This window comes from Chelmon rostratus, chromosome 3 (assembly GCF_017976325.1).
Source record: "Chelmon rostratus isolate fCheRos1 chromosome 3, fCheRos1.pri, whole genome shotgun sequence".
Classification (NCBI taxonomy): domain Eukaryota; kingdom Metazoa; phylum Chordata; class Actinopteri; order Chaetodontiformes; family Chaetodontidae; genus Chelmon; species Chelmon rostratus.
Genome location: NC_055660.1, coordinates 17,331,453 through 17,619,810, shown reverse-complemented (window position 1 = coordinate 17,619,810; position 288,358 = coordinate 17,331,453). Strand labels below are relative to the sequence as shown.

General features: G+C 41.4%; 3 protein-coding genes across 3 annotated transcripts; all 3 read left to right on the top strand.

The window, feature by feature from the left end:
• Window positions 1-99,251: 99,251 nt before the first annotated feature.
• On the top strand, window positions 99,252-242,775 carry LOC121604326 (zeta-sarcoglycan). The gene is made up of 7 exons (XM_041933816.1): window positions 99,252-99,461; window positions 147,952-148,053; window positions 177,005-177,092; window positions 196,548-196,670; window positions 198,959-199,031; window positions 224,641-224,764; window positions 242,569-242,775. Exons 1-7 carry the CDS (start codon window positions 99,252-99,254, stop codon window positions 242,773-242,775), a joined length of 927 nt encoding a protein of 308 aa, XP_041789750.1.
• A 16,925-nt stretch (window positions 242,776-259,700) lies between these two features.
• Window positions 259,701-263,642, top strand: LOC121604078 (CMRF35-like molecule 7). The gene is made up of 6 exons (XM_041933481.1): window positions 259,701-259,759; window positions 259,996-260,328; window positions 260,436-260,570; window positions 260,912-261,010; window positions 261,330-261,364; window positions 262,834-263,642. The coding sequence occupies exons 1-6, from the start codon at window positions 259,723-259,725 to the stop codon at window positions 262,951-262,953; spliced, it is 759 nt and encodes a 252-aa protein (XP_041789415.1). The 5' UTR covers window positions 259,701-259,722; the 3' UTR covers window positions 262,954-263,642.
• Window positions 263,643-263,776: 134 nt separating this feature from the next.
• LOC121604077 (CMRF35-like molecule 9) lies at window positions 263,777-268,643 on the top strand. Its single transcript, XM_041933479.1, has 6 exons — window positions 263,777-263,915; window positions 264,153-264,485; window positions 264,593-264,742; window positions 265,213-265,308; window positions 265,401-265,420; window positions 267,370-268,643. The coding sequence occupies exons 1-6, from the start codon at window positions 263,879-263,881 to the stop codon at window positions 267,685-267,687; spliced, it is 954 nt and encodes a 317-aa protein (XP_041789413.1). The 5' UTR covers window positions 263,777-263,878; the 3' UTR covers window positions 267,688-268,643.
• The last annotated feature ends 19,715 nt before the right edge of the window (window positions 268,644-288,358 follow it).

The window sequence follows — 288,358 nt, the reverse complement described above, 5'->3', positions numbered from 1 at the left end:
GTAATTAGCAAGAAAACCTGTTACTGTGAAGATAGCTTGTGGGCTAACTGAGTTTGACTCGGTGATGACAAGCCCCCGACCCCTCAAATTAACTTCAAGACAGAAGGAAATGAAGAAACTGACCACGAAAACAAAAAAATTGAGGAGGACGGTGGAAAGACAGACTTTGGGGGACAGCTTGATGGATGAAAATGAGGCAGTTCTGGAGCTGATAGTTATGCTAGCGTTGTTAGCTAGCCCTTCCTGTGTAGCCTGAGAGGTCAGTAATATTTGGATGGATGCTTCTGCATGGAGGAAAGAGACAGAACAAAGTACAAAAGGTAAGACTGCTCACTGTTCTATTTTGTGTTAATATTCAATGCTGTTCCTGGTTTAATGAGTAGGGTAGCAGTTTGTGGATCTGAATGATCAATGCCTAAGATAGCTAAATGGTAAGCTAACGTGTGTGCAACTTACTGGTGCCATTTAGCTAATTCAGGAGTAGCAGCGGTGGGAAACTGATGGATTTGGGTGGAATATAGCATTTTGTCACGATTTTTCAGAAAAAGTCCCCAACATATTGTGAGTGAGTCATTGGTGAGGATAGAGCAGTTCTCTTTTTATGCTACTCTGCAGCTTTTGCTCATTTAGTATGTTGAGCATACAGGTCCGTATCAGCAAAGCTCTGCCTGTATACATTCAGCCATCTTGACATCTGGTATTTCTTTTGTGTTTTGCATTGCTTGTAGGCATTGTGCGCCGTGTGTGTATCAGGGATTATATTTACATTAAGGGAAAATATTAAAAGGTAGCACGGATAGTTTCATTACTTTATCTATATTTACGTAGCCCAGCCTCACCACAAAACACATCACCCTAGAAAGACAAAGGAAGACATTATGGCCAACCAAGAAGAGAAAAAATAGGGGCTTCGGTGCATGCCAAATGAGCAAATTTCAATCAGCTGATGGCCATTTTGCTATAACATATCCAGCCCTCTTAACACATAAAATTACATTGAAGTATGCAATGCATGACCTTCCTTGGAAAATGTCTTTAATAAGTAAAAGGACGTTATTAGTTAGCGCTGAGTAAGAATGAAGAGAGGAACCATGAGAGGGAAGAAATCAATCAACTGAAGAGAGGGGGGAATGAATACAGGGAAACAACAAAAAGGAAGGAGGATGGTGGAGGAGTGGAAATGAGAGAAATAAAGGTGCAGAGCAGAGGAACGGAGAGGAAGAAGCAGAGAAAGAGTAGAAGAGGAGGAGGGGTGAAAGGGATGAGAAGGAAGACAGGAGTGGAAGAAGAAAGATAAACGAGAGGGAATAGCTAAGAAAAGAGCGACTGTGATTCATGTCAGTCGGGCTGCTCTGCATCATCCTATATTCACCAGCTCATGATCTACCACTGCCTCAGACAAGCGTGTGTGTGTGTGTGTGTGTGTGTGTGTGTGTGTGTGTGTGTGTGTGTGTGTGTGGGAGGGATGTTTGTTAGAGTGTGTGAACACTTTATATTGCGTCTACTCTCAGAGGAAATGGTGCCAAGGTTTGGATAAGGATACAGATAAAGACAGGGTAGATGGGGTTGTAAATCACACACACACACACACACACACACACACACACACACACACACACACACAGCTCGACCTTGACTTCAGCTGCTACCCTCCACCTCTCATGAACATGTTGCGTATTATTCTCCCTCTCCTCCCGCTGCTGGAAACCGATGCTTATCTGCTTTACAGAAGATAACGAGAGAGCACACAAGAGAGAGGGAGAGAGCGATAGAAAAAAAGACGAAGAGATATGGAATGTGTGTGAGAGAGAGATGAAGAGAGGAGTGTGAGGGGTTGTAGTTAGAGAGTGAGAGAGGAGGAGAGATAGAGGAATGAAACCAAGAGGGGTCTGAATAATAGACAAGATACCCAAATAATAGATAGAGCGACAGGCAATACTGATGTGCTACTGAGTGTGTCCTACATTTGTTCATTTGCTGAAAGAAAGGCACAGATGGAAATCTAATGTGTGTATGTGTATTATGTGTATGTATATTCCAGGGAGCTCTCATAAGCATACAATAGAGGAAATCCATAGCTGGGCTGGGTGTGCAATGGAAATGTATCTATAGCGATGAGGTGTCCTCGACCAAAATCTAGTGTTGAATGACAGGTTCATAGTCTTGTTTATTTCTGATTGGAAATAAACAAATTTAAAGGGACACTGTTTACACATTTTACACAAGGAGTATTACTCTGCAAACAGCTGTATAATATCACCATCAGACTCAGCTGTGTTAGCTGGAGGATCGATGCAGATACAAACGAGGCCGACAAAGCTGATTACAGACTAGAGAAATGTTACGTGCATACATATTATGTACATATGTCCTCTGTGGTTCTAGAGGCAGCCTGATGATGTCACCTTGGGGTTGAGACTTAGAATTTATAAACTGACTAAACTGTCTGACTGACTTTGAATGATGTGATGGTTTACCAGGCAGGGACGGCCTCATGAAAGTCATCTCGGCTTCTGCTGTTTCGATTTTGTCAATTGTATTTGGAATCTGTCTCTTGTGAGTCCCCCTAACTCCATGAAAATGGCTGTACTCCTTAAAATCAAAATCTTGCCAATTTTAGATGAAGATCTAAAGCTGCCTATGTTCAGACATCATTTAACAATTGAGAAACTTTGCTTTTTTTGAGACTTTGCCGATGTCTCAGCACTAGCATCAAATCATTTGAACCCATACCTTGCCTCAGAACACAGGGATGGAATTTACCTTGTCCACCGACTTTCATAAGGGGTACAACTAACAGTTTCTACAAGATGTACGGCGTATGTCCTCTCCATGTCCTCTCCAGGCTAATGCCACAGACAACCCTTGGCTTCTTACCCTCTGCTCTATTTATCATAGCTGAAGAGATCCCATAGCCATGTATTTTCCTGAACATGGCACATTAGTGTGAAGTATAGCATGTCCTGGTTAAAAGTCAACGTGTCCTTGAGCAAAATACGGAGCAGCAAGCAGTGTTTGTGTGGCGTACATCGCTGCAGGTCTCCAGCACTGTTGCACTCTTGTTAAAAAGAAGAATTTCTTCATGGCTGTTCTCCTCCCCTGTGCAGTGTAGGTTATCATGACCACCGCATTGCTTAGTCAGTGCTGTTTTGTATGCAGTGGGAGCATTCATAGAAGTACCCAATTATGTAAAATGTACAAAATTACTAACAGCGCTGAGCATGATATGGCAGTCAGATATTTATAAATTGTATTTGCACTGCTGTATATGCATGTGTGTGCATATGTATGTGACCAACCGCCTCCTACACTAGCTCTATTAATAAGAGTATTATCCATTGTGACTCATTCTCACGCCAACTCTGGTATGCTGACTCATACATATCATACTCCACCAGCACAAGTTGTTCCTCACTTTTAAATATTCGTAACTTCTTTTGACCTTGTGCAGTAGTCCCTGAGATAAAGGTGCTGTGGGTTTTCTCCAAAGGAAAGCGAGACTAATTGATCAGGAAGTCAATCGTCCCTTGGCTAAAGTAAACCTGGGTTTTCTCAGAATAGTACTAATTTGTAAAGAGTTCAGCGGTCCCTTGGTCAAATCAGTCTTGGGTCCTCTCAAGATAAAATAGTGCAACTCATTAGGACTTCAATAGTCCCCTAGCTAGAGTTTCCTCATGATAAAATGGGACTAATTTGTTTGGACCAAAGTGTTCCCCTTGTCAATGCCAGACCTATTATTTCCTCAACTAAAATGGTACTAATTCATTAAATTTTCAATAGTCCCTTAGTTAAAGATCTGTCTTCTCTTGGAATGAAGTGGTATCGCTTCACGGCAACTCAGATAAAGCCAAACTGTTTTTAGTGTAATACAAATAAATGAAATGCTTTCTAATAATGTCTCAAGTACAGGCTTAATTTGAAACATCAGATCCATCAATGTAGCCTCTAAATACTGGGGGAAATAGGATGTATGGCAGCCTTTAGCAGTAAGAGAACATTTCCAATACATAATAATGTAAGAAGAATATTTATTCTTCACCTAAAAATACTCTCACTGTTTATTTATTCTCTCTTTAATGTTCCACTTTCTTTCAAGGTGAGAAAATTAATCTTATCACTAATTAAACAGGCGGGTGTACAGAGAGACATACACTGACACTCCTTAAATGTAGACATTGACAGCTCAGACCAATACACACACACACACACACACACACACACACACACACACACACACACACACACACACACATACACACAAACAGTGGCGTGCTGACTCATGGAGATTAGAGGAGAATAATAATCCTATTATCCTGTTGTCTTTCCCCCATGTCTTCTATTACACTGGACAAGAGCAGAATGGATGTGTGTGTGTATGTGTGTGACAGGGAAAGAGGAGAAACATATGGAGTATTATACAGGGCACTTGCATGATGGTGTGGAATGTGAGTTACTCTGACCCTCCATGTTTGTGCACATGTAGCTGTGAGTACAGGCTCAGAATAAACTGACAGACTAAACCTCAGACCAACAAACATCATACATGATCATGAAATGTTCACATTTGACAAAAAAACAAACAACAAAAACAAACAAACAAACAAAAAACATCAAAGATTCTTCCGCTCCCTACTGAGTTAAGTTTTAATGCTTTTATGAGTGTCTGTGTATGTGTGTGTTGCCTTGCAGCTAATGGTTTAATGGCTATAGATGAATATATAGGGCCCATAATGGCCATTAGAGTCAATGGAAAATCAATAGTTGTCATATGATGGACTTAAATGTGGGCTCTAAAAGCATCCAAATGTTTTTCTTCCCTCTCTCTCCTGATGTCCATCCCTTGCTTCCCCACCCACCTCCCCCTTTCTCCACTCCATGTCTCAACCTCACCCTGTCCATCTTTCTCTGTGATTATGCCTCTCACACTCCCATATTTCTTAAACACCATCTCATACAGTATTTTGTAACTCTATGGCTGCTTCCTAACAACCCTCCAACCGTTTTTCTTCTGCTCTCCTTGTTCTTCTTCATTCTGAAATGTTCCCCTCCATCTCTTTCTCCATTCTTCCTGCTCTTTCCTCCGCCATCAAGGTGTTCAAGTGCGTGTTTATCTCCTCGGAGTCCTGGACACCCACTAGCTAAATATCCTCAATAGCTCTTTAAAATATATGACAGAGGGATGGCAGCAATGGCAGCAATATCACCTCATCACACACACACACATATACACACAGAACAATTACCCGTGAAGGTGCAGGTGGTGATGGCCTACTGCTTGACACTTCCAGCTAAGTGTTGACCTCTTGACACCAAGCTTCTTGGTATAGCTGCTTCTTAATGACTTTATCTTTCTCCCTAGTTTCTCTCCCCCTCTCTCACACTCAATCCATCAATATCTCTCTCTCTGTCTCTCTCTTTCTCGGCTTCTATCAGCTTTGACCCCCATCTTCCCCTCTCTCTCTTTGTTTTATCCAGACAGCAGTATCTGTCTTATTCCATCCAGCCGCCTTCAACCAAAGCAAATACCAATTGTCATTGACTTTCTGTCTGTGAATGCGCACACACACACACACACACACACACACACACACACACAATGCAATCAGACTGACAACTATTGCAGCTACGCACACATTTAGCCTTCTGACAGTAATGCAAAAACACACTCATCCACCTATAAGCTCTTTGTCAGGTATAGTTTGCTCAAAATAGATGTGTACGCAGTTAAAAATAGGTTGTCTGCCACTGAGCCAGTCAGATCACTGTGTTTCCTATGTGTTAGGTCAATACTGTTTTTTTTTCTTTTGGTTCCCATGACATTAGGCCTTTGATGGAGACGGTTGCTAAAGTAGTACAATACAGTCTATTGTAACTATTGCAGTTTAGCACTGATCCTTTACCTCATTCTAGTGTGTCTTTTGTGTGTTTCTGCAAGGTGTCTTTATATCTACTGGTATGTCAGTTTCAGTCTCTTATGTCAGATTACCATTCCAACCGCGGTTGTGCTCAGTGTATCTCTGTTAATCCATGTAATTGAAGAAAATCAATTTTTTCTTGTGCTCAAAATTTCTTAGATGTGGACCTTCAGGATTGTAAAATGAGCTAACTGCCAACAGCAAACAACAAATTCAGTGATAGTGATGAAAGAATAGTTTTTAAAAAAATCAACAATCACAACACAGTTATAGCAAAAAAACAAAGGGGTCTATATATAATTAAAATAATTCGATGATGATGATAGCGAGGTCAACAGATGATGCAGGACCAGAGTCACTCATTCTCTTCCTCTTTGATACTGCTAAACTGTGTGAACTGAGGATTACTGAGCCTGTCCTTGACATTTTAGAACAACATCTGATGACTGATCTTGAAATCACTAAATGTATGTGTTCATTTTGGTGGTCTACACACTCTTGCTCGTGTGTGAGTCTGTTTCCGTGTTCCCATACCAGGCTTGGCTTGTGTGTGTGTGTGTGTATATGTGTGCGCAGTAGTAGGCTAAACAACAACGCACAACACAGTGAGCTATCCCAGATGAGAGAGTGAGCTGGTAACAGGGGTTAATGGTAGACACAGAGAGCCTGTGCATTGGTTTGCCACAGTTGCTTCATAATCGACCTCCAATAGGCCAACACACACTTGAGACATGCGTTGAGCTGGGGGGGGGGGGCAGATAACATCCTCCCCTGTTGCCTTCCTCGGCAAACAGTCCAGACATTACAAACGGTTTGAACAGGGATTGAAGGAATTGCAAGCTTTAATGGACTGGCTTGCTTGTGTGTGTGTGTGTGTGTGCGTGTGTGCGTGCGTGTTTAGAGCAAGGTAAGATTTTGTTGTTCCTTCTTGGAAAGGGTTCACCAGTCTCCCTCGTCCCACCACTCTCCATCTGTCCTTCCTCTTCCTCTCTCTCTGATCCTATACTTGCTTGTTTCCTCGGGCTCTTCCTCCTCTGGTTCACCCGTTAAAAGCAGATGATGACTTTCTAATTGTGCGTTGATGCCCTGACATAACAAAAACTTTTTTGTTTTCTTCTCATACAGTTAGTTTTCGTACTGTAAAATGAAGAAGGATAGTTCCGGTTTATTACAATGTGGATGTAAGTTTCCATTGTCGTTTACAGCTGGATTTATGGTATAGTCAAGAAAAATATGTTGACCATACCTATAGATAGATGGATTTTAATTCATAGTCGAGCATCAAATTTCTCCCATTTTTGGCATTTTGACTGGCCATCATCGTGTTTATGTTGTTTCATCCTCTGTGAAGGTTTGTTGTTAACATGGCTTTTTTTAGATGTGTGTTACTGAAAAAGTGAAAATCACTATCTAAACCCAAATCAGAAGCTTGTAGGAGTCACAGTTCTTTCGGGCCCCACACATCCATAGCCACCGTAGCTCTGGACTGTTGTGTATTTTTAAGGAGGCTACAGCATGGCCTACAATAAGATTGTGCTCACTGAGATCGTTGCCCAGATCTGCAGAGATCAAATCAGTACAAATCAGTCATTTAACACACACAGTCAGCATCCAGCTTTTAAACACAGCTGCAGGTTATTCAAACCTATTTGAAGAGAAAATGAAGGCAAACTGTGGAATCTATAGTTTTCTGTAGTTGTGTGCACACAATTTTCCTGTGCAGTGAGGGATCATTAGCAGTTATTGACTATTGGTTGCTAGATCTCAATGACTAATTTTGTGAGTCTTAACCAATAGAAACAGCTACATATGTAAGACCCAAGTTGTCATAAACAAAAAATATCTTTTCATTCAGAGAGCCTTGACACCCAGTGTAATAAGGAATGAAGACAAGGACAAACCTGTCTACCTAAGCAGTTGAAAATAAAAGTGTTCAATTGAAAAATGTAAATTGTATGAAGATTGGGTCTTTTAATGACAACACACACAGACATTAGATAGCAGTTACTGGGTGAATTTGAGGCAAATCATATAGAGACCTGCTGTCTATCAAAACAGCTTCACAGCCAAAATTACAGCTTAGCCTTAAGCACATATGTTCACAAACTTTTATTATGAGTGTATTATGAGATGGTTGCATAGAAACTGGCTTCTCTGGGATAATTGGTGGTTATACTTTGTGTGCCTTTATATTCACCACTATGCCAGAATAAGGATGATGAAAAAAGATTTAAAATCAGTCAGAAATTCAGCTGCATGACCTGAATTCTGTGAAGGCCTGTATTTACTTCATGTATTATAGATTGAGTCTGTTATATAGAAAACACCAGGTGGGCCAGTATCATTACCTACTGCAGAGGCAGACAGCAAACATGTATCTGCTGAGTAAATATTAGGCTGCTTGGACAGGCATGCAGAGGTTGTCATGGTAACTGACCCACATGGGATGGTGGAAACTAGATGCCATATTTAGAGTTGCCAGCCAGAAATTTTTGCCTGCTGTAGCAGGTGACTGAGTAATTGATGGTGCAACTGAGTAACTCCTTTTTGTGTGTGTGTTTGGATATGTGTGTGTGTGTGTGCGCTCACCATGCATAAATGCTCCTGAGTGCATTTTATCATTGGTTTGTGCAAACATGTGTTGTGTCACTGTAACACAATGCATTGTTTTGGGTGCATGTGTGCGGCCACGTGTGTGTCTGAAGTCATTTCCCACCCAGCTTGCTAAAAGGAGAACTGTGTATGAACTGTGGCTCTGCTGATTCTTTTTTTCCCGCCTTCATGCTGTTAAGACAGTGCAGAAACTGGGCCAGGGCTACAGGGGCAGAACAGATGGACTGTCAAGGCTCTAACTCTCTTTTCCTCAAGTCACTCTCCTTTATTAGCATGAATGTTAAATGAGCACTAATGACAAAGCAGGCGAATACTGTTAAAGTTGTAAAACGTAGCAACCTTTAGGCTCATACAGCAGTAGACTGTGCTAAAATAATGTTTTATGTCTGTGTTTACACACAGACTAAAGCCCAACGCATACAATTAGTGTATCTGCTACAAAATGCAACATCAGATGTGTATAAAGAGAGAGACCAAGAGAGGCTAAGACTGCCAGACTGCCAGAGAGAAAGGAATGGGAGGGAGGAACGGTAGTATTGTGAAGGTTGGAAACCAATTATCTCCTAAAAGTGGATTCTCCTTAGGGACCACTCGAACACCAGCATGGGAAGCTGTGCGTGTGTGTGTGCGTGTGTGTGTGTGTGTGTGTGTGTGTGTGTGTGCGCGCGCGCACGCATATGTGTGTGTTTGTGTGGGTCTTGGTCTGAATCTGTGTCTGGACAGGGCAGCTGAAGCAATTATAAGTTAAAAGTTCCCATTCAGGGCTGTTGTTTAAGACCGAGTCTGGGAAGAGAGCGAGAGAGATGAAGTGAGTGTGCAACAAAGGGTAAGGCTGGTGATTCTCTCTCTATATATATATTTATATATTTCTTTCAGTCAACAAATCAATGCAAAAGATCTTCCTATAATATAAATTCACAAAACCAAACATGAATTATTAGAAAAATCATCAGTTTCATTTGTAAAGACTGAGCTTGTTTCCCTACCTTCGCCAGAATGGATATGAAGCACCTGGGATGGAAACTCCTACGGTGTACGTGGCCATTGAACTTCATTCAGAGTGGTATGAGGAGAGGGTGTTTACAGAGATTTTTACTGTCATATTGACAATCTGGAGTCGTGAGTAGAGGACACAGTGTACCAGACACAGTCAGCCATATTGACTATATAAAACCTGTTTATGAGCCCTGTAAACTTACTTGAAAATAACAGTGGGGGATGATGGAGAAGGTTTCTGTCTGCATATGAATGGAGGGTAGGCTCTTTGTGTGTATGGCAAACAGAAGGTGGCTTTATTTGTTTGTACATTTGGGCAGTTAGGTGCAGTTGTGTGTGTCGAAGATTATGTCTTTGTTTATATGTTTATATGTGTTTGTGTGGCTGTGTGAAACTTTAAAATTGCAAAGCGCGTGTGTGTGCGTGCGTGTGTGCGTGCATGTGTGTGGGTGTGTGTGCAGATGAGCATGAAGCAGAAGCAGTAAAGTCTGTATCCCCACAAGCTCTTCCGTGCTTCCCTCACTTGCAGACAAGGGCGAAGGATGCAAGGATGATAGCAAGATGTTTTTGCCAAATGAGAGATCCTTACGCAGTCAAGTTCAGTCATGCAATCATGATGAACAGTTGTCTTTGAGCTTGGTTTTACTAATGTGAAGTAATGCAATGCAGACCTTAGGATGGTGATGATTTCTAAGTCATAGCTACAATCTTATTTCTTCGTTCCTATATAGAACTCGATGTCAGATAAAATGCATATTGTACCTTAAAGAGAAACAGCTTTACAAACAGTGTAATAATAGATATAAAGTGGCACAGACAAGGTGAATAGCAATCAATTTGTAGTTGGTTTTAGACAGATTTTGATGGAAACCGAACTCGTACACAATTATATAGTTAGATTTCAGGCGCTAGCAGTATAAATCTGCACCAGTTAAACCACAGATTTAGTTTTGAAGTCATCACAATACTGTGGTGTTTGAAATTTATTTATGTTTTTCAGTTTTTTGTTATTGTGTCTTGTGTGTCTGTTTACATTTGTCCTGTCCACACATGAAGCTTAACATGACTATGATGACTATTTACAGTGTTTTCCACTATAGCCCGCTCCATTTACAGTCCCACTGGTTAGCTGCAGTGACCAGTCAATTGACAGATTTCCAGTGAGGAGGAGTTGGCTTCCAGTGGAAGATATCTGCACAGGACACAACTGTTTTTCCTTGCTCCAAATGTCTCTGGAAGCATCCTATGTCCTATCCCTGCGTTTCCTGAAACATCCTTAACACTGTTGGACCTTGATTGATTTCTAGGTCAGAGGTCGGAGGACAGAGGAGAAACGTCTTCTCGTCTGTTGGGTGTTATACACTTTTTAAACCTGTTAAATGTCTACAAGTCATATTTCCTGTACCAGGACCATTCATTATTTATTTGTTTATGAATTTGTACAGTCGTTCATTCATGGAGGAGGGCATTTATGCTTCAGAGGACAGCATTTATCACTGTGATTCACCACAGTGATAGCCGAGTTGAATCATGCATGAACTTCTGATCTTTCCTCAAGTTTTTCTGTATGGAAGTGTGCGTGTGTACCAGATCCTGTGAGGGTGTATCTGCATCTGCAGTGTGTCAGTCTCTGACTGTGGGGCTGTATGTTTACCTAAAGGAGAAGTGGTAATCAGCCATGCATATGTATGAGGCTTTGCAAACAGGGCTGTAAACGTTGCAGAGGCGTTACCAGGACATTGTGCATCACAGTTTCAGAACGCTATGCCTCGCTGCTTTATCACTGGCATGCCAACATTTAGAAACAAGGTTGAAATGTATGTAGTGCATTTGTACGCAGGCATGTATGCATGCATGCATGTTGCCAGTGGGATAACAGCTTTATGTCTGTATGTGTGTGCGTGAGAATCAGGAGTGTGCAAACTTGGCAAGGTCTGATTATCATTGTCAAGTTAATAATACCTCATCTTTCTCTGTTTAAATTTCTGTCTGGCTACAGGCACCGTGGCCAGGTTGGAATAAATGAGTGTCACCCACACATTCGCATTTATGCAGAAATTAAGTGAGAATGGTTGGTGGCTGCTATAATGAAAAGCTGATGTTTGTGATTTAAACAGTCTTTTTTTGAGGTTGATGGAGGTTGATTTGTCTGCCTCGCAGCTTCTTGGCTCTGTTCTTTTCCTTTTTTGAATAAGATAGCGCTGTTGCATGGACCATATGGAAGGATGAAATATTCAGAGAAGTCAAATGTATTTAAAGTCCAGGACAAACTGTGGTGGAAACAGAAACTTCCTATTCTATTAGAAAAGAGAAAATGGTCTTTGTCAGCGACTGTTCTCTTGTTTGATCTGATTGTGTTTTTTCAGGGTCTTTCAGTCTTCTTTTTCTTTTCTCCAATGCATATTGTCGGAAAGGCATAATTTAAAATACCCTTCTGGGTGGTGAAGGCATATTCTCACTCCTCCTTTCTGCCTATCCAAAAGAAATTAGCATCAGTTTTTAGGAATAAAATGCAGAAGATGCCAAAATGAATCCACCTGCGATGATGAGTGAACTGAATGAGATGGCTGGAAGAAGCTGGAGAAACAACTTGTTTTTCAGGTGAATCCCAAAGGCCTGCGAGGGAAGTGACGCCCAATAGTTTTCCCCAGGGGCCTGGTGACGGAGATCGCGTGTTGCATGCTGGATCTAGATGGAAGAAAGGGCCCACTCTGAGAACCATGATTGCCAAGTTATTGAGCTTCTATGATGCGCAACACATTTTTGATGCAGCCAGAGAGAAGGTGCTTCCGGGGGGGGAATAGTCCACACACATATTTCAGGACTTTATCACGGCAGTGGTGATAAAGTTTAAAGAGTGCATCGAGCATACTGTAAGATATTTGAAGACTTAAGACTTGAAATGTACTGTGAATGAATATTTTGGGGAAGTATATGGGAACATAATAATGCAGTGTTATATCATGGAAACACTTCATGTGGGTCTTAATACAGTTCCCCATAGAAACTGACTGGTGCGACTTCAGTTGTACTTCTTTATTTGGAGTATAAAAACGGTCTACTGTTTAACAAATCAATTACAAAGGCTGTGTGGCAGTTAAATGGATATTTCTTATTTATAGTTTAGTTTAGGAATATCACGGAACCGGAGTCGTTCCTCACCTGTTGGTGGCCTTTTTTAGTTTTTTTTTTCGCATTTGTTTTAGTTTGCTTAATTTCAGGGGAGACTATGTTGATACATTTGTTCAACTTTGAGTATCTGAGGAAAACAAATTGTAAAGCTCCAAGCTTTATTACTAGGAGTGGAAGTGGAATGAGGAATTAGTGAACAACAGGGTTGTTGTCATCTTGGTACATCACCATCGGCAAGTTAGTAAACTAAAGATCCCAGTGGCAGTTAATTATTTGCCCTGAGATTCAGGCATGTCTCTTGATCCTGGCTAATATATATACACCTCATATAGATGATTCCTCTTTCTTTATTGAATAGGGGCACAGACTGCAGGAAATGGGAGATGGTGGCATTACCAGTGGACGTACTAGTGGCAAATGTAGTTTTAATTAGGTGCTAGATAATATATTAAACAGAAGCTTGCTAACCAGTCATTCTTTGATCAGTTCACGTTTTTATGATGTTTGCGTTGACCGAGGTCTGATAGATGTACAGAGACCATTTAATCCCATTGTTGGAGATGCAACATAAAAATGGCAAAATTTACAGATTCTAAGTTTGAAGTCGGTATCGATCCATCCTTAAGCTTCAGTCTGAAGGGAATCCTGTTTTGTATTTGTACTTGAAGCAGTTTGAGTAAAAATGATTAGCACATACATATATAAGAATTTTCCAGTTGTTTTGGTGACATTTTCATGAAGTTAATCCACTGGGTCTCCATTTCCTTGAATGGTGAGAGTAGATGAAGACTTTTGTGTCAGCTCTTGCAACCAGCAATAGCCAAGTTGGCGTGCATTGCTCGTAATGTTACCCTCCGCATCTTTATGTTGTCTTTAGTCGCCATTATAACGAGGAAAATATGCATGCATGTTATCACAACCACAGCTAAGTACATTATTTTTAATATGCTAAACTATTTATCATGGTCATGACAGTACTGCAATATTCATGTCGTGGCAGAGTGTGAGAGGAAAAAGGATTTTTTAATTGGGAGATTATTTTGTCAGTGAATTAGGGTGCCATATACAGCAGCTGCTACCAATGGGCTCATATCTTCCTACTTTCAAATATCAAGGGAAGACAGGGAGACTCACTCTTGCCAGCTATGTTCCCGATTGCACTTGAATCTCTTGTTGCAGCTGTCAGACTGAATTTGTAACTATAGTACTTTGAGTACATGTCATAAGTTGATACTTTATGCAGATAGCAGTTAGAAACTCATCCTGAGAAATCTGTTTCCCCGCTCTTCTCTAAAATCAGTTTATTTTCAAATACCTCAGGATAAAAAGTATAGTGTGAGGCACTTATTGTATATTGTCCAAAATGACTATTTCAGGGCAGCTTCAGATGGCTGGATAGTGGTGAAAAGTACTTTTTTGTCGCTGTTCTTCCTGTGTTTTCTGATTTCTACAAAGGGAGTCCATTCTTGAAAAGTGTTATAGTGGATATTAACAGGTGGTATTCTTTACACCTGACAATATGGTTTAAGGTTTATATTCTCAACATGAGTGTACCTCTGGCTTATAGCTTCACTGGATCACTTCTAAGTCCCCTTATAGCCCATCCCCCCGTTTCCCATTTTAAAAAGGTATGGGAAACATTCTTCACTATAAACCATTTCTGAAATCTAGTTCTTGTATGTTGAACTCAGAATTACACATATACTAGGGTTGTGTGATTGGATTAGTTTATAGGCAATCTTCGTTTGTTGGGCGAACAGTGACCAGTTGGAAAATTTTAACGTATCAACCAGTCCTGACATAGATGCCTTCCTATGGAAAGATGCAAGGCAAGAGGCTGCAAAGTGATTTACATTCTATAGGTGATTTATATAAGGATGACAAAATGAATCTATCTAATAATTGATTGCACAGTGAATTTGGACCTGCGGGCCATTATACATGGAGATTCCTTCAGTTAAGTAATATCTCAAAAGGTATATTTGGTTCCACTTGCTACTTTTGCATGATGGTAAATGTGGGTGAAGGAGTGTCCAGATGTTATGAGTGGATATTGAATGAATCCAGCGATATCAACATGCGTAACTCATTGTGGGAAAACCCATGATACCATAATGGTGTGAGTAAAGAAATAATTGAGACACCTTTAGACTTTTAAGACTTTTGATCATTAGTGAAAAAACCCCCATGGAAGGGATCACAGACCTTTCCACCTTCCTGAAGCATCTTTGTCCTTAACGCTGATCCCCCACACCCTGGCTGTAGAGGTGCTGATCTGCAGCTGACCCTGACAGGGATAAATAATGTTGCACATTAGTAAAACCAACTGTGTGACGCTGAGGTGAAAATTGCTTAATTGATCTGTCATCTCACTTGTTCTTAGATACAGCGTTAATTGCACCGACCGCCTGTACAAAAAGCATAGCTCCTACAGAAATGTGGGTCCCTCTCTGAGCACTTATGTTCATGTTTTTCTGCTCCTCTGCTGTGCTTTTCTTTTATTTGAAAACAAAATGGCTTCTAAAAGGAGCAAACATCTACCTGAAGTTACTAAACTGGAATTGTAAACAGAGAGTGTTGTAAACATCATGTGGGACCTACATGAGTCTGTCGGGTGTATTTTAGTGCAAATGTGGTTTAAAAGGTAGCTTTTCGACAGTCTGTTCTCATTTACCACAGCTGAGTGCCGTTAATACAGAACATTTCTATGGCTACAGATTTCTGCCTTTGTTTGCAGCATCTGAAAGGCGCAGAAATTAAACGAGTATATTTTTATCCATTTAAACTATGAATCCTGCACATGCTGAAGATGTATTTTGTCGTGTGAGTGTGACATAGCTGAGTCAATATATTTCATTTCCTGGGATGATTATTGTTGTTCTTGTTATTAATCCATAAAATGGCTGTGTATTGCTTTTTCTGTCCTAACACTGATGTTTCATGCTGTCTGTGTCTCTTACGATATTTGACTTGTGTTTTCAACCTCTGATTACTGGGGAAAAAAAATCATCCAAGAAAACAGAATATAAAACATAGACAGATTTTGGTCATCTACCGTTGAGTTTGACAGCTCATCAAGAAATATGATCATATTTGTTGTTTTCAGGTAATTAGGTAACAACATTTACATGCTGTCTTCACATAACAGTAGTAAAAGTTGCAATTCAATCTTTGGTCGGATTATTTTGTGTAAATTGCTCACTAATGGTTTTGTAAAGACACCTGGAGTATTAGTGCTCGTGGTGGACTGATTCTGTTGTTTTTGTTGTGTGGTTCCTCTCAAATCAGTTTAATTTTCATGGGTCCTCCTTAGACCACGACCAATGAAAACAACTGATAGCAAATTTACCAAAAGCAACAGCATAGTTTTTCTTGAAAAAGTTTCAGCTAAATCTTTACGTAGTCAGTGTCACCTTACATTTATTTCAGTTTCAGATGTGAATCATAATAATCTGCATGACTTTAGATGCCACAAATTTAGCCAGAGTTTCCTTTTTATTGAGAAATGTATAATGAGCTTTTAATGTTTAGCCAAGTTATAATACTGTATTATATTGCAGACCTCAGACAATAACACAAATTTCATTATACACTCAGTATAAGTGAATTTGACTTTATTTTCCCTTTTGGAGAGTGGCTCTAGCAATGTCGTATCATAGAGAGAAATAACAAAAACCCAGTAAGTCACCATCACAAGGAATTTAATCTCATTCTACATTTGAACTGGAGCGCTTAAAAGTTTCTCTTTTTTCAGCCTGGGGAATGGAATTGAGTAAATTAATCCTCTCCTGAGACCCACACACTTTAAATCATGCTAATACCTTTTGTCAAGTGGGTACCCATCAGAAAAAATCCTGTGCTCATTTTTGGTTCTAATACACCGAGAAACTGCATGCTGAATTTGATAATAGAGGGAGGCAAGCAGCTCAAAATGTTTTGATGGCGACGTATTGAACTGCAGTGTACTTCAGGAAATGAAAATAAAAAAAAAACAAAAAAAAAACAATCCAGCTTCTTATTTGGGGGGTTCAGTTATATCAAGAAAGGCATTACAAGGCACCTTGTCAGGGGGCAAAAACACAACGTCTGCGCTGACTTCTTAATCGCTAGCTATACAGCATTCCTTATTGATAACGTCTCCCTGTAAGTTGTTCCCCTGGGCATGGCTTATCTTATGGCTTCTTCAACAGTTCAGTAGTGTGGATGCAGCACTGCTAATCAATAACCAATAAAGCCAGATCAATTGAGCTTACAGAGCAGTCTAGCACTCTAAAGGCCTTGTCTCTGTCATTAATGTGAGAGACAAGGGGGACCTATTTTTAGGACATGACTAAACCCCTAAAGCTTTGGACGATTGTGTTTGTCACTGGTGAGTTGGCCAGTTAAACCTACAGACTGACTTCAGGAAGTCAACGTATTGAATTCATTTACTGTCAGTTGACTGTTGAAGCAGGCGCACCCTTGCTGTGCCTCGCTGGTGCTGTGTTTAGATGTTCAGTAATGACTGCGGTCAATACAGTTTATGAGCTCTCGGGGTCCGTGTGTTTGAGTGGATGCAGCCCACTGTCGGTTGTTATCAACCACAAGCATGCAAGTTGACAACGATGACTATTTCTGATTATACTGTATTGATTATATTCAATGAGCATGGAGTTGTGAAATCTACTTGGCACGTGGTGGTTAAGTAATGACTGTGGCAATTAGAGCCCACTGCTTAAAATCAATGACCCCTCATGGGGAAGGGCATAGTTATGTGTTCCTATCACTGACCATTGATGAAGATTTAAAGAAACAAAGACATTAATAGGAGGGATGGGACCTAAAGGAGCTGGATGCAACAATTTAAGATAGGAAAATATCAGTGAGATCAGTGTTGATAGTTAAAAGCGGTGAGTTACTGTAAGTCAGATGACATTCCTCCTTTTCTCTAATTAGAATTAGAATTAGACTTACTGATGCAGTTAGGCTCTTAGCATTTTAAAGCCTTTAAAACTCATTAGCATTAGCTTGATATCCATCAATAAATTCCCCATATCATATCCAATACCTTCAAAAGGACCACACCAGTAGCTTTGCATGTGTCAGTGTTTTTTTATAAGTCACAAGCAATTTACGTCACAGTTGACAATTTCAATACCTATCAATTCAATTTTCAATTTCAGTCAATTCTGAATAATTTTCAGCAAAGTTGCATTTTTCATAGCCGGTAACATATTTTGTTGTTAGATCTAGGGGAGTTACCACTGAGCCTTATTGTCGTTCCAGCTACCAACAGTCCACAACATACAGTGAATGCCTTCAGTTGCAAGTAAACGGGAGAAGGAAGCAGACCTCACCCGAACCCTAGCGGACTCGACTAGCTCTTCACCATTGCTTCACTTATTTCCTGCAGGGTTGCTCAGTTTACTGAGTGGTCGAGCCGGCCCGATCCAGTCCTCTTCCCCCTAACAACTGCACACTGAGCCCGCAGTTTGTTTCACTTCATTTAGGTTAACAGATAGATGCCGACAGAAATGAAACCAAATACTTATTTTATGGTCTGTAACTGTCTCAAGGAAAAGTTTCTCTGTGTGTTTATTTGCAGCACACCACTCGCTATGTCTCTCCTCTATCTGTCCTGACATCTGCCCTCAAACTCACATAAACTCATATTATGTAAGACCCCCCATCCTGAGGCTGGTGTTGGACTCTGGTAGGAGCATGTTTAATCATTAGCAGATATTAAGGATAGTTATTGATGCCAATAACTGTATTAAGATAAATAAAATTATTAATATAGAGGCTGTTCATTTGAAACGCCAGTGTTTAAAATACCATTTTGCGTTTATCACGTGAACACTTGACAGAGAGATCTAAGAAACACAATGGCGGACATGTTTCACATCTCTGACAACAGTCCCAGAGTCCCAGAATCTTACACTCCAGTGTGATTTGCAAGTCCTGACGAAATTTTGCCACTATTTCTTTGTTCTTCATCCTGATTTCTTCAGCAGGCTTTCAGTTTTACATGTGGAGTTTCTTTGTTCATCCACGTGGTGAGGTCCTAACGTTGGCAACCATTCAAAAATGACAACCTGTGTCCGTGTCATACTGCCATTCGAGGGTGATTTACAGAGGAGTTTTCATATCAATCTGTGCTTAAACAGGAATACCACTCAAGGACAAAGTAAGATGACAAAAAATAATGCAGGCTGAATGTTTACTGTGATGGATTACACTAGAGTAAAGTGGCTGGAATGGTAACGAGCCTGACCCCAACCAACCCAAGCCTGATGCAGTTAATGTAAGCTGAAGCAATTGCAATTGTTTCCATAGTTACCGCTTGCTTGTTTACCGTGATTACATGTGTGGGCACCTTGTAAATGACCATCAAAAGACATTGTTTCATATAGGCTATAGGTATTGTTTAGAAGATTGCCAGCCCAGTTGAAATCAAACCAAACATACATTTTTTTTTTTTAACCTGTATTGGTCCTGCATTGCTTTTCTAGAATACACAACCCAAGCATTAATCATGTAGAAGTAATACATTTATTATTTGTCTGCTAATTGATTTTCTCTCGTGAATGAATGGAAACCAGTAACTGCGTGTATCTGTAGGAAACACATATGTAAAATGTGCAGTATGCATTCAACAGTGGTCAGAGAAAATAGTAAGTGTATGTCATTCAAAGTCCTTTCAGAGATTTACCTCTCAGAGTAGTAGCTTGAAAAATTGTTCAAGGCCGGGATATCACTGAATGTAGATCCTTGTTGTCTCTTTCCGAAGTGAAGGAATACTGCTTTAAAGAACAGTAACGTGTTACATGTTCACTGACTGTGATACCTGCAAGCTTATCTGTGTTATCACTAACACATGATCACAGTTGTGATCACAGCTTTCATCTTGAGAGCTCTATGATTAGTCCAAAGGCTTCCATAAACCATGCAGCATGTTCTAGGCTTGTCTCTGACATTTATCTTCGGCTTTAATTTTGAGTCCTCACATAGCGGAAACATTGGGGTCGGACAGGTCAGGTTTATTATCATCGATGTCATACTGTGCAAAAGTTTAGAAAGAGTTAGTGTATGTACAAAATGTACAAATATTGATGTATGTCATGATCCTGCATGTTTTCGTGTGTGAGTCTCATAGAGACAATGACAAACTCGAGTGTCAGCATACAGTACACCCACACATATACGTGCAGAGACAGTGAGAGACTGATTCACCCACCCACAGACACACACACAAGCGCACTGAGCATCATACAAAGGTCTTCCTGGAGTCTCCCAATAGTAGCAGATGGTCTTTTTGGTCCACCATCTCTCTCTCTCTCTCTCCCTCTCTGTTGCTCACTCCACCAATCTCTTTCTTGTCTTTCTCCCTCTCTGTATTCCTCTTTGTTCATCTGTTCGTATACTGCTCACTCTGCCTTGCTCGTCCTCTTGCTTCGTCGCTCTTGTCTCTGTCTACCCTTCCCCCTTTTTCTCTTCCTTTTTTACTTTCTCTTTCTCCCAATGCCCTTTTACCCCTAAATTTACTCTCCTTCCCTTTCTTTGCATATGATCTGCTCTTGCTTGTGTGTGTGTGCGTGTGTGTGTGTGTGTGTGCGCGCGCGCACGTGTTTGTGAGTTTCCTGTGGGAGGTTACTTGAGTTGACAAGGCCACTAGCAGTGGATTGCCATGCCACCTTGATGCTGTGCCAGTGTGTGTGCTTGTGTGTATGTGTGCATGCCCTGTGGACTAAGCAAACATCAGACGGGTGTGTGTGTGTCTGAGTCTATGTGTGTGAGTGTAGTGTGTGTGTGTAATCGGGTTGACAGGGCTGGCAGCAGGCCCTTGCCACCTTGTCTGTATGCCAGTGTGGTTCAGCTTTTTCCAGTGTATTATTTCTAGGCTACATTTGATGAATCTGAATTTGATATGAATGCTATCTATCTATCTATCTATCTATCTATCTATCTATCTATCTATCTATCTATCTATCTATCTATCTATCTATCTATCTATCTATCTATCTATCTATTATATTTTGTTGATCAAATGCACCGATAACAAGATCTTTAATAATTTGCTACTAATAATATCAGCCTCACCTTGGCTTACTTTATTCTTTAGCAGTCTTCTACCCATTTTGACCGATTTCAGAAGTCTCACAGTAGAAATTACCACAATTGTTCCAAAATGGCTAAAAAATAGAGGCACAGCAGCATAAAATATTGGAAAATTAGGTGTTAAATGCCATAGCTGGTGTTCGCACTGCTGTAATGTCAAACTGCATTTTCTCTGCTCTCACATTCTGTCTCGTCACGCTTTCCTAAAATATAGCACAAGGAGTGAACCAACTAAAATGGCTCTGAGCTAAGAAGAAGGAAGAAAAAATCTCTAAGGCTTCGTCTTTCCCTCTGCTACTTTATTCCCCATCAGCATCTCTCCCTCTACTTATTCATCTTTCCCTTCCTTACCTCCGCTCTCTCCATCTACTCCCCCTTTTCTCGTTTCACCCTATCTTTGTCTTCTCCTTTCCCTCCCACCTGGCATCTTTTCTCTCGATCTTCCTCCTTTTCATCCCTGTGCCTCTGAATCATTAATGCCTGCCATGTCATGATCTGTGTGGATGTGAGCTGCGTTCAGAATGATTATTCCTTCATACTGTGTTCACTTGATCTCCCACTTGCTGCTGCACACAGGCAGCAAACTCCTGACTTCTAACAGAGCTTATCATCAAATATTCACTAAAAGGCTCAAATTAACATAAAATGACATGTAGATGTACTTGCATACACCCCGTTCACCCCCCCCACTTTCTTCACTAAATTATTGCTTAGTATCATTTCAAGTGTATTTTGTTGGAGGAAGTACAAAGACTTCACCACTTTAGTCATTGAACAACCTCATCTTACAGTAACTACAACATAACTTCACATATTTCTGTTTTTGTGTGCATGTCTCGAAGCCTTGTCTCAAGTGAACCATTTTCAGGTTTTACTGCAGCACATTATGCAACAGATAGCCCACATTCTGTGAACAGACTTTTTCAGTCAGAAGAATTCTCCTCTGCTCTCATTATAATGCTCAGTCTTGGTCACAGTATTTCTATGCACAGTATCTGATCTATGCAGTGTGTTTATTTATATGCAACAATATTCCATGCTAATGCCTTTGCCAATGATGGAAAAGGACAAACTCTGTTGTGTTTTATTGTGACACTCATTTAAAATAGCTCTGAATGAGACTGTAGATCAATACAGTTGTTGGAAATAAATCTATTTCCCTATGCTATATCTCCATTAACCACCAATCTTAGACATATATGCAGGCTCCAACAGCAGGACAATACAAACTGGGTCCCTATTGTGAAGGCGACATGCGTGCACAATTAGCAAACCCTTTAACGGTTCAAATGACAGATAATCGACAGACTGCCATTTAATTTGTGTTATCAGAAGTCACCTTTATTCCTCATAGTTAATCATCAACTCCATGGATGCAACTGTTCTCCAAGAATCATTTTCGAGAAGTTTATTCTTGTACCCTCTCAATTCAAGTTGCAACAACTAGGTGCCTTTTAAATACATTTAAAATCAACTGCTTGTCCATTTTGCAGTATTTTTAATGAAATGTGAACACAGACCGGGAAACAAGCTCTACTGTTAAATCATATGTTACACCTAAATGACAAGTACAAGTCAGTACGCATACAGAGAATGAGCTCTGTGTGAGCACTTCCTGTGGAAAGGAGACGGGCAACAACCACAATGTGTCCCCTGTGAAATGCCTGGAGCTGCCAAAATCTTCTACATCATGCCCAATATGAGCATACATTATTTCCTGTGAAACCCACATTGTAAAGGCAGACTTAGGTAACGATGAAAACTAGTAACTATGAAATTTACTGAGTAGAGAGGCCGTAATGTAGTGCGTATACATAGAATTACTAATGAGGCAAAATATAAGGCATAAATAGCAACAAAAATAGGGTTTGGTCAAATGAAGGATTATAACTTTAAATAGGCCACATATGGAATAAATGATTAAGTCCAATGGCTTTGCTCCTGAAAAGATGGTCAAAAATGGTACCTACAAGAGCAATAATTTCATGCTACAATAACATTAAATTTACTGTTAAGTGGTTGCAGGGGTGTCTATATTCAAATCAGCTGTTGCACACATGAACACACAGCCATACTAGAAGTCGTACAATATGCAGAGTCAGGTTGAGCTGCAGTCTTATATAAGAGCTTAAAACATCTAAGAAAGCTCTGCACTGCTCTCCCAGTATGAGTGGCTGGGGAAGACGGGGGAAAGACGGCCAGAATTAAGGAGGAAAAAGGGGAATGTATGAGATGGAGAGAGGCAGAAAGAGACAGAAATAATAGAGGGGTCCTAAAAAGAAGAGGAGGATGGGTATAAGCAGATGAAGGAGGAAGTCTAGAGGGAGGATGTCTGCAGTTTGCTGCTTGAATGTCATTTAACTGCAACAACAAACTGATTATTTTGATAAACAAGAGGTCATTCATTTGAAAGGCATAACACATGTACTTTTATCGAGGTTACTGGCTTCAGTATTTCCTGTCAAAATGTCTAATTGAGGTTATATTTTAGGAGGAAGCAATCATTTGGAATAGCTCAGTTAAACTAGAAATTGTTGGTAAGACATTCACCCCCAGACCCAAATGTTCAATCATGAGATCAGAGGCTAGTTGCTCATTCTGTCCTTAACCTTACTTCAGGAGCAGCACCAAGCAAAATCAAACATCTGCCGTCTTTGCCAAAGAAGAAGAAAGCAAAAGTTAGGCAAAAGTCATTTTTGTGTCTGCAGATGCAGGGGGTGTCATCGTGTAGCCACAGTGATGGATTTACCGCTGCTCCACTGTTGACAACAGTGAACATCAACTAAACTTTCTACCATCAACAAACGCAATGTGAATGCAACATTGGCGAGAGTCATAAATAAGACAGATGGGGATCCAGGTGTAATGAAGGGGGGTGGAGAGGAGAGGACGAGAGAGAGGAGGGGAGACACAAAGATGAAAAAAATGATCACATCCCAAACTTGAAGAGCGCTGGAGGAAAGAGGTGGAAGGCCAGCTAGAAATTTTGGCTGCACAAAGATGTTTCGGCATCAACATCACAACGTGCACAAGTGCAGTTGTCACGCTGCAGGACATGTGACGTCAAGTGAGGGAAATTAACTCAAACATCTCATGCTACAGATTCTGATTTTCCACAGTTAATCTGGAAAGAAAAGTCTGTCTGATGTTGCATAATTTAGTGTTTCTGATTCAAAGATTCTTGCAGGGTCTGATCAGTTCCCAGTGTGCTCTGGTGACGGGGTGCACTTGATCAATTTGTCAGCGCTTAACACACAACGCACCCACACAACACTTGCGGTATCCAGCTCTATCTGTAGTTACATCCTCCTGGCATATAGATAAATCTGTTTGTTTCTTGAGTGTTACCATCCTCAGCAGTCCAGTTGCAAAGTTTGTTAAGGCAAGTTTTTCCCAAATACCTGTCTACCTTGATAAGTGTAGAGAGAACAGGTAGACAAGTATTTATTTCGTAATAAACTGTGCAAATGGACTTTCTTTTGTGTTATTTTCATGTAATCTGGAATTTCTGGAGGGATGGTAGACGGCTAAACCAACTGTGGTAGAAGTAGGAGGCGGGTTTGTTTGTTAGAAAAGGATAGACTTTTAAACTACCTGAATAATAAACATTTTGATTGTTAACTGTACATCCAGATACGCTGCATGTATCTGGTAAAATTTCCTTTTTTTTCATATTGTAATGTACTTCACAGAGAGAGATTGATCGAAGATTGCAAAGTGTTTTTCTTTTTTTCCCCCTACATCGTGCAGCCCTACTAGAAATGGGGGAAAAAGCAGGCGGAAGAGAGAAAAAGGTGTTGGAATAAGTGGCAATCACTTGAAAGAACAACTATCTTTTATCAGGCAACTGAAGGAGAGCGCTATTGATCACTTCAAATCACAAAGAACACCTTGTCCTCTTTGCATTAATAATCCAGAATCCACTGTTTTTCATATACATAGACTGATAGAGTGCCCTAGTGACAGTTTATATCCAAGAATCGTTAGCGTTTATGTCTTTCTTTAAAGGAGGAAAGTTGGGGTGTTGCTGTGTGCCTGACTCGCTGCAACTCCTTAAAAGTAGATGTTTAAGTCTTGTGAAAAACGGTGCTCAGTGATTTCACAGCCCTTGTCAGTGCCTTTTACTGAAAAGTCAGCCGAATGTCAGCTTAATGTGTTAGTTTTTGAGATGAATAGGGAAAAAAAACTGCTTTCGCAGCAGTAGTAGCTGCATTTTAAGGTGCCTTATGCATGTCTGTGTTTGTGTATTTCAGACGAATGTGTATTTCTCTCTGCCTGGCTTGCTGCCTGTCTGCCCAATTAAGCGGCTGTGTTTTTTTCTCTACACTCTGGTATTAAGGCACACTTTGTTGTCAAACTTCCTATAATCCCTTTAGGCTGCATCTCATGACGGCAGCTGACCAGATCTCTCTCTCTCTCTCTCTCGCTCTTCTCTCTCCAGCTCTCTGTTTGATCCCGTCAACACTCTCACATTATATACCCTCTACCTCATCCACTCACATACCCCCGCACAAACACACAAACACACACACATGCCCCTAACTGACTAACTTGCCTAACCCTAACCTTAACCCTTAATGATTTACATTATGGCAACTTGTATTTTGTCCCCACTGGAAGGGCAGTCCCCACAATGTGACTGGTTAAACAGATTTATGTCCCCACAACATGCGTAATACATGGCCAAGCACGCGAACACACACACACACACACACACACACACACACACACACACACACACACACAGCTCTTTCCCTTTTCCGCTGCTGAAATCACTTGCTTTGCTTTATCCAATTCACACAATAACAGCACTTTGTGTTGTTTCCACTCTCTTTCCTTGCTTTAAATACCTCTCAAAGTGAACAGTTCATGTTTGTGCAGTAATGATTGTTGTCGACACAGGTGCTTTTAATAGAAGGCTGCCACCCCCGCCCGACCTATTGTTTGCACTTGAAACCAATGTGCCATCTCGCGACCTCCTTCACCTGATTTGAAAGTGGGTCATAAAATGAGCTGCATTCAAAATAATTTACACAGCGCAGCTCCTTTGACCTTCTGTTTGCTTATTATTACACCAGCTCCTCCTGAAATAAACTGTTTTATCCGAGCATGCTTCTCTCTCTGTTGCTCTTAAGATAATGACACATACAGAGCAATTTTCAAAAATTGTGAAATTGCCTGCCTCAGTATCGATATTGTACTGAGCAGCAATAAAGATTCGGGTTGCAATTAAGGATTATTTGCATTATCGATTAATCTTTTGTTATTTGTTTTCTATTATATATTATCTATTATTGTCTAAAAAATGTCACAAGATCATAAAATCACAACTTCCCAGAGCACGAGGTGAACAGCGTCTGCTCTGTCTGATTTTGTAGGAACCCATTTTGCTGCCATTGGCCACATGCTGCCTCCAACGCAGACGAAACAAATACGATTGCGGCTGCCCTTGGAGTAGCTCTGCTTCAGAGAAATGTTTTTATAACTAAACCCCTGACACAGTCACCAGCAACCTTTTTCTTCCTCCTATTACTCATCCTTGCTCCAAGTGCATCTCTCAGTTCATATGTACTAACACAATTGCACAATTATTGTGATTCCTATTCATCCCCTGTCTCTGTTCACTCACCCCTCCACTAGAAAGGCTAATATATGGCTTTAGCTCCATCTCCTAGAATTAACTTCCTCTTCCACCGGCGTTGCCTTTCTCCTTCTTGACATTTTCATCGTTTCCTTTCACATTCCCTCTCTCTCGTCATCTGATTGTTGTGTATTTATGTGACGGGGTACTACTCTCACAGTTGTGGCTACTCACCCTTACAATACGGAAGATAATGTGCAGGTTTGAATCTTTCAGCAAGGATTAACTTCTCTTCCTCTTCACCCCTCTGGCTTATTCACTCACTCTTTTTCTTTTGGAACTCTGGCTTTGTCTTTCTCCATCTTGCATGGCTTAAGTGTCTGAATCTGAATACATTGAACATATATTTTGGTGGGTTTATTACTGATTTATTGAAAGCTTTCAATGGAAAATTCAACTGAAAAAAGTCCAAAATGAGTCTTAAGGAATGCACCAATGTTCCTCAGGGCTAGAGCTGCAAATACAGACAGTTTGCCTCGACTTTAATGTGTCACTCGTCGTAATTTCACAGTGATTTATAAATGAGGAGAATCTACAGATAGCATTTTTAATATGACAGTAACATCCCAGTGTGCTGTGTGGCAACTCACCCACTTTCTTACAGAGGTTAATGTGGGGCTTTGAATTCTTTCCTCCCTTGCATTTACTCCCTCTCCTCTCCACCTCCACCACCTGTAAAATATTCTCATTTTTTTTCATTGCCTAGTCTCCTCTGTTCCATGTCTTACATACTAATGTGAAGAGGGTCTTGCTCTGTTTTGTGTCTTCTCACCCATGTAAAAGGGGGCCAAATGGCTTAGCAGGTTAGCAACTTCCTTTTTTCATCTCTACTTTTAGGTTTAACTCATAATGGCTATCTCACTTTGAACCTGTAGTATAGTGATGAATATTGTAAAACCTTTTTCATATGTCATATGTCTGTTATAACTATGAAGTGGCCTGGAGTATGGCTTAGTCTGTTGTTGTCTGATAGCAAGACTTTTTGTTTACTGATTTACACTATGGCTTCTATAGTTTCATGCCGGTAAACAGGAGGTCACGGCCAGTAATTCAGTAAGAGAAGGCTGTGTGTGTCAATCCTGATGTGTGTGTGTGTGTTTTTAATATTTTAACCACAATATTCAATTTATCTTGTCAAAATAGCACCTGTGACAGTTTAGTTAACCTAAAGATGCCGTCTCTGCTTGAGAGACTCTGGAGAGGATGTACAGACTGACTTCATATGATGTAATATACTATAATGTTTAAAGCATTAAGGTGGCAACTGCCAGGTTTAATTTTTTATTATTATCCGGTAATGCTGTAATCATGCAATCTATAAATTGTCAGAAAACAGTGAAAAATCCACATCACAAATGTCATAAAATTTCTTGTTTTGTCTTACAAAAACGAAAAGTATTCAATTTATTACAGTGTAACACAATGGAAAACAGGAATTCTCACATTTGAGAAGCTGGAAAAGGTAATTTTATTTGCCTTAAATGCCTTAATTGATTAATTGGCTGTCGTAATAGTTGATGATTCACTTCTTGCTGATACAGTAATAATCTAAACCACTATATTTTGTCAGTGTTTTTTTTTTTTTTTTTTAAAGAAACTGTTCGTATAAAAGATGCAGGACTGACAACTGTCATAGAAATTTGTCTTTGGTGTTCATATTTTCTGTGTCTCTGAATTCCTAAAAACATTTTTTGCACTCACATGAAAACACAAAAATCTAGCGGAGCATCAGTAGAATCTTTTGCCTCCGTCTCATCCCTGTTTTTTTCTCCCCCTCGTTATGGAAGGATTGTAGTCTTGGACTGTCAGGGATGTTGGGATTGTTTTGTTGACGAGATAGTGATATTGCTTTCTGTGGCAGCAAATTGAGGCCGAATTGTCGTATTTCTTTTTGTATATTGAGCCCCCAATTACACCCCCCCCCCCATCCCGTCAGGGGAAAAAAGGTTTTTGTTGCACACCCATCATCACAAATGTATTTATATATGATTTTATGATTGTATATATTTTTAGTTTTTTCCAAAATCAAGAAAAGTGTAACAGTCATTGTATGGTAATCTTAGGAAAAAGGTACATAAATGTCATGTTAACACTTGGATAATAATCTTATCAATAAAAGTGTGCATACATAGACAGACTGCATAGTTTGGTGCCTTCTGCTAGCGTGAGCTGTATTCACTGACTGTAGCCAGACAGGCTGTTGTAGTGATGGAAACTAGCGAAACAGACAAACAAAACAAACAAAATTCAAATTTGTATTTGTTCATCATATTTTTATGGCAGCTGAGTTGCAAATATCACCACACACCAGCACATACACAAACACACATGCATACACTATCTGCATGTTTTTGCATAAAGACATACAAATGCAGACACACACACATCCCAGTCATTTTAATTAAATATAGAAACCCTCATAGACATGCAGACAAATTGGGAACTGCACAAATCACACAGCCTTACAAGTGTCAAGAGTTTCATCAAGGCAATATACGTTATGAAAAACACATTTTCTCTTTAAATGAAGCAGCACACACATACCACCTCCCAAACCAAACACGCTCGCACACACACGTTATTTAAATCAGCCCCAGTTGATTAAACCCGTCACATCAGACCTGTCTAAACAGAGACAGGATGAAGGGGGCAAAAAAAAGGTGAAACATAATCAAAGAGAGGAGGAAAGAAAAATATGACAAGCTGTCCTTCACATCTATTATGGATTGAAGAGATCAGAGAGGCAAAGACCAGGCACAAACACAACCTCCAGCTTACGTTTGCTTTGAAACCACACAGGTAATTGCTACATTTTGAGCAATTAAGGTGTGAACAGCTAAGGTTGGAAAAGTTTAATAGAATAGTATAGCTGAGTGTGTCAGTAACTAATGGTAACCTTTTAACTTACAAGTTATTAATAACAAAGTAATGATCAGAAAACAGACTTAATATCAAATGTAGTAGTTGTAAGTACCAAATGTAGAATCTGATTTGCAGGCAGGATGTGTGTGGACAGAACCTGTACTCCCGTACTTAAATCATAACACAAGAAATGGTTGGGAAGTGGGTAAACTGTACTACAGTACATCTTTTCTTTCTCTTTGGCTTTGTCTCTCTGTCACATCAACACAGTCATACACAGTCAAGTAAACAAGAGCAGGCAGGCCAATGCAAGAGCAGTGAGTAAGAAATATTAGCTTTGTGGTCCCCATCCTTTTTGCAGTGTGTATATGTTGTGTCCTGGCTCCAGTCTTGGGACACATTTGTCATCTGTTACCTCTAATTTTGTCAAACAATATCATATTTCTTTTTCTCTGGTCCTCCAAAGGCCCACAAATCCTCAAAAGAGTTTGTAAGGTGGAAATGTGGAATCTGGTTTTGTGTGTTTCATTCTGTCTTTGTGTCTTTGTCATTGCTGCTATTTTCTGAGGTCCATATGTCAACATAACGGAAAGAGAAACCACTTAACTCTCCGAAATCACAGACGATTTCTGGAAGTCAGGAGGAACAGTGTGTGTGTCTGGGGGGCACAGAGAGAGTGGAGACAGTTGGTGGAAGTCTGAGGGCTGATAAAGGGTGAGATCAAAATGCACTGACATTTGATAACACATCACAGGAGGATGGCATTTGACTCAGACTGACAGAACGGCTGTCATTATCTCTCATTAGACAGGTGAGAATGGAGTGAATGACAGACAAGTTGGAAACTTAGAAGACCGAAACAGCTGCTCTTTCAAAGAAATGATCTAAAGTAAGGGTTCTTTATACCTAGTTCCTTAGATGAAATCAAGTTTGTTCAGCTGTCAGCTATTGATTGGCCAATGCTTTGCAAGATGACTCTGCAGCAAAAGTTGAAACAGGTTCAATGTAGTTCCAGTTTGGGTTGTCAGCTACTCTTCCAATGGAACATTTTTGGCACCGCCAGCCACTTTATGTGATTGACCAGAGATGTCTCACAAGGTGCAGCAAACAACAATAAGTGCTTGCACCAAAAAACAAAACAAAACCGTATAAAAACCTGAACCACCACTTAAACAGTATGTCACTCTATTTTCACGTTGGCACTGGGAGCTTTCGCACCTCAGAGCCTGAAATCATTGCAATCCAGTTCTACACTTGCATACACATTTTAATCCAAAGCCACAAGGTGCATTCTTAAATATATGGGCTCGCTCTATTTCTGTCGATTTCTCTGGGCTGTTTTTAAAGCTTCAACTTATTTTTGACCTGTTCCTGAATGTGTCTGAGACAATAAATTGAGCCTTGGGGGCATTTTCCGCCATTCTGCTGCGCTGCTCCTTGTCCATATTTGACTAAGGGGATTCGGTAATGGCTTCTCCCCTTGTCCCAGAACCAAATACAGTTTCCAACAGTGGCTGGCACATAGCATGACTGGGTATGCAACCGAGACGCAGTTATGGCCCTAACACAATGCCATTATCGCTGTAACACAGTGCTAATGCTCTCTCTTGCTTGTTCTCTCTCACAACACACACACACACTAACACACTTTTACACACTAAAGCCTCGTCTCTCCGGAAACTAATGGGTTGTGCTCCTAGAAAGACGAGGATACTTAAGAGCTGGTTAGGGGCTGAACACAGATGGTGTGTGTGCGTGTGTGTGTATGTGCATGTGTGTGTATGAAAGAGAGACCAGCGCATGCAAGCCCTGTTTATTTGTTTGTATGTTTACTGTGTGTTAATTATGTGTAAGTTGTCCATCACTATTCCTGTGTGTGTGTGTATATGATTGACTACTCGCATTAAGGTTGGTGTGTGTGTCTGTGATCCCATGTGTCTGTTTCCTTGTGTTAATTGTTCACAATTTCTTATGTTTGTTCACATGTCCCATGCTGTATCAGTGCCTTTGCCAGTCCCCACAACACTGTGCCTGTGTGTCACTGCTTTCCATGCCAATGGATGTTTGTTTCCAAATTATGAGCTCTGGCATGAAATTCATACACAACTCCAGTCAGGACCAGTTGACAGTAGTGCAGTAATCCATTACACTTGGTTTACTTGCTGTACTAAACAGTGGGCTCAGAGCAGCATCGGGACCCTTACAGGAGATGATAAAGTGACACACAAGCAGACACAGTCACAAGTGCAACAACACAAAATGCAGATCATAAACATATTTACATTGACGCCAATACACAGACACATAATACACAGAACAACCATATTATATTGTCAGTCTGCAACCCCAATTTAAATGGGAACTTGTGTGCATTAAATGTTTAAATAGAGAACTGGGACCAACTGTTTCGCTTCAAACCTCTCCTCTGCCTGCCCTGATGACTGTTCTTAACCCTCTTCATCACTGGTGGTTAAAAGAGCAAGAGGAGGATGACAGGAGAGAGGGATGAAGTGTCCAGCGAGCGAGAGGTGTTTTTTGCCATCATCTCATCGGTGCTTGTACATATGGCTCTGAATTAGCGCAGCCCTGGGCGATATACAGTATTGTATGTCCTTGTAGACCACTAAATCAGTGAGGGGAGCCTAATTTGCATGTTACAGCTGCCATCTGTTTATAGCCCGTACGTGCATTCTGGTACTAATTTAACATAAAATGCGGCTCCTTGGGAACTTGAGGAAATTTAACTGACTGTTTCATTGCTAATCTTGTTCCGTGCACTGATGGCTCCACATTTTGGCTTTCTAACAAAAGAATTTGGCTCTTGTGGCTCACTTGCCACAGGAGCTCAAAGGCCTGTGATTCAGTGAGTTTCTGCATTCTCTCGATGTTCATGGGGGTTTCCTGTGGGTGATCCAAATTCCTCACGCAGTCCAAAGACATCCAAGTCAGGTGGATTGGAGGAAATGAGCTGCCCATAGGTGTGACTAGGAGTGTCAACCTTTTTCTGTCCATCTGTGTTAGGTGTGACAGATGACAGGTGACCTGTCCTGGGTGTATTTGCATCTTCTACTCAGTGCATGCTTGAATACACTCCAAATCCTTGTGATCCTGCATAAGAATAAGCAAGTAAAGAAACTGAATTCATGAATTACTTTTAGTTCCTCTTTCTTGTTTTGTTTATTTAGTCATACTTCGGCAGTTTTGTATTTTCAGTCACAAAAGCGTGGGTAAAGTGTGGGTAAAATCCAGACCACAGGCTCAGACTAAAATTTCACAGTATATTCTAAGCCAATATTACCAGATAATGGAGAGATACAACAGCTGCTAGTCGACGGGATTCAGCATTAGAGACCAACTGTCATGCATTGAGGAGGAAATAACATTTGTTTGTGTATGTGCGCGAAGAAAATGGGCAAAAGCAATAATATGTCCTTGTTCTGAGAGTGCTTTGCATAATCACTGCTGCCTGCCACACTTTGCCTGATGAGTGAAGGAAAAAGATGGAGACTTCAATGTAAAAGACACTTTGTCGAGGGAGTCAGGGGATTCGTGCATGATGCCATTTGCCTTCACCTTATTCTGTGTACTTTGGGAGATACTGGCATTTTTTGAGTGAGTACCATGATACCAGTGCCACACATTCATGATACTCATGATGCAGAGCTGGTATGACAGAGAGATCTATGTATTGAGAAGAAGTGACTGGATGACAGAATGATAGAAAAAGATAATTACACCATCCTGTATGTATCAGTATATAGAAACACATCTGTGGGTAGACTTTGCTCTGTAATTTAGTACCATATGCCACTGTGTGGAATTGTCTGTTATTATCTGGCCTGTCCAGTGTTGTCTAGCACTATCTACAGAAGTATAAAAAAAGCATAGAATCAAATTTATGTCTGTATGAAGGGCAAGGTAATTCAGTGTGCACAAGCAAAATGTCAGATTTTAGCGAGACCATCCTTTAAAAGAAAGGCAGAGTTAAGATTGCAATGTGAGATTGTATGCTTTACTGCGACATCTGTACGATTTTTTAATGGCACGGAGAGTGATATATGGCATGAAACAGGAAAAATGTGTCCTCTTTCAGCATGAGCATCACTTAGAGAGTTTTTTGATGGCAGATGCTGGAGGTGAATTGAAAGTATTTATCTTCATTGTTCAAGATACAGGAAAAGGAATGCACGCAGACATGTCAGTAGGAACATCTTGAAGCTGCATGTTTGCAGTGGTGTACAACAGGATTTATAGCGAGCATTAAAAAATGACCAGTACTATATCCTAGAGCAGAAAGGGATATCATTAAATGTCTTGTTTTGTCCAACCAGCAGTCCAAAAACAAAATTTTACTATCATGTTAGACAAGGAAAAGCAGCATTTTCCCACATTTGAGAACCTGGAGCCATGAAAATGTTTGGTGGTTTTCCTTGACAAATGACTTAAACGATTTATCAATGATAAAGATAGTTGCCAATTTAATTCCGTTCATCGATTGAGAATCAACAAATCATTTTAGCTTGAGGCAATTGAACGTAATTCATATTATTTTCATGAAACTATTCAGTGACACATCTTGTGAAAGCATCTATTTCTTGCGTTTCTCCAGTAATATCTTGGGGTATTACTTTTAAATTTTCAAGCCTGGATCTTAGTAGCAATTAATTCAGGTGTAAGTGCTGCAAAAATGTTCAAGAGACTTGTGTTGTACTGTTGCTAGTAAAGCCTCCACTGTTAACAGCACTTGAAGCAAGTTTTCAAGCTGAAAGAGTTATTGTAATTGTGAATGAATGTTAAGAACTTGTGGATTAATGACTTGAGGCTGGGAATGGTTTACGGAATCGCATCCCTTTCAATGTAAAAGTAAAAAAAAAAAGCTTGCAGCTCCTTGTTAACTCCAGACCTTCAGAGCCAAAATGTGTTAAGAAATGATAATTAACCTCCTCCCTGTCCTCCTTATTAAATTTCAACAAAGCATCTACTGGTAATATCCCAGAGTTCACTGGGGGAGGGACAGAATGGTAGATGGGATGCGAAAGAGGGAAGCACATCTGGTGTTAGAATACACCCACTGAGACACTGAGAGGTTTATGGGGCTACACTGATTAGGAGACACACACGCACTTACAGACATGCATGCACGCACGCACACAGACAAACACACACACACACACACACACACACACACGCACACAATATCAAATTTTAATCAAAGTGCCAGGAGGAAGAGGGTACATCATAAATAACTGTGTGTGTGTGTGTGTGTACATGTGCACACGCTCATGTGTGTCCGCGCGTGTGTGTTGACTTAGTAGTGTACCGTACCTACAAAATGTATGCACTTCACTGGGATGCGTAGTGGGTGTTTGATTGGATCAATCGTGTGTGTGTGTGCGTGTGTTTGTGCCTATGTATATATAGATGTATATCTTAATGTGTGTGTACGTGTATAAATGCATGCATACATTTGTATGTGTGCCAGGGTGAAGATGGCTCCTACTGAAGTTCTGATTACAATAGCAGAGTGCAGATAATGAAAGTTTACTCCTGTCTCAATCAAGCACTAATTAAACACTGAAAGATAACTGGAGAATGCTGTGTGTGTGCTTTCTTGGCCCGAGCTCTGAGTGTGTGTGTGTGTGTGTGTGTGTGTGTGTGTGTGTGTGTGTGTGTGTGTGTGTGTGTTTGTGTGTGTGTGAGATGAAGCGTGCCACACTTCTGACCCAATTTGTAACACTAAAATTGATCCAGATTGTATAAGCTACTGTGTATCTTCCCTTACATTTAAATCATGCACATTACATGACCTGGTCTCTCTTGAGAACGAGACCCGGGTCCCTTCTCAAATCTCGGTCCAGCAGACATTTGTTTATAGCATGTCTGGGATCAGCGAGCTTCAAACACATGTGCGTGTTTGATATAAGTATTTAACACAGCTCGACATGGAGGACAATAAACCGCTTAACATCACAAGCTTGCCACATGTTCTAGTTCATAATCATTCGTTATAGGCGTATCACAGTGAGTCTACCGGAGAAGTTGAGCTCACTGTCCCAATTCTTTAACTTTTGACTGCAGCTGGGAAACGCTCCCAGGGTAGCCATTAGTGGCAAGAGAGGCTGTAATGAAAAGCTGGAGGGGGTCCCAAAAAGTCTAGATGAAGCACTTGCCTCTTTACACTGCATAGGCGTGAAATAATAGCTTCCTGTAATTGCCCCGAATACTTTATGGGGGTGCGGTATGAGGTCTGGGAGCTTTAATGATACAGCTGGAGTATTGAATCCATTGCTGGTCTTCACTGGGTTTGTCTTGGATCCTTTTCTTGTTTATGTAAGGTTATGCAATATTGACACTCTTGAAGGATTCCTTTGAGGCTGAAGTAGGTGATGCTTGTTAAACTTTTAGGTTATCCAGGGAAAGTCAATCGAGTGCACTTCTCCTTTTCATGTAATGCTCACTGCTGCTTCACATTCAAACGGATTCATACTCGGTAGCTACTAACTGTTTTATTTTTCTTTTTTTTTTGGAAATGGATAGTTTCCACTCACACATTTTCCAGCTGGTCTTAACTTGCTTGCTGCTGCCACCATTATGTACAGTATGTTAGTAAAAATCTGCTCAAAAAGTGATTAGAACTGGATAAGAAAGTCATGATAAAGGAAAACACATCCAGTGGTTACATAAGTTGTGTTAATACATCCTACAGAACAACAGGCTGCCAAATGATAAGCTGGAGTTGCAGTTTGTGTGGGAGTATATGCATAATGTTTGCTGGTGCCTTGGTCCCTTTTTGATCTTAAGTACACACCCGAATGGCACCAGATTATATAAAAAGAGCTCAGATGGCAGCATAAGATGAACAACCCAATTAATGAGATTTATTAATGATGCTTTAGATATGGAGATGGCGACAAAAATGATCATGTTTATCGTTTGATTTCTGGAGGGCACTGTTTTGTTTCCCTGTTCTCTTTTAATTTTTTAAGGCTCTGAGTCACTGCCTGTCTGTCTCTATACGTGCCGTCTATGTTTCACCTGTCCTGTCTCAGCTGTCAGTCTCTCACTCAGCTGTTACATAAGTTCTATTAGCACTCGGTGCTTTGTTCTCCTGCAGACAAACAAAGACACAGTAACAAATGAATGTGCATTTTGAAGTATTGCGTTAGAAAGGTTGATGGACAGGGCAAAACTCAAAAAAAAACTTTTTGGAAAAAACAAACAAACAAAAACAAAAGCTCACTTGAGGTGTTTTTCTCGCTTTTCACATTGGGGGAGATTGAAACACTTTTTCCGAACAAGTTCTGAAGTAGCGGACGTTTAACTCACGACTAATGAGCTGTTTCCACTCTGAGAGAAGAAGAAGCAGAAGGAGAAGAAGCTGTTTCCTCTGTTTGTGTCTTACCAGATATTTCTGTCATTTAACACCTCTCTCCCTTCTTCTCTCATAGATGGCCAAGGCGGCCGCTTTTGTTTCTTCTTCTTCTTGTTGTTGGAAGTTTATTGGCAGTTGGCAAACAACTGGTTTATTTCCGATTGGCAGCATCACCTTTTTCTAATCTGTTTATTACAGCTTGCATAACGTAGCCTATACCTCTACCTTCTGACCAACACGTGCTTTGCGTAGGCTGGTTTAGTTGCTCCACAGCAGTCGATGGAAATGGTGAAGTCACACACACACAAAATTAGAGACGCATGTGAACAAATTCGCATGCCTGTGTCCTACTTTGGCGAACTTTTATACAAATTTGGTCACGCCAGGCACTGGTCATTTTTCCTGGATTTGTGCATGTGTGAGAGCAGCCATGGTTTTCTAACCCTTATTTTTTTTTTCATTTAAAATGCACCTAGTCCACAAAAAACTGAGACTGCAACAAAATGCACCCTGTCACATCCGGAATTCAACCCAATGGTCTACTTTTGGTTCCCAGACCCATTTGTGTCATTTTGTTTGTCCAAAAGCATTTCGGTAGCAGGAAATGTTCTTTCTGCATTGGGAGAGTCAAAGCGAAGTGCAAAACCCGTCCAGTCCATGAAGCCATTCAGTTCATCATCTGACAATCCTTCTGACACTTGGAAACTGTACTTAGAGTACACCGACATAAGCTGAGCCTTTCACAGGAATATCATCTTTCACAGTTCACTTTTCAACAGCATGTGACATTAATACCAGTTAATGAAATACTTCCAGAAATTTAAACTTTGCTGATGTGAGCTTTGTCTCTACATCAGAGAAGACACTTCTATTGGATTATATACTTGCTACAATGTCTGATATCAGACATGTAATCTAATATGAATAAAGGCAGTTATGTACCATTGTCATGTAGATTCTTATGCAGAAAGAGAAAGCAGCAAAGTTGAAGCAGCAGATTCAGTGTTTTCAGACAAAATATTCTGCATAAATGAAGCGAAGCATGAATATAAAAAATAAATGAAGTATAACCTTCAAGTGAAGAACGAGACTGTAAATGATGCCTTTGCATGAATTGGTACTGTACATCTCTTAAGGAAATCATTGCGTGGGGAATGTCACGAAGCTATTTAAAATGTAAGCTGTATCTACAATACATCAGCTATACAGAGAACAACAAAGTGATGAAATGTTGAAATCTATTTTTCATGAAGACTGACAAGTATGGGCAGCTGCTGACTTTTTTACGCTTCGGGTTCTCTGTTGAATTTCACAAAACAGTACATTTTTGATATGACAGTAGTGTGATGAAATATTGAGCTGTTCATCTGGATGGGTCGTCTGTTTGAACAGGACAGATAGTCATGCAGATAGACAGATCCGCGGAACCACAGATCTGTGTTGAGGGATTTCTCTGGATGTAGTGACAGTGATATAAAGTGATGTGCTAACACACTGCAGTGTCAGTTGTGTTTTTAAACCACTACAAAGTGATAAAGTAAATTACGAAAGCTGCTGAAACACTGAAAACCACTTCTTCTGCATGAACAACTATATATACACTGCTCAAAAAAAATAAAGGGAACACTTAAACAACACAATGTAACTCCAAGTCAATCACACTTCTGTGAAATCAAACTGTCCACTTAGGAAGCAACACAATTTCACATGCTGTTGTGCAAATGGAATAGACAACAGGTGGAAATTATAGGCAATTAGCAAGACACCCCCATTAAAGGAGTGGTTCTGCAGGTGGTGACCACAGACCACTTCTCAGTTCCTATGCTTTCTGGCTTTCACTCTAGTGGTAGCACGAGACAGACAGCAACCCACACAAGCGGCTCCGGTAGTGCAGCTCATCCAGGATGGCACATCAATTCGAGCTGTGGCAAGAAGGTTTGTGTCTGTCAGCGTAGTGTCCAGAGCATGGAGGCGCTACCAGGAGGCAGGCCAGGACATCGGGAGATGTGGATCAGGCTGTAGGAGGGCAACAACCCAGCAGCAGGACCGCTACCTCCCCCTTTGTGCAAGGAGGAACAGGAGGAGCACTGCCAGAGCCCTGCAAAATGACCTCCAGCAGGCCACAAATGTGCATGTGTCTGCTCAAACGGCCAGAAACAGACTCCATGAGGGTGGTATGAGGGTCCAACGTCCACAGGTGCCAGAGAACGCCAATATTGGCTAATTCGCCACTGGCGCTCTGTGCTCTTCACAGATGAAAGCGGGTTCACACTGAGCACATCTGACAGACATGACAGAGTCTGGAGACTCCGCGGAGAACGTTCTGCTGCCTGCAGCATCCTCCAGCATGCCCGGTTTGGCAGTGGGTCAGTAATGGTGTGGGGTGGCGTTTCTTTGGGGGGCCCCACAGCCCTCCATGTGCTCGCCAGAAGTAGCCTGACCACCATTAGGTACCGAGATGAGATCCTCAGACCCCTTGTGAGAACATATGCTGGTGCAGTTGGCCCTGGGTTCCTCCTAATGCAAGACAATGCTAGACCTCATGTGGCTGGAGTGTGTCAGCAGTTCCTGCAAGACGAAGGCAGTGATGCTATGGACTGGCCCGCCCGTTCTCCAGACCTGAATTAAATTGAGCACATCTGGGACATCATGTCTCGCTCCATCCACCAACGTCACGTTGCACCACAGACTGTCCAGGAGTTGGCGGATGCTTTAGTCCAGGTCTGGGAGGAGATCCCTCAGGAGACCATCCGCCACCTCATCAGGAGCATGCCCAGTCGTTGTAGGGAGGTCATACAGGCACGTGGAGGCCACACACACTACTGAGCCTCATTTTGACTTGTTTTAAGGGCATTACATCAAAGCTGGATCAGCCTGTAGTGTGTTTTTCGACTTTAATTTTGAGTGTGACTCCAAATCCAGACCTCCATGGATTAATACATTTGATTTCCATTGATAATTTTTCTGTGATTTTGCTGTCAGCACGTTCAACTATGTAAAGAACAAAGTATTTAATAAGATTATTTCATTCATTCAGATCCAGGATGTGTTATTTTACTGTTCCCTTTATTTCATTTGAGCAGTGTATATGACTTGTAACGATCAGAGTCTATGACATCTTATTCCCTGTGTATTGTCAGTATCCTGAAAAAACAAAACAAACCTAAAAACATTGGACTTCATGTTTTATGTTTCTTTAATTGCATTTGATGTCAGACACTGTCTGACATGTCTGGAATCCTGTCATATGAGGCCAGCCAAAGCGGACACTGACAAAACCGCATGTGCATCACTGGGGTAGGTCGGTGTGCTAGTTAATGTACAGTACATTTAAAATCAATTCATGTATAACAGCTACAGCAGTGGCTGCCAAAGACAGAGCCATATATTATTAACTTGCTGGAGGAACTGAGTGAATATTGGATGAATGGTGGACATGAGAGAAGTTGGGAATATGCTGAGATGGTGTAAAATGTGAGTGTTTGCCTGGATAAAAAGACACTGCATTGTTCAGCACATCACATTGATACAGCACTGTGTCAGTTTCCTTTAGAAACCTTGTATATCCATGTTTTTTTTCTTTCTGAAGCAGAGAGATTATATGATGTTCTGTAGTTAAAAGATGTTTTGCTCTTTGATGTGGTTAACTTTGTCTTCATTGACCATGTTCTGGAACACACAGGAGAATACATCGGAGTGTGCTTGTACTGCACCCAATTTAAATAGATTAATCCAAATGAAAAGAAGGACTGCCCCCTACGGTGGGTATGATCGTGGGTATGTAACATGACAACATTTAAAAAGTTGCAGGTTGCGTACACAATAGGATTGTCACTGAAAAAGAGGCTAGGGACATATTGAGTTGTTCGTTAAACTTCTGCCCTTACCAGCAAAAACAAGGCACAGCAACATATGTCCCGTCAAAGCAGGCGCAGCCGCACAGTGGGATGGCAATGTCAAAGCACAGATGACTTTGTTATCAAAGCGTTGACACGATGTGATGCAGTGCGACTGTCTGTTAGTGAGCTGCGTCTGTGAGAAACTGAATCACAGACAGCCGCAGCGGTTGGTCTGAGCGGATGCGGCGTGAACGCTACTTAATGACTGTACCGTTTTATTCACAGGTGGAGGACAAATAACAGGCTCTGCTTAAACTCTCAGGCAGTCTCACTTTTGTGTAACAGAGGTGTATTCATCTCTACAATCATTCTTGAGGCTGCAGATTGCAGTGTTGTATTAGATTGCGTTATATTTTAAGGTGTGTAATACATTTTTCTGTGGATAAACTAACAGTTGATGGCTGCCTGTGCTCGGTAGATAAAACCCTGGGATAACTGGACAAAAAAAAAAAAAAAAACTTTTTAGTTGGCATATACAGTATATGTGTCTCATACTGTTTTGTATATACACAGTAGTTTGTATAATAACTCTATAACCACTACCTATGCTGTCATAATCACATATTTATATAAAATCCCAACTGAATCTTTATTGAAAGGGAGAAAGGGTAAAGGTTAAGTTGGCACTCTGGCTGAGGAGCTCACCTTATGTTAGAATCGTTAAACGGGTGGTCCCAGAGCCCCGACATCTGTGACATTATACAGACTCCATGGAAATAACGTTAACGCCTAACATTTCATCCAAATTGTGATGACCAGCATGCTTCTTAACAGTCCCAAACTTGACTTATCGACATATAAGTCAAGATTCTTACTTTAGGGCGTGCAGTCAGGCAAAAAACCTCTAAGAGATGACCCTCCTCACTCTTCACTCCTCTCCGTCCACACAGACTCAAAATGACCTATTTCAGATTCAAAACAGCATTTTTTGTCACAATTTTTCTAACCCCGAAAAGGAAAGGAAGGAGGTCAGGAAAGAAGGAGTTAGTCAATCAGAAGGGGACATTCCAGGAGTGTGACAGCAGTAAACACTGAGGAATGCCAATTAACAAAAACATCCCTCAAATAAGATTTTGATCCTTGTTTGGATCAAATGAAGGGAAGAATGGACTGGTTAGTCATCATGCTTTGGCTGGAGCTACAACAGGTGTATTGGACACACACACAAACACACGCATGCATATACACACAGACAGACACACAAAATCATTTTGGTGAGCTACTGATTGAGTTTAACAATCAATACGCGTGTACATGGCGCACAATAGATTAATGTATCATGTCTGCCATTGCCCAGGGCTGGATAGCTGGTGCTCTAAGTGAGTAATACACACACACACACACACACACACACACACACACACACACACACGCACGCACGCACGCACACACACACACAGAAAGAGGCAATTTATATATTAACCAGCTAGTAATAGGACTCGTTCCACCTTAACTTTCAAAAGTATCGACACAAAGTGTTGGATTACTGTGTGTGTGTGTGTGTACGCTTCTGTGAGTATGTGTGTGTCTTCCGTAAAGACTACTTCGCCTATAGCTGAATTGCCACTTCAGGCTGAGTCAATCCACATAGACCCCAGCATTAAAATGCCCAACTTTACAGCAGAAGTAAACAGAAAATGGTTTTGGTGTCTATATCTAATTTCCCCATTAGTCACAACTGTGGGAAGGGTAAGCTTTAGGGCATTCAATCGTTCGCAACTGGACCTCGTCAGTTTGTCTTAGAAGACGTTTCGATAGGACAGCTCTAGTCCAATGCAATAGTGTTAGGTTCAAGTATTTATCCCCTGAGTGAGGCCAACCCCCAAAAACCAAGAATGGTATCACTCTATTGTGAGGCAAACAATCCCCCCATTAAGGCGGGGTAGGGTGCAACCCTTGGGTGTCAACAACAGTCGTTTGCCTCATTAGTGTCCCATTGTTGTCATTGGGGGGCTCCTTGAGCCATGTGTGAATGGCTTTGTTGTTTATTTTCAGAGGCTAAATCTTTGAATCTCTTTGGGAGAGATGTAAGGACAGCATTGTATGTGGGAGATAGGTGGTGTCTCAGACCGCCCCCTCTGTTCAGAGATGGTTTTTCAACCTTGACTTAGATGGCTTCTCTTACTCCTCTTTTGAACCATCTGTCTTCTCTGTCCAGAATATGCACATTTTTATTCTCAAAGGAGTGTGCTTTCTCCTTGAGGTGCAGGTAAACAGCTGATTATTGGGGGTTGGCCTCACTCAGGGGATAAATACTTGAACCTAACACCATTGCATTGGACTGGAGCTGTCCTATCTAGTCTGATGCGCATGAACTGATGAAGCCTGCTCGGATGAGAGGCGAATTGTCTTCTAAAACAAACTGACGAGGTTCAGTTGTGAACGATTGAATGTCCTAAAGCTTACAATGACCTGGATTATTGAGAATATTCACAGGCACGTGGGAAGGGTACATTTTTATACAACTTACCTGTTTAAATTGTATTAAGGATTAAATGTATGCATTACTATGGGCATGGCCACTTTGAGTGACAGCTAACTGCTAGATTCCAGAGACCAGGCTTCAGGCCCACCTCATCTCCACCCACACTCCACTACTTGGCCCATTTCCAGATTACATTTTGAGTTTTACAGAATCTGACTGCCAAGACTGAGACTCACAATGACTCTTCAGAAACCTATGGGTGATGGATGTCACAGAGCATGTGTCTATGTGTCCAGTTTATGTGTTTAACATGTGTGTTTTCAGATTTGTATGTCTCCCTTAAATGCGAACAGTCTGTAATGGTTCAGAAGTCCACAATGCTTTCTGTAGTGTTTGGTAGTATCTTGTTGTAAGGGAGAATGGGTTAACGGAATAACAAGGATATAATGAAGGAAATATGGAAACATTATAAGATTATAGTTATTTCATGTGTAAACTGACACCGTAGAAGCTGCACCAACAAAGCTTCTTAGAAAAACAATCCATACTCTTCAAGCCATCTCATTATCCTGTGTGTATGTGTGTGTGTGTGTGTGTGTGTGTGTGTGTGTGTGAGAAAGAGTTAAAGAGAGATCAACAGTGTTAGCATCACACAGCGTCATGTAAGTGGGATTATTTAGCGTGTGATGTAGAGCCCTGTCATGACCCTTCCTCTTGTCTATTTATTCTGTCATACACGAAGACACACACACACACACACACACACACACACACACACACACACACACCATGTTCAGTATGCTCGTCTGTATTCTGGGAACAAACGACAGTGATGGATATATCCAGAGTCATGGTTTGTGTGTGTGTGAAAGAAAAGACTTATGTGTGCAATATGTAATGTACTTATTTTTCCACTTAAACAAGACACCGAACACACACAGGTTTGAGGACATGTTCGCACGTCTGTGTTTGCGCACACACATGCAAACACACACACAGCATTCCGTTTCATATTGATTCATGGAGTAGATGGAGCACCATACAGTGTGTTTGTAATCTATTCTGTAAAATCACAGTTACTGTAACTCCATCTCTCCTACTAATTACTTTTCCACTCTGCTCAGGAATCTGATATTGTTTAGATTTAATTTAAATGAATGTCAGCCATGATTCTTTGCATAATAACCGTTTGATTAATAATGGTGCATGAAATTAATTTCAGATAGAAGAGAGCTAAAAAGAGGAATATGCAATGCATATGAACAGGTCCTTTTCTTCTATTCTATTCTGATATATTTTTCATCCCCTCCAGTTCCCCTCTGGGTGCATTTCACAGATGTTGATTCCTTACCATGTAACTCAGTGTTTATTCATTCTGCAGTTGAGAAGCCCCTGCTGGATTTTTTTTACGATACTGTATATACTTTGGAGTGGTTGAATAGTTATATGCATTTAAGGAGTTCATGCATTTAAATGCACTTAAACTGGCTTTGGCATGCAGTTCATGCATTTAAAAGTGGACAGTTCAGTGGTGTTCATGGTAAACCCAGGCTTCTCAGTTTGACTCAAGGCCAATGCAAACAATGTCCCACTAACAAATAGCCAGTATGATTATGATGAAGTGCTTCCTACCTATTCAAGATCCCTCTAACTGTCCATCTCAGTGGACTTGACACCACTGTTCACAGACACATACACTGCTCAGTGTTATTTCCCACGCTGTGTTGTTCTCCTACTGACACACATATGCCTAGATCAATGTAGGCTTACATATTTGAAGATTACAACTCAACTGCTGCCAATTTGACAAGCCACACACACACACACACACACACACACACACACACACACACACACACACACACACGCACACATGCATCAGGCTGGATGCCACTGCTCAAAGAGGAAACAGTATAAATAGTCCCCAGGCGTAAAATATTAGCCTTACTTGTAAAGCTCACACTGTGAAGCTGTTTAAACTCTCTAAAATATGCCAGTCTCCATTACCAGCTGTCTGCACCGGCATCTCACACTTCTCTGTCAATTTCTCCAAATGTCACTCTTTAAGCCATCAGTAAGCCTATCAGGAAACAGGGCTGATAACCAGATAGGCAATCAGTCTGCTTTTTGTTTTGTTTTTTTTGTCCACCCGTTTCTGTTTCAATCAGTTTTAAACTTGGGACAAGTAATGCCTCACAAAATAATGAGTATCTTTCTGTATATCTCTGCAACTGAGCATCATGAGTGGTAAACCCGAAGATCACCTCCAAAACAGCACATGTCTTTTCTTAATTAGTGGTTAGAGAAAACAAATTTACCAGTCGGCTCGTACCAATATTTGGTTGCAGTGATTGTCACTGTTGTTGGAAAGTAAACATTGCCAGGCTCTTTTGTCGTGTGCTGTGTTGCCCATTTAAATAATTTTGCTGCGTGCAAACGCAATTCAGTGTCGTTCCTGTGAGGATGCAAGATGGCACAAACAAACGGTCCCGTTAGGCAAGTAGAGCAGAGGGGCCGCCAGCGAGTATTCTCATTTCGAAAATGTTTTCGAAATGTAAAAAAATCCAGACATTCAACTGTCAAAATTAATATTCCATTGTGGGAAAAAACGAAAAAAAAACAAACAAACAAACAAAAAAACAAAAAAACGCACCACAAAACCAGGGTTTCTGTTGTGCAGTGACTATTGTTGTTCTCAGTATTACATTTTTTTTACTGAGAAAATCTGTTGAAGTCCAACATATTTAAGTCTCTCCGGTCATAATTACTGAGTTAGATGTGAAAATATTCCGGCTCCACGGTTCCCCCGCTACTTGTCTGATGCCTGCTCACTCTCCCGCTTCTCTCCCCATTCAGTAAATTCAGAGTTTATTTCAACCAAACCAGAGCTGGTGGTGAATGCTGGAACAGTGCATAGATGAACCAAGACGGTTTTGGTGAATTTTATTTTGTTTCTGACACGTTTGAATGAGGTGAATTTCACAATGATAAATTAGTTTTTCTGGATAAACAAAAAGGCTCTAACTCTTTACCAAAAAAGGTACCACTGTATGGATTCTTTCTATAATGTTGTCTTGAATAACAATCTGAGCCTGTCAGTGGAAAAAACAAATACTTAAAGTGGACGTATATTGACAGTAGGCGAATGCCAGGAGGGATTACGTTGCATCCTGTTTCGTTGCTGCGCTTTTGCTAAATAGTGGAAAAACCTCAAAAACCGCTGTCTCCATTAGTCACTTAGACACAAAACATTGGAAAATAGTATCCATAATCCGTTAACATATGACTGGAAATGTCTCTCGTTTGTCTGGGATGTTGAAATCTCAAACATGTGGAACGGCACCAGTTGGAAACGTCACTTTTGCTGATTGAAAATGAAATGTAGGTAAACACTGAAACGAGCAAATATTCAAAAATACGATATAGGACACAATTTAATTTGTTTATTTTGTTATGCGTGGTATGTGGATCTTTTAAAAGACATGTTTCTGTTGAAATAATATACATGTAGTATGTCTCTCATCTGTTTGCCCTCTGATGGACATGATGCAGAAAGATAGACAGTCAAATTGTTGAAACCTATGTTTTTTAAAAGGAATAATCCAACTTCAACTAAACCAGTCCAAAGCCAGTGTGCAAAAAGGAAGAAGAAGAAGAATCATGACTAAAACACGATTTCCAAAGCAGTGCTTGTTGCAGTTGGCTGTTTCAGATCCTATCAGATATCGCTACTACATATTGCCATTTAAAACCAGTGCACACACTCCTGAGCTTAAAACCAGCGCACACACTCACCCAATATAAATTGTTGTGGAAGGCTTCTTTTTATTCTGTTGCCTTTCCTTTAGTCAGAAGAGCAAACAGCTTTATCCTTGTTAAACTGGAACAAATCACCCCATGACCAGTCCTCATCAGTATGGATCCACACAGTTAAACTTCCTCTTCCGACCCATTGGCACAGCGCTTTGTCAGTCCGATTCTTCAGCAAGACAGTTGCCAGCGATGCCTAAAATCAGGATGGGCCCGCTTGTTCTCCATCAGGTTTTTCACATATTCCTATTGATCGTAATTCCTATGACTCCAGCTGTGCAGAATTTGCATAAATATATTCCAAAACATTTTCTCTGTTGCCTGAAACAACGCCAGTAAAGACAGAAAGAAAGGGGGAGTGGATGTTTGAAGTATTTTGGGGATTTGGCTCGGGTACAGAATTGGAGAGGGGGATTTCTCAGAGGAATTACTCTTTTAATGATTTGTGCATCTTTCCAGAATATTCAGTCATACACACTCATGCATGGCACTGTGCTGGGGTACACATAATGCATGAATGCGCTTGCAAAATAGTGCTCACTTCATTCTTCTAGTTAGCAATTTAACTCTCAAAGGTGCATACTAAGTCTTAATATGCATTGTACTTCAGCAGTATTTCACAAACTTCACATCCAGAAACACCACACCTATCAGTCATTTACATTTGGTGTCAGTGTTGATAAACGCGCTGGATCTTTTCTATCACATTTGTTAAAATGGTTCACATTTGTGAAATCAACCCAAAATTACTGCGCTCCCATTAAGGTGGAGATGCTGTAGAGAAGGGCCACGAACCACCCACTACAGCCAGCTAATGAGAGCAGTGGCTCATGTTCCTTCCTTTGAATTATTCAAAATAATCTAAAACATTCATATTGAAGCAAAAAAACCTCCCCAAAATGTTTCACAGATGCTGGAAAATTATGATATTGCTGACAAAATGAAAACATTATTTGAAATTTGTACGTGCACTGCAGTTTTCTCACCGACCGTAAACCTCAAACGTGATTTTTTTCTGGAAACATTCCCATATCCAAAATCGAAGCCCTGTCATTAAAGCCCTTACAGAGAGGGCTTGAACACATCCCCACGATTATCGCAGTAATTCAAATCCACATGCACCTATGTATGTACACGCAGCAGTTTAAGAGGGATAAATATTTTAAGATAATGCGCTTTTGCTAATGTGATTTATTAAATACAGTTCACACTATTGCAAACATTCTTCCTCGTCCATTTTATCGGCTTTCTTAAAGAACGCACTACTCATGTGCAAACACACACACGTACACCCGCACACACATTACCCGAATATTTAATATGCATAGGGCAGACAGACATGCATTGGTTATCCATGCTGGCACACGTGGACGGTTGTTGGATAGATTGCAGTAACTGGGACAACGAGGGAATGTCACTGCTCTTCAACACTTTAGCTCCTCTCGTTCATCGATGAATAAAACATAACTCACGTTACTACGCACACAGACATGGGGGCAGAAGCGCGCGCACGTGCACACACACACAGAAGGATTAATAAAACATTAATCCATCTATTACACACTCATTGTAGTTAGCTAGATCAGCATGTACAGTATGCGGTTGAAGAGAGTATTAAAGAGACGTGCAGAAGTGCGGCTGGATGCTCCTGTGTGTTGGTGTTGCAGTGTCAGAGAGGGAGAGAGTGAGTTTGTGTGTGTGTGTGTGTGTGTGTGTGTGCGTCTGCGTGTGTGTCTGTGGTATTTAGAGACAGGTCTTAGAATTGAAAAATTGAAGAGCTTAACCTACTAATTGCAGCCCTGCCTTGAGGCAACACAACAAATTGCAATTCTTTCTGTTTAGTTTTCCCTTCTGTCCTTCCTGGATTTATCTCCACGTCGTTCCTTGTATCCATCAGACGCACTGATGTTGTGTTTATGCGCAATTTCTCATTTACAGTGTGTTCTCCCCCTGTTTGCCTCTTCCAAACTAATGGTTCACAAGGTTTTGAGCATTCGTGTCTTGTTTTCTGCTCTCAGTAGTCTGATGGATGCAAGATGTCGTCTCACCAAAGTGCTCCTTTGCAAATTGTGCTTTACAAACACTGGATAAACGGAGGTGGAAGGTGGAGCGGAGCATTTTTACTTTTGAAGCCAGGGTTTGAGATGCAGCTTATCTTTTCATCAGCGTTTTTGAAAAGGGAAATTCGTCTTTTTAAAGAAGCGCGGATTGCAAAAACAGTCCTCATTTCACCTCATTTTAGAGGAGGTGAGTGGCCGACGCCCAGAGATAATAAAATCGAAAAAGCACTTGTGTTGCTGCAAGAAATCTGCGGTCTGAGGTTGCAGCTACAGCAGCTGTGGGGTAGCTTAAATGACCTCCGTGCAAACTACCTGCTTTTACTTGCATTTGGAGTCTGAGCATGTTTTGATTGCATTTGCACTTTCAGAGGATGCAGTGATTGAGCGAGGATCAAGGTGTGTCTGCGGCACTGGATTTGACTTCTCACCAGCGGATAGTTGTTATTCTCCGTGAAAACATCTCTGAGTCAAATTAGCCCCAACAAATCAATAAGCAGGTGTTGTTATGAGTAATTACTATGGTGAGATGCAGAAAAATGCTTTTGTGGTCTAGTGATTTGGTTTTGAAGTCATGGCAGCTAGTTGGACAAAGCTCGAGCCAAAACAAGCACAAGAATTTCAAAAGAAATTAAGGCAGTCAAAATTTCAGCTTTGTATTGTCTTCTGCCATCACCTGCTTTGAGTTCTCATTTCATTTAGCTTATAACACCTTCATGAATGAGTCCAAGATTGAACGAATTTGCATTTAGGTAATTGATGGCTGGAGATTTGCGGGCAGATTCTGTAGATTACCTGCCCCTAACCCATCAATGTCCCCATTTATTTAATGTGTGAAATTCTGCACTGCCACTTACAACGTTGTACTTCTATCCATGAAGATCCTCAGAGGCATAATGCATTCCCCAGGCCCTTCCCCTAACCTTAACCAGCTTGACTAAATGCCTAACCCTGACTCTAACCGAAACTTAATTCTATCCTCACCCTTAAAACCAAGTCAACCATCAAAACCAAAATGTCCTCTCTTTCCAAAGAATGTCCTCACACTGTTGGTTAAAACCTTATTCTGACACACACACACACACACACACACACACACACACACTGGCAGTCATGCTGACACTGCCCATTAGCAGGTGATGAACTCTTGTGGCAAGAGAGAAAGAGAGTGGGAGCACAGCAGGGAAAAAGTTAGGAGTCACAGGGGAGAGAGAGAAACAGAGAGAGAGAAAGTGGCTCTGTATCTGAATGATTGATGCTGATCCCTGATGAGCCATCCATAGCTAGTAGCTGGCAGATGGACACACACACACACACACACATACACCCACACACACATATACACACACAATACACTTGTGCCACTCTCTCATCCACCCTGACTCATGCGCACTACCACATTCTTTCATTCATTTGTGTGTGTGTGTGTGTGTGTGTGTGTGTGTGTGTGTGTGTTTGTGTGTGCACGGACCGGTGCAGGCTGTCATTTCTCAGTCTGTATGTAATGGTTAATTAGCATGCAGTTAATGATCTCCAGCTCTCAGTATCGTCCCCTTTCTCTCTTCCTCTCCCCTGTAGAAGACCAGGGGAGGGTTTCCTCTAAAGGGCAGGAGGGGGTCAGGAAGCTAACCAAGACTTCCACTCTTTTCTTTTTTTTCTTTCAGAAACAGATGGGTCGACAAAGATAGAAGGAAATCGCAGCTGCTCTGAATTCTCTTTACTTCGAAGGTGAAGTGGTTGAATGGATCCACTGGCACTGCTGGGGAAGATGCTCACCTGGCCTCTGTTTAGGCAGCATCCTTTCCTAATGAGCGTTGCATCTTTTGGAAAAAATTTATATTTTCAGTATGTTGTTTTTTGTTCTTTCACAACACAGAGGAAGCAGGGTTTGATGCTCTGCAGACATTCTTCTCCTTGACAGACCAAACTGACTTCTTAAAATCAGACAGAAGGCAATTTTGTGAATCCATTGTTGGTTTATATCCGACTTGTGTTTGACCATTGAAACAAAGACTGTGTTTTCTAATTTACTTTGTTATGGTGGCTGTGCAAAATAATATCAAGGCAGCTTTCATTTGACAGTAGAAGAGGAGTATGTGAACACACCGTTATTCTTCAGATGCATTATGTTGTAGATACATGAAATGCAGCATCATGTAAAATGGATCTCCCTGCTCCCCCTTTCGATTGCTCCTTTCTGTAGTGTCTAGACAAGCAGTAGAGAGGTTGGACTCATTTATTGCAGACTTCTTCCAAACTTTTTTGATCTGAAATTCACAGGTGGACTTGCTGTAGCAGTACCTGTTAAAACAACAGTAGTACATATGTTTTTCAGAGGCCACCAGACTTGGGGACACAACCACTGCTTGTTCCCCTCACAGCTCTGATCCCAAAGCATCCTGCTGTTGCTAGGTGACCCATTAATCTGCTGTCAGTTATTTGTGTGCCAGCGAGCTACACACAGTAACTCTCAATAGCAGCTATGTTCAGGCAATGAGAAACCTACCAGTAACATAACATGCCCCAGTGATGTTCCTCTAAGCTTTGTATGTCATGCTAATATTACCATGGGGAATCAAATAACTCTAGCTTGTCATGATTTCACCATTTTTAAATTCCGCATTTACACTGGGAAGCCCTACCCCCCACCCATCTGCTTCTCTGATCGCAAACCTCCAAGTTTGGGCTGAGATTTTAAGGTTATTAAACTTGAAGCACAGATCTGTAACAAACTCTTTGAAGACAATTAGAAAGAGGCGCCTGTATAAATACTCTATATCCTATGTTCATTTTCCCCCAGTAAAGGTTTTATTGGGGGAGCTTTTCCTGATCCAAATCGAAGGGTTAAAGACGGAGGGTGTTGTACCTTCTAAAGCCCCCTGCAGCAAATGTGTGTTATTGGCCCATTTAAAAAAAGCTGACTTGACTTCAAAGATCTGCCTTTGAACATCCGATACTCGCTTTGTTGAAGCACTGTCTACAATAATAAAGAGACATCAGAACGCACAAGTGCAAACAGTACAAGGACATGGAGGTGCTACACACAACGTTACTGTCCATGTGAGGATCCTCATTGACATAATGCACGCCCCAGCCCCCTACCCTAACCTTAACCAGCACAACTAAATGCCTAAGCCCGACCCTAACCTAAAAGTAATTCTAACCTAACCCTTATCCCATCATGACACTGCCCAAAAGCAGGTGATGAACAGTTATGTTTCCATCCCTGTTGGAGACATTACAAAGAAACATAATTTCCACCTTTTGTTTCTTAAAATGTGTCCAGTCTTTACAAAATGACACCTGATAACAGATGTTTTTTTTTTTGTTTGTTTTTTTTTATTGACTGGACCATATTCTGTCAGTTAAAATGAAAGACACTGCTAAGGATAAAGAAAGAGACATGTAGCTATAATAAGACATAAAAGACAGGGGGGAAGTGAAGAAATAAACAAGAGAACTAGATGGACCAGACCTTGCAGAGATACTGATTAAGAAGTAACCAAGATGTGAATCATTTTTGTCTGGCGAAAGATCCTCTGACTGGATCGCTGACACATAAAATTGCTCCTTTTCCCCTTAAAAAGTAAAACCTAGACAATCCTTTTATCTCACTGGCAGTACTCTCTATGTCTTACTCTTTATATCTATCACTTTATGTCCTCGTCTTCCTGCCTCCATGTTCCTCTGCATCTGTGTGTCCCTCTTCATCACACTCTGTCTTTCAGCCCTCAAATGCTCTTCTGTCTTTTTGTGACCATAAACTTGTCATCCTTAAGGTGAGGAAGGCGCATGAGGGAACTGAAAAAGACCCTCTGAAGTCCAGCTGAGGGGGAATTGAAGGTGAAGGAATATAGGAAGGATTCAGGAAGTCCTGAAGGATCGCGAGAGCAGTGGTGGAAATACTGGCCGACTATCTGAGAGCTGAAACGCTGAACTGATTCCTTCTCACATCATTCTGTCTCACCCTGGTTGACACTGTCCATGCGCAGACATTAATGACATTAACGATGTTCTCAGCATTTCATGGGTGCCCGTGAGAAAGGTTTAACTTTTTGATTGTATTAAGTTCTGACAGTTCCCAGAACTAATTTTCTTTTTTTTTTTTTGTATGAACCGCCAGGTGCGGTGCATATGGTTGAGTCCCAGTGCATTTATTTGGCTTTCAATCAGAACTCAAGCAGCTTTCTGTGATGTTTTTTTTTTTACCCATTGAATTGCTGTGTGTGTGTGTGTGTGTGTGTGTGTGTGTGTGTGTGTGTGTACATGTGTGAGTGTGCTGACCGGTTACGTGTGTCCTCGTAACCTGTCAGTTTGATGCAGGGGTAATCAGCCTGGCTAATGGAGTCCTCAGGCAATTAATGAGTGTCTTAACTCCACCAAAGATGGAGAAATACAGAACACACACACACGTACAGACAAGCGCAAACACACACACACACACACACACATCGTAATGACAGACACACAGGAACATCTGCACACACAATAACCTCCGCACTACTGCAGTAAACTTCTCAAACCCCCCAAGTCAGCGTTTCCATTTAAAACCAATTACTGAAGGCATATTTCATTTTCTAGTAGATCTCCACTTGCTACACAGAACAAGAAAACAAGTCATTGCAGTCATCAGTTATCAATGACAATTAATCAATACAATAATGCAACCCTGTACTATGGGGAGTTGGTGAATGCACCCATGGGGAACATGCAGGGACACACACACACACACACACACACAAACATTCACAAACGGGGCGTTTACTGCAGATTACTGCACACACATACAGTGTACAGACACCACATCATGACATTAAAACAGCACACACACTCCTTTAGAATGTGGAGTGTGTTAATGTATGTTTCAGATACATTTGTGTGCAGTTGTGTCCTTCAGCTTGATCACTCTGGTATTCCATACTGTCTATCACTCTTTCCTCTCCTCCTGCTCCTCTCCGTCCCTTCCACCTCATCACCGAATCGATCGCAGCTACTTTTTTAATTACTTCCCCTGACAGCTTGACAATAAGACATGTAGATTCTGTCAGCTGCCTTAGCTGCCTCATATCGCTCTCTTCAATTACAGATTCACCTCAGTTCATCTCCACACTCGCCGTCTTCATAGTCGGGTCCTCATTTGTGCAGCTGCATATATCCATATATTGTACATAAATGTATACGGAAAAATACAGAATAAATAAATAAGAGCAAAACACACACAAAAAACAGCTTAGCTACATGGGTTGGCTTGCTTAAAAATTCTTGACGTGGCTCACATGATGAGAAATAGCATTAGACTGATGCAAGTATGATTAGCAATCAGGAGCTATAATGTAATATCCATATGAATCACATAACATGAAGTCCAAAGGACAAAATCTAAAGAAGTGTACCAGAGGTGCACATTCTGAGGCCTCTGAGGAGATGACAATGAGACATCATTAAAGCAAGTAAGAGACCTGCTAAACAGTAATAGTCTATAGCCTCTCTAGCAACTCTGTGATGCTAGCGTGGTGTGGATACTTAGCATGCTAACAGGCATTTGTCCATAATCATTAGGCTTCATCCTCTATCACCACGATAATCTGTACAAAATTTAATCTCAGTCCATCCAGCAGTTGTCAATCTGTTTCAATGTGGACCAAAGTGGTGGACCGACCAACTGACTGACAGACAGACTGACAGACAGACGCTTTCGTCTCTAGAGACACAGCTCGCCTGGCTAAAGTGCTATTTAGATTTTGATCAAAGTAGTCTCTGTGTGGTTTAGTGATGTTTTAGATCACACAAAATCAAAGTGCTCTGAGGGTCAAACACATTTGTTCATGCACATTTCTGTATGTGTAAATCACATTTCTTATGACCACTTCACCCCATTAAGAGCGAGTTAAAAATGCATGCCAGCTTGAGATGAGAGTTGTTGCTAGTTCCTTTAAAAAAAAAAACGCTTAGGCGAAGCGAGATAGCAGGGAAAGTGTGTCCTGAATTGAAATCTAATGAGGCCTGTTTATTCTGTCAATCACTCCTTTTGCATTCCTCTTTTCCTCACACCACCTACAGAAAAGAAATGTTGTGCACGCTTTGTGTCTCTGTTTCTCTGAAGTTGGTGACACAATTGCAGCCTTCAAGTTTCAGTGAAGGCAGTGATGGAATTGGATGAACATCACATGAATCCATTTATTTTTGATATGGTCAATTCACAAGAGAGTGTAGGATTCAAATCGGTAATCTGGTGTTGCTTTCTGGATCATCTGGAACATTTCTGTTTTTACATTATTTTTCACCCCGTGCAGTGACTGCAGGAAGAAAAAAATACTGCAACCTGTGGACCCTCAGATGAAAAAAGTGTATACAAAGTCATGCATGTAAGAAAATCATCACATTATTCAGGGAACCATCAATAGAGAGGAATCCCTTTATGCCTCCTCTGGAGCGTGAATATGAGATGATTGTGCTGTAAACATTTTTCTAACATATGCTAATACACTTTTCTGACGGCACACACACACAGTCACATTACCTTTGTTATCTTTACAAGGTGTCTCTATAGGCAGCCGGTGACAGCCTGTCTTCACTCTTTGAGGAAGTCATTCGTTCTTTCACTTTTACTCACACTGACAGATGCCTTTGGTTATTGTTTATGACACGACTCCGATTTACAAAAGGCATATACATTATATCTGGTGATAAATTCACTGCAAATGGTGTCAGATACTGTGCTGTTGACTACAAATGTTTGCTCTTCTGCTGTAAGCCGGCTTTGTGTGTCTGAAGGATAAAGCCAGAGCCTTCACATCAGTTGGTGTACGTTAACTGAGAGCTGCACTTCCACCGAGCAGCATTGTGAGTTATTACTTATTACAAAGTGATGAACAAGTGTGAATACTTCCCATTTCGTATTCTCTGAGCAAATTGAATGCTCTGAGTAAGGCAAGGCATTAACACTGCCAGTGTTAGGAGGTCAATTTCCACTGGGGGCCGTCCATATTAAGTATATGCTTTATTTGAATGCAAATGACCAATAAACGGACGGGGCTGGCAATTATACCCAAGCAGCTGTAGACGAGTGTTTGCACTGAACATCCATTGTGAATGTGTGTGTGCACGGTGTGCATATGAAGCAGGGCTTTCCTACAAAAGCCAACCTTCGTGAGTCTCTCTGGATAAATTAGATTCACAAATATATATTTATGTTGTCTTGCACTTTGAACGCTGCTGTGTAAAGTCTGCTTACTTGCGAGACGTAATCACAAAGTGATGTTAATGGCGACGCTCACATGCGCTGAAGATTATTCTCAGCATATGTTTCTGCATTCAGTTGAATATTATGGATCCTTTCTCCGTTATGACTTTCTGTTGTGAGCAATGTTCTCATCATAAAGCAAGTGGTGTGTATTTACCAAGAGCTATTATCCACCCTACTAGAGTGTGAATTTTACACCAGCCGTGTGACTTGTACACCGGTGGAGTAATTACTCATCGTGCTCACCGTGAACTGAAGAGGATAATGAGATTTGTAAACAAAAGGCAGCCATTTTGGCAGCAGCCGACTCACTTACCATCCTCAATGGTCTCCTTTGACAGGTGTGTGTGTGTGTGTGTGTTTGAGTGGATGTGTGTTTGTGTATGCGTGCGTTATGTGTCTGCGTGCTTTGAGCTCCACTCAGAGCAACAATAGAAGGAGATAAGGAGCAAGTTAGCAGTAGGGAGTTGCCATTAATCCTCTCTTGCTCGTTTCCTCTCTCTCCATCTTTCTTCCTCTCTCTGACCAGATTAACTCGCGTCACGGGGGGGTTTCAATAATCATCTGATAAATAGGTGTGGTCGGCGGAGGCTAGCGCCACAGGTGCGACTTTATGTGTGTGTGTGCATGACTTACCTTTCAACATGTTGAAACTGTTCCTAATTATTACTTCCTCCGAATGTGTGAGTGCATGCATGTGCGTGGTGGTCTGCGTGACTTCATTCTTCCCAGCTAAATGCTGGAAAATTACCGCATATGGGTAGCATTTATCTGTCATTTTCTTCTGAACTCTGCATGTTTTCATCCCAACCCTCCAATCTCTTTCTCCCCTGTTGTCTTCCTCCTCCCTCTCTCTTTAATTACCCCTCGCCCCAAGCTGGGTTACTCCATTGTCAGAGATTGCCTGAACAAAAGCAACGATGGAATAAAACAAAAGTCTCCCAAAAAGCAAGAAATGATCCCAAAAATAGGACCTCTATTTATGGATGATGAGATGTCCTGTGAAGAGCCTGACTGTAATCAGCACGTTGGAGAGGGGAGCATAATCATCAGAGGGAATGGCCGTGGTAATAAAAAAGAGGGGGATGTGTCAATGCATTCAGTTTTATTCCTGTGCTTCAGTAGATCAGTTCAAGCCTGTGGTATTTGAGTCATTTTCTGAAAAAATAGCAGACATTGCTGGAACTGTAAATATTTCTTACAACTGCTGGCATTTAAGGAGAACATTTCAAGAAATTGTCTCTGTCTGTCTCTGTCATCTTCCTACCCTAACCAAGTCCAACATCACAGCTGCTTAATGCAGTTTCTGGACACTAGCGACCATTGACGGTAAAAGGTGGTGTCAGTGAACTGCACACAGCACATTGATTTATACCAGCCTGGATCCTCTTTGATGTGAAGTTGAAATGTGCTGACCTTCCTCCTGTACAACTCTGTGGACAGTTTTTTTTTTGCTGCTGTAAACAGGACTTGGACACAGCCAACGGCTTCCAATAGTGTGCATGCTCTTCACCAGAGTTTAAGGCTGCTGAAGTTGGAGGTTCTACAGCATCACTGAGAGGGGCAACGAAACCCTCTTCTTTTTGTGACATATACGGTTGTGGGCCACTGCAGGAACATTAGGATAAAACAACAGAAAGTGGAGTAAGAGACATTTTTTTGTTTGCTTCTTAAAAAGTTCTGAAAAGAATAAGTAGAGGGAAGCATTGGGGATACATGTTGTAAATGAAATACCCTCATAAGCACAGCGTGTGTGTTCTGAAGTTAGCCAGAGGAAGGATGGAGGCTGGCAACAAAAGCAACCGGCTGTTACCATGGCGATAAGTGTGGCTTTCTTTCACACTCTACCTCACATTCCCTCACGCATAAGATGGTACATATTGTAAGTGTGTTTAAGTTCATGTTATCCTGTTATAAAAAAGACATGATGGTGCTTTCATTTTCCTCTTTCCTTCCCTCATTGATGTTTCTCAGTTCATTCAAAAAACATTTCATATCATCTTTAACATGAGTGGAGCACAACTGAGGGAAAGCTCGCAAAGAGAAATATCTGATCTGAGCTCTTAATAATATATACGATAAGTTGTTTTGTAGTTAAAAGGCACGACTGATTTCTCATTAGTGTGGTGATATCTATATCATCCACATTCCCGCAGCATCGCACTCAGTATAAAACTTATTGGGTCATTGTCAGTGCGTTCTACGACGTTTTCTTTAATTACTGTTCCAAAAAAATCTCTCGCCACTAACATACCATGATCTCAAGGTATGTTACACTAAAGCTACTAAATTAAAGTAAACATTCATGTTTGGGTGAAACCTGCGATGACTGATTTTTCCAGTTCAGCTAAAGCTTTGTCTTGGGACAGGACACTCGTTGTAGTTGGACTTGTGACACGGACCTGGTTCACCCTAAGACTTGAATGGCTTTGAGAGTCTTGTCTGTATTTATTGCGTTGTTTGTTTGTTGCCAGGCTAGTACAGTAGCCTGTTCTAGATCTTTCTGTTACCTTCAGCTGTTTGTCTGTAACCTGCCCGTCATCTGTTTCCTGCCTTTCTACCAGTTGCCAACATCCCACTGGCAGGCTGAGTGCCTGCCTGCCTCATCCTGGCCAAATGTTCGACTTTGAAACTGTTGAGTTAAGTATGCGTCTAAGTCCAGTCACCTATCGTGATGCAGCAACCACAGCTGTGACAGGTAGAGCTTCTACAAACTTGACTGCTGTGTTTGCCGTTTTCTACATTGTCCAGACAGACTGTACTATTAAATCAACCCATCATCGCCTGATCCAAGGAGATCAAAGCATCCTCCCAGGCATTTTTCAACCACTCTCCCAGGCAAGGATAATGGGCAGAGTACGTGTTTGTTGTGCTTTCATCAATATACTGGGGATAAATATATCCACACAGTTGCTGTGAAAACAGCAGGATGACTCAGTTGTGATAACACAGGAAAGCTGAGCGAGGATATTAGAGAGCGTCCTTGCTTTATGCTCTGGTTACTTCATGTTTTTTAAATTGCTTACGAAAGCATAAAAAAAAAAAAAACTCAAAAAAAAAACAAACATGGAGTTTGCTCTAAGCAGTCTCCAGCAGGAGCATCTTGGGACAAACCACTTCCTCCTCTCACAGTGCCTCTTCCTGTGTGTTGAGAGATGGATGGACGATCTCTACCAGTTGGTGTTTTGCTCACAAATGGAAATCAGATCGAACTCAGTCTTTACTCCAGAAACTCGTCTGAAAGTTGTGCAACTTTGAAAAGCAATCCTCAAGATGCTTGAAACCTTTTTTTTCATTTGTCTGTACCTCATGCCTCCACATTTAGCGCATGCATACACATTTATGATGCTGCCAGACAGAATCAAAATGTTCAAAGAAGCATATGTCCAAATAGCAGATGTCTTGTCTACCTGTTCATCTTCTTTCTGTCTCCCTCTTTCCCTTCCTGTTTTTTTCCTCTAACTCACTGGGCCACACTCTCTCTATTTGTATATCCTGCTTTCATGTTGTGTGGCACAACTGTCACAACTGTTTTCAGTGAGTATCAACTCTGCTGATCCTACTCTGGAGTTCTGCTTCTCATTTACAAGTTGGAAGCTGCAGCTTTGCAACTTTTTAATTGGAACTTGTGCTAGTGGAGACAAAGCAGAAAACATAATATCAACAGACCAAATAAACTGTAAAGTGAGCCGATGTTTTAAACTCCAGGTTAACACTTGACACTGACCACCACATTTAGACTGAGCTGATTAGAAGAATTTCCTGGTCGGGTCCTGCTGCACAACATATTAGATCAACATGAAATGACACCTATGTCTTGTGTTATGTTCAACATTACACAAGACGTTCCCCAGAGTCCTCATTTAATAGCAGCTTGTTGCCAAGAAACATTTAGCTGGACTTTTTAACGATCTCCTGCTGCGAGCAGTGATGATCTATTTATTGTTTGTGTTGTCTTGGCAAAAGTAACTAGAGGACGAACTGGTAGAAATATTCTTGTTACCAAGGCGATTTTATGTAATTTGATCACCTCATGCCCACCAAAACAACATTCAATTATATGCTTTATTACATTATTTCTTGCATTAAGTGCAGTGTGTACTAATGTATCTCTACTAAGTGTGTCTCTTTCACTAAGATTTCCTATATTACAGTATTACTGCATGCAGCATTGTGTTTGTGAAGCATGCAGCCAACATAGTGGAACACCAAAGAACAAAGTACTATGTCATTTTATATTAAACTGAGAGTAATCATATGCAACACAACAGTCAGATATTGATCTTATACAGAACAGACATTGTACATTTGACAAAATATTTGGTTCTTTGAGATTTTCTTCCAGTGGTTTTCTGTCATCCCGTCCTGTTTTGATGTCTTTTCTCTCCCCATCATCCCTTTAGTTCCTGCTGAGATTTTCCTTCCCTGTTATTCTCACTCATTTCGTGCAGTAAGTCGTTGTGTGTGATCGATGCCGGGCGGAGAGAAGTAAAAGAGAAATGGTCTCCTACTCTCATGACAAGCATGAAAGCCAGACCAGTGTTTATTTGCTCAACTTCTCAAAGGAGTTTCTCTTTCTGCCGGCATGCTAAACTCTAGTGAACCTCAAAACAGGTCAGCTGTGCCCAGCCATCTTAACCCAACATCTCCAGGGACTTACAGGCATGCACATGCACACATACATCCACACACTCATACAGACAGATACTGTATGTCATTTTATTTATCTGTGTCTCCTTCTGTCATATTGTGGTTACCTCCCTAATAGTTTTTTTTTTAATGTCTTGTTTTGTTGTCATTTGTTTGGTGATTCAGTGAGTCACCATGCTAATGAATGTGGGTGCAGCTTCCTGATAACAAACCAATTGTAGATGCTAAGTGTTTTCAAAGGGTGTTTGTGTTCATGCTCTTAACTTTTTACACTGTTTTCCCAGAACAGTGATTATATTAAGAGTGAGAGCACACACGATACTTAAAAGCGTCCTAATGTTGTCATGCTAAGTTCCTTAAGCCACGTTGCCCATGAGCCACGTTATGTATTACAACCCTGATTTCAAAAAAAGTGCCGCCATGTAAAAATAGAAATAAGAACAGAATGAAATCATTTGCAAACTGCGTTTACCCTGAACAGTATTGTTCCTGAGCCCATGTAGTAACATCTTTTATACAGTCACGTGTTTCACAGAGTGGTGAACCTGTTGACCTGTGGAATGTTTTTTTTTTTTTTTTTTTGTTCTTGCTCCCATCCCAACTTGTTTAAAACGTGTTGCTGACATCAAAATAAGGATATATTTACAAGTCAATGGTGATGAGGATTAAATCTATTGCTATTGTACTGTTTTCAATTGAGAATATGTAAAAAAAAAAATACCAGCAAATGCTCACATTCTGTTTTATGTATGTTTTACACCATGTCCCAACTCTGTAATCAGAACTGTAGAAATACATAAAATACTCGAAGATGAACACAGTACTTTAGTAGTGGTACAGTGGTTTCTGAGGAGTCTCATTTTGTTCTTAAATTTATACAAGTGACTAAAGGCACTTTTAATCGCTTCTAAAAGCATCTTAAGTCACAAGCCACAAGTACTTGTGGAATCTCCCAGTGTGTCATAGCTCCCTCATTGACAAATTACATCTCTTAAACCCACTTATTATGACTTCACGAGCCATGACCTGCACCTCTGGGTTCTATCTTACAGAAATCAACTCAGTGTCCATTAGAGGTCCATCTAATTGGGTTTGAAGCAAACCTTGTACACGCATGATTTAACCGTGCCTGGGGACCATGCGGTCTAGTTCTGGGGGAAATATTCTACAGCTGAGATCAATTTATGAATTTCAACAAGTTTAGTATCTTTCACAGCACATAACCTGTGTAAACAAGAAACTCTCATAAATATGGACCAAATGTAGGTGTGTAATTACATCTGAAGAGTGCTTCATCTGCCATGATTACATGTCATACTGAAGAGGTCAGTCCATACCAGCCATGCATTAACTAATGCACCGCCACAAGTGCAGTGCACGCAAACAGGGCGTGCATTTTTTTAGCAATCTGGTGGTCATGTGGCAGATGAGTCACTTATGAACCATTAGGTGCCGCAACATCAATCCTGGCTGAAATTGATTACAGAAGAATATAGTTTAGCAATTATTCATACAATTGTAACAAGATAGAATTCAGATCATCATTTGTGCAGTCAACAGCAACACACTCATCACCTTTTGTAAGATATTTTTACAATGCCAGCTTACCTTCAGTAGTACGTACATGATGTAGGGTGGTTGAATATTTAGGGGGGAATAGTAGTGGTGCAAGTGGTTGCAAGAGAAATAGAGAGGCAGGGAGGGAGACAGAAAGTCAGTAAGTAAGGAGAGATAGTGCTGAAAAATGTTCAGGCCTGCACATTTTCTTTGCTGCTGTTTCACAGTAAGTCAAACATATCTGCATATCTGGGCTCCTTACAGGGAAAGAGAAATAGACTGAGGCAGATGGAGACAAAGACTGAAAGTAGGAGAGAGGGAGATAAGAGGCAGCAGTGTGCATTTAAATAAGTTATTTTGTCCTTTCCAACAACACAAGCTGAGACTTCTGCTGTCCTTTGGAACTTCCTAATAGCTCCCATTCAAATGCTACACTTTTTCTCCTTCTCTCCAAAGTTGCATTTTTTACATGTCTCGTACTTGCTCAACCAGGTCTTTTTAAAAAAAAAAAAAAAAACTCACCTCTTGAAGCGTGTCCTTTCCCCCTGCGTTTGCACTGAGGTGAGACAGCTGCAAAGCTGCGTGTGTGACTGTTCGTGGCACAGGTGGAGCTGACAGCAGGCACTGGCAGAAAAACAAGGTTTAACAGTTGGCAGGACTTGAGAAATCTGTACCAAACACTCACCATGCTCTTAAAGAACACGCATACACACTGATTTACACACGGCCATGGGTGCACCATTGCCTGCCCTAAAATACACACTCACGCGCACAAACGCGCCTACTTGGATTACGTGCTCTTAAATGCACAGCGCTGCCAGAGTCGTGCCCACACACACACACACTGTTTGTGTTGGCAGGAGCTGTGTCATTAGGATCTGATTTTTTATTCTTATGTAAGCCTGTGGACTGGATACATGCAGGTATTGATGTCATATATTTTCTTCTGTTCGTTATTACTGGTAGCATGTTCTATGCGTTTGTATTTCATTATTACTCTTCGTATCGTTAAGACTCTCAATTCCATATTCACCGCACCCAACAACTGTTTGGTCTTCCTGTTTGTATTCTCTGTTAGACTGAGATGAGAGAGAATGACTAGAAATCTCTGTGGAGCTTTGGGACAGTATTAGCTTTGTCTTACCTGTGCATTTTCTATGATATATGGCTCCAATCTCCTCCCGCACACTCCCACACAGCAACATGAGACCCCTATTTATTCTCCCTGCCTCTCATTGCCTTTTTATTGTCATGAAACAATGAGAGATGACTTGATTATAGTATCAGTCAACTGTGATTCATAGAGAAAATAAGCATGGCTCTGAAGGTGGCTGGACAACAGCGCATTGTATTTGTTGCTGTTGACTATTATGCTGCTTGTTGAAATGGCACAATGGCTAAGAAGTTAAATTGCCGTCTGTCAGATGAAATGTGAGGATGCCGTTAAAGAAGTAGTGCAGTTTATGAGCATTGTTTGCAATCATGCAGGTTATGCATTTGGATCGTTGGGTATTCTGGGGAAAGTGCCCCATTGGTTAGGAACAGTAACTTAAGTGGTGCAACTCAGTCAGTTTCCACATTTAGTTCCGATGGAAGGAGGCTTGTTCATGAGTTGTTCTAGGGTGAATCTAATGCCTGTGTATGGCACATATGAGAAACTTAAAGAATGCACTTCCTTTAAAGTTTGGTATAAAGTCTGTTGAAATAGTGCTGAGTTATCTTCCCCATGGAGTGTTAGAGGGGGATTCAGTGACAGTCTGTTGATTAAACATGTATTGTATCCTGGAAAATTTTGTGCCTTTGCATAAACTGGACAGAATAGAATTACAAGTAAGTTTAAAAAATACATTTAAGATCACTTATCATTAAGATTTAACATGTAAACACACATTCACATCTCATCTCTCCTGGTCCATGAACACCTCCCGCCTGGTGTAGAAGACACAACAAAGGCTCTTCTTCCTCAGGAAACTGAAACGGGCTGGACTCTCCTCTCGGTTGCTCTTCAACTTCTACAGGGCCACAGTTGAAAGCATCCTCTGCCTTAGTGTGACAGTGTGGTATGACGCCCTCACCACCACTAACAGACTGAGGGACAGCTTCTTCCCCAGAGCTGTCAGAGCTATCACCCCCAGCAGCCCCTCATTGGAGTGAGAGACTGTGAAAACTGTGAACCACTGTACACTGCACTTTTACACCTTCACCTCCACCTCCACCTGCACCTTCTCTGTACTTAACATTTAAGTACACACACGCTTAACTAAATTCAGCTATTTGCAATCAGTATATATATTTTAGTATATTTCAGCTGCAGTTGGCATATTTTATTGTTTATTATTTTAGTATATTTTTATTGTCTTAATATATTTTTATTTCTGGCATATTTTTATTGCACGTTAGTTTATTTTATTCTATAATCTTCATTTTGTTTTATTATCTTAGTTTATTTTATTCTATAATCTTCATTTTGTTTTATTATCTTATTATCTTGTTTCTAACACAGGGGTTGCAATGCAAATTTCATTGACATGTTATGCTTGAATCTTGAATTCACAATTTGTCACTTGTGCGACAATGCTAATGGCTGACTATTCGTCAGCATTGGGGAGATAAGCTGATAGCATGAATCATAAACGGCATTGACTTCACCAGAGACGTGTCCAGTGATTTGCGGTTTCTTTGCTCTAATCAGTTCATTTACAAATCTCCTGTGTCACAGCTACGTCACTTTAAGGCATGCGTGTGCTTGGGCATTTTCCTCATCAAACATTCTCAAATAATCACTGCCCCTGCTATAAAGCTTCAAGCTAAGTATGGATCCATGCGTTTTTGCTTTCCCAGCAGACCCCAGTGGATACATTAGTTAGAATTGATTTCCATTCACTGACCGCATATGCTTGTGTGGGTCTGTCACTTTCTGTTTATGCTTGTGTGTGTGTTTGATGAGTAAGCATGACTTTGTGGATGCTGAAATTTAACCCACCATATACAAGTAAGTGCATATATGTTGATGAGGAAGTATGACAGCATGCTCTCGAGGGAGTGTGTGTGTGTGTGTGTGTTGATGTCTGCTATCTAAAGCTTGTTAGCTTCTAATTGCTGCCTAATCACAACACTGGCATTGTGGTGCAGCCTGTTACTCGCACACACATGCACAACGACGTGCTGAGGGAAGAAGCATGCACACACTTACATGCACACATGGGCACTCACACACACAGTCATGCACAGCTGCATGCACTTAGACACAGACACGCTTGCCCACTTACACACTTGCCCACACACATACGCCTCATGTGGAAGTTGCTATTATGTCATATTACAGGTAATGAACAAGTCCATATGTCTGCAGTCAGTTTCAAAGTGAGAGACAGAGAGAGAGATCCACTGCAGCATTGCCACTGCTCAGTAGGCTGCAGTACTTTTATCTACTATAAATGTACTCAGATTTTTTTCCCCACTTTTTCGACCTATGCAGCAAATTCCAATAAGAATATAGGACTGCTCTGTCTGCACGGCATTAAAGTAAAATGTTTCCATAACTACTAGATATATGAGACATCCACTCTAACCCGCCTTATACATTCAACTTGCACGACTTTGACTTTACCAAAGAGCGGCAATTACTTCAAAAAGTATACGCTGCACACCAGTGATGCAGGGGTCAATAAAGAGGTGGCTCAAGTGTAATTTCCAGTGTTTAAGGTGGGCAGCCACCTACGAATAAAAATAAATTGTGTTACATTTTCAGAAAATCATCCACTTTGGCTCCACTGCAGTACACACCTGGAAAGAATGTATAAGAAAATGTGCTAATGTTCCTTCCTGTGTAGAAATGAAAAAAAAAAAAAAAAGGTGAGTTTGCCTTCTAGTTTGTCATTTAAAGTTTTACTTGAGGAGTTAAGGTAAAATGTTGAAACTGGAACCGACTTTTCCTACACCTAATAGAACGATAAGAGCGCAAAATTAGACTCCATCATTAATTATAGATCATTACCTGACTAGACTTTGAAGTCTGGAATCGAGCTGCGAAGCTGAATCCACACACGCACACACACACATCAGCATGCTATGTGAGGAACCCTGGGAGCCCTGAGCACCGCCAGTGCTTGTTAGGTATAGGTAATTAATCATGTAAATTACCTCCTCCTCTCTCGCCCCAGGGACAGATGGAGGGTCCTATGTTTGCATTTAAGGAGGTGTTCAGCCTCACATTCCAGGTGATTAGCATATAGCTCAGCATATTAAAATACAGCGTACCCTAGATTAGCCGAGCATAGGCTGGTTTAATTCTGCAACGAGTTTTCACCGCTGGGGGAAACAGGTATGACGAGTGAGATTGTCAGTATAAGAGGGTGAAATAGGAGATGCAAGGGATGCATACAGACAAGCAGCAAGACGACACAAAGTACACTTGAGCTCCCAATGTGGTGGACTAACCGTTTTTTGTATTCACATCCAAACAGTAAACATATAAAAATGAACATATGGCAAGGAGTTGCTGCCTTCATGCTGAAATTTGTTCACTGTGTACCGTTCTGAATATGTTCAGTGAAAATGTGCTAAAACATCTAGAAATGAGAATAATTAAGATGTCATTTATTTTCAGATTCATTCATGTTCTTTTTTTCCAATTGATAAAAGCACCACCATAAACTTTACAGCATCGAAACACATAATAGGAGAAAATTGCGTGACTGTTCATTCATTCTCCAGCCTGCATGTTTCACATCGTTTCATCAAAGTTCACGTGTTGTCAGAAACACGGGAAACAGCCTCTCTCTCTCCAGTCTAACAACTCACTGAAGGGATCTCAACAATTTATCTGCATTTTTCTCACTTGAAGTATGCTTTTGCACTGCTCTTGCTGTCGACCAACAAAAGATTCATTGTCATTTAGCTACTTTGCTATTGTGCTATTGTCATATTGTGCCACATGTCAGCATTTTTAACCGAACATTTAAGAGAAATCACAGTCTACCTTAACCAAAGTGCTTTTGTTTACTAACCCTGAACCCTGGACTCTGGTGTCACAGTCCCGGATGTTGTACACCACCATCCACCCCGAGCACCCCCATGTTGACTACAAAAACTGTAGTGTTTCATTCACTCTGCCATCAACAGAACATAATCCAGGCAGCGATTACGCTCCTCAGCACAAAGTAATTGTTAATGCAAATTGGTTGTAAAGAAACTCAATTTGTAGGAGACAGGGTTGAAATGTCAGTAGTGGAGTTTGGCCTGAAACAGTTTTTATTGTAACAGAGCAGAATATGTTGCTCAGTGTGTGCCCTCCAGGAGGAACAATTGAGTTGTCTTTCATATTCTCCTTCTGAATAATTGTAGAGCACTTGACAATAAATGGCCTTGACAGTGGATCAAGGCCATTTGGTTGTCGGGTAAAAACTTCTCACTGAGAGAGAGTTTGCTTTGATTGGCTCAGGGTTTGCAACAAAAGAAGAACTTATACTACTCAACCGCATGAGAATTCCATTATCTCTTGGACCAAGTTTGAATTCTTTACGGTATAAACAAGTGGTAGTATATTAAAATAAACTTGACAGACTGAAGGCTAGTAGAGATATTTTAGAGCTGAAATCATGTGCTAAGCTTTCTCAAGTTGCTGCAAATGGCATTGCTTAAGCCTATAAAGGTATGATTTTCCTTTTTAATATGTTTTCACAGAATTAATTTGGCAGCATTTTATTGTGTTATTTTCATTCAGCTGTTACTTTCCAGTGTACAACTGCACAAAGGTTTTATCTTAAGTTTAGTTTGAAACTTGGGGAGCCAAGCTGAGCACTGACTTTCAGCCTTCAGCCTTACAAAAATATCTCCTCAGCGTGGTCTTTATTAAATGGAGAGAGATATTTTGGCACTTCTCGTCATTGATTTTCCTCACACAGCACAGAAGATCCAAAGTTGAAAGAGTAGTTTTTTTATAATTGTAATGCAACACACACACACACACACACACACACACACACACAGAGAGAGAGAGAGAGAGAGAGAGAACAAACAAAACACATAAAAACTACTGGGAGGTCTAAATGGTAAATGAACTGCATTTACTGGATGCTTTTCCTCACAAGTAAACATTCACCCCTTCACTCACAGGTGAAATATGGCCACCATGCCACAGCCCCCTGCTCATCAGGAGCAACAATCATTCGCACACACTCACACACTGATGGCACACCATCAGGAGCAATTTGGGATTCAGTATGAAGACTACAGGGGCCAGGGATTGAACCACCGACCATCCGATTAGTGTACGACCACTCTACCACCTGAATGTGGGGGAGCCACAGTCCGGTTTAGTGGGTTAACGTTTCCGTCTATTTTCTGTCCTGACTTCATACTCCCATTGTTTTGCATGTACAATCCCAACAGCGCTTAGTGTTTGCTATGAATAATACTCTTACTTTTAGTCAAAGGCTCCTGTGCTTCACACACATTTTCATTAGTTTCATAGCAACAGCAGGAGCTGCTACCAGCAATCTCCCTGAGCATCTGTTTGGTGCTGCTGGCCGAAAAGATGTACCTGGTGGGTACACAGGTTATCTCCCACATCCATTCCAAAACATGAGGAAATATGGATAATTTAGTTCTAATGTGGTGTTTAATCAGGGAAGGATGTGCAAGTGAAGGAAGACACGCAGAGAGAGGGAGGACCGGGGCAAAGAATGGAGGATGTGAGTGAGCTAACAGGAAGCAGAGAACTAAGGAAGGAAAGGAGGATATAAAGGACATGTCTCAAGGCTTACATCAGCATCCATGAGGGTGCTTTCCCCTCGCTCTCTTTACAGCGCCAGATGGCCTTGGTCTTTAATCACGGTGTGTGTTTGTGTGCGACTGTGTGTGTGACTGTGTCAGAAAAGTGCAAGTGTGTGCCTGAAGCATCGTAGCACCTGGGTGCGAAGCCTAATTAAGTGCATGCGTTTGTGTTACATGGCTATTTTTTGCCATTTCTGCCTCCAACTTACTTACTGCTGCTCCAACTGACCAGTGAAATAGAAAAAAAACATGGGCCTGACTGTGTATTGCCTCAACTGCATGCGTGTGCACATGCAGGTGAGGCGATGCACGTGCAAACTTGCACATGTACATGAGATACAAAGCAAAGACGCACTCAAAAAAACATACCATAGCTCCCCTAGTGGTGGAAACCCCCCACATGGTACTTTCAAGTGCTTTTGATCATCAGAAATTTGTGAATTCTAGTCAGAAATTTAAGTTCCTACACTGATGTATTTGGCACACGCACGCACGCACACACACACATACACCCACACAGAGCCTACAGCTGGTTAACTGGCATCTCGTATGTTATGTGACATTTTACATGAAACTGACATAGGAATTGCACACCCATATACTCCAGATGTTGACCGTGTAATGAAGCAACCTCCTCCACACTACACACAGAGAATCATACACACACACACACAAACACACACACACGCACAGACACACACCTGCCAGACCAGTGGATGCCAGCATGTTTTAACCCTGGGGCTCTGCTGGCGAGTAGACAGAACAGAAGGAGAGGGAGAGAGAGAGATGCAGTAAAGCAAGAGAAGGGGAGAGGGAAGCCAATACAGGTGGACTGAGGGAAAGAACAAGAGGGCAAGAAACGCACGGCAAACTGAAAGGGATGATGGTGCAAAACAAGAAAAATAAAGAGCAGAGACGTGCAGTGTGAGAGAAGCGAGTCAGAGAGGAAAAGATGTGATGTAGAGCATGCAGCTGACCCTGAGCTGGGCTGCATTTGTAGTCAGAGATTCAGAAAGGAGGAGACAGCGGCTGGGAAAGACAGATGGAGGCAGAGCAAGGGCTGATGCAGCGCAGAGAGAGAGAGAGCGATAGAGAGAGGTTTGTGATGTATTGTATGTTGCTGACCCTGGGCTGGGCTGAGCTGGTCCAGTCTGGCACATTTTGACCACAGAAAGACAGATGTCCGGGATGACTGCCAACTGTGTACATCTGATAGGAGAGGGTGTGCTAGTGCGCGTGTGTGTGTTTGCGTGTGGGTGTGATTGGCTGCTTGTGTTTTCCCCTATGCTGTTGTTTCTGATGCTGGTCGAATTTGTTGAGAGTAAGAAAAAACATTGTCAGTGCTACAGAAGTCCTCAGAAATGTTCTACTTATACAACATACACCCAGCTTTTCATAGCATCCCCTGTTCGGTAATAAAAACACCAAAATAGCAGGGGTGTAATGGCAATTAGAGTTACACTGGTGATATCAATGGGTGAAATTCAACACTCAACCATAAATAAGAAAACTAAGCCACTGGGACCTATGGCAAGGCTCCCATTATTGCCTTGTGTAACACCGAACCCCTGGTTTCAGCAAAAATGCTCTGATAAACTGATGATACCTGTGCAGCAAATGGCAAACTGTGTTAGCGACTAGCTGGTGAACGTAATGGATCATTTAGCAGCTTAAGAGCAAGAACAATTTTAAGGGATGATAATACGTTTATGTCGTGTTAATAGCTTGTTGTGGTGCCCCAGAGTGGCCAAAAACCCCTACCAAAAAGTCCTACCGTGTTGTTGAAATGGACGGTGAAGAACAGTGAAAGAATGGAGAGAGTGAGGAATAGCAGGGATGTAGATGGAGGGATGTGTGGAGGACAGCGGCTCAAAATGGCTCCAATAAAATCATGAAGAAAGAGAGAAAAATCAAAGAAAGGTGCAAGATTCTTGCCTTCTGCCACCTTACTCTGTCCATCTCTGGCCCTCTTTTGTGCCTAAGAATCCTCTTTGATGAAAAACGAGTGGTCAGCAGAGAGGAACAGGGGTGTACCCATCTGCTGCACACCCCCTTTATCCATCTCTCTTTCTCTCTACCTCTTTTCACCCTCCATAACTCTCTCAGCCCAATCAGTTTCACTTCTATCCAGCCAATAGCTCTATTCTGCCCAGCTGAAGTCTCATCATCATTATCCCTTTTTCTCCCTCCCTCCAGCCCTCTATTTCATTTTGCCCTCCATCTGTCCATCTCCTTTTTTCCCTTCTTTCTCAATCTCCTCTTTTCTCTGCTCTTTTTTTTGTCTTGTGCCAGGTCCTCGTCCAGGGTACCAGCTGCGACCCCTGCAGCCCTACCTCCTCTCCTCTGTGCCAGGATTTGAGTCTTTTTTTTCTAATGAGAGATGAAAACAGGGAGACAGGAGGTTTGGCTGAAAAGGGGGGGATGCAAATGAATCAAAGATCACATTTCCATGTGGCGACACCAAATACTTGTGTAAAAATTGTCCGTGTAACACTAGAGGGACCAAGCGCGAGTGCGATTGTGAATCTCTGAAATGATATTTGAAATACCTAGCTTTGTTTTTACTGCTGACAATTTTCCAACACACATTGTATGAAAGGGTTTAGAGCGTAATGATGGCTGGAATTATGCTCATTTGAATTATTTCACTGAAAAGGAACAAAGGAAGGGCTTCATACATTGCTTTGCTGTATACAACTTAAAATAGTTTGTTGGGAACAGGACGAAGAAAGAAACATAAAAATGTCAGTGATTTAAAGTCCAACTGAATTCACATTTAATCATCACTTTCTGCATTTAAAAATTAATCCCAACATGTATTATTATTAGTTTTAATTAAAAAGGGGAACAAAGGTCTTTGGGGAAATATCAGAAATGCTCCTTTTCATTGAAGGTAAGATCTTAAGCCCAAGCCCGAGCCCGAGCCCGAGCCCGAGCCCGACCCAAATTTTGGGCCGGTTGGGCCTAAAATGTCAATCATTACGTTCGGGTCGGGCTTCTCTCTCGCTGACTTTTTTTTTTTTTTTTAAATAAATATATGTTTATAAAAATGTATACTAAAACGATACTAAACTACGGAATACTTGTTATAAAATAAATAATTTGGATAAAACAGAGAAGGCTAAACAGGAGCCGCAGAGCCAGAGCATGCTCTGCGCACGTGAACGTCGTCCTCTTAAAATTCTTCCCCTCCGCAAGTCCGCATCTGACCTGCTGGTATCCCCGATATGGAGCAGCAAGGAGTGAAGGATAAACTCAAGACAGGGGAATGGAAAAGGCAAACATGCACCGGTAAAGCTTCAAATTGATTGTTGAAAATGCTACAGAAACTTGCGCTGATAAAACTTGCGTTTCTGTCTATTATCCATCATTAAGGACGTACTGCTGCTGTGGTTTATGGCCCAATTTTCAACCCGTCAAAATGAAAGACGGCCTTAAATTTTTCCCGTCAACTCTTAAAAAAAATCCGTCAATGATGGAAAATTGTCGGTTCATGTAACCTCTGTGGACACAGAAATATAAAAGGTGTAAATGTTTATACAGTCTTGTTTAACTTAGATTTCGTTACAAAAGACAGGCTTTAATTTGTTATCATAAATCACCCCTCCCGAGTCCTCACAAATAAAATATGAAATTTCGGGTTTGCTTCGGGCTCGGGCCTGCAAATCATGTTAATTGGTCGGGCTCGGGCTGGGTCGGGCTTTAATACTCGGGCTGGATTTTTTGGGCTAGATCTTACCTCTACTTTTCATCTCAGCTGGCGGGGGGGCAGTCTGTGTATGATTGACAGCAGAGTGCCAGCGTTTCACCGGAGAGACGGATGGACACAGTAAACACACTTAAGTCGTAGCTGCACTTCATGTGCAAACTGCTGGCTGTTGTTGGTAAAGCTAATGTGGGTTGCTGTTCAGAGTCTGTATCTTGTGCTTTGCTGCAGGCTGTGAACATACAGAACTGTACTGTTGTATCACTTTTCCACATCTGTTAACTTTAAAATGTTTTGAACAATAGGCCAATACCACAGAAGAAGTTGACTACAATGTTGCAGAATCTATATTTAACCTTCAGACGAAGATTTTCACCACAGGGGAGCTTTAACATGATTGTCTGACCATTATGTTGTCAAAGGGGCTGATGACTCTGAAAAGTGATGCCTGAGCTCCATTCTCTTGATTTCCACTGAAGATTTCATTTGTGCCTTCAACAGTACGAGCTGTTTGATAAGCAGTAAAGCTGCTCTGAACAGATCCATCACACTATAATCAACTGTATTTGCCATAAGAGTAAACAATGAGAGCAGTTCTGGCTGACGGACATGTTTTCACCATGCCATGTAACTGTAACTAATCCCTAGACGACAGATTAAAACATTGTTGGTCCTAAAAAAAACAGCATTTAATGATGTAGGAAAGCAGCCCTAAGGACAAACTATTCCAATAAATCTGAAAAACGTAATTGTAACACGTTAACAAGATTTTACCGGTAACACAGAATGGCACAAGGAGCAATTCTCAGGGGATTATTCTGTCTAACTGAACTGTGACAGCCCAAACAGACTCTAACAAACAATACCCACGCCAGGCTGAGAGCGGATCGTATCTTTAACAAGCAACTTTCTCCGATTAGTTTCAAATGATTCTGACCCCTGACCTTTCACAGTTATACATGGGTTTGATGAGAATGGAAATAATTGCAGAGAAGGATGACGTTGTTAAGGAAGACGAGTGACAGTTACAGACTTATACTGAGGGATGGAAGAGAGTGGTGACTGGCTGTTTGCTAGCCAGGATGAAAGCGTGACGGATGTGCAGCTGGAACAAAAACACCCAGACACATATGCCAGTTGTGGTGAGGTGTCAGAGATGTACACAATTAAGGTAAGCAAGCAGCCTGACCCTGCGTATAAAATGCTGTAGCTTTAATGCCCCTGCCAGGGTTGCAGTTGCAATCCCTACTGCAGCCACCCTGAAAATAGGCACTCATGGAATTTCTTTGGATAAAAGCATCCCTAAGATTATGTGTGCCAAAATTGTGTACATACCCAAAAAACATTAGGGACAAATGAGAGCTGATGGAGCATGCATGCCTCTGCTGACCTGGTAAGAGGTCATTGCTTTGATTATGGCCCGGCCGTCTCTTTCCCTCCCTCGCACACAGAAAAAAGTTTGTGTTTTGGGCCAGAGTTGCAAGAAAATTGTTTTTTTTGATTTTGTTTCCCATGGCTGTGAAACCAGTGTGAGACCAGACACTTCTGAAGCTTCTCTGTTGTCGGATGATGTTGTGCTGAAATGAGCTGGAACATCGGGCTGCTCTGTTTGTGTGTGCGTGTCCTGATCCAGCCCTCATCCCTTCCCCTCCCTGCCTTCATTTTATATTCTCACATAGTTCAAAGCTGCACCCCTCTGCCATGCTTGTATCTGACAAGAGAGACGCGAGCTGTAACAGGGCTGACACATCCTCCAGCATGCCACTTTGTTCAGAAAACATACGTTATGCCTCCACACTAATAATTCATTTTGAGTTAAAGAGAGGGTGTTTAAGGTTTTTTTTTAGGCAAAGTGGCACCAGGACAATGGCGCCATGTTCAGCCTCATTAATTACAATGTGTATGTGGAGCAGGGCACTTGGGCAGTGGGTCTGGACATTATCTTTCTTATTTACAGCCAAGAAAGCTTTTTTTTCTAAGTAATTATGGGTTATATTCTGTTTAGTCAGGTGTCTCCAAGCAAAGCTGGTCTGCAGCGATATCAACACAAACCAGTAGTTGTTCGAATTGCGATAAGTTTAAAAATACTGCTAATTTGAATGAAAAAATAGCTTTATGACATGTCTCAAATACAGATTGTTTAAGCTGAACCCCTTTCACAGGACCATGCTTATTAATACTGGGGATTATGAAGTCCTGTCCCTCAGTGCAAGAAAAACACAGATCGAGGACTTGCATCACCAGAAAGAGATGCTCTGTTGGCAGTGACGGATGATGAGGACTCATACGATGAATGCAAACTGTTCAGTATTGCCTTCCATGCTCAGACGCTCTTCAGAATGAGTTGGGCACTCCAGTGATCCCAGGGACTGGCAGAGAAAATGATTTTCATTACAGCCATCTCACCCATGTTAATTATACCAAATAACGTGGATGATTATGGCCTTTTGACTGCACGCTTATGTTATGAACCTTTAAGTAAACCGAGATCTCATGGAGCTTGTCATGCTACATTTGGACAACATACTTAATAATCATACCTAATCATTGCATACATTACGAATCATAGCAGGATATAAATTGTGGAATACAAGGTGTCAGACACTTCACATCAATATCAGTATTATATCAGACTTACACTGAACTAGTAATCTTCATCACGATTAGCCCTGCATTCCTTTTCATCAGAGAGACTAATTTTGAAATGTATTGAAAAGAACACACGACAAGTCTCCATGATGTATCTTTATTCAACCTAGAAGAGGTAAAGCTGACTGTGGAGTTTAACGCAGACTCAGTGCATGCTGGGAGTGATCATTACATGTCAAGAGAAACTCACTCAGCTCTGTGCCACCTGGCTGTACTAATGCGAATGGCGTAACTATTTGATTAGATGGAGAGCTTTGCTTATATCCATTCCATCCAGTCTTTGCATGAAGACATTAACCAACTACCGTTTTACCATCAGCATGACAGTATTGCTTACTGACACAACTTATGACAGCCCCACAAAAAGAGCCACAAAATGTAAGTAGCAGCAAACATTTTTCTGCCTGTGAGCGTGGACCCAGCGATCCAATGTCATTTTGCAGGTCAGTTTGCAACTCAGACAGTCTGTGAGAGCAGAGACATGCTTAACTTGCCCACAAATGTCAAGATTGCACAGATGTAATGCAAAATGGTGTGGTCTTCCCTTCAATAGCACTGCTTATGTTACACTCTCTGTTCCTTGTCTTGTGTACCACAGTTAGTCAAGCGAGTCTCTTTATCCATACCCCTGCTGGTTCAGCTGTCAGTCAAACATGTACACCAGCCTGAACCTGTCAGTGGCTTGGCAGCGAAAGGGACACCTGTGAATATATCTTTGAATATGTTTCTGTCTTTCCTCCAACACGTTCACGTTGGTAGAATTTTTTGATTGCAATAAGGGCTGAGTTTTATCATTTTGTTTCTATGAGTTCCATGAAAAGCTTCACAATGTGTTACATCTTCTGTATGCTTCTCTATACAGTGACAGTTGGACTGTCCTCTACTGTCAGCATGTAATATACACAACATCTGTGTTTTGTGTGCGTGCGTGCGTGCGTGTGTGTGTGTGTTGGTATGTTGTATGATAAATGTCCCTGTTCAGGACATCATATCACTCCTTCCCTCCTCTTGGTCTCTATGTCATTCTGTTCTTGTCTTTGGTGTTGTGCCAGTGGCCCTCTCAGCACTCAATCAAGTGTGTGTGTGTGTGTGTGTGTGTGTGTGTGCTTACATATACTGTAATTGTTGTTGGTGTTTACCAGCTCTTTCTGGGTTTTCACCTCAAGCTGAGGTTAGTACATATCCACTCAATTTTTGCTGCTGTAGATGCAGATAGGCACAAACACATTCTAACTGAATTACAGTCATAACAGATGCACACAGGCAAAACAACAGCCACTTAGATTTTCTACTAAATCTTATTTTCCAGCATTTTCAACTCCATGCAGTGACTTACAGGCTGTGGCAACCAATAAATTAGTTTTTCAAGATTGCACTTCCTAGACGGTTTTGTACTTAGCAGTAGAACTCTAAAGGCATCACAACACTGTCATCTTCTTGTGCCAATTTGGTGTCATCCCATATATTTGTTTTATCCTAACCTTACGTCATTGCACAGGTGCATTGCACAATGACTCATCATAGAAAAAAGGACAGGGCATCAGTTCAATTCTCAGCTCTTTTTTTTTTCTGTTGTGTGTAGTGTTCTCTGTTTTTTTTTTCTGCCATAATCCACAGACAAGCAATTCATCTTAAAATGAACCACAATTGATAACAAAAAGTTCTTCTTTTCAATAAAAATCTCCAAAATGAATAACATTCGATTTCATCTTTTAGTCAACTGGACAGCTACCTATTGGATTTTTTATTTGTGTTTATGTGATATGGTGATAAGAATAAATGAAATCAAGCAAAACCTGTTGAACCATTACTTCATGGATCTGTCTAGACAAAAACTGGTTTCCACAAGGACACAGGAGGCTGCTATATTCATCCACATGACACACTGGGTACATGTAATTACCCCATTTCTACCAGTGGTACTCAAAGGTCTTTACAATTGTAGACTTGCTGCCTCCTTAATCACACATATCCCAACGTGTTTCAATTATTTGTCTTCTAAACATTTTATAATGCAAGTAAAAACAGTGGTGGGAATTCAGGTTCACAAGTTCACTCCAGTGTTTTACTAGCCATAAATCTTTTAAAAGGACACTCTTAATCAAAAGGTGATGATCTCTGAGTTATTAAGAGTACTTCAGTTTGTGTCACAAGTGTTTGGTCTGCACTTGAATGACCTGCACGCAAGAAAAAAATCTACCAACTTACTCTAGTACTAGGGATGCACGATAACTGTTTTTTAAAACCGATACCGATAAACGATAACTTTCAGCTCCTAAAGGCCGATACCGATAACCGATAACACACACATATACCTAACATCATGACATCAATACCACGAACAAAACCAAAATCAGTTTTGATTCTTTAAATGAAGAGATATTTATTTTTCCAATGACAAACTATTGGTAAGCCTCTCAAACATGTTCTTAAAGCTATCAAACAAACCTATTTGATATTTCACATCAATTTAAATAAGGTGCATTACTTACTGATATAAAAAAATAAAGGCCCCTTGAAATGATACACACACACACACACACATTCAATTGTGATTGGTCAATCGGAAAAAATTCAGCGGTGTTCCTAGCAGTCAGACTAAAGGGGCCGCTGTGCAGTGAGAGCGGTGACAGGCAAGAGTAGACTCATTTTAAATCAATAAAATATGTTTTAATCAGTATTTTATGTCATGTTGTTTATGTTTATGTTTATGTGAGCAGTTTCCTACGGAGAAGCGTCACGTCAGGCTTCTATGTCATCCTGAAGGAAGATACATGATCCCTTACTTAGACTTATCTATGTAAACAAACTGAAGAAGGGCAGTCCATAGTAAGTCAAGCACCATCACGTCCATGATTAAATCTTCAATAACCTTAGCCCGTGGGTCATCTGTGGCAAATTTCTTGAACTTTTCGAAAGCCTTGCCGACGCGTAAGTCCGGGTGGCTTCTTTGCGGCTGCCTTGCTAACGTTAGCATCTTTAGCGGGCCGGGCGTCCTCATACGCTTTCCAAACTCCGTCACAGCGGTGGTTATGTTTCAGGTGACTGATCAGGTCTGATCACACACTGACATGACACACTGACATGACACACTGACATCACACTGTGACATCACATCACACACTGACATCACACTGTGACAGCACATCACACGGTGACATCACACGGTGACATCACACGGTGACATCACACACTGACATCACACTGTGAAATCACACTGTGACATCACACACTGACATCACAGACAACACTGTGACATCACAGATCACACTGAGTAACCACTGTAACAGGGTTTAACATAAAATATTTCCAGTTTATCAGAAGTGAAAACTGACAGGAAGTGGTTGCAACTTTTTTACATTTGATCTAACAGCTCAGTTTCTGTTTCTGTAACTCTGCCTCTAAGTAATCAAAGTAAAAAATGAAGTGCTTCTTTTCCAACATGTTAAAATAAACCTTCTGGACGCTGCAGCTTCACATCAGAATTAAAAACTGACTCAGATTCACTTTGTTCATTCAGGTTTGGTAAACAAACAGCTGTGAGCTCAACAACACCAACATGCAGAATGTGTATTTTCCCTGAACGTCGCAGCGTTCGAGTGATGGTGGGTTTCTGTAGTTTCTGCTCAGTCCAGTTAACCGATGGTTGAACCAAACACTGAAACGTCTGTAAATCCACAGTTTTTGATCAGCGTGTGTGTTACTGACTGCCCGATTAAAACCAGTAAAAGCCACTCACCGGTTAGCGATGCTGAAAACAGGATAGTCGTGTTGGTGTCCTCTAGAGGCAGCTGGGTTCATTACAGCACCCAATCATTCAGATCTCCAGGGTTCATCCTCTGAGGAGTAAGATCTGCCTCACTGGCTTTGTTAACATGCTGATGTTTAGCAGCTACGTCTAATGTTTACCATGTCCATCTTAGCTTAGCTTTTTAAGACTGCATGCTAATATTTAGCTAATTAGCAAAAGGTGCAGCTGAGGCTGATGGGGGTGTCTTTATTTCTGCAGGTATTTGCTCCCTAGCACTTTGGTTTATGAGCACTAAAACACTGACCTGATGGTGGCGCTGATGAAAAGGATCAATTCACTTATTAATATTCATCTTGAGGGGAACATGAACTTCTGAACCACATTTATTAGTCATCAAACATCTGCTGAGATGTTTTAGTCGTTTCCATGGCGGCAGCCCGATTTCCCTGAATCTGTAAAGAAATACGTTTTTTCTGCCGACCTGCGCACAGTGAGAGGCGGTTGCTAGGCAACATGCGTGTTTACTTTCAGAGCCGCTGCGCAGTGAGAGCGGTGACAGGCGAGAGTAGACTCATTTTAAATCAATAAAATATGTTTTAATCAGTATTTTGTGTCACACTATTGAATTCTTTAGTAGTAAGCCGTGTCCTAAGCGGGATAACGTATAGTGAGCAGTTTCCTACGGAGAAGCGTCGCGTCGGGCTTCTGTGTCATCCTGAAGGAAGATACATGATCCCTTACTTAGACTTATCGATGTAAACAAAGTGAAGAAGGGCAGTCCATAGTAAGTCAAGCACCATCACGTCCATGATTAAATCTTCAATAACCTGAGCCCGTGGGTCATCTTTGGCAAATTTCTTGGACTTTTCGAAAGCCTCGCTGACGCGTAAGTCCCGGTGGCTTCTTTGCAGCTGGCTTGCTAACGTTAGCGTCTTTAGCAGGCCGGGCGTCCTCATACGCTTTCCAAACTCCATCAAAGCAGTGGTTATGTTTCAGGTGACTGATCAGGTATTAAAGCTTGTGCCATTTTTCGCTCCTAGTGGAACTCGCTTGGATCATTTGTTACGAATAACCAGCGAACTGTCTCCTTCGGAAACTTTGAAGAAGTCTGAACTCTGTTTTCATAAGCACGCTGTACCGCATGCTGCATTCAAGGTGTAACGTACATTCCCCCGTTCCCTCGTTTGCCAGTCATTCTTTCGGCCTATTTAAGTTCATGTTTCTATTTTCTGTGTGTAACATGTGAAGGAATACTGCGAATGTTAATTCAAGTCAGCAACTAGCTAAATTATGACCGAGGTAACGAGTTGTTTTCTGGCATGAGGGGGTATACTTGATTTTTCCTAGTGAGAAAGAGTTTTTCTGATTATGCTAACGTCACTTGAACGCAGCATTCACTGCAGGCCATTCGGGTCTCATAGTGGGAGCGAGGTATCGGGGCTGTTCGTCACGATATCGGACTTATCGGAATGACGTCATAATTTCCTGTTATCGGCCCGATAACTATTGGGCCGATAATTATCGTGCATCCCTATCTAGTACTGACGAGTCTTCCTTTTATAAACACATGGAAAAATTTCAAAGGTTTATATAAAGGTTAATTTGTACTGCATTTTAAACAGTTATCTTAAAATAAGGCAAAGACGTTTCACACTAACTGCCAGTGGCACAGTGACCTGGATTACATGTGTTTTTCTGGAGCTGACTCATTTCCTTTTGACTCTGGTGTTCTGGCATTTCATCCTAGTACAGCACAGCTTAAGGTTCCCATTGTCCTCAACAGCCTCCCCAGTAGGACTAGGCTGTGGTGGTTAATGTCAGGACTGAATGCAGTGGTGCCCCCCTGCAAGTGGTTACATCATCTGAGGGCTGACACTAACTTATCTGCTCATTACTTTCATTAGGTTTCTCAGTAGAGGTAACAGCACAGACCCAGTGGAACTTCTCTTTACAGTGTAGGTTCAGCTTCTCAATCGCTGAGGTCAGTGTCTTTAAAGCTCTGCCAGCTCACAGCTCCTCTTCTTCTAGTCCTCTGATTCCCTCTTGGAGACCAGCTCTCACACTGGTTCCCTCCTAGATTGGTGCAGGTTTCAGTTAGTGCCCTATTTAGTTAGGCACATATTGATCACAATCACAGCTTCCCTGTTCGTCCTCTTTCAGAGGTCTTTCCTGATTTCCCACTCTGGCTTCATGTTCACTTGCAGCTTAGCGATCTTTCTCAGGGAAGTGGTTCCCATTGCCTTCCTCCCTGTTTAAGACAAGCTCACTGCCATCACAGACTAGGTCTTTTACAGAAAAGGGATTTATAATCCTTTCCCAAACTGAAGCTTCCCAGATGATCTTCCTTTCAAAACCGCTGACTTGAGGAGATTTATTTTCTCTGCTCGATAACCTTTTCAAACTAGTTAAGTATAAAACATTTGTAAAGCCGTCTTAATTTTAAATCCTGGAAATCTAAATATATGTATGTATATAGCAGAAAATGATGATGATGATCCTGATTGTTTTGGAAAATATTTACTTTTCTGTTCCTCCGTGCTATGTCTGCCAGCCAGGGGTGTGTGTTGTGCCTGTGTTTCTGTGTCAGGATGTGGGAATTTATTTATGTGGTAATGCAAGTTGTGTTCTATCATAGGATTATTGATGAAGAGAATGAGAGAAGCAGGCAGGTGAGATGGAGAGGAATGCTAGAAGGGGAATTTTGGATGGACTGAGCTTGACGGAGCAGAGGGGACGTGAGAGCATCACAATGATAGAATGAAAGAAAAGAAAAGAGAGAAACACAAGAAACAAAGCAAAGCAAAAAAAAGCTTGACAAAGAAGGGTCGGAGGATAGAGGCCACATAGGTAGTGAGGAGGCACAGGACAAATTCAGGATGTAGTTTATGTGTGTGTGTGTGTGTTGTTGCAAGGGCACCAGATGCTCAGATGATGAATGGGTTGCTATCACAGCACAGGCAGTGTAGTGACACTGAAGACCTTAGATCACATGGCAGTCACGCACACACACACACACGCACATACTGCCCTGACAGAGCTGGTGTAGAGCTGATGTTAGCACTCATCTTTCATCCTGGAGTCTGTTTTTCAATCCTCAGTCTTCTTTTTTGTCTTATCCCCTTGTTGTTTTTTTTCACCCTTTAGCTCTGATATAGTCTCTCTTCTTGTCTTCTCTCATCTCATCCTGTCTCCTCTCTTCTCTTCTCCTCTCTCCTCCTTCACTCTCCTCCTTTCCACTTGACCTCTTCCCATTCTTGCCAGCTCTATCTTCGTCTCCATGCGTCCTTCTTTCTTTGCTCCCTGCCACTTACCTCCATCCTTTCTTTCTTCACCTTCCAGCAAGTCACAGCTTCCCTTTGCCCTCTTCCCTCTCTTCCTCCTCTTCTTTCCTCCTTTTGTCTCTTTCCTCCCTGCATTTTCTTTTACTCTCACCTGTTCTCCTCTTTTCCCTTCCTCCTTCTCTGCTTCTCCTCTCAGTTGGGGGCAGTTTAAGAACTGACAATAAAGCTCTGCCAGACAAAACGCTCACACACATTTACCTCCTGCAGTATACACATACAACGAAAGATGCACAGCTCTAGTTGACATACACACAGATGTCCAAATGCACCCTCACGCCTGTATCTGTGTGCCCTCACACATACACCAAGCCTGTGTGTCTGCTCAATGGCTGCCACGCATGTGTATTCACACACGTTCTGACACATTCTCACAGAGGGCGGCTGAGAGGGAACAAAACCATGTCAGAGGTTGTTTTTTATTTTTATTTTTGCCTAATCCCAACATGTCTCTCCTGCCACTAGAGAAAGATGCCAAACAATCTATTAAGATTCAGCGGCCACTTGTTGAAATCAGCATTGCCCAGGCTTTTTGATGCTCAAACGGCGGCACGAGGATTCACATTTTTGTGTGTGTGTGTCTATGTATCACTGTATGTGTATGCGTCTGTATGTATTATGCATGTCTGTGAGGCATAGAGGATATATTTTTCTATGTATGTGAGAGAGAAGCAAAGCAGGAAGTGGTGTGTGGGGAGAGGCGTGGGTATTTCTGCTGTTTGTCAATGCCAAAGAGGGAGAGGTGGATGGATGATAGGTAGGCAAGAGAAAAGAAAAAAGAGGATGAATGTAAAGTAACTCAGGAATGTTTTAGTGGTCATTCTTGATCTTACTGACCCGAACCTTCGCCCCAAACATCCATATTCACCAAAAGGAAAAAAGAGATACAAGATTTGTAGACAGCTTCATCTGCAATTTGTGCATTTACATTTCTTGCGGTCGTATTTGTGTACAGTTACAGTAAACAATGGTTGGGTGATAATTTACTATTCGTAGTTTTTGACTTGTGGTAGAATAAAAAAATACTCTGTAACAAAAGCTGACACAAGCTGCACCTATGGTCTCAAATTATATCCACTTCCTGCCCCAACGGGCATTTTTAACCCTGACGCATGACTGATAGACTATTGTTTATCTGTATCAAAACAATACAACACTAGATAGAGTACAAATGTAATGTTTGCACCTTATTCTGATGCTCATTTTTATCTGCTAGCTTTATATGCTCGCGCCAGATGCTGCGGCAAAGACTGGTCTCAAATCTTCTCCTGATTTGTCTGTCTACAAAATGTTTAAAAAGAAATAACTTCAGTGACAATGGGTGAAGGAATCGATCATAATCTGTGCTCACGTTCACTTCTCCCATCGGAGTGAATGAACTGAACCTGCTGCTGGTCTCCTAAAGGAGCGGGGCAGTGGTTTTAAAATCTGACAGACTGAAGTATTAAGGGTTGCCTTATTGTTTGAGAAAATTACCTTTTCGGCAAAATGTAGTGTTCAAAAACCCAGTGCGTTATCTGAAATACTTGCTTTCACACATTGCAGTTTTTCTAACCACATAATAAACCTGTATTTTCCTCAAAGTTCCAACCTCTTTCTTTAAACTCGCACAGCAACAGGGAAACAGGCTTCAACGCCTCAAACAGAGTCGATTTTTGTGGAATTGTTCACGAGTGGCTCTCGTTGTTTATGCTGCAGTGCAGTTCACTATCTTCTTCTGCCAGGCGTGGCTGTTTAATTATTCCTAACCTTTTTGCCTGACTGGGCCTGATCATGCTGTAGATACACACCTGGGACACATGCTGCGACCCCACAGCTGAACCAGGAACACCTTGGCCATGTTCAGGGTCAACACTGTCAGAAGTGGAATGTTGATTCACTCCTGCATTCGTGACTTTGTGTGCATGTGTCTGTGTACGCGCACTTGTGAGTATCTTTTATCTATGTGTGCTTGTGTGAGGGGTGATTGGCGTCTGTGATAAATCGCTTCCACCCCTCTCATCTACAAGTACCTCATTAGATTTGTCCTTTAACAAGCCAATCAAACAGCAGACTAATTAATAAATCATATCACCACAGTAACAGCAGGCAGAGGTCAACCCTGCATGCTGGAAAAGAGGCATCTGCTTGTTGTTTTTAGAAACAAGTGTATTTGTGTGTGTGTGTGTGTGTGTGTGTGTGTGTGTGCGTGCGTGTGCGTGTGTGTGTGTGTTGTGCATTTTCTTTAGCTTAGGTGAGGGTATAGATGTACAGGTATCCTGGTATCACCTGTAGTAAAAGTATGTGCAATTACTAACTGTAGTCTTAAAACAGACTCATTCATGTGCGTGTGTTGCTATATGCTCACAGTTTATCGCATCGAATAAAAGCAATAGGGACTGTAATAACCAGCAAAGTAATTTTTAAAGCAAAATTTGACACCAATCTGATCCAAGTATCTTTGGGTTTTGGACCGTCGGCCTGACAAAGACATCACTTGATGACATCCCCTTGGGCTCTGGGAAACTGAATTGTTCATTGTTTTCTAATGCTTTATAGGCCAACAGTTATTTTATTAATTTAGCAAATAATTGTCAGATGAATGGATTACGAAAATAATCGTTAGTTGCAGCCCTAAATGATACTGTGTCGTTCAGAGGTGAGAAAATGAAGTTAGTGCAGCCTTGGAGCGAAGTGATAAGTGATTCATGACTTTAAATCTTCACAGTGTAATATCCTTTTTATTCAAGGGCAGCTGTTGATGAGAGACAGCACAGCTAATTACTGAGAAGCAGATGCATAAAGCTGCAAAGTGGATGTGCATCTTACATAAATCTGGCTTAACTATATCCATTTTATTGAGTTAATGAGTGCTTTATGTTTTCAGCTTAAGCAAATCTAAACTGTTGGCCATACAAGAATGGTAAAGCAGGAGAGTTCAGTCCTCTTACTTTGGATATTGCCCGTCACCCTTTGTTTCTATATAACGCTGAAGTATTGCCATTGAAGATAATTATCTGTGACATTCACCTGATTATCTATGTTCTCAACAGCTAATGTTTGAGTTGAATTGAGGCTGCTTTCAGTGAAATTACTCAATAATCTCTTGATTAAGCACGGTGTGTACCTTATTATGTCTGTCTGTGTAAAACTTTGGATCTGAAGGTGACGGCACAGTAAATAAGCCTCCATCCACGCTCAGTTTCTCCTGACCTCTGTTTTAGCTAATTTATTTCCGTCCATCTGGCCGAAGCCCCATGTCAGCTTTTAAAATGAGCAACTCAGCTCTGACTACTTTGCTGACACGCACACACACTAGCAACCCATGTAATGAGTGCATGCAGCCAATGACTTTTCAGCAATGCCATTCATCAGTATGTGCCTGTGTGTGTGTGTGTGTGTGTGTGTGTGTGTGTGTGTGTTGTCCATGTCCTTCTAACCTGATGTACTATTCCCATACACTGTCAGTAAACAGGATCCAGTACAAAAAGCTTTAAGTCAAACTGGCTGGAAGCCATTACAGCGACAGCGGCATGGGTGCCCTTGAAGAAGACAGTATGGTGTGTGTGTGTGTGTGTGTGTGTGTGTGTGTGTGTGTGTGTGTGTGTGCACTCATGTTGTAGTCAAAAACACAATGAAACACATCCTCAAAGCTGCGCATAAGCACATACTGCAACAAATGTTTGTTCTCCTTCATGTGTGAGACAACAAACAAAGAAAGAAAGAGAACACATTGAAGCTTTGGCGTTTTCAAAGCTTCACAACACCGACTGAACAGATGGGAAGAGAGTCCGACACAGACGACTTCAAAAGATATGTGTTTAAATCCTTGATGTTCATTTCCACTTGGATTTTATTAATGTTTGTCACACACAAATGATTTGCATTTACACACCAATAAAGTCTGCGCTTTTTAAAGTAAACTGATGATTGGTCCACGTGGTTGGCACAGGATGAGGGACAGACTGTGCTGTAAGTATTTTGATTTAGTTTGGTACATTGCCGTTCCAGAGGGAAATATTTCTATTTGCAAAGCATACTTTACTACTGTTTGTTTAGGGGCTAATTTTGCGGGTGAACTGGTTATTAATTTTTATTTGAACTGGCATTAAAATCTGATGAAAAGCCTCAAGATTAAATTTAGATTCCAGCATGTTGGCGAGTTAGAGCGAGAGAGAGAGAAGCCCGTTTCAAAAGCAAATCAATGCAGCACTTAAAAGGTAAACAGCAAGTTCAAGGGGCGTGTCTGAATAAGCACCAGCACAATGCAGGCAATAAAGGATGTGTACTGCACACACACATTTGTAAATCTTACAAATCATTCAAAAAGTTCAGGAATGATGCAGAATTTTTAGTTCATATGTTTGGAGGTTCTTCCCTTTTATATATATACTGCCATTAACTCTATTTCTATTTGCTGTGCTGGCATTTTGCCCACAAACGATAGTTTGTGATAGTTCGCATTTTTAGGTATGAAAGACTGTTGACAACTGAAAGCAGATCAAGGACAGAAGTGGTTAGAGACGTCATTTTAAAGCCAAAGCATTTCAGAGAGGAACTGAGAGATGTTTTTTGGATGCAACGTTGAAGGATACAAAGGCAGGGAAAGATAAAGAAATAAAAAGAGTGGGAGGCGTGAATTCCGCGAGTCACATGCAGTCAATTGGCTGTCTCACTGTTACTAATTTCCATATCTCCCAGCCCTTTTCTCTTTCTATCATCCACTCTTTGTCAGCCAGTCTCAGCTCATTCTATTATATTGTGCAGGGCTCGAAGGTTGATATATGAGTGCTCCATAAGGGGACTTGGACATGAGCGACTGCTGGACATACATCACACACATCACTCACACATACGCCCTTTGGTCAAAGCCATGAAAGGGAGCTTTGAGAAGGGCTGCTGGGCTGACAACACACAACTCAATTAGGATAGAAGTCGGAAAGAAATGTAAGTAGAGCGAGTGACGGTAAAAGAGATGTGAAGCTGGGGGGGGCAGCGAGTGAGAGGAAGGTACTGGTGTAGGTAATGCTAAAGCGAGATAAAGTCGAAGTGAATGGAGGATGCTTCCTGCTAACACTTTAGCATACACTGTGGTGAGTGATGTCTATGCTCTGCACTTACAATTCAGTGTGTGAGATATTTTATATTTCGGTACATTTTAGTGGCAACGGCCAGTCATCATATTGAACTTTGTTCACAAACACTTGGCTTTTAATGGCTTCATTCAGAAAGGGGGCTGACATAGTATAATAATAATAATAATAATAATAGTAATCATATAGAGGAATGTGGCATGGCATGTGAGGTGGCATCCAGAAATGTTTGTGTGTCTTGGTGACTAATCCTTTGGGGCATGCAGGCTACTTTTGCCTTTATTGGATAGTGTCTGTAGAGATGCGGACATGACATATAGTGCATGATATGCATTTCTATGGTCCTTGCTCTGACACCAGGGTGCCTAGATACTTTTTTTTACCTGCCAGTGTTAAGTAGTAGTTTGGAAAACTTTCTGATGTTGTGTTTGCACAGAGGGATTTATTTCAAACAAAGAGCGAGACAATCACATGGCAAAGGAGTAAGCTCGAAGAAAGGGAAAAGAGGCACACACATAGTGTGTGTGTGTGTGTGTGTGTGTGTTAATGTGTGCTGGGGGTGCGGTGATGATGGAGGAGGCCAGCTCACTGAGCAGGGTCATAAAGCCTGCGTGCTGATTCTGTCACCAGGAAAGATTTACACACACACACACACACACACACACAAGCACACAGGATGCACTTACAGCACAAGTCCATCACATCTCTCACAGCGTGCCTGCCCTTGGAAATGTGTGTCTCCCCCTCTCCATGTGATTCCTCCCTGTATTTCCCTCTCTTAAGTGTCACTATCTAATACACACACCACTGATAAACACACACCGCCATCTATACCATTGTTCTACCCCCTAAGAAATAACACAGCTGGAGAGAGAAACAGTTATTTTCTCGTCCTTTTCTCAAAGTCACAGCGCTTATCTTCTCTCCTGTAACAAACCACACGCACACACTCCTCAGTATAACTCCTGTTCTGGCTCTCACTCCCCGTCCTTTCTGCCAATCACCGCGCTCCCCATCTTCAACTGAAGAACGACGTCCCCCGTTGAAACACTGTCACCACATCACTCACTTTATTTACACAGCGCTTTAGCGGAGTGAGGACTTCTTCTGCGCGCCAAATGTTTTGTAATAGGCTTTCAATACAAGAGCTGAGTGTGTGTGACAGTGGAGATATGAGTTGACACGTTTTTGTGGTTGGAAACGGGTAGCATAACTTGGATAAAGAGGCCTGTACGTGGAGGGTTTTCTCAAGGAAACCTCCAGGCTTAGTAACAGCAGAGTAGACATCATTCAAGAGATTCATTTGCAGCATGGATTCAGAAATTACTGCCATTCCTTGTCCTGAACTTATTAAGTGTTGTGGCATTTTCACAGGAGACACCATTATGTTATCAGTGATAGCTGAGGTCCCACAGTGATAATGAATTTCACACTTCCTGTTTTCCTGTTTGCAGTCATTCACTCATCACATGGACACTGAAAAATGGACATGCACACGTCCAGTTGCTTAATGAATGTATAATTGTGAAACTTTGTGCAAAATTTAAATATATATTTCATTAATGACACCCATAAATGTGTAAGAATTTACATTGTGTGGAGTTTTTATGTCATGTACTTTGATGTGGTGCCCCCCTCCACACCACATCCAGAGGCAGCACACTCACTCGTTAGCTTTCATTTGGCATATCGAAGAGCTGTAAAAAGCATGCTGCATAGCCAGCAAACTCTCTTTCCATGACGTTCTCCATCTATCTCTTCAGGAGGAGGAAAAACCGGATCTTAAGCCTGTTGTTGTTGTTGTTGTTGTTGTTGCCTGTGTTTAACAGTGGCGGCTTTTTGATTGACACATACTGACTCAGTGGGAGGCAGCGTGCCAGAAAGGAGGGAAGGCGGGGAAGGAGGCTGAGAAAAAGAAGTCAACGATACTGGAAGAACGAGGATGAGGCGAGAGAGAGAGAGAGAGAGACAAAGAAACATAATGACAGAGAGGGAAATAGTGAGGAGAGAGAGAGAGAAAGTGCTAACCCCAAGATTCCATCTGAGGCAGCACTGAACAGCAGCGTTACTTTGCAGATCTTACTCAAACAGATGCCTCATATAATGACAAGCAAACCAACACTGTGTTATTATTTCACAGGGTCAGACTGCACTGCGCGTGTGCAGCATATGAACACACTACGTGCATATGTGGACACCGTGCCATTGTGTTGTTTCATGGTTAAACTGCACCGCTGCTACGTGACACAGGCCTGACTGCGACTAAGAGGCATATAAACAAGTTTAGTTGCGCAGGTCTGTCAGTTTGTGAACATTTGGAAAAGTGTTAACAACCAGATCCTCACAATATAAGAACAGTAAATGCTGCTTCAGCACTACAGAGAGCTCCTTGTTCAGCACTGTGCAGACTACAGAGCTGTCCATGGAGCTGAAATACCGCTGTGAACCAGCACTGGGTACAGGGTTACACAGCATTCATCAGAGTGGCAGTTCAAACAAGTGCTACAAAGTAATGCCCACCACAGAAATCAAAGTAACTACAAAGAATATTTTAAGTTTAAACATAGCTGCCCGTGTGTTTTACATATTATCTTACTATTTTCCTTGTTTCTTACTGGCAGTGTACTCTCAGAAACAGAGACACCCATAGAAAATATTATTATTAATGTTCAACAGTAGAAATGGCATGGCGTGTCATGATGAATGGGTCTTAAGCGTGTGGGAAAACCACTGAGTCTTCAGCTGCTACAAATGAACAAGAGAGAAGCATGATAAATGTCAAGGCTGCCAAACTAGAATGCATAGCCACAGCCCATCCAGGTAGTATGGGTGCAGAGTCCAGCCATCCGTCTCACTTTATTCCTGCTAGCATTACAAAACTGTCATTGCTCAGTAATTTACAGGCAGATGATAGTGGATACTGCAGAGCAGACTGTATAAACTTGGATTGTGAGGCTGTGGATGTAGTGATATCATTATTTTGTCAGCGTGGCAGGTAAAAAGTACTTTATATCCTTTCAGATATTTAAGAAAAAAGCACACTTTTACATAAGATGATGAGCTAGTGAGTACCTTCGTACACTCACACAGATTTGCCGGTGGGCATGGGATGGTTCTTGCTGAGCTCTACCTCTATAATGAAACTCAAATTGAATCTGAAACACAGCTCTGTAGTCCACCAATTGTGTTGTTTGCTAAACTTTTCCTTGTGATAGTGGGTGTTGGAAAGCAGTAAAAGATAGCAGTTTTTAACCATCAATTTGCACCCAATTTAGAGCAACCGAGAGGTTTAAAAAACGTTTATCCTTCAACTAGCTACGAAGGCAAAGATCCTTTATAGCAGGATGAGATGACAGCTGGTCCATAGTGAGGAAACTTTCCAACTGACCGGGTTGGGGACCAACGCATGCAGTGAACCTGTCAATCAAACAACGTCAGGATCTCTATTTGTCCTTTGCTTTATCTGCCTTTTTCTCTCTCTTTATACTGTATCGCTCTCTCATATGGCCTCTCATTTTCCCTCTCCATTTCCATCATCCACTAATTAGTCTCGTGGGTCCTGAAAAAAACGAAAGACATCATTGGATGGAGATAAATCTAGACAGAGACAAATGAGAACAACTTTTCACTCCGGAGCCTCTATAAATAGAGTCGGTAGTAGAAAGCAGCCCCTTTAGCACCAAAGCAGAGCTGCAACAAACACCAACATCAGATGAGCAGGAGCACGCACTGATGAGGGAGGCTGTACTCTTCAGTGCAGCTTGTTTGTTTAAGCAAACAACAGTCAGCTTGGTTTAATTTTAACATTAAAGCAATCTTCCTCTAAACTAAGTGGTTCTCACCCAAACAGAAGCTTACTTTAACCTCATTGGTGGAGTAGATCAGGAATGCTTAGATAGGTTGCTTGGATCACACAAGGGTGGAATAATACAGTCCTGCTACATTCAGAAGTTTTTTATTGGAAAGAAATAAAATATAGAATAATATTTCAGAAATATGGGGTTGAAATGTAGAAGAAGAAGTAATGTGCATCATTTGTAAATACTGATGTTATTTGTTACTGGGATAAGTATAACTGTAGTGGTAGGCTAGTACTATTCACTGTATATTAAAAGTTGAGGCTCCACTGTAACTCGTGCTTTCCTGCTGAAAGTCATAAAGACCACCATACTGCACCAAACCAAGCCCACCCAACTCTGTCTACTACAGTATCACACACATCGCTGGTTGTTTACATGGTGACAGCTGTTGTGCCTTTGGCTTAGTTAGATTTTTTTTTTTTTTTGTGTGTGTGTGTGTGTGAGAGAGTGTGTGAGAGAGAGAGCGAGTGTTGTCCTTTTAAGTCTTCTCTTTTTACACTAGGCCTGCAGCAGAACCTCGTAAATCTGTTTGAATAGTGGCCGCCTCACTGCACAGGAGCCCTGTTTGTGTGTGTGCGTGTGTGTGGGCACGCATCTGTGTGTGTTCAAGTGCGTACGCATGGTTTGTTTGCCCATGTTCCTGTGTGTTTACTGGTGCATGTAGCTGCAGTGTGATTTTGTCTGTCCATACGTGTGTCTGCTTGTTGCTTGTGTGGATTTTTCGTGTGCATCTGTGCTAGAGTTTCTTGGACTGTGTGTGTGTGTGTGTGTGTGTGTGTGTGTGTGTGTGTGTGTGTGTGTGATCCATCCACTGGCTGAACACCTGAGTGCCCACAGTGACAGAGAGGGATGGCAGGCTGTCCAAACCAACAACCTACACCCAACACAGAGCACTCCAAATTCGGTTGGCTTAGTGTTTTATCACACTGGCTCAAACACAGTCACACACACACACACACACATGAAAAACACATGTACATGCATGGAAACATGCATGTGTAAGTATTTGACATGAAATCCCTTGTGTTTTCTGTCACACACCCGCCCCCCTGCTGTGTTGCAACTGTTTTTATTTGTGTATTTTAACATTCATTTGACCCAGAGATCAGACTGTCTCTACATATAATAATATATGATACATTTTAATATAGAATTTTCCAAAGGATGATTACAAGTTATTACAAAATTCCTCACGAAGCAAAACAGCAAGAATCAGTTTTTAAAGACTTAAATAAGTCATGCAAGGGTTGTTGTTGTTTTTTTTTATATATAACAGTGACAAAAGATGACTGTATTAATGTGAGAGGTGTTGATTAGATGACTACATCACTGTTTGATTTGAAAGTAAAGGAAAAAAACAATTCTAAATGGTTATAAATATGAATCAAATGCAAAACAAAAGAAACCAAAACAAAACTGGCTTAAGGAAAGTGCTGTGCTATGGAAAGAAATGATCAAACAGAACACACACACACACACACACACAGACACAATAAAACAAACTAAGCTAAGCTAAGCTAATAAGATGAAGATCAAGTCCTGTATAGTGTATTATATGTTTTTTGAAGAGGTCTTATTTTAGTTGTTTTTCCACACAGATCCATCATACATGGCTGTTGCATGTATTGTGTGCTTTTACATCCACTTAAAGTAATAATCCATATACGGACATTAGCAGCAGCTGAAGTCACCGTGGCCACCCGAAGAAACAGGACATCTAGGAAATTACATATCACAGCAACGACCTCACTGTTTGACTGACAGGACGTGCAATTCAAGAAGAAAACAGCAACTACAGTGTACAGTTTACCGAATCAAGTAAATCATAATTATCCAGAAAATAGTTTCTCACCACTTTGTGAACATAAAAAATGGCAAAGATTAATAATATACTGACATGACTGAAGCTTCTAAATCGTGTTTTTAGTTGTTATTTTTGGCTCATTTAGTTTCTATTTCTATTCACACAAGACTTAAATTAAAGAGGAACTTGTGTTGGTTTTGATGGTTTTCTCCTGTTTCGTTGTCCCACCTGACAGCAGCAACCTCCTCTTCCTCTTCGCCACGTTTACCTGACTGCACCCTGGAGAGAGCACCTGATTGGTCAAAGGAACACATCCTGGGAGATGTCACACTAGACAAAAAAAAAAAAAAAGAAATGCTAGACTCTTTGTCGGGGTGGCTTGGGGCTTCCCAGAAGCTGCACAAGAGGTCTTTTAGCATGTCAGGCTACCCGGGTATAGACACCCTGTTGTCGTTGATAATCAGCCATGACGCTTGTAATTTGTAGGCCACAACAACACTGCCTCAGAATCAGGCTAGGTTCCTGTAGTCTGATCCCGGTAATTCATGAAGCAGACCAATTCATGATCACTTTTGAATCCTTTCCAATGCAGTTCTCTCCATCTGTTTAAGGACCGACCAAGACTGACTGGCATTTTTCCCTATGGCGGATGCTGGGGATCCGCCTGAATCACAAAATATGACATTAAATTCCTGCCTCCGTACCACACAGTACTGCGAAACTGACGGTCTCATTTGCTTATACTTGTCATATAGAGGTATCAACATTACACTGAGACTGTTTCAAAGGAGTTAACTCAAATTAATAGATCATTAGTGATGAGTGGAAGAAGTACAGTGCCTGTTGCATGGACGTACAGATACCAAATTACTTTAAAAAGCTGAGCTCCTTGATCCTGAAGTAATATTTCGCAATATCATTCTAACAAATAGTGTGAAGATAAGACAGAAGAGCCTGAGCTGTTTATTAAGCCAATGTGTTTTCCACCAAACTCCAACCACTTAATAAGTATAGAATTGAGTAGTGAGCTACATCCAGCACTCATTACTCAAAAAAGAAGGAACATTGCTACTTTACTCATAACCAGCACTCCCAAGGTGCAGTAATTTATCACATCATTTAGTTATCATTTGAAATGTGTCTCTACATTCTCTCTGTTTTGTTTCATCTTCACAAAATGAAGCAGTTTTTTTTGTTTTGTTTTGTTTTGTTTTTTTGTCTGCTGTACTCTTTCGATCTCTCTGTTTAATTGAACGTGTCCTGTCTCCCCCATATGTCGAAGTACTGTCACATAATGGCGGGAATGACTAAAGCAGGATTATTTCTTAATACTACCTGCATCTTCTATCATTTACAGAAAGAAGAACAGATTTGAAGCAGCAGTATTGAATATCGGCACAGTTTTTTGGCTTCCTGCTCCTTAAACCGATTAATATCTTGCTCAGCCTTAAAAACCCTCAGTGCTTGATCTTTACTACTCATCCCTGTATAGTCCTTGGGAGCTTGCATTAAAGAGGCAGACAGAAAGAGAAACAGAGAGAGAGAATGTCAAGGCCATCAGAAGTGGAGTGATATTGAAGCGGTGGTATTGATTGAGTATAAGCAGATGAGAGGAGAGCCGGGCCTTGTGATGCTGGCTGACAGATACATTGAATCGCCCTCAGCACTTCACATATAGCAGCAGCAATCAGCCGTGTGCGCATACTGATTACACTTTGATACGGATTTCAGCCATGAGACGAAATCTTGAGCCGCCTGGCTTTCTGTCTGTCCGTCCATCCTTGTATTCATTATCCACCAATGTGTCCACAGCAAAATCCATCCACATCCACCCATCTGTCAATTTATCAAGCTTTCATATACATTATCAGGCAGCACACGTGTGTGTGTGTGTGTGCACGTGCGTGTGTGCGTGTGTGTGTGTGTGTTCCCACTCTCTGCCTTCGTTCTCAACACCCACGGAGCTGAATCTGCCTTGACACATACTTCACATCCTACATTCGTTTCCATTCATTTAGCTACATAATGAGAGAGGATGACAACGGGCGTCAGCATTAGATTTTTCTGAAATGTCTCTTACCAGATATGCTGAGAAGCTCCGTTTTACATCAAGAGAGGAAATGGCCACGGAAGTGCAGTCACGGCAGGAGGCTGAAACTAAATTTATAATCAACTTTAACAGCTGTATATTTGCCATCATCATAATGATATCCTGAGTCATATTACAGCCTGAAGCAAGACATCGAGCTCTTACACACTGCAAAGAAACCCTGTGACTTGTCATATCCAGGGAAAATTTTGTGATTCCCGGTTTGTCATAATGAATTTGGAAAGCCTTCTTTTATGTGAAATGAGGCCGCTTGAAAGATGAAAGACAATTTTAAGTTATATCTCCTGTCCTCTCATCTCCTGTTAATTAGCTCTCATTAAAGTAATGCTGTTTATTTTGAGCTTCTCTTTGGTGGGCGGTTCGGGGGGGACGCATAAGTCACATGTATGGATCACGACAATATATTTCTCTCTCTTATTAATTAATCTCCTTCATCTCTTTCTTCTTCTCCTCATTCCTCTTCCTCTCCTCTCATCTTCTTCTTTCTCATCCTCAAAAATGAGGGAGCTTCAGTCTGGTGTCACGCAGGGACACCGTGTGTGAGCTGTTATAGCATCCGCTCATCCAGGCTTGTAATACAGGTGTTTGTATACTGTTTATCTTGGTAGTTGGTTCTGCTGGGATCATTGGTAGAGCCCAGTGGATATTATGATGTAATCGTAACCATGGTGACGTGGCTCTCGTAGCTGTTGTTTTCATGACTGTCAAGGCAGTACGTTGTTAATAAAGTTAGGTCATGCTGTGCAGGGCCTCCAGGCTTTGGTGCACCATGGGATTGATTGATGACTCTGTTGTCAGTTCAATCTAAGAAATGCACTGGAAGGGGGAGGGAGGGAGGGATGAGCGCGAGGCAGAAGGAGGGAGGGAGGAAAACAAAATGGATTGATTAAGAACAGAGAGCGTAAAAGAAGAAAGAAATGAAGTGAGCGAGGAAGGCAGACTAAGAAGAAGGTGAGGATGGAGAAAAGAATGAAGTTAAGAGAGAAGGTAGAGAGACAGGGAGTGAGGGCCAGGACAGAAAGAAATCCGAATAACACAATGCTTTAGATCTGAATTAAGAGGGAAGGAAGTGACTGGAAATTCTGAGAAATGATGCCAAATGATGAAAGATGCGGGAAAGAACAACGGAGGGAAAGGAAGAAAGAGAGGACAGAGCCAAGGGAAGGAGCGAGATGAAAGGAAGGTCTGACAAAGGGCAGGGACTGTGGCATTTTCTGTGACAAAAGGCTGTGTCAAAAACTATGACAAATATGATATTCGCAAGTGGGCAACTATAGGGGAGGAGAAAAGCAGTTGAATTGATAACCGTGCATGGCTCTGAGTGAAATGAGACACAAACACACACACACACAAGACAAAGGATGAGTCAGCGCCGGAGCATGAGTGAGGATGCTTACAGCAAATCACGGACTGAATGAGTAATTGAGACGTTTGGAAGTGACACTAAATTATGTCATTCAGCGTCACGTTTAGATGGAAAAAAAAAAAGCTGGAAACAAGTTCTGGTTCTCACCGGTTATATTAGTTCATTGGCTGATTCACATTCCTGCCCTTGAGGAACATGCATAAACTGACATACACACAGAGACGTGTGTTCACCTATTGATCCCTGCTGTTGATACATGCAGGGATGAAATGATTAGCATTCCAGAGCCCGGCAGAAAACTCCAGTACACACATAGCAAACATAGCAGCACACAGGTACACACACTCTATTGATTCAGCATGGATGCTGAATACTGAGATAAAATGATCAGAAGCCCATTCCAATACCCTTTTCCACAGCAGCAGCCTACTATTGATTCATGTGCATTGTATCTGCACCGAGTGAACAGACGCACCCGAAAAGCGAAAAAGACGAAGCAACTGAGAATTTTGCAGGATCATTTCTTCTCAGTGAAAAGAGGAAATGTCTTTCATTCATTAGCCCACTTGACAAACATTAAGCCCTTTCCACTCGGCATTAATACGTTCTCATATCCAGCTTGTGCCCAGATATAAATTGACCGGATTGCATTTAGACCAAATATTGAATGTGTGTTTGGTGCGCACAATAACACGTGGCTTCATCTTTTCTTGGGCAAAAAAATGTGATTGCGATATCTGTCATGTCCTTTCATAACCTTCTTTAAATCTGATATTACACGCTGTGTTTACCTCGTTCTCCGTTCTTAACAAATATATAGCCCTGCTCAAGTTTAGTTACACACAGACTCATTAAATTCACTCTTCATAGTTAATGCAGCTAAACGTATTTCTACACACCTCCGTGTTTTGGTTGATCAGGTATTCATTGCATCTTAGATGCATTTCCACCTGGATTTGATGCATTTTAGCTCTGTCGCAGTTATCAAAGTTCAGTCACCCGGTATCTCTGTTAATTCAGGTGGAAAATGGCTCCCAGAGTGTAATGGAAGACACACCACTGTGTGATTGTGTAACACACCATCACCCTGTAGACCGCTGTAGACACGACTGGTCATACTGGTGTCGCTGGATCATCAGATTTTAGTCGATTATTCTGGGATTTCCACATAGAAACATGAGACGCTGTTAATATCATGAAGACAGTAGACTTAGGCATAAACTGATTAAAATCACCACATTTTTATCCTTAGGATAAAAGGGATTAGGAATTAGGATGGGAGAATGTAAAGGTCGAGCAAAACCTTCAGTATCTGTCCCCAGATTAAATCATAACATAACCAGTTCAATAATCCAAACAAAAGTGGAATTTTGCTAAGATTTGAAGGTGTTTATGCACTGTCATCCATAACTCAATACGACCTTGAGCTTTGCTTTGCTGTGTACGAGAAACAGGACCCATGTGGAGGCACAGATTACAGGTTGATACTTGCTTCTGAGACTCTCCCGACAAAAAAAAAAACAACAACAAAAAAACAACAGAACTTGAAGAGGCCAAGTCCGCATTTTCTTTTCTTTTTTCCTGTGGACGCAGCAGGAGTCAGCATTTTTGTTTCCCATCAAGGCTGGTTGGTATCATCATGTGAGACTACATGGAGAAAAAGCATTGCCGGGGGTGTGGGGGAATCAAGTCGGTGAGGTGTTAAGGTCATGCAGCCTCAGCAAATAAAGACATAATGTGTGTGTGAGAGAGAGACTGATGAAGAGAGAGAGAGGTGCCGAAGTGAGATAGGAAGTGAATTAAGGAGAGTGAGAGAGGAAATTTGGGGTAGAGAGAGCAATATAAAGAGCGTGAGAGGGAGTTAGAGAGTCAGAGATGGACAGAGATAGCAGTGCCTTGCAGCCAGTGTCCATATCTCTTGCCACCAATGACTTCTTCTGCTGCACTACAACTAATGGACTCTGTCCTCCTCTGCTGTCTTATCTCCCCCCTCTCTCTCTCTCTTTCTCTCCTTTCTATCTCTTTCTACTTGATGCCCTGCTATCTCTCCACTTCACCACTGCTCCTCTATCTCATTTTTATCACTCTTCGCTTCTATCTTCCCCTCTCCTTTTCGATGTTGTTCTGTTTTTTCTTCTCTCTTTATTCTCACCAGTTTCCATCCTACCCACAACCCCGACCAGAACCTCCAAATCCTCTCCCCTCTCTCTTAGAGTTATCTTTGTCTGTAAACACACTGTTTCTGTCTTCGTTCTTTGGTTTTCTCCTTAAAGGTGCCTGTTGAGCATCGTGCAGAGCTGAGGAATTGCAGAATTTCATTGAAAAATAAAAAAGATACTTAGCAAAGAAATGAATAATGGAAGCAATGTTGTGTACAAATGGCAACAATTTCAGTGACTCCTCCTGCGTTGAGGATTAATAAATGATGCATTTCAGGTATTCGCTCAAAATCAATGCAGTGTTGTAGAGATTAATTCCTTGAAATAAAAAAATGTCTCATAAAAATGAGTGAGGCTGACATATACTCTTCATATCTGTGTCCCTCTCAGATGACCCAGGAGCAGTACATCCTTGCGGCACAGCCCAACCCACTCCACCAGCGGGGGGCGTCAGTGTGCGGCGCCCAAGTTTACCCGGCAGTGGGAATCTACGGCTGGAGGAAGAGATGCTTATACTTCTTCATCCTCCTCCTCCTCGTCACCATGATCGTCAACCTGGCACTGACCATCTGGATCCTCAAAGTCATGAACTTCACTCCGGTAAGAGGCGTGACGGTTTATGCCATCAACACGCCAGAGTGTTATATGGTCATGTGTTTATGTGGGAGTTTATGTGAGAAAGCTATAAGATGTGCTTTAAAAGGTTCGCTGTAATGCAACGCAACATGAGAGTGATGATAAAACCAACGGAAATGTGTGCACGCACATTCACACACCTCCCTGGGCATACTATAGTTGCACCAATATGTCAAGTGGATGATCTCATCCAATAACTACAGATGAATATAAAGTCCCATATAATAATTTCAGTTTTCAATATGAATTGAAATCAGATTCAGTTTCAGCAGTAACATTTGTAAATATGTAATAATGTGTTTTGCCTGTCTTTCTTTTTCTTCTTTGTGTTATTATTCTCATGGATTTGTTTTTGCGCACCCATTCAACACTGTTTCCACAGACACACTCTTTATATATATATATATAATCCCTCTGTGTGATATTATCTTGTCTGAATTAAGACTTATGTTACAGAATTATGTTTCTCTAGTACTTTTTTTCAACACAGGGATGTTACACATTGTTCATACTGCCAGGCCGCTTTGTTCTGCCACTTGAAGTCTCCAGTGGTCTTGGTTAGCATAGCTTTGAGCCCATAATTACATGTAAGTGATAAGGACCTCTAGTGAATGTGTGAACTATTTCTCCCAACAGCAAAGGCAGAAGTAATATAATATTTTATTTTGATATATTTTTTAATTTTTCGTCTGCCATCTTTTCCTAACCTTAACCACCTCGTTAAGGCTGCCGGTTACAGGGCTTTTGCAGTGCCATTATGGAGTAGCTCTCTGTGCAACGCTGAAATCAGCTGACTCAGTCCAAATGTTCAAAACTCACCTCAAAACTTGTTTTTATTCATAGGATTTTCAATGTGGCTGACATGCTTTTTCTGCTCTGTTGCTCTTATTTTGTGATTTTAACAGCGTCCTTGTTTTCATTATGTTGTGTTCAAGCTCTTTATATCGAGGCTGCACCTCCTTTCTCCCTGCTTTGCAAGTACCATTTTGAAAAGCACTTTGATACACAATGGTTTTGTGCTTTTAAAATGCCAAATAAATACATTTGACTTGACTGAAAGGAAAAACGAACAGCTAGTGAAGCAGTGACATCCCCTGGAAAAGTGCTCATTTTACTAAACACAAGCACAAAATAGGAACTACAGGCCCTTATTTTAATATAATATTTTATCTAGCTCTAGTCATTGCTTTCCTCCAGCTCCATATAATACGTCTTGTTTCAACCTAGGCTTTCTGAGCATCACCCAGGGGGTCACAGCACCCACACATCGAATATCCCATATTGCCTTGGGGCTCAAGGAACTTCACTGTGAAAGGATATATGCAAATGAGGTAGAGTTTGACCCCTGCCAACCTCTGGTAAAGCGTCCCCACATCATGCCTTATGTATCCATAAACCATAAGAGAAGTTGGGGGAAAAGGGGGAGGGGGCAGCTAAATACGCCTGAGGGAATGCAGCCAGAACTAAGCATGAAAGAGCAGAAGATACTTCAGAGGCCATATGCTGGTGTGTGAAAAACAAGACTGTGTGAGAGCCCGAGACAGGAGGACTTAAGAAAAAAGAGGAGAGTGCATGAAAAGAAGTATGGGAGGTAGGTAGAGAGAGGTTCATGAAACAGACAGAGGAAAAATAAGGCCTATGCATTTCTCATCAACTGTATTTATATATGGCAACTGTATGAATTCCACTGAGCACATTCATGAATATGAGTATGTTTCCCTAATCTTAAACAAGCAGTTTTCACCAAATAGGCTAAAGCAATAAGAACTTGCTGCGTTGATTCTTTAATATAGAACACAACCTGAGTGTGAAAATTTATCTACTCTAAAAAAAAGTTGCATCTACACATATTTGTTCATTTGAGTTGCAATGAATGGAAGATTGGAGATTGAGAAGGAAACAAATGTGGAACAAAATGGCAAGAACAGAAGGAGCACAATATTGTAGAAGACACAATGATGCTGAAAAAACATGTGCAGAATGCACTTGACCTCTCTGTCAGGCCTTGTTTTCTGTCAGCTGTCGGACTTTAGACTGATCTTTAAATAAGTACTGTACAGATTAATATCCTGCGTGTTATCTTGCCACATCGCCCCTTCAGCCGCCCAGCTATTAATCAAGTCTCCAGCAGTGCCACATGGTGGAGTTTGAAAGAGAGCGGCTGATGGAGTAGAGATCAGCAGGACAAAGAAGGCAAAACAAAAGGAAAGGAAAATAAAAGCTGTGAGATGGGAAGATAGGGATTGGATTGCTATGCCCTGGAGGAAGGAAAGGCATGTGGTGGAGACGATGGGTTGAAGAAGAGTTTGATGACTATAGAAAGGAGGATGTAGAGTTGAGTGTCTGTCTACATGTGGTTCAAATCTGAGCATCCACACTCAGCCTCTTCCTCCTGTGCTCTTCCTCTGAGGTCCGTGGAGACCAGGAGAGGCGTCTATTTCACTGCCAAGCCAGTGGATGATGACTTGACAGAGACAAAGTTTGAGTGTTGAACAGTTCATCATGATACATTCACATAAACTGTTCCACTTCAGAGGATGAGCTGTGTCGTTGCGTCTACAATCCGACTGTGACTTCCTTTATTGATGAGGATTTTAAAGTGGGAAAGGAACCACGATGTCCGCGATCACTCAATGTGGCAGACACTAAATCCTGTGAGACCACAGAGTTAATGCTATACCCAACTCAACCAATTCAATGCACCATAGTTTAAAAAATGCATTTTCTTAAAACATACATCTACATAAAACCTTGACGCTATGTTAGTAGACAACAAAAGAAAAAAGGAAGCAAGTGGTCATTTAAGCTTAATTAAATAAACATTATTTAAAACTATTACCAACTGAGAATAATGCATTTGCAACACGGCTGCTGCACTTGTCACAAGCTTCATCAAAAATGTCACATAACTAATGATAAAGCTAAAGTATTAGCAGTTCAAAGAATGTTTGCTGCTGTGTTTGACTGCATAAAGCTGTGAAAAGAATAAAACACCGCGTTCTCCTATGGAGCTACGTTAGTGAAGTGTTAACAATCAATCAGCAATCAGCATCATTAGGATTCCTGGTGGGCAGCACATTTTTAAACAAGCATAACCTTTATGTGTTTCTCTCACAAATTTAATTTAAGAATTAATCTTGATGGCTGCAAATTATTAGATTTGTCTATTGCAGTATCTGCAAGGTTTGCAGAGAACTATCATGTTTCTGTATGAACAGATATTTTAAAGTTCCTTAACTAACCCTAACTGCATGCATGACTCAATTTGGACCTGTGCAGCACGAATGCAGTAACTTTAAACATAATTAATTGCTGCATTGAACTGCAACAATTCCTGGAACAGAGCCAACATTACATTAGGTCCACCTGTGTGCTCTGATGCTAACGAGGTTATCCAAACAAGATTTACCCTGAAAGCTAAACAATTTGTAAATGACCAGATGGACATATTTTGACAGTTTAAATTGCATTTTTTTCCATTTAAACAACAGAAACAAAGTAAAACATGAAGTTCATATTCATTATAACATTATTGCAATAAACTTAAACTTTGCTGTTTTGACCTCTGTCAGAATTTCATTATTTAATTTTTGAACTTTTAAGGAAAGAAGTTAGACAGCATACCTTTATCTAGCTTTAGATGTGCACATGCAGAGCAAACTACTGGAGAAACAAAGCAGTGGGCCTGTTATTATATACTGAATAATATGATTTCAATGACAGAAGATCATTGGAAACCTCTGAACAAGCATTTACAATGAATACAAAAAGGCAGACTGTCTCTCGCAATCCTCTCTTTTGCATTGCAATAAATGCAAGTGCGATTGTTTTACCTGAGGTGTTTTTCTCAGTTTACCGTTGCTTGTTGCTGCTTTGCGCCTTCACACCTCTGACTTGTGCAGCAGGTTTCCATCAGGAAGCTGCTTTCTGTGCCTGAGCAGTTACATATCCGAACACTGCACAAGGCTCATTGTTATTAGCAGGCTGAACGCTGAATAATGAACGTAAAGGCAGAGAACATTAAAAATACATTGTCTCACACACAAGCACAAACGCAGAACTGTGCTTGCCTTCCACATCATTTCTCATTTCAAAGCCGCCAATGGGGAGTTGCTTCTTCTACGACTGTCATTTCTATCGCCACCATTCAAATCACGTCTGAAGTATAATGAAGGCCTTTCTCAAACTTTTTTGTTTTGTTTGGAGTTGCCAGATGCGATTCTCGATGTGATGGTGTGCAGAGAAAAAGAGATTTGCTTTTGAAGAGACAGCTTTGGCAGTAAATTGGAGAGGAGGGACTTGTGGGGATAGGAGTTTACGTGTGTGTATGTGTGTGTGTGTGTGAGTGTGTGTGTGTGTGAGAGAGAGAGAGAGAGACTGGGAGAGTATATGTGTGTGTGCCAGCAATTATTTAGCAATCGTTAATGCTGATATGTGTGTGTGTGTGTGCGCGCGCACACCTTTCCATGCTTGTGTGTGTGTGCGAGAGAAACTGAGAGAGTATATGTGTATGTGCCAGCAATTATTTAGCAATCGTTCATGCTGTGTGTGCGTGTGTGTGTGAGTGTGCGTGCGCGCGTGTGTGTGTCCTCCCCTGAGTCCTTTGAGCGTTCACTGCAGAGAAATTCAATTTCAGTTGTCACTCACCAATCAGCCTGCCTAATTCCTGGTCTGGACGAGGTGTGGCGTGTGCGCACGGGTGTTTGTGTGTGTGTTAGCGTCGGAGTGTGCAGTGTGTGTTTGTCACCTTAATACCTGCTCAAGACACAATGTTTGCACTGCTCTGCATCCTGGCGTAATGGCCTCTTACAATACGTGCATATAATTTTTTAAATGCTCTGCGTGCACACTGAAGTCATAAACCAGATGTGATTCATCAACATTCAGAATTGGATTTACACTACAATAAATTCTGCCTCCACTAACTCAATATGGTTGTCAAATTTACCTCAGTGCTTACGGTAACACGGCAGTATCTGTCTTTATAGCGAGATCTAAACTCCAAGAAGGAAGAGTCCTGTGGTAAACATCGTGCAGCCACTTTGTGCACTTTTAATCCTCAACTCTATCAAGCTTATAAACACCACATGTGATAAATGATTCAAGAATAACCATAAAACTGCCAGTGGTCTGTAATTTCTTTTAGTATTCTTACGCTTAGATGACAATGGTAAACATTTACTGGCAGTGTGTGAAGTGTGCTTTCTTATGTTTTAATACTGACTGGCTGCCAACCAGTGGGGGCATGCAATAAAACTTTATACTTGTGGCACTTTTCGGAGTTACAAGATTCTTTAAAGAGGATAAGACAGCAATTGGAAAATCAATAAAAATGACCAACGTTAATTAGAAATGGGATTATGGCTGCATGAAATAGGGTTGCAAAAGGGAAATACAACAAGAACAAACACATTTGGCTTATGAGCAGCTCATAAAAGTGAGGCAAGAGAGACAAACACGGTCAGCTTCGTGACCACAGGTCAGTGTCTCCAGATCGGGGGTCCAGGTTAATCCCAGCATTTTTAATGACGCCCCATAGCTTTCAGTCGTTTCATTTTGCTGTTCGATCCGCTTTGAATTTTAGAATATATAATTTTAACTTTGCATTCATGCCATGCTTATACATGCACAGTGAGAAAAGGCACGAATGAGGTTAAATGTTCTTGGTTTCTGTGGCAGAAAGTAAGGAGAGGAAGTAGAGCGGAGGAGGAGGTTATAAGCATCAACAGTAGTACCCCACAAGTTACAAATTATGCAGCTTCTTATCAAACTCTGTCCTTTAATTAAGCTCTGTTTCTGTCCTCGCACTCACTGCACCAAGCAGCATTCCTTAATTCTCCTTATTTTGACTGCATTTGTTTTTTTGCTTTTTTTTTCATTTCACATCACGTGTAAACACACCATAAGAATACAAAAAGCTGAGGCATCTCCTTAAATCAGCACCAAGGAGACAATATATTGTAGATTTAAACTGGATTTTACCAAATTGCAGTTAACTTCGCTGCAAATTCACCATAACTTCAGCATTGTGAAATTCTTTGTCACTAAATGAACTGTTGTTAATGTGCAAGACATGTCAAGACAATTGAGTTCAGTAGAGTTTTGCTACCTTACTGAGCTGTATATAGAGATATTATGATGTTTTATGCTGAAGGAGATTAAAGCAAAGAGGATTAAAGGGAGCATTTACTCAGTGCTGTTTAGCAGACGATTTGAATTTGTCCGATAGAGCAAATAGGTACATGATCTCAATTAACGGGATGGAGCGGCCTTTGTTGTCACAGCTGCTCCAGTGGTTCAAGTTCAACATATATACATATGTGTTTTTTCATGAAAATCTTGCCGAGTGTAGCTTTAAGTTTCTTTACAAATAAACTGATCTGAGAGATCAGTGCGGTAGAGAGAGAGAGGTGAGCAGGGAGTATGCTGAATGATGCATGGAAGAAGACAAATAGGAAAAAGGAGGGAGAGGGAGTGGTGGCAGTGTCTGTGTGTGTGTGTGTGTGTGTGTGTGTGTGTGTGGTTTAAATAGAGTGTCCAATCATCCACGCTCAGCTTCTCCCTCCTGTCCTCTGCCTCTGGGTTTCTCAGGGACTTGAAGAGGTGTCTGTTTCACTGCCTCATGGAGTGGAAATGAGTGGATGATGGGCTGGCATAGACAGGCAGATTGTGGCATTTGATGTGGTGCTGTGTGAGTGTCACAGTGTTCTTCAAACCCTCGTTCTGCGAGGTGATGTTTTGTTTTATCCTTACATTGGTTCAGTTATGTTTTAAAAAGTCTGATTTGATTTTTGAATTAATCAACCATTTTTAGTTACATAGGGAGAAAACAAATACCCTTTTAAGTTCAATTAGAGAATCTGACCCCTGCAACTTAAATTCATCAGTACCTGAAATAACATGATTTAATAAAAAAATCTGAAATCTTACACTTTGTCCAATATTGAGAACATAGGGTTATTTATTATACTCTATAGGGAATTATGTATTCTACACTAGTGTGTGCTTAATGTGAGGTCAGTGATTAATTTGAGAGCAACAGTGCTTGTTGTAATTTAAATGCTCATAAGTGTATTGTAAGCATCAGAAAATGGTTCACCAAGCAGAATAAATTCAATCATTACTCACTGACACTCAGTTCGAAATCACAATAATAGATTTCGTATAACCAAGCATGTCACCTCCGCATGCATTAGGTTATAGGGCACGACTGTCATAATGTGGCAGGTCACAGCTAGCCCTTTTTCAGTCTATGTCTCCGTGTTTGTTTGTGTGTATGGTACGCCCGACTTGTGTCAGGTGTTTGTGTGTGTGTGTGTGAGAGAGAGTATAATGGTAAAATGTGCTCTTGAAGGCAGTATGAGCTCCCAAACCTGCTGTACTCAGCTCCTCGTCTAGACCAGCCACCGTCATTATGGCTGTTCACACCTGCACTGTGTAATTTATCGTTCACGCACGCACACACACACACACACACACACACACACACACACACACACACACACACACACATTTCTCTCACTTTGTCAGTAACAGTGCTGACCTCAGGTAATGAGAGAGTCCAGCGTGAAATACTCTGTCCTCCTGTATCACACACACACACACGCACACAAACACACACACACCAAGTGGAGAGGGGTTAATGTGACGTATCCATCAGAGTTAGAGCGCTGACACACCTGATGTTAATCGCTTGAATGGTCAGTGCACACACACACACACACAGACACACACCCACAAAAGAGAGAGAGAGAGAGAGAGAGAGAGAGAGAGAGAGAGAGAAAGACAGAGAAAGACAGAGAGAGAGAGAATGGTTTGACTTTTGAGCATTATACATGAAATATATGTTTCATGTGAGTCCATCTCCCCATCAATCAAGTTTTATTTGCTCACTTATATGGAGCTGGAATATGTAAGAAAATTGCAATAAATGATGCCTAGATCTGTCTTATTATAGATTAGCCTATAATAAAATAATCTAGGCATACCCATAGGGTACCTCAGAGATAAGAAGTGTAAGGATCTACTAATCATTCAACATGCAACAGGTCTCCCTAAGCAGCTTATATTTCAAGTGAATGTCATCTCTCTCCTTATAGGGGTTGACTAAAGCATTTAGGCTGAAACACTGAAACAGAGCCATCTGAATAATAAGTCCAACCACAGCTGTAGATTAATGCCGAATGGTCACGTAGGTCTTACTTATTCTTATAAGGTATTTGATCATGTACAGCTTTACGATGCTCACGGGAGCATTGAATTTTCACTAAATGTCCCATTTTCCACACATTTAAGTCACTGAGCTCAGTGAATTTCCCTCCTGTTGGACTTATATAAATGTCATTTGTGTGAATAATTTCAAACTAATAACTTTAATTCGTGAGCTTCCACAGCTGACTCGGAGCCATCCCCGCAATGGTGTTAGAGACCGGACAAACCACGTCACAATGCACCGCGCAAACACAACATAATTTCAGTGATGTATTCCCTGAGATATTTATAAGTACCTCAGATATTGGGAGATTAAGGTAATGTTGGTTTGATAATATGATCCATGTGGCTTTGCATATGTTCCATCAAAGCCAAACAGATATGTCAGATATATGTCCATTACTGTGGAAACTCCAAGGTCTGCCTTTTAGCACAAATGTCCTTGAATGAGCTCTGAAGCTTGAAATGCAAATGATGAGATCACATGAGCAGTGATAGCCACCAGGCCAGACAAAGAGGAGCGTCACTCACACTCAAAGTTTAAACAAGACATCACAGCACCACCCACACTGTTTGACTGAAAGACAATCTCATAGGCCAAAACCACCACCACCAGACAAAAAAGCAGGAAAAAGGAACAGATCACCGCTGTAAATCGCTGTCTGCACAAAACAAAGATGTCTTTTTATAGAGTCAGCAACATTTTCAGTTTAAACCCACTGAGATAGGCAAGAACTGTAACATTAAATCACTTTGATATGTATTTCTATGCATCCACCCAAGGGTATATTTGTGTTTGTGTGTCTAAGATAACCAAGTAGCGTCTGGGTGTATATGACACCTAAATCTGAATCAGTCAGCACTTTAGTCCTATTATTTCCAGTGGCAATATGTCAAACAATGATAAATAAGGAACACACGCACAAACACTGACAAACAGCTGACCCCTTGCCTGTTTGCACAGCTCTATAAGCTCACTCTGTGTGTGTGTGTGTGTGTGTGTGTGTGTGTGTGTGTGTGTGTTGTTGACAATTAGATTTTGTGATCTTAATGGGACTTACCTGGTAATATAAACGTTTAATAATAGACAAATAGTAATCTGCTCTGCAAGGGTTTGCTGACTTTATCCAAGAACACTTTTTCCAGTTTAACTGTTCGACATTAGCCTTTCTCATCACTGCGAGTGCGTCCTCACAAACTAGGAACACTAGCTTGTTTTTTCAATCAACAACAACGTGACTTTTGCTGTCAGTCACCATGATGCATGTCACTGATGACACGCAACCACACGTGAGCCTCTTCTTGCCCTCTGCCCGTCTCACTTGACCCTATACTCTGGCTCAAACTGGAGTGGAACAGCAGTCGTTCAGTGGAAAGTGTCATCATCTTCTTGTGAAGTTACTTCTTCACTAACTCACTACTTTTTGTTTACTAACTAGAATGCGGTTCTGCCATCATCCAATCATAGCACATATTTCAGTTTGGTGTAGAGGAACAGTGCATTTCTCAGTTGTGTAGCTAAAACTGTATTAAAATTAACTTAAAACTGCCTGGAAGGTAGAAAAATGTATTGAAGAATTACAGTGACCCTAGCATGAATTGGGAAATGGTTGACAGTAATGCAAGATGTAAGCACTTGGGATGGTTCTTTAACAGATGTTTGGACGTTGCACAAGGACAGTTCAGCAGGCTGGATGCAACCTGCACCCTGGTTGTCTCCTTACTGTTAACTCTTTAACCTCTTATCCACTCCAACACTGGCTACATCTTTCTTTACGCATTAGCACCATATAAATACTAGATTCATGGTTAACGTCTGCCACTTTAGTGTAAGCCCTCTGAAACCTACAGCGAGCTCAGGTCCTTTTATTGTTTGGACAGCCTTTACAGATCACACGTATTCCACAAGGAGCCAAACAATGCATTCTCTGTTCCATTGTGCATTAAATGATTTCTGGAGGAGATGAAACCCTAATGATCCCCGTGGGGAAACTGGATCATAGCAGTGGCAAATAAGATACAGCCATGGAAAAGACCAGGTTAGAAATGAGAACAGAGCAAATGAGGTGATCTCAAAAATAAAACATATTCTTTGCAGTCATACATACAACAATATATAAATTACTTCATATACTTGTGGTGGATGTAACGTAGCAGCAAAATCCGAATAAGACTCATGGTATCTTCTAAACAACATGTATATGATGAGTAATATGAATTTTAGTGAATATATAGCAAAGAAATCAGGTGAGCTGAAAGGATGAAAGAATTCATTCAGAAGCTTTACAAATCAGTGCTTTTCCACTGTAATAGCCTTCATGCGGTTCGCTGAATTGCTTGCATAGTTAAAAAGAAAATTACATATTCGCCATTAGTGGTGTAAAACTAGTGCATGAGCCCTAAGGTGACCATTTTAGATGTCATGGTACATACTTTGTCAACTGTGCATGCAATACTGTAATAAAGGCTATTACAGCAGAAACACTGATGCCTGAGCGGAGTAGTTTGGCAATGGGACATCAGCGTCATGTAATTTACATGTTATCACTGCAGGGCCAGATCTAAAGATCTACAGACTTATACAGAGTGAGCACACTTTAATATTTGCCATCAGATATGATCAAAACATTCGCTCACAGATGAAAATGATTAAAAATGAGGTTGAAATGACAAACTTCCTCAGTGGCAGGTCAGTGGAAACTTTTACACTTTACATTTCAGTTTTCAGTTTCATGTTGTGACAATGCTGTGGTTAAGGTCTGGCTAGCTTTAGGCCAGAGAAACACTTGCTTAGGGTTAGAAAGAGATCATATTTTGACTTTAAACACCCGGTTTAGTAGCCACAAACACTATGATACATCTGAAACATACAACTATACAGTATCTGTGGTTTGCAGAAACACACACTGCCAATGTTTTACCAGAATTAAAGCATTTTCATTGATACTGCATTGTTCTTTTCATTGTTCTTTTTTTTTTTCTCTCTTTCTAATGCATCAGGGGTTTGGCTGAAACACTGAAAATCTTATTACTAGAAATGAGCTGTGATAGAATTCATTATTTGTTGACCCTGAAGCCCAAAAAAGCAATAAATGGAAACAATGTACTGTCTGAAAAGGACTTGTCTTCAGTAATATCCTAACTGTTCTTATCCAGTGCTGAAAGTCTGTTTTTAACTTTTAAATGCACTGTGATGCAACTTGAGTTGATGACAGTTGTTTTTGCACTTTGCACTTGTACTCTGGGGTGGTTTTGGTAGAAAACTGGGACCTCAGGGGTTTGTAAATTCAATTAGTAAATTAACATACTTGCACATTCTGTACTTTTCTATTTTGTGTCTCAATATGTATGAATTCTTATACACGATGTCTTTTGTTTTCCCTCTTTATTTGTGTGATATAACCGGACGTACAGAATTATCCTTGAAAAAAGTAGGACTGGAAAGCTTAGAATGTTTTTGTAATGTTGTGTATTTACTTATTAATTTGTTACTTCCAATTTTCTTTAAGGAAAATGGCTGGCTCCTTTTTACCTCGGGTTGTGTCATAATGCTGTAATACATGAAGGCCAACCATAGAAAATCTCAGGAGCCAGGTAGCAAATACACCCTGTAGTGCTATTTGTTATAGTAATATTGTACCTTTGAGATGCCGCTGCTGTATCTTAAAGGACACTTCTATTTAAAAAGCCCTCTGATAAAGTTTTAGAAACCATAGCAGCTTTCAGTGTAGTTTTATGAGTATGTAGGTCATATAAGTCCTAAAAACTATATGCAACCCTGTTGTAAATTTGTTGTGCTACAGATAAAAGGAAAATGTTAACAATTTTTGAAGAAATCTAAACAAAACAAAGTCTTTATCTCAATTATCACTCCAACCATGTTAATAGCCACATTTTTATTCTCACTAGCAAATGAGAAGTGGGGAATTCAAGACCTTGATTTGCTTATAGATTATTCATCACCCTTTCTCCGCCACTTATCACTGCACATCCACCCTCCAGATTCATAAAGTCACTGCAGAGCAGACAGATTTTGACCAAGAATAACTGCTGCAGGATAATTAACAGATTATACAAATACATAAATAAATAACAACAGCATGCTGGTACATATAATGGCACAAATGTATCTCACGTATTTAATTCCATTGATTAATTTGGACGAGAATTTCTTTATTTTAACTAACATCACTGGTGACTTTTGTTAAATAGTGTTAGGTATAATTAGAGAAGACATTTTCCATAATCTGTGCTAGTGGAAGCATGTAGATGTTGCACAGAAGAGGCTCAAGAATGGAACCTTGTGGACATCATTTTTGTACACTCAGATATGTTATTACAGGTGGACACAAAGTAGTCCCTGTCCTGTTTGATTAGTAATCAAGAGCATCTTCTGTGCTGTGGTATGGTCAAAATCCTGACTTGAAAACATCAAAACAATTGCTTAAGCTGCTGAAAATCAATATTTCCATTGACTACATAAAATGGACAGTTTGTTGTGGGCCTGTGGTTCCTCACGAGTGAGTTGTCTAGATTATTCTTATTTTCAAAGTGGCTTAATAATTGCAGTGGGCCTGTGGGAAATAGCCTGAGAGTCGAAATGTGTTGGCTATTTGCAGAAGATCTGATCCCGTGTTTTGAAAAAAAACAGGAGTGAGAATACTGAGGCAGCAGGAGGAGGATTTCAAATGTTGCACAATTGAATTCATCATTTTATAGCTGATAGAATCAAACTGTATCATGCTGATTTAATTGGCTTTAAGTGAATGCAATACAGACCTCATACCTGATACGGAGGAACTGAGAGCTTGTCTAATTTTCTGAAATCACTGAAAAATGAGGGTAATTTGTTGCATGTAGTGGTGTGTTTGTGGTACATGAGACATGTGCATGATTATTGCTTTTGCAATTCTCAGTTCAATATTAAAAACACAAAGTCTCTATAGATGTCATAATGCACCAGGAGATTTGTTTTCCGCCAGCTGCAGACAATTTCAACCAGTGTGGCATTTCCTCACTGTGCCTTTTTCCTGCCTTGACTTTGATCGAACATTTGTGTCCACTGAGATGGTCGTCTTAAAGAAAACACAGGACTGATGGGAAAGAGCTATATGAATGTCGCCACAAGCTAAGAAATGTTACTTTACTTACTTACTTTAAGTGGCCATTATTGTGTGTGAGCTCTGTCACACACTGAGTGCTGCTGTCCTAACATGCTATGAGACCTGATGTTCTGGTGAGGTGTCTGATGTCAGAGGGGTGGGTAGTAAGGATGATGCTACTTGCCGCTGGTTTTTCAGGTATGGGTCAACCAGTCCTGAGAGAATCGAGTCTTTGAAAGAGCTGCTCACAGCAGAAGTTTGTCCCAAACAGAGATTGCAAACTTGTTGTTGTGCTATAACTTGTTGTTGCTTGTTGCTTCATGAGTTTGTATTGGAGGTTGTTCAGGCACATCAGCTGGTTCCACATGAAACAACAGAAAATATGTTGAGTTCCTCTTCTTTATTTTTCATGTCCTGAAACCTCTTCACACTCAGCAGCATATCTAGATGTCACAGCAGGCTTTTGTTCTGGCAGAGTAGGAAACTGCACAGTGCTTCATCTTCTCTGTTGCACATGCCACATCTGACACTTCGGAGCAATCTTACTTTGTCTAGCAGCTCCACAGCAGCAACAAGGTACTCCTTCACATACTCTTCTTCTGAATGAGGTTTCAGCTTCTTAGCTATTAGCTCTCTTACCACAAAAAGCTTGCCTGCAGAACACAGTCCCTGTCAGAATGTGGTTTTGTGAAAGCTGCTTGTTGGAAACCCAAACTCTGCCGAATGGGTGTTAACTTTATCCAAGCACGTTTATCCTTGCAGTTCATCCAGTTGAGCATGTCTTAGAGCTGTAATGATGCTTAACATTGGCTTTTTTCATCACTGCAAGTGTGCCCCGCGAGCTAATTTGGGCACACTGGCTTACTTTTTACTTCAAGAAAATAAAAAAAAAAAAAATCCATTTCACTTGGAAAACAGAACATTCCGTATCTACTTCAGCATCAGCACAAAAATGACTATCACCAACATAAACCACCAGGTTCAGAACAGACACATTATAAACACTAACAAAACATAACATCTGCATTTTGGAACATGGAACAACAAGCTGAAACTGCTCAGTCCAGCACTGGGCATGTATGACGTGAAATGTTTCGACATTTGGACGATGCCTTGTGTTCTTCCACGTGGCACAGACGCAAGCAGGAAGGAAACAAAGGAGTGAACGTCTCACACACAATGGGGTAATCCCACAAAGAAGAAGGACCAGCCGAGACAAAACGAGGAGCTCGGACCAAAAAGAGAGGCTCCTTCTGTCGCATGGACGCGGTTCACGTATGAAAAGTGTGACACGGTCTTTGACACAGATTTCAAAGTAGGCATTTAAAACTTACCAAAAAAATTACTATAACAGTAAAGCTACTTTTTAAGAGATAACAATAAACTAATTACTATTTTTTTATTAAGTAACGCAACACTGCACACGACACACACAGACTCACAAAAGCACACAGGACATTCTGCACATCATATAGGACATCATGCAAACACACAGCGTCAACCATACACAGACATACAGCCACAAAGCATTGATATTAGTGAACCCCTGCACACACACAGCTACACACACAAAGAGTACAGTGGTCTCTGTGAGTGATGGCCTGTCGGTTCAGTTCAATCTCAGGCCTGATGGTCTCAACTGGTGTTGATTCACGCCCCACTGCTCTGAAATGTGTGTGAACAGAGGGCACTGCGTTGATGGGTTGGTGCCTGTGTGTGTCTGTGTGTTTAGTACATTGTTGTGCAGTTTTAAGGACAATAAGTATATTAGTGTGCTAATGTTTGTACACTGTGCACATGTCCATCTGTGTGAGTGTATCTCAGTCGCACACACACACATGACCCACCAAGGTTGTCTCACACACACAGTGTCAACAGCTGTGACAGTGAAACAGCTGACAGTCTACTGCCCTGTCCTTCCTCCTCACGTCCGATGTGTGTGCGTGTGTGTGTGTGTGTGTGTGTCACAGCAGCAGTGTCGCCTCTCTTCATGCAGCAGAGATGCTGTCCTGACTCCACCAATCGTTATGTCAAAGTAATTGAAGAATTTCATTGAAAATGCTGTGTCTCTGTTTTTTTGGGGGGGAAAAACCTCCAAAGATTGAGACTAACTTTATTTATTTATTTGACAGCTTGCATTCTGGGCCCGATATCACCATAGTTGGATTCCCCTTTTCCATTGATACTACTCAGTTTAAAAATCACATCAAACTGTTCATCATTCGCTGTTATCACTGTAATTTACCGTAAAGAGCGATTGAAATATTGTTTTATCTGATATTATATTAACATTATGTTCCAACTCATTAGCCTACAGTAGAACTGAAATGACCAAAGATTTATGAGCAGCTCTTCTGATCATCAATTAATCACTTGAAATTATTTGTTAAGCATGCATGCCAAACGTTATCGGTTCCACATTGTCAAACTGAATATTAGCTGGCTTTCTTAGTCACAGTGTATATGATGTATGATATGAGTTAACAGAATATCTTTGTTGTGCATCAAAGCAAGTATTTTGAAAAAGTCCTCTTGAGCTCTGAGAAAATGTGATGGACATCAATCAACCAGTTTGTTAAAAATAACACTAATCGTTATCTTTATATGCACTTTATATCATGATGTGTGGTAGCTGTTAAACTGCAACATTGTGAACAATAGTCAGATAAAGTTTATATGCATGCCTTCGATTTAATAAGAACTTCACCCAAATGTAAGATGAAGATGAAGCCACAAATCCAAGGTGGCAGACTGGTTCATTATTTTTGAGGGGTCTTGAAGAAACAGACAAAAGTTAATAAATCATATGGTTATATTTTTCATTGTTGTGCTGTCGGTCTGACATTTTGGAGGAGACAAAACAAAATTGAGAGTCCACAACACTAAAAAGACTTGGCTTTTTCTCCTCACAAAACCTTTCTATTCTCGAGAAGCCACGGCTGACGAAATGTAATTAGAAGCATGGATAAGTGGTTGACTTGGTTGTAAAGATGCACGGTGCTGATTTTAAACACAGTGCACACAATAGTTAATCTAGCTCTGCCGACAGAGCTCGCCTTGACGTTGCTCTGGCATATTACACTGGAAAGGAAATGTGTGCTGTTGCCATGCGTGGGATAATAACCGTCATTTCATTTATATTTACATAAAAGTATGTACAAAAGCACACAGAAGCACTGGGACAAAGACGTTGTCCCTTCTATGTGTCTGACAAAAACATCTGCTTCAGTCATGATCAATTTACATCGAGTTTGCTTATATGCTTTCGCCGTCTGTTGTCTCTATTGCATTCTTCATATCTCCTCTCTCACCCAGCAACTTTCCTCCCTCCCCACCCGCTTTGCCTCATCTCACCCCTTCTCTTCTCTTCCCCTCATTCCTCCTTCTCTCCTTCCTCCTCTTCTTTTCCCTCTTTCTCCTCTTTTCCTTCTTCCTCTTCCCTTCCAGGGCCCCTATGGCGGATTCTCCTCCTCGTCTTTCATGCTTAATCTTTTCTTGTCTTTTATCCCTCATCCCTCTGCTTTTTCTCCTCTCTACATTCTTGTCTTTGGAGGCTACCCATCCTCTGTGAGAAGTTTGTGTGTGTGTGTGTGTGTCGTCTGTGTAGGGTAGATTGCCAGACTTCCTGCCTGAAAACAGAGGGGATCAAAATAGAATCAAAATAGATCAGTTTGATTTCCCGGTCCTCCCCCTGCTTCTTCTCCTGTGTTCTCTACGAGGAAGACGAGGAGGAGAGGGGAGTGTTATATTTCCCTGTGGTATGCCCTCTTCTGGTGAAGGAGAAGACTGAAAGACAAGGGGACACAGGTGATAGGGCGATGCGCAAGAGGAAAATAAAGGAGGAGAGAAAGGAGCAGGGCTGGGGAAAAAGGGAAGTGGAGACAGAAGAGAGGCGACATGATTTGACGAAAGATGAGGAAGACAGCAAAGAGAGGACTAAAGGAAACAGATGATGATACAGAAAAAAATGAACAATCAGAGGTGAAGAGAGGAAATGATAATTGGTGGATGAGGAGATGAGGGTAAAAGAGAGATAATATATGATGAACTGATGAGGGAAGAGCAGAAAAGCTATAAAAGTGACGATCTGATTGCATCTATTGTATCAATGGAACAAACCCAGTGTGAAGATTACAAAGCTTGTGATTACAACTGACTCTGTAGTCAATTTCCTCTGTGCCTCCTTTGCTTTGCTCACAAAACACACATACATGCAAGACGCGCACACCCTGCCGCAAGGTGCATTATTACTAATCAACAGCATATTATTACCATTATTATGTTTCCCAAATTGTGTGACGTTAATTTTTTTTGGTCTTGTATGCCCTAGGTGTAAATCTAAGAAGGAACTGAAGCTCCTTTAACATGGCAAGTTAAGTGGAGAGAAGCCAAAGCCAAAACAATGGTCTGCAACTGATTTTAGATTATTCTTATTAAAAGGTTCCCCTGTGTGTTTGTCTTTGATTAGAACCATGTTTCTTCAAATGCAAGCGTATTAACTGTATTTAGCCTAGAATTACAATTTTATCAAACCCGAGGGGAGCGAGCCAGGACACCAAAGCTTACCACACTGGCCCATGCGGACACAAACACTGACCTCCCTTTTAAATGTTGGCACGTTAATATTTAATTTTCATTATTTTCAAATCCCTTCTCCAGTTTACCTTTCCCTAGTTTTGATAATTGGCTATTGCACATAATCTATTATGTTATTATATTGAAGCAAATCAAAAATGGAGATGGCAGCAAGAATGAAGGGAAATAGGGATGTGTGGAGAGACTAACTGATTGATATTAAGCAACAGTCTAATTTTATGCAAAATCTCTCCAGCTGCTTCACTTCAGACTAAAGCAACAGGCCAACCAACACTCCCAAAAACATTTGCCAACCAGAAAAACACAAAATTGTCTTTTTCGACATGTTGATGGTCCGTGCGCATTTTTCATCTACACTTCAGCTGGACTGCGAGCTGATGAGACTATGCTTTGCATGTAACAAGCAGGTGCAGCTAACCTGCAAGGGCTAAACAAAGAAGTGGTGAATGAATGGCAGAGGTAGCATAAATGAACAGTCAAGAATTAAGTTGATTTTAATTGACATGTCTTCACTGGCGTGACACATTAAAGAGGGAGCAATGAAATAGTGCATTGTTATAGACAGTGCACTGAAGCATGCTTAAGGTGGAAAATTGCAGAAGGAATGCTTTAAATATATATATATATATTTGTGTGTGTGTGTATTCATATATGTATATATATATGCTGAATAAGTAATTTGAATAGAGTACTTTGAGCCAGTGTTTTTTCTGTGTTTTTCAAAGCCAGTGCAGATGTAATGATGTAGTGCTGTGACCACGCAGTAGTACTGTCTGCAGGGACTTTGCCATCTTTTACAAGTTCGTGAATTGATCTCCTCACGGCTGATTCATTCAGATTGTGACATTTTACAAAGCGCGTTCTGTGTTTTGGATTATGTCCAATGGCCATATATATATATATATATATATATATATATATATATATATATATATATATATATATTTAGAGGCAGTGGCCAAATGTATTTACTTGACATTTGTAAACAGAAAACAGTGTAATTGCCGAGGAACAGATTTCTAAATCACAATGATAGATGATGATAGATGGTTAATAAGGAATCAAGGAACGGTGTTATCGTGGGGAACCCCCTTTCTTTTGTCTTTGTATGGAAGTAGGTTGACATTTATTGTACATTAAGTCTAATGGGGATTCCCTTCATTTGTTGGGAAGCTGTATTCAATCACAGCTGCTGAGACATAAAAATAGATGGAGGTTATGCCCAATGGACCATATGTGAACCCATTAATCTTCGGATCTTCTTATTTATTCCATTTCAGGTAATACCCGGTCTTCAATCCTTCATATCTAAGTTTTGATCTTACAGGACCTGATATATAGCAAGTGAATTGTGGTCATTTAGTGAGTCACAATGCCATTCCTCCTCCTCATCCTGGGTGAGCCTAATGACACTGCAGCTGAGGATATTGTGCAGTCTGAGTTTATGGGTATGATGGTGGCGTAATACATACAGTAGCCCATCTGATGTCTGTAGTGACAAATTATAAACAGAGAAAATATGATTGAGCACTGGATGGCAGAGCAATGAGCAAACACAACAAACTGTGAATTGTTAGTTATTGGACCGTGTCAGTCACTAATCAGATGGCTTGGGTGGAACCACCTGATGTATAACACAAGTTAAATGTGTGGTTATAGATCCATTACTGCAAGACGTTTTAACACTGGGTGCAGGAGGTTAAGTTGAAAAATGGCTGTTCTTGTCATCAACAGTGGAATCCCCCTCTCTCTGTCTCTAATTTATCTTAGTTTTACATTGTCATTGAGGCGAGATGGTACATTTCAAAGGGAACATTTCTCCAACCATTACAAAACAAACTTAGTACAACAGACTTTGAAAGCACAGTAGAGACAATACACGGAAAGTCAGGATAATAAGGCCAAATGGCCTTCTTTGAAATGGAAATGGGAAATATAAACCAGCCTAATGAGTAGTCTTTATTTTTGATCTGATATTGGGGACCAATCTCTTCCAGTATGGTTCTGTATTGGAAAAAGATGAGCCCCTCCTGGTTACATAACAGAAACGGAGCCAGTCCTTTTCATCATCTTTTGTTCTGTTTGCGTTTGTTGAGCCTGTCCTCAAGTGACACATGTCCGTCTGTAGACCAGGCTGAAACCTGTAGGGTGTTGGAGTTGAAACCATTCTAGTTCTCTTTGGATCTGTGTTGGAAAAGAAGTGACTGCTGATGTCCCAGCATTTCACAAAGAGGATTCTCCAACATGGTAGCTTCTGTTTTTGAGCTGCCCCTTCTTCTAAAATGGCCCGTGCCAGTCTGACTTTGCTGCAAAACAATACAGTATAGGGCAAACAGCATACTCGCCATTTGGAAAGGACCTTGGAGACCAGGCATTTTCATTTGACAGATACAGATGATAAAAATACTCCCCCCTGACACCCAACAGGGAGCTACTTGCCATCCAATTTCTTACCATTTCAGACAGAGGGAGAGAGAGGAAGGAGGATCTCTCTTGACACCTGCTGGCATCATATTTACTTTCTTTTATGTCAGATAGAGAGGATACTGAGTACTGAGTGAGGGTTTGATAGAGGCTATGGATAAAAAAAAAAGGCAGCATTTGACACAAACTTTGCAAGGTCAGACAAACAAAGAAACTTTGCAAGAGACTCAGCAGGAGGCCCATGAACATGGATCCACCAGACACTCCCTTCTGACTAAGGGAGCCAACTTTGACTATGGTGCAGTATCACAGTCTGTTTATCAAGTAAACTGCATGCAACAACCCTATAAGTCCTGCAGGATTACTTCAATGGGTGTGTTCCCAAATTTAAATCCACAAAATAAGGTAATTAATGGGCTGGGCATTTTGACTGGTTGCTCTTGAAGTTTAGAAGATAATCAGCAAAGTCGCAGTATTTCTGCATGAGTTGGTATACTTGGCTTTTTTTCCAGGTGTATAGCATCTAGTCTGTGTCTCTTGGTAGTGGCTGTTCTGAACACCTGCATTACTGACACCTTCTGTTTGGTGTTTATATGTCAGACACCTGTTGTTTAGCTATGCAAGCCGAGTCACAGCTGAATACCATCAGTACCTTAGGGAGAATCCTGACTGAAAACAAGCGTTAGATTCTCATTAAATACAAAGGGCAGGAATTCCCATGGAAAAAGAAGGCAGGAGAAGAGAATGGATATCTCTATTGGCCTCATAGTTCTTTATGTTGGATTTGAATACGAATCGCCACGTTATCATTTTATTTTCACAGCCGTTCTTCAGTAGCCAGTGAAGAGTGACAGGGAACGTGGGAAAAGAGGGATGTTATTCTGCAGGAGTCGTGAACTGCTTTATAAACTTTGGTGTCATCAATCTGTATTATGTGCCTTTTAGAGAAGTCGCAGCAGCAGAATTGAAAAAAAGAAAAAAATCCATCCTGCTCAGTCTGGCAGCACATTCTGCTGGGCCTGCAAGGCTGCACATTTTTACACAGCACATATTTTTAGCCAGCATTGCATCAAATCAGTGTATTTCATTTTTGTTTGCAATCATCAGACTAATCTGGAAGCGACACGGCCATTACGTCAAGGCTATTTGCTTGAATTATCAGGCAGCTGCAGTCAAAAAGATGTTGTTGTTGTTTTTTTTTGTCTCAATTAATGGAGAGCTGATTTTTCATAGAAACAAGGTCAATTTGATGAATCTGAGTTGGGGCACTAGAAATATATTCTTTACTGGAACAGCTGTAAATGGTATTTGCCAGCTAGAATTGCATGGGCAGTCAGAAAAATCCAAGGTTACCTTATGAAGTGGTTTAAGTACATAACAGGGGAGTGACTAAAACACACCTGTCACCTTTTCATTTACAGGTAATTGTCAATCCGCACAATGTATGCATGTAGGCCTGCATCTCTGTAGTTTCAGCTTTAGCCTTCTGTTCCTCTATGTTGATGCAGTTTTTCCCCATTTGGCAGATGTTTTCATGATGTCATTATTCTTTAAATGACCTTTTGGGCATTGCATTTAAGCGATATAACTTCCTTTGTGCAAAGCTTCCATATGGAGTTGGAAACACCTATAATGAGCTTTACTGATCGTGTGTTCAGCCAGTGTTCGACCCCCTTCATATCAGACTGCCAGGCCTTTGTTATGATGCTTTAGAGGTGAAATTCCTGATTTTCAGAGGTGCAAACATTATTTCTTTTCTAGCTGTTGTAATTTTTCTCCTCTGAGTCACGAGGCATCATGAATTTACTGCAGCGGTTCTCCAACTTGTCACTCAAAGGTCCACGTTTGATTTGTATTCAAGGTCAGAGGTTCGGAACAACTGGTGATAACAAAATCACATTTAATCAATGAATTAACATGACCTCTTGTGTTTGGGGCAGCATGAAACCAAAGCAGATAAGGCTCAGGCAGCTAGTCCATATTTATCTCTGTCCATCACTAACAAATTATTGACAATTCATTACACAAGCTATATCAGGGGTCCTCATTTGTCCAAGGGCCAGAATTTTTCTGTGGGGGCCAGACTTCAGGCCTCAGTACAAAAACCTGCACTTCAGCTACTAATGAATGTCTGAATGAATTTGTCAACAAAAACTTCTGTTCTGGGACGGGATACAACAGGTGGCCAATAAAAATAACCCCAGCTGACACCGTCTGTGTCTAAGAGACAAACACAGTGATTCTGCGTGAGTATCGGTAGAAGGGGTGAATCTTTAATTAGGAATTACAGACTTTTTGACGCGATGCCAGAGGTTGGCGGGCCGATCAACCATCACTCTCAGGATGGCCGCATTTCCAAATTAATATTCTATTGATATTCTGCGGACTGGATGGCAGCTGATGATGTGGGCTTTGTCCGCATTGACTTGCCGTTCTGTTCAGATGTGGACTGAGGTCCAGAGTTTGAGAAGCCCTGATCTAGTGTTTTCACAAAAATAGACAGGCTGCTATGCTAATCTCCCCATTTACAATAATAGACAACCAGCCTTCAGCCAAGTCCATCAGTCTGGAGGGATTACTGCAGGTTAATTGAACATGTTAAGGTCAGACAAAGCTCAAACTTCTGCTTAAAGTATGCTGATAACAGCCATCGCTCAGTCTGCATGTGTATGTAAGCTTGTGTGTGTGTGTTTAGGAGAGATATATATAGAGAGAATCTCCGGCCTCCTCTATGAACAACCTCCTCATTATTACCGGAAAGGTCTTTCTGGTTGTTTTGTTGGTTCATTGTCACTGGAACAGACTCAGGCTGGATTACACTACCCACTGCCTCCAAGAGCAAAATTACATGCCGCCGCTGTTTTGTTTTACAATCACACTGAGGGACAAAATAGGTCCAACAAGAAATTTAATACCATCCTTCAAATGTTTTCCATTTGTCAGAGGAATCTCTCTTAAATGTCTACCAGCCTGTGTGATCCAATAGATTCGCTCATTCTACAGTATTGGTTTTATTGTCGCCTGTGTCTAGTGGTGAAGAGATGAGTTTTGTTTTGTCTGTGACAAATAATGTCATTGATTTTCCTTGTTAGCAAGTGGACAATTTGTGAACAGGCACTGAGAAGTGCCTGATTTGCATTCATTTGGAAATAAGTAAAGATTCCTGATATGAAATGAGGTCAGTGCCTGTGAGGGACGTGGCACATTTTATAATTTCTTACATTTCTGTGTTGCGATGATACAGTGAAGTTTAACATGTCCAATGACCATGCCCACTGTTAATCTGTTTCTGGAATCAACTTCAGATCGAAGGCCAGATAATCGTTCACGGGCGGTACAGCACAGTTTGACCCTGGCGTGAGTAACAGTTCAGGGGAAAGTAGAAACAAAACATGTACACTCTACACAAAAAGGAGAGTAGATGTGATTTTAAACCAGGCCCTTCATGCCATGAGCTACAGTGCAGTGATATTTAAAAGATCCACAATGTTTGTCAGCTTTATTGTCTTTTCCTTAATTTCAGCGGGAAAACATGAGGGGTAAGCAAAGACACAAACCATTGTGAAAAAGCCCAAATTCAAACCAGAGACACATGTCGATATCTCATTTTAACGTATAACAACACATAATTTATTCGTCATTATATTTTGTATTATTCATCTGAACATAAAAAAGTAAATAGTAGCCACATGTCTCAAATACATGTTGTGCAGTAGACAGTACAAGATTTGCCCTTGAACTGAAGTTGAGCATAGTAGAAAGTAGCAGAAAATGGAAATACTCACGTAAAGTGCAAGTACCTCAAAACTGTACTTGAGCACAGCACTTGAGTAAATGTACTCAGTTACCTTCCACCACTGTATATAGAAATTCATTTTTTTCATGGCCTGTTATACAACAGCACCCTTGGGGCAGATAAGGGCTTAGTGTGGTGGTCAAGAATACTTGAACAGGTCTAGACGGCTCTGCTATGCCCTTGTAAGGTGGAGGGATCAGGCCAGCTTTGGACAGGTCTTATTTGAAGCCCCATGTGCCAGTTGGACTCAGAAAAGTACTAAAATGCACTGTATCCATCTTCTGTCCTAAAAGTGTTGAAGTTTCTAGGCTGTAATAAGTTTTTTTTTCTCTATAGTGGGGGCTGTAGCCCCCGCGCTGGCATGGTGTGAGTGTTTTTCCACTGCTCCTCACAGCAAGGTTTGCCTCTATGATGTGCTGGAGGTGTGCTAGTCACAAACCGCAGTACAGCCTGTCGCCTGCAACCCTTTCCAGCTCACCGTTCTCTGTTTGTAGAATTCCTTCGTGTGACATTTAAAACTCACCGCTAATGAAGCTCTGCTAACTTGGTGACAAAGACGTTGCATTTCCTATAACTCCGTCACAATAACAGCATTCCACCAGGCAGCCTGTGGAACGCTTTTGATGTGAAGCATCAACAGAGGTCCAACACGGCAGAAAGCAATCTGTGAGCATTAAATGAGGCTGACATGTGAAAGTACAAACAGGAACACAGCAGTGAATCAAACACCAAACCACAGAGATCAGGTAGTAGCTACTAAAGTACTGAGAGCTGAACATGCAATTACAATTAAAAACAGAGCCATCACAGGTTGGCTGTGGTCAGCCTTCTATCAAGCAGGACCACAGCAGCGCAGTGGGCAGTAACTGTTATTAATTTATTTCTGTCGCTATTTTATGATGATAAAATCACTGTTTCAGGAATGGAATTGTGTTGCTTTGGTGACAGCAATGTTACGGCTGTTTCTGCTTAAACAAAGCAGATCTTACCCTTCGACAAGAAATTGTCTGAGAAGGGATTCTTTCCATAATGTTGTCAGACACTTATTATAACAATCTGAACCCGGCAGCGCAAAAACAAACACTTTTAGTGGACGTATGCCGATGCCCGGAGGAGTTATATTGCAGCCCGTTTCGTGGCTGCTGGCTGCAGCGCTTTCCCTAAATACTGGAAAAACGTCAAAGATAATATTATTTTTTTTAGTTCCTCCCGTTTGTCTTGGACATTAAAATCTTCCAGGACACGTAAAACAGCATCAGCTGAAAACATATTTGTTTATTTCGTATTGTGTAGGTATGTAAATCTTTTAAATGGTTTGTTCATGTTGAAATAATGTACAAGTGGTATGTCTCCTGTTGTACTGCTTTTCCCTCTCATGGATTTAATGCACAAAAAACAGGTATTTGAATGCTTTGAACCTGTGTGTTTTGGTTTTTTAGAAGGAATAATGAAAGGAAGGAGTTTTGACACCCCTACTATGCAGGACAGTTCATACTCATCAGTGCATTTGCCATGTGTAAATTCTCTTTTACAGTTTTTGTAAAGAAAAAAACATTTAAGAGCATCTGTGCTCTCTGAAATCACTCATTTTAAATGCATGACTGCTCTATATTCATAGGCTGCATTCAGATGTCGATAACATTTTGTTTAGTTTTGGTTCGTGCTGTTCAGCAGCCTTGAGCGTAGTGCACTATTTTTTTGTACCAGCTTCTGTGACAGCTTTCCACTGCAGCACACCTCTTGTTAAGAGACAAGTAGACTTTTGGGAAAGAAGCTTATAGCGCCAAGGTGACTCTGTACACAGTGTATGTGTTTGTATGTGCATGCACCTTCCTCGTGACTCATCCTTCATAATGTAAGGAACGTGCACCCTTGAGAACCCCCCCCCCACACACACACACACACACACACACACACACACTCTCTCTCTCTCTCTCTTTCAGCTTCTGCTCTTGCTTTCTGTCATTGTTGCTCCCTCTCCCTCTCTCTCTCTCTCTTTCTCTCTCCCCCTGAAGCTCTCTCTATCTGTCTCCAACTTCTTTTGTCTCATCCATCTTTCTCCCATGTGCGTACCTCCCTGTTTTCTTTCATCTCTTCTTCCTCCCTACCACTTCTTTCTCCATCTCTCTCAATTCGTCTCTCTCGTGTTGTTTAGCCAATGGCTGTCTGCGGTGACTGACAGCATACAAACAAGACTCTTGGGTTGTAGGCCGGAGGCGTTCACACAAACGCACAAACACACACACACTTAGTCTCCCTTACAAAGATGATTATTCGAGTCATATAGGAAATTTGCACACACAAAGACACTCGCAGACACCTAAGCTCACGTGCAGAGCACACCACACCAGCGCCGTGCATTGACAAAAGCTCTTTCACACACACATTTACCCATCTGTCTGCATGCTGCTATGTGCGCACTCAGCTGATGGATTGGCCAGAGGCATACACACATGTAAACAAACACACACCCACAACATACCCCCAGCCTGAAACAGACTCATGCATAAGTCACATAAACACTTTTGTATTCAGACACAGTACACGCACATACACACACTGTTGCCCTATCTGCACATGGCGCTGCCACATATACTTTTGCTGATGGATAGACATCGATCTGATAACCTCATCACCTGATGTCACTCAGTGCTCAACAGGCAAGTTTTTCTTACACACTCTCTCTCTCACACACACACAAACACAACCTTAATACACCTAGAGAGATTACATGTGGAGAAATTCCATTTCAGTTGCTTGTGTGTGCCTTGTTGTGAACCATTTGCACGTCCAACAGATCAGCTTATCTTGTTCCGAGGCTTAACTTGCTTACGAGTCGCTGTTAATTTAATTTTGCTGCCACTGGATATCTGAAAATTGCTCATTTAAAAAAGACATCCCGACCACCATGTGATACAATACATTTTAGTGACCAGAAACAACTGATGAAAAGTATGTGTCTCACAAACAACAAAATCCAGAAGTTATCAGCAAAGTACACCTGGACTAATTTTTGACTCTTTCTCTTTTGTCTGTTGGACTCTTTTATGTTTTAAATCAGATGGATCCAGTCAGTTACACAGCTAATGTTTACACCCCAGAGAGGCAAAGTTGTAACAGAGCGTGTTATTTATAGTCTGCACTGCTTTGACAACATATCCGTATATCTTTGTTTTAAAGCGAATCTGCCAACTAAACACTATAAATTGCCTTCCATCTACATGTCATATAACTACAGGTATAAGACAATTCGTAATAAAACCCTGAACAAAGGAGTTCATCATCATCAAAATGCCAAATGATTCCTCCAGTATAGTTTCTACTGCCTGCGCCTAAACACAACCATAAACAAGTTTAATAATTAAGTAGTAATTACAGCATTAAACATATGTGCTCTTTTAGCAGTTCAGTGCACAAGTTTAATTCCTAGGAGACAAGGTTGGCCAACTTCTCCATCTCTGTATCCCTGACGAAGGACATGCATCCACAAAGTGTTGTCACTCCATGTGAGTTCTCATCTGTCCATAAAACAGGATGAAGGACACATGCACCGAAAAATTATGCATCCTGACATTAACATGGACCGGCACACGCAAGCATCGACTATAACTTGTCCGTCAGCGGTGTAGCCAGACGTGATATTTTCCACTCTGTTTGGTATTCAGGTCATATCAGTTCCAGGCAGACAAGTGACCAAGTCATTGGCATGGGGTTTAAACCACATAAGCAGCCACTTGTCCCTCAAGAAAGCCACTGTCACTTATTATTTCTGTTACTATATATTAACTTCAGGGTGATAACAAGAGCTAGCATTCCTTAGCACTGACATAAGATACAGAGGGCATGCACATGCAGTGCACATCATTAACACTGAACATTTTCTTCCCAAATATATGAAGTATACAACACACACATTCTTCTGCTTTTCTGTCCTTGGCTTTTTAACAGTGACAGCAATTTCAGCTTCTCAGACAGCGAGGAAAAAAATCCACCTTTTTGGCAGTTCGTAACAGTGGGCAAAAATGAAGGACATATATGAATATGTGATGGATGAAGCCAGACATGTTTTGTCGCTCAGCGTGTCACTCAAAAAATTTGAAGCATCACAGATACTTAAAAAAAGTAAACTTTGTTCCTTTGTTTTCTGCCTGTTTGCCAGCAGTGTATCAATATAGAGCTTACAGATGAAAGCAGACGCATTTTTGTTCCGATTGTCACTCAGACACGATCCCAACAGTGGGAGAGGACCTACTCTGTGTGGCTGCTCTTTGGAGGCAAGTGATTGGCAGACAGGGGAGCTGGTGGCCACAGGATCCAGCGATGATGATCTGTCACCCACAACCCATTATACCAGTCACACAGCTGTTAGCAGGGACGGGATGGATGCTGGGTCACCTGGATAATTTTTTCTGCTCTGTGCATGAACAATGCAGACTGACACTCTGACTGAGGGTGACAAGTCAGGCAACGTGACATGCCGTGGTCATTTTGGTGAGGCAGACATAATGCAGCACTAACTATTGTAATAACATGCGGTACACACTAAAAATGTGGTTGGAATGAGTTGTGATTTGATCTCAAATGTGAAATGTGGTAATTTGTCACATTTTCATCTGCCCAGTGGTGGTTGTGTGCTAGCAGTGTGTAAACATACGAAGACAAAAAGAGACCACTTGAATGCTGCAGAAGCGAATTACAGAGTGACTTTATTCTCGTACTCTGTATTGTACAACAGTGAGCGTGTGAAAGACCTGGTTGGGTATGATGCATGGTTAGATTTGAGTAGGGGATGTCCTTGCACTAACAGCTGAATGGATGGATGTTCCAGTGTTTCCTTACATAATACATAATACATGGCATACAATACAGCACCACATCCCACATGCACCAGGAATGTTGTCAAGCCAACATTGCTACCCAGCTACTTTGACTCTATATTGAATGTACTCGTTTTCCCTCTTGCAATATGTAGAAGCTGCCATATGTTTATCCAGGGGCAGAGGTTTCTAAAGCAGTAAATCACTGTTCGCTGACTAAGGCGTGTTGAGAGCTATAGCTGATATTACCAGTGCTTTGTTGTGTGCACAAAAGAAAATGTTGTTAGGTGTTGCCCAGTGTTAAAGAGCTGCTGTAAACCAGCACCTCGTACACAGGAATGTTCCTCCTTGTTTTGAGTAATCCCTTCTCTTTTCTGCGTTGTTGGTGTTAAAATGACCTACTTAGACGACAGGATGGGTTAAAGTGGATAAGACTTGCTGGCCCCAGCGGACACTCTATCTGGATTGTATGCAGGAGCAATCCTTATGATCTTAGAGCAATTAGTCGTTGTGAAGTAATTTGCTCTGTTAGTTTGCGGACAGGTTGCATTTGCATATTTGGTATGGGGTGCAGTGTATGGAGTGTTTAAGATGAAAGCGTTTGAGCTGCAGTAGTTGTGGCTTGCCTCATCTGTACCAGTGAGAGTTCTGGAGGCAGTTAACATGAGCACAATGAAAATGAAGACACGGTTTTTCTTGGCTGCGGACTGCACTTAAACTGCAATTTGACCAGCTCAAACCACATGTCTTACTGGTCTGTGGTCATGCTGTTCACTTTGGGATTATTACTCTGGCATCTTCTCTTGGGTAAACTCTGCTGAAAATATTGTTAGTCTCTACAAGTGAATATGGAGAGGGATTGAGGTCATGGCAACAGATTCAGGAGTAGACATCACCCTTGCCCAGCCCCATTATTAGGGACACGGGGCAACGTCCCGAGTCACTGGCTCCTACAGCTATTTCATAGCTGCAGGAGCCAGTGACTCGGGGCGTAGCCCCGAGTCACTTATTACTATCCCGCGCGTTTCTTCTTCTTCTTCTTCTTATTATTTTTCATCTTCCTCCAAGTTTTCGTCCTCAAACTCGCCCCGCAGCTTTGAGAAAACCCTCGCAAATTATATATCAAAACGTGCGTATTGTTCGGGATCGGTGTGCTATTACTTTTCTCAAATTTATCGCAGTTTTTCGCGTCGTAAGACGCGAAAAACTGCGATAAATTTCCCATAAGAAATGAATGGGACCGGTGAAAAAAACAAGATTGAAATTGGAGTTTTTCAAACATCTGTAGCTCAGGCATACATTCACCGAGAGACTTCATTTCAACTTTAAAATGTAGACCCAAGTCTGGTCTATTGGTGTGTTCATCCACATTTTGATTGGTCCTATAGTTTTTGATCAGTCACTGTTCAATGACAGTGATCGTTTGGCGGGAAATTTTGAGATTATAATGGGTGTGTATTGCGCGGAATGTTCGTGCTAGAGTGCGTGCTAGAGTGGCACAGAGTCTAAAAACGATCTGAAAATCTTCTCTTTTTCTCGTCGCTACGGCCACAAATTACACTCTACACGCATAATTTTGGGATCAGTTTGTAGACAAACTTGTCCTCTTTCGTGTGATGTCCTCGAAAAAGCCGAGAGACTTACTGAATTTAAATAGTGAGACGTTTTGTGCAGCCAGCGCCCTCCTGTTCTCCCATTAAGTCCCATGTTAAAATTCAGAGCTGTTTTGTGAGCAAAGCAGAAATGCCTCCTGTCTTTAGATCGCCATAAAACGAAAAGTTGTTGTGTCAGGAATAAAACGAGATGATGGTCGGACTCAGGAAGTTCTCGGGAGTCCGATGATCTATAGTACACTCTGATACGAGGTACGGTTCTCTCACCAGAGGATTTAGTTCAGGAGGTTCGCCGAACCCAAATCTCACTGCATACAATACAAACTCCTGTTCTCTGAGTGGCAGAGTCTTTTTAAGTCGACCATTTTGTCATTTTTCTAAAGAATATCTGGACATAAAACACACGTACATCTGGCCTAGACTTGTCCGCATCTCACAGTGTAATCGGTTTTTTGATAGCAGCTACGGTTTTGACACAATCGCAAGTTGTTCGGAAGAAACCGACAGCGAAAAAGCCGCTTTTCAAGGGAAGAGTTTAACAGGTGCAACTGTCATTTACACACACACCGGTCAATAACCCACGCACACACATCTGCAGGACAACCAGCCTGAGAGTGATTATCTTAACGAGCTCAGTCAAAACAAGGGCATTGTTTGAAAACAATCTCCGTCCAACAAACAGTTAAACTCAGCTTCAGAAAGCAGTTTCGCAAAAAGGTTGAGACAGTAGTCACACAAACACACACACAAAAAGGGCTAACCAACAGCTAAAAAGTGATTAAAAACAAGCACGTCAAAACTGAACAGGAACAGGTAAAAAGTGGGAGAGGTAGAGAGGTAATTATCAGCAGGTGGGGCAGAAGTTACACACGCACACAAACAAACACACACACACACACACATTCAGACACACATATACCAGACACATCTCCATGTAGGAGCTGGTTGGGCTGCTTGTGTAGTTCAAGCAGACACACACACACAAACAGACGAAGACACACACATACGCAGTCACACACAACGACAGATACATAAACACACACACACAGACAAATGCATAATGAAAACCCCATCCCCCCGCCCCCTTGTTAACGCCGTTAGCTCTGTTAGCTCTGTTAGCACAGTTAGCTCTGTTAGCGCTAGCACCGTTCGCTATATTCGCACCTTTAGCTGTTAGCTCAGTTAGTGTTAGCTCTGTTAGCTCTGTTAGCATTAGCTCCATTCATGTTTATTGATTCAGTTCATTAATTCATGTTAACAGAGACATGAAGCAGAGGAGAGAAGCAGACACAGACAGCTGAGGTGATCAACAGAGACAGACAAGGAGAAAGCCACAGAAACAGACGAAGACACACACATACGCAGTCACACACAACGACAGATACATAAACACACACACACAGACAAATGCATAATGAAAACCCCATCCCCCCGCCCCCTTGTTAACGCCGCTAGCTCTATTAGCTCTGTTAGCACAGTTAGCTCTGGTTGCGTTAGCGCCGTTAGCTCTATTCGCACCGTTAGCTGTTCGCTCCATTAGTGTTAGCTCTGTTAGCTCCGTTAGCATTAGCTCCATTCATGTTTATTGATTCAGTTCATTAATTCATGTTAACAGAGACATGAAGCAGAGGAGAGAAGCAGACACAGACAGCTGAGGTGATCAACAGAGACAGACAAGGAGAAAGCCACAGAAACACAGCTGAGAGCAATTCATTAATCAGGGACTGACTGCCTCTGATATCTGCCGTTTTCTCACATTGCAGCCTTTTTCAATTGTCCGCTGCTTCGCCATAGTTTCTCCTAGAGACTTCATTCAAACTTTAAAACGTAGATAATTTTGTCGGCTCCAAATGACCCTCGGCACATTTTGATATCTCTTACGGTTTTCGAGCTATGACCATCGAAGGCCGACGTAAGACGCGAACAACTGCGATAAATTTCCCATAAGAAATGAATGGGGAAATTTCCTCAAATTTCAGCCTTTTTCAATTGTCCGCTGCTCGGCCATACTTTGTCCTAGAGACTTCATTCAAACTTTAAAACGTAGATAATTTTGTCGGCTCGAACACACCCCGTGTCCCTTTCAAAATTTCCCAGGGGGAATTTTCTAGTTTAAGATTGCACTCTTGGCTAAGAATATGAGGAGATAAGTGTCTAGTTGTTTGGTGAAAGCAAGCAAGAAAGAAAGAAAGAAAGAAAGAAAGAAAGAAAGAACCCTTCTTGCTTTGCTCGGTTTGAAAATGCTTTGTGTATCACTTCAAAACTATTTGTAAGAAGTGCCAGAAACCTGCTACTGAAGAGATTTAGGTCCCTGAAATTGTTAAATAAAAGTCAGAGATGTCTGACTGCCAGCACAGATCACAGTGAAAATATTTCTCTCCAAAGAATGTAGCTTTTTTTTCTCTGAAAATTCATTACGGTTACATTCTTTTGTTGCTGATGCATTGTTTTAATATGGGAGAAGAATTTAAATTGCAGTGAGTCGACTGCATTGAAAAGTGCATAATTTTACCTAATACAATGAAAATGTCTCATGTGTTGGCTATTAATATGCTTGAGCAGCTGAATCCTTGCGTGGCACACCGCACACAATTTTCAGCAACACGAATGCATTATGGATTAAATTTGATCTTTGTGTTAGGAAGGCAAATAAATGACTGCAGCCGTACTGAATATCAGCAAGTCAATATTAGCACTCTCACTTGTCACCATTTAAATTGTGCCTGTTCAGACTGTTTAGCTAATGCAGAACATGAATGTGTGGGCTGAATTACTGTTGGGATTTGTGTGTTGCTTTCATAATGTATACCCTTGAAATTGTGCAAGAGTCTCTGTGGATTCCAGCAGTGTCACTTACACAGTTGTTTTTGCTTGCCATTTGATTAGAGAATTAACCCGTTGGGCTGCCAGTGACTGTGGCCACTCCCTCGCTGTCTACCGTCAAAATGGAACAGACAATGACAACAGAACTTAGTGGAAATGTGAACAATGTTACTGCAAAAATGGCCGAAATGAGTCATACTGTCAGACAGTATAGTTCACACACTTCTCCACCTGAGAAGTGCTTGAAATATTAGGGCATTACTGTTAGGACAAAGTAACACAAAGTAAGCTTCTTTTCATTTTGACATCTCTCGGCCTGTGCCATTCAACCCTAAATCTGACTCTAACCTACAATGCAATTGTTTCTTATCTAAAAAATAATTTCATTCGAAGTTGGTACTGATTAATCAGCAACATTAGGAAGCAGTTTAACACAACAATCAACCTTTTTTTCAAAGTACTGAAGGCAGAGTGTAAGTTTGAGCCATCAGCCATGAAACTGTTCTGTTTCTCCTTCTGACATCAGTGTTTCAACCTGTTTCCGATTGTGTCTTAGAACATGTTTTGCAGCTCAGGGGGCCTGAAGAGGAAGCACCGAAGCGAGTAGACAGAGAGATACTGACAGAAAAACTGTCACTATTTCCTGAGACTGGTCATATCACTCTTACATTCACTTACAGCACAAGCACACAGAGGACATCCAAACTCTTCTCAGTCATCAAACAATGGCTATTAAGGTTAGTTAAATACATTTTAGACATCTCAATTAAAACAAATTAAAGGTAACATGCAAAAACAGCACTGAAACCTGACTCTGTGATGAATGTTCGAAGATATATTAAAGACGTATTAAATACACTGCTCTGTGATGGAAATAGTTGCAGTTTTAAGTGCTTGAGTATTTCCTCCCAACATCTTGAAAGTCATTGGAAAGTTTTAAGAATTATTTGTACAAGGGAGTATGGAAAGCCCTCATCTAACCACTGAGCCTTGCAGGATTACTTCCATACTCTCCCCCATTGACCAAACATTTTAGATTTATTTTAGTTTTTTTTTTTTACAACAAGGGAGAGCAGGGTGACAGCAGAGAGGAAAGCAGACAAACACAAGTGTGAAGAGGCATTAGACCTTTGCTGTCATTTGTCACTCAGACCGTCTCTCAGGCTGCAGAGGTGAAGTGGGACACAGCTGTTGGTGAAAGCAAGGTGATGTTAACCACACTTGTCAAGTCTCCCCTTTGTGATTTTGTGTGGGTGAGTGGATTGTGCGGAGCGAGCGAGGCAGCAGGAAAGTCTCTGCTGTCATTTGTCAGTCAGAGGTGATTCGGGACGCAGGTGCCGGCTCATACATTGGATACAAGCGAGTGCTCCGTTTGTGGACACTAAGGGCTGTCTGTTCATGTATAGCTGCGGTCAAACACAAAGCACAGCCCAGTACTTTAGAAAGGTTAATATCCCTCCTCCTGGGATAGCTGACACATCATGTAGTCTCTCCCGTGCAACTTCATCATTTCCACTGAAACTTCACTTACAAAAGGAGAGATCACTAATAAATTCCTTTTTAGCCCCTTTTCCCTGTATACAGTAGTTGAATTTACACTTTCAGAATAAAAATTCCTAAAATGAGTCATACACATAATTATCTCGCATATCAATACGTGTGCAATAATCTAGCTTTGTGTTTTTAGCAAAAGTCCTCGTTGTTGGCTTTTGCTGCAACAAAATTCCTTTTGTTAGCTCTTCATAACTCGAAAGCTATTGAGCATTGTTAGCACTGTCTGTTTCAATGCTGGATATTGATCTGGAGCCTTGAGCTATAGTGCAGAACCCTCTTTTCCATGTGCTGTGTAGGTGGAAGATCAGTGCTTCTTGTGTTGAATATTGTTTTCAGTCGTTTGTTTCAACTGCTTTTTCACTCCAGCTCTCCATCCTTTGTCCCCGAAGACTTCCTGCCCACACCCTCTCTTCTTTGTTCACCTCAACTCCTCAGTTGTACCAGTTGTCTCAAACTTCACTTTCTCACAATAATAACAAAACAGCACAGAATGGCGTGTTTAGTTGCAGACTGTATAAATCATAGTTTTTGCATCTTTAATTTTAATTAGTGTAACTGCAGATGAGAAAAAAACCAAGTGCAGACTTGCAGAAACTCAGTATGTCTCAGTGTTTTGATTTGCAGTGAAGAGTGAAGATTTGCAGGAAACTCAAGCAGCAGTAGCCTGCAGAGAAAGTCCAGAGGTTACATTGCATGCACACAAGTAAATTGGTGATGGTAGTAGTATCAGCACCATGGATAGCGCTTGTGACACAATAGCTCACAATACATTTCATTTTCTCATTTCTCTCATGACTAATACAGTTATAATTATTTGTATCCCTGTTCTTACTTTTACTGTCATTATTAACATTTCTAAATGGATGAGGGAAACATTTCGAAAATAATAAATGTGTAGGAACTCAAAACAAATTAAGCTCACTCAGAAATATGTATAGTATGGGTCAGACACTACACGAGCAGATGTCAGTACTGTAAACACATTTGTGCTGATCACAGACAAAATCTGCGGTATCACAGCAGGCATCATTGCTTAATTAGAGTATTAGAGACATGCTACATAATTACATCATGTTGCTTTCAGTAGATTCATAAAGGTGCTCATATACCATAGTTTACAGCTGAAGGACTAAAAATCTGCATCCTAATGGAGGAAACTCGAGGTCATACTTGAATAATATCAGTAACAATCATTCGTGGTAAGTCTAATCAAGTGCAGATGAGTCATCGGTCTTAACAGACCACTCAAACTACATTCAAAGCTAAAATATGCATGTTTACTCCTCTGTGCAGGAAAAGTGTTGATAGTCCTGCCCTGCTCCCACTCAGTGGGTCAGGTTCTCACTTCAGCACATGTCAATCATCTTGATGAGATGTCTGCCTGTTTTGATCTAGTACTGAAGAAGCAGACTGCGTTCCCAGCTAAATCTGTGCACTGCTTTTAAAAACATTTGTAACTTATTTTGTTTATTGCAAATTTAGTTTTGTCATCTTACTCTTGTTTCTTTGTAATCTCTGCTATTGCTGTTGCTGCTTTTCCTGCTTTTAAGCTGCTGTTAATACACCTGAAAACTTCCTGTTAGACCTCATAGGGAGGTAAAGGAATGATTATGGAAGTGTTTTAATGTGAAACAGATGGAAGAAGTACTGCATTTGCATTAACAGCAAACAGCAACAACAGCATATGGGAGCAGATCAACAATGAACTATAAATAAAAGCCTGTATCTAATAATAAAGGCATGATTCTCTAGCTGGGCAGTTTTAGAGAATTTAAGTTGTTAGGGTTTTAGTCTTGCATAAATTCAGTTCAGAGATCGATTTTTTAAACCCACCTTAAACTCATACAGGTACAGGAAATGACTTTTGTGACCTAACATGCCACAGCATGCCATGCCTGCTTCAATTTTAAACATGGTTTAACAGAATCCATCCCTTAATCCAACTCTGGCAGCGTTAGTGCCATGCCAGAGCACCAGGAGATCGAGGAAGTTGTGCAATTTGAGGAAAGAGCAAGGAAGAAAGATAAGAAGTGAAGTGGAAGAGGGAGAGTGGTGGAGAGGAGAGGAGAAAGATAAAGAAAAAGATGCCATGCATGCACTGGCTGTTGGCATACAGCCCTGAGGGAGCTGTTCTGCCTCCCGTGAAGCTGTCAATAAGGGAGTTGCCTTAAAAAAAAATTGGTGTACTTGCAGTATGAGGTTGAAATTTCCAGACTGAGGTAATTGAAGTCACTCTCCATCCTACATGTATCAGACTAAATTCACAATGACAAATGATGCAGCAAATGTTTCAAAATGCAGCTTGTATCATGACATATACCTGTACCTTTCTTTCATAGCAAGGGTAAACTATAAGCTAATGAAGCATGAGAAATATCATATAGAGAGGGGTGGTTAAGTGTGCTATAGATCTCGCTCTACATTTATATTTGCAAGAGAGTAAGTTATGTTTGGAGCTTATGTGAAGGTACATATTTTTTAATTCAAATATTATTCAATATCTCCTCTTTAATCATCATCAGTTAGTGTATAGTTCAAATAACAATAACTATAATTCAAGTACAGTCACTCCTTTCACTGTTTTTCTAACTGATATAATGTCAGCTCGTGGGGTTTGTTTGTTACATGGAGCCATTCCAAGTTTTAACTATAAATTAGCAATTCCTTTAATAGCTTGTATAAAGAAATTGTTATTTTCCCATAGAAATGTTGTTAATATTAATGAATTTCATCTACTAATAATTCAACATGACAGCACTCTCAAGGGCCCAGGTCAATGCACAAGCTAAAGGAAAAGTTACAAAAAGCTACACAAAGTCATTTTCTCATCCAGGACCCTCATATAATGTCTCCACATGGTCAAAAACTCAAAGGACGGCCAAAGCGCTTTCTGAGTTTCCTAATTTGTGCATCCCTTCAGCCATTTCCTCACTTGTTTTCCATAGGCAAAGGTGACGCTATTCTTCCCCTCTCTCTCTCTCTGGGTCTGCTGGTTGACATAAAAGGTTGTGTGAAAAATTACAACAGTCCTGAATATTAGAAGTGCCTGCAAAATACTTTCCCAACCTATCCATCACCGCTGGGACACATGGGTTTATCGTGTGTGTATGTGTGTGTGTATGAACACCTAGAAGTCATGGCGATCAGCCTCTCGGTACTATGTGTATGATTGGTGTGGGTGTTCTGTGTGTATGACCTTGCATATGGTATGCTTTCACCTAATGGGACAGTTTTCCAGTTAACCTCGCCATGATGAGGGAATCCATCATTATCTCTACGACTACTGCATTGAAGGGGATGTTCACTCACTCACACACTCTGTTGACCTTGCACATACGAAACTCACACATGCACAAGCCCCTTTTTATAGCTGGTATTAAGATGTCAGAACACTGTCTAGATGTGATTGAGCTATATTAAATTCACAGCATGCATGGTATAAATGCTAGTTCACTCAGTGGCAGCCAGTTTGCAACACAGGTCCATTCTTGGTCACAATATTTAAATCTATTTTTAGATTGATAGTATTGTAAGTACCTCATCTTGCATGTGTCTTTGCTATGGATTTTTTGTAAATTGTTTCCAGAAACATACTCTGCCACCTAGTTTTTCAAACATAAGCTCTCAAGGCTTTGCACCACACCCCACATGCTATTTACTTCCATTTTTTCCATGGTGTAAAGTCCCAATCATGCTTGTTTGTTTTTTGACCTGTGAGGTACTCTTTTATAATTGAAAGCAATGTCATAAGACACATCATTTTTCCAAACCACAGTTAATGTACTGCACAGAAACAGTGTGTTCACACATATCTATTAGAGCGAGATTCCCTCTGTGGGAGTATTTCTTATACTATCTGTCCATATGCCTTTCACTTCTCTCTCTCTCTTGCTCTAGTAAGTACTTAAGTAGTAAGTAAGTAAGTAGTATTAGTGTGATTGAACTTAACCCTGAGGTTCTTTGTATTTGAGGGTTTGCTGATTCTGAAAACCTCCCTCAGGTGCTTTTCAGTATGGGCTGAGAGATGTGGGGGAGCGAGGTAGAATGAAATGGTGTAAATGGAAAATGACTGCCATTTATGAAGAAGAAGAAAATTTAGACCAATGGATATTTTTTTTACAGTCAGTTATTTTTTTTTCACAGCTATTGCAGTTTCCTATTGCTATACAGGGCTCTATAGGTGTTTCTACATATGAGTGTGTATAACAACTGCATACTTGTGTGATTGTGTGTTAGTGTTAATTATTTTTTCCATGTGCTTTTTTGTGTTTGCCAACATCCAGAGCACCAGGCAGGACCTTCGGTTATTTCTCAAACTTGCATACAACAAATAATGTATGTCTTTCAGTTACCACGAGTGGGACAATGATATTGTAATAAGACTGTAAAATATTTTGCAATCATTTAGTCACTGCAATAATCACAGACAGACATCGACAAAAGAACATACAGTTAAATAGACGTGCAAACCTTGGTGTATGTAAACCCACACATTTATGCTGTGATGTAAGGAAAGAAATGGGAGGGAGAAGGGAAATGCTGTTTATTGTTTTAGGATTAATCTACTGTGTTTACAGTCATTATCATTGTGCTGGGAGTGGTTGGCTTTTCATTGGCAAACAACGTTGTTGATTTTACATCAGTGAAGCCCATTTCAATTGAAAGAGAAAGAGAAACAGACATACAGACAAAGCCAGGAGGAGGATAGTGGCTGATTAGTTGCTGTTCTTATTGCCAAACTGACTGATTTGCCTGCTATCTTGTTGATTTTTTGTATTTGTTGATACTGCTTTATTGCCAAGCCACCAACGGAGCCCGAATAGCAGCAGAGAGGTAATTAGGAGTATCATCAGCATAAAAGGGAACATCTGTAACACTTTGAGTTCACTTCTTAATAAATGCAGAAGAATAGAGGTCCTAGAATCAATCCCTGAGGCACACCTGCTAGTGTCAGGGAACTGGTGATGTTGTCAGCCATTTTAAAAACAGGAACAGATTCATGTGACAAACCAGTACTGAGCAGTATGTTTTATAATTGCATGTTTACTGTGTCATAAGTCAACAGCTGTTCAGTGATGTCTTGTGTATAAATGATAATCATTGACCACTTGGAAAGCAAGTATGCTAGTGCTGTTCTTTTTTTTCCTAAAGCAGATCACTAACCACATAAAAGATCAATAGTGACTAAAAAAAGCTTTGGGTTGCTCACATGAAAAGGATTAGAGATTTTGTACAGGGATGACATGGATGGAAATTTGCCTTTGATGATTTAACAATGTGCAGTCACCAGTTTTTCGCAACAATGGAACAAAAACAGACTTCCAGATAAGAAGAATGTCATTTGGGGCTAAAGATAAAAAATGATATGAATGTTTTATCAGTGGAGGTAAAATAGGGTCACCTGTTGATTCAGGACTGTTAAGACCTGCCAGTTTGCCAGAGTCTAAAAGTGCTGGTGCGTTCTGTACTCCGATGACCATGAACATTTCGAAATTAAAGGCTGCCTCGCAGTTAATGGAGGATCTGACTGACGGATGTGCTGTTCAACAAGAAACTAGAGGCAATGAAGTCAGTGTTAAGATAATGATAAAGTTGATATATTATTTGTGAAATTGTGACTATGCAGGATGGGAGCACTAAATAAGTTCAGTCTTTGATCACATCTTCTCATTCTTAACCATTCTAAAATGTTGTGGTTGACAGTATTAATGGAAATGTTAAGATAGAAGTACAATATAAATACAATACATAGTGCCTGAAGTGTCGTTATGTAGCTTTGCTGGGAAGGGGATGTCTTTTTTATGCCTGTTGGTTTGTTTGTTTTTATTTTTTGAAACTATAGCATGAGACATTTTTCATTTTTTGCAAAAATATTCACACCACAATAGACCAATAAAAGTAACTCTTCAAAAATACAATAAAATGAGGGTGAGACTGATAGTCACAACAACAAACCATACAGGCACATATGTGGACTGACCACAAGCCCACTAGGGTGCAGTAGTTTACATGGCAGGTAAAAACTGTCTCTGGACAGCTTAGGAAGATAAATGGGAAAAGCCTGGATAGAGATAGAGAGTCGAAAGAACGAAAATCAATGTTAATAAGATCTCAAGAAGCACAGACAAAAGTAAAAACACTGTCATGGTCTCTGCTTTCTCAGAAAATAAATGAACAATGTGATCAAAAAACCTGCAAATCATAAGTGAAAGTGGGCTGGACACTATTAATAAAATCATAACATTGATAGAGAACAATTTTCAGCATTATTTGCAATGGTTGAGACCTTTTTTATAACACTGCCACAGATTGTGCTGCAGGTGGCATCCAGGTTCTGGGGGTTCTTTGTTTCTTTGCATGTTCTCCCGGCGCCCTGGTGTGTTGTTCAAAGGGCTGGTTGAATCTTACCTAGCTATATAATAACTGCAGTGACTGCATCAGCAGACTGAACATAATAAAATGAAAAACATGGAAATATTCCACTGTATTTACTAGTTAATTCTATATAACCATTAAATCCAGGTGGATGAAATGAACTGAGGTCAGTTTGTAACTTCTAATTCTCAATAATCAAAAGTTTTATTACCCATTCTTGCTCATTTATAAATGCTTTTCCACATGATTACCAGAGTGTGCTTTTAATTCAAAATAACCCAGCCCAGCTAAAATGCAGATTACAACCTCTGATCTGTTTCCAGTTTTCCAAAATTAATTTAACATCAGACTGAACTGAGACTGAACGAGAGAGACAGATGAAGAGGGGAGTGGAGAGAAGCAGGACAAACAGATTCAGGGAGAGAGAGCGAGCTAAACAATAAGAGATAAAAGAATGAATGGAGAGATTTACCCATTTTCTTCTGTTTGTTGATGAATTCCCATTGTTTTCTGGGCTCTGGCAATATTGTTCACGGACCATTCATGCCAACGATGCATAGTGGATTGAAAATGAAACAAAAAGTCGACCAGTGTGTGAGATACGGAGAAAGAGGGAGAGCTGTCATGTTCAATCAAAATGAGACTTGAGCGTTAGACGGTGGAGCAGTGAGGTGGAATAAAACCACCTGATTAATTTTAACATCATCGTCTTCATGTTTTAGGAATTGAGAGACGGAGAGTGAGGCTGGGAGAGGGGGAGAGGGAGGATTAGAGAGGCATTGCAGGTAGCGAGTGGGAATTTGTTCAAACTGAGTTTAATTCTGTGTGTATGTTGTTCTCCCGAGCATTTGTTCTTCATTCTATACATTACAGTATATGAGGGCGTGTACTACTGTTTGTGTGCTGAGATTTGTGTAACTGTGTGTGCATGGCCACCTGGTTACGTTTTAAAAATTGAGGAGCAAAGTGAGAAGCATACATAATTGGCAGGGTATCTTGTCGTCCTCCTTCAGATAAAACAAAACAAAACATGTAATTTAAACAAATGTCCTGCATTTTCACACCACCTAACCTCTTGAATTTAGTCAAGAAACAGCCACCTGCACTCGTCTAGATGGGTTCGATTGAGGGTGTGAAAACCAAGAATGCACCAAGCGCAGTATATATTTTTTTGGATCAGGGGATGAAATGACTGACTGAAATTTCATATTGGAAAATATTTTTCTAAAAGCATGGTGTAGTCTAAAATGCTAGTAGGCTGCAGGCTTCAAGGTCTAACAAAAACAAACTGTTTAAATGAAATAGCCTCACAACGCATAGGTTACTGTTCTCAGTACTCACAAGGCCATCGACTACAATAGTACAAATAATTGGATGAATGGAATGGCCTTACTCCAACTATCCAGTTGCAGTCCCCAGTCCTGTTACTTCTACACACAGATTCTAGCTATTATCACTACCATCTCTAGCTGGTGTAGTTGTAATGTTGCACAGTAGCGAATAACCATAACTTAAAAACTGCTTCCAAAGGCAACTGGGCTCGCTATCTTCACAGACTTAAAAAACACATAATTTTAACCAATAATATCTCTGAGTGGGGTGAGGGAGAGAGCGGGGCACATACCTGTCAACCCTCCCGTTTTTCCTGGGATTCTCCCATATTTTACCCTCCTTTCCCCACAATTCTCCCATATTTTTAACCTTTCTATACACAGAAAGTTGACAGGAGACATAACCAACTATTTAACGTCCTTAAAAATTTCAAAGGCTTACAAAGGCTTACCAACACTTAATGAAGAGCAACATACTGTATGTCAAAGTGTTATTTTTCGTAAAATATGCCACATGGATCTTAGTTTATCACGCGAAGGGAAAAGCAATAAATCTGCCAAGTATAAGCACGGCCAAAAGGCTAGTTGTAGTAACTTACTTAATGTAGGAACTACGGTGGAGCAGCAAATGAATTACATATTAACGGTAATTTGACAACATCATCAAGGGGATGTAACGGTAAAATAAAAGGTGGGCATGTTATAAATGTCAAATGTCCCATCCTATCCAATCAGCAAGCTAATGAAGGTGGAAGGGCAGGCAAAATGAGCTGATGTTGACTTAGTTAGTTTCAGCATTTCAGCGTGGTTCAATGCTACGTTCAGCTAATTTAAAGTTGGGCTGAGTTCCTTCAATCTTTTCATGTGTTCTATTTTCAGTCCATGATGGCAGTTAAACTAACGACATGATGTTTCTCACCTTGTAAACAGATTGATTGACAGCCAAAGCATGCTGTGCCAAACGATCAGCGACGCTCTGATCTGAGGGTGGTCCTCTTGTTTCTGTCATTTTCAAAAAATAGTGAAATGATCATATACTTGAATATAACTACCTGATTGTGGGGACTGTATTATGATAAGTTAATGTTTTAATAAACAAAAAGCCGTATAACAAATCAATAACAGTGCCCCCCCCCCCCCCCCCCCGTGTGTGGGTGTGTATATTTCATGGAATGAGCAATTTTGTGACTCCCCAGCCCTGTTGTGTTATGGCTTGTTGAATAAGCTCCGCGCTCCACTACGTATTCAGCATAATGACTATAGATCTAAGAACAACACTGAAAACCTCTGGCTGGTTTAACTTATCGATCTGACACGCTCTTATCGCTTTTCTGTGCTCCCGTTTGTAAGAAGGTACAGTATGAGTGCGTGGATCATCAATATGTGGGGTTGGAATTGGCCTTATGGTCAAAATCACATATCGGACTGTAAAAGCTGCTCGCCTCTGGTATGATGACCTTTGTTTGATTACAGATTTGTAGTAAAATTGCTCAGTGTCGATCATTTGTGTGCAACCATCATCCTGAACAAATTCTAATTCAAATTTTTGTTCAGATTTCACACAGATTTCAAGTAGTCATGCCTTCAATATTCATTCATTAGAGTTCAGAGTTTTAGTGTTGTAACTGTTAACTTTGTTTTCCTGTCATGCTGCTGCTGTTCAGTTTGGGAGTTATGCAACAGAAGGTATTTAATTCCTGCACACTGCCAGAAATCATAAAGTTACAATCCAGTTTACATCTTGATACTGAAGTCACCGGCTGCAACTGTCAGTGAAGAAAGGAGCTGAGGAGCAACCTCGATCACAGTGCAGACTGTCGGCAGTTCCATCCCAGTCGGCAACCTCTGTTGCACATCACACCTCTCTCCCTCTCTCTGTTTCCTGTCTGCCTCCTCACCTGTCCCTATCAATCAACTGAATTACAATTGTGAGACTGTACGTCCTAACAAAAATTGATTTGGCAAATACATCCAATGAGTGAGGGAGGAATCAAAAGATCCATATGCAGAAATGAAACCTGGAACTTGAAAGGCATTATTTAGTTAAGTACATAATCAAGTGAAACTGTTTTATCATAGTGGTTCTGTAATATACAGGAGCTTGTTTTTTTTAGAATTATATTTATCTTGTTGCTGTTTTCTCGCGTTGGAGTTACAGCCTTCAGTTTTCTGGCTGAATTTCTCAAAAGGGAGACAGAAGTGGCGAGGAGGCAAATTTCTGCTTGTCAGTGTGTGCGAGGGAGCACCTGAGACTCATCTACTGCGGATTGTGTGACTTGCAATATCTTCTTCGCTGCTTCAACTTTCATATTTTGGGAATGTTGAAAACTGGTTCCACATTTTAATTAAAATATGAGGTTTGCTTTCTTTATGTGCCTGCGCACACACCTGCATTCCCCCAGCTCACCTCCAGCACCTGTGCTGCCCAATTCTACAGCTTTTTTCCATCTGTGTAGATGGCTTTGATTTTTCTTCCACTTCTGTGTGCTTTATCCCTCTTTAAGTTGTGTATTTCCCCTGCTGTACTTGTATATCTCCTCTTCCATCTCCTCACCTGCTCTCATTGTTTTATCCTCCAAATTTCTCTTCCTCACTGTCTCTCTGTCTCTCTCTCTCGAGTACATTTCTAATTTGAAATGCTTTGTTGGTTTGTTGCACCTAACAATTAATGATAATTCACTGCAGAACTTTGTGCACGATTCCTATTTTCATGGACAGTTTCATCAATATTTGTGAACATGAAAATAAAAAGCCAGGAACCAGGGAAGCAAAACTAATTTGTTGTCATTGAGTGACACATTCTGTGCGAGAGTTATTCTAATTGAAGGCTGAAGTGGTTCAACCCAAAGTGTTTGTTTTAGGTTTTACCCCCAGAAAGAGCTTTATTTCACACTGCTAAGTTCTCGAGCCTGAAAATGTTTGCCCTGAGGAAAATTATTTGAGAATAACGAGAAACACACCTGGCATGCTTGTTTTTATTCATATTCTTTCAATTATACTAAGAAGAGGAAATAACATTCACACAGTAGAGGTGTGGTAATAACAAAGAATTATATATAATAGTTATATATGTTGTTATTGTGACTGTTTACAATTTCCTGACCTATATTTCAGCACTCTTTTTTGTAATTTTTTGTTCATAAACCTGCCTGACCCACTGCCGTTCCATCCAGTTCCATTCTACTAGTGATTACAGCTGACCTGAAAAAGACAATGACACCTGTGTCTATGAAACTTTCAACTTCTGCTGACAAATCTGCTGTATCAACAAACATATATTTTCCATGAAACCTACTACAATACAGAAGCCTTGCAGAAATCTGACAAAACACATGATCAGAGCAGCTGTAGCGCTGCTACACTCCTTCCACTGCGGCTCTCCTAAGCACCGATTTGACATGGTACAGTAGCTGCCTCTTCGCTCTGTAAAAGTCCCTGCTATCCTAATACCCTGCATGGCTGTTTGAAAGGAATTTAATCTCACCGTGTAAGTCTGATCCAACAATCTCTCAAGCATTCACTCGTGGAATCTGTGAAATGCGGCACAACTGATCACAAACCGGCACAAAGACATTTTTTATCAGTGCGCCGGTCAGCTGATCAGAAATGGTGCCCTGATGTAAACCAAAGAGTGCTTATTTATTTAAGATGTAAGAAGGCCTGTAGTCAATGGATGCCTGGATTGGTTCTGAGAGGCTGTTTACAAATGACCAATGATTTGATTGGATGAAACACCCAGCACACTCGTGCACAGTGTCACTCTCGACTAGTCGACTATGCTGTGAAGCCTCTATTCTTACTATTGACTTTTTTGACTATTTGATGATCCTACCAGGCTGAGAGAAAGATCAAGAATAAACTAATGTCTTCACATCACACCTTTTCTTATTGGGTACATGTAGTGTCGGTGAAAGAGGAAATACAGGTTATTAGTCGACAGTTCAGTTATTGCAAAGTGAAACTAAAGGTCTGTAGTAAAAAAAGGCAAATGCACTGAAATTCAAACTTGTCAAAGTTTCAGATTATTCTGATGTAAGTAGAATTTTTGTCTTAAAATGTATAATTTGTGACTTTAGTGCACTGACCTTTGTTTGAAGAGGCTCCCCATAGAGAGCCCAAACCTTTCCCCTTTTCCTGGCTGTTCCACTCACTTCCGTAACTCGATGGGTTTTCTCAGCGGGGTTTCTTTCATCTGTCTTCCTGACAAGCTGAAATATGTTCCTGGGGTTTTCTGTCTGCATTGTAAGCTAAATTGTTATCTAGACTTTCACCACCTTGTCATTTTGACAAAGATGAAACACTTGTGTTAACATTTCGAACGAAAGCTCTCATGAAGCTTTGACAGTACGCCAATGGCAACACACCTGGGACATGTTGTTGCAGAACGCTAACAAAGTAAGCAAACATGCGCATCATGTTGCCCTTGCTTTCTGTGTTGTTTGGGTGCAATGGATATTATATGATGCTCTTTGATGTTGTTTGTATGTGCTAACGATCAGATGCTTCACATACATGTGAAAATATAAAATATATATATATCCCCTGGATAAGAGAAGAGTGTTCGCTGTTTAGCAGGATCTGACTGTGGATGAAGCAGACCTGTGTGAACACATAATGTTCCCATCTCCCATGAATATTACACTACTCATCAATGACTAACTTTAATAAGACCTCATATAGCGTGCACGTCTTAAAAACTGACATACATATTGACATTTAATCCAGCCAAATTTGCAAGATAAAACAGATGAAACAAGACGGATGCCATAAATTTTGCATTTGCATAAATGCAAGATGTGAATGGGACTGAAAGCAGTAAAACGGTTGGCAAATGATATTTTCTGAAGTTAAGCCACTTTTGTTGGTTTTGACAGCTTTGTGTCTTTATTCTGCTTGTTACTTTTTTAATTAGCTCCAGGTAGCGCTGGCGATTTGTATTCTGAGAGTCCCAGTGAAATGATACGCAGCTGTGGTCAGATACTGAGCTGTAACAGGCTGCTGGCCTCCACCCACAAGTTGTCAGAGAAGAATTAGTACAGTCGACCACAACCACATGCAGTGGAAATTTAAGCAAAGTTTTTCTCAACTGATATTCACGGACCTCTGACCTATGATTTAAGCTTATGGTCAAGTGTGGTTTTATACAGTGGAGGGGGTTAACTAGTCGCCCAAAATGACATTCCAATCCAATCACTTTTATTTATAGAGCCCCGAGTCACAAAGCACAATTTCCCCCAAGGACACCCTCGAGTTGAATAAGGAAAAACTGTATGTATACATTCAAGATAGGCCACCACCATTTTTTCAACAGAAAAGAGAGGGTTTTTTTTCTAAAAACACTAAGACGTGATTCTTTTATATCATTATTATTTGTGGTTGGCATATATACAAATAGATGACTGAACATCTAACACAGAGGCAGGAGTAGGACTTGGTAAATGTATTTGAGGCCTTCTGAAAGCTGAACATTTTTAAACCAATCATAACTGATGGAACTACAACTGATCCCCAGTCTGCTTAACCTCTGACCGCAGATTTACTTAGATGAACTACTCATTAACTTGGCAATCATATCACTGCCTTTTCTCAGTGTATTTTACAATACGTATGTATAATACAATGGGATTCGATGAATAATACATTTGTAGCATTTATAAAGAGAACTCATCATGTAGCTGAGCAAAGTAGATCCGTGGATGAGGAAACAGTGTGCATAAATGAAATGTGATTGTTTCCACTCAGCTTGTCATTTACTCTCTGAATAGCTACTGAACTTCCCTCTCTCTCTCTGTATGTGTCTCTGTGTTTTTAGGACGGCATGGGGAATCTGCGGGTGACCAAGGAAGGTGTCAGACTGGAGGGAGTGTCTGAATTCTTATTGCCTTTATACGTCAAAGAGATCCAGTCTCGTAGGGTAAGACCACATGCCTGTGTGGGTGTATGTGTGTCAGTGTGTGTGAGTGTGTGTGTGTGTGTGTGTGTGTGTGACTTTATAGCTCAAAAAGAAGGACCATTCACTGTGAATTTCTGTGGTTTCATGTGTTTTTATTTTGACGTAAATGTCGTCATTTTTCAACCTTGTAAGGTTCACTATATCGTATGTATTGAATATTGTATAACATGTGTGCTTTGTGAAGTTATGTGCTGCGGATGTGCATATGTGTGTGTGTGTGTGTGCATGCCTTCACATTCCAGCCCCGACAATGAGCAGAAACCAGATGCCGTTACCGGCAGTCTGGGTCTATTTGTCATGTATGTGACATATCGTAGCGCTGCATACGATCAAGCACCCTTCCATGTCTCCATCCATCACGCACAGAATCATCATCGATCCTGTCAGCTGAGGCAACATGGACACTATGTCACTCTATATAGGGCGATCCTTGCGACGCTGTGTGTATGAGTGCTCGAGCAGGTGCGCGTGTCCATGCGCATGAATGGTAAGCAGGGACAGGATTGGCTTTAACAGTGTCATGCTGTCACAAACAGCATGACGTGTACGTGGAGGGAAGGAGTGGAGTGAGAGATTGATGGCGTGACGGAGCGGGATAGAAAGATGTAGGACAATTGATTCACAGGAAATATATGAAAGATATAATAACTCCATACAGCTGTGGTGTTGTTTTTCATCACTGTAAGGCTAAAAGATGTGTGAAGATAAATGTCCAAAATCCTAATAATAGCATCATCACAGATCTATCCCCTTGATAAAGCGAATATTTCTGGACTGTTGCTGTAGGGATAGAATACTTAATACTGCTTTAGGATGGGCTCCTCATTCTCTTCCTCTTTTTTTTTTTTTTTTTTTCTTTTTGTAAAGCATGTAGAGGAACCCGAAACAACCTTTCCACTGATGTGTATGGTTTGCACGGCAGATCAATTCAGTGAGACCTGCAGACGGGCATTGCCCACAGCATGTATTTTAACACATACAAAACATAATGTACTGCTGTTATGAGCTTGACAATGTGTTTGGCTTTCAGCCGGTTGGGAAAGTTTCCAAAGTTTTCCAATCCCGGCGATTTTATCCTCCCAATTCAAGTCGGTTAGTTATGACATAAAGGGTAAATTGTTTTAATCTTCTGTGAGAAACACTGTAATGCACAAAGGATTGAAGAGCGCACTTGCACAAAAGAACAGGAGGTTAGTGAACACAAAAACAGAAGAGCAGAAAGAAAGGATAAAAGAAAGATGAGAGATATGAGAACGTTTAGGATAAGAGTGGGGAGGGTTGATGAACAGCGAAGAATGACGGTGAGGAGATGGAATGAACTGAGATGAAAAGTGTGGAGGAAAAGTAATTACGGAAGTGAATAAAGGCGGGAGGAAGAGAAGAGGGTTTCAAAAGGCGATGAAAGGAACATCAGAAAACGCTTGTTGTGACACGGTTATGAGTGGAATGTTGCTTACATTGGATATTTCTTCTTTACTTTACAGCTGAGAGCGACCAAGGCCAATTGTGTAGAGGAGAGATACAACAGGCCTTTCAAGTGCAGCATAAGTGCAGTAGTTCAGCTGCGGCTACTTCATTTAATTCACGTCGAAGCTGTATGACTCACAAAAATGATTGGAGGGTTTGGCTGGAGACAGCCAGGCATCCACAGCTGAGGTGGTGATGGGGTGGAGGCGGGTCACAAAATATTCATGAGAGAAAAGCTTGGAGATGATTGGCTAAAGGTGAGCGCGTCAGGTTGTGATTGGATGTGCTTAGAGATAGTGGGAAACTGAGCAGGGTGACTCAGAAGGCACGCGCAAGGAGAACATTGGTGAAGCCTCATTTTCACGTAGGAAGCACTTCCCATTGTACAAGTTATTCCCCGTGGGATAGAAATGCGGAATCACACTCACATCTACAAGATTAAACATGACTCAGTTGCATCCCGGTGTATTGCTTCCAAGACGGCAGTGAATAATATGCTGCTGCCTGACTCTGGGCCTTCGTAGTGTTAATTTAGAGCAATGTGACACATCAGCAGGATCGAGTGCATGTGCATCAGGTCCGATCACCACAAATGCTCTTCCACGACCTTGTCCATGTGAGTCTGCCCTGCTCACCTGAAAAAGAGACAGAATCAAACCGATGCTATAAGATGACGTGTCAACCAAACGGCTGAAGCGTTAGAGAGAAGACAGGAACGAGCAGAAATGTTAGATCCGACAGAAATAAAAGCTGCCGTCTTTTTAAATCTGCGGGTAGAAACTCCTCTGTAGGTGACAGAAACACTTGACCACACAACATATTCTTTTTTCCTTTCTTTGATTTACCGTAACTCCCCATAAAAACTGAATATTAGAGCCAACAAATGAAGAAACGGTGATAGAAGTGAGAGGAAAACGATGAGAGCCTACACTGTGTGTTTTTTACACATTGTATTTTACACTATGTGTTAACAGCTTATGTGTGTCTGTCTGCAAGTGTGTCTTTGTCAACTATTGTGTTTACAGGGCTGTGTGATAATGTGTATGTGAGTATCTACTGATGTTTTTTCTTTCAAAACTTTATTTTTTTAATTTCTTTTGAGCAGATATTGATGTTTTGTGTCAGTGAGGAAGCCAATGCATATCTCTGTGTGTGCATGTTTTCGTGTGTATGAGGCAGAGTTCATCATCTTACATAAAAGCCGACAGCAGGTCACTCTCATAGTTTCTAAACAGCAGGCATGTTCATATTTTGATACCGACAGTAGCTGCACTTGTACTGTGAAGTGTGGTTGTGTTGGGGGAGCATGTGGAATCAGAGGTATCCAATAAATTCCTCGAGGACACAACAGTGGACTGCTGGCTTTGTGAAGAGATTCACTGTGGCGTGATGGATACAAAAGACCGAACCAAAAAGCCGCAGTGACAATTCAGGATCGAGATCCTTACTGCAGAGGTGCTCACTAGCAATCCAGATCACAATCAAGATCGCAATGCGTCTCACGCAGACCCACATCGCACCCTGGAGCATCTGTATGCGACGTGCAAAGCCTTCCTGCCAGAAAGCCTTTCTAACACATGGGCAACGTTCAGTTTGGTTAGGTTTCCCAAAAGACTGTTTTCTTCTGGTTTCACTTCTGGTTTTGCATGAGACACAAACCCCGGTCTCCTGGGTGTGACCCCCCGACTCTTTGTACTACATCGCCTTGCTCAGAGTGTCTAACATTGGATGGATTTACATTGGAGTGAGCAAAAAACCTGACATGTGTATTAGATGCCTAGGAGCGTAGCAAAACATCAGTGTTTGAAACTCTGGGAATGAGACCAGGCTCTAATATCAGAGGGAAAAAAGAGAAAAAAGCTTGCTGTGTTGGCTATAAGAGCTGAACCATCCTGATCTATAGTGGATATATGGTGGCTAGTTACATGGACACACACCAAGAACCCATTAAAAACGACACCATGTCACTAGCCAAGCCAACGCTGAAAAAGAGAGGCACAAACTAAAGAGGATCCCTTGGGCCTGGGTGACTAGAGGAGATAAGAGTACTTCAGCATGTAGAGTGATGGTGAAGTGGAGAATACAGGTAGCGACAGGAAATAAGAAGAGGAAGCAAAACATTCAACGGCAGGAAGCGATGAGAGACAGAATACGCGAATGCATGGAGAGAGGAGGACAGGTACCCGGCATTATGCTGATGCACGTTGGAGGCTTCAGTACAGACATGCGTAGCATTTAGCACTTGATTTTTTTTTTTAGTGAAGTGTGTCTGAGCAGGAAGAAGCGGAGAGGAGAAGGAGCGAGATGAGAGGATGAATGATTTTAATGCTTGTTGCAGTAAATTCATACGTTTTTTTTCAATAAATAGACTGAAACAAGTGATGTAGTGATAAACAGGAAGATTGATAGCCTACAACTTCAAGTTCAACAGCTGCTTCCCTGACCTTTTCAATGGAGCCCACCCACAGCTGCCTGACAGTAAACAGTAAAACAGTAAACGCAATTAAAACAGACAAAAAAAGGAAACCATTTAACTAAGAAGCCTACTTACCCACAGTAGAAACACAAATATCAAGCAAAAATGACCAAATCCTCAAAATCTGTTAACAAATTCAGGCAGGCAAAACACTCGCTTCTGAAACGTGCTCGGTGGAGTTTGCGGCGGCATGGCGGACAGAACAAAAATGGGTTGCATACGCGACGTCACAGGGAATCTCCTGGTAAGAGTTTAAGTACTGTTCTGTTAAATTAAAATTTTTAGAAAATGCATTTTAGGATGTAAAGACATGTAGGAGATCCGTGGAGAGGATGAAGAGGACATCTTACCCACGCAGCTGTATCATACATCACATACACACACATGCGCATTTTGTATAATCGGGGCATTCCCCGGTAGTGCATTGTGGGAAAGGTAACTGGAACAACGTGACTCCCAGAGAGAGCTAAACACAGAACACTGCATATAAACCACACAGTAACAACAACAACAACAACAACACTGAGAAATCAGATTGGCTGGGTGGAGGAGAGAGAAGGATTACTGTGGAGAAGAAGGGAAGGAAAAAAAGAGAAGGGAAGGAGGTCAAAAGAAAGTGATGAAGTCAGAGGGAGGCAAACAGAGCTAAAAAGGTGGGAGAGAAGTTATGAATACTAGATAAGGAGAGAGAAAAGCAAAGAAAACAGGAGAGATGAGAAACAGAGATACAGAGAAACTAAAATCTCATGTTCTTGGAGTCAGCATTGTCTTTAACATGTTTACATGTTGCCTCAATTTCCATATCTGCTGGAAGGGTCAAATGGTTTAATTGTGGTGTTGTTTGCTTTAGTTTTACCTGCCTTGCAGGTAAATAGATTTTATGCGTAGTTTGAGTGTGAGGTCAAACACATCAACGCTGCCAGTAATTTTGGCAGAACAAACCTTGCCGCAAACGTGTTTGGGTTTGTTTTTGAAGCAAGTTCTGATCATGTGCTCAGAGATTTGTTTTTCTGTGATGCACCCTAACTGTGTGCGCATGTGCTTGCAGGTCATAATCAAAAGAAACGTTCTTTCCCTTGATTGTCCAGTAGGCATACTGATGGAGTAAATACCCTCCCATATAGAGAGAAAAACAGCAGTGTTTAAAAATTAAATCATTTTTGAATTAAGTCTATAATTTGTTTCACAACTGCAACAAAACTGGCACAATCCCTCCAGTGAGGTGTAACTAGTACATCCTGAACAACAAAAGCAACCAATGCTAAATATAGTCGCACTAGTAGCGTCACAATCAGTCTGAACTGGGAAAGATGAACAAACACAAAATCAATCATCAGAAAGATCGGAAAACATTTCAGTCATGCATCAAGGAGACACATAACAGGTAGCAGGCAGGAGGAGTTTGAGCATTTGGCAGCGACGCAACACACTGTACATGATCTGGCAGGAGCCGGAAGGCCCCGGAGAAGCACAACAAAGAACTCGGCAGGAATTTTGAGGCACCAGGGAAGAGACACAGGACCTCGAGCAGAGACTGTGTGGCCACAGAATAAAGCTGGGATGCAGCCAAAATCTCTGCCAGCCCTGGGAGTAACATCACAAGCCAGCGCCTGGAACATACCATACACAGCCCACCGTGTGCGTTCTGACAATACTCGTCGAGCCACATGGCACAGGACGGATCAGTCACATCCACTGTGGAAAATCCAGGGTACGCTTTGTGAACAGATCATAACATAGCAAATGTGGTGGAGATCAACAAAAAGGTATGGACCCTGACATAACAGGCTGGGCAAAAGACTCCTCACTGGTTGATCTTACAGGTTGGATGATTAGTGGGCAGACAAGTCTGAATCAGATGAACAAACAGCTCTGGCAGGATAAGCTACAGGCGTTCAGAACGGGTTTCAGGAAGGTCAAAGGTACAGTATCAGGAAGAATGGCTGGAACACAGAAGTTTTGTTTGTCCACGCCCTCTGAAATGACATACGGAAACGTTTTCTGATCTGATGCCCCTATCTGCACAAATCACTGCTAAAAAATGAATCTGTTTTACCATCTGACAATGCTATGGTTAAGCTTTAAGGTTTAGGTTATAGTTTGGTTATTTCTGGAAAGGTCATGGTTTAGGTTAAAATTACTGCAGGTCTATATATATATGCATGTCTATATACACAGTGTACATAATGTATACAGACATGTATGCATGCATATGATGTACATAAATACCCATGTATGCATTCAATGTTTATTTTTATTTCTTTGCATTTGTTTACAACTTATAATAACACTACTTTTATGCTGTTGGTCATTGGCGATTTACTATAGTATAGTATATGCAGAGTATCTTTGTTCAGTATTTGTCGATCATCATCATACCTGTAAATAAAACACAGGAGGTGAGCAGCGGTCTTTGCCACAAACTACAGGTGCTACACAGAGATCTGTCACCTGAGCGCGCACATATCACATCTGCATTAACAACTGAGGCTGTTCTTCTTGGCAGGAGACTAACGTAGACTATCTGGCCGCTGTTAGATCAGCAAATGAGCTGTGCAGAAAGGTTTGTCATTAGGTAATCCAAAGACAAGAGTGAATTCACTGCCACCTAGTGGGCAGGTATGGTATAACTGAGTTGGGAAATTTCCCGAGCTCTGCGCGGTTGCCGTGTGATTTTTCAGCATGTTCTGAGTTTTGTTTTTTGTTTTTTTTTTCCTTATAGTCTGTATATATGTGGGATTCAGAAAGTATTTGTACTGTATGTAACAGTATGTATCTACTTGAAAGATGATTTCATTGTAAGTCGGAGGCTGTGGCATTATCTTACCAGCAGTTTTGTGTGGTATTTCAAGGTGTGTTGGTGTGTTTTAAAAGGCACACTGTGCAGTCTTCCCTCTGTGTCCTGTCCTCTCTGCTCTGTTCCTCTGTTCTGTCTTTAGTGTCACACACATGCACATACACACATACACAAACACTGGCTCTTGCCACTAGGCCCTATAATTGTCCCCATAGGGACCCCATGACGACCTATCACCACCACAGGAGGCACAAAGAAAACTTCATTTATTCTGCCCTCTTGCTGTCCCTCTCGATCTTTTTGATTTGACTTTTCTTCTTCTGCGGCTCTTTTCCCTGTTATTAGGCCCTTTCTTCCTTTACCCCGTGTCTGGCATTTCTTTCTCTCCCTCTATCACTTTCTTCCCATGCCGTTTTTGTTCTGTCTTTTTCTCGCACCCCTTGCTCCCTGGAGACAGGCCTAGTTATGTGCAGTGGACTGCCTCTGTAAGGGCTTCACCTCCTATGGAGAAAGAATTGTCTGCCACACACAGTGGAGACAGTGTATATGCATGCATCTAAAGGGAGGGAGGTAAGGTATAAAAGACGGCATGAAGGCCCGTTAAAGGATAATTAAAACCACAAAATAGATGAGCAAGATTGAAAAACAATAATGAACGTATGAAACAAAATGAAAAAATTCATAGCAGCCATAATTGAAGAGCTCCTCTCATCCATATCCTGTACTATAGCTTCAAGGAAGACAGGAAAATATGGCTGGTGGGTGAAGGTGGGAGGATGCCATAACTTTATTTTTGCTGTTTGTCAGCTTTAGATTTATTACTCCCTCCCTCTGCCTCATACTTTCTCTTTGCTTTTCCTCTGGGGACCTGAGCTAGCTGAAACTTCTCCAACTCTGGAGCTGTAATTGAATAGCAGAGAGTTCTAATGGAACATTAGGCTGTTCCCGTCTTGGCAGGCCCTATTGATTTTGACTTTGCAGCATTGTAAACAATCTGGGGTAAATGTAACTGAGCGGATGCAGACTTCGGTATAGGCTATAATTCCAGGGCTATTGCCGTGGAACTGTTGCGCTGTGGCAAGTCTCACTGTAACAGTGTGATTTTGTTTGACTTTAATAGCATGTTACTGGGGGCGGCTTGCACTTGCAACTTTCGTTAAAGAGTAATAGCAGGTAATTTGGTTTGTTTGACTTTCTACTCATGCCTTTTGTTTGTGATGAAGAAAAGGATGCCAGAAAGTCCAACTGTCAAGCACATTTGATTTTAATTGTGTGTGTGTGTGTAGGGGGGGTTGCTGGCAGGTTTCTTATCAGGATAATAGCTTTTTTATGTTATTTTCTTTTGTTTGTGGTCACGGCTATGACAGAGAGTGGCATGTTTTTATGCCCACAGCGTTCTAAGGCTTTTTGAAGGTGATGCCTTTCATGTGCACAAGTTCCAAGCAATCATCACTCAGCGGGAACATTTGATTGGAATTGCATGTCATCCTCTGCTGTGATAAGACACATGAAGAGGCTGTGCTGGTGAGGGACTCGGATGCAATTTAAGTGATTTCACTGTCAATGTATCAGTATATGTGGTGAATTAAGATGTTCTCCATGACAAGTGCCGCGATAAATGGACTCTATTTATATAGCTCTTTTCTCGTCTTACCAACCACTCAAAGCGCTTTACATGAGCCAGCTCGCACCCATTCACACACGTATTCATAGACCGACAGCTGAGACTTGCCCAAGGACACTTCCACATGCAGACTGCAGGGGCCAGGGATCAAACCACCGGCCTCCTGATAAGTGGATGACTGCTCTACCTCCAGAGCCACAGTGGCCCATGGGTAAGGTCTGTCAAAACAAGACTAGTGCGCTCACAGAAAGACTTTTTTTTTGCCTCTCTTGTAAACATGCACCTGTGCAACAACCGTTTGTATTGTACTCCTCCTGTCTTTCCACGCCTACTGCTAAAGGCTCTTATATAATGCAGAGTACAGGGATAGGAATATTAGGAATATTCAGTTGTCAACGATTCAAGTCTGTCATAAGTTATCCCTGCATGGCTGACCCCACAGAATGTGTCAGGGCTTAGTTCTTTGTGTTGTTGAGCTAAAATGTGACACAGCTGTGCCTGATTAACATTCAGGATTCTACGGAGCCCCTAAAGTGTCATGAAGAAAAAAAAAATATATCGTGCGCACGTCTAAGCTAAATTGTGCGCACGTAAAAGGATGACGGCACGCAGAGAGTGGAATGCCCTTTACACATTTACCGCTGTTACTTCGGCCACGCCCCCTGACTACGATAGCCATGATTAACCAATATTGATCCATATAAAAGGCGCATCAGATTATAAGGCGCACTGTCGGTTTTTGAGAAAGCTAAAGGCTTTTAGGTGCGCCTTTTAGTGCGGAAAATATGGTAAATATTAAAATCAGATTCAGTCGTGAACGGAGCCCGCTGTCTATTGTTGTTGCTACCTGTCTGTATAAATGAACGAGTGCATTAAATCAAGCGCACGTTTTAGTATCTCGTGTGCACGATTTAGCTTAAACGTGCGCATGTTTTAATATCTCGTGCGCAGGTTCTAGTATCTCGTGCGCACGATATAGTTTTTTTTTTTCTTCATGACACTTTAGGGGTTTTAGGATTATAACATAGCTGAAGTGTTGATACTCAAACCAGCTCCCGTGTGTTTTATTAGAAAGTCACCCTCGATGAGGCTCATTACACGATCTCAGCCAGCTTCCACTCACTATCTTAAAATGCTTCAAGACAAAGCGAGCTGCTGCCTTCTTTCACCATATTTCATTATTTTCCTTTCCTATTGCTTAAAAAGTGTAACTCACCAGTCTACCGCTAAAGAACACTCAACCTGTGGGTCTCCAAAGTCCAGCAAATGTAAAGTGTGTTTGATTTACACAGCACGTCACCTTTAGTGGGTGGCACTCGCTGCACGAGGATTTCTCCAGCCTTCAGCCCGCAGAAAAAGAACTTAGACACCCTGTCTGTGATAATAAGCGTCGACGTCAGCAGATGAGAGCTCCACCAAGCAGACGCACGCAGAGTGCTTGTCAGATGCTGGAGCTTTTTTCGTGTTCCCCACAACATTAAAAAAGATATCAAATGAGAAGTCAGTGCTGCCACTGAAGTTAAATTGAAGATAATAGAAAAAAGGAAGAAAGGAAAGTTTGACTGGGAGGTTGGCAGAGGTTAGTGGGGCCTGCTGGGAGGGGGGGACATTTGATCATTTTCCTGGAAGCAAGAATACTTTTTTTTTTTTTTTTTTTTTTTTTTCATTTCAAGACTGAGCGTGACTGACAGGTGTGTAGCTGAGCAGGCACGGTTGTCTATTTGCGTGTGCAAATGTCCCGTGTTCCTGAGTGTCCAGTGTATGAGTGTCCGGCATGCACTTGTGTGCCAGACGTGGTCGCGACCCATGTAAAAATAGTCTCCATTAACATTTAACAGCATTTTTCAGAATGTCAGGAGAATGAAAGTCACACTGGCCCTGGAGGGAACGGAGGGAACGAGACAAAATGAATAAGAATATTAATCCCTTGCTCCAAAAGATCATTCCATCCCTCCCTCCAGCTTCTGTCTCAGAGGTCACATCATCCAAAAGCCACAACAAATCCCCTCATCACAAAACTTGACTGGAGAGAAAGGGCACATCACGCCAAACCATGTTAAATCCAAGCGTTTTGATAATGCTGTCATTAAAATGGATATTGCTTCAGCCAGAGTCCATCAAAATGTGCTTCCTTGTCACTTCCTTGTCAAGCCAAATTGCACAGATCCTTTGAGAGTTTCAGGCACCACACCAACCCTCCGAGTATAAACACTGGCCAACAAAACGGCGTTGGACCCTCCGTACTTACCTTTGGTGTGGACAACGTCATATTGAATTAACCTTCAACCCTTCAACCCATGTGTCATAGATGCAATACAGTGTACAAGTTTCTCCAGTGAGGCATACGACACTCTTTTCTAAGAAGAGGTAATACGATATACTCGGGCTGTTTTCCCAACCACAGATGCTGTCAGGATGAACATTTTCCCGTGAAAGAAAATACATGATTCATTACGTGTATAATGAGTTTTCCTTGCTTTGTGATATTCAGCTTCTATTATTTAAACCTGTGCTAACAGGGGAAAAAAAGGTGTAATCATTTATTTCTTACACCACTCGATGGAGATGCTCATGGGATGACATGTCATTTTTAAATAGATAGTTTGAAAAAAAAGGAATACCTGCTCTCGAACGTTTTCCCTTCCTCGTAACTAATCCTGGCTCCGGCAGCATATCCCTTCACATCCATAAATGCCGCATTGCTGGCATAAAGACAGTAGTAACCATTGAGCACAAGGCCATCAGCTGTGTGCCAGCACTCCATTTAACATTTGATTTAGTGAACTACACATACTCAGGGTCATTGATAGTTGGCCGGGTTTCTCCTTGAGTGCAGTTTTATTTTCAACTTTATTACCTAAACTCAAAGTTACTCGACACTTTTAGCTCTATATAGTGCTGTGTTTTCTATCATTCTGTAACAACCATGGCTTCAGCTATGACGGCCACAGTTTTAGCCAAATAAGGATTGTGAAGTAGCTGAGTTTTCGCTGCATACCCCCTCCCAAATCCTGGTGTCTGTGCAGTAATTGGCATAATGATCAGGCGAGCAGATAGCTTTGTACAGACAAATTTATCTTTTAGCCCACAGCTAGTTTCAATGATAGCATCAGCGGGAAATTAGGGCCTATATTAAGTAACGGGACAGTCAAGATAGAGATGTTTCATTCCACAGACAGTGCTGTGCATTTACTGAAGTGCATTAAAGCATTCGTTCAGTGTAATCACCCTATCAAATTAAGTGTGTAGAATGTATGTTCTAACATGAGAGGGATTCATGATAACTACACCAGCTAGCATAAACCCTAATTTGGCTGTTTCCCTCCTCCTGTCCTGTCTGAGTTCTCTGAGCACTGAGTCATCTAATTGAGATTTATGTAATATGGCTATTGTATTCCATTATAATCTATTTTGTTCAGTCAATTCTATTTTAATTTATTAGGGTCTAACATTTTGATCTAATTTCTGCACAATAACATTTTAAAAAACAGCATGTTTACGAGACTACGCTTTATAAATCATTATTAATTAACACCTAGTCCTGTAATTGGACAAAGGGCATACCTAGCCAAACATGCTGGTAAGTTTATTCTTTTGGTAGTGTATTCTTCATGAATATTGTAATGGTAATTTCAACTTCTTTGTGAGACACACAACCTCCCACCGTCTCACCAAGATGTTAAACCCTTTTATTCTCCATTGCATCTCGGCAACATTAGACACACAACTTCCCTTCTGTCTCTTCATCAATACTCAAATCCTTTTGTCAACCACTTGAGACTTCCTACTTCCCTTTTACTCCTTCAGCAATATCAAAATCCTATTGTATTTAAAACTGTGATGTCTAGACAGTTTAACACGCACCTCAGGGGGTCTGTACCGATACCTGCAAGAGACAAAGGTATGAATACACACCTCTGGGTAAGGGGCCGACCCTGCATCAAACAAAGGATGGAAAACACACCCCAGAGGTGGGTTTCTCCACAAGTATAAAACCTCCAGTTTTTCCCATGCTCTGGGTCTTTCTTCATCCTGACCGCTCACATGTTGATTGACCTTTTCTTTGCAAAGGAAATAAAAACATGTCTTTACAAGGCGAGTGGCTTCAAGGATGAGGACGAGTGCTCATTTTGTCAAATGCTCATAATGTGAACTTCTCCACCTCCGATTAAGAGCAACACACAGTCAGTTCTATAAACTTCGTCTCATCCACAGACAGCCTGAAACAAGGCCAAGTGGCAGTCAGAGGGTCGTGGCACTGTGTTATTCTGGGTGGGGACACTAGCATACCGACACAGCGCGGAGCAACAAACATAAGGCATAACAATTTTTACGCAAATATCTGCCACAGCTACACACACAACTGACGAAGCATTCAGTCACGCTTATAGAAAAAACACCTTGTGTGCTGTGTACACACACAGTGAACTTTTACACATATACACACAAATATTGCTTAAACAAATACATTGCACATATTTGTTTGAAATGCATGTCAGCAGTATAGAACAGTACTTGCTCATGCTGAAAACTCACTCTCATTTACACCCAAAAATACACTGAACTGACATTGACAGTGCATTTATGCACACCAGAGCACACCTCATCCCTGTGGCGTTATGTATTCACAGGCTGTTTCCACGGGAACGGTCACAATCCACTCTGTGAAATTAATTAAGGGTGGACATTTGAATTAATTAACTGGACGGGAGTGTGGCATTACACTGCTCTGGCCTTATGACATTAAACACACACTCACGCTCATACGCACACGCACGCACAGACACACGTGCTTGCGCTGAGGAGAGACACACAGATTAGATTTAATTACCAGTGTGCAGATCATTGGTACAATGTGGTTCAGCCTTAATTACATATTGTACTCGTCCTCTGTGTGTGTGTGTATATGAGAGGAAGTGCATGACAAAAAAGAGATAGTAAGTGGATCAGGTGCATTTCAGTTCCATGAGTGCAAAGTAAGGAGGTTTCCATTTCCTGCTTCTCCGGTGTAACATCCACATATTACATCGTATGCTAACTCAGCTGGAAAGGCGAGCCTTCACAGATGCAATACTTGTCTCGACTGAAACTCACAAAGTCCCTTGAGGAATATTCTTCCGAGCACTTGTGTTTTGAGTGTAAAACGCTCACCTCCTGCAGGCTTAAAAGGTGGCACTAAGGTGGCACTAAAGGTTTGCTGCAGACAGCTGGGATTCACAGCACTAAAAACCTTTTTAACACTCCTCCAGTACAACCCACGCATGTGATGCTCCAAAAACACAGCTGATAATCAAACTGAATTGCATATTATGTTAGTCACGAGAGGCAAACATAAACAGTTCAATGTCTGGTTTGCATTATCGAACTGGTTGTGTACAGTCAAACAAAGGACAGACACATGGCCATGCCAAAGTGAACGACAGTCCCTTGTATATAGTTGAGAGCAATGGTGCAAAGTTTCATCACCATGTGTGAGACAGGAAGTGGTGGATAATATTTTTGCAAAGCCCTTGTTTGAATTACAAGCTGCAAGTCCCCCGCCGTCATTAAAAACAGCCTCAGGATGAGTATCCTTGTTGATTTATAATCTGCATTATAAATACAGCAGAGCTCCGGAGGTAAATTGAAGGGACAACACCTAATGGTTAAGTGCTCCAGGTCTGGTGAATAATTTGAAGAGAGTACCGTGACGTCAGTAGAGATTAAGTAGCACACAGATATGTTGATTAAGTAGCACACTCTGCCACTCTGGCTTACGTGTGCCTTCGTTCTCCTGAAGCTGCCAAAGCAGTGGAACTCCGGCGTCGGGAGTGTTTGGCTGCAGCCATTTTTCTGCACAAACAGCTGGCAGATGAGGCAGTGCGTATGCAGCTCACCTAGCTTGCAGTCTTGGGATGGGTGGAGTCGACATGATTGATTAACAGTGAGTTGAGCAGTGGATGCGAAAAGGATGGGCCAGGCAGATATGTCTGCTTTTGAGCAAAGCTCATGAAATCCCTGGAGTGGCTGCAGTCTCCTTCTTCCACCCTGCCAACCCCAGTCCTCTACATGAGGGAGAATTTCTTACCGTGTTTTGCCAGAATTCAAGAAGCTGCTTCCCTTCATTAAAGGAAGAGAGTTGGTGAAGAGTTTTTACTTTTCCTCACTTTTAGTTAGAAACTCTCATCAGTAATACCAGTATACTACCTTTCCTTTGTTTAAGAGTGTTTCCAATATTGCTGATTTGGTTATTTTGAGAATAAAACAGTTACATACTTCTTTTTTTTAACAAAGTTAAGTGAGTAGCTAAATTTTTGTTTTGCCCTGATATTATATGGATCTCAATAGAGCATAGAATATGGCAGACTGGAGACTAACAGTTGTTGTTGTCAGGGTACGGCACACTTGGCATGGAGGTACTGTATGAGAAAAAGGCCTCCAGCACTCAACCAGCATCCCCCTCCTTCCTGAAGCAAGTCCAGCAGCATCCTGACATGTTTTCCCTCCTCAGTGTCACATGGTATTCTTCCTGGTAAAACCATGAAGGATTAAGGTTGCCTTGAAAAAGAGGTACACTGTCTCTTGGTTCGGCACAACGGCATAACAATACATCTGCCACGGCAGGAATTCCAGTGCTGTACTCAAACATCAGCCTGGCAGAGCTGAGGTGATAACTGAAGATCCTTTTGTCCCTTAAGATTGTGGGGCCTGGCACAGCTGTGGAACAGAAAAGCCAATTATCACAACAGAACAATGGGAAGCCTCCATGGTGCTCTGCTTTTAAAGATGATGTCTGGGAAGTCCAGCCAAGACGCCCCTGCCTAAGTTGAAACTGTCAAGCAGTTGCGTAGGTCACTGGTCCTGCCGTATGCAGCAGCGCACACAACTTTGAGCCAGTATTCTCAAATCACAACACAAGAGATTGAAAGTGACTCTAACTGGAAAGCCAAATGTGCTCTGTCAAAGCCTGCAAGGGGGGTAGCAAATTTAAATTGCTGATGGTACTCCTGTACAGCAATCCTCTGTGGTTGCTTTGGGTCTGAACAGTAATTAAATTAAAGCTACCCGTCACATACGGGACAATGCTTCCCAACTCTGTAGCTTTATCAAGTCAGTTCATGTAACCTCAAATTACACGTCTGTTCCAGAGAGCTTTACAATATGCACAGCATACGGACCCTCTTCCAGGACGAATGGACATGCAAAAGGTGTCCATTACCGGAAATACCAGTTGTTGAATTGCAATGTAAAGACACAGAATTACAAGATGCAATTAACAGAGAACTATAAAGTGACTGAATTATTCAACCACGGACCTCTGGCACAAATTAAATGTAATATATCGATTGCTGCAAAATGTTATGGTTGCAGATGGTGTGTAAATGTCTATGAAGTGAAGATCAAAATAAAAAAAATATCAGTAATATTATAGTGTGTGACTATGCCCACAAAACCATATTTATAACACAAAGGCCTGGGAGAAGGGTAGACATATAGCACACACAGTACAAGAGGCAAACTCAATGATGTATCGTTCACATAGAGGCAGAAAACAGAGACAGGGAGGGTGTGGGTGCTGCAGTGTGTCATTAGCAACTGACGATGCAAAAGCAAGACAGACAAACAAAGAGCAAACACTGGCTGCTTCTCCAGGAGGATAAAGACCCAGATCAAAGTAGAGCGGATGAAGCACAAACAGGAGCCGTGAACCAAAACTGACGGCCAGTCCTGAGAAGAAGAGAGGGGGAAGTAAAAAAGAGAGAGAGAGGGAGAGAGAGTACTTGAAATCCCAAGATGGCAGACAGTCCAGCTATTCACAGCTAAAGCAAATCGTTGCAAAGGAGTGCCCCAGTTGGAATTCTCAGTCACTGAATTCACTCGTTCTTCTGCAGTCCTTACTGATATCTCCTGCCAGACTTCCCAAAAAACTTTGCCATGTAGTTCAGAGTGCAGATATGAGCCACATGTGTTGTGCATACCAGTGCATCGATATTCCGAGCCGTCCCATATCGTACTATCGATCAGGCTGAACGGCCGTCCTGCGCAGATCTTTCAGAGGGAGTACAGATGTGTCGAAGTAAAGGGCAAGAAAGTAAGTAACACACAGCAGAGGGAACTAAGATAAGGGACTAAGCACTGAGTGCAGATCAAAGCGAGATGGAACAAGAATGTAAATAAGCTGGGGGTCTTCAGTTGCCTGGAAAACTGAGCGTTGTAAATTAATTGAAGAGAAGACAGTTGGATGAGAGATCAAGGGAAAAGGAGAGAAAAAGAGAGATGAAAGAAGTGCGATTTCGTACTTCATCCTTTGAAATCTTGTGTCCACAGTCTTTTCTTGTCTCGTCCTAGTCCCATCCTTGGACACTGTTTTCTTCTTGTAGAACTAGTGTATTATAAAAAGTCTCAACTTTGTGAATGATTTCGAGTCTTCTAATTCTTTCTCAACTTTCTTATCATCGAATCCCAATTACAGCCTTTTCTTCCCCGTTCCCACATTTGGATCCAGTCATTACTACTCTGCCACAGTGCTCCATACTTGTTTGTTGTTTTAATATGCCGCCACTTCAACACCTCCTGTAGGAAATCTATGCTGCACTTTTAAGTGTTAAGATTACTTTTAGATCTCTCTGAACTCTCTTCAGACTGGCCTCTCGAGGACAGAGGAACACTACAGTTTGTCCACAGCTATATACGGAAGTACTTAGAGTTCATTCTATTAGCTAAAGAGCCAGATGTTTCCGTCAGTCGCTGGTAGCGACCAAACCAGAGCCAAAAAGAGAGTGAAGATTGGATTTATTCAACATCAGAGAAGCAGTGAAGAAAACGGTGTGTAGAGCCAGAATATTGTAGTTGGAAATTAATTTCACCGGACATATGTCAGACTATAACAGATTTTTCCATTAGAAAACAGACAAATCAGATAATGGAACCTCTGCTCCCAGTCTGTGGTCAGAGCCAGCTTCTCTGCCCTGGCTCGTTTGACTTTCAGCTCATCTTTGTGTGTTTCTACGCGTTTAGTCACAGTAGCTTTCGACGGCATGACGTTATCGGGCTGGAGGTACCAAACAAGCTCTCTGAATCCCTCGCCCTCTACCACACTGATTGTCAGCATCTGGGTCTTAATCATACGGCACACCCACTGCGTGACGGCTTCAGACCGCAGTGCATCACGCTGTGTGTGTGTCGGCAAATTATCCAATACGCCAATATGCAGAACAGCTCATAAACGTTAGTGGTGGTAACTACAACTAATGGTTAACCATTGACATCCCCAGTTCACATCTTACTGCACCACTCAAACCTATCCTTGTGGACTAATGGGGACAAAGTCATCCCTCTCATCTGTCTATTTCCTTAGCTGCTGATGTTTGATGCAGAGCCGAAATTAAGTTGTGGCCAACCTTTTCATGCTGGCACATAATGGCACCGTGTTCACTGAATATTATAAAAATTGAACACTTTCCAACAGGTTCATTTAGCCCCATGGGCTGGAACCGTTCTCTGTCCCTTCTGTCTCTGTGTCTTATCCCTCAGATAAATTCCCAGTTGTCCCTCTCATACTCTCCTCTCATCTTTGTCAACCATTTCCCATGTCCCATTTTATGCAGTGTTTTGCCATCAAGAGAATCCACTTCATCTCTCTCATGTCCCACCCTTGTAAACCATCCTCAGTAATTATGGAAGCAGCTACACGGCTGGGGATTTCATCACATGGCTGAGAGCTCTGCAGAGATGCCAACATCAGGAAATCCCTGTCACAGCAATGAGACACTAACAAACCACAAGACATATTGAACTGCTAGAAAATGAGCCAAAAAGCCCTGAGGGGCTGTGATTAAAGCCTCAATTCGGAAACCAACTGCAAACACAAAGGTTGCCCCACTAAAGAATGTTAGAGACGAGGTCTGAAAAAAAAAAACACAATTATTTTCCTCTCTTGATTGTCTTCATGCAAAGAGTGATAAGATTGACAGAATTTCACACACACAAAAGAGCTAATTGTTACACTTGATTGGTTTTTGGCATAGCATAAATTCTCAAGAATCCAGTAAGAAAAACACAGAAACTTTTAGTCCATCTGCAAATTCTGAAAAAAAAAAAAAAAATCTGCCCAATTCCCTCTTCAAAGTGTTTCTAAGCGGACAAAGGATTGCGCAGCATTTTTTTTTTTCTTGTACTATTTAACAGGATTGGGTCTTTATAGAAAATAAGAACATGAAAACTCCCACCAGCCTCAAGCCCCCAGTGAATCAGAGTATTCAGTTTGAAGCAGCCACATCCCTTCCAACACTGCTCCTCTGGGGGAAGAGAGAGGCCCCAGCATACATTATTCAACAGCAATGACGACAGGATAACAAGCTGGTGAGGCTGAGCTGGATGAAAGACACACGAGTTAGTGTTGAGACTATATATATATATATATATATATATATATATATATATATATATATAGTTAGCCACATAACATTTATGTTTTCAGCATGTCGTATTCTCTCTCCTCTGTACATCAATAAGTGTCAAAACAAAAACTGTGTTGAAAGTCGTGTCCTTGTCAATTACTTTCATCTCTCTTTTGTTTTGTTTTTTATCTCCAGCTGCACTCTCTGTGATGTAGTGTTGATGTTGGTTTGAAACCGATAACCTTGAGGCAAAGGATAAGCCAGTGAACTCTTGTGTTATATTTCCCCCAGCAATGATAACTGTGATCTAGACTAGCACTGAAACCGGCAGCCTTTAGGCTAGTAACAGACCAGTAACATAAGTGCTATTTATATCTGCTAGCTATGATATCTATCTGATCTGTCTTGCTTTGATGGAATGGATTGTCCTGACTTTGTAGAGGTGACGGGGTTAAAGAGGAGAGTGTGTATAGCCATTAAAGGAAAAACGGCCCTTTAAACACACACATGCACACACAAGCACTCATATACCCATGGGTTCAGTACAAATGAAAAAGGATCTGTTATGATCCCCTGGGGAATTGGTTGGAACAGAAAAAGGAAGGAAACAGGAAAAGAGAGTGATACCAAAGCAATAGGACATTTTTAAGGAATAGTATCAGATGTTAAATTAATTTTTTAAATCCATGATATCATTCCAAAGATCACTATTTGGAAACCTTGACTCTGCAGCACCCGCCTCTAAGCCAACGTGTCAGTGGAAGCAGCAGAACGCCAGACATGTTACAGGGAATGTGTAAGAACGAATGAAGAAAAACAAATTTTGAGAGCAGTCATCTTAAATTGTTTTCAATTATAGCATCCAGGAGACTGCAAGTCAGTGTTTGCGTGTGCGTATGTGCGTGTGTCAGCCAGCGCAGGTCTCGGAAACTGACCCCGATCAATAATCTATTAGTAGCGAGACATGTCTGCGTGGGCAGGCATAAATACACACACGCACACACACAAACACACGCACGCACAAGCACATGTTTATTTCGACGCATGCAAGTTAACAAGGTCGGATATTGTGTGTACATTACGTACACTTTTTGTCTCCTACACAGGGCAGTCACCTTCCACAAGTACACACACGCAAACAACTCTTTCACACAAACTCCCCCAGAGTTAACTTCTTCCTCTTTCGCCTCAGCTGTTTGTACCACAGGGGGATATTTCATGGCAAACGGAGCATCGCCGCTTTATCTGCTCTGCTCTCCTCCTCTGTCCTCTCCACTTATCTTGTCAAGCATGCCACAGGACACGGGACCTGAGGGCTTCTACAGAGACAAACATGGCAGTGATCTTACTTTTGCCTACTTTTGTATTTCTTTGTGTTCCTGTACTTCTGTTTTAATGAGGCCAAATAAGTAAATGTTGGGTTTTGGTGTTACACACAAGCATTCCAATAAATACTGCAGCTGTCTTTCTTTGACACAAGTCCGACATATGTTAATAAGTGAGTGAGACCCTGCAGGAAAGTCTCAGCCAGGAAAAAGACTACCAGATGGGAGTTAAAGAAAGTTGTATGCAGTTGATAATGCGCTCTCTCTCTCTCTCTCTCTCTCTCTCTCTCTCTCTCTCTCTCTTTTGTATGTGTACTGTTTCTTATCTTATCATGTCCTGGCAGGCTTTGTTCAGCTTTGGCAGAAACTCTCACAGAAATGTTTGGCTAATGCCACAACAGGACTACCGGTATCCTCGGATTGTGCGCTTAAGACCATAATATGAAAATGTATTCCAGAGCTCTAATCTGAAATGTTACGTAAAAACCCCTCAGATGTATTTTATCTCGAGGCCCTCAGGTTGGAAGGTATCATTTGTAAAACCTTGCTTCCAGGATAGTTTTAGCAAATCTCTGGAATATGAAATACCAAGCAGAAAATGCTCCTTTCACTCAGTTTAACAAGAGTAGCTGATGCACAGTATACATAAAGTAATTACACATGTTACATATTATTAGTTACATATATATGTGTGTATATATATATGTGTGTGTGTGTGTGTGTGTATACATGTTTTCCCCCACAACATCGTTAATTACTCATATAGATATTATTATGTATACTAGCGTTTCTGTGCAGCTGGCATTTTTTCCTTAAGCCGTGTGACTTTGTTGACTGGTCCCTTAAGCACATACATTATCGAGGAGAAGCAGAGAGTAGAGGGCTGACGTAGCGGCTTCTTTTTATATATCTATCTCCAAAACAAATGTGCTATGGTTAACCCTCCTCCGCGTTCCATCTCTATCTTGCTCTCCCTCCTTTTCTCCTCATTTAGATTTATCGCACTGCAAGCCTGAAGCCGGGAGGTCTCTGCTTACCTTAGCTCCTCGTTCCCACCCTCTAACTCTCTTATTCTGTGCCCCTCTTCCTACACCCTTTCCCCCACTCAACCGGTTTCTATCCCCAAGCCCACCACTCCCACCCCATCCATCTCTCTTACTGTTTCTATCCGTCTTTATCCATTTCCACCTTTCCCCCCTCTGGTAGAGAGTAATCCATTCTTTGGGAATCGGTCTGGCAGAAAGAGCAATGGGACTTCGTGGCACAGTAGAGCCTGTAACCCCAAAAACTCTACTAGAACACCCATTAAAAGATTTGTCAGTGCCAAAAACCTGCATCTCCCCTCAGTAAACTTTTCAGGAATTGGAACAAAAGCAGCATTTATACTCTCAATCTCCCTAAATTCTTAACATTGTATAGTTTTAAGTGGTTTGGCTGCAGAATCAGGATATATTTGGTGTAAATGTCGATGGATTACATTAAAACAAATCATGTGAGACAGCAGGTTTCTGCAGGATTTTACCAGAGCCACAGTGCAAGGCTATGAATCTTTAGATGAATCCTGAAGCTTGTGAAGAGACAGTAAATTATTTTTCTTCTTGCAGGAGAGCTGCATTAATAGTTTCAATTGTTTTTGGTTATTGTTTGTGGACCGCAAATAGCATACACCTGTGTGGTCACATAATAACACTTTGCTGTGTCTCATTAGTGTTTAGATCCCTGTTCAACTGAAAGTGCTGTGAATTACTGACACCTGTGCAATGTGCGTGTGTGTGTGTGTGTGTGTGTGTGTGTGTGTGTGTGTGTATAAACACACATACATATAAATGGCATGCACAGTAACCGTTCGGCCACCAAGATGCTGTTCCCATTACCAGTATTTTAGCTGAATTTGAACATGCCTGAAGACAGATTTATCAGCCAGAATTAGAGAGATCAGATTCTTTTGTTTTGGAAAGATACCAAACCCTGTAACCTTGTACCCAAAAACAGCCTGGAGTTAAATATTCAAATTATCAGAGATTCCGATAGCTTGTTGACAAAAATCTTTATAAAGAACAAAAAAAAACAAAAAACAAGCAACATGTGAAAGCAGCAGGTAACAATATCTGTGTTTTACTACAGATAATATTTCTTCTTTTTACACATGCAGACACTTTGTCTGGCTTTAGACCTCAGCTGAGCCCTGAGACTGCTCCGCCCAATAAAACAAACCCCCTGACCTTAATGTCCCAGACTGTCATGCAGCAGTTGATGTGGTTGATTATACATCCAACTTCCCACAGTGCTACTCAGGTCAGCCTATGGTTTTGATTGGTCACTTCATGTCACAGCCCAGCTGCCTGATTGAAAGTGAAATCAAGTATGTTTACATGATCATTCATGCCCTGATTTACCCTACAGAGTTAATAGAACCACCGGAAAGTTACATGTAAGGCAAATAATCAGAGGATGAGAAGCTAGCCGTCAATAGTCAGCTGAAATCTGGCTTAGCAGACACCCCCGCTAACCCTGCAGGCCTGGAGTTCCCCTGAGGTACAAGGGTCCAAAAATTAGCAATCTCAGTTCATAATTATTTAGCCAGCAATCTGCATGAGACCAGCTGACCAGAGGCACCCCCCTTGCTATCCAGTTGTAGGACGGTAACCACGGTTTCCAGCAGCAGACCTGAGATAAGCTAATGGGAGCCAGTGTAGTTGCTTGAATAGATTACTTTAACTCAAAGGTGGAACACTTTGGAGACAGTAACATTAGGCAATTTCATCATGGAATTGAAATTGTAGTTTTGCTCTAAAGCTGACTTTCAAATTAGGGTTTTGATTGCATAATTTAACATGCCACCTCCATACAGCTCCATTTCAGATGATTTTGTAAAAAGTCTATGAATACATTTGATATTCAGCAATTCAGTCAAGCAGTACCAAGACTGGTGTTTAATGTTTCTGACGTGGATGTCTAAAATAATTGCAGTAATTTACAGAGGGCCCTGAATTTCATTCTTATGCTTGGGCCTTGAAATTTTGCACTATGCAAGTCCACACACACACACACACACACACACACACACACACACACACACACACAGTCTCACACGCACAAAATCACACACAATGGGATGTCTTGACTGCCTCCATCTCATGCCAGCTGTCACGTTGAGATTTGAATGTGCTAAATTGATGTCAAAGCTGTCGACACAAGACTTGCACAGAACACTGATGGCGATAAAGCTGCTGAATGCACGTGAAGACCCTTGAACATATTAAGCCGAAGTACCAAGAGAATGAGCTTGTGAGCAAGTCTGCTTTATTTTTTGTTGTTGCATGGCCGTGGGGACTGAAAAGAACAAATTAGCACCGCACACCGACAAACACATCACTTATTTAATAGTCCTTGCTAATTAGCTGAATTAAAGTTGAAAGAGGAATGGAGGGGCACCACAGGCACTTTATCACACAATGTTTGATTGGTATTCTGTTTAAACTTTGACTATATACGTCCTATGTACGTCCAATTACTTAAGTAAACGTACCAATACCAATGCAACAGTGTGCAAATACTGTTGCAAATATTATATATTATACATTTAGTACAAACGCTTTAGCGTTAAAATATTCTTAAATCAAAAGTACCCTTTATGCAGAATGGCCCGTTTCAGAATGATATATTTTATATAGTTAATTATAATTATTGTTGCATTAGTGTGTTCATCACTTTAATGTTGCAGCAGGTGAGAGTGAAGCTAGTTTTAATTAGCTTTGAATTTCCCCCCAGGGATCAATAATGGCTTATTTGTTGATCTAAAGGTTTACTGCTCTTAAGATTTAAATCCTGTCTCAAAGAGACTTTAGATTTCAATATATCAGTTGAATTATTGCCAGTCTATTGTCTTAAGTCTGGCTTTTATTTCAGCCAACCACAATTGTAAATAGTGACATTTTTGATTCCTGAACTGCTGAGGCCCATCTGACTCTGCCCTCAGAGTGAGGCTGAGAGGCTGACAGACAGGTGGAATAGCTGAAGAGATGGTGGCTTTTGGACATTCAGAGAGACAGGAAGAGAATAGGCAGAGCAGAGACAGGAAAGCTGAAAGCTTTTTATTAGATTGACAGCTAAAAGTATCCCATGTTAGGCAGACAGACAGGCAGTCACAGAGATATAGTCGGGAGAGCTAAAAGGTGCTATTAGGCTGATGGCAAAGATGAATCAACCAAATGTTTCTTGTATGAGTACATCACCGTTGAGATGGCTACTGGATGAAGTTAGACAGCAAGTGAGACATGCCAAAAGAGACAGACAGGAGAGCTCAAAGCTGTTATCAGAGCGATGACTAAACATAAATAAACTAATCACATCACTTATGAGCCTTCAGTCCAGACCTGTTTAGGCTGACAGTCAGACAGGCAGTCAATTCTACACAGCCAGTGCAACGGACGAGCGGAAAGCTGTTATTAGGACCCATCTGTACTGGTAGCTGGAGGCTGTGATGATGAGCATCGCAGCTTATTATTACCTGACTAATTACACTGGCTACCTCAGGCTGATGTCCCTGTGCCTGTATTTATAATCAAAGTGAAATTAAACTATTAACTGAATTAATGGCGCCTTGGTGTACGTTGTGTCAGCTCACAAGAGAGAGAGATTGCGATGTGTGCGCCTCTATTTGCGCCTCTGCACACATTTCACATGATGAGAGGAGATTTACGAGCGAGACGGCGAACACAAAAGCCAGAGGGACAGTGCAGAGAGCGGGAGAGGGAGATAAACAGGAGATAAACAGAGACGTGAGCTGAGCATAAATAATGTACGGTACATGTGAGCAAACGCTACTAACTCACTAAACCATATTTTAACATTTTGTAATTGATGTCTCTTTAGGGTAATTGCTTGCTTGTTCATACATCTGATTTCTGTCACCTTTTTTTCATGTGTTCAACCAAGTGCAGTACTATGAAAACTAAAATCTGACACTGTTCACACTGTCCCCATATTTAAAGTAAGACAGCCTTCCACCTCAGCTTTGATCGGAGCTTTTCGGAACAGCTCGAGCGCACAAATACTTTTTGGTGTGATCTGAATCTAGTTTTGAATCTGTTTTGCTGCCGTTCATCATTATTCCGCTGTTAAACTTCTTTCCAAATGAGCTTGTTTTAAATATGCAACTCCACACACTTCTCCCTGTGGCTGCCCGAGGATAATTCTGTCTGTAGACTTGAATTTTATTAGTATAATGCACATAACATAGGGTAGCTGATGTAGAAATGTGTGATGTGTTTTATGTGGAAATGCTGCAGGGCTCTTTCATATTGTATTGTTTAATCAGTGGATTTATGCATAATTATTGTGTGTAAATGCGGTTTTGGATGGGGTTGAGGCTTATCAGAGATGGACTTGTCTGCAATGATTGTGAGGCTGCTGTAAATTGGCCACAGCAAGATTTGTTGGCAGTCAGTATTAGAGCGTGCGTATGTGTTTGTCATTACTATGTAGGGCAGCTGTAGTCTGCAAATGGAATGAAAACTGTGCTATATTGTCACGTATCAGCAGTTTATATTAGCAAGACAACTGGACGCATTATACAAACTTTGCCCACACACTCACACACACACACACACACACACACACACACAACAGGGTTTCTGTTATATGGTAACCTATTTAAATCTGTCCGGTCAAACTGTTTGGTGAAAAGGATTCCCACTGAGAGTCTCTTTTCCATTCCGGTGCACTGTGGTGCCCACCGAGCTGCACTCGCCACGCTAGATGCTGCAAACGCTGTGGACCAGGTAGGAACACTGTATGCACGCAGTTGCCTCCGTTTGCTTCCTTTACAAGCGCTCAGCCAGCGGGAGCAATCACCTCCGTGAACTGACAGCAGCGCTCAGCAAGGCTATTGAGAGGACTTCTTTTATTTGGAATAAAAGTAATGCACAAACACAAGTAGCCTAGAAAAACATAAATCTACATGCCTTGATGATGTCATTCTTTGTATAGCCTGCCTGTCAACTGTTTTAGAGATCAACAAATTCAGATAATATTTGAATATTGATAATATGAATATCATCTAATATTGATTATATTAATTATATTAATGTTAATATAATATAATATTGATAATGTTTGAATAATTTCTCCCATTTGTCTGAAACATTGGAATCTAATCTAATGGAAGCAATGACACACACACATACACACACACACACGCACAGTTTCCAGAGTGTACTACTAGTTCAAACACCGATTGCATTTCTAACATCTAACAATATTACAGATGATGCATGCGTCACCCAGTGAACTCGTATCAAAGCAATGGAATTGTTACCATTCTGCAGTGCAAAAACCTTTTTCAGCGCTGCAAAGGCACAACCAACATATGACACATAACACATCTAACCATCATGAAACTTCACCTCACTGAAGATCAGAGCTTCAAAGAAGGACTTTCATGGCAAGAAATGAAGCTTTAACATCGCAGAAAACTGAATACCTTCTAAACACAACATGTACAGTATGGAGGGTGTGATCAGCTTCATCTATGTAGTTTGTGTAGGATATATGAGCCAGAAAATCCCACAGAAACCTGAGAGGTGAAGTGACACACAAAAAGGAACCACATATTTTTGGGATAAATGTGTGTTTGTCAAGGCCTGTTCTTCAAACTGTGTGAACAAGTCCTGAACTAGTCACAGAGCACCCAGCATGTCTGTGAATGTGTCTGTGAATGTGTCATAAAAAGCTATCCACATCACTTTGTTTTCCACAATCTCGGTGAAGACTGCACACTTCAGGATTATGGATTTTACAGTCAGGGTACTGACAAAATGTGCAACGTCTGAATGCATCAGGCTATCGTGTGCCAACTTGAGCAAAAACAAGCACAGGCGCTGCCCATTCTTCCATGGTTTTGTGCGAAGACACATTCTGAATACGGTGTCTTATTTGAGTGAAAATTGTTAAACAATGTGATAAGAACCCTTTGAATTTGCGCCTGATGGTGTGAACATTGATTATTTGTGAATGGCCTCTAGGTAGAATCGACATGATTCTCATCAAGTAGGAGTAGATATTGTTACCTGCTCCCACGTTTCACAGAAGCTCCACTGATAACGTTGTTTGGCTTCAGTCAGCTGTTGTGTAAATAGACATTAGCAGCTGTTTAATATGCAACAATTATTTATAGCCCGTATTTCCATGCATATGCATATGAGCTTAATCAAATAAAATTTTCCATCTATGGTCGCACTTCTAAATGACAGAGCCCTGCACTAAGTGAATGGGATCAGCCCCGTTCATGCACACTGCCCATCGAGCTGGAATGATTCAGAGCACATTACATCTGTCATGCTTTACAACGCGCCCCTCGTTTTAAACAGAGTGGAAAGATAATATAGTGAAGCCTATCACACGGCCCGTTGAAAATAATTAATCCAGCACACACGCGTTAGAAAACAGATGAGAGAGGCAATGCACAGTAAACCGTGTGGAGCGCTCGGTTGTTGTTTGGCAAATTTGTTACCTGACTCTGAATGAGTGTGTCTGTGTGAGCGCAGAGGCTGAGGTGTGTGTGAACTTGCACCTGAGCACTCATTTGGATGATGCCAGTGTGCGTGTGCACGTGTGCTGAATGTGTAGGCGTGCGCCTGCATGTAGTAACACACAAGTCGTGTTTGTGTGCACTTTGTGTTCAGTGCGTCCGTAACTTTGTCCCTCACGCTTGTGTGGCGATTCGTGTTTGTGTTTGTGATCAGCCCGTCCCGGGAGTCCCTGGACGCTCAAAAGTAGAGCACAGACAGGTGTGACATATTAGAAATTTGGTCCCGACTCGCGTAAGCAGACCACAAAACAATGAATATCCATCCATAACAAATAGCAAAACAGAGAGAAAGAGGGGTGAGAGAGGGAGATTGAGAGTGAATAAAGAAGAGGGGAAGGGGGGAAAAAAAGAGGATTTTTCCATTTCAACGGATCAACGACTTTCCAATTTTGACGCAATTCTCATTTGGAATTCAGACCAGAATGCAGCAAGATATTAATTTGGGGAAATCAACAGAGAAATTGGGTCACCTGTGAGCTATTCATTTCACGCCGCCAAAACAAATAAGCAATTTAGAAGAGGGAGCGACAGAGGGGGAGAGAAGTGAAAGGAAAGAGAATAAAAAGAAAATTATGTAAGTGCAGAGACATAATGAGAGAGGGAAGGAGAGCGGAAGGAAAAGTTGGTTAAGAATGTGAGCGGGATGATTTTGCAGACTGATGTTCACAGCAGAAAGACAGGGAGAGACGAGGGGCGGCGGTGGGGGACAGAGAGAGGCTGTGAGATGTTAGATTGAGTTTGGAACTTAATGAAAATGGCAGACATGGGGTTTGCATTCATTGCAACACCCATCCACTGAATGTAAACTAATGTGGGCAGCGTGTGGCTCAATCAGACTCTAAAGAGGGGAGCAGAGGTCAGGGTGACAGTTGCATTTAGCTCATATTGGTTGAGAATAATTGCCTTTTTGCCAACGTACACACAGCGACACACTGTTGGAGACAAGCAAACACACTCACAGGATGCTGTTTTGAATAGATTATGCAAATGTGTGTCAGACTGGCAGAAGAGAGGGAGTCAAGGGTGAACTGCAACGGTTGACACAGGCCGAGGCAGTATTGGTTATGCAGGTTAATGCAGTATTGACCGGTGCCCAGAGGGGCGAGGGCTGGGGCTACAGTGGAGGTGAAGAAAGCAGAGAGCACGTGTGTGAGAATGGAAACTGAAGGTATACTGGGATGGATTTGTTTGAGTGTGAGAAACTTTCAATTTGCTGTTGTATTAATCATCTTTCTCCCTGTTCTTCTCTTTAGGACAGTCCCTTGATCCTCCAGTCAGACAGAAATGTGACTGTCAATGCTCGGAATGATCAGGGACAACTAACCGGTCAGCTAACCGTGGGTAAGACACAGACACACACCCACACACACCCACACACACCACACAAAGACGTGTCCACACACACTTCACCGGCACTAAACACGTTCCTTCCAAAACAACCTTGAAGCCAGATCATTTCTCCAAGACAGTCAGTTATATTGTTGGGTTTGTGCTTAAATTCCTAAACGCATTTTACCTCCTTCTGTTTACCAAACTAAATGCTATCCGTTTCCATTAGTGTATCTTACTGAGGCTGACAGCCGTGCTGTTTTCTCCACTAAATCATTTTTCCAAGCTCTTATTGGATTTGTGAGGGCCCAGTGTCCTACAGAAGATGTCACTCATAGGACAATATATAAATTACATATTCTCATGGGACTCAAGAACTTAAAAACTAGTCCAAGAGCATGAACAAATCAGATTCTGTAACATTTGCACGTGGAAATCTTCAGTGAAGAAAATCTGTGTGTACATCATAGCTTTATGGCTTTATGAAGTTATCTCTGTCATGTCATGTTATTCTTTCTAGATAATGGTCTAGTGCGATGTGTCACAAGCTGATCTGGTTATGGTGGTGTGGCAGTAAAAATGTCACCCTGGCAATTATTAGCATTCAGGGTTGTACTCATAATATTGCTTTTGATAGTATTAGTTAAAGAAAAAGGTTTACAAAGGATACAGGCATCACAAGAGTTATCAATAACCACTAAGAGTGGAAAGATTAATTGGCAGCTGCTCAGTGAGAGAGGTGATGGTGGAGGCATTCATATGTTGTCCTAATGCAGTCCTAAGTTCGTGTATAGCAGGATACTGGAGTGGGCATCTAGAGATACTGAGGATAAAAAAAGGGTCGTGAACAAACTGAGCTAAACCTAATGTATCAACTAATGAGGCCGAAGTGGGTTCAATACATTATTCACATGTACATTAAAATTCCCTTTAATCACAGTGTTGTCAGTTTGTGCAACCAGCTCTGACAGAAACTGAGCATAAGGCGCAGGTAGACAATAATAATCACTGGCATAGATGGAATAATTGTGCTTGGTTTCACAAAGATGGAAAAATTCATGTTCAATTATGAAAGGATGAAGGATTTCAATGTAAATGACATAATTAGTCAGAATGCTTGACTGATAAAGGACGAGTACACGTGTAAGGGTTGTGCCACTGGTGCCTCTCGGTGAGGAGAGTGCAGGTGACAGAGGCACCGAGATTATAATGGCAATGATTGGAGTTCAGAGCAGGTTAAATCTCAAATGAAGTTAGCTGGAAACTTTTGTTCCTGTCTGGTTGGGACATAATCTCTCGTTCAGTCTTTTCATTACAAAGGTTCAGTCGCTGGTAGCGGCACTAAAAAGCCCTCTGAACATTTTCTCTTTTTTTTTTTTTTTTTTTGAGGCTCTCAAGTATCACGTTGAGGATCTCATACAGTGTGCTGAAATTTAATTAACATCTCAGAATATGACAGGACTTATTGTATGTAATAAGTCCAGGAAGTGTAAGTAAGAGTTTACCAATCATGTTTTGCTTATTCATTCAGGGCTGATTCTTGTTCTATGCTGGATTCTACGATTCTTTGATGTGTCTGTATCATTACAGAACATCATAGTCATCGAGCGGTTATTGGTAAAACAGAAATAAAAACAGCAAAACACTCCTTTGTAAATTGTTTGAACTGTGAACAATCACGCCACATGTGCGGTACGCTACCACTAAATTCCACCGGGCCTGTAAAGTCATAATGGCAATCCAATAAGCTTCTCTCGCTTTCTGAAGTTGACATGTCCACCTGGCTGGACTGACAGAACAAAATAAAACCAAACTTAGCAATGCCGTCGGAAACATTTCAGATGCAGCATGCAATTTGACAAGCCACAAACTGTTCTCAGTGTGTGCGTGTGTGTGTGTGTGTGGGTAGCGGCGAAATGTGGCTGCATATGGAAATTAAACATGACACGCATCAAATTTCCCTCCCAGTGTAGTTCAGCCTTTCACTGCGTTCTCCCTGAAAACATTTGCAAATTCAGAATGAATTATTTGCTCCCCGCCTGACACCTCGAGGAAGCAGCATTTATGTTGCAAAACAAAAGGACCAATTAAAATAAGTGTCCACTGGCCTATGGGAGTCATTGCTTTGTCATATAACATAACATGACCTTGGAGCATGTATGGAAAACATGTGTGATCTGACATCAGAATTCAGCGTGTTTCAGAGACAGAAGCTCATTGCCGAGTAGCATTTCCAGCGTGACAGGTGAGGTGAATGATATTTTCAGGTAGAAGGCTCCTCTTCGCTGTCTTCCTCGTTTGATGTGAATACAGCATATAGATATTCATCTCCTGTAGGCTGGCCAGGCACTTCTAGTGTCTTTATACGCACACGCACACTCTTTCCCACTTGGAGGCTTTGAAATCCCTGACAGCTCACCTCCCGCTGTTAAAACTCCCCAAAGCTGCTTTCCTCACCAAGAAAAGCACTTTAATGCCGATGTGTGTCTGAGCGAGTGTGTGTCTTCGTGCCTATCCTGCAGTCAGCAGAATCAGTCTGTCTTAAAGCCAGACAAGCCAGACAGCCCACTGCAGCTAACTTAGTCAGGCCGCAACGGGAGGACACGGAGAGTGCTGTGCGACCTAACTTGTATATTTGTTGAACTTACATGTGCAGATAAATGCTGAATTATCTTAGTTAGATGCTCTTTATGACACAGATTACACACAAACCCTCACTTTCTGTCGCACGCTCACATTCTCACACACCCACACAGCAGCCACAACTTTGGGCTAAGATTGCCCAGACCCGGGGAAACCTGCCAAGCAAGCAGGAGTCCCATCAATAAACACTTTGGAACGCACACACACACACACACACTAATACACATACTAAAGACCTCAGTGGCTGGCTGATGGGATGAAATGGGACAGAAGGAATCCCTGAAGGAGCTTCTTCTATTGGGCTCCAGAAATCTCTTGGTCTCCTCATCCCACTGCCTCCTGTTACTTCTGTGCTGACTCAGCAGCACATTTAGCACACACACACACACACACACACACATACAGACAAACAAAACACACACTCTGTCCCCTCCTCTCGCTCTTTCTTCAGTATCCTCATGGGGATACTCAGAAATCCAGATGAAAGCAAGCCGGTTACTTCTCCTCACCAGACACTTGAACACCGGAAGCAAAGAGGTTCCACCTCAGTAAACCCCTCATTAGTATTCATCACTGAAACTCGCAGAGGAGCAGCTCGCTGTAGCTTGTACAAGGGGTACAGGATCATCACAGCCAGTAGTATGGAAAGGTGAAACGCCCACAAACGCTTAAAATAAATACAGACACAGGTGTACTGACACCTTATTACATATGAGATGCTGAAATAGGTACTAATCTGAGCCGAACAGAGACGGAATGGAGGAAGGAGGGAAAGACCCCGATGCTGTGGTTAAATCACTGTATCTTGGGACAAACTGTCAAAATATAAGGTTGTCAGTTTGTTGATAGATGTAAATTATTAGACATAGATCACCAAAATATCAGCTTGGACAACACCGGTCCTAAATGCTCTTTGAATAGGCTTTGTTCAGTGCTTGAAATTTCTTGTGCATGCAAGCATTAAGCAGTGACTGGTGAATGTTGAATCTGTAGCACTTTGATAGCCAGAAATCCTGCAGGGTGATGTCCGTAAGCTACTCTGAGCATTCCTATGGTTTCCAGCCTGGTCAGTCGGTGGAGCAGGTGCAAAAAGTCCCAGAGGAACAGCAAATTTGCCAAAAAACGTGGATTGCGTTTTGATTGTTTGACTCTACACTGTTGCAATAAAAAGACCTGTTTAGGGCCATACTCAATTGAATATCCTAAGACATAGAAACGCAAACACACTTTTACCTTGTGGCCCCCTGAGGGTCTGAATACATGTATTGGCCTTGGCCTTCCCATCTCAGTTTTATTGCTCTCTCTCTCTCTCTCTCTCTCTGTCTCTCTCTCTCTGTCTCTCTCCCTCTCTCTCTGTCCCATCCCTCTATCCCTTCTTTTCCTCTCCATCCTCCCCGTCGCTGTCAGCTCGTTAATGTGAGTGAGAACCTGTCATCTTTGTCTTCTGAATAGCCGATCATAAAGATGATGAGTGAACTTGGAGTTTGAAGCCATACCCTTTCACCCGCCTAGGTGATGGTGATGATGCCTCAGCGTTGGAGGCAGTGCGGTAGTGTCAAAATGGCCTCGGCTGGAGGAAAACACAGCAAGCAGCGGGATTATCATCTTGAAAGGAAAGATGATCCATGTTGGCTGAGCAAACATTATTAATGTAAAATAACACCAATATTACAGTCACAAGTGAAACTTCCACATAGTTGTTGCAGTTGCACACAAAATGCTGTCTCGATGCTTGAGGCTGATATCAGAAATCCACTTTTTAAAGCCTCAAATGTCTGTTTTCACTTATAGTAAAGAAAGCAAAAGTCCAGTAATAACTGCTGAAGACAGTTTTATGTTAGATTGTTTAAACACAAGTGAGACTGTGCACTTGGAATAACCACAGAGCATAATATTGACAAGTGCTTAAACTGGCCAGCTCCATTATTGTTCACTGTTTAGTTCCTGTTCCTGATCTCTTTACCTGTGTGTCTGTCCCTTGGCAAGCTTGCAGTCATTACAGCCTGTGTGTGTGTTGTGTTTATGTTCTGGCTGTCCTATTGACTTTTAATTTTTCTAAGTGCATGGTGCTGATAATGAATGCTGTTTCTCCCCAAGCAGGAGAGCTGTTGGTAGCTCTCATTACCTCAGTCATTACGTGTGTGTGTGTGCATGTGCATTTGGGGAAGAGTAAAGACAAGTATGTGTGTGCGTGTGTGTGTGTGTGTTTGTGTGTTTGAGCTTGGGACAGTGGGAGCATCATTCATTCATTCAAAACCTTCCATAAAAACAACCCCTCCAACTTTAAAAGTGACTTTCAGCGCTCAACTTCTCCCTCTCTCTTCTACACACTTCCCCCCGACTTTCTCCTGCCTTCTTCCTCCACCTTGCTCCCTTCCTCATCCTCTCCTCCCCTATCCTGTTGTGTCATTTTTACCTTTCACTCCCCCTTTTTTTAATCATGCATGGACTGCATCTCTTATTAAACCAATGAATTCCCCGCTGACCTTGTTACCTTCTCCTTAACTCTGGCTTACATTTATCACTTCATTATCTTTACCCTCTTACACTAATTATGTTCCCTTTTATCTAGGTGGAATCACTCACCTCAAATTTCTCGTATTCGACCGATGCATGTGGATTATGAAAGCAGGAAAATTAGTGGACTGAACGGCAAAGGCCAAACAGAAGACTGGATGGTCATGACTGGAATTCCTCGTCTCCACTACTTTAAAGCTGTCTTTCTGAATAGAAAATAGTAATAGATAGTAATCATATCTTGTTTTCACTCACTCTCAGAAACATGGCGCTGCTCTTGCAGTTAAACAGTTGAATGTCGGCTAAAATTGGTTTCCGATTAGCGTGCGGAATAAGCACTTGCAAAGCCTTGCATAAAATTCAATTGTTCCATTACACACAGGCTAATTATGAACCTACATCTTTGCAAATCCCCCTCTGAGAAACAAATGATGTACATAGCAATAATATTTCGCAGTGATCACATTTTCAGCTAGAGTGAGATCTTTCTGGCTTGATTTGGCTGGCTGAGAAACTGAGATACTAAGTAGTCTAATTTTATCTCTGTCTCCCTCATCCAATCGGCAAAGTTCAGACAGCACGTCTTCCTCATTTTCTGCTGCCTCTCTATGATCAAATCAATGGTTCTAATGAGGTAATTAAAAATACATAGAGCTGAGTGTGAAAAAAGTGGAATACACTTAAGCACTCAATAAAGGCATGGATTTATTGCCATTGTTGTCATTTATCCTTATGATTGCACTCTAATTGCACAAAGGCTAATTGCCTACACACTGTTTGGGCTGCAATATGGCAAATATTGTTTTCATCACTTGTTCATACGTGTGGGTATGTTTGCCGTAAGAAATGGATTTAATGGACCATATGAAGTCATCCTTCTGCACCAGTGACATATAGGCTTCGTGCTGTTTGCTGGTGGTTGGACACAATAATAAAATGACAGATATATGGTATAGTGCTTCAAGCATGAGTGCGCTCCCCTTGTCTCTGCTATTGCAGGCATATACAGTAAAGGATGTTTGTTACTATAATGAGGTTGAGACTATTTCTTTTTTTTTTTCATCGTTAATAAAGCAGCTTAATAATCAAACCACTTTTAACTGCCTGACAAGTGTTCGCCATTGGACGTGCCCAAATGATTTCATATCATATACTCTCCGTGCCAGCCCTCTAACAACTGAGTTTATGTTCACACACTTGATAACAAAAGATGTCACAGACAAAATAATACTCTGTCAGTGTAGTGCAATTGAATGGAGTAGATTTGCACTAAATAAATACACAAAACACGCTTTTTTAACTTGTCTGAGACATGTTCATTAAATTTTGCAGTCATTTTTGATGTGATAGTTTGTGGTATTGGATTTCATTATATTGTAAGGCATACTTTTTATTTTGCCCAGCTTCGGTAGCTGCATCCCATTATGGGCACTGGAAAATGTTTTATCTGTTGTTAAAGTATTGAATGGAACATTGCAAAAGCTACAACATTATTTTACTGTTTATGCATTGGAAGGAATTATACGACCGTGAACAATAACCATCTGCTTTTTCTGTTTAATAAAAGGACATTAAAACATCAGAAAAACGCTGCTCGGTGACGCAAGCCAAGTAGAGACACTGTTGCTTTCAGGCAATAAGGAAGACTTTAAGTGTGTTGAGCGTGGAATGTTTATTGCAAGGATAGCAGAAAATTGTTGGCCATAAAGCAATAGTGTACAGTCTCTCGTGCCATCCAGCTTCACGTCTGCACAAAATCACCTTGTCAGGAATTGAGGAAAGCTGCTTTATGATGCCATCACTGTCTATGTAATTCTCAAATTTGCAACCATCCAACCAAAAACTTGTTCCAACTTTCCCCAGAGGCCAATCAAAAAAGATATTGGTTTACATTTCTTAGATGTCATAAAATGTTTAAGTCAAGCTTGGTAACCAAACAGAAGTTTCTGAAAGTTTACAACCAACAATAGTGCAAGCTGACAAAAAGTTTTCTCTGCGACACACTAATAATGTCGAACAGCATTTTCTTTCTCTGCATTGTCTGTGTTAAAAACATGAATAATGCAGAGTGCACCATGGTTGAAGAATCTGCCACAAGGTCAGAGCAATGTCTCAGTATTCCTTCAGGCATGTTTGGTAAGCAAACATTTATAACTGTGTGCATTTTGAGCAAAAGGATAGAATGCCCAAGCTCCCCTCTAGACTTGCATTCAGTTTTGAACAGCACTACAACCCCTAAGGCACAGTTGCCATGCCACGTTTCCATTTTAAGCACTAAACTGACACAGTTTTCCAGGGGGACTTTCAATAGCTGCAAATAGTGGAACATGTTAAATCAATTTTTGCAACTGCAAGTTGCAGAGTAATAAAAGAGCCAAGGGACAATCATGTAGTAAGTTAAATCAGACGTCATCCAAGCTCTGCAAAAAGCATTTAATGTGAGCACCACGCTGCCTAAAAGCAGTTGGAACTAGGCTTTTATTGCAAATATAAAAGGTCAATTAATAAAGTGTCTCAGTTAAGGCTCACTAACTCATATTTAAATGCAAGATTATTATCTCTTGCAGCTTGCATTTGCCATGACTTCAGGATATTAATGTAATTATGTTCACGGAGGCATGTAAGTCACTAGAAAGCCATAAAGATCAGATATCCCCGAGGCCACGAGTTCTTTAACTTTTCAAACAACAGGAGCAACTCCAGTTTGTCTGCTGTGCTTGTGAATGGCAAACTTTGGTCATTTGTTGATCTCATTCTTTGGTCATGTGACATCGTATCGCATGATTAGGTCTGGGACTGGGGCTTGCCTGGAGGTTTGAAGGCTGACAGGGAAAGTGAGCGAGGAATATTCTCCCCTGCTCCGAGTGTTCGGTCCGATTCCATAGAGACTCACACTGCTTCATGAGCAACATGTCATAATGTGCACCTCTTGGCCTGCAAACTTTGAAAGTTGCCAGCCCAGCAACTGTTTCCATTTATTTATCACTTGATATTTTACCTTTCCGCAGTGGTAAATAATGAAAGACAAAAGCTACAAGTGGCACAGCTCTTTTCCCGTATTTCAGGCCAACACAGACGTTCAGAGATATTGTATGATTATTTTTCATTGTATTTTTGGTAAATACGGCATATTTTGATAGCCTGTCACATAAAGCAGGTTTAATGAGTTCAACCCAAGTTACTTCCGGCTTGATCCTAGCCAGGTTTGTTTTCAAGTTTAGTTTCACCTTAAGCTTAGTAGGTCTGTGCTACAACACCCAAAAAAGTTGCCCAAAAAAAAGTTGTGTGTGTACAATGTAAATAAAAGCTGAATGCAATAATTTGCAAACTAACTGTGTTTACCAACAACACTTTTACTAAGTGTTCCTGAGTCCACGTAGTAACGTCCTTTATACAGTCATGTGTTCACAAGGTGGTGAACCTCCCTCCATCCTTTCCAGGATGCTCCTTTCATACCCAATCATGATACTATCACCTGTTACCAATCAACCTGTTTACCTGTGGAATGATCCAAACAGGTGTTTTTGGAGCGTTCCACAACTTTCCCAGTCTTTTGTTGCTCCTGTCCCAACTGGTTTGAAACGTGTTGCTGCATCAAATTCAGAATAAGTAGATATTTACTAAAATCAATGAAGCTGATGAGGTAAAACATCAAATGTATTCTTTTTGTATTGTTCTAAATGAAGTGTATGTCAAATTGATTATCAAATCAAATCACATTCTGTTTTATTCATGTTTTGGGGTTGGACAGTCTGGTAATGTGATCCAGCATTTCTGAGTAGTCTTTCATATTTGTGCACTGCACACACATGCAGCTGATGTCAGATTCATCAATGTGACACAGGCTGCAGTAATTTTCAACTCAAAATACAGAGCTCACCAGGCTAAAGTGAAGTATGTGCACAGGATTCAAAGTAGTCAACATTTGGCTTTTAATGCACAGGAAAAATGCATTCTTGCTTTAGGCTACTATAGCAATTTCAAGATGTGCATCGCAAAAACCTGAGTTATATGGCAGTTCAGCAGCATGGAGATCATCCCAACCTATAGATACACCTACAGAGTCAACTGTGTGTGCACTGGTGCTCTCTAATGTTCAGCTTTGCTTGTATTTCATTGGCTCATGCTACATATATGTTTAATATGGGCTGGTCTGTAGCCATAAGCACCTTAGCTCTCTCTTCACGTCTCTGCCTTCTTCATTGTGAATTGGCAGATCAGATCGTTAATAGATCAGACTTAATTTATTCTAATCACATTAGCTTCAATCTGGTTAACTTGCACTTTTAATAAGAAGCTCTGCTTTTCCCACCCCCCTTTAAAAAACACCACGGTACAGAAATGTCTTAAAACCAGGATAAGATAGATTTTCCTGGTTTCTGTCGCCAGGACATGTTTGCATGAGCAAACACAGACACAGAATAATGATCCTGATCAGAACAGTATTCTGCACGCAGACAGATTCACCGTGATGGCTGCGCTGCACGTCATCATCGTCTAGACAAAGGAACAATACATAACCAAGACAAGGAAGAGAATGATGACAGATTGATTGTGAGCGGGGTGCACAATGCAGGACTGATTTGAACCAGATCAACTATTCTATTAACATTCCCTTTAAAGGAAAATCTTCAGCTGAGTAAGGGGAGGCAAAGATAATTAAATGAAATTTAGTTGACTGAATAAGGTTCCCCATTTTCATTTGGAGTAGGCCCTAAGCAAGCAATATCACAAATCGTGTTAACGCTGACAGTAGTCACTTGGTTGTGTTTGGGGCTGCGTGGCTCAACCTTTGCCTGCCTTTTTATCTGCACCTTCCACCATTTCATCTTTCATCAGGGTGATTAATGCAAATGACAAACGGCACTCATTTATCTCTCCCTCTGTCTCCTTCTCTCCTCCCTTACTATATTAATGACTGTAATCAACTCTAAATAAATAATTTGTGTCCCTCAGTGCATGAATCTCACCCTCCCACCTGTGGCAAATTCAAAAGTTGGATTAAAAAGTGCTTCGCAATGCAGTTTCTTCCTTTCACCCCAGCATTTCCCTCTACTCCCGCTCACATCTTTGTCTGTTTTTTATGAGCGACACCTTGAAGAGATTAAAGATGTGCTGTGGCGCAGCTGAGGACCCGTCTCTCTCTTTGACTGGTACAAATAGAACAATGTGATAACCAGCTTGTTTCCCGCTGTTGCATCATGGCCATGTTGCATGCTGTTTACTTTCAAATGGCCAAAATAATATAGTAGCTTTCACTTTTGCCCCCCTTCTTTGCCCCTTTTATTCTCTTAACACTCCCATGTAGCACTTAAGTTACAGTGGCTCTCTTTACTACGTTCGGATTTATTAGCTCAATTCTGCATGATCACAGCCTTGCTCAGTTAAAAAAAAGACAGTATGAAAACTTGTTCCTTCTGGGACAACACATTGTCAAGTGACAGTCAGGTCAGCTCACATTGTCCCCTGTACAGGAATGAAAAGCAGACATTTTTTGGCCTGTATTTGCAGTGTCGTTAAGAAGAAAGAGATAACATAATGCGCTACTCAGCTGATTAGCAGCATTCAGTCAGACAAGACACTTTGAGGGAACTGGCTCATCAAGTGATCTGTGGTGGATAAAACGAGTTTGAGAGATAAGCCTAATAATGTGTGTGGACACAATACAACAGTATTCTATATGTTCAGTCGGAGCGATGGAGGATTATTGGATTTCTTTGTGTTTGGGACCATAAAACCGCTTTGTTGCAGGTCTGTACACTGTCATCTATCAAATACAGACAAAAATACCAAATAAAGGTAAATGATCAACAGCTGAGTTGATTTTTGGTGGATATGCTAACTTTTATTAGTGCTTCTGAGTAAAATCTTTTACTTATCTTTTACCCCTGGATAGGCCGAAATTGGGAGTTGGCAGTAGGGAAATTAAGAGTAGGAAAATCACCTTTGAACAAAATCACAGCTGTGGTACCTCTGTGGAGTAGATAGACGTTGCAGACTGGAACATTTCAGCTTGCAAGATATTACAATATACATTTCTGTTTATTTTTAGAGTTTATTTATATTCAGGAGCCCACAATAACAACTAAAACACCAGTCCAATGAAACACAAAGTTTCATTTAGCAAAAAGGGAAATGTTCCAAAGGGGTGGAAAAACGTCTTCTAATAAAAAAAAAAAAAACCTCTTCTGGACGTTGTGCTTGTGGACATTGACAGGGCAGCCCTTTGTTAATTGGTTGTGCTGGGCATTCAGTTCATACTTGTTGGCCCCTTGCCCTGGTTCCTGTGCTCCGAACCACAAGGGCTCACTTGCTAGCGTGCAAACAAATGCACCCCATCATTTCCTCAGTGGGAATGAAGCGTTATTATTGCTTCTAAAGAGGAAGACTGAGAAACATTTTACTCAATATTTGATCAACTATTTCCACACATGCGACGAGTGTTGCGTAATGTGGTTTGCACAAACCCCCCCCCCCAGGAACATTTTCCCTCGCAGAACACACAAAAGAGCCCACTGGGCTTTTTCATATTCATTAAATTTGACATTCTAGACAGGAGGGGAACTGAAAAGCATATCAGCGTGACTCACTCAACATAATGCTCATCTTAATCCACTGATCAGCTTTGCCATGTTTGAATAACTAATCAGGAAGTTTAGTGAGTGAAATCCAGTCAAAGCCAGAGTTATTCACCTGTCGTACAAAGTGATTTTGCATTGTTTGTAGATTTTAACTGTTGAGCACAAAAGGACAAAAACCTTCTCTGCTAATCACACTATCCATGTTCCTGTGTTACTGAAATCACTATATCACACACAGATAGGCACATATACATTCAGTGGTTTGCAGGCATGAATAAGAAACCGTCCTTGTGGTCACACCACTAAGAAAGAGGATTAATTTAGCAAGTGTGTATGCGTGGGTGGATGATCTCTGGAGCACAGCCAATTGGAGGCTTTAATAAAATCTAAGGGAGAGTTTGCTGCTGGAGTTGACAGAAATGTCAAAAACACTGTTAGCAAAGTTTCTTTCTGAGATTTGCTTCTGCCTGAAGTCTCAGTGTCTCGTTTGGTGGATTTGGTGTCAGTAAACTTTGTGCGTGACTGTGCATGTGTGTGTGTGTCACACACAGAAAGAAGTTCCCAGCAGCTGACATACTGTATCTCCGGCTATAATTGTGCTGTTTGTGTGCCAGCGTGAATGTGTGACACTTGGACCCCCAGTTGCATCTCTGGATGCTGCAGCTCAGCGTCTGTTCATCTGGCCGATGATCTCATGCCATCCATGTTGCCGTCCAACTCTCAGAATCACACACACACACACACACACAGACACATGCATATATATATATAACACATAATGTAATCTATTTTTCAGTTTGTAGACACACTGAACAAGCAACACACAGCAGTATCCAGTTTAGCCTTGACAATGGAGTATCAACCAGGCTGCACTTCAATTCATAAAGGGTGAAAAATGATTTAGCCAATGGCCAGACCCAGCCAAGCATTAAAAGCAGCCAGAGAAATCTTAAAGACAGCCATAAAACCGACGTTTAACCAGTGCAAGGACACTAAAGTTTGAATTATATAACCTCATCTTTTGCTTAAAAGCCTTAATGTGCATTTAGCATATTGCCAGAATTTTGACCTAAGGAAAACTATAGTCATTTAAATGAGGCATAATGTTATCGACTTTCTCCACATAGCCAAAGGACAAAAACTGCCCAATTTTAGAAGTGTTTCTTGGATAGAGAATGTATTAGCATTCATACACTGTATGCAAATATGCATGTGCAAGGATGTATGCAAACACTAATCAAGACCAGATGCACACAGAGAACAAACGACTACATGGATGTCACATACTGTTTCACGCACTCCTGTGATCTCTAATCTCCAGGACAGTGAGAGAAGGATCCTGAGAAAGAAAGGTGAGGGTGGTGGGGCTCAAAGCATGTTGAAGCTGACTTGAATTAAAAATCCATCTTGAACTGTTTGGGCAAATCAAACATGCATACAGTGTTTACTTGGCTGAGCCACCAGCTTCTTTGTACCGATCCCCAAATCCTTTTACAGTGTCCTCTTGCGTCATATCCCATCATTGCTAGAAGCCCTAATTTAAAGCTCAAATTAAAAATCCAGGATAGCATACCCATATAACTTTATTATGGCCTCAATGCTTTAATGTGCAGCAGTAAAAAAGTTACACAGGGACCATTTTAATGTCCTCTCATTAATTACAGAATACAAATTGAAGAACTCAAAATTCCATTGAAGTATCTGGAAAGTTTAATAAACGATTTCTTTTGTTCTTATCCTGTTCAGAACTTAGATTACAAGAACAAGGGGAGGATCTCTCGAACAGGTAGAGTTAAAAGAAAGTTGTGATGAAAGGAACTTAAAAATGCATAACAGTGACCATCAGGGGCAGCCTAGTGTAGGGAGTCACGCTTCTGGTGGGTAGCACTAGGTTGCAGCATCAATTGAAAGCACTTTCTCTAGCCGCAGCTTCTAAACTGACTGATGTGCCCTTGAACATGTAATAAACCCCCCGCCCCTGTCATTTCAGTGGAGCTTTCACAGGCCCAACAGTACCAGGCTGTAATAGCCAATTCCTTGCTGCGCGAGTGTGTCCACCTTCTTCCTTCTTTTACCACCACCCACCTGAACAATTACCTTCCTACACACCCAGCAGACACAAACCAGCATTAACATTCATTTCAAGTCATGTTCTGCTCACCAGATGAATGGGTTAGTCCAATATTCAGTATCATGTAAGCTCTGCTTTTAGGTTTCCACCAACTGAGGGAAATATATGTCTTTTTAGCTGCTAAATGCTCCACTGTGTTCCAGAGCTGGTGGGGGGCAAGTCGCACACAGTGCATTTATCAGAGCCATTTCACTAGAAACACCCGCTTTCATGTGGAGGGGGAAAAAAAAAAAAAAAAAAAAAAAAACTGATGGCAGCAGAGAGACTGAATCAAAACAATAAAAGTTTTTGACCGTAAAGTCAAAATAATGAGGTGAAAGATGCACACTGCACTTCCTAACAAACTATAGGTAAATGATGAATAGGTGCAAGTTGGGTAATTGCTCAGTGTTGCTGGATGCTTTGGGCTCTCTGAGTGGCCTCCAGTTTGGGGACTTAAAAATCACAACCATCACATGAAAATGCATAGTTGTGTGAAGAACCACAGAAGAACAGACAGAAGATTACATACAGTGATAAAGTGAGATCGTGTCAAGACAGGACCTTGTTCTTAAACTCATCTCAGATCAAAGCAGATTTTAGAACATCATCTGTTGCATTAACTTTTCGTAAAATAGAGAAAACCAGCTTCAACACTTTTTCCGACACGTCATACAGCACGACTGACACCACTGTTAATGACCTCAGTAAGTTACTTTTGCCAACAGGGGTTTTGTGTGAAACATGATAAGCAGGAATTAACATGTGGCAGAAGGCTGGTTTGAATATGCAAAAGTCTGTTGAGCATGCATTCATCATCCCAAATCAAATGCATTGTGTTTAAAGTGGTAATAAACTGACCATAGTGCTTTAGCAGCATGGTTAAAACATTAAAGCGCCTGTGATATCTGCAGGGTATCCTAATTGCTCGGCAGACTGAAGTCACATGTTTGAGATGTTAAAAAGTTTAGATCTGACTCACAGCAGCGTGCTGTAACGCTTCTTTCTTTCCCCGCCAGTTCTTTCTCCAGCACCTCTCTTCATCAGTGAGATATTCTAAAAGCTTTATTATTACTGATGGTTCCTGCTGAGGGAGGCACTTGTGACAACAGAGGAGATCCTGTCAGGACGTGCTTATTTAAGTCAGCGCATCAATTAACATGTCTTCCTAACGAGGAGTCCTGTTGTCATTGGCGACAGCAGAATTACCTCAGTGTTTTCGGCAGGAGAGACGTTTTCTGGACCAATTAATTGACCAACAGCACTTTAATTTACACAGAATTAAAATGAGCTACCTGCAGATCGCGAACAAGATGAACCAAGGAGATCAGCTGGTTAATATCGGACAAAGCAAACCTCACGTTGCTGACAGCCAACGGCGGAAAATGTGTATATTGATGGGAGACATTTAATGTGTAACAATGACGTTATGTAATTTCAAACCGTCTAAAGTTTATGAGGTTTGCTGCTTGATGTTCTTTTAATGCTTTATTCTTTTCACCGTTGTCGGTGTTAACAGACATTCAGAACAAATATATGAAAAGTGACTACGACTATATTAAGCCTTTCCTCCAGTTTGCAGTCGAGAGGATTACTGACTGACACCTCAATTAGAATTAAACTCAAAAGAAGTTTTGCAGCACAAAACACAGTATTGTCCATTGCTTATGGTGCACCACTGCTCATCTGCATGAAGTGAAACTGCTCAGTGGAGACGTTCCCGCCCGCCGTCGCTCCACTCTCACTCTGTCGGCCCTTTTCTGAAGCCATCATTTGAAGAGAATAACCTCTGGCCACTTTGTCTCATGTTGCTGCTGCACGCATATAGAGTACCTCATTGCCATAAACATTTTTTTTTTTATTCCAAGGTTCATTTCAATTTAGCGTCAACGCCACAGGCACAATTCATATGTAATCACACATTACTGCCCCGGTGCAAAGAGAAGATTGAGTCATAATACTGCGGCCGAAGGCCAGCGGTTGTATTCATGAAGCCTCTTAGAACAAACAGCTGTTTCTAGGGACAAATGCTAAGAGAAGTCGTAGAATGATGGCGTTTTGTGAAACGCCACAGATTAGATGGTGCAGGGAAAATGTTTGTGCTTGATCTCATTAGAGATGTGCTAGCATCTCCCACCCCACGCTTTCATGCTATACCGCCAGCAATCACAGAAACTGATGAAAGCTGAGCCCTTTTCCACCCATTAACATGTCTATCAAATAGATTAAGCCCAAAAAAATCAGCATGGGAAATGCAAACAAATAAATATAACAACTACCAGCAGTGAAGTGAAGTCGAGAGGTTAGAGGCGGTCAGGAGGACTACGAAGTCAGTAAGACCAGCATTCAGTCGGTAATTTGTTGCTGGTAATCACATCATTTTTTTTTTCTTAAAACAGAATAATAATGAACTTTTAATCAATGTTTTGATGGCGCCTTTTTAATAAGGATTCAATCAGCTCTCAAATCAAAACAATCCAGCAACACCCGACATTACAGTACAGTACAGTTACTTGAACATGTTACTTGTAAAATACAGTGTGCAGTGCTGATGATCTCAGCTGTCTGACAGAATTATTCATTGAATCAAAAGCACTCTTTGGACTTTGTGCTTTAAATAATCACCAGCTGCAATAAACAGAGGTAACTTCATGGCCTTTGTTAGATTATCCAGCGAAATTGGTGCTTAGTGTTTTTTTGTCTTGGTTTCATGTATGAAATCTGTGACACAGTTAATATAGATATCTAAAATATTCTCCAAATCTATGCTCCAATCTCCATCCATCCATCATCTGAATAAAATTTAATTTGCTCCTCAGGCTCCTGTGTGTTGATGAATATCTATATATGTCACCTGTCAAACACCAATCACTGTGGACACAACGAGGAAGTTCTCTCATGAAACATGACCTCTGTGTTTGTTCAGCCCTTCAGCCCAAACTGTTTTATACCTTTATATACTATATTATATTAAATACTTTGAGGAAGGCCTGGCACCCTTTCCATTTTTTTGTTAACAGCTGCTGTCTCCTGTCTGTGAATAGGCGATACATTATAAACAGTCACATGTTTATCTTTCATAGCCTCTTTGTTTGAGGCTACTGCTCTTCTATGGTATTTCTGAAATGTGTCTGTTATACAAGTTCTCGCTATCGTTGAAGCTGCTCATCTCCTGCTGTTTCACAATCTTCTGTACACCCCTACTGAGAAGACAAGAAGACATTTTTTTTCTGGGAATAAAACACAAATCTTTGGAAATATGCTGACCTGCGCCCATGTTGGAAATCTGCACCACGAGCTGTAATGTAGGACGAAAGCTGAGCAGCCGAAGAGGACTAGCTGAATGTCTGAGACAGCAACCAGCACAGCACATCTCCAATTTAAACCAGCTCCACTTTCTCTTCATCTCTCCTTCTCAAACATGGAGCCTCGCTCTTTTTTTTCCTTTGCTTTCTTTCCTTCCCCTCTCTGACCATACTTCTCCCATCTCTAACTGTCAACCCCGCTTCCCCTCCACCTCCTAAGCCTTTGCATATATTTTTAACACACATACACACACCTTCCCTTAGAGTGAGCCTTTCACGACACAAATCTCAATTGCTTTTTCACACAGTTGGTGGAGAGGGAGGCTTAAGGAGGGAGGGATGGACAGGATAAAGACAGCGAGAAAGTGATGAGAAAAAGAACTTAATCCCAGATTGATGGCTGCTAATAAAGTTTGATTATTACTGACAAGGCAACTCTGGATTTCTAATTGACACTTGTAATAGCCTGGGAGCCCAGACAGTGAAGAGGCAGACAGAGAGAGGCTTTTCTTTAGGCTCAGCAGGGTTGGAACAGCAGCACATCACAGTCCAAATCACAAAATGAAGGGAAACATGGTGGATCAGAGTGAACTAAAGGCAAACTGCCACCAACTACTACTGGTGATTTGTCAGCTTTGTCAGCAGATTGGTCAACTTTTCCAACCCTCTTTTAAAAAAGCAGCAAAAATCTGCACAGATGTCCCAACTATTTGAACAATGTCAATATTCTGTGTTGCAGTAATTTGCAATGTATAAATGTGAACAAAATAGGGCATAATGCTGATTCATGCTATAGAAACTACTATATTTAAATCTTATTTAAATAACTGTTTATGCTGTTTGATTTTTGTGAGGTAGAATTGTTATTTAAATATGTAGGATCCCTAATTATTAGCTATTTTTCATAATCTTTGCATTGCGGGCACGGCGACACTTTGCATAGGAAGTCAGTCAATTAAGGAAGCTTGGCATCCTAGTACAATTTCTCCTCTTCACAATACAATACAATAGGTCTCTGCTTTTGGCCCGTGGCCCACCGTTATTTTTCAGTTTTGGCACTCCATTGGAAAAAGTTTGGGCTCCTGTGCCATTGACAATAGCCACATACCTCCCGTGGAAATGGGAATAATAGCAAATATATTCTTACATGTTAGAAGATTTACTCTATGTGTTTCTTCCTGCAGTGAAGACATTGAAAACATGGCTCCAGTGGGAGGGCACAGAAGCGTTGCTCTGTGTGTGCTGTATAACAAGGCTGTTGTTTAGTAACATGTCAGCTCGTTTTCGAGTGCTTCGTTTTGATTTGTTTTGCTTCCAGAGAGGTTGCAGAGAGATGGAAGCTAATTCCTTAACAGGAAAAAGAAATGAAGAGGGGTTGCCGCCTGCAGATTATCAAAGTGTTGCCTTTCCTTGTGGATTCAACTATCAAATAAATCATTTCAACTATTTGATTCCTTTAATGTCCACTCCACTTTAATGTCTCACTTTGAATTGTTCACCATGTGGAAATGCTGTGGAAATGTGGTTATTACTGTAAAAAGGGAATTTCTGGAACAAGTATTTCCAGATGAGGATGAAACTGTCATTTGTCCAAAGTATTGTCTTCACCATATTCGCCCATCATGTTCTCTTCAAAGCATATTTGTGTCCTCGAGGCAAAGCCAAGTCCAACAGGGACTTTACAAACTCCAAACATAAGGCAGTCCTGTCTCACTATTTTAGTTTGTTTGTTAGATATTGCCCAGCTCCAGGTCCCAGCTCGCAATCCATCTTTACTTTGACAGTGTGGGTAATGCACACCACCTACGCACACACTGTTTGGCTTCCAAAGATTAAAAGTGATCAGCAACATTTTCATCTTATTTAAAGTCTGTTTTGCTAGTATTAATAGCTGATGTAAAATGATTGTAGATAAGCAGTTCATGAAAGCTACGTAAAGGGTCACTTCACGAAGCAAAATATCTAAAAAAAAACACTAACTTGTAGTATCCAGCTACCCACAGAGCACAGAGTCAGCAGCTTTCATATTGACTGTTTGTTCAGTGGAAAGTCGTTTCAACACAGCTCATTCCGTGGATTATCCAGTGGGAAAATTGTTCCGTAGACAAACTCCATTTTTTTATGTTTTCTTACTGATCACATATCGTTTATGGTTAATCTAAGTTGTCACAATGTCTGTGTTGATATTGCACTGCTGTTCCAGCAAGACAAACTTAAAACTTTAACTTCAAATCTGGATAAAGACGTCTACCAGGTGCGTTTTATGTGCTGTGATAGCCGTATGGTTTTTCCATCTCGCTCTCCCCCTCAGGTTCAGAGATGGTGGAGGCTCAGTGTCAGAGGTTCGAGGTGAGGAGCACAGATGGAGAGAGAGTTCTGTTCTCTGCAGATGAAGAGGAGATCAGCATCGGCACGGAGAAACTTCGAGTCACAGGTGGGGATACAACACACAGTACAGCACATGCTCTTCTATATATACTCTAAACCACCAACGTCTAAACAATTCTGCATTTGAAATACGTTGTATGAGGGCAATACATTTAAAACATTTGGTGGAGCTCAAGGAACGCACACTGGTGAGTAAACTTTTAGTTTGTTTAGAAAGAAAGCTCCACAGGACCCCTTTAATATTAAGCATCTTTAATTTTTCCCACATTGTTGTGCAGTGCAGATTAATTGGTTCGGAGCTCCGTAAGGCAGAGGGAGACAGATTCATTGTCTGACACCCAGGATGCTCCCCGAAAGCAAAATTTAATTTGCATCCAGACATATCACCATATTGTCTCAATATAGTGAGGACATTGTCTTGATGCTTTTGGTGCTTGTGATTAAAAGGGCAGTATCAAAAAAAGGGAAACAGAGACAGATCAATGAGAGGTCTGAACAAAGCCCGGTGAAAATAATTGCAGAGAAAAAAGACAACGCAGTTGAACTGAAAAGAAAAGAAAAAATGAGATGGGAGAGTTTCCTTTGGTGGACTACAATATCAGGTTTCTCATTTACTTATTCTGTCTCACTAAACAAGAGTGAGAAAATCAAATGAAAATGTGTGTGTGTGTGTGTGTGTGTGTGTGTGTGTGTGCGTGCACGCATGCACATATCTGTTTGCTTGTATGTTTATATGTGTCAGTGATTCTATTATTTATTTATTTTTTAGTAACACTCTAATTATGCATTTACATACACACACATTCAACTTTCAAGGTCAACAACACAAATACAAAACACAAAGACAAGTGTTATGCACACATACACACACACACACACACAGCCCAGGGTAATTGACGTGTCCATTAGAGGCGCGCTGAATGAATGTTGGCATCATTTACTGTTTGGTGGCAGTGACAGAAGAGACTGAACAGTGGAAAGAATTCCTGTTCAGCTCACGTTGGTATATTTTTTTGATTTAGTTTTAAATTTAAGATGAACGGTGCCTCCACGTGTTTCTGCCCTCTGCAGTAGCGAGAGTTGTGCAGCAAAGGCTGCAAAGCGAATGTCGAAGTTTGCATGTAAGCCTGCTGTTTACGACAATCAGCTAATGAAAGCCCACGCCATGGCAGCTACTGGGGTGTGACAATCCTGGGCTTGGTTTCCACGTGTGAAAATACAAACCCAGTGTGAATTGGGTTGGTTCCAATGTTTTGGCTCTGCTCTGAAAACACTTTGTGGGTATTGTGTACCAGGACAGGCGCCACGCAACCGGTATGACAAGCTCGTAAACATTTTATGTACACAGCAGTGCTCAGGAGAGGAACTCAGACCATTGCAAATATGCAGGTGAAACCAAGGAGCTGCAGCAAACATGGCCCATGCTTGACAAAATGAGAAACATCATTGCATCGAGCAGCGATCAGAGAGAGCGATACACTGCCGTTTCCACCATTGCTGACAGAGCTGGGAGCATGTCTTTTTTCTTTTGTTGCCGATTGCACAGACATACACATTTGTGCAGTGTTCAGTGGGCCTTGGAATAAACCAGGGTTTCTTCAGTATCCTCCAAGTTTAGGTCCTCTGGAGGTAACAACTTGAAATAAATTTGGCATGTGCTGTTTGCTATCTGTGGGCCTGCCAATGGGCAACATTTCCTTGTGCTGTATTAGATTTGTGGCAGCGCTGAGTATTTAACATGCTTTCTTCAGTCTCAGCAGGAGCCATGACCAGCACTTTCCCCAAGCATCTGTTCAAGGCAGCAGGCTAAAGCAGAGGTGCTCGCCGTACACGCGGGGTTAAACCTGCATTATGTCAGAGCCAGCCATTTCTACAGGACAATTACTGGATGTTTATGCCAGTGTAATGCCACCTGGGTGACATTTTATAAACATATCAGAAACAAATACTGAACATCAGCCATAAAGGATGATTGGGGTATGGTTAACTAGTTTAAACATCTTTGTTACAGTTATGGAAGGATTACCCCTTTGATTACGGATATAAAAACTCATGTCAATGCTGACTTCCAGTGTTAAAGTCTAACACTTTAACACTTGCACTACCCAGCTCTGCTATGTGTTACCAGTAGATATATATTGTATATATTGCCGCTGGAAACATGGTCGTATTTGAACATAATTTGCCTGACACGTGGAAGATCTGAGCAGCGTGTCATGCATTTTAAGTGCCTTCCTCAGCTCCAAGAACAGAGACATGATGCAATATTATGCAGGCTTTCACACAAAAGATGTGTTTTCTTTCCCTTCCTTTCATCCACTGTCTCATCCGCAGGGAACGAAGGCGTGGTGTTCAGCCATTCCGTAGAGACATCACATGTGAGGGCAGAACCCTTCCAGGACCTAAAGTAAGTACTGAATTATTTTGTGAGCATGCATGTGTGTGTGTGTGTGTGTGTGTGTGTGTGTGTCAGAGGAGCAGTCTGGCACTTTAGTTCACTTTACAAGTTCCCCTTGTTAATATTTCAGTTGTGGTAGATTATTTATGAAGTGTGTGTTCTTGCGCATAATTACGATGCCAGTAACACCACAAATAACAATTTAGGGAAAAATGTGTTATGTGAAAGTTTAAGCTGCTGAGTCAGCTAACCTGTCCTGTGGCGCAGTGTGCTTCTCACTCTTAATCAGCTCACTGCAGAGAGAGGTGTGCTGGTGATTGGCAGTCTGACAGGCCTGACAGAGGGAACAAAAGCCCTCCAGGCTACAGTGTGCAAGGGTCACGCTGTTGCCAAGTGGAGCCTTCCACTGATACATGCACTCGAACACTGTTTCTATGTTACTTGAATTCTGAGTTGTTTGAAACCGATCCGAGCAAATGAGGGTCTTTTTAAGATGATAGCCGATGGACAGTCCTCCTCAATAACGCTTACACAGCGCAGGTTTCCTCGGCTCAGTCTGATCTGATGTTGCCTCCGATAACAGCTGCTCAGACTGCTGGTCCCCTCATCATTAGGATGGACCACAACAGCTAAATGTCTCCTCCTCGTCCCCTATCCTGAAGTGTATTTTGGGTGCCTTTCAGGTGCATATGCAAATGTGTCAGCCTCATTCAGGTATTATCAAACAGCGTTTACCTGAAGTGGCTTTTGGCCAGAGGGGAAGACACAAGCAGAGAGGAATGAATAGAAAGAGGCAGAGGTGAAGAGAGAAACAGAGGTGGAGTTAAAGAAGTGATTAGGCATGGTGGAGACCAAGCTGTGTGGAATGCTCCATCCAAGGGAAAAAAGTGGAGATGGCAGGAAGACATGTAATTGACTGGTTAGAGGGAGAAGAAGCAGGCCTGGGGTAGGGGTGATGAAGAGGACAATCAAAAGATAGAAGAAAAAGAAGACAGAGGGCAGAGGAGGGTGGCAGAGGGAAAAAGTTCAGGAGGAGGGGATGGGAGTTAGTTTATTGAAGAAACGATTAAATCGAACTGGCTCCAGCAGGAAGATTGAGTTGGAGCAGCAGCAGCAGCAGTCAATGACATACAGCAAAAAATATGAATGCATTCAGGGTGTGCAAAGCAGCAACAGTTACCTTTGTTTGAGAGAGAGAGAATGCTGGTTGCTTAATGTCCTTCTTAAACTTTTAATTTCTTTGATCAATAATTTAACGAGTTTGCGTTAAAGCTTCGCAGCTGCAACCATCAATGGCTTCTTTTTGTCTGTCAGCACTAATGTTATTTTTATTTTATTGCATTGAATGAATTGCCTGCTCAGGTTGAAGGGGTGGTTTGTCTCAGTTAGCATAGCCTTAACTAAAGCTATCTACTTCCATATGTTGCATTCTTTTAGATTTCATGGATTCATATCTTAAATCTCATTCCCTTGCCTGAAAAGGCACAAAGGCACGGATAGTAAGGCTAAGGGATGCCCCGGATGCACAGTGATCCTGGATGTGTGAGTTTGAATCCAGTCTGGGCCTTTGTCAAATGGCATTCATTCTCTCTTTCCCCAGTATTCCTCTTTCTCTCCTCACTGTATATCCCCAAACAATCACCTTTGAGGGAAAAAATGTGTCAGACATGAAATGGGTTCAGAAACAGAGAGATAATGAAATTACTTCATCATAGAGGTATGAGATGGATGGACACAGAGAGAGTAAATGAACGGCTGAAAGCACAGCAAAATGGGATTGGAGAAGAAATAGCACCACATGCATGCCGATGGAGCGAGGGAGGGTGAGCATGAAGGAGTTAGTTGAAGGGATAGAGGGAGGCGTGGGCTTAGGTGGGGAAGGAAAGATACAGGGTGAAGGAGGAGTGAGAACAGTGGGTCAATAGACGGGTCAGTGCAGATAAGCAAGGCAATGAAACCTGTGGTGAAGGCCTCAGGTGAAGACAGGGAAAAGGAAGCACCCCAGTGATAAACTCAATGCAGCAAATCCGTTTGGGCTGTCTCTACTATGTTTCATCAGCATTAACAGATTGAACGTCTCTACCACCTTTGTGGTGACGCAAAACAAATTATTGCTGTTAAAAAGCACTTGATGCGTCAGTTTTGCCTGAATTGGCCCTGTCATCACAAACACCTATATGGATCCATCACAGAATACATCCGCATAAACATGCATACATGCATAAACACATACAGTGAAACAAAGCCCACAAACTGTGAAAACACAACACAAAAGCACTGACACACCGCCTGTGCATTAAGCACAACTCAGCCACTGAAAAATTGACGGTTTAACACACGTTAAAACACAAATTCATGGCATGCAACCACTTATCACCCCACACACAGCGCTGCACATCACCATCAGGAGGAGACACGCATTAAGTGAAACCTTCATACACACTCACATGCATTGCACTGACGTCTCCACTGCATCACCTACTGCAGGGTTAATGAAAACCAGAGAAAAATAACAGTGATAAAAAGGCGATTACATGCTTGAAATACTCCCCCCTGTCTGTCGTCGGTCATTAGCTGTTAAATGGAAGGGAAAGAAACAACGGGCTGAAGCACTGATTTTTTTTTCACTTTTCGATTGAGGTATATTCAATATGGATCAATACATCGCAGATTGTACCAACATCAGAAGAAAGTACAGCTTCTCCTCTCGTTTCCAACTTCACAGGCACTTTTTTCCACCCAAAATCTGAATCCCTTTCTGATTGGAACAGTCCATCTTCATAACTGTCCTTTTTTTCATGATATCTTTGTGCTCATCTCTCGGCTTCCCAGCTCTCTCTTGTTGACTAACTCTTATTCCTTTCTCGTTCTCATTCTGTCTGGACCTTCCCGCATGTGCTTTCCTTCTTTCTGCCTCTGCCCCCCCCCCCCCCCCCCCTTTTTTTTTCTGTCTTGCTATGAAAAGTGGAGCGTTATGCAGTGAAGGTAAATGGGACATGTAATGAGCGGATTGAAGTCCATTTAAAGCTAATGATCTATCTTACAGTTTAACAGTGAGCCAGGGCAAGAGGAAAAGAGGGAAACAAAGCAAGATAGATCGTACACACTTTACACGATAAAGTATGGGTCAGAAAATTTGCATCCAGGATACTATATAGGTCAATCTTCATCTTACGTACTGCAGTTATTAGCTAAATAAGCTCCTTTTTCATATTTTATTGTTGCATATAGTTGTTGTTATGTAATTTCATTGTATGTTGAGGACAAAATGAACGGTGCACCAGGCTGAAAAGCAGAAATGAAAGATTGGACCAGACAAGTAATATTTGGGCAAACACAAACTTCATGACAAGTGTAATGTGATAATCTTGCAGAAAATAAAGCACTTCCACAAACTGCAGGAAAATCAGCATTTGCATTCCCTCTGTGTGACCAATCCAAAGTGCAAGTAACTACAAACCGGCCTGAAGTTGTGTAATGTGCCAATCACAGTGATCAGATTAGGATGCGGTGACGATTCTGATCTCTGTTGTTGAAAATTCTTCAGCGGCCTTGTCATGGATGACAGATATGACTGATGCTAAAGAGACATGAACGCACAACACACAGTGCTAAAATTGGGTTCTGCTCGCAGCACAGAAATAAAACGCTCAGCAGTCTGCTTTCCAGAGAACGCTCCAGGAACGCTACGCTGTGCCTTTTCAAAGCCTCCGGTGTGATCGCCACTGTAAGCCGTGTTCACACTATTCTGCTTTTTTTTTTTTCTCCAACTTTCCACTTTAAAGTGCACAGGGAGCGGCCGGGAGGCAGACAGAAAGCAGTCGCTTTGAAAAAAAAAGTGCTGCGCCTCGCATCTTTTTAAGCAACGCAGTTCGACATCTTTGAGAGGCATTCATGACAGTGACTGAATAAATAGCGAGGAAAAAAGCAGCACGGAGTGACAATACTTAGGCAGCCAGCAACAACAACAACAAACAGACTGAAAATGGAGGAAGTAGCTCTGGAAAAGTTGGTAGTGGATGTTTGTGGAGCACATAAGCCGTTTATTTATTTTTATGTTTTGTTTTGTTTTTTTTAGTTGTAGCTTGTACAGTTTACTGATAGAAGCAGCAACTCCAGCAAGTGACTGTGATAACAAAACTGCTTTTCATTATCAGCACAACATGCGGCTGAGGCAGCACTTTAACGACAAAAACCGCAGCAGAATGAATGCAGCTTTACAAGAAAAGTTCTCAAATGCAAAGACGGCGTTTTTTGTTGGACACGTTAACGGCAAAATGGGGGACAGATTGTCATCGTCAGTCTTTGTTAGGTTTGGGTGATACAACTAAGAATTAGTTAAAACAAACATCACCAGCTGGTTATTATCTGTACATGAATTAATCAACATCGATAATTCCCAGAAGATTTACCACAGCATAACCAGAAACAAATTTATTCATAGTGTCACCCAGCATTTGCCACAGTATGTATGTTTTAACCAGACAGTATTTAAAAATGTAACACTGGTACGCCACATTATTTCAAACAACTTCTGGTTTTTCTGCGTGGCTGGATATCATTCACAGCGATCCCATCTTCAGTGGTTTCAGTGTTGCTTTTTCCCTATCGTTGACACCGTGTGTTGTTGCACCACAAGATTTCTACAACTAATGTAAATGAGTCAGAAATAAATATGGACTGAGCCTTGTCTGCCTCGGTTTCCTGCTGGCCCGGTCACAAGAGGTGTGTTAATTCATTGATTAAATGTTATTTTATTATCATCAACCGTTCTGGACCTTTGACCTGAGTGACGTGAGTCTCGAAATCACTCAATAAACACTGACAGCAAACTGCCAAAGGTGTAGAGAGAGATTGAGGTAAAGAGGGAAGAACTTGAATCAGCCTAAAAAACAACCGAAGACAGCAAAACAGACAGACGGGTGGCCGGACAGCTAGATTGACAGCCAGGCAGCCACGCAGTCTTGTAATCTGCACCCCTTTAATGTAAATCCTGTTTTAGTTCTATCTAGGGTCTAGTCCACGAGCTTCTTTCTTCTGTACCCATCTTTGGTGTTAAGCTCTGGCGTTTTGGCACCGCATTTCCCAGTGATCACCTGTCCATCAAGCAGTATGGGCAGTGTTCACATATTTCTCTTTAGATTTTCTGCTAATAAAGTCGTAGGTTGTTCCCTTTTCTGGAGGAAAGCTAATGCAAAATTGCAATATTTTTACATAACATATATTTTTTAATTTGTTATGATAAACTTTTTATGGTGTTGCATTTTTTTTACACTTGCATTACTTATAAATGTATATATAGACTCCCATTTACTACATTTGGTGTATATCTCCTCTATGAAGCAGCAACCTTCTCATTTCACCCCAGGTATCACTGAAGGTCATCATATGATGAGGTCATCAGAAGTTCAGACACAGAGAAAGGTCAAAAAGGAAGCACAGTCGTGTTTATCTGTGTTGCCCTTTAACACTGCAGCTACTGGCTCAAAGGGGCTCAACAGAATGACCTGAGATAAGGGGACAACAAGACAACTGGCTCGACTGGGCAAGTGAAACCTTTCAAAGTGACAGGGGAAATTGGAGACTTCTTGGGAAGACCACAGACAAAGAGATCATCTTTCAAGTAAAATGTAATCCAAAAAATATCAAATAAAAGATACATATCACAGAGTAGCAGGTTAAATAATGACAATGAATGGAGCAGAATAAATATATAGTCAAAAGGAGTCATAGTACAGCAGTCACCTTGACTTAATCCAGGAGATGTGAGCCTGCGCCGTGGGGGCAGCACCACTGCAAGAAACAGGAAAAGCACTACTTTGACAGAGGCATGAAAATCAATCAACAATTAACTGAACAAAGAAAGTTTCAAGAGTCTCACTCAGCAACACCGCGCTGATGCTACTGGACACTGGGTTACCTCGGGTCCCTAACTTCATCTGATGCTTGGCTCCACAGCAGAGAGAAACAAGCTGCTGCACAGTCAATATCTCCCTGTGTCTATCCACTCTTTCATCCTCTTATCCCTCCCTCTGTGCCCTCTTCTCCTCTATCCAAGTCCTGGGGTCATGAGAAGGCTCCCCAGGGGGAGTTAGCCCTAACACAGGCAAGGGCATCGGAGGAGGATTTGCGCTCTGTGCCCCTATCCTTCTATCTCTCTCTCTATGTACTGTATATATATATATCCTTCCATCCGAGAAAGTTAAAAAGGGCTGCAGAGGAACTCAGGGCCCTACCAGACTCAGGGGCATGGGAAAGGATTTCATTTAGAAAAGGCAGAATACTGTAGGATAAAAACTGGGCTCGGGACCACAGTCGGCACAGTAAATTCCTCAGATATGGAGCAAGATATAGCATTAGTCTTTATAGAAGAAGAACACACACACCATTTTCCACACAGAAGCTGGCATGTATGTATGTTCTGCATTTTTTTGAATGCAGAACATACATATTTCCATGAAAAGTCTGGAGAAAAGGAACACTTCATCTGAAGCATCAGTCTTTTTTATTCACTGTACTTTCCAAGGTTTGTTTATATTCTACAACACAGGGTTGTGCAGTGAAAGGCAAGTTGCAGTCCATTTATGCCACTCACAAAGTATATATATATATATATATATATATATATATATATACAAATAAATAAGTCATAAAATAAAATGAGACCCCAGTTGGACAAACACATGCTCAAAGCCCATAACTGGTCGGGGAAAACTGCTTTATCCATCCACCATTTCCCTAGTGGGAAACACCCAACGCAGGGAGTAATTTACCTCCGCTCAACAACTCCTCCCTTCGGGTGTTACTCTTAATGAGACTGTGTTTTTTATCACTTTTACGGTTTTAATTTTTTTCCCGCGTCTTTTTTTTCTTACCATCTATGCTCAAGACCCTTCACATTCAAAGATCAAACCCTTTGAGTCAAGGGTGAATTTGTTCTTTTTCTCTCTCCTCCCCTCTACAATGTGTTTCCATCCAAATTAAACCAGATCCCATGGTGAGGTCAACACCTGAAAGTAGCTCTGGCTGAGGCAATTGATCTGTCTTCGTCCATTTGTCCTCAATGTGTAATCTAGTTGTTTTTAATCCCAATCCTCAGAAGTGCTGCTGGGTTTTCTTAGTACGCAGGTAATTGCTGTTAATTGTATTCACCTGGTGTCCCAGGTGTAAAACAGCAACTGACTAAGTAGCAAGAATGATGCCAGCAGGGCTCTGCATCCCCAGCACTGAAGCCTAGTCCACACATATTTCTTTTAAAAACAAAGCTTTTTCTGTGTATTTTCACAAACAAACTGTGTTTAAGGACTGAAAATTGACCTTTTGGAAAAAGCTATTTAATTCAGAAGCTTGTGTAGACAGGGAAAACTGAGCTTTTGGCTTGTGATGCAATGTGCCCCTTTATCTCCTTAGTTTGTATGAGATAAGATAAGATAAGATAAGATTTTATTGATCCTGTGCTGAGAGGTCACTCCTACATAATCCAACACTCCCACCACACAGCGCCCACTTGTCACGCTCTTGACAGCACTCCAATTGTGTTTCTGCATTTTCATTTGGAAGAAGCCTTTTTTAAAAAACAGTGCTCGTGTGGACCAAATTTTGTCTTGTTTTTTTGTTGTTGTTTTGTTTTTCAGAATGAACGAGTAAAAGCCTTGTTTTCAAAAGTAGTATAGCATATAGCAAAAGACTGACCTTTATGTCTAAATGATAGCATTTAGATATAACTGTATTCTTTTTCTGCCTTTGTGTCAGCCATTTCTCCCATCTTACTATGCACTGTCTTCTCTCTAACCTTCTATATAATATATAATCAGCTGTAGTTTTCTGATTCTGAAGCTGGGACCTAAAGTTGTTTTTACATGTTTCTCTGTGGTTGAGTTCTACATGACGAGAGTACTTATAGGGTGTAATGATCCTGGTTCCTAAGGCTACTTCCGGTTTAACTAAATTATAGACGCTAAAATATTACGAGTCCTTGAAGTAGGGATTGGGAAAATTATTCACCCTGTGGCCTCCACTTTCCTCTCCTCCCTAAGCCACACATCCACCAGTTCACTCAACTTTAAATACATTCACAAACAATTTACACTGACGTTGAATTCAGAAAAACTCTTTAATTACTTAATTTTCTTGATTTTATGAAAACCAATTTGGGAGCGTTTCTGCTTGAATAGACTGAAAACCAGCAGGTCCAGACAACAACAGTTAAAAAATATGTGATTCTAAGCACATGGCACCCTCATTATCTTGAATACTTACATGGCCCTAAGTCAGAGGTTGAACAAATCATCCACGGTATTTTGAACCTTCATCTTAGAGGAGTATACTTCACTTTGCTTTTAATTGAGGTTACAATCCTCAAACGCCTCATAGAAACAACAATGTGATCTGAATTAGGCCTACTTCCCACGCAAATTTTGAAGGAGTCTCAGAGCAGAGTTGATATAACCAGGTTTTCCTGTAAGCAGCCAGATGGAGGAGCGTAGTGTGGGATGGCAACGTACACCACCTAATTAGCTCCAAAAAAAAAAAAAAACCCTCAGAGTAAGCCCGCCCCTAGCTGTTTTTTGATTAAAAAGTCGGGGTTTGTGTCAAAGTAATTGGAAATCATTAAACTTTAGAATGAGCCACAATCTCTTTGAACTGCGCCTTTGGGAAAAGCCTCTCTTCACACTAGAGCTCCCATTAAAGAATAGCAGTTCACTTGCATGATGGCTTTTGAACAAGAGTTTTTACGCTTAGGGTCAAGTTGATATGACACAGGGATCAATTACAAGTTTGGCAGAGAAACAACTTTTTGTTTTTTTTTGTGTGTGTTTCTCCTTCTCTTCATTCCTTTCATGTTTTGAACAGTGATCACCACGAGCAGCGCCAGCTTTAGAGAAATTCAGAGAGTGCTATTTGTCTTCTACGACTTTCTATCACATATTGGAGTTGTCACATTTCAGGTACACCAAAGCTCATACACTTTTTCTTACAATTTGCTGTCCTGTGACTGGATTTTGGATGCACCTAACACCTCCCTTTTTCTCGGTACAACAAGGACAATCAGCCCTACCCTGCTCTGTTCTGTCTCTTATTGATTAGACACACAGGGAAATCAGTGAGAACAAAGAGGGAGAGGGAAGGCAAGCCAAATAACAAGCCAGCACGGTTATGGGAACAATCCATAATATATCTGAGTTTCTGTGTGTGTGTTTTGTTTATTTGTTGGACCGTCTTGTTCTACAAATTGAAGTAGTGCTTTTTCCCAGATGTGGACATTTGGAAATAAGTGTCCTTAATTACAGGGAGACAAACTGACTTAATGATGTGACTTGTTGGGATGTTCCCTGTCCTGATAGTGGTCAGTTAATACTGAGCATCTCAATCTGATATTTATATTTTCTAGTAAAATACAGCTATGCCACACATAATTGGGGATACAAGTTAATAAATCCAATTCAAATGATTTAAGATACACTTGACAATTTAATATCTGCATAGCCTGCATCTCAGCTTTTCTTCAATAATCATGACAGGAACCTTTTATAGGGAGTTCAGTTTAAAACATTGCAAGGACGGAACTGATTGTATCTAAGACAAAGCACAAAGAAAAAGCACATCAAAAACCATTGAGGGCTAAAATTATAGCTTATCATGAACAAGTAACTTTTAGCAACTGGATTGAAAATCACAATACAAAGGAGCACTATAGTTGCAGAGTTCAGTTTTAGTTTGTGAGCAAAACAGAAATAAAAGATGATGAGATGAAAAAGTAAGGCAAGTTTGTATTTTCATAACATTTTTCAGACGCAAGGCAGTTCAATGTGCAATATCAAACAAATTCATAAAGATGAAAGAAATTGCATTTTAAAAATTCTAACAAAAGAAAGCAAAAAAATGGTTGCAAATTATATATTATGTATCAACTTTATTGGTCAGCTCCAGTAAATAATGATGTTTTAAGCCCTGATTTAAATGAGTGTAGTTTAGAAGACCTCAGGCATTCAGGAAGCTTGTTCTACAGGTGGGAAGCATAGAAACTAAAAGCTTCTTTACCTTGCTTGGTTTTGATCCTGGGAACACTGAGTAAACCTGTTCCAGATGGCCTGAGGGGTCTGGCTGCTTCCTAACTTACAAGAAATCAGACACGTATTTAGGACGAGACCATTTAATGCTTTACAGACATGCAAAATGGTTTTGAAATCTGTCCCTTGAGACACGGGAAGCCAGTGTAGTGATTTAGGGACTGGTATAATGTGCTTCACTTTCTTGGTGAAGAGAGGTACAGAAGTTTATTACAGTTTGGAGAAACCTCAAACTTCCGACATTAAGATTAGCATAGACTTTTCCATTTTGTACCTCTATGGACATACCGACTCTGTCTCCTAGAACAAGAGTTATGAATGTAACTGAAGTTCTATGAGTGAAAATGCAGGAATTCAACATGTTATTAACAAAGACACACATGTAACCTGAGTGACCCGAGCAACTTGATTAAGGGGTGTGGAACCCAGCAGTCTTTTTCTACTGAATCTTCTTGTCAAGACTCTGAGTGACAATGAACTCTGGTGGTCATCTAGAACCTTCATAGAACCTCAGTTACATTTGTAACTCTCAACTAGAGAACACCTTTCAGAAAACAGCTTACCAGTGGATGTGACCCTTGATCGTCCACCAAAACATGTCGAGCCGATACGACAGCAACATAAGCCTTCATGCTGGAGACCGAGGGAAACTTGCTGAGCAACATCTGCAAAAATTTAAGCAATACAGGCACAGAGCAATGCTCTTATTGATCCTCACACCAACTAGAAAAGTGTTTCCACCTGTTGGCAAATAGCACCCTCGTTGAGCATTAAGCATTAAGTATGGTCTGACCTTACGCCCGATCAGAAGAATGCAGTACCGAACCTAGCCACCAGGGGCCAAACATGTAGCTGAAGGCAATCTGGTTGAGGATGTCAAATGTGTCAACATTTCTGAAGAAAACATGTTGACCTCCGCTCTCCGTACCTCTCCCAGATCATCTAAGTCTCCGAAGGGGCTTTGCCTGAGCATGTCTGATGCCTTGTTCGGCACACCTGGGAAATGCATTGCCCTGAGATTTGCAAGGCGAGATTTGCAATTTTGCAAAGCTTTGGTCCACTGAAGGAGCCTCTGAGCCTCCCACAGGGATACACTGAATGTGGTGCTTTTCTGTTTGTTCACATGATAACCTGTTGAAGTGTTGTCTGAACAAACAAGGACAGGTTTCCCTTCCAAGAAAGGAAGAAAATGCCTGCCAAGTGTACTGAACGCAGCTCCAGTACATTTATATACTGGAGCCACTGCAAAGGACTCTTGGAGTCGAGACTCAAACTGCTGGTCCATATCTGCAAGAAGCTCAATGAAAGGATCACTAGAGGGATGACTGCCATTGCTGCTGTCAGTCTGCCCAACAACCATGGGAATGGGCTGTATGGCAGCCTTGTGCTTCTCTGAAAATGAGAGATGAGGCTGAGAATGTCATCAACCCTCTGTGGACAGGGAAAGGCCTTCATTAACACCGAACTGAGGGCAAAACCAAAGAACAGGAATCGCTGACTGCGAGCTAAATTCACAGTGAGCCTCAACTGAGTCACGTGGTGATCTCCTTGGTTAGAATATATATCAGCCAATCAGAAGATTCCAGTAAGAAAGTATCTCTATTATCCTGGCCTGCAGATAAGAAAGTGCTGCTGCATTGCACGTGGTAAAGATCAAAGGGACAAGTGAGATCCCGAATGGGAGCACCTGGAAGTGGTGCATTTGTCCCTCAAAGGTAAAATGAAGGAACTGGCTGCGATGATGTGCTACTGGCACATGGAAATAAGCATCTTTTAAGTCAGTGCTAGCAAACCAGTCTCCCTCTGACATAGCCTGGAGAGGTGGAGTTGTTGCTTTGAAACCACAGGTAGCTAAGCAATTAGCAAGGCACGCGAGCCTGGTCTCCTAGAGCGTCACACACCAACGCTTTTTCACGGATGTAAAAATGTACCCTTTAGTGCCTGTCTGAGATGCACTGGCCTTTCGGCTGACTCCACTGTAAAGCCATACGTGGCATTTTCCTCTTAGTAGCTGGTGTAAGTCGCTCTGATGATTGGTGTCAACCAAAAGTCTAAAATTTAACAACAACAGTGGAATTATAGTGCCCAATGCTTGCTGTAAACTGTATGTGCAACACTTACCATGTTACTGTGGATGTCTCCTTGCTCCTTTCCAGTAAAACAAACTGCTCCCACCAGACATTGCTTCCTACTAGAGTGAAAATTGTTCACACCACCTCAGTAAACTGTATACATTGTTGTTCTGTCATTGTTTGTCTTTGTTGATTGTTATTTGTCTTTGTTAGTTAGTGTTTATCAACTGCTGTTTATCATTGGATGCTGTCGTACACATCTTGAGGGGGTATATGCGGAAACAACACTCAGTAAATATTCAGCAGTCTCGCCATATTGTCACACATCTGTTCCGTGTGTGAATTTAAGTGTGTGTGACTCTGTGTGTGGGTGTGTGTGTGTGAGCTTTTGTGTGCTTCTGTAATAGACGGCTGTTAATATCAGATTTTGCGACACAGCCAAATGTTCCACTGTGGATAAAGGCTATTACAAATGGCTGGAGGCTGTTTTGGCTCAACGCTGCAATCATAGCATATAAATAACATTAGAAAACACAGATCTCTCACACACACGCATAAATACACAGACTCACTCACAGATATTCAGACATTTCGTATGCATACACACACTCAGTCCTAATCCAAATACAACAAGCAGCTGTGTCGTGTTGCAGACTATAACGAGAAAATCTGACTTCATGATAGAAATTCAAGGCAGGAAAGTAGAAAGAAACATAAAGAAAATGCAGTAAAACACAACGACAAAGACCAACTTTGGGACTGTAACTTGAAAAGTCACCATTACTCTTGTTGTCTTCATTTGAAAATAGAAAGTTTACATCTGACGGGTAGCTGTAAATGTGTTACACATATTGCTATTGGTAATAAATTGGCAATAAATTGTGTTACTGACCCCTCAAATAATGGTTCTGTTTCCTGCTTAGTTTGTACCTGCTGAGTAACACCATAGTTTGGGTAATAGTGTCACTGACTGTGGTTTATGACCACCATTTAAATGAAAGATGTAGCAGAAATGTTAGACATGTGTTTTCAGCCACCCTGGGCTGTCCCACCACCCCTCATATTTATTACATTTAGACAAGGGTGCACACAGTGAATGCCAAAATCAACACGAGGTGGCCGCTTACTTTAAAAGCTCAGCGGAACAAGGATCGAGTTAACTAGCTTCCACATGAAGTAAGTGACTACAATTAGGTGGTCAGAATCAGATACCTGGTGGAGACTGAAGTGCTGTGAACATCCCTGCATTATATAAATGGAGACAGATAAGGGCATATAAATTTAGCACATGTGAGACAATTATTGGGAGAGGGTGATGATGAAAATGGGCCGTGCCTCTGCGCCTCTTGGGTGCGTTACGTTTGGCAGATTTGTCACTTTTCCCTCCATGTGATCCACTGAAATTAGTGTGGAATATTTTACAAAAAGCGTGACTTTGACTGACATTGCTCTTCATTAGGCTTCCTCCTGTGGTGTGATACTTGCACAAACTTTTAGCCTTTTTGGCAGGTACTGTCCTCACGTCCATCCTTCCTCTTCCTCGTGTTCTTCGTCTTTTGCTATCGGTTGATGCCATTACAGTGAACGCCTTCTCTTCGTTCATACTGCCACCTGCATTTCAATTCAATTTATGCTATTTTTAGAATTTGTGAACAGACTCGTTGTATTCTACTTTATGAACAGGTCGCTACTGGACGTGTAAAAACTCAGTATCCAGCTAACCTTGTCAAAGGTCATATTTTTGTGGGGAGGAGATTACAGGGGGAGAGAGTGGAGAGAGAGTTAATCCAGCCAGGAGGCGAGGGATGAGGAGGAGAAATGAGAGAAACACTGTTAGAATGACTATGGGAGGGCAGGCGATGAGGCAGAGAAAGAGAGAAAAGCACAGAGCTGATCTTACGATTCCCTTTGTCTCCGCTTTGGCTTTCTTTTCCCACTCTCTCTCTCTTTTCTTTTCTCTTCACCACGTTCTCTCCCCTGATCCCTGCTTCTGTTGCCTCATGTGTTTTGTCTTTTCTTTCTCCTCTTTCTGTCCACTAGGGGGAGAGTATGAACTACCCAGTATTATCTACCTAACCATCTCTGTATCTGCCTGTTGTTTCATTTCTTTTCTTCCTTCTCAAGTGTTCTACCGTCTATTTTCTTCCTCTCCTGTGTTATTTTTATTAAAAGTATTAATTTGTTCATCTATTTATCAGACACTTTCTTTGATCAGGTAAATGATAAATACAAACAGAATGATGCATCTTTTCACTCATATTCACTGTGGTTAAATCTTAGAATTAGAAATTACAGCCAGTCACATTTCCCTGCACCTCATGTTTTAAAGATGTAGAAGCAAAAAAAATTGAAATACTACCTCACCACCTGCACTCTATTTATCTCTAGCTCATGCTTCCCATTGATGATTTATGTTAGCTATGTTTTATTTGATTTTGTTTGCACTTTGTGCCACAGGTTTTTGGGTTTTTTTTTTCATGTTATCAGCACAAAATACAGTCAAGGCAGTGCTTTCTATACATTAAAGTGGAACATTGAGGTTAGGTGCCTTTCCCAGGGGCACTTTATCAGTTTTTATGGGAGCATAGTGACATTCACAATCTCATTTCCCAACATATGTTCTTTTATCTGTAAAACCAATAACATGAACAGCTAAAGTTGCACACTTGCAGATGCGCCTCTAACCTGCGAATCTCTCAGTGAGATAGTTTCTTCTTACTTTTTTATCTGTTGCGTTAATCCCGGCATGTTCTGCTGTGGCAAGTACTTATCAAATTATCTTCAGTACTCTGTATTTGTTCTGTTCTTATCTATATCTCTATATCTATATATGTCTCTATGCTGCGGCAAATACCCAGCTAACCCACAGGGATCATTAAAGTTTCATTCAGTCTTTAGAGAAATACAAGATAGCACCATTGAGGTATATTAAATAACAAGGAATGCAGCGAGAGCCTGTAGCTGTCTCTAAAGATGAGTTTTTTCGGCATCACACCGAGCTTCAAGTCTGTCGACGTGATTGATCGCAAGCAACTGAACTGGTTAAAAGCGTAATATTGAGTTAGCTGAATGTGATTTCTATCACTTATTCACATCTATCTTCTTCCACCTGAAAAAGGTGAGCTGCAGATGAAGAAAGACAACATTGCACTACACAGACTACATGCACTGTAGTCTTTTTCTGGCCTGCATGAGGGAGCTCCATTGTTCCTCTGCTTGAGTGTGTTTTCTGTCAGACTCTGCTGTTTGAAATACTGAGACAGTCCTAATGAAGCAAAGCATGCACTGTCCCACTGTTTTTCAGACCGCGCATCCACGATTGGGAGAAAAGCAAATACACATATATACATTTCTCTGTTTGTCTGTATTTGTTCATGTGTTAAGGCCTTAAGAAAGCAAGAAACTTTTTTTTTTTCTTTTCAGGCCCCTTGATTTCTTTTCTTTGTTTTCTTTATTTTTTTTTTATTTTTTTGCTTTTGTTTAAAAGCAGCAGGCAACTGTGCCTTGAAATGGTGGTGTTGAAATAGTTCAGTAGTATAGCGGCTTCCCTCATGGGACAAATTAGTTTATGGTCTTCAAAAGATGTAGATATATTACTGCAACAGTTACACAAGAAAAGTAAGTTTTGCTTCAGTTGTTGAAAGTTTTGTCAGTGACAGATGGACGTAAATGTACTGTACTATATGGAGGTGTTTTATTTTTGTTGTTCCCGTTTTGTGCATTCTGTGCTTCTTAAGTCCTCCTCCACTGAGAACTATGTTTTTCTTCTTGTTCCTGCAGCTGAATGTTTGAGCTTCACTGTGCAGAATGATGCATGTACAGAGTTAGAAGGCTAGAAGGCTGTTCTCACATTCATCTGCTGCAAGTGCAAAGTTTCTCTGTGCTCATTGAAAATCCAGTTTTCAGGGGCAGGCCTACGGACATGTTAGTGACATCACAAACAGTTTGAAAGCCAATCCTGGTTCAATATTGAGTTTACACGAATTACAGTGAAGGAGGAGACATCCTGTGTCCAGCAGTTAAACTTCTGAAATGAAATATATTTACATAATCATAGATTGTGGATTTGTTTTCATGAGGGAGAAGGAATAGGTGTCATTGTAAGGATTTTAACAAAATAATTATACTTTTTTGTGGAAAAACTAGATCAGACACGGATATTGTACACAAATAATTAGACCAGTCAGAAGTGACGTTATCAAACCTGGTCATCTGAGCAGTAAATTAAGCAAAAGTTACTGTCAAAGCAAACCATTAAGACCAGATGTGCTGGTCAGATAGAGGCGTATCATGCATTCGCTTTATTCAACACGGCACTTGACACAGTATGACTAACTTTTACAGTTTTCCCTCTCGCCCATCCATTCTCTACCCACCCGCTTCTTTCTTTTCCTTACTCTTTGGTTCTATGTAAAATTCTGCCTCCAACTCTGTCTCTTTTCTACCAAAAACAAGTCAATGAACAATGGATGGGATGGATGAAGTTGCAGAGGAGTGAAGCTCGTCTTTCACTACTGATTAAATTATCAGCTTGGCGCCCCATCGGACGCACGCAGGCATGAAATTGCTTGACATTTTTTCTACTTACGCACTCTGCCATTAGCCATTTCCTCAGCTACATTTCACAGCAAGGAGGACAGCAAAAGCCTCTGAAAGTCGTTTTGGAGTAACTCAAGGATTTGTCAAGCAGTGTGTTGTGTAAAAGTGGACAGATGTCCAGGACATCGAGCATCATGAAAAGACGGCTGCGAAAAGACACAAACTGTTGACAAGTGTGCAATTAAGTGACTGCTGGTGAGCGTGCTATTTTGAAATAGATATTCTAACATCTGAGGCTGAATGTTTGTGCATATACACACACCCACACACTGTGATGCACACACACATTTACAGTGCACACTTGCACATGTGCAAGTCTTGGTTAAAATTCAAATTTAAGTACCCAGAGTTGCTGAAGTACAGCATTTACTCTTCAGTGGTCATAACCTCCTTTTTAATACCAAACACACACACACGCACACACACACACACACACACACACACACACACACACACAGAGAGACTTCTGTCTCTTGCTCTTTCTGACACACACATACACACACATTCTTTCCACAAAGACAAACCTCTAATGTACCTTGACTCTCTCCTGTCCCACCTCAGTAACTCAGCAGGGACTTTTATAACTTTTTAAAACAGCCCAAGGCTTTCACTTTTCACCTTTTCTTTTTTCCTTTTTTCCTTTTTTTTTTTTTACACCTGCAGGATTCATGGGGCGATTTAAACACGCTACACCACCCTCCCTCACCCACCCAGACACAGACACACAGCAAAAGTCAGGAGGCTTTAGAAATGCCATATTTCTGCATTTTGTCTCGATTTAACTACTAAAAGTCAAAGGCTGTCACTGTTCCAGAATTCAGTTTTGTCTCAATACATCATTCAGAACCAGTTTTTAAAATAAAAAAAAGTTTCGAAGTGCTTCTTGGATGGGCTTGGGTGGTGGCGGCAGAGGCACTGAGGCAGATGACGGAGCATTTAGCGTGAAAAGGTCAAAGGTTTGCGTCCCAAATGGCAAGGTGGCGATAAGGTGGTGCGTCTTTCAATAGTTCCTAGGAGGAAAAGGGCAGGATGAATGTCAGCCAAGTCTTCTGGGAAATATAAATCACACTAAAAAGACCCAATTTGAACATTTTCAGCAAGACTTTCTGAACAGCGTCACACACTGCTTTCAAAATATAGGTTTCATCCTGTAGCACGAAGACCAACCTTGTAGGATTTTAGGTAGGATTTCCCTTGTAGGAAAATTTCATTGATTCAATCTTCATGCACAAATTATAGGTGTTTGTTCTGCTTCATTTTTCACATTTAGTAATTATGAATTCTCAGGATAAAATAAAACTTTGTAGTTCAGTTATGTGCACCCGTAAAATTGTGGCGTGGATGCATGCATGGGTTGGACTGTCTAGAAAAGGTTATCCTGGGGGTTTGTGCAGGTTCTCACACTTGCATGATTATGGTAATGACTGCACACAAAGTCATACGAAACGAAATAGTTCACTTCATCACCTCAAAGTGGAAAGGAGGATATTTTTGAAATTAGGAGAAGATGCTGAACTGACTTAGCACACGAGGCAAGCTGATGTTTTGGTCATGCAGTATTTATGTACAATGTCACAAACCACTATTTTCAAAATTCATGCATGGCCTTTAGAGCTAAAAGCTGAAAATAGCACTTCAAATACAAAAGGCCTTAAAATGTTTAATGCAGAATGTTCCTACAAATTCAGGGGGCATGAAAAAACTAAAAATATCTAGTTCATAAAGTACAAGTGTGAGTGATGTCTGACTCCATTTACCTGCTCAGGTTCAGGGTCCAGTTATTGTTCATGCTGGCTCACTGTCACACTGTCATCACTTGAATAGAACAAAAACCTATTTCGCACAGGACGAGTATTACCAGGAGACCTTGAGGTTTAGAATTTACTCCCCCATGTTGCGTTTACACATGATAATGGAAGTCTGCATTTTACTCGAATTTACTTGAAAACTGACATTATTCCTCGGATATGATGTCGAGGCTATGTGTAACATCAGCATGTCAGAAGCGGAGCATTTGTCCTTCAGCAGTCCCGTTAAAAGAATCGTTGAGAGCTATTTTGCCAACTTTCGTGTTACCAGGATAAATACACATTTGCTGCTTATTTAGATCAAACAGATGCTTTGTGGCTGACAACCTTTTGTTCTCTGTCATCGCTCCTTTCAAACATCAGTACAGCCCATCTCGCCGCACAGCTGATTTCATACTTCAGTTGTCTGACAACAGAAAACAGATGTTAAAAGAAAATGCGACCAGAAATAACTGCATTGCCGATTTACACAGGGCTGATGTTATCACATGACCCCTGCGTTTGGCTAAATATCGGTGGTAATTTACGGTGGATTTAAAAAAAAAAAGGGGGGGCTTTTCCTACAAGTCAAAATGTCTGCAGTGAAAAATGGTACTGTGAATTTAGATAACTGGCTCCATGATTATTCTATGTTGATTTAACTTACCTGTGAGCACGACATGTACAGCAAAACTTTATGCTCCCCAGTGCTTTGCTGCGGTTTGGACTCACAAACCCTCTTTAGGAAATCTTGTCATCTTTCCCACATAAAATGTTAACATGAAAATATACAAATAGTTTTGCTGATTGTACTATAAAACTCCATCAAATGCATATCAGAGGATTCTTAGATGTCATATTTCTTAAAAAATGCAAACATTCATCTGGTCTTTTCTTCTTCTCTGCTATCCTTTTTGAGTTTCTGAGACATCCCCTTCCCTTCTTCTTTTGTTTTTCCCCAGAAATGAATTGAGATAAAACCATTTCATGTTGATGTATTTCTGTCCTGCTTATCTTGTCAGGTTGGACAAATATGGATGCTGTATAAAATGGCCTTGTCGCAACTGAAGGTCAAAATGGATCTGCGAGACCGAGGGGGGAGCGGGGGATTGCTGGCGTGAGCGAGCTAGAAAGGGAGGAATAATGTAAGAATTGGAAGCAGAGAGGGAGGGAAGACAGTTTTCTCTAATAATAATGAATTGCAAAGATAACAGCTTAGCTGCAGACTCCTGCTATCTGCACCATAAAAAAAAACACAACCAAGACGGAGCCTGACCAGAAACTTTATGTGGCTTTTTGTGTCTACGTGTGTTTTTTTTTTTTTGTGCGTGTGTGTTACTGAGTGACTTTGACTACAGACTGAGCATTTGTCTGAGCATTAAGAGGTGTGTGTTTTGCTTTGATTGCTGATAGCCATGAGATCTGACTCTCAGTTCAGTGTCATAAAGGAAGGTGAGCATGAAGACTCTGTGACTGAGTGTATGTGAAAGCTTAACAAGCCTACAGCCATGCCAGCAGCTCTGTGGGCTTCCACTTTGAGCTAAATGCTAACATGCTCAAAATGACAATGTTAATGGACTGATGCTAAGTGTAATGTGAGCCATGCTGGTTTAGCATATTAGCATGCTCACATTTACACTAAAGTCAAAATAAAGCTGAGGCTCATGGGAATGCTATTAGTTTTGGTACCCCCAAGTATTGTATTCTTTTTTTTTTTTTTTTTTTTCTAAGTGTTTTACTTGAAGTTTGTTAACATTGATCATTCATGGGGAAAACAGGAGCTAGCTCAAAGAAAAAAAATAAAGCAAGAAGAATAGAAAAATTAATTTTAGGTTTAGACAGAGAGGAAGAGAGACCACAGAATACTAACAAGTACCAACAAGTCTAAGGGCCCTTATCATTTCTCTGGTTTGTGCCTCCTCGTCTCCTCTCTTCTCTGTCCTCCTGCCTCCTCCTGCACAGCTGGAATGGACAAACCATGGGGAGAGCAGGACTCTACAAATCTCTGTTTTCCTTTTGTATTCATAAGTTCAAACTTTCTGCCCTTCACTATTTGTATAGCACCTCGCAAAGTGCTCTTCTAAGCGTGTTCCTTAATGACATTACTTCTGTTTTTATTTGTTGAATGCGGACTGCGCCCAGTTTAACTGCAACATGGTGACATGACATTTACAGATGCAAACAGCTGTTAACCTCAAATTATTCTATCAACAAGAGCATTCTCTAGCATTCAGCACTAATTTGTTGTTTTTCATGTTGTCATAGTCAGTTATCCATTATGTAGTCTGCAAATGCCATTCCAGAAGTGTAGTCCTGTGACGACTGTTGCAACTGGGGCCGTGGGCAACATTTAAGATCAAGGATAAAACACCATCCCATAACAGACTCATACATTCATACATACATACATATATGCATATGTATAGACAGATACACATGAGTGTGTTTTTTGTATGTATTTCATATGTCATCCTGCTTTTGTGTGGTGCTTTTCATGTAAACATTTGTAGTGCATCGTACAATAAAACATACAGGCATACAGGCTGTGTGTGCATGTGTGTGTGTGAGAATGTTAAATGAGATAAATAAATAACATGACATCCGTAGGTTCTTGTCACATTCTGCCATGTTCTGAAATGAATAACAGTAAACACGAAGGTAGTCATGAACGCCGTCACATTGTCATACAGCAGCAGGCTATAACACAAACAATGGGCAGGTGATGAAGCTGCGCCACATGTCATCTTTGACCTGACGCCACTTTTAAACGACGGCTCCAAAGCAAGGATGTCACATTTTGTGAAATGGCTGTTGCCTCCACTCCTCTCTCCTCGTGCCTCTTCCTTGCCCCCCCCCCCCCCCCCCCCCCCCCCCCCCCCCCCCCGCTCCCATCTGGCAGATGGGAGGAACTGGGGCGTGGGGATAGGAGGCAAGGAATCGAGGATATACAAACTGAGAAATGAGAAGAGCGGTAAAGGTCTACAGCCGTGTTAGCGGCTCTGTAAGGCCTCCTGAGAGGGACACGAATGTCTGGACTGAACTTCATCACAATGCATCCAACAGCTGAGATGTTTCAGTCTGGACCAAAGTGACTGATCAGCACTGTTATCCCTAGAGTCATTGGTCGTATTAAAATAGAAAATTGCATAACTACTGTAGTATTTACACAAATGTCCATAATAGGCTTGTCATCATTACTGATTCTTGGATGAAGAGAGGAGCAGAAATGCGAGGCCGCTTCCTGGAAAAACACTTTCATGGCCATCCCTTCTGTGTCAAAACATTTTTACGACATGAGTTTTACCACATGAGAACGCAGATACCTCCAGCACACGAGCACAAGACACAATCATAAATTAAGAACATCATTATTCAAAGAACAGCAATAAAACACACAGCATTAACACTGGCCTCCAGACTACCTCCAACACATAAATTACCCAAAGTTAATCAAGTTGAAACTTGTAAGAAACCTCAAACCCAATTCTTCAGCTGTTAATCGATCTTCATGGCAATTTTATTATGAAATCCATCCATCCTGGTCATACTCATGATAATGCATCACATGGTGGCTTTTTCTGGGGTTTTCTGTTGCCAGATCATACAAGTTCCAGCATCAACTCGCCTCCACTTCCCTCCTGCTCCTCGCGCCGCTTGCGTTTCATTTCCACTTTAGTGTGATAAACATTATGCCACTTTATGCCAATTAAAATCTTAAAAAGTATGTGGTGGTCAAACTGTGTAGCTGAACGGAGATACAAGTTTTCCACCTGTGCAGATATGCTTCATTATGTCTCATTATGGGCAATTTAAAAAGGAAAAACTGAGGTAATTAAAGTAATAGATGACATGTTTGTGGAGGAAACCGACAGGTGAATTAAATCAGAGGCGATAGCAAACAGGGAGTGCTGTGCTGAGCCGGAGAAAGAGGGTCCAGAGACATAGAGTGATAGATAGTCAGTATGTATGTGTGAGCCTGCCCATCAGAGCTGCTTTAAGCCTGCAGCAGCGTCACTGTAATTGCCTCAACTGTCAAACCAGCCAAAGATCCTCACATCACTGCTGTTGACTCGACCAGCAAGCTCTCTGTCTCCCTGTCTCGCCGTTGCACATGCAAAACCTCCGGATGATGAACGATTCTTATGTTCTCGTTCCCCCAATTTGTCTTTTAATTTCTTGTCTGTCTCTTTGTTTCTCTTCTTCTTAACCTCTGAGCACTGCAGCGTACATTCCGGTTTTACAGATCAATAAGTCAGGCCCAATATGAAGTGCCTGCTTCCAACACCTATTATATCACTTGGATGCTCAGCACTGCACACTAGCACACCTTCCCTCACCTTTAATCCACCTCATGACTCCTCTCCTCCTCAAATACCTTTCCCTTCAACCCAGAATAAATACCACAGTTAGCTCTGACAAACTGCAAACTCAAACATGTTGACAGAGGAAGTAGCTTGATTTGTAGAGTTCTTAATCTACTGTTAAATTCACAATAAAAGGCTGGAGTTCTTCTCTATGAGACGCAGATCTGCAGACTTTCTACATGCTAGTAAAAGCACTGTTAAAACACGGGCAGGTTCTTTTAATGTAGTTTTCCATTTCACCAAACAGTGCATGTAGCACATTGTAACTCATTTAGTCTGTTACACACCCGTAAACTGCTATTTTCATTAAAATAAGAGTAGCAAATTAGTGCGGTGAGATGACTTAACTCTGATGCAAACTAGCTTGTTTCAAGCATTTTCTTTAATCAAGTGACATTATCTTGACACTGGTGATCTGCTCTAATTTAGACCATTGCAACTTAATGAAGGAAAAAGCTAAACCCAATGAATCTCCATTTGAAATTAATGGAATTAACTCACTTAGTATTTTGTCTTAAAAGACGTATTTTAAAACTCAGTACTCAACTAAATGGCTTCTCAAGGTGGAGTGTTTTGGCAATAGAATAAAACAACCAACTAATAAAGCGTACACACCTTGAAAAGAAGAGCAGCAGAAAAGAAGCAAGGTTGAATCAGAAATATCTTTTAAAGTGCATGTTCATTACTCGGGTGCAACCAAACATGGAAAACCACTGCTAAGGGAGCTTTTCTTTTTCTGGTAATGTGTAATTCTTCAGATTGAAACCCTGAAATGTAGAATTATCCCTCAACAAAGGGCCTGTGAGGAGAATTTTCTCCATCCTGGGGACTCGAGTGAAGGCAAGGACATTAACAGAGGAAGCTCGGTACGATCACTCCCAGCCAAGTGCTTTTGGCCACGGCACTAGTGTTTGTTTATGTTCCTCTGTTGTTTGGCCACAGACTGGACGCACATCATGACTTCAGTTAATCTACCCTTTGGCTTCAATGCTTTATCCCTTCCACCTCTCAGTATGCACTAGGAAAGTAACCTTCTGAAGTGCCCTTGAGCAAAGCTTGTCTAGAAAAGTGCCCTTGAGCTAAGCTTTTTTTTCCTTTATTTGATCATTTTTGTGGGCGTGCTGTTTAATTTGTTATACTCCCACTTCATAAATTGTAATTCTGTCAGCTTTGCCGAAAGCGTTCTTTATTTAATTTCACTTGCCAACGTGCCCTTGAGCGAGGCGCTTGGCTTATCTAACAACACCAAGCTGTTTAATCAGCTCATAGTTTTTCAACTTTGAGTCACGGACTGAGCTACTGACCCATCACGCTCTAAGTGGAGTGATGCCAATCATGGCCAGAGCACTGTGGAGCAGTGCAGTAAAACAATTCTTCACATTCATTCTGTAGGTTTTCTGAAAGACAAAGGAAAGAGTTACGACACCGTAAAATGATTCAAATTAAACCCAAACTCAGCAATTCTTGAAAAAAGTGGAAAAAAATGTAAGTCACTTCACGTGCAACCAATCTCTGGCTACACAGTGAGGTAGAGTGCAGTATGTGTTGGATCAACAATGCTGATGTGTAAAGATAACAGTATAATAATATATAGCAGCAATATAAAAGTAATAGTATTACACATCTGAGCCAGACATGAGGTTTTCAGTGCTGTGCAGGTCATGTAAAACACCTCAAAATGTTTTTTGCAACACTTGAAATGAATCTGATGTTCTTTGCAAAGCCTTTTTAAATTCATTTTCAGGAGTATGTATTACTTACCAAACCATTGCCTTGGGTCAAAACCCATTAAAACACACCTGAGAACTATTCTCTACCAGCGTAGTCCTCTGCTGCTGCTGCCATTATAGTTTATTTAATGTTCTTTTTATAGGGACAAGTTCATAGCATGGACCACTGCCATACAGTACCACAGCATTTATAGCCTAAGTTTGCGATGCCTGTCCTTAGATTGGTCTTTATACAACACGTACAGTAAATAAAACAAAAGCAGTGACACAACAAAAATACTATAAAAACTTTACTATAATCAAAACTGTTTCAACTTCATTCCATTTACAAGGGGTTCAATATATTGATCCCCAGAACAAATAGAGAAAGTGTGTCCAAACAAGCTCCAGACGAGGGTCATCATCCCACTGAGCACCTGAGGATTATTGAGGAATTTATGAATAAGTCTAACATCAACCAGTTCAATAAAATGACCAAAATGCATTTGATTTCTTTAGAATATGGCATGGTGGTATCTAGCAGGCTTTCTATCCAAAATTTCAATTGCATGATCATACATATGCCATTTTAAGAGATTTGATTATTGTAGAGGCTGCAGTTATTGTGCTCGTCTTGAACCGTCCAAAACCAACAGGACTGCGGAAAATGTGAAATAAAAATAGCACTAAGTAATTAATTCTTTACGTTGTGTATTCAAGAGGCAGCATGTTGTTTAATGTTTAACTTCATGTGACCCCAGGGGGTTGCACTCCACAGAGGTCTTTATTCAAGACTAAACACTGAATCAGTACTGAATTTCCCTTTGTTTTATCAGCTTTGCCAGTACAACCATTGTCTCCTGCTGTTTTAGATCACCATAGATCCAGTATTAATGGTCTAATTGGAGCTGAAGGATCAGTCTAAAACCAACATGTCTGTTCAGACCCTATCTCTCTGCAGGTGTGTGATTTCACTGTTTCCGCTGAGTGTCACTAAAGTGTCTGTATGGTTCTCAGGCTGGAGTCCCCGACTCGAACCCTGACCCTGGAGGCTCCCAGAGGGGTGGAGGTCAACGCTGGAGTGGGAGACTTCACGGCGTCCTGTAGGAAAGACCTCCTCTTTCAGTCCTCAGAAGGAGAGGTGAGTGGATCTCCATCTGTTGCTTTGCTTTGTTGGTGAGAGAAATAGACACAAGAGAGAAACTGACCAAAACAGCAATGGAAGACACAAAGCAGCAAAACCAGTGAAGTGTGTGTGTGTATGAGTGTGTGTGTGCGCCTGTCTGTCTGTCTGTCGGTCTGTCTGTCTGTCTTCAGACTCTGTGGCACACTACAGTGTTGGGCCCGCTTCATTAAAGTACCTTATTAGGCTAATGAGCGTCATCAATCCAGGCGACCTTGTCCTCCTTTTCTCCCCTCCTCCTCTCATCCCTGCTTTCTTCCCCTATTCTATTTGGGAAAAGTGACTTCATTAAAGCTGGTTTGATGAGGTTCCCTGTCAGTAGCTGCTGCTCTGTGTGTGTTTTTGTATGTGTGTGTATCATTGTTAGCCTGCTATCTCACTGTCAAGCTCTTTGCATAGTGGCCTGCCACGTTGCGTGAGCACCGAAGCAGACTTAGCCATTATCCTTGTGTGTGTTTGTGTTTGTGTTTGTGTGTGTGTGCGTGTGTGTGTTTGTGTGTGTGTGTGTGTGTGTGTGTGTGTGTGTGTGTGTGTGTGCGCGCATCAGCCTGCCATGTTGCATGTCTGCTGGAGCATAGTGTGTCATTAACTCAGTAATTAACAGAAGAATGGCCCCCTCTCGTTTGTCGCACTCACTGTCATTGTCAGCCACACACATACACACACACTGTCTTCTATCACAAATACACACACACTCACATTCCCATACACATTCTCACATGCACCAGCAATCACACACACACACACACACACACTCAGAGATAACAGAAGTCTGTGAAAACAACAGTGAAAGTTTGATGCTCCTCTTCTAAACTCTTTTCTCATTTCCTCTCCTGTATCACAATCTTTTTTCTCCTTCTTCTTCTGCCTTTATTTTCTTCCTCCCTTCTTCTTCTTTTCCATTTCCTTATCTTGTTTCTGTCCACTGGGCCTTACTTTTGAAAAACAGTCAACTCCATATGACCAGACACTAGAAGGTCTGAGTTCAATTAAGCACACGGAGGTCACCAAAGTCTTGGGACAGCTTTGACATACTGGTAACAAAATAATAAGGGAGAATGTCAACTGTGCAATAGATGGTGGACTTTTCAAATGCATAATTAATATGTGCAGCCTGGCAGAGTGGAACACAGTGCATTACAACTGCGGTGTATGGAGAGAGTAGAAAAGTTTGGTTCAGTGACGTAGTTATAAATGCTGAACATAAATTCTGAATTCTGAACTTTGCACAACACTGACTGATAACTATAAATCAGGCCTCGATATAGCATGAAAAGACGTCCTTCAGTGAAAATACTTTTTATTGTGCTGAATTTTAAACAATGTTTCATGAAGAACAACAAGTTAAATGAATGAAAGGTCCTATTTTGTCCTATTTTGAATTGCACAATTGTATTCAGTGAAAACTCCTGGTCTCTGCACTATGTTTAAATTAAATGAAATATACAACCAGCTGTCAAAACTTGCAAAGTCCAGTCGCTGCAGAAACACCATAAAATCATACACCTGTCAGGCAGTATGTCAGATAATATCATGTCAGGTGGATTGATTGTTTTTTGACTAGGCTGCAATCCATCCAAGTATTTTAGAGTTAGTAAACCATCAGGTCTCTATCACGTTAATGTCTGATGCAAAACCTTATCACATGAGTAAAAGCAGAACTGGCTGACTGCTGAAACCAGATCAATTCTTTACATCCATCTAAAGCCACAAAGACCTGCAGAACCTTGAAGCTGTGTTTTTATGAGCTGGATCATATCCGCAGTGTCAAAGTCTTTACAGCAAAACAACTCTTATCCCATAAAATACCTTTGAGGGATATCAAATACAGTCACAAGGTCTAAGGGTGTCAGCATATCTCAGTTCAAGATCAAAGTATTACTGCAGTCTGTCAAATACTGTCACCAGACAATGACAATGAGTCATTTTGAGGGGACAAATTACGAGGTATTTGAGCACGTTTTAGTAACCTGTTGAAATAATTAGTTATTGTGGCTCTAACTGCAGTCTGTTCTCTGAAGAGCTCTTCATGTTGTTGTGTGGGTTTCTTATCTTTCTTCTATCTTCTTATCTTTAACCATGCATGAACGTGTCTGTCCATATGTGTTAGCCCTGTGACAGATTTGTGACCTGCCTCTAACCTAAACGCATGCTGACAGAGACTCCTGCCACTGCAACTGCAACTTTATAATGTAAAGGAACACATCACATGTTTTGGGAGATTCCCCCAGACAGCCACAGGCTCTGTGGCAGCCACAGCAGGATTAGAGGTAGGCTCTTCGGACGGGAGGTCAAGGAGAGTCCAGCAGAACTGAAATCCAGTGAAACATTTTTGGGGATGCATTAGCTACAGGTGTGTGCAGGTCTGATGCCGTTTCTTGTTGTCCTGTTCTTTTGGTCACATCATACCCTTTTCTGATGGAGGGCAGGCATCCAATCACCTGCTCAGCAGTGCACATGACATGTTAAACTGTGTCCTTGAGCTAGCCACAATGGGCACCGGTGGGAGACTGAGGCTGTTATAATTTATGTTGTTGATAGTACCCATGGTACCCTTCATTCAGGTCTATCCTAATGTTATGGCTGTATAATTTTACAGTTGAATTGAGTATGAAGGCAAAAAATATTTTTACAAGGCCCTTCCCCTTCCCCCCTCACCATGTCCCTCCTCCTCTCATGTCTCCTTATTACCCCTCGCCTTTCCTCTGTCCTATATTCCACCCTCCTTCCCCGTCTCTTCTTCTGTCTTCCCTGACGGGTCTCAGTTATCACATTTCTCACCATCCTCCTTCCTATTATTCTCTTTTGTTTTTGTTTTTTTTTGTTTTTTTTAACTTTCCTCTTTTACATCTTCTTCTCATCCTCCTCCTCCTCCCTCCTCTTCTTCTCAGCCTCTCAGTCCTTCATCTCTAAGTAACCCAGCCTATCTAATTAACTTTCCACTGCCAGGGTTATACATCACTGTGGCTGTCACTTCCAAGGGAAAGGGAGGGGGATTATAATTTTTACCTCTTTTCTGTCATCTCTTTCTTTCTCTCTCTCCGTTTCATGTATTCTTTTGTCTCTCTCTGTTCTTTGTTCATCTATTATCTCTCTCTCCAGCTCCCTCTCTCTCTCTCTCTATGTCATCCCTGCATAAATAGATGTGTCCCTTTTGATGGTGAACACTACCATGAAGTAGTGTGTAACAAAAATGTGGTTTGGGCATCTGGCTTGAGAAAATGAGACACCAGACTTGTCACCCTTTGCTACGGCACATACAGAGAGAAAAGCTTCTGTTCACTCAGGTGCAGCTTTATAAATGCCACAAGAACCACATCAGCATGTTTCTTCAGAAAGGGTTAAATTCTCCAAATAATTAGTGTCCGAAAGGAAATGTCTATGTGAGTCTGATATGAGAAGCTTCAGTTGTTTTCCTAATACTTTTAAAAGAAAAACAGTGTTACAGCCTTGAATAAGACTGAGCCAAAGGGTCGAGGACAAAAGATATGATTATACCCCAGACTAATTGCTGTAGTGGAAAAATAGGGGGAATCACATCTTTTTGGTGTATTCTCTCTTTGTTTTACTCTGTCAACCCAACAAAATACCACCTGAAATCACAACAGAACAGTCTGTTTTTTGTAGAATTGCACATAATGTTCTACTAAGCCACGTAGCAGAAACTCGTGGATATGTTTGCTTGTGAATCTGTGTGGTCCAATTCAGAATTGTGATGAATGGCAAGAATAGCCTAGCACAGCTCAGATGAGATGCAATTTTGCCGAGGTCAGGAAATGCACTAATCAAAACAATGATAGATACTAATGACAGGTTTAACCAGAGTAGATGTTGTATTTTACATACTGTGTTGATTTAAGTCACTAATTTCCAACAGAAGAAATTAGATTAACATGCTGTTTCGAATAATAACAAATAATAATAACAATAATAATAATAATAACAAACTTTATTTGTATAGCACCTTTCATACAAAAATTGCAGCTCAAAGTGTTCTACTCTCATTTGCCAAGTGAGTGCTTTACATAGAAAAGACTGAATGGACATAAAAAAGAATAAAACCCACTTGACAATGATAATAAGGAGGGAAATAAGGATAAAGCCTCAAATCACAGCATAAAATAATAAAATATAGGTAAAAATAGATTACATAGAAGGCATAAAATCGAGTAAATTACTTGATTTGTGAGGCAAAGCACAAATTCATTGCTAGTCAGCTAAAGGCTGAAGTAAAGAGATAAGCTTTTACCTTTCTTATAAAAATGTTTAGCAAGCTGGTTTCAGTGATATCTATAGGTAGTTTGTTCCAGAGCTTGGGGAGTAATGGATAAAGGCTGCATCCCCAATTTTTTTTTTGACTGTTGTTGGAAATCTCCAGTAGACCAGCAGTGATGATCACAGTGTGTGAAGGCATATAATAAACGAAGGAGTTAGCAAGGTAGCTTGGCCCTAGCCCATTAAGGGCTTTGTATACAAATAGGAGGACCATAAAATCAATTCTCTAGGCCAGTAAAAAGTACCTTACAGGAATCAAGTCAGCTTGACTCAAAGGCATGAATCCGTTTTTCAGCATGTGTTTGATTTAAAACCGGTTGTACTTTAGCTATGTTTCTAAGGTGGAAAAATAAAGTTTTTGTCACCTTGTTGATGTGGGACTTGAAGCTTTGAAGCAGCCAGAGTTTAAAATGAATCTTTAAAATGATCTCTGTCATGCATCTATGAAATTGTCTAAATTTGGGTTAGTAGGAAAAAATACATTCCATACATTATTTTTATTTTTTTCAGACGACCTTTCAACAGAGCACAATACTTACTATTTATTTATATATTACAGTGAAGCCAAATCAGGGCTACAGAACCCTCTCAGTAATACTTGGTAACACCTCATCCTCCTTGGCTCACGTCTGTAGTGGAGTGCCACAAGGTTCCATTCTGGGCCCAGTACTTTTCTCACTATAGATGCCTCCATTGGGTGAGGCAATGCAAAAACATAATGTGTCTTATCACTGTTATGCAGATGATACACAGTTATATTTCCCCATCATCCCCAATGAACCCAAGGTTGATTCCTTTGTATAATTGTACACACTCCAGAATCCAGAATCACATTTGACAATAACCTTACTTTCAAAGAGGAAGTCAAGTGAGTCATTCAAGTTTGTTTCCTTCAATTAAGAGCCACCTCGAAATAACACCTTTTTAGCCTTTCATTGGAAAGGAGAAGGACATAGATGCATTTATTTTTTCTACACTTAACTTTTGCAACTCTTTGTGTGTCCTGCCACAGCCAGAATCAACTTATGTGTGTGTGTTTATGTGTTCGTGTGTGCATGTCTTTATGAATGCATCTGTGTGTATAGATGCATTCATACATACTTATTTGCTTATTACTTGATTGCTTTTACTTTTGCTTTGTTTGTCCTGCTTGTATTGACTTGTGAAGCACAGATCGACAGAAAGGCTGGCACACAGAAAGACATACTGTGTCCACTTTTGACACATTTCAAGTTAACATGAGTAAAATACATTCGAACTGTCAAATTCAATTAAGCATTGATGCAAAACAGTCTTCTAAACAGCAACGAGTGAGAGCTCCGTCAAGCTACACCAAGCAATACAAATCAAGCCTTCTCAGACACTGAAAGGAAGAATAAAGTTACTTTCCTTGGCAACATTTTACATGATTTAGATTTCAGAAAACCTTTCAAAATGTACTTATTAATCATTGGCACTTGGTGATCCTACTATTCAAAACTTGCGCATGTTTTGTTTTAATGAGCTTTCTATTAAAAAAAAAAACATCTAATTTTAAACAGAACATCCTCCTTGAAATAACAAGTTCTTCAGTTTGTCATTCAGTAAAAATATCATATTGTCATAATGTTATATGTGCTTTCCAAATAACTACTTTTCTGTTTTTGTTTTTTTTATTAATTTCTTTAAAAACAACTTGTGTCCCTTGATTTTTTCCTGGGACAATTCATATTCATATGCTTATTTGTGGGTATTTAGCTGAATTCTAAAATACCATAAAGATGCTGAGACCTCTCAAAGAAAAGCTCCAGGCTAAGCTATTTGCATATTATGCTTCTGCATGTGATGTTGCACTTTGGGTGCATAATTATCCTGACAATTGTTGCCTCATGTCTGTAAAACTATATATCTCAGCTATTTGAAGCTGATTGTTGTGAGGGGAGATATTGAGACAGAAGGGCAGAGACAGTAAGACAGGCAGAGGGGTACAAGCAGATAGACACTACTGTGTTGTGTTCCTGTGTTTTCTCATTTCTGTCTGTGTTCCCTAGCCTTGTGCTGGCTCCTCTCTAAAGATCACACTGTACCCGTAAAACATTTTGTGACAGTAGCATCCAATGATGCAATGTCCATGGCAGTCTCCTCAATCCACTTTATAAGTGTCCATTTTCTATGAGGACACGTGTTATCCTTGAGCTTGGAGGAGCACATTCAATTGCTGCTGAGGTGACAGATTCAATTCCACAGCAATTGTTCTGACGTTCATGAAAATGAGGATAATAATCAGTGACATTTTTATATAGATTTCTACATACAATTTTGATATTGTCTCACTGCTTGATGCAACATGATTCATTACTGACTGTTCAGGGAAGCTTTTGCATTTCCCATCCCCTTCTGCAGCTATCCCCTTCACCAAACCTGCCCAGCTCAGCGTGCCCCTTGCAAACATAAAGATTTGTCTGCACTCTAATTTGAATAGCTACAGAGAGTAACCCGCTGTGCACTTACTGTTCAGACCTGCATGCTGCACACACTAGTCACTTTCACATCACAGCATTTCACCGCAATACTAATTAGCTTGTCTAATGCACAACAAAATTAAATCTACTTAAAAGACAAACTGTTGTGACTTTCCCAGATGTCTTGTTGTGGTCATAATTTCAAAATTATATGGATCCACTTTTTATTTTTTGATTTTATTTTCCATCTCTGAGCTAATATGACAATATTTTCAGCTTGATTGATCGTTGTACATTTAAACGTATCCTCCTGCTTACCTTTCCAGTGGATTTTTATAGTTTCTGGTATGACCAAGACATTGGTCTTGGGACAACCAGAGTTGTGGGAGATATCCCACATGTTTACCAGCTAACTTAAGGGTGGGCAGGGCTGCAAAGTATTGCCGTTTTTGCCTGTTTGCAGTAAATTTATTTTCATCTTGGACATCTAATGGCTTGCCACCTTGTAACGATTTTGGCATCAATGAATGATTAAATTGCTGCCATATTTATCAAAGTGACCACTGACAAATAACATTCTCAACAAAGAAAGATGCAATGTGTGTACTGCAATCAGTATGTTGAATTGGTAGATTGTAAACACCTTAAAATAACATGTTATTTATATATAGGCTAAAATGCTGAGAATACACGTCATGTTTAGTTTAGATGTAACCTTTGTAAAGTGCATCAACTCAGCACAGCAAGTTTAACTCAAATTAAAATAGTGAGGAACTTGCAGGTGACACATAAATGCTTCTTCACCTATAACTTTTCTTACAAGCACATGGTGTTGAATATTGGGCAGCGTTACCACAACACCATGTCATTGCATTTATATGTAGCACATCACCAACAGCATCTCACCCACAGTCTGCAAAGGGGGGTATCACCTCCCTGTCTGCCAACCTAGCCAAAAAAATTCCCACATGCTTCCCTAAAAAGAACAGCTTATCCAAATAGCATTCCTTTTCATCCATTCTCATACAAGCTTTACCCGACCGCTGACACCGTCAAATGAACAGAGAAGAGCGGATGACGGGAGGATAGAAGGAGGATCGGATGAGTAGGAGGTGGAGGAGGATGGCAGAAAATAGATGTTTCTGTCGATTTTGCAGGAGAAAATAAAGGCGTGCGGGACAGCGAGGCTTAAAGCCAAATCAATGTTGTCAGCAGCTGGCACTTAAGAAGGGACCATTAAAGTTTAAAAAGTTTGGAAAGCAGCGCTGGAATTAGGGCCAAATGGGTTAGAGGTAGGGGAGCGCTGGCTTCCATTAAAATCAAAGCCAACGAGAGCTGACAGATCCTCTCAGGATTCCTGCAGTGCTCCTGGCTTTTTTTTTATCAACTCTCTCTCTCTCCCTCTCTCTCTATTCTACATTCATTCACTCGCTTTCTTTCTTGTCCATCCATTTTCTCCTCTCTTCAAGTTTGTCCACTCGCTCACTGCCTCTGTAGTCGCCTCTTTGTTGATTATTTTTACTTTATCTTTTCATCCATCGGTCTCCTCTTCCACATGTCTGATCACATGCGCTTTATGAACCCACAGCTCTTTTCAGCAACTTCATCACTTGTTCTCATCCTCTCTCTCTCTCTTTATGTGGGAGAAGTTGTTTAGCCTCACTTGCCGTTCACTTTAATAGACAACTCATGAGATAATAGAGCCCTCGCGAAGTGAAGCATGAAACATTACATTTGCTGAAAATCAGTCAAATATCTGACATTGCTGGTTGTCTGCTATATAAGTAGAATTCTGCAATTTGGCTGATATAAGTCACTAAAGTTAACTTTTATTTCCACTGATGGCTGCAAGTATGTGTTGGATTACAGCTCTAATATCAACCAGGATCCTTGTCATAGCATTAATGGTCAAATATCCTCTTCTTTAATACACTTATTGTGTCAGAAAGGCTACACGTGCAGTCAAGTGGAGAGATTCAGTGCACTGGGATAAACTAGATCACCAATTAGTATGCAAAATAGCTACGGTTTGATGTGTATTTACCGTTTGTTGAGACAGCACAGAGATGCTCTCCAGGGAGCGATACTTCAACACACTCTGCTGATACTGTCTAAATGCCTTTGAGTAGTGCGAAGGAGTTCTAGCTGTAGTAGTTTGTGGTTTTACTGGGAAGCTCCTTAATGCGAATGTAGATCATTAAGTATTTATGTAGGCCAGACATGTCACTTTCTGATGGCACTACATGCATGAAGACTGCCAGCTGAAGTGTGGGCAGTAAGTGGTGATACAATCCAGTGCTGACTGAGCTAAGGCCATGCAGATTTGTGGTGTCTTTGCTGTTAGTTAGCAAGGGGCCTGTTTCACAAATTGCGAGCGAAGTGTTGTGTTATTGCTAGCTGTGTCACATTTTGCAATCTTTTGTCACTAAAGACGAGTCAAGATTCAAGATTCTTTATTGTCATTGAGCATGACATGTCAATGAAATTTGCATTGCAAAGACAGAGCTTTTGCATGCTCATGCACTGGTCATAAGTCTAAAGGCTTAGAAGGGGACAATCTGAAACTGAAAAGACAATTACATTACGACAGAAGTTCTCATTTACTAAGGGTCAAAACCAGGCTAACGGTCATACACAGGCAAACCTTACCAGAAGGGCGTCAGGCAGGAAAGAAACAGATGTTGGAAAGCTAGGAGAGCACAACTAGGCTGTCTGGCTGGGACTGACTGGGACTGGCAGGGTATGAGTACTCCTAGGCTGATTATGGGAAGTCGGCGGGGGAGGTAAGGTGAGGCGAATGGCGAGAATTTAACTGCAGGTCGGGATGGATCGGCAGCTGTAACGGCAGGAAGGGTTAGCGAATGGCAGAGTAAACAAAGCAGGCAACAGAAAACATTTTTAAGATGTGAATGACGTCGCGACAGGAAGTGTAGAGTTTGTTTTGATCAGTGAGACGTCTCAAAACGAGAGGAAATTATGTTACGTTGCAAATCCAGCAAGTAGACAAGTCTGAATCAACAGAAAATCCAAATAGACCCCTCGGAAGCAGCACATAAAATTACACCATATAAAAAGTGAACTATTTGTGTTACCGACAGTGTAGCGTGTTTGGCAAAGGGTCATCATTTTACTTAAAGCTTCTCAGACATCTAAAGAAAGTTTGAACGCTCCGCATGGCTCATTGCCATCTATCTGTTCAGGATGTGCACAAAAATACTAATTAGAGTTCACTTCACTCTGCTGCTGCTGACTGCTGCGAGGTGAAATCGGGTTAACTACAGAAACTTTGAACAAAGTTAGGTTACCATGGAGTTTTATTGTTTGTTGACACAATGCTGGGGTTTATTAAGACGCTGTAGCCTGGAGGTGTTATTGGGCTGGTACACTGGGACTGGCTTTTTTTTTTTTCTCTCTCTTTTCGCTGCTTGTTGCTTTACCTGCGGGTAACGCAGTGTGGTGAGTGAATTAGAAAGCCGGCAGGGGGTAACTCCCTGTCGTATATACTGATGCTGTGCACACACACACACATATAAACAAAAGCACACACGAAATGAGTAATGATAATGCACACAAATAGATACAACCGCAACAGCACCTTCTCAGATACTGGACGTATGCACACACATACACTTGCCATCATCCAGCCACATGCGCACACATACCAACTGAAAAACCTGAAAATGCACAGACACACACACACACACGGAGTGCGCTCGCAGCACACTGCCACAGCTGTCTATTAAGCCTATCTAGATCTCCTCTGTTTACTTGTTTTCATCAGGCAACTCTTTGAGAATCTGCGTCTACGCGTGAGTGTGTGTGTTTATAAATGAGAGATAACAGATTAACAGATACCTGCCAATAGCTGGGAGGAGAGGATGTTTTTCAAAAGGCATGATTAACGTCTGAAAATTCATTAGCCCATACTTCACGCCGCCTGAGGCGATCATCATAGATGTGTGTTTGTGAGTCAGTCATCTGATGTAACTCTGTCCCAGTCTTTCAGTGTGTGTGGGAGTGTTTGTCCGTTTGTCTCTCTCTCTCTCTCTCTCTGTGTGTTACCGTCTGTCACAGTGTGCGTTCATGTTATTCTGCTGCTTCACCCTCTGTGGGTTGTGTGTGTATAAGTGATGGAGGCTCTACTCCCGTCTACCTGTGCATGTTTGCGTAAATGTATTTGTCCGCATGTGTGTGTGTGTGCATGAATGTGTGTGTGTGTGGTACAGTAGGGCACATTGCTTTATGTCCCCGCTACATCTGGGTTGCTACACTCTCACTCTCTCTCCAGCCTCTGTCATTTAGTCCATTGTCAGCTCCCATTCCAGCGTCTGTCCATTCAGCTCACCTAATGGTCTGTGTAATACACTCAGATAGCTTCACAACCTCCCACCTATTTGTGTTGTTGGAGTGTGTGTGCGTGTGTGTGTGTGTGTGTGCATTCCATGTGTGAGTGAGGGGGAGTAAGAGAGAGAAAGAAAAAGAGAATGGGAGGCAAGGTGAGCTGAGGCTGGGCGAACATCGAGGTTGAAGCGTGTATGTGTTTGTGTGTGTGTGTGTGTGTGTGTGCTGGTGAAATTGTACTATTATTGTCCTTTCAACTCCTCTCATGCCTCTCCCAACACGATCTGCTTCTCCTCTATCAGGCAAAGACTGTAAACATGCCACTTTCTCGTCCTCTTTGGTTCCAGATCTGGATGATTTAAACTGTGAGTTTGTGCAAAATTTGTCTTGCACCCAACACGACCCGAAGGCGAGTCTGATATGAGCCACGCAGGCTGCATTCTTTGCCCGGCGGCCATGGCGAACCAACCCGAGAGTGGTTTCATTACGTTTCAGATTGTGATTGTTCTTCAAGAGCATTTTGGTTTAGCTCGGAGGCAGCCGTGCTGGCCACTCCCCAGAGTTCAACAGACCCAAATCATTTCAGCTGCAGCATCTTCTGTATTCATGCACTCTCAAGCATTGCTTTCGAACAAGACAACAAATAAAAGTATAAAGAAAGAAATGCTACTGTTCAAAGAGGAGTGGAATTTTGAAGTGAGATGGGAAGTGGACTTTCTTAACACGCCAGTCAACAGGCAATTAGTTTTTAATGAGGCAGATGAGGCGGATAAGCTGACAGACACAAGTTTTAAAAAACAGTTAAGGCAGCGCATCAGCACTCGCTGTGTGTGTTTGTCAGGTTCAGTCAGGCTTGAATCCATTCGAATCCAGGGGCTGGATTGCTTTTTTGTTTTTTTCTGAGACAGTTGAGCATCATATAATGCATTCTGATTGAAGCTTACACTGGCATACAATGGCGAGCTTTGGTGATCTATTTGTCCCTCATTGGAACACTACTGACAAAGAAAAGAGTGAAAGCTGAAGCTAAAGTGTGTGTTTGGTATTTGTAGCTAAAGAATAAAAGACCAAAAAGTTCCATCATGTTACAGTAAAAAATGTTAAATGTTAAAAAATTAAACTGCAGCATAAGAAAACTTGGTGAACTCTTCATCCTGCACTTCTGCTCCACTTTTATCCTTCACACTCACCTCTCTTCCTCACCTTCTCCTCCCAGTCTCCTCCTAAAAACCTTCATACACTCCTCTCCCCTCCTAAACTACTCCTCAACACACTCCACAACACTCGTTCTTCCTCTTGATCTCCGCCCAAAGACACTTTAACCCTCTTACCTCCGCTGTCTTCTCCCCCCACCTCCCTCCTCCTTTCATCCCAGGAAAAGCTCGTCCTTTCATCCCCCCTCTCTCGCAGCTCTTTTACCTCCCACCCTCTTTCGCCTCTTCCTCAGCTGTGCCAGAGGAAATCATCCATGAAAAATGTTTTGACCCGCCGTAATTGCCGCTTCCCGCATGTTTCCTATTGCCTTGATGCCAGAGCCACGTGCGCGCTAAACTGATGTCGGAAAGAGATGGGCTCACACACACACGCGCGCTCGTACTGTATGCGCACACCCAACCACCCACGCAGACTTGTGCATTTTGTGCAAATGCATGAGGAACAAATACACAGAGAGACAGGCAGGCAGACACACATTTCCTCATCATATATGTGCAGCAGGGATCCTCAACTCATTTGTCCAAGTGCCAGAATTTTTCCAAGCACACACTCTGGGGGCTAAATAGGAAAAAAACCCAAAAAGGCAGACCAAACTGAGCTGAATGATCCATGCCATGAACTAAAAAATGCTCTCAGTTCTCCACCAAAGAGAAGGTCAGTTCAACCGCCAATTAATGAGTCCTGATCTCTCTATTTCATTGAAAATTAAAGATTACATTTCTCTGTTTTTTACTTTTTTTTTTTTTTTTTACCTCTTTGGTTTGATGATAAAAAGCATTATCATGTAAGGCTGAAAACGAGGCTGTTTATTGATATCTCAGAGAGTTTCTTATTTTCATGAAATTATTAGCAACAGTCCACAGCACACATGGATGTTTCAGGCTCTACCTTCCTCAGAATGTGTGTGTTTACCACATTTTTTCAAATTATTTATCAAATAAATAATTTTGCTGTTATGGCTTCGATCGATGAATGGGACACACGGCGCGTGATCAATACATGCACATGCTGTGCATGTATAGCAGAGCATAGGTAGGAGAACTCAGGTATATTAGCATAATCATACTAACACTTGCACAAACATGCAGATGCAGTGCAGGTATGTCGCTGTATACACGTATTCACAGAGCACTCCTTGTTATTCACAAACGATATGATATTCACAGCCACATGTCCTTGCTCACAGGCCCACTCTGGAGCACACACCTTCACGTGTACAGACCCTCACATCCTGATAACAACAGACCGACCTAATACTTAAAGACACTTTCATTTGGAATGAATGTCAGCGCTAATCCGACCTTAAGCTACAACAAATGACTTGCACTCCCCTTCCTCTATTTCCCTTCCCTCTTTCCATCCGTCCATCCGTCTGTCCATCCATCCGCCACCTCTCCCGTATGTTTCCTTATTGCCTGCTGCCTAGCATCCATCCATTTCTATCTCTCTTTCCGTTCGCCTTTCTCTCACCTCTCAGCTCCGTTCCATTGATCTCCTCCTCACTCCGTCCCTCCTTGTAAGCCACCATCTCTACCTACTAATCGCCTTCTCCTCTTTCCAATCCCATAATCAGCATCCTCTCCCCCTTCCTCCAGCTTGTTGCCATTATGTTTCCAATGTTATGGGAGAGAAACCCGTAATTTCATTGGCATTTCCCCACATAAACGTGCACCCAGCTCTCCTCATGTTCCCATCCCGTTGCCGTGCCCAAGTTCATTTTAGGTTTTCGTTGCTATGGCAGGCCGGCTGTTGGAATTAGATTGGGGATATGCTGCCAACCGTGACTGAGTCCTTTCCTCTGTAAGGCTGTAACTGAGTCCTGGCAGCTTTTATTGGGGAGCCAAAGGGAGGATGACAGGTGTGCACCAGGGACCTGTTAAAGGCATACCTCGACATTTAGAGATATAGTGTGGTATTTTCCTTTGCCCAGCCCATGGGGAGAGAAGTGCACATATTCGTTTTTCAGTACCTCTTAAAGTGTCTTGTTGCCAGTATTATTACGGTATGTCTTATTAAAAGTAATGGGCATGGCGGGCTAATGAGATAGCTGTACACAGTCGCTTCAAAGAGGCTCACTGTGCTCCCTCTTTCGTTTTGTTGTTTGGATTATTTTTTTTTTTTTTTAACAGTTGAGGAGCTGAAAGAAAACAGTCTGAACCTTGTGTGGAAACAGGACTACGATAATGCACAAGTAGGCAGCTCTTTTATAGCTGTTTTATATCTAAAATGAGTTCTGTGGCAGTTACACTTCACAGTCATTCTTTAATTTTCCTATAGAGACTAAAGGACGTATCTTATCTTAACTACTTTTTTTTTGTGCAGAATTATTAATTTGTAGGGTAAAAGGCTAACAAGGAAATTTGTAGTATTTTTCAATGTCGGTCTTTTTCTCACTCTTAATTGTGGCCAACTAACTATTGTTTGTGTTAACTTTGCATCACATCTGCTGTTGAGATTGTGCCTCATAAAGCTTTAGAAATAAACTATGATTTTATATGAATTATTTCACCCATTTGGCTAAAACACGTCAGCCCTTTTTTCAGTCCCTCATCTGAAAATATTGTAAAATTCACCAAAATGATCGAGATTTGAGATTTTCTCTTTTTTTTTCTTTTTTCCCTAACTGCGAGGACTGCCACCAACAAAAAAAATATATATATATATGTAATGTGCATTTCAAGACATAAGCTGCTTTGACGTTAATATATGCAGTATTTATGTGTTCACAAATTCCAAACACAGGATTAGCACCTGCTATCAACCCCCAAACGAGCCAAGATCACTGTGTATGGACTTTTTCTTGATCATCAAATCTATCAATATTCAACCAATTCATTAACTTACTAAATGTCTCATCAATAATAGTAATAATAATAATATTAATGATAAAGTTTATTTATAGAGCAAGATTAACAAGATTAGAAGGTGCTTTACAGAAAAAGCAAAACAACAGTAGATAAAACAGCACAGAGAAAGAGGAACCAAATAAAAACAACTCATGGGTAAATAAAGATAAATAACAAAACACCTTCATAGACACCTTCATATAATACAAAGTTTTAAAGTTTTAAAAATGAGAATGTAAAGTTATAATACGGGAGACCTTGTAGAGTTTGAGTATCTCACTGTGTGAAGACCTCCGGGCTCCTACAGAACATCATTTTTCGTCTTTCTGTCTCCAGGTTAATGGCTGATAGATGTACTGCTTTTAGCTGCACAGATATTTGAAGGCAACATGAGCACACCTCTGCTCTGCTCCATCATGCAGAAAGAGAGAGAGAGAGGTGTGTGTGTGTGTGTGTGTGTGTGTGTGTGTCTGTGTGTGTGTGTGTGTGTGTGTGTGTGTACTGTATGTGTGGATGTTGTTTTTTACTGATCGAGATGTGCCCTGTCAGCTGATGTGAAATTATTAGTTAAACTAATTGGTTCCTTGCTGTTGGGGTATCTGAACCCCTCATTCCTCTCCTCTCCTCCTTTCTTTCGTTTGTCTTATCTCTCTCTCTCTTTATGTTCCCCATCCTCTTCCAGCCACTTCTGAATTGACATTTTCTCTCTGCTGTCCTTCTCTCATCCTTCCATCTGGCCTTTCCCTCTTTTTCCACTTATAGCTGTTTTCCACACATTTCTTCACATCGTGTCGCCTCATATCTGAAATGAAGAGGGTGAATAATGGGAATACAGATGTCTGCTGAGGTTACTGTCGGGCCTTCGATGGTGTGCGTGAGAGAGAGGGACAGCAAGAGAACAGTGCTTTCTTCAACACTGAAGACTGAAGAGTAAATACGTTACCAGGCGAAGCAGTCAGTAGAAACCAGGACTAAGTAATGATTCTCATCTCAGAGTCAGCTGGTATCAATCTGAAGATGACAGGAGTGGACTGAAGGACTGAAGCAATGCAGGGAGAAGTAAAGGTCAGGGGGGATGGAGGGCGACGGGATGATTAGGAGTGAGAGGAAAAGAAAAGTGCAGGTCTTTGAAGAACAAGAAAATCACTTCTGTCTGTCAGGGCCCGTGTCCATATCTGCCTTTGTCTCTCTCTTCCATTTAGTTGTCCATCTTTTTATAGGGCGGTCTCTCATTCTCACTGACAGTTGTCTCAACTTTAAACAGTGGCTCTTACGTGGTAACTACTCTACATTCTGCCAGTAAACTGTAAAATCTGCATCAAGTACAGCTGGCACAGGAGCTTGAATATAATTTACCTAGACTCAGATGTTGAGCAGTGATGCTATACTTGAATACTACACAGCCCCAGGTTTGCAACGTGCCAGATTTACTCAGGAATACCTCTTAATAACAACATCAGCTGAAATAAAGAAGCTCTTTACCAGAGTAACCCTGTGTGTAAGGCTCAATATCAGTTAAATATCACCACATTAATGTCCTTTGGCTGACATTGTGATATTAATGACACCTATTCCCAAACTAATTTGCACTTAGTCAGATTAGTACAAACCGTCTGACACGCAGTAAGCCTGGGGATTTCAAGTTTCTCGTCTCGCATCCTCCTGACAGTCCTGGCTGTTGCAAAGTCAGACTGAGTGTAGATTTTTGCATCTTCTTCTTGTTTAGTTTGTTTATTCATGCGCTGCAGGTGTTTTTTTCACAAAATAATTTAAGATGAACTTGAGCACACGATCAGTTAAATCCATTGGACGCCAACAAAAAAGCAAGCTCCTCAACCACCCTCCAGCTCCGGCTGACTCCTCCAAGCGCCTTGAAAGTCTTGTCGCACTGGAGATCATTTATTTTCACATGAAGTCGGTGAAAACTGTACTCATACGTTCAAGTCTGCGCTGAGGATGACGACGTCTTCCGGCCTTTTTCTAAAACGTCGCCACGTTTCCAGGAAATTGTCCCAAAATATTGAAACAGCGTTTTAAAATTTGTTGACAGATCTCATCTGTTAGTCAGCATTTTCACTTGAGGAGGAAACATGATCATGAAAACGATCATGCATCGAATCAGCTGGTGTAGAAGTTGCCTTTGTTTGATTCCCTCTTGCTGCATGCTTCCCTTGTGTCTGTCTTTCCTTGTCTCTTCATCTTCCCCTCACTCCTCTCCCACTGATTCCCTTGCTTTTCTCTTCACCTATCTCGCCCTCTGCCTCGTTCACTCCCACTCTGCCTCTTCATCAAAAGGGACCCGTTCTAAATAGAAATTCCCTCTCTGTCTCCATAGATCTTTCTTGATGACAACCCCAGTCGACCACAGAGTATATTCATCCCCCCCGGCAATGTGCTCTCTCTGACTCTGTATCCACAACCCCACTTTCTTTTCTTTTTTTTCCCCAAAACATAACTTTCTCCCATCTTCTCTCCAATCCACGTGGGCTCAGTCCCCTACAGCTGTAACATCAACCTCTGCGTATCCATTTTCGTATGTGCGTTTCATGTTTTATATTTTATTGTTTTATTGTCTTTCCTTCCTTTTATTTGTTATATCTTTTGTTCTCCATCAGTCTAAATCATCTCTCTTTTATGTCCACAGATCTTTCTTGATGCCAACACCATCAGGCTGGGCAACATACCCCTCGGCAGTGCTGTGGACCCCCTGGAGGGGGCACCGGCAGGTACCACCTACACCAAACAGACTGTGTACGAGCTTTGCGCCTGCGCTAACGGCAAGCTCTACCTGTCCCCGGCCGAGAAAGGCTCTACCTGCCAAACCACCAGTAACTTTTGTCTTTGGAGCTGAAAGTGGGAGGTCGACACACACCCGGGACAAATGGACTATTAGAGTATGAAGCTAATGCTAGCCAACAGACTGAATCAGCGTGGATTATGGCTTGGTGGTAAGATAATGCCAGCTAACAGACCGAATCAACGTGGATTGTAGCATGGCGAGAAGTTCACCTCCGTTAACCAATCAAATTCTATGGATTACAGCTTGGCAGGAAGCTAACGCCTGCTAGCAGACCAAATCAACATGGACTGTGGCTCAGTGTGAAGCTAATGCCAGCTAAAGGACTGACCCAACACGGACTCGAGCTTGGCGAGGAGCTATTTCAAGCTCACCGACCAAATTAATATGGATTGGTCAGTAGCTAATGCTAGTCAAGAGGATGGACGACTTGGCGGGAAGCAAAAGCCGACAAAGGTTAGCTGGTGGGATTAATGCTGTGATGATGCTCATGAGCGTGGAAGGACAGTCTCACTCCGAGGCCTTCATTGGCTGTCTTTGCCATCGTTGAATAGCTGCCACGATGGTTTCTGAAAGTCACAAGGATTACATTTGGGGTTTTTTCTGAAAACAGCAAACTCTCCTACAGTAAATGTGAGTTGTCCAAAATGACCTGGAAAACAAGCTCCTGCTCTTGTTAGGATGAACGGAGGCGGCGATGGACGGCAAACTCACCGGCAGGGATGTGGACAAGGACGTCAGGTTAACCTGTCAGTTGGCTTACAGACGTCAGTGTGGACCTTGGTTTAACCCTGCGGGTAGCTAACAAGTAGATCAGACAATGGTTTAGTCTAGTGGGAAGCTAAGGCTAGCTAACGGACCAATCTATACCAGAAAGGCCTTCCCCCTCCTCCCCCTCTAATCTTTCAGCCCAAACGTTGACATGTCCTCATTAATCACACCTGATAGTGAATATGCTCCTCGACCCCACTTTTCATAGGATAACTAATGCAAATAATTGTGCTACACCCCCCCCCCCCAAATATTTTCCTTCAGATCAAATCTTTCCCTTGTTATCTCTTGGTATCCTGTTCTTTTTCCATTTAACATCTCTGTTAAATGTCCTTTTATCTTTCCATATTTTGCTGCTGTTCTCCTTCATCTTTTCTCCCTGCTCGTGTCATTTTGGTCTGTCTATGCATCTGCTTGATCTGGGCTGGTAAAGAAAACTCTATTCTGTCTATCCGCTTGCCTCCACCAGTCTGGTTAAAACCAGAAAACATTATTCTATCTGCTTTTTTTTAAAAAAATATTTTTTACCAGTCATCCCAGCTGGGTCTCAGTGTGTCCCCACATCTTTTGGTGTCTGTCTCTCGGGAGTCATTCGTCTGGACATACGATGCTTTTTTTATTGTCGGAGACAGAAAGCAAATGGAATAAGAAAAGGGCTTTAAATTAAGGTTGGGGTAGGTGCTATAGCAGACCAACCATTTATGTTATGAGTCCAAACCTCGAGTCAGGCAGAGGCAATTTTAGTCTTGTTATGGGGTATTATACATCTTCATCCTGTGTTCCTGGTCTGTCAGACTATTTTTCCACTCTTTTTGTGTGACCTTTCTGCTCTTCTTGCTCTTCTCAGTCATGTCTGTTTTCTGTGGCATTGAGAGACGTTTCTGCTCTTTGCTCTCACTCTCCCGTTTCCTCCTTCTTACTGCAGTGTTTTTTACCTCCCATTGCTCGTTGCACAGCCACTCTCTTTTCTTTCCAGCAGTTACATTTCTAAATGTTTTGTTCTCATCCATATCTTGACTTTCATCTCTCACACATCACTCACCAAATGACACGTCTTAAGCTTTTCTCCACGTCTTTTTTGTTATTTCTCCTTTGGCCATCCCGAACTCAGATATCAGGAAAACTGTCCCTTTGCCCCCTCACTATGCCCTCTTTCAAAAGTTCTGCAACCTAAGCAAGACATGTCAAGAAGGTCCAACATTTTTTTTTCTGTGTTTTTTTTAATATATTCAGTCAGTCTCAGACGGGGGGTCAGTGTGAATGGCCTCCAGCTGGCTAACCTAGCGCCCCACCTCTGCGATGGCTGGATTCATTGGAAATCAGCAAATTTGTGTGGCAGAAATTCCCCTGGAGAAAATTATGGATGGATTTGGTTGTTGTGTGTATGGACTCAACTGGATTAAGGCCCTGAGGCGTGCTTTTTTAAGAAAAAAAAAACAAAGTGATACACAGGTGCCTTTGCTGCTGTTGGTAAAAGCACATCACAGTCTGAACGTTCACACTACCCTCAGTGGACCATCTGCAAGTGTCTCTGGACAAATCTATGTATTTATCAACCTACCTATCTATCTATTTAGTTTTCTGTCGTTTTCCTCCCCTTCTCTCCTGGTTTTGTAGAACTCTTGGTATATCCAGCTGAAAAAAGAACAATTCAATCCTAGTTTAAAGTTTAATTTTCTGATGTGTTCCCTTATGGTTTTATTCTTGATAATAAAAAAGCACAAATTATGCCATGTATATAACAATACCTATAAAATACAAAATAAAATAATATTGTTTTTAAAGAGAATCTCTAGCGTCTTTGTAATTATCACTTTTACGTTTCTAACTGGAGCCCATTTACGTTAAACTGTGTGTTCCCAAGGGAAATGAAAATGCTTCCCTAATAATTGCAACACAGATATCTTTGTATCTTACCGACATGCCGTGCACATGATTTAAGAGGTACCCTGACACAAACTCTGGATGCCAGTCCTGCTTCTGTGAACCTTCAGGCTGCTACTGACTCACTGCGTCCTGCCTGACATGGTCATAAATCTTAAAAGACAGAAGAAGAACATCTGAGAAAACAATTTGATATTTGACATTTTCCTCATGTTCCTTCTATGATGTGTGTAGTTCAGAGCGAGGCCGCTCCCCCAGTGACATAAATAAAGTTGAAGTTGTTACTTGAAGTCCACACTAGTGTAGGAAATATGCTACAGTACATTTCAATGGACTGGTACAGTTTAAGCAATTACATTGTTCACACCAAATCTTTTTCCTGGAAATTACTAAATATACTGGTATTATACAAGTGAATTAAGTAAAGATAATTGTTTATTATGACAGATGATTGACTGATGACTGATGATTAAGTCTCATCGGAAAGTCTTTGGTGCTTGGGTGCTAAAAGGTGAATTTGTGGTCAAGGTCCATCCGCCTGAGCAGCAGCAGGATAAATCCCCCCATGGAGTCCAGATACTGGTGGTAGTGGCTGATGACTCTGTTGGCTGATGAGGACTGTGATGGAATTTTCTGTCACTTGACTACACCTAGTGGGGGCCTCAGGGTCATGGTCAGGTGAAGGAGTCGTCTTCAGGCCAGCTCAGGATTCAGGTGAAGGGAGAGGTCTGTTTGGCTCTGCTGGAGTAGAATGCAGCTGTTGGGCTGTTTAGGGAAACCGACGCTTCCGGACAGGAAGAGAAGCTCCAAGGACATAGGTGATAAGCTGTGCTGTCCTCCAGACATGGCGGGGTAGACTGTTGTCTGTTAGAGGAATGTGTTGATGGCGACCTGAAGAAGCTTGCAACGTGAGCTGGGGAAAGTGGACGAGCATAGTTCCTTGTTTTAGGTATGGAGAGCCAATCAGTTGGTCACACATATTCTTATTGCCTGAAGAATGACCATAATTGGGCAGGCACCAGATCTAGCGCTCCCAGCTAGGATCAAGGACTGATCACGGGAAGCATTCCTCAGAATTGAGGTGGCATCAGCAGTGATGCACGAGCAGACGAAATACATTTTCCTCCACAAGGATAATGAAATGATGGCGCTGAAGATCTGCGACAACTGGGCAGTGAAGACAGCAGCGATACGACAGAATAACGGTAAAGGCGTGTCGCTCTGCCGTGGGACAGATGTGACCAGCTGATGAGAACAGCTGATCTGTCAATGACAGCAAAGAAGTAATGAGTGAACACGTGTTTGAGGAGAGAAACCGGGATGGTTTGAGAAACAAGCGACAGACCGAGGCAAGCAACGCTTTGAGGCGATGACTGTGTTTTTTCCTAACCTCGGCTAAACAGGCAGCTTCTTCAGTATTTAACCAAGACCACAATCTTGCTTTTAATACCCATTAACAGCTCACTCAATAAAAGACGTCAATAACGTTATAGTTGCTCTGTGCAGATTTTTTTTATTGACACAAATATACAGTATTGTCAGTACACTTTTTACCACAAATTCATTAAAGCTTCACCGTTATGTTGATGGAGAATGAAATCCAGGTGCCATTATTATTATCTCAGAACAGGTTCGCTGTTGCAAAATAGTGCCATAGAAACGTCATTTCTGGGTGACAGGATTTGTTTGTTACAGCGGCAGACAGTGACAGTCACCCCCCCATCGTTTTCAGTCACCTCCCGACACTTATTTGCAGCCCTTCTTAACATTATCAGAAGCCCTGCCTTTTCTTTACTATTCTTTGATCACTTTCAAATTACATCACATGCAGTACATGATACATAAACATGAAGAAGCACCAGCAACTACTGTAGCAGCTTCAAACAGCAATCCGCCCCTAAAAATTTTTATTTCTGGCAATGTGTGATCCGTCATTAAACGTCTTTGACTTAATTATGCAGGTGAGCGAAGATAAGTATACACAAGTATTTAAAAAATAAGAGGTCGTCCGACAGAGCGTGACATGTGTATTGTCTGGATTATGCAGCTCCTTAATGTTGCTCTCTGAATAGGCCACATCAAGATGCTCTTAATAACAGGTTTCAACTCACACTATGGTTTTGTTGTTTTTATGGGCTGCAGCAGTCTTGACCTGATGTGAAAAAGAATGTGATGACTCACCACAGCACACAGCCTCCTACCCACCTGTCATGTTTCTCTTTTCTCCTAACTTTGGATGTTCATCCAAACTCCTCACAAATGACTTTTTTCCCTTCTTTTTTCTCCCTCCCTTTTTACCATCTCTCCACCTTTTCATATTCTTTATTATCCACTTGTGATAATATCTTTACATTTATGTATTCAGTATTACAGTAATTGCATTTTCTACCATCCATCATTCATCATTCTTAATCACTTTTTTATGTTGATTTAGCACATTTTCTCACTCTCTGGCTTTTCTCTTGCCATCTGTCATTTGCACCTCTTCATTCTTCACTGACACAAGTTCCTCCGTCGCCTCCTTCCTCCGTCTTTCTTCCCCATCACTGTTTTTAAGTGGTAGTTATGGCATGATGTGTTCAGGTGCTGCAAGCTCAGGAATCAATTAAATGTACCATCTTCATAAAGACACACACACACACACACACATGCAAATTGAAATACACAGAGAAATACACAGCCTGTAAACGCACACTTCCAAGTGCATGCTTTCCTATCAGAACACCGTGCAAAGCACTCAGTGTCTAGCACTTTATTTTATTGTCATTTCAAATGTGCCCATTGACCCATCAGCCTGTTGACAGTAATGGGATAACTTTATAAAAGTGAGAGTTAGCTGTATTTTCTCCCATTCTCCATCCTCAGGGCCTGTCCTCATTTAATTTCATCATTTTATTTTCTAGTGTTCAAATGTATTTTTCTTCCAAGTTGTGGCATTTGTGATCTCTTCATCCATTTCCAGGTAGTGCCATTTAAAATGTTTTTGACAGTTTCTACCACCCTGCAGCAGCGCTGTTGTTCATCGACCTACGAAATGTGCAGAGTTCTCTCCATGGAGAGCTTTTCACTTTGGTCACCTTGTGTCCCAAACACAAAAATGATCAGAGAAGAAGCATGAGTAGAACTTTAGTTCAAGCCTACTGCATTCATTCTGATGGTGACCTAATCTAATTAATTTGTGTGCTTGACTAACTTCTTGTCATGACCCGTGCCATGCACGGCGGTTTAGTTTAGTTTTTCTCTTGTTGATCTTTCGCCTTGTTCCTTGTAAGTGTTCATTGTAGTGTCTTCTTTGTTCAGGTTCGTTTCTCTGTTCTACTGTGTATTCCTAATGTCCTCATAGTCATGCCATGTTTTATGTTAGAGTTCTGTATTGTCTTAGTCTGTACCCTTGCCCTGTCTTGTTCGTATTTTGTTAAGTTCCCCATTGTGTCTTGTCTTTGCCTGGTTTTGGTTACCTCCTGTTTTATTTTGAAGGTTCATGTTATGTGTCTTTTGTTACTTTACTTCCTGTGTTTTCCCTCCCGTGTGATTGTCTGATCGTTCCCACCTGTGCGTCATTAGTGTTTGCCCCTAGTGTATTTAAGTCCGTGTCTTCCCTTTGTCCTTGTCGGGTCATTGTCTGTGTAACCTTGCTGCCACCCATCTTCACCATAGTCATAGTTCTACCCTAGTTCCTTAGTTCCAAGAGTGTTGTCTTGTTTCATGTAAGTGTTTCATGTTGCGTTTCCTTTGTTCCTGTCCGCGTTTCTGTTCAGGTTTGAGTTGTTCCTTGTTTCGACTTTGTCTTTACTTGCCACAGTTCTGGTTTGTTTATCGCCGTGTTCTTGTCTTTGTTCATGTCTTGTCATATGTAGAGTCCGCGTCCTTATTGTTGTCTGCGTTTCCCTCGTTAGTTATCGTTCCCTGCCATGTTCTTTTCATAGTGTTATTTGTTTGTTACATTATAATCTAGTTTCTGTGTTCTTGTCTTAAGTTATAGTTTAGCCGATTTATTCTCCTCGTTTAAGAGCGATTTTCTGTTTATTTACTTTTGTTATTCAGATTCTTGTTCCTCAATTTGCTAGGAGTGCATTTTGAGTTGTTAGTTTCTCTTACCAAGTTCTTCAGTTGGTCAGTCCGTTTCATAGCCTTTTGTGTTTTCCTCCTTAAGGAGCGTTTTTGGTTTTCTAGTTTTGTAGCCATAGTGTTTTAGTTTTGTCATGCTCTATGTTACCTCCTGTTGCTAGTCTTGGTGTCTTTAGTAGTCTTGTTCTAAGTTAGTTAGTTCTTGTGCTGTCCCTGTTCCATCCATGCCCCGTTGCGTTTATTGAGTGTGTTAATTAGTTTCCTTAGTTGTAGGTTTTCGTTGTCTCAATAAATTTATTAATTACAATCTAGCCTGTCCCTTGGTTTGTCTGTGTTCATGTCCTGATTGAGTTTTCCTTTTATTGTATTATCCATAGTCTTGCCCTGTGTGTTAGTGAGTTCCTTGTGTTGTCCTAGTCTTGTCTCGTTGTGTTGCGTGTTGTTAATCCATGCTTCCCGTTGTGTCTGCACCTGGGTTCAACCCTTAAATTCACCCCTAGTTCCCCTCATAGTCTCCCTTAAGTCCCCACCGTCCTGACAGAATGACCCGACCAAGTATGAACCCAGCGGACATAAGTTTCTCGTCCGACTCGGAGATAGACTTAGATGACCTCCTGGATGTTCCATACTGGGGACCACCAGTGGTTTTCAAAAGATCCTCCTCGGGGGAGAACCGCCCGCCTCAGGTCTTGTACAGAGCCGATCCACTATACAGCTCTGATGAGGACTATATTCCGGGTGCCCGGTTCTGGGGATTTCTGCCGGTTCCCGATCCTCCTGCGAGGAGGAAGCGGAGATCCCGACGACGGAAGGTGTCGGCTAGCCAGCCTGCCATTCCCCCGTCGTCTCCAGTGTCCGAGTGGCCCTCACCCCCCGCAACTCAGCCAGCACCTTCAAGGAGGAAGCGGAGATCCCGACGACCGAAGGGGTCGGTTAGCCGTCAGTCTGCTAGCCCCCTGTCGTCTCCAGAGCCGCCGTCGCAGCTGTTGCCAGAGCTGCTGCTGTTCCCGCCGCCGCCAGTTCCAGAGCCGCCAGAGCCGTTGCTGCTGTCGCCGCCGTCTGAGCTGGTGCTGCCGCCGGAGCCGCTGCTGCCGCCAGAGCCGCCGTCGCGGCTGCTGCCAGAGCTGCTGCTGTTCCCGCCGCCGCCAGTTCCAGAGCCGCCAGAGCCGTTGCTGCTGTCGCCGCCGTCTGAGCTGGTGCTGCCGCCGGAGCCGCTGCTGCCGCCAGAGCCGCCGTCGCCGCTGCTGCCAGAGCTGCTGCTGTTGCCGCCGCCGCCAGTTCCAGAGCCGTTGCTGCCGCTGCCGTCTGAGCTGGTGCTGCCGCCAGAGCAGCTGCTGCCGCTGCTGTCGCCTCCTGGGTTGCCGCCGCCGCCGCCTCCTGGCCTCGAGCTGCCGCTGCCGCCGCCTCCTGACCTCGAGCTGCCGCTGCCGCCGCCTCCTGACCTCGAGCAGCTGATGCTGCCGTCTCCTGAACCTGAGCTGCCGCCCCCTGACCTCGAGCTGCTGGTGCTGCCGCTGCTTCCTGTCCTCAAGCTGCTGCTGCTGCTGTTGCCGCCGCCGCCCGAGCTGGTGCGGCCGCCGCCGCTGCTGCTGCCGCCGCCACCTTCTGACCTCGAGTTGCTGCCGCCGCCGCAGCCTTCTGAACCGGAGCTGCAGCGACCACCTCGACCAGGATTACAGTCCTCCTTGCTGCCGGCCCCCTGTCTGGCTGCCATGTTGCCGGCCCTCTGTCCTGATTCCATGTTGCCGGCTCCCTGTCCTGATTCCATGTTGCCGGCTCCCTGTCCTGTTGCCATGTTGCCGGCCCTCTGTCCAGCCCCCTGTCCTGTTGCCATGTTGCCGGTCCTCTGTCCGGCTCCCTGTCCTGTAGCCATGTTGCCGGCACCCTGTCCTGTTGCCACGTTGCCGGCACCCTGTCCTGTTGCCACGTTGCCGGCACCCTGTCCTGTTGCCATGTTGCCGGTCCTCTGTCCGGCTCCCTGTCCTGTAGCCATGTTGCCGGTCCTCTGTCCTGCTGCCACGTTGCCGGCACCCTGTCCTGTTGCCACGTTGCCGGCACCCTGTCCTGTTGCCACGTCGCCGGCCCCCTGTCCGGCTGCCACGTCGCCGGCCTCCTGTCCGGCTGCCCCGCTGCCGGCCTCCTGTCCTGCGGCCTCATCACCAGCTTCCAACCTTGTTGGTCGTCGCCGGCCTCCAGAGGGGATCCGCCCTCGCCGCCGGCCTCCAGAGGGGTTCCGCCCTCGCAGCTGGACTCAATGGAGGTTCCGCCCTCGCCGCCGGCCTCCAGAGGGGTTCCGCCCTCGCCGCCGGCCTCCAGAGGAGTTCCGCCCTCGCAGCTGGACTCAATGGAGGTTCCGCCCTCGCAGCTGGACTCAATGGAGGTTCCGCCCTCGCCGCCGGCCTCCAGAGGGGTTCCGCCCTCGCCGCCGGCCTCCAGAGGAGTTCCGCCCTCGCAGCTGGACTCAATGGAGGTTCCGCCCTCGCCGCCGGCCTCCAGAGGGGTTCCGCCCTCGCTGCCGGCCTCCAGAGGAGTTCCGCCCTCGCCACTGGCCTCAACGGAGGTGTCGCCCTCGCCACTGGCCTCAATGGAGGTTCTGCCTTCGCCGCAGGCCTCCAGACAGATTATGCCTTGGTCTTTGGCCACTGGCCAGACCACCGGAGAAACTTTTGCCTCAGTGTGACTTTAAGTTCCCCCTCCAGATCCCCTCCACGCACCCTGTTGGATTTGGACTCTTGAACCTTTTGGACTTTGTGTTAACCTGAACTCTGAGTTCCCCTCCCCCCACCCTGTTGGACTTTTGAACTCTTTGGACTATGCCTTAGCCTGGACTTTGAGTCCCTCCTCCAGATCCCCCTCCACCCACCCTGCTTGACTTGAACTGTTGGACTCCTTTTGTTTCATGTAGGGACATCTGGGATCTGTCCCTTAAGGGGGGGGTTCTGTCATGACCCGTGCCATGCACGGCGGTTTAGTTTAGTTTTTCTCTTGTTGATCTTTCGCCTTGTTCCTTGTAAGTGTTCATTGTAGTGTCTTCTTTGTTCAGGTTCGTTTCTCTGTTCTACTGTGTATTCCTAATGTCCTCATAGTCATGCCATGTTTTATGTTAGAGTTCTGTATTGTCTTAGTCTGTACCCTTGCCCTGTCTTGTTCGTATTTTGTTAAGTTCCCCATTGTGTCTTGTCTTTGCCTGGTTTTGGTTACCTCCTGTTTTATTTTGAAGGTTCATGTTATGTGTCTTTTGTTACTTTACTTCCTGTGTTTTCCCTCCCGTGTGATTGTCTGATCGTTCCCACCTGTGCGTCATTAGTGTTTGCCCCTAGTGTATTTAAGTCCGTGTCTTCCCTTTGTCCTTGTCGGGTCATTGTCTGTGTAACCTTGCTGCCACCCATCTTCACCATAGTCATAGTTCTACCCTAGTTCCTTAGTTCCAAGAGTGTTGTCTTGTTTCATGTAAGTGTTTCATGTTGCGTTTCCTTTGTTCCTGTCCGCGTTTCTGTTCAGGTTTGAGTTGTTCCTTGTTTCGACTTTGTCTTTACTTGCCACAGTTCTGGTTTGTTTATCGCCGTGTTCTTGTCTTTGTTCATGTCTTGTCGTATGTAGAGTCCGCGTCCTTATTGTTGTCTGCGTTTCCCTCGTTAGTTATCGTTCCCTGCCATGTTCTTTTCATAGTGTTATTTGTTTGTTACATTATAATCTAGTTTCTGTGTTCTTGTCTTAAGTTATAGTTTAGCCGATTTATTCTCCTCGTTTAAGAGCGATTTTCTGTTTATTTACTTTTGTTATTCAGATTCTTGTTCCTCAATTTGCTAGGAGTGCATTTTGAGTTGTTAGTTTCTCTTACCAAGTTCTTCAGTTGGTCAGTCCGTTTCATAGCCTTTTGTGTTTTCCTCCTTAAGGAGCGTTTTTGGTTTTCTAGTTTTGTAGCCATAGTGTTTTAGTTTTGTCATGCTCTATGTTACCTCCTGTTCCTAGTCTTGGTGTCTTTAGTAGTCTTGTTCTAAGTTAGTTAGTTCTTGTGCTGTCCCTGTTCCATCCATGCCCCGTTGCGTTTATTGAGTGTGTTAATTAGTTTCCTTAGTTGTAGGTTTTCGTTGTCTCAATAAATTTATTAATTACAATCTAGCCTGTCCCTTGGTTTGTCTGTGTTCATGTCCTGATTGAGTTTTCCTTTTATTGTATTATCCATAGTCTTGCCCTGTGTGTTAGTGAGTTCCTTGTGTTGTCCTAGTCTTGTCTCGTTGTGTTGCGTGTTGTTAATCCATGCTTCCCGTTGTGTCTGCACCTGGGTTCAACCCTTAAATTCACCCCTAGTTCCCCTCATAGTCTCCCTTAAGTCCCCACCTTCCTGACACTTCTGCTAACTGTCAGCATTATGGGCTGCTGAATTCTGCGACCTCCCAGCACTCATATGCCTTTCACAGGCAAGACATTTTGACAGGTGTAAATGAATACAGAAAGTGAAGCCTTCATGAATGTTATTAGCAACATCTGTGCTTTTCCTACCATGACAAGTCAAAATGCCTGCTGTGAAAAAGAAGAAGAAACATACCTGTAGCCATTCAAAATCCCCACAGAGAGAGTGGGTATTGGAAACATGGACCCATATGTTAATGTTTTTTATTTTTTGCAGCAGCAATGTTGTCCCTGCAATCCTCATTCGCCTTGACCACAAGTCAATCTTGTGTCCTGACATGACATAACTAAAACCCATTGAATTTTCCTTGAAAGTATCAGGACTAGAGAGAAAACTAATTGCATCCATGGACACTCTTAATTTGCACATTAAATCTTGCAAATTTTGAAACCAGTGAGATGGCAAATTGGCTATGAAACACGGCTTCCATTTATAATATCTTCAATGTTTTTTGCTGCAAAATCCGTAGAGGGCTCATCTATCACATCAGCTCAGACAAATGAGACTCAGCCTCTCTTGTAAGTTTGCAAAGATTCAGCCTAATTTCTTAGTTAGCTAGGTGGACAATGAAGCTATAATGATGGATGAACATGCAGTCAAAGGACTTGGGCTCGTAAAACCTTCTGAAGCGAAACTTTTTTTAAGAGCTACTTGAGGGGCAGGAAGGTTTGTAGTCTGGTTGTAGCTGCATAACAGAAAAAATGGGATGGTTCATTACAGCAGCTTACTTTTTCTGTCCTGTGTTTGCAGTATTGTCATGGGTGGTTATGTGTTTGTTAAAGTTTGTTATTTCCTATTTCTCAGACCAAGCTGTGAACAAGACTGGGTGTTCAGTGGATTATCCAGAGCAACTCTATCAAGACATACAGATGTTTTAAATGTAGTTTTTCAACCATCTGTGTAGTAGAGAAAACAATTGCCTTAACTCCCATTGAAATGAGATGCCTGCAAAAATCTGACAGGACTCAAAATATGGACAGGTTGAACCTAAAGTATCTCCATTATTTTTTTATAATGATTTAGAGTCTCACTGGACGTATATCTCTGTCAAAATGGCCACCTGAAGCATAGTCTGTATTTTTTGTGAGAACAAAAACACATTTTCACTGTGTCAGATGAGTTAAGTGTGACAAAAGGGAGGCAAACAGACACTGTAACACTGTAATGTGTATGAGGATGTAGAACAGGACTGTCAGCGCCTCGACGTAGCAGTGTCAGGAGGGCACCTGCTTAGCTCACAGGTCACCTGCAGAGGCGTGGTGTGTTGCAGGAGCCCCAAAAAAAGATTAAAAGTCTGAGGATGTATTTGAGGACAGTGCGCACCTCGCTGTAAAAGCCTCCTGAGGATGTGAAGGTGGACTGACCGCGCCTTTTCATTTCGAAAGACCAACAGCCAACTCAGAAGAGTTGTAAGATCAGTTGAACACTTCCAAAATCGTCATTCTAAGATGGATTAGTTTTTTTCTGAGCTTAAACAACAAAGATTTCAGAAAATGACCAGAAGGGTGATTACTTTGGAAAGACAATGTTGTCATCGGCATCGGCAGTTACCATTTGTCGGGTCAAATTGCTGCTCATGAATGCACAGGCAGAGAAATAATGAAGCAGAGAGGCCACAAACAGTAAAGCTGTTGTTTCTGAGTCCGTAAACTGGTTCACCTGGTCGCTTTACCTGGGCTTAATCGGAAAATATGGCCTTCAGGTGTCATGTGGATTTCACTGCTCTTAGAGTGAACGACATGTGGGAGGATATACACAACATAAACGAGGCATGATTGAGAAATGGACACGTTGCTTTGCTCTGGCAGCATGACAGTGGTTGACTCATTGGGCTGCAGTGTCAAGTGGCAGCATTAACTGAGCTGCCCTGACAAACCTCTCCTTATCTATGACGCTACAGCGTACACACACACACACACACACACACATGCAAAGCAGAGGCCCTGGATTGTCAGGATTGTCATTGAATGATGAAAGTGTGTGTTTGAACGACAAGCACTATCAAAGCCAGCAGAGGACAGAGATAATATTCCTTCATTTCCTCCTCGCGCGCTGAGACACATTACCGAGGACAGCAGAATGGTCTGGTTAATCACAATGCACGAGAGAAGAAAGGAGGGGATGGGAGATGAAATAGAAAGAGGTGGAATGGCGGTGGAGAGGTGGAGGTGAGATAAGGCGCTCTGTTTCCATGAATGGCCAACATATTTTTGGTCATTTCATAAGCAGAGGCGCAATTGCGAAATGGTTTGAAGTGGGAGGACTGAATTATCAGTTAGTGTCGTGAGGGCTGGCGTCATTCATGGCCTCTTCAATCAGCTTCTCGCATCCTTCATATATAAGCCTACCTGCCATAGCCACAGCACACTGACAGTCTTGTGAAGGAGAGGAGAGTCCAATCTGGCTAAGCAAGGAGATAAAGGAAAAGGAAAAGCAGAAAGTGTCCAAATGTGCCCTCCTAAACAGGGCTGCTTATGTTCCTTTATAAGGTGAAATCACTTCTGGAGCATTCAAAAGCCTGTACACTGTGTTCACTACTTTGATGGCATGCATCAACAGCTCTGCTCTGGTTATGTTTCTGCTCATTTTAGTGTTTCATTAAGTTCAGTGTTTGATGTTAGCAAGCATGCAATAAGGCCACAATAATGCCACTAATAGGAAAAAGGAATAATCTGTTTATGAATGCATGAACTGATGACTTCCCGAAATAACGCTGTTTACATGACTGGAGCGCTGATTTTTGTACTTAGTTTGATTATATGGAGAGAATTATGGAAATCAGATTTTTGAGGGTGAAAAATCAAATCTTCTTGTTGCTCCAGAAACCTGGACTCGTATATGAGGATAGCACAGAGTGAAGCATGGCGGCCCTGAGGGAGCTCAGTGATGTGGAAAGGAAATAAAAGTTTAAAATGTCCTGATGATCTGTGTGATCTACAACTACGTCCGCGGGATGTTACAGTCTTGTGCTGATGCGCAGTCCATAAACTCTGTGTGAAACTGCGTGGGATATCTGTTGTTTACAGCCATTTTACACACATGTTCCGTATGCAATGTTAAATACGTGGTCATGCCCTTTAAAACGGCTTTCACATAAATTCCAAGTAATGAGGAGCAACTCAAAGCGTCAAAGTCTTTGATAATCACTCATCAATTTCAAGTAATTTGATCAATATTGCCCAGCCTTTCCCTCTCTATGATGGTCATGAAATGAATGTATAGAGTTGATGGATGCAACAACAGTAAACTGACACAATGGAGAAAGAGAGAAACATCAAAAATATGGATCCATGAAAATGTCTTTCCTAATTCATCTGTTCCCAGCATTTCTTAATTAAGTGAGCAGACGGAGCTGTGAACTTTACCACCACCTTAACTGGAAATAGGGAAGCCGATTCAAAATAATCTCAAATAATTCAGCTATTTTCTTTTCTGAAAAAAGGGAAGAGAAGAAAGGGAAGGAAGTTAAAGAAAGCCTGCTGAGACCTCTGCACTCTGCTCTCACTCTCTGACACTCTTGTCACTACAGCCTGTGGTACGACATTGCTGGTGCTCTGAGCTCGAACGGGTGTTCAGTGGCGTGTTGTTTTCCTCCAACTATTTATTAAGCCGAACGCCTTAATTACTAATTCTCAGGTCACCGCTGACTTTCTTTTATTGTTGAATTAATGAATGAACCATTAAAGGGGCAGGAAATCGAGTGTTAACCGTCTAAACCTCATCTCTCTGTATGTCATTCCTCTACACTGGAGCTTTGATTAAGATCAAACTTACAAGCCATTCAGGTCCCTGCTGACCGTTTTCCACTGCTGGCCAATACTATTCATGACTAACGGCATTACTGCACTGTGGTTGTCGACGGGGGGTTCTTGGACTCTTGGGGGTTACAGGGGTCCCCAGCAGGAGGATTAAGTGATTTTCACTATAATCCCATCCATAAGTAACACAATGATATCTGGTATTACTAATTTCATCGTGAGTGTCATACACTTTCCCTAATAAAACAACTAAAAGACACAGGGGGGACGCAGGATCAGATCTTATCAGATGGAGTCCTGCCCTGTCTTGTGTTTCGTGTGTGTGTGTGTGTGTGTGTGTGTGTGTGTGTGTGTGTGTGTGTGCCCTCGCTCTCTCTCTCTCTCTGTGTGTCTTTGTGTCTGAGCTGAGCTGGGCGTGGTCACCTGTTCCCTCCTGCTGACAGCCCACCTGAGGTTCATCAGTGATCAGCCTGCTCGCTGTATAAATCCTGCACTCCAGCCTTCACCAGATGCTCACTTGTCCTGCGCGGTACTTTGTCTCTGCCTTCTTTGCTCTCGCTAAAGTGATTTTTGCTTTGCACATTGGGTCCGACAAACTTCTCCTATTGTGTGTTTCTGTCTGTTCGTTCATGGTGCAGTGTTGATTTCAATCACTTAACCTCAAAGATTTCTGTGTCATGCTCTTTATTTGTTTTGCAGGCTGTTTCATCCCTGCTTGATGAGTCAGCATTGTTTGGGACAATTATTTGGCTGCTGCTCAGGACAGACGTATGATCACAAAAACCCTCCCTGTAGAGTGAAAGCAGCAAAGGCTTCTGAGGCTTCTTTTATACACGCTTCGGTCTGCAGTTCATTCTTCACACCATCCTGCCATCACTCAATGCATGCTTGCTTGCTTGCTTGGCATTGTCCAGAGCTGCCGATTGAGATGTCAGCTGGTCACATCTATCCAGTAGTGCAGTGACACACCTTCGTCGTTAGCCAGTCATCTCACTGCTGTCTTTTTAAATACGACTCTCTCTCTGCTTCAGTTCATTCATGCTGATGCTATGCACACCCCTCGACCTCCCCCATTCACAGATTCATCAATTCATCAGCCTCAGAGGAGTCATCATCCACCACCACCGCCAGTGTCTGGACTCCTGCTCAGGGCAGACGCCTTGATAATATTAAAAATGTCCTTGTAGAAGCCCTAAAGACCTCTGCCTACACTAATGTCACGTACAATACCTGTACAACAAACAATGATCTTTACTTCACTCACTCGTCTCTCCTGATTGAACTGACGTTTGTGCCGTCTCGTCATCATCTTGTCTTCATCATGCAAATAAAGGTCACTGACCAACATCTTTCCTCATGGTTTTTGTAAACTGAATAAACACTGGTGTAAACTGCTCTGGAGGAAACAGTTCAGGCTTGTCTGACTGCCCATCATTGTGTGTTGAACTTCATTCTGCTTTATGCTGCCAGGTTTCTTTTTGGTTTTCTCTTCAGCCAAACGCTCATGTCGGGGTTCCATATATATCTTCATTTTTTATCACCTTCTGCATTCACTGCTGCACTACTGCGACATTTCCTAAACAGATGTGGCCTTCATGTACTTTGTGGCCTTCAATTCATTTACATTTACATTTATTTAGGTCTATTCTATTTAATTTTATTCTGGTTTAAAAACATACAGCAAGTGTCACAATTTTAACTGACTGATCAATTAATTGGCTGTTCAAATTTATTCAACATTTGTTCCATTGAAATGCACTGAATGCACATTCTCCATTGAACTGTTTACATTATTGCAACATTTACTTTGAAATAGTATTATCTTCTCTACAGTATTTCAGTTTTTATTTTCTCAGCCTTCTGTTCAGTAATAGTTAAGTAATCAACATCTGAGCGAAGACGACATAGTTGCTATCTGCAGCGCTCTCACGCCAAGCAACACTCTGACCTCATTTACACTGAGTCACTTCCTGCGTCCTGGACAGGTCGATCTAGAAGGAGGGAGGAGCCTCAGCTTTTGAAGGGGGGTAGTCATTAATAATAGACTGTGGTTGGGTTGATCTGATCATTCCTGTATGCTTGCTTCAGTGTTCTTTCGTTTTCACTATGATAAGAATATGTGCGTTCTCTTGTCTTCTTTCTGGTGAGTTTATCTCCTTTATAATCACATCTGCTGTTACCTGTCTATAAACGCTGCAGCTGTTTGATGATTTTTTTGCTTGTGTGTTTGCTAAATGAATCATTTAGTTGTTTAATTTTTAAAAAAAGTCAAGTTTTGTCATCATGAATATTAAAATAGACAGTAAAAAAGATGTGTGTTTGTCTGAATTTGTTCATGCACTGACATTATGACGATGTTTCCTTTATGTCCACCTGTAGCTCTGAGTGTTGTGGAGATGAAGCCTCTCAACATAAGGGGACATGTTGGGGAGACTGTGACGATCAAATGCTCCAAGTGGAACACTTTGTTTAGTGTTAAATCTAACGTAAAGTACTGGTGTTATAGTCCATGCTCGGAAGACAAACACGTCATCGTCAAAGCAGCATTTGGAGAGACTAAACACAGGAATCGGATACAGTTAGTTAACAGCGGAGCAGATGCATTTGTGACCTTCACTAATCTCCAACAGTCAGACTCTAACAAATATTATTGTGGAGTGGATAAGTTTGGCCATGATTCAATGATAGAGGTGAATCTTGAAGTTACAGAAGGTAAGTCTATGCTCTTCATTCATTCATTTGAAAAACACCTCTCCTTTGTCAGTAATAATAAAAGTAATTACTGTCCAAATTGTTGATTCTAATATTCTGTCTGTCAGCTGAGTCTTCAAGGCCCAAGACAACTCCAAAAGCATTTGATGTGAACACCTCCACGATGTCTTCAAGCAGCTCAGATTTCATCACTGATACCTCTACGTCACACATCATCCATCCTACAACAACACAAGGGGCTGGTATGAAGCCCTCTCACCTGAACTTGATGCATGAACACTTTTATTTATATACTTAACGGGAAAGAACGCAACTCCAAAGACCAATAAGACACAAAAAGACAATGAAAAATGCTTTTTGCTTTTAAATCAAAAGCTGAATGTTTCTGTGTTATTTCCTCTAAATCTGGATGAATTAACATTTGAATTTAATTTGGACTTTTGTTTTTGCTTTTCTTCTTCTGTAATTAAAGGTTTCAAGTCATTCAGAAATGATTCGTATTGACATATCTATGTGAGGAGTGAGCTGCAGTTTAAAGTGGGACTGACCCGTTAATCTTTCTCCTTTTTCTCTCCTTGGCCAGGCAATGGACCATTTTTCATCGCGGGTTTCATTTCATTAATAATAGTCTTGGTGGTGGTTGCACTGATTCTGACCCGGAAGGTGATGAAGAAACAACAGAGTAAGACACAAAAACCAACTAAACTTTATATACAGTGGCATTCATGGTATAGGTGACAAACATTTTACCCCCCGAAATGTGGCTCTAAAACTAAATGAATAGTGATATCAGATATGTAGTATGCAGTTCTTCTTTAAATACTTAAATAAATAAACTTGGATTGAGATTAGCATAGCATGGTATGTATGACAGGTATTGTGTAAGAGTTTGTCTGTAGGACACCAAAACATCCACGACCATCACTGTAACAGATGTTATCAATCGCATATTGTTATTTTGGTGGGTGAGACGAGTGAATGCTTCCCTGCATGTTTTTCAGTGGTCGTTACCACCCAACAACAAGATGCAGGACAGGTGAGTTTTGCCATTTTTAAACCATGTGTAGTGCTGCTTCTGCTCGATCGCCCGCCAGTGCGGAGTGAAAGTCTCATATACACCAATATGTTCAATATTTACAAGAATATTGCAGCAACTGTATGTCTGTATGATTTACTGGACATGAATAGTTGTAACCCATAGACGGCAACATATAAATCCACACTGTGATCCGCAAATATCTGTTTACCCACAAACATGGATTTTTTTGTGTTGTGCAAAGTCATATCCACAAAAATACAGAGCAAATTGCAAATATGCATAACTTACTCTGTAAACACATTTTAACTTCACGTAAAAATGTTGTAGGTTTTCCAAATGTAAATAGTTCCACCACAAAAATACACGTAAAGTGATATATATGCATTTGTGGATCCTTTTGTACCTGTGAAACAGGTTTTGCATATTTGCAGATCACTCTGTCCCAGTTGTGACGTCCCTCCTGCTTGTTTGCATAATGTTGTCCAATGTGTACTGCAGCACATCTGTAGGAAAACATTACCAGCCATCAGGTAGCGTGGTGGCTTCAAAGTCATAGGTTCAAAATCAGTTGGCCAGACTCTGTGCAGGTCTTGGTCTGTGCAGTCTTCTTATCTAGAAACATGAATAATTTAAGTAATTCCATCCCCTGCGTTCAGAATCAATTTGCTTATGATTAAATTTACTACACTAAACAAGAATTCCTTAAAATAAGACTTCTCGTGGCTTGACATCCTGACTGAATTCATTAATGCACTGCTTTCTTCATGCAGAATGTTCATCTCTAAAATGTATTCATGTAAATGTGTATTTTCCTTCATCTGTAACTTCTCCTTTTAAGAGCAGCGGTAAAAAGTAACGCTGTCATCAACACAGTGCTATATTTAAATGTTGTGTACACTTCATGTTGAGCTACTAAATGTGAGATGCATTGTGGGCCGTTGTTGTTACGTTGAGAATCCAGACCCTTAAAACGCAGATTAAATCATTTACTGCTGCCGTTCATGAAAAAACTTGCCATGTGACATTTATGTGTGACTGTCACCAGCTGCATCTCGAGATTAGCGAAATCTAAGACAAGACTTTGTTGATCCTCAGGGAGGGAAACTGACATCCTTATATAGATATGGATTCAGACTACAAAATTAAAATGATTAAACACTTTATTTTGTTTAAATGACAACTTAAAGGATTGTACAGCCTGTGCTTATAAATGGGCTTTCTGACTGTCATGCAGTATTTGTATTCATGCATATTTCACCCATCTCTTGAATTCTGCACACTAAAGAAGTGTCCTGCTTCACTTTTCTTTATCTTTCAGCGTCATTGTTTTTATTGTTTTCTGCTTTAGTATTAGTCTCGCTGTGCATTAGACTAGCTACTCACCTTAATGCCAGTTCAGGTTACTTGACAATTTATGCCCTTTGGAGACATGTTGCTAACAAATCAAACATATCACGTTCTCACAGGGCCCTGCAGATCCTGATGGAGTCTACCAGTCACTCCACCTGTTCATGAAGGATGAAGACGCAGTCTACAGCACTCTCGAAACCTCCCAAACCGCACATCACTCACCTGTGTCGCGATGATCACTGCAGAGCCATTTCATCACTATCATATGAAAGAATGCTGATAATCATAATAATGACTGAAGCTTATTGTTTCATTGTGCTATAAATGGAAAATAACCTTCAGCTGTTTTTCACTCGGGCCTGCAGCTACAAACCTTAATGCCGTTTTGGTTGTCTTTGCGGAGAGAGTGTATCAAATACTATGATTTATTCATTGGCTTAGTGGTTTCAACTGTCCCACATCTTCTGGTAAAAGTCACTGAATGTGTTGTCCTCTAAACAACTTTCTCTTTTTATTCCCCAACTTGAAGCATGTCTTTATTTTCTCAGAAAGCTGCTCTAAAAGTGACAAGCAGCAGCTCAATGATCTGGATTCATTCTAATTAACAGACAAGAGTGCACACTTGTTGTGTTCTTGTTCTAAGGCGAGGGTTTTGGTTGGAATCAGACATGGAGTGTATGACGTTGGTTGATTTTAAATCCATTTCCTGCTTGTATGAAGGGATTTTATTTACTGCAATAATACAATGATGACTGCAGCCAAAAAATGTTGTCTTCTGTGTTTTTATTTGCATTGAATTTGAGTTATGTCCGACATAAGCATGCTGTGAATTATTTCTCTTTGAAGTTGGTGCATCTTGCTGAAACCTGTCAGTGGTGGTTTCAAGTGTCTACACTTGATTATTGCACAAAGCTTTGCTATCCGTTCAGCTTCTGAATAAACAATGTATTCCTTTTTTATGTGTATGGTTTGCTGTTTTGTTCACACTAACACAGTCTTACACATACATTAGGCCTGTGTGTGTGTGTGTGTGTGTGTAGTCAAAGAAAGGAAGGAACTTCAAAGTATGAAAGCGTAAGAGGAAGGGGAGGTTGCAAAGACTGTGGTTGGGTTGATCTGATCATTCCTGTATGCTTGCTTCAGTGGTCTTTCGTTTTCACAATGATAAGAATATGTGCGTTCTCTTGTCTTCTTTCTGGTGAGTTTATCTCCTTTATAATCACATCTGCTGTAACTTGTCTATAAACGCTGCAGCTGTTTGATGATTTTTTTTGCTTGTGTGTTTGCTAAATGAATCATTTAGTTGTTTAATTTTTTAAAAAAGTCAAGTTTTGTCATCATGAATATTAAAATAGACAGTAAAAAAGATGTGTGTTTGTCTGAATTTGTTCATGCACTGACATTATGACAATGTTTCCTTTATGTCCGCCTGTAGCTCTGAGTGTTGTGGAGATGAAGCCTCTCAACATAAAGGGACATGTTGGGGAGACTGTGACGATCAAATGCTCCGACTGGGACACTTGGTTTAGTGTTAAATCTAACGTAAAGTACTGGTGTTATAGTCCATGCTCGGACAACAAACACATCATCATCAAAGCAGCATTTGGAGAGACTAAACACAGGAATCGGATAAAGTTAGTTAACAACGGAGCAGATGCATTTGTGACCTTCACTAATCTCCAAAAGTCAGACTCTGACAAATATTATTGTGGAGTGGATAAGTTTGGCTTTGATTTAAAGACAGAGGTGAATCTTGAAGTTACAGAAGGTAAGTCTATGCTCTTCATTCATTCATTTGAAAAACACCTCTCCTTTGTCAGTAATAATAAAAGTAATTACTGTCCAAATGGTTGATTCTAATATTCTGTCTGTCAGCTGAGTCTTCCAGGCCCAAGACAACTCCAAAAGCATTTGATGTGAACACCTCCACGATGTCTTCAAGCAGCTCAGATATTATTACTGATATTTCTACGTCACACATAATTCAACCTACAACAACTCCTGCATCAGAAATAGCAAGAGCCGGTATGAACACACATCTTCACTTACATACATATTCCTTACATAAAGATGTGTATATATATATTTTAATGTTAATTTAAATGCATAGTATAAATAATAAGTTATTTATACTACTGTACGAACATCACAGTGATGAAATATAATGAAAACCATGAATGAAAATATATGAACTTAGCTTACAAATTGCAGCAAAAGAGAAAAAGATACCACAACACAATTATTTTTCTAAATGTGATGAAAAAAACATGCAATAAACATATTCAATAACTTTTAATCCTTGATTAAATTCAAATTAAACTGAATTAAATTGTATTCTCTGTACATTCAGGTCATTTATAAAGTCAGTCTTGGCTCGACCTATGAAACATTTTAGATGATTAAAATTTGAATTTATAGCAAGGAGGAAGGAAGGTCTAAGCTGTGCATCGTACGACAAAGTGTGATACAGTTTTTCTTCCTGTTCATCTGGCCAGGAAGTGTCCCATATTTGATTGTCGGTGTCTGTGTTATAATAACCATACTGATGGCCCTACTGACACTTATGAGGAAGATGATGATGAAACAGCTGAGTAAGACCCACAAACCACCAGACACATTACATATAGTACATGAAAACATCAGCCTCAGACATATTAACCAATGTGGTCCTGTGTGTTTTCAGAGGAAGAAGACGCACAAGAGGTGAGTTTCCATTCATTTGGTTTCTGTTGGCTCTCCCACAGAAACGAGGCATTTTCTCTTATAACTCTGATGTTCTTTTCTCATTTCTTACTTTAATGCTGCTTAGGACACCTTAACAATGCTGAGCTCAGGGTCGGTAAACACAAAGAACACCTGTGACACAATTCCCAGGCAGTCAGGACTCAAAATGCATGGCACAGACAGAATGGGAGTAAAGGCTTCAGGCCGATTTTAATAACAAAAGTGATATTTACAAAAAGGTGGAACCAAAGGCGCACGGCTCAAAAATACAACTAAGGACGCTAAGGTTTTCAGTTCTCAAAAAAAGGCAAAGCAAAACAAAAACGCTCAATGGCAAGACAATGGCAAACGCTGGACTGACGTGAGACAACGCACATGACAATCTGGCACAGGACAAGGGGAGACACCGACTATATATACACAATGAACAGGTGGAGACAATCAGGGCGGGGTAGACAGTCAGACAGGCCAGAAAACACATGAAACGAGAGGAGAGTTAGGGTTTCACAATAAAACAGGAAGTGCAAGACCAGACTAGACGCTCGTGAAACAAACAGCTTAACAGACACAACGAGAGACAACAACCTATAAATGTTTGGTCTTTGCAAAAGACCTCATCAAAAAAAAATCTGTGTGCACAACGACAGTGAGCCTGACCTCACCAGAAAACCAACCATATAGGTTTACTGTGCACAGTCTCAGCCACATTCCTGCTTATTGTTCGGCGCCGACCTCTGGCGGCTGAAGTAATTATGTGGTGGGGTGGAACAAGCACAGGACCCTCACCCTGGAGATCGCTACTCATGTTGCAATGTTAAAGTTGCATAAAGCACACAACAATAAAGGTTTTAACCCAAACCAAAATCTTTTCCTCAACCTAACCAAGTAGTTTCGATGCCTAACTCTTTTCTCAACGGCTTAGGCTAATTTAGGATATTGGACATGCCACTGAGGTCCCAAACTACATCTGTACAGCGGGTCAAAGAGGCATCTGACTGAGTTTAATCTGACCTAAGGCTACTATAGCCCAAATTAAATTTAAGGAGATTTTGCTAAAAAAAATCTATTTAATATCGGTCATGTATAATATCTATTAAAGGGTATCTTGGAACATTAATGAGGAAAGGAGTTGGAAAGGGTCAGCTCTAAGTTTTGTTTTGCTTTTTTTTTAAAGGCAAGTCCAGCTCAGTATTATTCCTGTATTTTGTATAATTTGCATTGGATCTCACTTTCTTATAATTATTGTTTAAAAAAATAGGAAGAATGGGTTGATTATCTTGTATCATCGCTCTGACTCATCTTATCTGTGCAAAGCTAAAGCTAAAATTCTCTGGTCGCACACCCGCAGCAGTCTCTACTGATCCCAAAGAGACGGTCCATCTTGATAAACCACACATCTTAACATCCAAAACCGGATGTGGCCGAATTACCCACAGCTATCAGTATCAGCCCAGACGCCGCGCAGATCACACACGCAGGTCACCATAAACTTCTTCGCCTTATCTTCCAGTATCACTTCAGAAACAGCAGAGCGGAACAAATCTTGGCAGCATCTTCAATAGGAAGATGATACTAACAGTGTGTAATGAGGCTGACACTGCCTTTACTTTAAGGGCTCAGGAATCACCTCCCCGCTCAGATCAGAGTAGCACCTTCAAAAACAAGTTTGAAAGTTGTTCATTTGTTGTCTGTGTGTGAGAGAGAGAGAGAGAGAGAGTGTGTGTGTGTGTGTGTGTGTGTGTGTGTGTGTGTGTGTGTGTGTGTGACTTATTTTAATGCATTGTTTTATTTTATTCTGTGTCCCATTTTTACTGGTGTTAGTATTGATAGGTGTTAATCCGTTTTATGCTCCCTTGTTTATATTTTGTTTAACTTGGTGTTTTCAGCATTTATTACAGCAGTTTTTTCTCACTGTTTCCTCTTTTAAGGATATTGAATATGATGAAATCAGACTTGAAGACCAACAAGGCGTGAGCCGACCTGCAGAGGTCTCTACCCTCCGCTTCTCTGCAGACCCAAACAGTCTCTACGCCAACTATTCCTACCACCAAGACACTGAGTTAGCAGCTTCCGACTCTGTGGTCTATTCAAAGGTAGCATATGCGAAGAACAGAGCCAACGGTCTCCAGTGTGACTTGGTGTACTCTGTTGCTCAACTGCCCACTGGGCAATCCAAACCAATTCGCTCTGAAAGCACCGAAAATGACTCTCTCTATTCTCTGGCTCAGTTACCACAGACAACCTGAATGTGGCCACCGTGATCAAAGTGGATATATGGTATTTAAATGGAAAGGTAGAGATGTAATGTAATTTAAGGATGTAAGGATGGCCATTATCGCCTGCTTGCACAGGCAACCTGCACAGATGTTCTTCTGGTGAATGATTTTCAGTGAGCATCACCAAACTGCAACTCCAGAAATGTGCTTGATGTTTTTACACTCTGTGCGGGTCATTTTATCATTAAGTGAGGACTCAGCATGATGGCTTCATATTGAACATATTAAACTATCTGATGCCAGATTTGAGTCCCAAAACTCTCCTGCCAAAGTATCCAAGAGCCAGACATGAACCTGCTTGGTTAAAAGAACATCAACTATTATCATTTCCTGCAACTGATACCGTGTTAGCGACAGACTGAGAGTCTGGAAAATACAAGAGATGTTTTTTGAAAAGAAATGCAGCTGACATTGGACTTTTCCTTTCAGTTCTTTCTTTCTGACTGCGGGCACATCCGAGGCAGCGCTTTCACTATATCTGGCCCCTCAGAGGAAGGCTTGCTTCCCTCAGGTGCCATTATACAGCCCACAGTTGTTCTACTTTCACAACTCACACTGGACAGCTCAATGCTAAATTATTACTATTCAAATACTTTCAGCCCACTCGTGTTTCTCTCTTTAATATCAAAAACCCTCAGTTGTATTCTAATGTTAATTTATTGGTTTATTGTTATGAACTTGTCAGTGGACCCTTTCATGAATTTCATTATTTATTCACATGGTACAGAACATTTATTTTAGCCAGCTCCCTTTGACCACTGAAACTTTGTGGTATGTGGTCTGTTCTTGGTTTTGCTTTGTTTGTAAACTCTTTTCTGTGTTTTCATTTGTATCTCTGTATGAAACATACAAATAATGTCACTGAATAATTAGTTCAGAGAATTGTGAAGGTTTTTTTATATACATATATACACGATGAAACTTTGGATTTGAGTTGTGCATTTCTTCAATCTGAGAGCTGATCTGAGTTTCATTCTGTTATCGTCTGCACATCAGTGAGGCCTACAGTCAATGATAAAAGCAAAGCCAAATGTTATTTTCCTCTTAATGTTACTGTGTTTGATTCTTGTCTGCTAAACAAACAGACCCTGAGCTGCAGCGAGTAGTTGAGGTAGTATTGAAGTATGAAAGAGCACGCCGAGTCCAGCTGAGTTCAGACTATTTTCCTCCACTAGGAGGGAAGGCTGGAGCCAGGGCGTTACAGCTGTCAGGCCGAGAGAACCAGGAGACTAATATGCAGCATCGTGGACTCACAGGACACAGAACATATTAACAGGATCACACCAGGGTTTTTAGGAGAAGTGGAGTGTCTTAACTCCATTTTCTAAATGCAGTTTGGGAGGTTTTGTAGAGGCAGAGTGATGGGCAGCTCAGCATTTTCCAGACTGAGCTTGTTTCGGACAGAGGACCTGTCAGATTGGATGAACTTAACATTTCAGGTGCTGTCAAGGTCATGTTTTCCACCGCAGTGGACAAGATCTTCTCTGATGTCCATGACAACGATGAAGAGACAGATGATCCAACCTCATCAGGACAAACCCATCTGAGGTGGAGGGCGGGTTAATACAGTGTAGAGGAGCTGTGACGGAGCTGTTTACAGCTGACGTCAGACCTGTCAGACTATGATGGTTTGCACATATTTCCAGCTAAACACACCTTGCCCTTTATTTTGTGAATGCCAGTAAATCATGTGTAAATCATTGAATCATTTCCATGACAACTGAGCAAACACCATCCGCTGATGGAGGGCAGGGGGTGTGGCTGAAAGCTCTGGAAAGTTCCCAGTTTGCTGACCTTGTGATGAGATTTTTGTTGATGTCAAACTACTTGGTTAAGCTAAGGCATGGTCTAAAGCAGATGATCTGTGTTCACCAGACACTCGAAAAAAGAGGAAAATAAAGTCAGGGCAAGACAGTTTTAAAGATTTAAACCTGTGTTTATGCACATTTTCAATTTGCGCATTGACTTAGTGCATGTGAGTAAGTGGAAATTAAAAAAAAGAGTCAAACATTTCAGTTAGAGCTCGGCCGTGGTAGAAAAGTCAGAGTATTGATCAAAACAAAATACGACAAAGTGCAATGGACACAGGCTTAGCCAATAAAACCTGACGTACGTAAAGCATGTGACTTCACAGCGAGAGGAGAAAACAGTGGCACACAGATATGACAGATAAAAGAAATCAAATACAAATACATGAAACAAACAGAAATGCCATATTTTCTACACTGTTTTGTTTTGTTTTGTTTTTTATAATGTCATCTCATTACATCCTCGTGTTCAGTGGGACATGACTGAGAATTAGCATCTAACATAGCGGGAGTGAATGACACATTAAGTTTTTTATCTTCTTTTGCAGATTTTCTGAAAATTCAGTTAAAGTTTGCTTTACATTTGGATGGAAACCTGGAGCTAAATTGTTCCTCTTTTCATTAAAAAAGCCTGTTACGCTGTGTTATAGTTGATATGGTAAAGCTACATAAAGTGACTGTAGAGTCACTGTTACTTGTGGCAATATTACTTCTGCACCTTGCAGTTTGACACATTGCAGTACGTCCTGAAGGCGGAGCATTGCGGCAAGTCATCAATAAGTAATGAATCAAATCAAGGAACTGAAGTACGTTGAGGAAGTGTTCAAGTGTCGTTGTCTTTTTCCTTCAATGTCTGTTGTTTTCGCTCTCTATGTCCACATTCTCTTTTTACAATTCGACACACACACACATACACACACACACACACACACACACACACACACACATGCTCGGCCAGCAGAAGTCACCTTGGCAGTGGGAATGCCCTCCAGTCGCTGTTCTTGTCAGGCTCAGAGAGCGAGAGCAGCTTGATGTCGTTGTTATTGTTGTTACTGTTGTTGTGTACATCGGCCACCAGGGGAAGAGTGCGGTGGCCTGGGGTATCTGCTCTGTTGTCAATGACAGTCAATGACACTCTGCTGCTCAGTGAAAAGGATTAACTTGCTCTCTCTCTCACTCTCTCACACACACACACACACACACACACACACACATACACTCACTGCACTGGTTTTGCTTGGAGAAAGTTTTTAGAAAGCATAGAAAAAGTATGAAGTTCATGGGAAATTGGACAAGTGATCAACGGAGTGAGAAGGAAACATCTTGTGGACAAACAGCCTTTATTTCTCACTGGTCTCAGGTCACAACGCACACACACAAAGGCACGTACACAAACACTTCCATATTTTCTGCGTGCATGTTTGCACATACACTCACACTCATACATCACGTGTAACACAGTCAGAAAACTGTCATTTTCACAAAACCCAGAGGAAAAGCCTGTGAGACTGGAGCCATTTGATGACCTCATTGGCATTCAGTGTCTTCCAGAACATTGACTTGATTGCAGGGCAGACTGCTGACAGGAGCCAGCAATCTGTTAAAGGCCCTGCACACCTTCACAGGTGTGTCCGCTGACCCTAAAACCTAATGTCGATATTTGGCACAGTTATGCTGGGAATTCCCTGAGAAACTTGAAGTTAGTGAGCTAATAAGAGTCATGATTGTGCAAGCTGTCCCGCCCTAACAGGGGCAACCAAACTGACAGGAGAGTGAGGGACATGTCAATCAAGTGTGCGCCCAGGCAGTCCTGAGGGGAGTTCTAACCACACAGCATAAGTGAAAAATCCTATGGGGGGCAGGAGGCAGGGGGGGTGTCAGGCTTTAATGGCTTTTGAGCGCATTTGACCATCCCTAAACCTTTGCAAATGTAGAATGCAGGACATGTACTCTCAAAGATTTACAGAGTCAGTAAATATGTGCTAATTGTATCAGCGTCTTGAAATGTCGGAGCTCTAAACAGCTGCATGCTGGTCACAGACCGTCCCATTTTTCATACCGTGAAAGGAACCTTGCTCTGATGTGTGATTGACAGGTCCTTTCATTTGCCAGGCGGACCTCAGAGAACGGGTGCCCGCCGACCTCTGTGTAAAGAGGTGTAAGGACTAAACCGGGAGACGATCTTCTCTGTTGATCTGTCACCATAAACATTGCACAGAGCTCAGAGCAGAGACTATTAGCTGCTCCAAGATCCGAGCCGTAAACCGGGAGGTGATCTTGACTGTGCCGCGGTTCACAATCTTAGTCAGCACACATTTTTTAAAAAGCACATTTTCAGAAAATCTGTGTGTTTCTTTTGGTATTTAACTCTTTATATGGGTTTTTTTCTGTTGTGGAAAGAAGTCCTGAAGTTCGAGGGTATATGTTTTATGAGGAGCACTTATTCTCTGTATATTACGGCAATTACACAGGCGCAGCATTGGTGGTCTTTGACATTTGTAGCATGCTATAGCTTTACTTTATTACTTCGTAAGTAATAATATCTGGCGGATCTCTGTGAAGCACGGTGTAGAATTAAGAGTCAGGTATTAACATCCTCCTAACTCAAACCGTTCACAACGCTGGGGAAAGTTTGTCTTAAATATATGAAGGAAGTGAGAGCACTCTTGGTACCTAAGTGTAAAATGTTCTTTTTCCTATAGGAGCTTTAACATGGGCAGCATCCACCTTATTGGCAGCTGCTGTACATTAAGAGAGGTTTTCCATCTGCCCCCTAGGATTGAGAGGGAGAATTTCATGAGAGCGGTGTATAGAGGAGACAGACAGCTCCGTCCATCTTTCCCTCATGGGATGCTCTTAAAATATGCTACTTCTGCAAAATGTCATTAAAAAACATAACCACACTGCAAAAAATGTCTATCTTACCTGGAGAAAAACTGACTGACATGAGCAAAATGTGACTCTAAGGAGAACTAGACGCTTGATTACAGCGCAGGTTAAATTTACTTTGTTCCAGCTTCCTGTGCTGTTGGTTATCATGATATTGTACGTGTGTGTGATTGATATGCTGTTAACAAACCAAACCAAACAATTCAAATGAATGACATATGACAAAATCATTACCGAAACTGTCTGTTGGTAGAAGTCCATCACACATGCCACAGCTATCCACTTTCATTATTTTCTGTAAAGTTGATGAGTGCATATGACCAATAGAAGTGATGTTCTGTGCCGCAAACTGAAAACCCATCTTGTAGTGAGCCATGTTTTCTCTTTAATCCGAGGGAAAGTAGTTTGATTTGTAAATAAATATGCAGAACACAACCCAATTTCTTTCTTTTGTCTTGAAAAGAGACAATACTGGAGTGTGCGACTTTTCTCGGAGCGAGTGGTAAACTTTAGGAACCCCACTTTCTTTTTAATCAGTGAGAGCACTGCAAGATTTTTACTGTTATGTTTCATTGAGCCATAATACAGGCATTTGTTTACTATAGTCAATATTTCTTCAAACATAATTAGGGCCAACGACAGGACAACCCTCCTCTGAAACAAAGACTGTCTGGAACAGCTAACTCTATTGAGTCTAATGATACACACTGTCGCTGTAACAGTGGATAAAAAAGGTTCCCTACTACATTCATCACAAAGGAATGCTCAGTATTGCTGTACTCTACCTTGGAATAAGACTTTAGCCAATTAAAAACCTTTCCAATCTCCGTTCTGAAATCAAATTGACCAGGTTAAGAGCACACCTAGGGTTCCAAAGTGCCTTAAGCTAATTAGTTTCTACCCCCTGCCCATGCCTCTAAAGTCAAAGCTAACAATTACAATCTGGCCACACTGAGTTGCACTTCTGATGTTAGCCAATTACAGCTACTTTCAAAGTCATATCATCCAATTACCCTCCCTTCCCGCCCTGCATTCTGCAGACCCATTAGCCAATTATGCGTCTCACACAATGGGTCTCTCTGGCACACACGAGCAAACCCTGGAATCTGCGAAACTACATCATGAAAACACATCACTCCCTCAATTTCTTCTGAAGTTCAAACCCTATTATTAGCAGCTATCAAGACCCAAATGTGGTTCCCTCCACCTATGGCTGAGGCTAAGGCGACCCCTGTGCACTGCCTCTCTCCTGATAATATGCCACATTAAACTCACCTTCACTGGAACAGGATGGCGATAAACCAGAGACAGCTGCTGGGGGCGCTGCGTAAGCTTTCAGGTGTCCTGAGCAGCACTGGAGACAGTTTGAGGGTCTTCAAGCTCCGACGTTTGATTTGCTCTCGGCATAGTCTTGAAGAAATGTAATGAGCTGGCTTTAAAATGTAATTGCTATGAGCAGTTAGAGGTTTCCTAATCAAAAGAGATCATGTTGAGGGATATATTACCTCCTTCATCCATAAGCATGTCTGTTCCAAACCTGGGCTTCATCAACATCGAATTATGTATGGTACAGAAATACGAATTGGAATTAGCATACTGATTATTTGGTTATTTTTCAAAGCAACACGCCGAATAGAATAATATTCTCCTGTTTAAAGACTTTACTTGCATAACACCAGGCAAAGAAGCAACCTGAAAGTGCTTCACAGAGGAGATAGCATTATTCTATCAACTATTATTATAATTTGAGTGCATTTTATTTCATCACTGTCAGAACAGAACTTTTTTTACTAGTCAGTAGTTACCTCCTCCAGCTCTTGTGTGGCTGTTACTGAAATGATGACTCACAGAAAAGCTGCTACTGGTGGATAAAAAATGCTGACAGAAAAGTACAGAGATATCAGAGAGAGCAGCGGGGGGGTGTCTAAAGCCTGGATTCAAAATAAATGTACTAGAGAGAAGCAACGCTGGAGTGTTTGTGAATGATGGTTGTCCTTTACATAGATTTATATTTATATTTATATCCCACAGAATTGAGCTGAGTGTAGGCAGACAAACACAAATATGAAACTGAAACGCTGAAGTGTTCTTTAAATTTTAATGACTGTTGCCTCTTAATTGTATCTGTTCTTTGTAATGATGAATTATTCCTGCAACACAAGCTGTGATGAGATGCAACACCATAAAGGCTGCTAGAAAATGCTAATTCAGTTCAATTTGTATATAACGTTCATTGCATTTCACTCGATGGGCGACATTAGCTCGGCCAAGAAATCACCAGACTTCGACAAAGAAACCCTTCTCATGTCCTTCATGCAGATGATCTTATATTTCCCTGTCGAGTCGGCGCAATAACACCCCCAGCTGCCAGAGAAACCTTCACTTTTGTTGCGTTCGCTGGTGCAAAAAGACCAAAATGCAGGGCACGAAACAACAAGGCGGCTTTCACAACAAAAGCTGATTCCAGTCAAACAAAACAGGCAGGAAACAAAAGCTGAGGGAGCAGGCTGGGGCGAAATCCAAGAACAGAGGAGAAATACAAATAACTCCTAACAAACCGGTGCTGCACGCAGAACACAGGCAGGAATACAGACGAGGAACACCAGCAGCAAACACGGTGACATGGGGCCAGATGACAGCATGACTTAAAGATGACACCACCCAATGACATGACGGAGTGGAGGCGGCCATAGAGAGTCAGAAGACCACAGAGGGGAGACCACCAGCAATAATTACAGTAGCTCCTCAAATGCTTCCTGGGGTTTCCCACTTCCTGTGTCTCCTGTCTGTGGCCACATCCCAAAGCTCTCATCTCTGCGAGGTAGAGATCTCTGAGGTGTGAGGCCATGAGCGAGGATACACAAGTGCAGCCTTCAGGGAAGTCTTTGAGTGGCTGACATGCCCCCTTATTGAATGTAAGTTATTGATTGGACGCTGCAGCTGATCAGACTGATCTGATACGTCACAATAGAGCCATAGTTTCATATCGGGTGAAGACGGATCACAAATCAAACCTCAAAGGGACCACAAAAAACGTAATTCTTTTATGAGAAATGGGTTTCTTTTCATCATCTCTTATCATACCAACTAATGTCTATTATGGAAACACTCTTTACACCATTTATTGTCATTTCCATTCAGTCACGTGTGAGGCTGGTGGGCTTTGGGGACATGGGTCATGTCATTTTTAATTTCCCTAAAACATTTAGCCTAATAAACGATTTCCAGTGTCCAAAAGACATCCTGATCAGATTCTGAGTTATCAAATCATGATTCCAAATTCATATAATATCAATAATATTATATATCAATATATCAATAAATACAGATGCAAATAAGGAAGAAATAATATAAATGCATCCTGGCTGTAGAAATGCTTCCTGTGGCTCTGAGCTGGACACAGCACAAATAGTGTTCTTGTTTATGTGCAGGTGTTTGTTAAACAGGTAACAGGCGACAGAGAGGAAACACGCTGCTCTGGCACTGATAGCTTTGTTCCTTACTAACAGCAGCACAGTGCACATGTGTGCAGACAAAAATTCATCAAAAGTCTCTGCAGCTGCCAATGCTGACCGACAGCTGATCCATCTGTGATCAGCCGCATCGCGTGACGTTTCAGAGGAGAGGATGGCTCATTTCTCTAAAGGCATAACTCCTTGTTTTGCTTTTCCTCGCATGGTTTCAACATCTCTGTCCATGCATTCTTGGTGGGATAGAGTAAGACAACCATGCCAGCCATCTTTTCCTCTCCAGTCCATCTACAATTCTCCATTATCCTGCAATAGACTTTCCTAAACTCACCTTACCCCTGCCCTCCGCGTCCACCTTGTAACATTGCAACAAGCGCTAGTGAGGAGGTCAGCAGCCAGAGGAAGGACCCCAGAACCCGGCCATGAAAACGTTCGATTTGCAGTTGTATCCGTTCACTCCCGTTCATTCCCGCTGAGTTATTGATTCAGGGGACACTGCAGGTTTGGTAATTATCAGGTCAGTCCTGTGAGGGTCAGATATACTTTATGTGGGTCTTATTAAATGTTTGCGAGGTCCTTCCTGGTAATGACTTACTGTCCATGCAATGAATAATAAAGATTATAAGGTCAAACCCACAAGCTTATTACATATATTATATGGCACACACCATTACATGTGTTACTTAATGTCACTTTGCTCCATGCAAAACCAACATTTCTTCTTCTTTTCATTTCAGACATGAGGACACACGCTGATGTTTCCCAGCTGCTAATGTGAAAACGCAAACAGAGCAAAAAGAAAACAGGCACAACGCAACGTCGACCCGTGAGATGTGCCCCATGCGTTGCTCTCTTTGCTACATTATTCCAATTTAGCCTGTTAAAACCATTGACCCCCGTAGCAAAATATCACGTTGGTGGGAAAATTGAATTACCTGTCCAATCTGCCACTGTATTGCCACTTCTATTTTCAAAACTGCCGAGACTTGGTGCTGGGCTCGGCCCGTGACTCACCCCAGGGGTCGCAGGGTAAATTGCGATACCAACCTTCACATCTCCTCCTTTCATCATTTCTCTCTCCGGGAGGTCACATAAAAGACAAAATAGGGATAGTTTGTTAAGCAAACAGCCCTCAGGGTGCCTGCGTTTTGTGGGAGTTTCGCCCCTTTATCTGAGGTATCAAAGCAGCAGACGAGTAAAGGTGATATTAAAACAGTCTCTTCTTATTCAATTACTCACCTTCCATGGGGTTTGTTTGTGTCTCTGTTCATGGGACTTAATGCAGTTATAATTGGCTCTGTGGCACTCGTAACTCAGTTTCTACCTATTGCAACTGAATACCAATTATCTGTGCATGTGTACGAATGGGTAATGACTTTAAGGTATATCCTGTGGAGTTTAAATCAATTTCACTGGCCATGTAACAGGGTTTGTGATGCATTTCAAGCACATCCTTTGGTGATTGAATAGCCGCTCATGTTTTGGGCTTTGGTTCATTAGCAGTCATCTAGCTTTTTATCAATACTATCGAACCAGAGGCACGCGGAGAACATCCTCTGCAATGAAGACAAAAATGTTTGCCTTTATCTGTGTGCATCCTTTATCCTGTAAAGCGTGCTTTAGTGGTTGGACTCCTTAGCATCAAGAGATCGGGTCAGATCTTTTTAAGGACGAGCCACCGGATCCACAAGAAATATTTATTTGGTCTCTGCTGGATTTTGAAAACCCTGAGAGAATAAATGAGTGAATCATTTGGCAAAATCATGAAAAAACTGTTCAACCATTCATATATTTGAGATTACTCTCTTTTTTTTAGCAGTGACAACACTCCTGAACCAGAAAATGGGATGACATTCCCAGAGAATCGTGCTCACTAGTTCCAACAGCTTTGAGGCAACGCACTTGACTGACTGTGCTACTGCTTTCTTCAAATGCGCTCGAGTAATTTTATGAGAACTAATCTTCTGTTTTGGTAATTATGTAAATGGGAAATGTGGCTCGCTTCGGTTTTAAAACACTTCTCCTCACTTTCCAAACACTGTGATTCAGCTACTGTGATTCCAGAGAGATTTCATTACACAAAGAAATTCTGTATGGAGCGAACAGTGATTAGAAATGCTGCTGCAGGTGGTGTTTGGCATAGATTTAATTTTTGGGGTGAGTTAAAGGAGCAATTACCATTTAATGCTTTGTGTCTATGCTGGTGTAATCGCTTCATTATCACGTCATGTTTTACCTGTATGGCACCTGCCACTTTCTTCTACACTTTTGTTTCTTTTTTGACCCTTTTAAACTGTCATTGCAATCAAAGCAGCGATAAAAGATATTCTTAGACAAGCAAACGCCATGGCATTGTTTTGGGCTGCAACAGGCAGCTGTTTTCTGTGAAGAAGCTCAAAAACCTGAAAAAACATGTTCACTGCGATGAACATAGTGGAACATTTAGCTGCTAAACAGCCAGATTTTTCCCTCAGGAGCTGGTAGAGACCAAAAACAGAGGTAAAAGAGAGTGAATGTCACCAGGCAGACGGACTGCTGGATGCATAAATGAGCAACTGTTTGTTGACAAGTTCGCCATATGTCAATGTTGTGTTCTCAACATGTTTCTGCTGGCCTCAAAAGCATTTTATTGCAAATACTAAACAAATTTAACTAAAATGAAATCAGCATTAATTAGAAATGTGTAAGAGGAGTGAGATTGACAAGAGATGGCTGGAGAAAAAGAAAAGAGAGATTCAAGCTGATAAAGGCTGTAACGGAGGCAAGAGGCGAGAGAGAGATGACGATAATGGAAAGTGCTGCCACACCAAGGACACTCATTAACCTGTCCCCTCCTATCCAAGCCTGAGCATTCAGCATTTTACAATGAAGGAAACGATGGACCAAATAAGGGAAGAAAAGAACGAGAGAAAGCCCTTCATTTAGTTCCCCATCCTGATCTCATGAGGAGGAGAAATTGGAAACAGAGACATGGCTCTTGGGACCTCGAGGAAATTAAATACTGAATTCAATGGGCAGACCGACTCAATCACACCACGCTTTTGTAAAATGACTCGGGAATTGAATCCCTTGCCGCTTAGCTGGGGATGTTATTGCTCTTGTAGCTATTTCTGTTTAACTAGGCCCGGGCACAGGCCGGGACTCACACACACCCAAACACTCACACACACACACACACACACACACACACACACACACAAGCCCTCTGAAATGTGCATTTACATAAAGATACTTTTAATATCAGACACACGTATTAGCTGACACACATATGCAAAAACACACATTAAAGTTCACACACCTGCAAGAAATGAACGTTTAATACGACAGATCTAGATCTAAATCGGACTTAGGCTGAATTGCTTTTGTTTTACATGAATGGGAAACAGCAAACATTTTTCATATGAAAAAGGTCAGATACAGCTACGAGTTGGAGCGAACATGTGACGTCATCTGCATCCGAGACCTTCAGATTCTCCTTTATTTCCTGCTCTGTTTGTAAGCTGTTTACATGATAACAATTTGTCATCCCAGCTATTTGCATTAAGAAAGTCAAAGACAACAAATTCATCCAAATGAAATAAATGCAGTGTTAATCCTAACTTTTACATAGAAGTGTGGTTTTACTGATCACTTCCATCAGTTACCACCTGAAAATCCAAACTGAGCAAAGGTAAAACAGCTTCAGTAAACCAGAGGTGGGACAAACAAGCAGCCACACCCACAGCTGAGTCAGTCATTTCACTGACAACATGCAGATTTGTATTTAACATCCATGTCTGCCTCGTCTGATGTCCCCTTTCCTCTGGATTGGGACACCTGAGACACATAGGCTGAGTTTCTAAATGAATCTTTTATTATATAGCATATATATTGCATGTATTTTGGGATGTTGCTGTGTCTAGAAGAGGAGGGAGACTTTCACTTTTAGCTTTGACTTCATGGCTGGGCTCTCAGTGGGCTTTCTGGCTAAACAATAGTGTTTGTTATGTGATGTTCATGCGTGTGTGTTTGTCCTAGACTGAATATGTGAAATGGTTGCATCACAAGAATATCCCTTGAAATTCACCAGTTGAAATGTGTACTTCCAGGTTTGGAAGTACACATTTCATTCATATATATATATATATATATATATATATATATATATATATATAGTATATACAGTATATATGTGTGTGTGTATTTAAGTTTATTTAATCTGTGCGCCTGATAGAACAAAAACGAGCTGTGGCTGTGTGTGTGTGTGTGTGTGTGTGTGTGTGTGTGTGTGTGTGTCTGCGTGTGTGCGTGAAATGACAGATGTCAAGAAATACTACAGCTGAATTGACTACTTTCTGCTTGCTTTTCTCAGCAGCCAAACCGAAGTAGATGACTTCCATCATCCACCATCCTCAGCCATCAGTGGCCACAATGCTGTGGCTGAATACAATGGATGCATTTAGTTGTGTGCCCAAGTGGATAATACATGGACGACTTTATCAGGCTGTAGCTTCATATAAAAACACGCGTCGAGCACAAGCTGTGACACCTCACCCTTCCCTTTGCAAGCATGTAGGAGAAGCTATGCTGGCCTTCACTCCACCTTGCAAACATGAAAGACTGAACGTTCGAGAGCCAGTAGAAACATGCCTTTACAACATGGAGGACTCCATGGATCATATCCCACTCACTCTGTAGATATTAAGAACTCATCATAAGGAAACGAAAGTGCAATACTTCTTTTAGATGAATGAGAAAATAATTAGGAATATTGTATTTATTATAGCCATTTGTGCCAACAATTCCCCCGAAACCCACCACACTGGACCTTTAAGTGTGAGACAAATTGAAACTCCAGCATATTGTAGAATAATGGTAGTATTATGAATTGTATTAGATTTAGACTATATCACATCATGTTAGATAATATATATATAATTTCTATAATATTGTGCTGGGTTTCTTTTTTTTTCCATTTGCATTGTTGATGTGTCTTTACAGAGAGTGTGGCAGAAAATACAAACGCAGCTCTCAGGGAGGAAAAGAATTATGAATTCCAGTTTATTCCTTTTCTGGTTTACAACTGTTAGCAACACTAACAGCACACACAGCGTGTGTGTGTGTGCTCTCACCTGGACGTGCATGTGCGTGTGTCCTCCTTCTAGAGAAAGTCACCCTGCCCATCAGGGGAATTAGATCAACGTGGACGCCATATGGTGAGGTTAATGATTAATGTGTATTACACGCAAAACAGATCTGGACACAGACACACATGCCGGTGTAACCCCAGCACACACCCAAGCTCGTCCCCTGGAACAGCCACATGTTCATGGGTACAAATATGCACAGATTCCCTTACACCTGCAGCTTCTGGTAAATAGAGTCCATCTGAAATGTGGTTTCATTCAGTTTGTGTTGGTGAGCGTAATACTGACTCCAGACTGAGAAAATAATGCAAAAATACTGTCGTACTGAGCCATTCTCTGCTGATGTACTGCAGATGAGAACACGCTGTAGAAGGGAAAGTCTGGGGTTATTCTCCACATTTTAGAATATCTTTGATTATACCAGCAGCCACTGCAGGAGTTTGTTTATCTTGCACATTTTGCACTGGCACCACATTACATTCTCTACAGCCAGCATACAAAGACTGGTCCCCAGACAGAGTTTGATTTTGTTCCTGCCTTCACCTTGGTTTCCACCCACAGACCAAGACAGGTGAGGTGGACAAGGGAGTCTAATTAGCCCCTCCTTGTAAATGGGATTGAGATTATTAGCTAAGTGACGACTTGCTGCAAGTCATGGACGTATGGTGAGAAAAGCTCCAGTGCCAATGGCAGTTTTGAAAAGGAATCAGTCATAAATGAATGACATGAAGGTGCACAGAATCAGGGGCTTAGTTCTTTCCAACAGAGGTCAAACTAGAGGGTCCACAGGGCCAGAGAGAGAGATTACACTTTTATCCTTTGTATAACAGTGGAGCAGAGTCAGCAAGCAAACGTAGATCACCTGAAAACAACCTCTCAGTGTTCCTGATTCAGCCCTCAGTCATTGGCACAATCTGAAAAGTTTATTTTTGTAACACTACTTGATGTTTCCCTCAAAAGGAAATTTTCTTTCGATTCACACCTCAGCATCTCATGGTCTTCTGTGTTTTGTGAGTGTTGTGTAAAAGGTTAGCAGTGCTTGGGAAGTGTTGACCGAATTGGCTTGGAGACACAGAGAGCACACACACATACACACACACACACACACACACACACACACACACACACACACACCATCAGTCGGTGTTATTTAAACCAGGCACTGTATTGAATTGTTGCACCCTGCTTTTTTTCCAAGTTTGGAAACGAACATGACTGACCTTCTTAACCTCATCCGCCTCCTCATCTGCACTCCTTCAATATACCTGACTGCACCTCCAGCGTTATAAAACCCACACATCCACATGCTCACACACGTTCTCACATTGAGGGCGAAGAGAGGTTGCCTTCCGTTTGCATGTGTTTTATGCTAAGCTGAAAATTGCATTTGTTGATGTTCTGGGATTAGCTTATTCAGGATTTACTGGAAAGCAGTGGGTTTTCTAAACAAGCCAGAGAGGATTTGGGCTGTGGAGGGACAGTGTGTGTGCGTGTAAGAGAGAGACAGCGTGTGTGTGTGTGTGTGTGTGTGTGTGTGTGTGTGTGTGTGTGTGTGTCTGTGTACATGGGTAGGTTCGTATGTATTTCCTGCAGCATGTGCAATGACGTCGTACGTTTACCTTGCTAAGTTTGCTCTCTTTGAATTTGTGTATGAGTGTGTGTTTCTCTGTGTGAGAGTGCATTTTTGTACTCATCCTTATGTGCATGTGTGTGTATTAATGTGTGTGTGTGTGTGTGTGTGTGTGTGTGTGTGTGTGTGTTTGTAAGAGAATTAAAGTGCATATTGTGAGTCTCAGGGTGTGAGTGCCAGCGTATCTTTTTATATGTGTTGGCAAATGGCACAAACAAACAACAGTAAGTAGAGAATTTGGCCTCGTCACGCACCAATTTCCCCACTGCCTGCACACTTCGAACTCCCATAATCCTCTGTTAACATTCCCTAACACTGTCAGCAGGGGCTGTGAAGGCACTGGTTTAAATCCAGCAAGTTATTGTGATTGCTATGGTGGACACAGCACAGCAGTTTGTACATTTATCCATAAATACATAATTTATTTGGCCATCTAGAGTGCACTGTCCTCTTTTTCTAAAGTTATACAAATATTTTTTTTTCCCTCTTAAGCATTTAGTGATACAGACTTTTTCCAAATTTAACAGCCGCTCACATTCAAATTACACTTATCAATTAAAATTATGTCTAGAAATTGCAATGTGTGAGTCCCTTTTTAAAGAAAAACTGGGGAAAACTTTCTATTCTCCAAGCTAGTGTCCAGATGCCAGCTAGTGTTACTAGTCTCAGCATGGCAAAGGTATGATTTGGCTGAAAAAGGTGGATAAATTCAACTTTCCTACTTTGTAATGCAGGCACATAAACCAGCACTTGTTTCAAACGCTGTATCGTCAACATCCTCTAATTCTATGGAAGCATCTCTGCGTCAGGGGACCTGGCTGTGACTGACAAACACACACACACACACACACACACGCACACACACGCACGCACACATTCACACACACAGTGCCTAGACAAAGAGAGTCAGTGAGTGTTAAATAATGGAAAATGTAATCAGACCCATGCTGGTAGTGTGGTTCACTTGTATGCATGATTTATTCACACATCTCCCTCTGTCTTTTGATGGAGTTACGTAAGGTGAGAGACAGCCGAGAAGTGTTTGTGAGAGGGAGGAAGAGCTGGTGGCAGGAGAAGAGAAGTTAGGAAGAGGAGGTGGGGACAAAGAGATTTCAGGAAGGAAAGGCAGAGAAAGAGGACAGATGAAGAGCCCTGCATCCACAGTACTCTATATACACAGTTCTGGTTTGACACTGCGTTCCTACATTAGCACGTGCAGTGATTTTCATCAGGTCCTGGAACAACAGCGGCACCTGTCTGCACAAAAGTCCCCTATACAATGCCTCCATCACAAAAACAAAGGCTGGGACTTTGAACAGAGATTTTTTGTCACCCAGATTGCCAAACTTTCACAAATTACCATCTCATCCTTTCTTTAAAGTTCGCCTCATGGGATGGAAAAACAATTACCATCCATTCATTCATCCACATCATCCATTATTTGCTGTCAAAGCTGAAGGCGACAGAAAGTGAAGAACTGAGGACAGACGTGCACATTAGGTGGGGGATATGCTGAGATAAGGCAAGTTTGTATTACAAGACTTCCATATTGTCTGTCTCTTATTGACACTATCTGCACAGAGGATGTGTGAATGTGTGTGTTTTGTGTCTGCGTGTGTCTATACCTGCACTCATTATCAGTGAAAATGATTGACAGTCAACTGCTGGAGAAGCATGATAAGACCTACTTCTCACTCTTACCGTCTCTCTCTTCATCATTTTTCTGTCTATACTTCAACGTTTCCTTCCATTCACCACTTCCCTTCCCACGCAGACACAACAGCTATGTAGTACATGATCTGATAAGTGCACGGACTGCTGCACCAGTGCTGGCAAATGTTGTTTATCACGTTGTAAAACTTTTAAAAATACAGTGTGGTGGTTTTATCACCTGCTGCGAGGATAAAGAGGGGACTGATATCCGGCGCGGATCCTCAGCTGCAATCGGGATTTTGTGGTCATGCGCTCTACACGTCCCAGAGCCCTGGGTTTCTTTACGGCCAAACTCTTTTTTATCATGTGTCAGTAGAAGCAGGAGCAAGTACTGCAACATCACTATTTATCTGAAAGATCCATTTTGCTGTCAGCCTTTGTTGCTTTCTCTTTTTATTGCTATGCCAGCATTACCAGGTTAGCCAAGTTCACATAAGTTTTACTGCACTTAAATCGAAAAAGCAGGGGATGGAAATGTACCTATTGATAGTCATGTTGAAGGTCATGTTTAATATGATTGTACAGCACACATTAAAAAGACAACACATCAGTGAGTACCCAGAATGTCCTTCGCCTCGCGCTGCTTCCCCTTCATGTGATCTGTGCTCACTGTAATTCATACAGGCAGTCTGTTGCTTCATAATCCTGGTTGAGGTTGTTCTTCTGGCCCGTGTGGAGTGGGAGAGGTAGCACGATTACGTGTGCATGTTTGCTGGTTTCCAGTTTGATCTGCGCAGCCCTGCTGGCTCCAAACTCTATGACTAATTGTTGTACTGATTTTGCTGTTTGTGCGCTGCCAACCGATACTGGAGCTCTTAATCTCAAACTGCAAATTCTGTCAAAGCATTTGTCCAAGTATGGTAAATAGTTTCATCTGCTGGCCCATGTGTCCAACAGCAAATTAGCCTCACCTGTGTTCATTTGTCAAATCTACATAAATACTGTGCTCTGGCTGATTGCTACTGAGACATGTATAATAAGCTATTTCCCACTCTAACCACACAGATCCTCTGTCTCTTTCCGTATGAATGTCTTTGTATCGGCTTTTCAACTGAGGATGAAACATAAGTTTTCATATTACAAATTGAATAATTATTTTCAGGGTCCTGGGTCAGCAATATTGGAGTTAATAGGAGTTCCTTGCTATTCAGATGGTTACGGCACGTACTGCAGGGTCGCCAGCGACCTGTGTTGCATGTCATACCCCTCTCCCTCTCTCACCCCTTTCCTGCACGCCTGTGCCTCCGCTGTCCATTAAAGACAAAAAAAAAATCATCACCGCTGGCCTTTCATACCACATCATTCTGTGCTTTCACTCGGCATCTGCCTCTTCTCCCCTTTTTAGCATCTTTCAGTCAGTCCATGACCTCATCTGCTTTGGAATGCAGACGTGAAGACGAGTGGCTTTCCAGTGCCAAACATTACCCCTGAAATACCTTCTGTGTATAGCCTGCACTCACAAAGGCAAACAAAAGTACAAATGATGTAGGACATACAGGCATTTCAAGCTGCCATCAGTGTACAATAAGAGCAAGGTAAACAGACTCCTGTGAGAAGAGGGTAGATGTTTCTCTCATCATCCGTAAATGGACAATTTCTTTACATTCCACCATCCTTCACCTGTGCATGGCGTGGGCTTGTGCAGGACATTGTTAATGTTATACAGGACTGTGTTTGAATTGAAACGATAACACAGCCTTGACTCGCCAGGTTTTTACTTAGAAAAGGAAGCTAGAGTTACTTTGTCCCCTTAAAGAAAAATAGTGATAATTAATAGCACAGGGGAAGCTGGTGTCAGCCCTCTTATCAAGGTTTGAAACTTTGTTCTACAAATGATTTCTTTGGGGGATTTTCTTTTCTTTTCTTTTCCTTTTGTCCTCTTTTGGTTACAATGCGAAAAGTTTATATTGAGGTACTAAACCATCCGTGTGTGTGTGTGTGTGTGTGTGTGTGTGTGTGCATGTGTCTATGCGTGTGTGTCTATATTACTCATGTTGTGGGAACACAAGTCTTTTTACACAGTCTTGCCTTCGTTATGGGGACAAAAACTCAAGTCCCTATAATGTAAATCATTAGATTTTAGGGTGTAGACTTGGGTATACTTTGGGGTAAAGTTAGGGTTCGGGTTAGGCAAGTTGTAATTATGGTTATGGCTATGGTAAGTCTCCAGGATATGAATACAAGTCTATGTAATGTACCCAAAAATGATGGAAACCCAACTGTGTGTGTTTGTGTGTGTGTGTGTGTGTGTGGGTGTGTGTGTGTGTGTGTGTGTGTGTGTGTGTGTGATAGAGAGAGAGAGAAAGAGAGAGAGAGAGAGAGCATCTGGCATGTTGTTTTTATCGTACCACAGGCAGATATAACAAGGATAGATTACAACACTACCAGAGATGAATAATAAGAGATGTACACTAGAAAACACAACAGTTTCTACAGGGCTTGACATCAGAGATGTATTTTTACTTCACAGTTGTTGTTTTGTCTTTACCACATGATTTTCTTTTTGAGAGAGATGTTGAATCCTGCTGTAAATAAGATGGATGAGAACAGTTTTAAAGATGGATTACGGCGGAGGACAAGGATGTTCACAAATACATTGCCGTGGGGGATGTAGGCAGATGGTGAAATTCAATAAAAAGCAGTATACCACTGTTCTGCCCATAAGTAAGGTGGAGGTAGTTGTATAATGCAAGACTGTACTACTACTACTGATACTAATACTACTACTAACCTCCAGTTAAATCCCAGTGTGTCATGTTTTCTTCTTCTTCTGCAGCTTTGATGTCAAAACAGGTCCAGTGGTCCCAGCAAAAAGATGTGCTACATCATTTTGTGTTCCCGTCTGAGAAAATGAATTGTTGTTTTCATGTGAAGCTCTTTCTCACTTTTGACACGAACGAACTCCTGCTGTCTCTTTGTACATCACTTTGTACTTTGTGTAAGATCAGGTTATACATGACGTGTATCAAGACTATAATTTTTAATTTCTTTGCCAGAGAATACTTTCCACTTGGAGTTATTTATTTGATAACAAGTCAGAGCCCACTGCTGTATTTTGTTTTCATTTAAATAATTTTGTGTGTGTGTTGAAGCCTGCCACAGACTGTAAAAGCACCTGAGCAGCTCTAACAGAGGACTCAGTGTGTGTGAAGCTCTGTTAAAATAAGTGGTTGCAAATGTTGCAAAAACAAAATTAAAGGTACAAGGACCATTGAAGTAGTTGTGTCCTGTGTGGCTACAGTAAGATTTGGTATTTTAGTGGAAAACAAATGAAATTCTCTGTCAGTGAACATTTTACTGCCATGTTTAGGGTGGCTCAGGAGTCAGACCAGGTCATCCATCAATCGGAAGGTCGGCAGTTTGAAGTGTCTTTGGGCGAGATACTGAACCCCAAAGGTGTTGGACAGTGCTTTGAGTGATCAAAAGTGTGTGTTTTCTGTTGGATTTATGACAAGATAAATCCAACAGAAAATCACTCACTAATGAAATGAACTAATGAAAACAATTCAGCTAAGAAATAATCTAAGAAAAGAAACCAGAAACTAATTTATCAAAATTACAAACCAAAAACACTCACGAAGAGGATACAAGAGACAAGGTTCAATACTGTGGCTGTGACAAGGACAATGGAGAAGACAGGCTCGGGCGAATCGCCGACGGACAAAGACACACTGGCACAAGGGAGACGCAGACTATTTAACACATGGAGGGTAATGAGGAACAGGTGGATACAACAGGTGATGGCACGGACACACGGGACACATGAGGAAGGGCAAGTGCTCTGAAATGAGAGGAGAGTTAGACCTTCAAAATAAAACAGGGAATGACAAGACAAAAAAAACCCATGACGAGACAGACCTCACCGCGGTGTGACAGTAATCTGCTCAGAACCCTCAGACGATTATCACAGAGATTTGTCTTTTGATGACTATGCTGACTTGTTCATTGTTTATTTTCATTATGTTATTGTTAGGCTAAGATATAACTTTATTGATCCCACACTGG

Coding starts and splice junctions, on each gene's coding strand:
- LOC121604326 (XM_041933816.1), top strand. CDS start 99,252: ATGACCCAGGAGCAGTACATCCTTGCGGCACAGCCCAACCCACTCCAC. Junction 148,054..177,004: donor AAGAGATCCAGTCTCGTAGG/GTAAGACCACAT, acceptor TCTTCTCTTTAG/GACAGTCCCTTGATCCTCCA. Junction 196,671..198,958: donor GGAGAAACTTCGAGTCACAG/GTGGGGATACAA, acceptor TCTCATCCGCAG/GGAACGAAGGCGTGGTGTTC.
- LOC121604078 (XM_041933481.1), top strand. CDS start 259,723: ATGATAAGAATATGTGCGTTCTCTTGTCTTCTTTCTG. Junction 260,571..260,911: donor TACAACAACACAAGGGGCTG/GTATGAAGCCCT, acceptor CTCCTTGGCCAG/GCAATGGACCATTTTTCATC. Junction 261,011..261,329: donor GGTGATGAAGAAACAACAGA/GTAAGACACAAA, acceptor CATGTTTTTCAG/TGGTCGTTACCACCCAACAA.
- LOC121604077 (XM_041933479.1), top strand. CDS start 263,879: ATGATAAGAATATGTGCGTTCTCTTGTCTTCTTTCTG. Junction 264,743..265,212: donor ATCAGAAATAGCAAGAGCCG/GTATGAACACAC, acceptor TCATCTGGCCAG/GAAGTGTCCCATATTTGATT. Junction 265,421..267,369: donor AGGAAGAAGACGCACAAGAG/GTGAGTTTCCAT, acceptor TCCTCTTTTAAG/GATATTGAATATGATGAAAT.